At 39.2% G+C, this 261436-nt stretch overlaps 2 protein-coding genes across 3 annotated transcripts; one reads left to right on the top strand and one right to left on the bottom strand.

Moving 5' to 3' along the window:
- Nucleotides 1-19687: 19687 nt before the first annotated feature.
- On the bottom strand, nt 19688-128607 carry LOC136877377 (propionyl-CoA carboxylase alpha chain, mitochondrial). 2 transcript variants are annotated; one of them, XM_067151362.2, is made up of 15 exons: nt 128334-128605; nt 126792-126998; nt 108516-108683; nt 100997-101108; nt 96412-96547; nt 95862-95964; nt 86035-86129; nt 82295-82515; nt 75040-75188; nt 74780-74924; nt 73056-73372; nt 66184-66320; nt 63544-63625; nt 39864-39969; nt 19688-20376 (listed from the first exon to the last, which is right to left on the bottom strand). In XM_067151362.2, the coding sequence occupies exons 1-15, from the start codon at nt 128400-128402 to the stop codon at nt 20261-20263; spliced, it is 2163 nt and encodes a 720-aa protein (XP_067007463.2). In that variant the 5' UTR covers nt 128403-128605; the 3' UTR covers nt 19688-20260. The 2 variants fall into 2 exon arrangements, with proteins under 2 accessions (XP_067007463.2, XP_067007464.2); XM_067151363.2 differs by lacking the exons at nt 19688-20376; nt 39864-39969; nt 63544-63625; nt 66184-66320 and adding an exon at nt 66980-67194 and having other exon boundaries at nt 128334-128607.
- Nucleotides 128608-207857: 79250 nt separating this feature from the next.
- Nucleotides 207858-237894, top strand: LOC136876981 (farnesol dehydrogenase). The gene is made up of 6 exons (XM_067150757.2): nt 207858-208046; nt 221297-221504; nt 224260-224389; nt 231654-231780; nt 236323-236469; nt 237570-237894. Exons 1-6 carry the CDS (start codon nt 207915-207917, stop codon nt 237609-237611), a joined length of 786 nt encoding a protein of 261 aa, XP_067006858.2. The 5' UTR covers nt 207858-207914; the 3' UTR covers nt 237612-237894.
- Nucleotides 237895-261436: the final 23542 nt, after the last annotated feature.

The raw sequence follows: 261436 nt of genomic DNA, 5'->3' as shown, positions 1-261436 counted from the left end.
TAAATAATCTGGCTCACTCCAATACTTTATGTATGACAAATTCTGACATACATTCATACAATACAAGAGGTGTCAATAAAATTCACATTGAATTAATTAACTCAACTAAATATGGCAACAAATCTGTATGGTATTACTCAGCACATGTGTATAACTCACTTCCTGAACATATTCGACAGGCTGCTTCATTTACTGTATTTAAGCAGAAACTTGTAAAATATTTACATACGATGCTATGAATATCTGAGATATCTTGACTATGTAACATGTATACGTTAAATGTGTCATACCCCTTTAATGAGTTTAACTCACTTTCCTTTCATACTCATAAAACATTTAAGATTCTGTGTTATCTCCTAATTCTGCTACATGTATATCACATATGTATTGCACCTACATGAGCCATGGCTCAGGTGCCCTTTACGAAAATTAAAAAAATATATATATTACACTACAGAGAAACAAGACATAATGGATCAGAAGCACAGTGCTTACACGAAAAAGATTTCCTGGCTTCAGATATGTTTCAAAGGGTTCTAAGGTTGTTGCATGAAGTTATTTTCTTTGGAAGGGACCTGTTTGGGATGCACCTGTGCTATCCAATGATAATGAAGAAGCTGTGCTAAATATAATTGAGAACAACATACACCAGCTCATGAGCCGTAGCTCATGATATGAACATCAGCCAGGCGTGCTGATGTACATACTGTATTGCATTGCAATAAATTGTGCCCATTAAATATGATCTTAGTTTACAACTGCAATTTTTGGCCATCTGACGTCTACTGTCGGCCCTTGCGACAACCATGGAAATACTAGCGGGACAACAAAGATACTAACATGGAATGTGGAAGGACTATGAAGTCTACTGAACCTCCTATCAGAAGAATTCCTAATCAACTATGATATTTGCATTCTGACAGAAACTATGGTTAGAGAGGAATCGAGATTTGACGTTCCAAATTTCTACAATTTTCATGCATACGCAAGACAATACACAAATAGAGGAAGAGCGTCCGGTGGTGTTGCCTGTATAGTCAAACCACACCTGGCCCCAATAAAACTACTATGGAGGGAGGGGGATATATTAGTTGTAGAAACAAAACTATGTGTGATAGTAGCGGCTTATTTTAAGCCTGGACAAACCGCTATGGACATAATATACTGTCTTGGAGCAGCTTTGAATACTTTTCAAGGAACGAGAAAGGCTGTTCTAGCTGGTGATCTAAATTGTAGAATGGATATAGAAAATTCAAAGTGTAAAGAAGTAGTCAGTTACCTAAGAATGGAAGGTTTTCATGTCCATAATCGAAGCCAAGACTGGACATACATAAGTCACAATGGGGCTAGCACAGTAGACCTCATATGCACCAGAGGAATGCCTGAAAAAAGGAGTGCCAATACTATACTGTCAGAAGGAGCTGCTATCCGCAAACATATCCCAGTCAGCTTAGAAGTAGATGGTGAAGTTAAGGACGATATTCCGGCAACAGCAACTAACAATACAATCAAGAAAATAAACATAGATAAAGTGAGAGAAATTATGGAGGATCTACCAAAGGTAGTAGAACAGATCAAGGAAGGAGATATTGATGACGCTGCAACATGGATCCAATACTGCATCAATAGTGCAGCAGCCCCATATGTACAAGGGAGAAAAGCAAAACCATGGTTTGACGAATCATGCTATATTCAGAGGAAGGAGACCCTGAAAAAACTTCACAACATGAGACAAAAGAAAGACAACAAAACATTGGAAGAATACCGGCAGCAGAGGAAAAAGCTATAAAGACGTGCTCAAAAAAAGAAAAGGGAATACATAGAAGAGGCACAAAGAAAGCTCATTACGGAAGCAGAGTCAGACCCGTATAGGGCCCTACGACCAAAAATTCAAAGATTCCAACCCAGCGTATCAATGGAAATCTGGGAAGACCATATCAAGAAAGTAACCTGTGCAAAAGAATCAAGACCCAAAATCAGACCCCTAGAAGACCAGGATATTATGGAAACCATTACAGAAATGGAGATTTTAAAAGCTATGCAGAACATGAGGAATAATAGATCTCCCGGACCAGATGGAATCAAGACTGAACATCTTAAGCAAACTACAGATGAACTGTTACCCGTATGGATGGCGCTATTAAACAAATGTTTATAACTCGGGTGAATACCAAGTGAATGGAAGAAATCAACAATTAAGCTACTGTATAACGGAAAGGGGAGTACTGATGATCCAAACTCATACCAAGGAATTGCATTCAGTCGGTTGCCCTGAAGCTATTAACAGGGATACTGACATCCAGGATAAATGTAATTATAGACCCACTGCTGCCAGAAGAGCAATGTGGCTTCCGTAAGCAAAGGTCAACACTCATGGCAGTAGAGAGAAAAGCAAAACCATGGTTTGACGAATCATGCTATATTCAGAGGAAGGAGACCCTGAGACAGCAAAGGCACTTTTTCAAACGAAGGTGCTGCCCGTTCTGACATATGGACTCGAGCTAATATGGGAATTCCTTAACTACAGGCAATTGGAAGAGATAGAAAAGACAAAATCCAGATTTCTCAAAAGAGCCCTTAGTGTATCAAAGACAACCAGATCCAGACTGGTGTACAAGCTTGCAAGAGAAACGTCATATAACAATGACGCTGGAGAAACCTAATGCCAAACTTTATGTAGTCTTTGTTGATTACTCGAAGGCCTTTGATTTAGTCAACAGAACTATACTTATGAACAAGTTAGAAACACCAACAGGCAGAACAAGAACAACGACTATCATATCGAATATACTAGCAGAAAACTACATACAAGTCTACGACAGAGTTGGGAATTCAAACTGGATAATGCAAACAAATGGCGTACTTCAAGGTGATCCCCTGAGCCCCACCCTATTTAATGTGCTCACATACGATGTTGGTGACAGAATTCGAGAAACAACAAAGGCAAAATTATACATATATGCGGATGACATGGCAATAGCTTCAGAGCAGTTAAATGACTTGCAAAAGGCAGTAGACATATCAAGTGACTGGGCCCAGAAAAATGAAGTCACAATCAATGAGGACAAGACGGAAATGATAATTTTTCGAAACGGTGGAAGGCAAGTAGTTTCTGAATAAGTGACCTGCAATGACAAGGAACTGAAAATAGTCAACAATTTCAAATACCTAGGCATTACCCTACAGGTTACAGGAAGAAGCTTTAGGAATACACGTAAGATCAAAAACCAGCTGCCGCAATAAAAGCTATAAATGACATTGGACGTATAAATCTCATTTCACTGGAGACAGCAAAGGCACTTTTTCAAACGAAGGTGCTGCCCGTTCTGACATATGGACTCGAGCTAATATGGGAATTCCTTAACTACAGGCAATTGGAAGAGATAGAAAAGACAAAATCCAGATTTCTCAAAAGAGCCCTTAGTGTATCAAAGACAACCAGATCCAGACTGGTGTACAAGCTTGCAAGAGAAACGTTCCTAATAGAGGATCTATGGATAACTCTACTACTACCGACTACGGAAAGTTACAACAAGCTGCTCCAAGTTCTACAGAATAAAAAGCGAGATATACCAATGGAATTCTACACAACAAATGCAATGCTAGACAGAAGATGGACGCAACCTCTGTGTGAAATGAGGCAAGTCGTGACCAGGCTTGCAGTTCATGGTTTCCACCACAAGATTTGCTCCCGAAAAGTGTTTCATGATCCAGATGAAAATTGCGTGTGTGAACTATGTAACAATACATGCGGAACTTACCACATAACCACGTGCTCAAACCGAATCAGGTCAATAGTGGAATAGCAAGGAGTGACATGACTGCCCAGAACTAGGAAATATGCTGTATTACTATGTAGGTCAAATTCTAAAATGAATATGACATATACGTATCACTATGGCCATTAAGTATTTATTTATTTTCCACCTAGTCGATACAATGATTGCTTAAGGCAACTTTTAATGGTCAAAAGTGGTACATGTTTCGTATATTATCAACATCTTCAGCCACATAACACTGTTTAGATGAAAAATATATAAAATTGACAAAGTAATGCTTTAGATGAAGTGTCCTTAAAATTAACATAAGATTGACAATCAATATAATAATATGATAATATGATAATATACGAAACATGTACCACTTTTGACCATTAAAAGTTGCCTTAAGCAATCATTGTATCGACTAGGTGGAAAATAAATAAATACTTAATTGTGAATCTATTGAAGTGCGATACGGACCATGAAGCTGATTTTATGTAATCACTATGGCCATTCGGCCACAATAAACTATTTATTTATTAAATGTGATCTTCTGATGTTCAACAAACATTCATTGTAGGCTTGTCATATGCCACATGAAATAGAGTGTATGTATCTTGTTGGTACCAGTCTAATGTGTTAGGCAACCAAGACATTCTTCTGCCATGTTTGTATGTGCCATCAATTTTCCCTTGCAGCATACTTTTTGCCATGCATAATGTGTCCAAAGTTCTCCAACTTCTGCTTCTTAATTGTCAGCAGAAGTTCTGTGTGTGTACTCACACACTTCAAAATTTTAGTATTTCTAATCCTTTTCTTCCATGAGATATGAAGCATTCTCGATAGGTCCACGTATCAAACGTCTCTGATCGTTTACACAAGTTTGAAGTGAATGTCCATCCTTCCATAGCAGAGAAGAGTGATGAAAACATATAACATTGCAACATTCAAAACCTCAGCCTAATGCATAGGTGTTTAGGACTATAGGTCAATAACTTCTTCAGTTTATTGAAGGTATTCTAAGATTCTTTGATTCTAGCATGGACTTCTTGTGAGAACTCCCAATGAAAATTTAGAAGACATCCAAAGTTTCTGTAGGTTTTAACACATTCAATGTTTCCATCAGCCAGTTCTAGTTGTGCATGATCTTTACCAACTACCATTAATTTAGTCTTTTCAGTGTGTTTTATTTAGATCATATCTTGTACAAGCCACATGTATTTCATTTAGTAGTTCTTGTAGGTCTTCTATACTTTCAGCTAAAAGCACTGTGCCATTTGTGTATTGATACATATTTTCCATTCACACAGATTCCAATATCTGCATACTGATCAACTGCTTCTACCAAAATCACCTCAGAATAGATATTAAGTAATAGTAGGGATAGAACACATCCATGTCTGACATCTTTACAGATTTCTACTTCTTCTGATAGTGTTCCTTCCACTCTCAATGTAGCCTTCTGGTTCCAATACAAATTTGCAATGATTCAGAAGCCTCTTCCTAGACCTCCTTCTGTAGTATCTCCAGCAACTTCTCATGTTGTACTTTTTCGAAGGCCTTTTCATAATCTATGAAATGAAGATATACATTCTTATTGATATCGATGGCACATTGCACAAGGACTTGCATGCAGAATAATGCATCTAAGTCCACTAAGTCCTAAAACCAGATTGTGTTTCAGAGACCTTCTCTGAAAAACTTGCGATGTGATACATGACTATAATTCTTCTTCTACCACTTTTGCCAACTTTGGTGTGGTCATGTATCGTGCATGTGGATTTGGCCCTGTTTTATTGCTGAATGCCCTTCCTGACACCAACCATATATGGTGGGATGTATTCACTATCGTGTGTTTCTGTGGTGCTTGGTAGTGTAGTATGTTGTGTGAATATGAAGAGGAATGTGTTGGAACAAACACACTCAACTCCAAAGTCCGAGGAATTAACTAAACATGATTAAAATCCCCAACCTGACCAGGAATTGATCCTGGGATCCTTTGAACTGAAGGCCTCAATGTTGACCCTTCCACAAAGAAGTCAGATCATCATAATTACTATTGGCCTCAATTATTGAGGCACACACCCGGTTGAAATAAAGCATAAAAAAATATCCTACTAGTACCGGGTTTGAACCTCTGAATGCACAACACAAAATTGGCCCATATACACCCTTGACCACAGAGAAATCAGTTGTAGGTTTTTTTGTTATTTTATATTGTAACATTTCATTGTCAACACTGTTTCTGATCAACATGCAGCATTCCATTAATGGTTCTATGAATTCATTCATTACTACCTCCTTATTGCTGGTTTGCCAGCCTTGTACCTACATGAGAATGTATTATTACATGACAGGGGAGATATTTTCATGTTAGATTATAAACTGCAGGATGCATAAATCCAAAGAAATGGACAGGGGTTCATCTGGAAGGAAAAAGAGATTTTCTATAATTATATACATACACACACACACACACACACACACACACACACACACACACACACACACACACACACACACACACACACACACACACACACACGTTTTAGAGAACAAATATTTCCAGAAATATTTGGAAGTCTATGAAAAATATAACAAGCCAGAATATCTCCATTATTATGTTGTAGTTGCGTGCAAACACAAGTTGGCAGGACAAGTTGGTTCAAAATAACTAGTGGGCTGAGACAGGGAAGTGTTCTATCACCAATCCTGTTTACAATAGTAATGGATGACATCATGAGAACAGCAAAAGCAGCATATGGAGGAAGAGAAATGAACATGTTATTTGCATATGATATTGTGATTTGGGGAGAAGATGACAGGAAGGTTCAAGAACAGTTGAATGTGGTGAATGGGAAGATTGAAGAATGAGGATTGAAAATAAGTGTAGAAAAGAGTAAAACTCTTGTTATGACTAGAGGGGAGAAAGAAGAGAAAGGTCAGATTAGACTTATAGACAAGCCCCTGGAAGTAGTGGAAACGTTTAAATACCTGGGGAGTGAATTAATGGAGAATGCTCGACTGGATGCTGAGATTAGTAAAAGGATTCAAGCTGGAAGTTGTTTCTATCATAGTGTAAGAAATATGTTATGGGACAAAGATGTGCCAATGGAAGCAAAGGATACTATGTACAAGATGTATTACGTACCCATAACAACTTACGGAGCAGAAACTTGGACAATGACAAAGAAGGATGAGAGTCGAATACAGGCAGCCGAAATGAAATTCTTGAGGAGTATGATACAGAAGAGTAGAAGAGACAAAATAAGGAATGAGAAAATCTGGGAAGAAATTGGAGTGGAAAAAATGAATGATAGAATAGAGAAGAGCCGACTAAGATGGTTTGGGCACATAAAGCGAATGAGCGACGAAAGAATGCCAAAAAAGGTGATGGAAATGCAAATCCAAGGAAGGAGAGGCCGTGGACGACCATGATTGAGATGGAAGGATACCATCCAACGCAGCATTATAGAAAGAAACCTGGACTGGGACACAGTGTTGGAGGAGGAGTGGTGGAAAGACCAAAGAAAGTGGAGAGGAACCATATTTGCTCCTACCCGGCTACAGCTGGATAAAGGGAAATGATGATGATTATGATGATGATGATTATTATTTATAGAATGGTAAAAATGCACGAAGCATAAAAGATCGGAACTTAAATTCTACACACCTTTTATTATGTAGCCTACAATTTTTTAATGCAGTTAATGTTAAGTTTGAAATGAATGTCCATCCTTCCATACCATAGAAGAGTTGAAAACACATAACATCGTAACATGTAAAACCTGAGTCTAATGCGGAGGTGTTAATAGGTCAATAACTTCTTCAATTTGTTGAAGGTGTTCTAAGCTTCTTTGATTCTAGCATGGACTTCTTGTGAGAACTCCCATTGAGAACATTTCCTGTTTTGTCCCTCTTAATATTGCTATATCACTGTATAATAGCCAAATAATATATAGCCTAATACAGATCCCAGCTATCCCTGACCTTATATCCAGAGTTTTGAGAATTTCTGTTAAGGCTTGATTTCATAAAATCAAACAAACAGACAGACAAAAATATGTTTTAATACTTTTGCTTAACAAACAAACTTGGGGGGCCTTGACTGAATGCTACTGCTTACTTACTTATCGTATGGCTTCTTGTACCAAGAGTGTTCAAGGACATGTTCGGCTTGCCTGGGGCAAGTCCTTGTATTTGACACCCATGGGCGACCTGCAGATCTGGAAGTGGGATGATGATGATGAGATAGGGAGAGGTTGAATCCTGGTGTTGGCATGTAGCCTCCTCCTGTTGAATAACACCAAGGGTCTGCTAAAAGCTTTACATCCCCATCCAACAAATGAATCGCCATCAACAGTGTCATATGCCCTCATTCCATATGAACAAGGCAAGCAGGTATAAGTACCAACATAGTTAGGGATATGTGGGATTTGGTAAATGCAGCATGGGCAAAGTTTAAGGAAGTGGAGATTGTTATCAGTGGAATACTGTACTAAAAGGTGACTGGGGATTTAAATGAGACTATGGAGTGGGTATGTGAGAAACTGGGAGCAAGATTTCTAGATACTAATGGGTGGGTAGGAGATAGGGATCTGCGCTCAAATGGCCTTCACTTAAATCGCAGTGGTACGTATAAGTTAGGAAATTTATTTGGAAGGGTTATAGGGAGGTACATTCATGGAAACAGGGTGGTCTACAGAACTGTGATAAGGGTACAGGGACCTGGAAGTCAAGTAGGAATAACATAAAAATGTTAGTGTTGAACTGTTGAACTGTAGAAGTATTGTAAAGAAGGGAATAGAATTAAGTAATTTAATAGATATATACTTACCAGATATTGCAATAGGAGTTGAATCATGGCTGAGAAATTATATAATGGATGCAGAAATATCCTCACGGAACTGGAGTGTGTATCATAGAAATAGGATAGGAATGATAGGAGGGGGAGTATTCATTCTGGTGAAAGAAGAATTTGTAAGCTACGAAAAAGTTATAGATGACAAACATGAAATTCTAAGTGTAAGGCTCATCTCAAAAGTTAATAGGCAACTTGATGTCTTTGGAGTGTACAGACTGGGAAAGGGTAGCGCTGATGCTGATTCGGAATTGTTTGATAAGATAATCAACTATGTGGGAAACGATATGGAAAGGAATGTGATTATAGCAGGTCATTTCAGTTTACCAAATGTCAATTGGGAAGAAAATGCGAACGACAGGAAGCATGACCAACAAATGGCAAATAAGTTAATATGGGGAGCACAGCTGATTCAGAAAGTGATGGAACCAACTAGAGGGAAGAATATTCTGGACATGGTGCTGGTAAAACCAGATGAGCTCTATAGAGAAACCAAAGTAATAGATGGTATTAGTGATCACGAAGATGTTTTTGTCGTAGTTAATAATGTATATGATAGGAAGGGAGGTCTTAAAAGTAAGATTATTAGGCTGATAAAACAGGCATGAAGGAGTTTTTAAAAAGTAACTATGATCAGTGCAAAATGGTAAATAAAAATGAAAACACACTCTGGGATGGGTTTAAAGCAATTGCTGAGGAATGTGAAAACAGGTTTGTACCTTTAAAGGTGGTAAGGAATTGTAAAGACCCACTTTATTATAACAGAAGTAAAGAGACTAACCACGAACCTACTATGCTGGAGTAGCATGGGGTGAGGTGATACTCCACACGTGGTGCGTCCCAGGTGGTGGATATGGGGTCCTATCTGGCTTGCTGGCAGACTTGAGCAAAATAAAGTAGCTCTTTCAGACTAAACACACAACCTCCTGTGGGTGGGGGACGCAGACAAAGAATACACCCCCAGTAGCCTGTCGTAAGAAGCAACTAAAAAAGGCGACCAAGGGATGATCGAATTAGGACCATGAGACTACTTGTAAATAGTACCATCACGTGGAGAACATGATGGGTCGCCTTTACTTGTGAGTAGTATGTTAGGTACACAATAGGTTTGCGATTGGTAGCAACAGTGTGTAAATCAGGTTGAGTTTTCCAGTACCCGTGATTAGTACCACTACATGTGGAACACCACGGGCTTACATTGCCTGTAATTAGTACCATTATGTATCACCACGGGTCTGGGCGGCACCTGTGATTAGTACCACTATATGAGTGACACCGCGGGTCTGCAGTGCCTATGATCAGTACCTGCTATGTGAGGAAGACCACGGGAAAGTCCTTGTGATTAGTACACCTATGTGGGGAACACCATAGGTTTGTGTTGCCTGTAAGCAGTGCCACATGTGAAAAACACCATAGGTTGCGTTACAGGTGCATATTACATTACCTGTGAGTAGTACCGTAATGTGTGGAATACTGCGAGTCTATGCTACTTTTGATTAGTATCGCAACATGACAAATGCCATGGGTCACTCACTCACTCACTCACTCACTCACTCACTCACTCACGAGTTTCCTTCCTTATTAGACTCTGTGTAATGTCCATATCTAAACAAGCTCTTCAACTCCACTTACTGGACAAATACACAAACAACAAGGAAACACAATAAATTACACTAACAAAGAATTAGATTGAATTTAAATTAGCTAATATAAGCAATCAAACAACCAAAATAGAGAAAGTATGAATAATTTTCACCACAGCATAATGGCCCCTGGCCAACCCCTATTGGAGATCTTATTGTCATGGTAATACGTCACAATAAACCATAATCTGATTATCGGCAAAACAAAACAAAACAAAATCATATGCATGGCAACTGTATGAACATAAAAAACATAATGACATAAAAAACAAGAACATTTAAAATAAATTAAATTAAATTACATGGCACTATGGCAACATGGCCGAAGAAGGTGCAGGTTGGAAGGGAATAGAGTTAGAAGTGGCTCTGGAAGTAAGGAGAAATTGAAGGATCTTACTAGGAAATTGAATCTAGCAAAAAAGTCAGCTAAGGATAACATGATTGGCAAGCATAACTGACAGTCATACAAATTTTTGTGAAAGATGGAAGAGTATGTATAGGTATTTAAGGCAGAAACAGGTTCCAAGAAGGACATTCCAGGAATCATTAATGAACAAGGGGAGTGTGTATGTGAGGATATTCAAAAGGCAGAAGTATTCAGTCAGCGGTTGTTGATTACAAGGATAATGTCCAGATAGATGAGGTGACTAATACTAAAGAAGTATTAAAATTTACCTGTGATAACAACATTTACAATAAGATACAAAAGTTGAAAACTAGAAAAGCAGCTGGAATTGATAAGATTTCTGGGGATATACTAAAAGTTTGATGAGACCCTTGTGTAGGAAATGACACATAAATTCATCAGCTACTGCCTTGCAGTGAGGTAGGGGACTACCAAAGGCTAAGGGAGAATACCCCTGACAGAAAATCCCCAGCAGTGTTAGGCTTAGCAAGTCAACTGAAGGGTTATATCGATTGCTTTCAACTACAAAACGAGCCTCGGAATGCAAAAATACCGGATAGACACATCTTCTCAAACATCTGCAACGTATGATGACCGTAAGGCTGATGTTCAAGTACGATGTTCTGAGAAGAAGCCCAAAAGAAAGAGTCCTAAACACAGAATTGGAATATTAAACATTCTGACCATGACTGGCAAAAGCGAGGATCTGATAGATATGATGGAAAGGAGGAACCTCTGTATTCTTGGCCTGAGTGAGGAAAAGTGGAAGGGAAGAGGAACAAGAAAGCTAAGAAAAGGATACAAACTACATTGGAATGGAAACAAAACAGAAGCCAAAAATGGTGTAGGTTTTATATTAAGAGAGGACATTGATGTCATCAGTGAGGTAATATATGTTAATAAAAGAATTATTAAGTTGAACATCTCTCTTAACAAGAGTGTGCTGACAGTAGTCCAGGTTTATTCCCCACAGACTGGCTATAACGAAGAGGAAAAAGAACAATTCCAAACTGATTTAGAAGAAGCTATAGAAAGAGAGGAAAATATCATAGTAATGGGAGATCTAAATGCTCAAGTTGGATCAGACAGGCTTGGATATGAAAATGTACTAGGTCCACATGGTTATGGAGACAGGAACCCAGAAGGAGAAAGTCTTCTAGATCTATGTGTAAGGAATGGCTTGAGAATAACCAACAGTTGGTTTCAGAAGCAGCTAAGTCATAAACTAACAAGATACAGTTGGAATGTAGATACTAAAACTCTGATAGATTATTTTATATCAGACAATGAAGCAGGAAAGACCATATGTGATGTCAGAATTATACCAAGTGAAAGCCTGGACAGTGACCACAGACTTCTCCTCACAACAATAAAATACATTGAAATTTATAGACCTCAGAAATACAGAAAACCAAAAATCAAGACATGGGAGCTAAAGAAGGCAGAGAAACAAGTTGAATACACAAAAAAGTGACCTATAAATTACCATCAGATGCATTACAAGAAGGCAACATCGAGTGGACTAGATTCAAAGAAAGCATTGTCGAAGCTGCAGTAGAAGTTTGTGGTAAAACTAATAGCAAAATGAAGGCAAAAGAAACTCCTTGGTGGAACGATCGGGTGAAGATTGCTGTGAAAGCTAAAAATGAAACCAGGAAGGCCAGAGACAAAGAAATGCAAAAAGGAAGTCAAAGGAATGAATCTGGAGTAAACGAACTGCAGCAGAAATACAGAGATTAGAAGCTACGAGTAAAGAAAATTGTGGCTGAAGAAAAACAGAAAGCTTGGACTGATTTCACAGATAAACTAGTGCAAGACAGAAAAGCTAATTCTAAACTACTTCACCGAACAATACGAAATATAAGAAGAGAAAATGAATACATAACAGCAATAGAGGAACCAGATGGTAACATAGTTAGGGAAGAGACAGAAATAAGGAAGATCATGAAATCCTATTTTGATAATTTATACAACAGTACTGCGTGGTTAACGCAGGTCAGTTTAAGCTGCAATGATGAGCCTGACCAAGAGAGCCTGCCAACATAGAGACTGCCCTTAATAGTAGGCCCAAAGAAAGATCAACAGGATTTGATGAAGTCAGTGCAGATATGATCAAAGCAACTGGTGCAATAGGAATACAGTGGCTTCATAGAGTAATTAATGCAATATGGAAGGATAGAAAAGTCCCAGATGATTGGAAAAAGGGAATAATAATACCTCTCTTCAAAAAAGGAAGCCGGAAGAAATGTAGCAATTATACAGGGATCACTTTGTTTGATGGTTTGAAAATATTTGAGAAAATACTTGAAAAAAGGGTAAGGAAAATAATAGAACCACAACTACAGGAAGAAAAATATGTATTCAGAGAACGCCGATCAACTACCGATCTCATATTTGCACTTAGAATACTGTTAGAAAAGCATTGGGAGAAGGGCAAAGACTAGTGTTTTTGGATCTCGAAAAAGCATTTGATAGTGTTCCAAGGAAGACTATATGGGAATGCTTAAGAAAGAAAAATGTACCCAAAGGGCTTAACCAGAAAGTTAAAATGCTTTACGAAGACTGCTGCAGTTGTGTACAGATAGGAAACGGTAATTCTGATTGGTTCCAAACCACTAAAGGAGTGCAACAAGGCAGCACCCTTTCACCTTTACTTTTCATCATTGTCATGGATGAAGTCATGAAAGAAATTAAGCAGAAGAGCAATATGGACATCAATGCATTTGCATTTGCAGATGATGTAGTAATTTGGGGAAATACAGAGAAGGAAGTCCAAGAGAGGCTGAACACCTGGAATGAACAGGCAGTTCACGGATTAACAATAAATAAATCAAAAACTGTTACTATGTCTGTCAACAGGCAGAAGAAGAAAAGAAAAATAATGCTGGAAGGTACACAGCTGGAAACAGTAGACCAATATAAATATCTGGGGTGCATCATTTCAAGTGATAACAGAATACAGCGTGAGATTAACAACCGCATTCAAAAATCAGCTCAGTTTTACCATCAAGTTCGGAACCTCCTCTGGAACGAACAAGTTCCCTTAAGATCAAAGCAGATTCTATTCCAATCATACTTCACCCCCATAATAACATATGGCCTAGAAAACTGCACAACAATCCAACAAGTGGATAGCAAACTACAAGCCGCAGAAATGAAGTTCCTACGAACTATGATACAGAAGATAAAAAGGGACAGGGTAAGGAACGAAAGAATAAGAGAGGAAGTTAGTGTGTACCCATCCCTGAATGAGAAAGTGACAAGGGCTCGTTTGAAATGGTTTGGCCATGTCAAATTAATGGACGATGGAAGGACAGTAAAACAATGGCTACACACTGTCGTGGCCGGAAAGCGACCAGTAGGAAGACCTAGGAAGAGATGGCTGGACCAAGTGAAAGAGGACATAGGAACAAGAGGAGTCATCTGGGATGTCGTCTTGAGAGAAGAGTGGTACATGGACAGACAGAAGTGGAGAGAGCTCGTAAACCACACCCGGGCAACTGGAGTGGAAAACTGATGATGATGATGATGATGATGATGATGATGATGATGCTAAAGACAATGGGTTGGGATATAGTTCCATATTTGATTACTGTTTGTATGAATGAGCTATACCAAATGAATGGAGATTTGCTGTGTATAAAGGAAAGGCTGATAGACATAAAGCTGAAAATCATAGGCCAGTCAGTTTGACATGCATTGCATGTAAGATTTGGGAAAGCATTCGTTCTGATTATATTAGACATGTTTGTGAAATTAAGAACTGGTTCGACAGAAGGCAGTTCATGTTTAGGAAAAGTTATTCCACTGAAGCTCAACTTGTAGGATTCTAGCAAGATATAGCAGATATCTTGGATTCGGAAGGTCAAATGGACTATCATGATTAACCTAGCTAAGGCATTTGATAAGGTTGATCATGGGAGACTACTGACAAAAATGAGTGCAATTGGACTAGATAAACAAGCGACTGAATGGGTGGTTATATTTCTAGAAAGTAGAACTCAGAGAATTAGAGTAGGCGGAGCTTTATCTGACCCTGTAATAATTAAGAGGGGAATTCCTCAAGGCAGTATTATTGGACCTTTATGTTTTCTTATATATATAAATGATATGAGTAAAGGAGTGGAATCAGAGATAAGGCTTTTTGCAGATGATGCTATTCTGTATACAGTAATAAATAACTTACAAGATTGTGAGCAACTGCAAAATGACCTCGATAAATTTGCGAGATGGGCAGTAGGCAATGATATGGTGATAAACGGGGTTAAAAGTCAGGTTGTGAGTTTCACAATTAGGAAAAGTCTTCTCAGTTTTAATTACTGTGTTGTTGTGGTGAAAGTTCCTTATGGGGACCATTGGAAGTACCTGTGTGTTAATGTAAGGAAAGAACTTCATTGGGGTAATCACATAAATGGGATTGTAAATAAAGGGTACAGATCTCTGCATATGGTTATGAGGGTGTTTAGGGGTTGTAGTAAGAATATTAAAGAGAGGGCATATACATCTCTGGTAAGACAACTAGAGTATGATTCCAGTATGACGAATATAAGAACAAGTATGAGGACTCCTCGAGTTCACGCGTGTCCCTCCAGGCAGTGCTAGGGTGTGCAAGCTCCACAGTAATGATCAGCTGGTTTTAGGAATGATGTCAGAGGAAACGTATTACTCCATAACTGATAAGTATATACACTATCTGTTAAAAACAATGAAAGATTACAATTAAAAGACCACGGCAGGGTACAATGGACATGGAAATAAGAGCTACGGCCTTCATCACATGTTGTGGAGTGTACATATACAGATAAATAGCCCATAACTTCCAGCATATTAAAACAAACACCCGTGAACTATTTAAGGCTGACCTTTTAATTCCCCGTCAGTAGTTGTAGAGTGGTTCTCGGCCGATAAGTGGCCACGACTGGTCCATGGTCCAACAGCTCTGCACTCTTACCAGCCAACTGAGCAGAGGAGGGGTGGACATGGCTCTACCATGGCTCTACATCTCTGCGTTCGGGAGACAGGCAGGGCTAGACCTCACGGCTGGCCCCAACCGTCGGCTGTCCTGTGAATGGTTTTCCATGGTTTTCCATTCTCCTGCATTAACGCGAATGCCGGGACAGTTTCTAGTATAGGCCACGGCCGCCAACCCCCTCACCTTCTCCAAGTATCTCCTTCACAGTAACAAATTTCCCAGACTGAGAGACGTCACCATTGAAGAGGCCCACCTCCCCCTTCAGGGAAGGAATGAAAACATTTTAGTAGAAGTTAATTCCCCATTTTCTGCTGCACTCCTGTCTTCAGTATTCTTTCTTCTTCTTTTCCTGATGATGTCTAGCTTCTTTTTCCTGCTGGGAAAATCTCACTTGAAAGGTATTTCAGCAAATTAGGTCAAATGTGACACACTGCTCCTGGACGAAATTTCCATCTCACATGAGAGATATCCACTTTTTCACCATTCACTATAAAATTATCTGATTTTACTATCAACTGATCAGACAAATTCTGCTATTACGCGTTAACTCAGTATCCTTCCGTGGAATAGCTCAGGCCCAGTTTTCAAATTGATTTCTATCCTTCGGTGGTGAAAAAAATCACATATCATCAACTACTCTACCATAGCCTAACTTACAGCCGGGCACAAGACAGTACGTCATGCTGAACTATTAAATTGGGCCGATGACAGCTGTTAGGCCCCTTTAAACAACAAGTATCATCATCATCATCATCATCAAATGAATTATTAAATTAATCAAGCCACATAAGATATATGCTTGAAGTACACAACACACAGTGATTGAGTTTAGGAACTGAAAGCAAAGAAAATTAAGTTATTTACTGAAATAACTTTCACAGTAATGTCTCCCGCACTTTTCTATTCCCAGCTTGCCGGAACTACTGGAGCATGTGTTGGATATAATCACTAGCAGTGCTAGCAGGCGAGACTACAAACTACCATGCTATGGCTGAGACCTTTTACTTGGTCTTATATTTGTCATAGTTCCAGTATATGGGACCCTCACCAGGATTACTTGATTTGAGAATTGGAAAAAATCCAAAGAAAAGCAGCTCGATTTGTTCTGGCTGATTTCCGACAAAAGTTTAGTGTTATAAAAATGTTGCAAAATTGGGCTGGGAAGACTTAGGAGAAAGGAGACGAGCTTTTCGACAAAGAAGTATGTACCAATGTAGTTGGTCCGTTATTGGACATTATAAATTTTCCAGCTAACTCATTCCTGGTTGCCAGCGTTTTTCCCAGTATGCTAAATTGGGCTCATCAGTTGGTACATAGCACACCCACCAAGACGCATGGCTAGTGCATACCGTGGAGGCCACTGCGTAGGCTACTTGGAGCCACCGGCAGTGCCAATGCACTATGAGAGACTGTCTCATTTCCAATAATTGATGCCTGCCTGCTAATATTTCAGGTTCCTTATGGGAATCAACATCTATGTCATAAGAGGTATGTTCTGAGCTGTCAGTGGAGAGATGGCGTGGAACAACATTAGTAAACGAATAAGTTTGCTATTTGCTTTACGTCGCACCGACATAGACAGGTCTTATGGCGACGATGGGATAGGAAAGGCCTAGGAGTGGGAAGGAAGCGGCTGTGGCCTTAATTGATGTACAGCCCCAGCATTTGCCTGGTGTGAAAATGGGAAACCACGGAAAACCATCTTCAGGGCTGCCAACAGTGGGGCTCGAACCGAATATGAGCAGTGTCTTTAAAAGTAGGAAAGATCACAATATGAAGATAAATTTGGAATTCAAGAGGACAAATTGGGGCAAATATTCTTTTTTAGGAAGCGGAGTTGGGGATTGGAATAACTTACCCAGGGAGATGTTAAATTTCCAGTTTCTTTGAAATCATTTAAGAAAAGGCTAGGAAAATAACAGATAGGGTGTCTGCCACCTGGGCGACTGCCCTAAATGCAGATCAGTAGTGATTGATCATCATCATCATCATCATCATCATCATCATCATCATCATTATCATCATCATCATCATGTACCAGTTTGGCTAGACTTCCACTTCTTGTCTAGACATGTGAATTGCATTTCAAGGTTTTAATTTGAAGACTTCAAATATTTAATGCCTCTTCCTTAAGGTTCATACAGGTATTTTGATACAAATTGCTTCATGCAGCACAATGAACTTTGGCATTTATATCCGCCACCACAGTGATTTGGAACAGGCTTCACAGATACTTGTATTTGTATATAGCACTAGGGATCATATTGAGTAGCAGTGGACCAGTGAGGATATGAAAATCACACTGAGAAGTACTTCATTAATATAAATTATAACATTTCAACAATTATTGGAAGAGTTTTGGAAGGTTTTAACATAAATAGTTTTACATTTCTCAATAATATTAATCAATACATAAGTTATATTAAAAAATAATAAGTGTGATTTGATAGAATCAGTTGATATTATTTCAAGAGTGAAATATGTCATTCTATTTTAATTAAGTTGTTTCTTTTTCAGGTATAATCTGTTATTATATCTTTCCTTGTTCAGGTATTTTCATTTTTATTTACTGTACTCATAAATTACCAAGGGCGTTATATATTGTTTAACACTATCTTTCCACTAGTGTGGGGCCGGGCATTGTCCTGTTGCAGAAGGACACCTTTAGCCCATTTTCCTGGCCGCTTAGTTTGAACTGCATGACGTAAGCGCTTGAGAGTTGCCATATGCTGCACTGTTAATCGTGGCCCCGAATTCCAGCCAGTCAGTGAGGATGATGCCCTTTGTGTCCCAGAACACTGTCGCTATTCGCTTGCCAACTGATAGCACTGTTCGACATTTCTTTGGCATCTATTATTGTTTCATTTGTGGCTCATAGTAATGGAGCCATGTCTCATCACCAGTCACAAGCCTAGCCATGAAGTCAGCTGGATCTTGATCATGGTGTTGCAAAAGTTCTCTACATACCTCTACATGCCTCTGCTTTTTGCCTGCAGACAAGAATCTAGGCACCCACATGGATGACACCTCCCCCAACTGTAAGTGAGCGTGCACAATCCGCTGCAGGGTGTTTTGGCTAATTACCATGGCTGCCTCCATTTCCATAAATGTGATGCATTTGTTTCCTTGGATGGCCTGTTTGACCCGGGCAATTTTGGCTGGTGTTGACACTGTCACATTCCTTCCAGAACTGGTTCCCTTGTTCACCAATATGTGCTCTGTTTTCCAACCTTCCACCCAGTTGTAAACTGTTTTCCATGATGACACATGTTCTCCACAGACTGCCACCAAGCGCCGATGAATTTCTGCAGTCATATAGAGCTGTCCCTGATGGTTACTTTACATGTTGTCTGCTCCTACGCTGACAGTGTTGTTACGAAATGGCTATGATGAGTGCATTCGTTGGCCCCTGTGCATGTGCTGCTACCAAATGGTGGAACAAGACACTAGTTACACGTAACTACCTCCAAAAGTGAAATGTGAACCATAACCAGACGTACAAAACAAAGTGTAAAACAATATAGTACACCCTTCGTAGTTTTGACAGACTGAAGAACCTAACAGTTCTAAATTAACTGAGTTGAAGCTGAAAAGAAATGGCTTCTGCTGAAACAAACAAACAAACAAACAAACAAACAAACAAACAAACAAACAAAACAAAAAATTCAGCTCTAATTACAGTGTCCAGTCACTTGGCAGATCTCCTCCCCACTTCTCTTATTTTCCTTCACTCTGACATCCACCTCCAGAATGGTAGAATCAACACTTCTGTACACATCAAACCATCCGTAGTATTTCCAGTACAAAATGTTTTCATCCATATCATGCAGAACGATGTCTACCGTTCTGCCTTGCCATCGAGCGCAAGCATTTTTGTTCAACCTCTGAGGAAGACCTTTGCTGTTAAGGTTTGTAATATAGAGGGGAAAAAAGATGACTTTTCAACAAAATATCCTACCAAATGAATAGATTTGTAGATTGTCCAGGATCTGTTGGTTGGTTTGAGTAATTTCCACTCTTAAATCCACTGTAGGTTTTCTGAGATCACATGTAAAACAACTGTTTATTCATTACTCATTTTTGATATCAAAATACTTCAGTGGTGTACCCAAGAGAGTTACCATTTTTATCTAATGAACATCTGTTATTTTTGAAATAATGTAGCAGTCTTAATACAATAAATGTACTCTTATGCTTGAATTATTCAAATTTTAAGTAACCCTGAAGCACTTTCTATACTGTTAAACAGCTTCACATTACTGAAGTATAAATATGACTAACTTGGAAACAAAATCAAATGAAGCATGTTTATATAAATTTCTGTCACTTTTTTAATGTCTCCTATACGTTAAGAAAGAGCATATATATATATTCAAATTATTTTGGTGACCACATATTCTAGCTTTAATATGTATCGTATGACTTTATTACTGCATAGCAGTAAGAATATTTTTTAGGAGGAAACAATTTGGTTTTGGTTACAAATACTTCATCCTATATGTTTTGTTGATAATATTCAGAGATTAAAAAAAAAAAAAAGTAATTCACTTTTATGTCTTAAAGTGGCTTGGGATTGAGTAGCAGAGAAATAAAATACAACACTTTACTATCTTCATGCTATTCAAATTCTATTAAAATATCTTCATCTCCAACAGTATCTCCTGGCTTGATGTGCACTGATTTCACTGTTCCTGTCATGGCTGCACTCAAGGAATTCTGCATTTTCATTGCCTCTGAAAATAAAATAAGGTAAATGTATTAGTTTTGGTATTCTCTGGAATAGGTCCATTTGATGGAGAAAAACATATAAAGGAGTAAAATAATATTTCCCTCCCGATGGTATCATCATCTTGACGAAGGCAAAATATATTTTGCTGGGTGTTCAAAATGATTTAGAGCTATGCCGGCGGGAGCATATACTCCTGGTAGCGCCATCCAAGCCGGACAGGTCTAAGGTGATATCCTGATCCTCCAGGTTTAGGGTTGTTACATGGGGCTAACAACTCCACTACCACAAACCAACATACTGTTCAGAAACCAAAACAAGATAACCGGATGGTCCCAAACTTACGACGACTAAAGTGCACTAAATGGCAACGATACGGATATATTGGAACGTGGAATGTGAGAAGTATCTTTCAGGCTGGAGCTAGTAGAAAATTGGAGGAAGAATTACTTAAATATCAGACAGATGTGGCAGCATTACAGGAGATAAGATGGAAGACAATCGAGGTGACAGGGCAAGGATACTAATTAGTGATATGTTGGCAAATCTCCCTCTCAATCCTAACCGGCATAGTCTGGGGCTTATTGCTTCATATTCAATCACATTATGACTGACCATTTTCTTGACCATAAACCCTGTTCCTATCCTATTTTCTTCCTCCCCACTATTGAACAAAATATAGTCACCTCGTTTGTTAATCTAACACAACCCCTTCTTGGAGACTGGATTTTTTTTCTGCCAATGTGGGGTACTTTGTAAAATTAATGATATATTTATAAAAATGTATAATTTCAAAAAGCTGCATTTGTCTGATACATCCTTATCTTTTACCTTGCATAGCCAATCAACAGCTAATTGCATGTTTTATAAGAAGAACTGCTGTTCATTCCTTAATCACAGAAATAAAACCTGACACAGTCTATCCACAGCACAATATCAAAGAAAGTTCTGCTGTTTGATAGAGACATCATTTACAGTATATAATATACAGTGTGTATGAAAATACCACCCAATAGCCACAGGCCATGATAAAGGGAATCAGGACAACTAAAATGAGGATAGGAACCAAGCCTCTAACTTACAAATTGTATCCAGAATCAACTGGGGGAACTAACTTAATTTATTAGATGATGAGTGTCCACGGTCACATTCTACTTACTATCAGATTTATTCTTACATTTGAATAACGGTAGGTATGTGTGCAAAAATTTGACTTCTCATTTTTTATAAATATATATATATATATATATAAAATAACTTGTCCTGACTGACTGATTCATCATCGCTGTGTCAGAACTACTGGATATAAAGAAATGAAATTTTGGAGATATATTCATATTACAATGGAGGTACTCACTAAGGGAGGATTTTGGGATATTCCGTCGTTAAGGATGTGAAAAGGGGGGGGCGGGTGATTTTTTAAAATGAGTGTATCTATATCTTGAACACTGAACAGTTTAAAGACCTGAAAATTGGTATTTGTAATCTCCTTTAAAATTAAAGAAACACTTATATTTTTGTTTTCGGAAAAATCCTGTTAAGGGTATGAAGACATGAAAAAGAGGTTGAATACCCTTTATGTGGATATTTATATCTCAAAAACTGAAGTTTTTACAGTCATGAAAATCAGTATTTGGAATTTTCTTTAAAAATAAAGAAATACGTATTTTATTGTTTTTGGAAAATCTACTTAAGAGGTGGTGAACAGGAGTGACAAAAGGGGTGAATTCTTAAAATGAGTATAGGCCTATCTCAAAAACATAACATGTTACAGATGTGAAAATTGCTGTTTGGAATCTCATGTAAAAGTAAAGGAACACGCATAGTTTGTTTTCTGAAAATCCATTTAAGGGGAAGTGTTAAAGGGAGTAAATTTTTAAAATGTGCATATATACAGTATATATCAAAAAGAAAACATGTTACAGACGTGAAAATTGGTATTTTTAATCTTTTTTAAAAATAAAAGTAACAGGCATTTGTTTGTTTTCGGAAAAATTCTTTAGTGGAGGTGGGGGTGGGGGTAAGAAGGACAGAAAGGGTTTGAATTTTATTTATGTGGATATTTATATCTCAAAAACTGAAGATGTTTCAGTCATGAAAAGTTTTATTTGGAATCTTATTTTAAAATAAGGAAATATATATATTTTTGGGAAAAAAAAATCACTTTTTGGGAGGGGTGGAGGTGGGGGGCGGTAAAAAGTACTAAAAGCGGGGTTGAATTATTTTCATTAGGATACTGGTATCTCAAAATATGAAGATATTACAGACATGCTAATTGGTATTTGGAATCTCTTTTAAAAAGAAACATGTATTTCTTTTTGTTTTTGTAAAATCCACTTAAAAGGAGTGTAAAAAGGACTGAAAGGGGATTGAATTCCTTTTATGAGGACAATGATATCTCAAAAACTGAAGATGTTACAGAGATGAAAATTTGTATTTGGAATCTTTTAAAATAAAGAAACATGCATTCTTTTGTTTTTGGAAAATCCAATTAAGTGTTGGTGAATGAATTGAAAACTGAGTTTAATTCTTTGTATGAGGATACTTATATCACAAAAACGAAGGATGTTATGGATGTAAAAATTGGTATTTGGAATCTTCTTTAAAAATAAACATGCATTTTTATTGGGGGGGGGGATGGGAGAGGGGGTGGCGTAAAAGGATTTAAATTCTTTTTATGAGGATATAAATAATAAGTGGACTTAAAACAATACACCCCTAAGGGGTTTTGACTGGGGGATGAGGAATATTGACAAAAATGAAACCGTTTGAATTACTAAATTAAAATGTCAAATGATATCCTAGGTGTTAAATAACAGAAGGATTGAAACAAATTTAACCCCTCAGAGAGTTAAATGTGGGTTAAGATCCAAAAAAAAATTAATGCCTTCCTCCGAAACGGTTTAACATACGAAGACAAAATTCCAAATAGCGGTATATATTATAAATCCTAGGTGTGATATAGGAAATATTTTTAAACGTTCCACCGCTGAAGTGTCAAATGAGGTTAGCTCTGTAAACTAAATTATTCATCCCTCCAAAACCGCTTGGCGTACAAAGTTGTAATTTTACGAGAAGGGTCTTCTTTTACATATGTCCTAGGTGTAAAATGCCTTATACTTCAAAGATGGTAGTTGACACTCAAAAACACAATATGCATTCTTCCAAAACCATTTCAGGCACGAACATACCTTTTTTTTTTTTTATGAAGGCTTGTCTTCTATATCTTAAAGGTTAATAAATAATTCAAAACATTCACTCCTTAAAAAAGTATTCATTCCTCCATTACCGTTCGACATACAAAATAAAAATTTCACAGGTAGGTCGCTTTTACGTCCTAGATGTTAGATCAGATATAGCTTAAAACATTCAAATTCTTCCGTACGGAGTTCAAGAGAGCTCAATAACCATTCCCCCCAAACCGTGTGACGTACGAATTGAAGGACGTAATTTACAGGCTCAGCTGACAATGGACTCTCCAAAATGTAAAACTTTGAATAATAACTTTTATTTTAAAGCCGTAGTGAAGTACGGGTATCTTGCTAGTTTCTTATAAATCTTGACCCTTAGACTCCAAAAAGGTGATTTTGTAATGTAACTGTAGTTTAAGATGCCACTGGGACTCCTTTAGAAGCACTGCAAGGGATATTTTGGCCAAATAACCAATTTAAAATGACATATCAGTTGCTCCTGGTGATCATCATCATCATCATCCTCCTCCTCAATGTCCTACTCCAGTCGCCCGGGTGTGGTTAAACAAGCCTCCTCCACTCCTTTCTGTCCTTCCACTTTTCATGCTCCATTACTTCTGCCACATCCAATCCAGCTTCTCTAATGTCCTTCCAAATCTGATTCATCCAAATTCTTCTTGGTCTTCCAACTGGTCTCTTTCTCTTAACTTCTCTTTCCAATTCCCTTCTTGCTACCCGTTCCCTTCCCATTCTTTTTACATGTCCATACCATCTCAGTCTTGCTTTCTGTATGTTCTGTACTAACGGTTCTATACTTAACTCTTCTCTGATTTTAATATTTTGAATTCTATCTCTTCTTGTATTTTTAGCCATTGTTCTTAAAAATTTCATTTCTACTGCTTGGATCTTACTATCTTGTCTCTTATTAGTTATCAGCATTTCTAGTCCGTATGTTACAATTGGTATGAAATACTGTTTATATAATGTTAATTTCATTCTCTTGGGTACTTTGTCATCCCATAAAAGCTCTCTGTCTTGATGATAAAGTGTTGTACCTTTACTTAGTCTGTTATTAATTTCAGGGTTGATTTCATTACTTCCATTAATAATGCTACCCAGATATGTAAACTGTTCCACATTCTCTAACCATTCTCCGTCTATGTTCACTTGGCTTCTCTTTTTCTCTTTTCCACAGTGCATGACTACAGTTTTCTTTTTACTAATTACCATTACAAACTCCTTCAGATTTTCATCCCAAATGTCCAGTCTCCTTTGTACTTCCTTTTCTCCCTTTCCCCAAATCTGCAAATACCAAAGCATTCACTTCATCACTACTGATGCTCAGTTTTACACGTTTTATGATTTCATCCATCAATATAATAAACAAAAATGGCAACTGTGCACTTCCTAGCTCGAGACCTTTTTTTTTTATAAAATGCTTCAGAGTCACCACTCCCCACTTGTACACTGCTTTTACTCTCATGATACAACATTTTTATCTTGTTAATTAATGATTTTGGTACATTTCTTTTCAGTAGGCATTCCCATACATGTTTTCTCTTAACTGTGTCATAAGTTTTTCCCAAATCCAAAAATACAAAGATGATTCCCTTGTTCCTTTCCAGATGTTTTTCCATTATCGTTCGCACTGTAGATATCAAGTCTATTGTTGATGTATTCGGTCTAAAGCCATATTGTTCTTCCTCTAACTGTGTTTCTATTATATCCCTCAGCCTTTTGTCTATGACTTTCCCCATTACTTTTAGTCCATGTGATAATAGGGTTATACCTCCATAATTTTCACATCTCTTCCTATTTCCTTTCTTGAACAATGGTAAATGCTTCCTTGTTGCCAATCTTCAGGTATCCTCTCATCCTTCCATATGGCATTGAGGGCTCTGTATAGCCACTATAGTCCAATGCTTTCTGCTGCCTTAATCATATCAGCATTGAATTCATGTTTTCTACTTGATTTACCTTTGATCATTGCTTTCACTGCCCTTTCAAGTTCCAACCATGTTATTGGGTTCTCTTCTTTTTCTCCATCTATTATTTCCACTTTCTTATCTCCTTCTTCCGAGCAGTTATCCTCATTATAAAGTTTTTCAAAATACTTTGCCATCACATTCTGAAGACCCTTTTCGTCATGTACTATGAATCCATCTTCTCTCTGTAATGCCTTGATTTTTTCTTGATTTATTCTTTTCGATTTCATTACTCTGTACAATAGTTTCTGATTTCCTCGACTCTCTTGCTCAATTTTGTTGGTTAACTCTCCCCAACATTTCTCCTTTTCCTCCTTGATACTCCTCTTTACTTGTAGTTTCAATCTTTTGTATTCCACATGTAAACTTTCTATCTTATTTTCATCCCTCTGATATGTTTTCTTGTTCTTTATCCATTTCTTCCTTCACCTTGTTCCTTTCTTTCATTCTATTTATTTACTCGTTTTTTTGTTTTTTTTTCCCACCACCATGTCTCCTTTTCCTTAACCTTTGCTTTTGTTTTTCTGCATCTCAATTGCTGCTACCATAAACGTGTGTCTTAAATAGTCCCACTCTTATTCCCCACTTCGTTTTTCCATGTTAAGCAGTTTCCTTTTTATCCAATCTTGGAATGTCATTCTTTTATCCTTCTCCAATTCTCAAATCCTGATCTTTGGTTTCTTCTTCAATACAATTTTAGGGATTTTTACTTGTTTTAATTAATACTTTCACTGGGGATTATCTTCGTATTTATGACATATCTTCCCCATTCTCGGTCTGTTATTATAAAATTGATGAGTGTTCCATACTGTCCATCCCAACTATATCAACTGTTCTTATGGCTACTCCTCTTCATAAACCAAGTGTTCTTTATTATCAGGTTATTTCTGATAAGAAAAGTCCGATAGTTCCTCTCCTTCTTCATTTCTATCACCATACCCATGTGGCTCCTTGTGATACTGGATGAAAAGTTTGAGTTAGAGGATTGTTTCCTGTTCTAACTTTAATAGAGAGCATTTTTTATACAATCAATAAATCACCACTAATTTGCATTTAGGGATGTCGCCCAGGTGGCAGATACCCTATCAGTTTTTACTAGTTCTTCCTTAAATGATTTCGAAGAAGTTGGAAATCTATAGAAAATTTCCCTTGGTAAATTATTCCAATCCCTAATTAATCTATCTATAAGATATACGAGTATTTGCCTTAATTTGTCATCTTGAATTCCAACTTTATCTTCCTATTACGAGCCTTCCCACTTTTAAAAACTACATTTTCATTCCACACCGTCTCTCCACAGACAGCTTAAAATATACCGCTTAGTCAAGCACCACTCTCAAGTCTTCCCAGTTACAAGTTTTTAACATTTTTGAAACACTACGCTTTCAATCTATAACTGTAAAGTTTCTCAGTCTGTTGAAAGTAATGCAAGGATTAATCAAATTAGAAAATACCTAAAATCATCCAGAACAAATCATGCAGCTTTCTTTTTTATCTTTTTCAGTTCTTGAATCACGTGATCTTGGTAAGGTGACTTACCAGCAACTTATCCACCCTCTCCCTTACATCCTGCTACAACCCCTAAATACCATCATAACCACATAAAGGGATCTGTAACATTTATTGCACTGGGACAGCTACAAATCAAGCCTGAGCACCTGTATGTGTTTACCCAATGAAGATCTTTCCTTATATTAACACCTAGGTATTTACAGTGCTCCCTATAAAGTACTTCCAACTCATCAGCACAGTAATTTAAACTCAGAGGACTCTTCCTCTTGGTGAAACTTACAACCTGACTTTACAGCCCGTTTACCATTACACCATTGTCTGCTGTCCATCTTGCAACATTGTCAAGGTCTTTTTGTAGCTACTTTCTATCACATTCATTATATTTAATTACTTGCCAATTTATGAGTTGCCATTATGACAAAACACACCAAACAGGTCTTTGCATCTGTATTTTTATACATAAATTTAGCTATTACAACACTGACAGTAAATTGACATTCACATCAAAATTGATCCACAAACAATTTAAATTAATATAGAGCGTATTAGTAAATTTCATAGAATAAGAAGTGAGCCTTTCAGAGCTAATAAGACAACCTCCTGACCCTACCTCTTTCTTGAGAATAAAACTTGCACTAAACTCAGTGAACATTCTTTGAATATAGCTCTATACCTTATGGTAATTGTTGAGGTCGTAGAAGTTATTAAAATAGTTTGCTGTTAGCTTGTAGATATCTTTCTTCTCACAATTGACTGCCATTGGCTGATATTTGTCCGATTCACATTGTACAGTGGGATCAATAATATATCCCAATCTAGTTTTCCTGTTGATTGCTACAATGTCTTGTATTCCCCAGGTGTTCACTATGTTGGCAGGAGCCAAGAACGTGTGCTAAAGTTTGTCTTACTTTTTTGGTTTAATGTTGCACTAACACATTGAAGATTTTCAGTGACAGAAGGATAGGAAAGGACGAGGATTGGGATGGTACCAGCTGTGGCCTTAATTAAAGGTACAGCCCCAACATTTGCCTGATGTGAGAATGGGAAGCCACCGAATACCATCTTGAAGTCTGCCGATGGTGGTATTAGAAAATTTCAGTCGCGTTATAGTGTCTGCAGCGGGTGCTGTCCCGACTCCTCCCATGGAGAGTTCTCTCAGCTGCTGCAATTTAATGGTATCACACTATTCAGAGCTACTTAGTCCTTGATTAGATGCAAGCCATCTGTTAGCTGACTGACATATTCTTCATATAGTACTACTACACCTTTACTGTGAGTTCTTAACTGGCACCATCTTTTATATTCCTGTGTTTGCAACAAACTTCTTATAACTTTGGGATTGGTGATCAGCTGAGGTCTTGATTGTCTGCAGATACCCAGCTCTGAAAGAGATCTCGAGATCTCTGAGTGTATTAATTTAGTCATTATTGGAACTTTCTAGGATGCTACAGGCATTTAAACTGCTGGAAGACTGATTTCCACTGTACTTTGCATAGTCCTAAACCCTTACATTTTTTAGATATGTACAACATAAGAGTCCAGTGTATGAATAGAAAGCTGTAGGATTTCTTTGAAAGTTTGTTTTATCATTTTATCTACATTTGTGAGAAAAGCTTTATGAATTTTCAGTTTATTGGTGTTTTGGAAACTGTATACCAGTGATGGCAAGATGAACTGGTTAATCACTGTAAACATTTGTTCTGCTTTGCTCTATACAGTACATCATCACTCATAAAGGCCTTATCTGTGATTCCAGTTCCTTACTCATATCATCATTATTATCATTATTATCCCTCAACTGGTGACATATTCCGGAAGGAACATAACTGGTGACATGGTGTCTGAGAGACGTCTATAATTTGAGCATTTTTAATGGAATCACATTTCATTAAGGCGAGGTTTATTCATTTTATATTGAGAAGGCATATCTTGACGAATGGTTTAACATATTTTATTACCAACTCCATTGCACCAAAAATTTAAAAAAATTCTGAATCCAAGTGTATGTCACTTTATGAAGAAGAAATCTAGGTTTCAACTTAGATTGCATCATCGTCCCTCATATGCATCCGAATGGCTCAAAAACTACTTTCCTACACAGACTGAAACATAATCATTTCAGAAAACTTAAGTTTATCACACATTCACTGAAACTACAAAAACCTGCAATGCACTAATTTTTGCACTTTCAAAATACTCAAAAATATTACAAATATTTGTAATTTGTCTTATTTGATTTGTTTTTCGTCCAATACACACCCGAATCACATATTATATTTGTTTACATGTTTTCACTAATCTCAAGAAAATACATGTAGGGTCTATCTTTTTCTGAGCCCTTTGGAGCAAAAGTGGCCCAAGTGTTCAAATTAAGAAGTGATCAATAGACATGCCATACATATCTTGTGAAACTTCGTAAACGAACAGAAATATTACTTTTGATAACTGGTTTACATTGCAGAAATATCTTCATTGTTGGATTTGAAAGAAGCAGTGTAGAGAAGTATAACTAAAAGAGCTTCAAATTCCATGTCATCCGTGTCGTCAATTTCGGAACAATCCATGCGTTTGTATTTCTGTCTCATATTCCGCATTTTGACATTAGTCTATTGAACTATAAGTTGCACCATCTTCCTGGAATATATAAAATCCCAGGCAGTTTTAGGTTCTATTTGATTGCCAATTCTTGCTTGAGCACGTAACGCAGGTAACCGAATTATGGTGTGACTTGGGGTGCGTACATTTCTAGTAGGTTCTTTAGCGGACCATTTATAACGGTTTTTTTACCATAGTAATAATGCTGTTCTGTGCATTCTTGATCTTCACCTTCACTACCTGTGCCTTCTTCTACCGAGTCAGTACAATGATCACTTTCAATAGCAAAGTCACTGTCCACACCATTTTCAACATCACTAAATTCTGTATCTAACCACTGTGCTACCTGATCATCGAACCCAGGACCATCAGGCCTTATAGGTCGAGATGGACCAGCACGGTCTGCCATTGTTGAATTACGAACAAAAATTAAAAATCTATGAGTTCACTTCGTACAACTTAGGAATCCACACATTAAAATGTTACACAGCTGGTGACGTGGTGTCTACGAAGCCACTTGGAAACTTGTCTACACTCTAAGGAGAGAACGATAATACTGAGGGCGAATCTCTAATGATGAAACGTTTGTTGACAGAGAGATATGAAGGTACTGGAAACCAAAAGTCTCACTTTCGATTGTGTGCTTAGGGGTGTACATGTATCTCCTACAAGGAGTCTGTCAGACACCACGTCACCAGTTGAGGGTTATTATGCTTGAGTCAAAAACATACAAATTTACAATTAATGTACAAGTCAATTTGAAGTATACAAAACATAACATGTGAGATCATATGACACATGCCCACTATTTTGCAATGTCCAATGCACTCGGAGTGGCTTGTAGGAAATCATCCTCTGTGCAGGATGTTGGTTTGTTCTTGTCCACATTCACAACTTGTATCACTTGTGCTAAACCCCCATTTCTTTAAGTTTTCGCTGAATCTTCCCACTCCTGATCGTAGCCTGTTCAGGGTCTTTTACACTAGCCAGTTTTCATTATGTCCAGATGATAACTGCTTGGCTGCAGGCATCCATCCGCAGAGGTGAGGGGTCCCCTTCTTCCACAGTTCCAGCCTTGCCTTCTTTGGTGAGACTGTAAGCACTTCAGATGTCCTCAGGAAGCTCTTCTGGGATCTCAGTCAGTGCTCAGGAGGACTATGTCCATACAGTGGGTGGGTACTGTTCTGTTCTACTTTAACCCATTTGACTCATTTGACGTGACATTCACGCAAGCATTGGTCAGGCCTTAAACTCCGATGATGAGACATTCACACGCCACGCCGAGTCGTATGTACTAGCTTATATTTTGATCACCCTGCAAGGGTTTCCCCTTTGCAAACTTCTATGAATAGAAAAGGAATGCGGCTTGTTTACAGCTTTCCTTCTAAGAATTTGCACCATTATTTATTGCCTAATTGTAGCCTCTGAAAGCACAAACATTTTGTCAGCTGTCAGTCATTCTCCTAGCCATGGCTCTGGGCATACTATAAGCAAGTGACAGCAATGCTTTTGCTGAGTTGATTGAAAGTGTTTTAGATTCGAAGACAACAATGAAGAGGAGATTTGAAGTGAAAGTGGTATTTCATCTGATATGACTCACAATGAAATCGTACCTAAAGCCCCACATGCGAAACCTAAACAGTGACTGGATGTGGGTCAGTAATAGAGATAACCAATCAATTATTCATCACTTTAGAGGCTATCCAGAGGTGTAAGGAGAATTGAGAGACAAATATTTAGAAAATTTTCTATCGGAGTTGTCTGTATTTTTGTAGGTTATGGGCCCCATTTCCCCACATTGCACAGGAAACAAATATTTATGCTATGGAACAATTATCGGACCCACATGGAAAAAGATGGGGAAAAGTAGTTTGATACTATTGAGGATGAAATTAAGGCCTTCTTTACCCTTTGCATTTTGACGTCCCAGGTTCGTAAGCCTCGTATCCAATTATATTGGAGCAAAGATGAATGTAATGGAACACCAATTTTTCAAGAGACAGTGAGTAGTGTGAAGCGTCTCTACACATACCCGAATGTTTCGAGATTTACTACACAATATCTTCGTTCTAACATCATTGTTGTTGAGTAAAATTATTTTGAATGCTTCATTGAAAACTGTGCATGAAAATTCTGGTTGCTTTCCACTTATGGCATTTATTTCAGAGTGGTGCACAGTAGTTCTGACTGGGTAGCTTACTCATGCTGAGGACGATTTAAATCTAATTTCTATGCGAGCGCGCGGAACCATTAAACCTGAAGCTTTTAGGTTAAGCCTCTCTCTGTTGGCAGCTACTTCTCTCTCTATGTATATACATTGGCCCTGTCAAAATTGTGCTTTCCGTGTAACCATGTTTTTTTCTTATAGCCGGTGTCATTCCTATGTTATGTGTTATTTTGAAGATATTAATGGGAACAGATTCTGAATTTTATTCAGACAGGTGTTGTGGCGAGCTCAAGTTATCGTCATCATGTTTTATTCTTATTCCAGCCCTATGGCAGTAAAAGTGTGTGCGAGGTCACGTGATTAGCTTGTCACCACTCAAGGCTAAATTTGTGTCTACCGAGTGTGCGCGATGTTGGAGCATTTTCTGAAGCAAAGTGAACCAATTATGTGAAGCAAGTGTATAGTGAAAAACACCAATCGTAACGTGTCTAAGAGCCACGCCTCCAGATCACATGATATTTAACCCTAGTGAAACCGTCCAAACCTTCCCTATATTCCAGATATTCTTAAACTATTCATCGTAGAGAAAGCCAAGTTAAGTTTCGCTTGAGACGTGAAATATTTATTCTGGTCTGGCACAAACTTGTTGTAATTCTCGTTTGTCAGTTTCAGACGCTAAAATCATCTGGAAGAGGACAACAGACCAAGGATTGAATGACTGTACCAGCCTTAATAATGTCATCTTTAATTCCAAGAGGATCACTTCAATCAGCGTGGGATTCATTGCCAACTGCAAACATGTTACACTAAACATGTAAGCACCGCCCGCATCAAAGGGAAGAACATGAAGGTGCAAGGAATCGAGTTTCATCATTAACTATGAGTACACTTTTATGAATATTATCTGTCCATCTATTTAGAAAATTTAATGATCTTCTTCAGTAGAATTGTAGTTCTATTAGTTATAGTAGTTTTGAAACACTTGCTTACTTCATTCTTACCCTGGTACAGGTAGATTTGAAAGTGAACATATGTGTACTGGGTTCTATTAGACTATAAGTACAGTAGTTTGTCTTTGATATGTTACCACCCCAGTGTAATCTCTAAATCTTTGGATAAATGAGAATTTAAAGGATCATTTATGAATTTCATGAAACATTGTGGGATAAATTCTAGGATGAAGTAGTTGTGCTTCATTCACTGTATTGTCACGTGATATTGCAAATTATCACCTTCTGCAGTAGTAATGTGTATTTCAGACATCTGTGGTAGATTTAAAAAGCAAGAATAATAATAGAAGTAATTGGAGATTGGGGTTAAAATGAAACGTAAAGATCGTAAGTGATAAATGACTGTAGATTTGCTCATGTGGAATAAAATGAAGTTGTGCTCAGCTGTAGAAATATTTACCTAGAAAATGGTATGCCTGCGGGTAAATGTATAATTTTTGGAAGCATAGTAATGTGATACAATGCGTTCCGATGAAAGTGAAGCATGCGTTGAAAGTTTTACAGCATTTGAAGGATAATAATACATTTTCTAGACACTCAATGACCACATGGTAGAGTAGAGTCAGTTTTAACCCAGGTATTGTGCATATTTACTGTTTCTACCCACTCTTGTGAATGATAAAATGATTTTGGAATACCGGGCAATTTGGCCATGCGGTTAGAGGAACGCTGCTGTAAGTTTGCATCTGGGAGAAAGTGGGTTCAAGCCCCACTGTTAGCAACCCTGAAGATGGTTTTCCATGGTTTCCCATTTTCACAGCAGGCAAATGTTGGAGCTGTACCTTAATTAAGGCCACGGCCGCTTCCTTTCTACTCCTAGGCCTTTCCTATCCCATCATCGCCATAAGACCTATCTGTGTCCATGCGACGTAAAACAAATTGTTGACTCTGGAATATATTGTCGTCGTAATGTCAGAGGAAGATTCAATTAAGTGATGATTCATGTTTAATCACAAGTCATACATCAGTTGGTGGAAGTATAGAATTTAATAGAAGCACATCAGTCGATGCAATCCAACCTTCTTCTCCCCATAAAATTCAGGACTAAAAATAAAGACTAGAATTCAAATATAACCTTGTAAATAAATTTTGAGTATTCTGAGTGCATGGAATGAATGTAGTTGTAGTTAGAAATATTTTTCAGTGTTATTTATTTGAAATGTGGTTCCTAATCTGACCTCGTGTTCATCACAGAGTACCAGATTATTCCAGCGTTGTCAGTGCTTTTGTTCTTTTACTGAGGATTGTTTGCTTATTTCTTAAGGCAACGATTAGTGACAGGATCAATCCATTTATTAAGTGAATTAGTTTGGACTGAATAAGATCAAAAAATTGTTTAAAAATGAGCAAGTACCAGCAAAGGAAATTATTACAATGTAAATTTTCATGAAAGTCTTGTAAGGCTTATTTAATGATTCAAATATTAATTTGAGTTTGTTAATCAGAAACCTGAGTCGATTGAGAGACTATATTCATTTAAAGAACATTTATTATGATGCTTAGATGATGTCAAATATGCCTAGAAAATCATCAACAACATAGACATGTGTTTCTACGGTAATATAGTGAACAAAATAGGTTTATGGATAGCATGGTCATTGATCACGTGTACAAAGTTTGACAGTGAATTCTTTTGCGAAGTAAATCAGTCGATGCAATTTCAGGACTAAAAATAAAGTTGAAATGACTGTTTATGGGATAATTTATTAGGATAGAGCAATTATCCAAGGATAGGAAGGAGGTTCTTCCATTTATTTATTTTTGCGCAGCGACAATATATGGCTAATTTTATTATTTTACTTTTTTTTTTTTGCAGAATATTCCAGATACATCATCGTCATAAAAAATCCAGTAATTTAATTTTGTAAAAACATACATTTTTTTGAACTTGGAAATTCATGAGTTATTCTAGTAACATCTAGCAAGATAGGTTTTTTGTTAAATCATGGTTTTTGTTTTGTGCATATTTAAAAATAAATGTCAAGCCTGTTATAATTTTCTTTTGTGTTGTTGTCCTTTAAATGCCTCTAGAACTGGGACAACTAGCAAACGAACGGTCCACCTTGGGATCTCTCATATGCTTGCTGAGTTAGACTGGGTAAATGGGGCAATCTATATATAAGAATAAAATAATACTGCCTTAGAGAATCCCTCTCTTAATCACTACAAGTTCAGATACTGCTTCATTTACTCTAATTCTCTGAGTTCTATTTTCTGGAAAAGTAGTCACTCTTTTGTCAAGTCAGATAGCCCTCATTTTTGTCTCCCATGATCTGTTCTACCAAAAGCCTTGGATAGGTCAATAGTTATACAGTCCATTTGATCGTGGCCCATATGACTGAATTCTGCCATATCAAGGTACAAGTCTGCCTTCTTTACCCAATACCACAAACACAAGTGAATGACTGATCCATACAGTGGTTCCGGCAGATAGAACATTAGTGGCAATGCCATGTAGTGATCACGAAGGTGTGGTTACCCATGGTAAGGAAGTAAAATGGCCCACAAGGAGAATCTATACATCCCAGGAAACGGGACACAGAACAGACATCTTTCTACATCATTCCTTGTTGGTTCCCATTATCATTGATTTTCAGAACACTCTGTATATTGTGGAGCTAATTCTCTTACTTTTCAATTCAATGTCCCATATTTTTCTGAGCCTACATCATGAGTGTTCAACTGAGTCATAATTAATTTTCCCAAGTGTTATAATTTCCACACAATTTTGATTATAAGTTCAAATTATGTAAGCTACAAACTCATGTCTAACAATGACATGCCTGTACTATTGTTTCACTCTCAATAATATAACTTATACTTCATCATCTGGCAAGTGCCACTATTCACATTATCTCTCTCTCTTATTTACTGACCACTGATACTTTCTCCATTGATAGAATAGAAATAATGTTAAATAAGATATCAGCCAAGGCCCACCAGGTGGCCATGATTTTTAAGGCGTAAAGTTTTCATGGTGCAGCGTCTTTACAGATCATTTCTGCTCGCACAGTATACAGTACATTCAGTTTCTTAGATCAACAACTTCAAGGAACAGGTGCATCCAAGTAAGAAGTACATTTAAAACTGTATTATCACATCTTAAGTTACTTTGATATACTCGTAGATTCTTCTGTGTGAATACTGTTAATATGATCCCAAATGCTTGCCCTATTTTACGTGCTAATATACATGATGGAGGACATTCCCTGCATTCATGTACTGTTCACTTGGAGGAGGCTGTGCTAGATAGAATTGAAAAATGCTGTAATTAGTACGCAAGTCCCCGAGAGAGAACTGGGTGCTCCTAGCAATGCAACTGCTGAGGTGGTGGTGGTGTTGATGATTGTTGTTTTAAGAGGAAGTACAAGGTAAGCATACTCTTGTTCAGGAGGTTCTCCACAAAAATCAAAACCATCTGTTCTGTAGACAATGAGTGCAGACTATGGGCCACGGTGACTATCCTGCTCATGTATGCCTTGCTCAGTGGTTTTTTGCAATGCACATTAAATGAATATGATTTTGAATCTGTTGTTTTATTTACTGACGAAGCTATGTTTACTCAGGAAGGACTGTACAATTTTCATAATATTCATATCTGAACCTTTGAGAATCTGCATGCTGGTATTGAACATGGCCATCAATACAAAATCTCTGTTAATCTGAGTGTGGGTATTATTTGAAACTACTTGACCACATCATACCTACTATTTTGTTAATGAATATAGCATTAGTAGTTGTTGCAACAATGCTGAAAGACCATGGTTTCCAGATATTTGAAGAGGTTCTTGACTTAGCAGACAATGGAAGGCACAGAAGGATCGACATCATTGCCTTCAAAAATAAAAAGAGAGGTTACATCATCAACCCCACTGTCCACTTTGAAAGCCTTAAGTTGCAGCTCTCAGATGTCAACCTCGAGAAGAGTAATATTTACCTACCAACAATTCCTTACTACAGGGAAAAATACCAGCTAAAGGAAACTGACATAGTGGGTTTGATGATTGCAGCGAGGGGAACAATTCCTGTTTTTGCTACCAATTTTTGGACACAGATGTCTCTGCCAGTTACAACATTAGGGGAGATCGCTATCATAGCCTTTAGGGGTTCATTAATAACTCTAAGAAATCATTGTTACAATTAGGTTATCATCTAAATTTCTCAAGTATATCTATTTCTTCTAAAACTGAATGTACAAGTATACTTTGTCACAAGGCAGCCTCTGCAATTAAGGAAGTATTTCATAAAATAAAATTAATAATAAACTGCTCTGTAGGGACCAAAAGCAATAGTCTTTATTCAGAGTCTGTCTTCCGATTGACAGACCAGATATTGTAACAAAGATATTCTCTTAAATAAACTTGTTGGCCATTGAGACTTAAGTGCTTGAGGTGGGGTGAGATGGGATGGCATTCTGTTAACTATATTCAAATCATCCAGCTATGTTTTGATAGTAACAGTACCATCCCAAACCCTTTTAACATATTTCAAGACTCGTATTGAAATTTCTTTCATATTGCTGAATGCTTAGCAGTCAGCAGAAGAAAAAAACAAAAGAAAATACATTTCAAGCTCAAGGAAAACATTTTCCGAAATGTCGAACTATGGTAAACACACCATCATGTGTGTATCTGGCACCCTGCTGCTAGGCAATGTCTTGACGTCAGAGTCATTTGGTCCACTGCCTACTCTCCTTTCCCTTTGCTTTAAACATCATGGGAAAAGAATACATGTAAACCATCCACTGCAGCTAGCCTACTAAAGGGATTTCTTTTCAAGGAAATGGGAGCTGATGAATATTACATGAAGGAATGATTAAAAAGCTAATCATCATGCAAATTATTAATGATGTCCAGTGGCACAGCCATGACAAAGAAAGCATCTGGAAAATATTTTAAAGCATGCAGCATGTACAAATATTATGAGATTGATATATTGGCATTGAAATGAAATGTCGTATGGCTTTTAGTGCCGGGATATCCCAGGACGGGTTCGGCTCGCCAGGTGCAGGTCTTTCTATTTGACACCCTTAGGCGACCTGCGCGTCGTGATGGGGATGAAATGATGATGAAGACAACACATACACCCAGCCCCCATGCCATTGGAATTAACCAATTAAGGTTAAAATCCCCGACCCGGCCGGGAATCGAACCCGGGCCCTTTGAACCGAAGGGCAGTACGCTGACCGTTCAGCCAACGAGTCGGACATACTGGCATTAATATTGTGTTAATACTAGAATTCAGTAGGCTATAATAGATTATCAAGAAAGAGAGAGAGAGAGAGTGCATGAGTGTTTGCATGAATATTTTTTGTCAGCTGAGAAAGAAATCAAATCAATTAGCCACATTTTTAAAAATCCGACCGAGTGATTTATCATGCAGTTAAGGGCACGCAACTGTAAGCTTGCATTTGGAAGATAGTGGGTTTGAACCCCACTGTTGGTAGCCCTGAAGATGGTTTTCTGTGGTCTCCCATTTTCACACCACGCAAATGCTGGGACTCAATCAATCAATCAATCAATACTGATCTGCATTTAGGGCAGTCGCCCAGGTGGCAGATTCCCTATTTGTTGTTTTCCTAGCCTTTTCCTAAATGATTTCAAAGAAATTGGAAATTTATTGAACATCTCTCTTGGTAAGTTATTCCAATCCCTAACTCCCCTTCCTATAAATGAATATTTGCCCCAGTTTGTCCTCTTGAATTCCAACTTTATCTTCATATTGTGATCTTTCCTACTTTTATAAACACCATTCAAACTTATTCGTCTACTAATGTCATTCCACGCCATCTCTCCGCTGACAGCCCGGAACATACCACTTAGTCGAGCAGCTCTTCTTCTTTCTCTCAATTCTTCCCAACCCAAACATTGCAACATTTTTGTAACGCTACTCTTTTGTCGGAAATCGCCCAGAACAAATCGAGCTGCTTTCCTTTGGATTTTTTCCAGTTCTTGAATCAGGTAATCCTGGTGAGGGTCCCATACACTGGAACCATACTCTAGTTGGGGTCTTACCAGAGACTTATATGCCCTCTCCTTTACATCCTTACTACAACCCCTAAACACCCTCATAACCATGTGCAGAGATCTGTACCCTTTATTTACAATCCCATTTATGTGATTACCCCAATGAAGATCTTTCCTTGTATTAACACCTAGATACTTACAATGATCCCCAAAAGGAACTTTCACCCCATCAACGCAGTAATTAAAACTCAGAGGACTTTTCCCATTTGTGAAACTCACAACCTGACTTTTAACCCCGTTTATCAACATACCATTGCTTGCTGTCCATCTCACAACATTTTCGAGGTCACGTTGCAGTTGCTCACAATCTTGTAACTTATTTATCACTCTATAGAGAATAACATCACCCGCAAAAAGCCTTACCTCCGATTCCACTTCTATACTCATATCATTTATATATATAAGAAAACATAAAGGTCCGATAATACTGCCTTGAGGAATTCCCCTCTTAATTATTACAGGGTCAGATAAAGCTTCACCTACTCTAATTCTCTGAGATCTATTTTCTAGAAATATAGCAACCCATTCAGTCACTCTTTTGTCTAGTCCAATTGCACTCATTTTTGCCAGTAGTCTCCCATGATCCACCCTATCAAATGCTTTAGACAGGTCAATCGCGATACAGTCCATTTGACCTCCTGAATCCAAGATATCTGCTATATCTTGCTGTTCTTGATTAAGGCCACAACCACTTCCTTCCCACTTCCTTCCCACTTCCTTCCCACTCCTAGCCTTTTCCTGTCCCAGTGTGACATAAAGCCAATTGTAAAAAAGTAAATTAAAATTTTTATCCCACTTCAAATAATGCTTATAGCTATAAAAGAATTTTAGGGAACACAAAGCATCAGTAATTAAATTAATGTGAATTTATAAGATTCAACTGTGAATCATGGCTGTATATCCATATAACTAATTTAAAGTGATGAAAGAGGAGATTTAATGACTGCCCTATCTAAACATGAACCTGTATATATGGTGCACAATTTTTTTCTTTGTAGTATAACTTACCAATGACACAGACTTCCTGACCCTCAGCTACTGTGTCTCCTGGTCTGCAAGTAACAGATCTCACCAAACCTGGCATAGGTGACGTTACCACTTTGGCTATATCAACCTGAAATTTTAAGAGTAAGATTACAGCAGTCAAATAAGTTTCCTTCATTGCATATATATTTAGTAAAAATAATAGACTTTAAAGAGAATATTATCATGTACATGTACCTTGCTGGCTGATTACCATTAATCCATTTGTATACCTAATTTTTTTTTCAGAAGAACAAAAATGTCATTTTAACTTGTACTGACAATGCTAGTGTCATAAAATTAATAATAATGTTCTTGTTTTTATGTCTCACTAACTACTTTTATAGTTTTCGTAGATACCGAAGTGTCGGAATCTAATCTTGCAGTTCTTTTGTGTGCAGGTAAATCTACCCACATGAGGCTAACGTATTTGAGCACCTTCAAATACCACCAGACTGAGCAAGGTTTGAACCTGCCAAGTTGGGGTCAGAAGACCAGCACATCAACCATCTGAGCCACTTAGCCCGGCTGTTATAAAATTCATATGAATTGTATCCATACTGGGAGAAGAACAGTTTGGCTTCTGTAGAAATGTAGGGATGTATGCAAAGCAATACTGACTTAATGTCTTATCTTAGAGGATTTAATAAAGAAGAGAAGTCCATGTATATGGCATCCATTGATCTGGAAATGGCATTTAATAATGTCAGTAAGTCCAAGCTCTTTGAAATTCTGAAGGCAATCAGATCAAATGCAGCTAACAAAGTTTATCTACAATCTGTAAAAAAAATAAAAATAAAAAACCAAACAGCGGTGATCAATAATGAGGGTTATGAAAGTGAAATAGCTATCGAGAAGAAAGTGAGGCAGGGTTGCAGTTTATCCCCCATCATTTTTAATGTTTATATACAGCAGATAGTAAAGATAATCGAAGAGAAATTCGGAAAATAAATGAGAGTTCAAGAAGAGGAAATCAAAACTCTTAAATTTGATGATGATATTTTGATGTAGAATATGCCTTCCCATTTTATTACAGTACCTGGATCCCTCAGTAAAAATCCTTGTGTCTCAAGAAACATGTATACCAGACTCCCATCATTACATCCATAATGATGAAAAATAGTATAAAATAATTACTGTATTGAGTTGAAGAGAGGAAAGTCCAAAGAGTCTACTGAAATAGTGTTTAAGGGTAGATGATGCAATAATGAGGGTGCATGCAACTGCAATTTTGTGATAAAATCAGAGCTCGGTGTACATAGTAAAATTAGTATAACTCTGGATTGCAATATGACAGCATGTTCTGCTAAGTGTCATTGGTTTATTCTAAGAAAGGTCTATAAAACTTGACTAGGTGTACAAAAAAATTTGAAAAAATTGATCATTTTATTAAAATTTCCAAAATGCCTCAATATCTTTAATTTAAAGAAGGCTCAACCTTATAACAAAAGAAAACAAGTACAAAGAGTCAGAGACTGCAACTTAAATAAGTACTGGACACTTTCCATAATTTACTAAAATAACAGTAGAGGACTAAAACATTCATTATTTGTACAAATTTGTTCATAACATGACCAATTCATGATCATCAAACAGTTTTTTTTTTTTTTTTTTACATGTACCAGTAAGCCTGTACCTTAAACTACTTCTCAATGTAAGTTCCAAGCATATTAAGGCACTTGTCATATTGTAAAACCAGCTTCTGAATTCCATCCTCATAGAAATCTGCCGTTTGATGTGCCAGCCTCTGCAGCACAGTCCTTTTAGGTCATTACTGTCATGGTGCTGACCTCCTAAATGTTTTTTTTACGTGCAGGAACAAGTGGTAGTCAGTAGGTGCTAGGTCAGGATTATATGGAGGATGATCAAATTGTCCCCAACCAAATGAAGCGATGAGGTCTCGTATTCAATTAGCCGTGTGAGGTTGCCCATTGTCATGAAGCAAAAGAATCCACCTTGTGAGCATGCCACGCCGTTTGTTTTGGATTGCATGACAGAGTTAACATAAGGTCTCACAAGGCATTTATTGTATCACCCCAGTACAAAAAATCCACCCTGCCTATCCCAAAACAGTGCACATGAGTTTGCAAGCTGAAATTGTTCGCTTGCGCTCAACTTTCTTGGGTGATGTTGAGTATGTCCATTCCATGGATTGCTGTTTTGATTCTGGCTTAATATAAGCTATCTATGTTTCATTGCTGGTGACAATTCCGCTTATGAACACAACTTCATTACTGTGCCGCTCAAGGAAAGTCAAAGTACTGCCTACCCGCTTGGTTTTGTGTATCTCTGTCAGCATCCTCAGTACCCAGTGTGAGCACAACTTTCGATAATCTAAGCATCCTGTCACAATTTCATAAAGAACATTCCTTGAAATTTCAGGAAGCTCATAAGTTAATAACGAAATCGTAAAGAGTCTGTTTTCTTGAACCTTTGCATCAACTTTTTGCACCAATACTTCAGTAATGATAGATGGTCGCCCACTACGCTTCTTCACAATGAAGTATTTATTTATTTTCCACCTAGTCGATACAATGATTGCCTAAGGCAATTTTTATTGGTCAAAAGTGGTACATGTTTCGTATATTATCAACATCTTCAGCCACATAACACAGTTTAGATGAAAAATATAAAATTGACAAAGTAATGCTTTAGAGGTCCTCTAAAGCATTACTTTGTCAATTTTATATTTTTCATCTAAACTGTGTTATGTGGCTGAAGATGTTGATAATATACGAAACATGTACCACTTTTGACCAATAAAAATTGCCTTAGGCAATCATTGTATCGACTAGGTGGAAAATAAATAAATACTTCATTGTGAATCTATTGAAGTGCGATACGGACCATGAAGCTGATTTTATGTAACACTACGCTTCTTGTCGTGGGCATTAGTATGGCCTTATTTAAATGCTCTAACCTTTTTTTTTTTTTTTTTTTTTTTGCGTCGCACCGACACAGATAGGTCTTACGGCGACGATGGGATAGGAAAGGCCTAGGTATGGGAAGGAAGCAGCCATGGCCTTAATTAAGGTACAGCCCCAGCATTTGCCTGGTGTGAAAATGGGAAACCACGGAAAACCATCTTCAGGGCTGCCTACAGTGGGGTTCGAACCCACTATCTCCCGATTACTGGATACTGGCCGCACTTAAGCAACTGCAGCTATCGAGCTCGGTACCCATTTTCTTACCATTCCTTCGCTCATAGTGTGTTCTCCATACACTTCACTTATCTGCCTCATTTTCAGTATGTTCAAACAAAAGTAAGTATGGGTGAATGCATCTGTAATGGCATTTTTGGCTAGCCCACAGATGTAAGTACTGAGCACACATGCTCTGAACAACTGAAGCACAGCACAGTACTTAAAGAATATGCTTCATATTATATTCTGAACTTGTGAGAGAATGAAAAGATTTTAAGTTATTCTCATCATGAGAATGAAATTAATTTATGAAGCATCCAGGAAGAGGTGGACACACTTGCAGTCATTTTCAAGGGTGATGGTTACAACAATGTAAAGCTTTATAGAGTCCTACATCCCAGAAGGGGGAATAAGCAAACCACACAGAACAAGGAAGTGAAAGGAGCTGCCTACCTTCCTTATATCCATAACATCACAGAGTCGGTCCATTGGTACTCGCATCAGGGAGCACCAAAGAAATATCTGTATCAACCAGTCAGACAAGTCAGCAATAGCTGAGCATATCCTATAATCTGGTCATCATGTTGTGTTCCAAGAAGTTTGAGCTCTTACCTACATGAAAACTATAGGTCTACGATCATATGTAAAAATCCTAATAATTTCAACAGGGACACTAGCTATCAGTAAAGCAAAATGTAGTTGCCAACTATTAAAGACTTTAGTAGATATTCTTCACTGTCACTATTTCATTTCATTTTTTCCAAATCTGTACTCTCCTCATTACTATGTGGTTCACTCAATGTCTCTTATGTTTATAATCTATGTGCACCTGTTATGGAATTAATTCTTTCTTCTTTTTAGTCTTGTCTCTTCAACTCAATGCTTTTCTTTAAACTCACTTTTTTTTTTTCATCATCTCTATTCTACACTTTTTCTTTGTCTTTTGCTGCACTTGATTTTTTAAAATTATATTCCTTCCCCCCCTCCCCATTGTTTTGGATTAGTCTGATGAACTTGTTGTCTATTCTGCAACACAGATATAAGAGCATGAAACAGCTGACGACAACTTAAATGAAGAAGGAATAAATAATATTTCTTCTACTACATTCATCCCTGATTTGCCTGATGTCCTCTCTGATACTTCTCACGCATACAAGAGTTTGATAGAACATGTTAATTAGAGCTCACTGTTGTCATCAGCTCCTGCTTTGGGTGTTGTGCCAGCATATATTGAGCCATCTGGTGATGAACGAGCATACCATTACAGCTCCACCGATAAGCATTCTTAAATCGAAACCCTCATTATTGTAGAAGACATCCTTGTGAACAGTTGAGATTTTCTTCTAAAGATGCAGAGCAAAGCTCTCTACAAAACGTAAAGAGTTTCACCTTGTTTTCTTGATACAGCATAAGCCCAAAAGCCCATATCATGTCTACAAGTACGGGCCGTGAAAGCATCAATGTTAATATGGTTATTATACAGTAGAGTCCATTATGGATCTGGGGCCTTTACCCTCCCATGTGTAGCAGTCCAGTAAACATTTCCCATTCTTATTAGCTTCCAAATCTTCTCCCCATTTAACCATCACTTTTGTGTATCCTTCAGTTCTATTTCTAACTCTCAACTGAAATTGCCCATTGCTGTTGTACCTGATTATGATGTCACTCAGTGCTTCGTAAAACTTGTCAGCTTCATTCTCATCTGTAGGCTGGCGAGTAGACAGACGATCCTTGTCCTAATTTTCCCAGCAGATAAATCTGCCCACATCATTTGCTCATTTCTGTGCCATACAGAAATGACATTAGGTGGAATAGTATTCCTGAAGAACAGTTCAGCCCCATACTCTGCCCTCACCTTTTTAACACTTGTTAAGAGTACTTTACAACCTCTTTCTCATTATCTCTCCTTGCTTGAATATCATAAACCTGTAACACATCTAGATGCATACTTTTTACTGACTTAGCCAGTTCTACTTTTTTCTTCCTTAAGCACCATTAATATTGATAGCTCCCCATCAAATTCCATTTTGTTTGCCAAGTTATTTCCAAGGAGCCCCTCACTTGTCAAGTGCAGAATTGCTTAAAATGTTCTGAGCTTGGTAAATTCTGTGAAGCAGGATGCTACCCTACTTACATTTAGTCCCAGTGAGGATCCCTCCTCTAACAGGTTAGGGACCACAGATGGATTGCATTGTCCTAGCCACCTGAACATAAGGAGGGCAATGACTCAGAATATGTCCGAGATACCCACTCCTGTTCCATAGCAACAGGTATCCCGACTCTCAGGACCACTTACTAGGCCACTCAAGCAGTTGCCCATAGTTCATGAACTAAGTACATGACTACAGCAACCCACAAAAGTAAATAAAAAAATATCTAAATCTAAATTACTGAATAAACTTTTTTTTAATACCTATGCAACATATTCTATGCTCAAAAGACCTTTAGCTGTGGCTTTGACATAACCCCCAACCATTTTCTATCTCAGTCTACAGAGGATCAGGATAAACTGCTGAATGGTAGAGAGACAGTCATACAAGATGTAGATAAATCTAGACCAATAATAATAATGATGAAATACAGTTGAATGAAGTCAGGGGATATAAGAAATATCAGAGTAAGAAATTAAGTCTTGAAGTACATGAATACACTATCTGATCAAAAGTATCCAGACATCTACCTCAAACTAAAGGCAGAGTTTTCTAGTAACATACTCTCTAATGGTCAATAATATGATGTTGGTCTGCCTTTTGCCTTTATCACAGTTCTGACTCTTTATAGGAGACTTTCTGCTAGGTATTGGAACAATGCCATGGGAATGGCATAGTATTTTTCCTGAAGAGCCATAGCCAGAGAATGAGTTGATGTTGGATAATAGGGTCTGGAACAAAGTCGCTGTTCTAACTCATCCCATAGGTACCGCTATTCTATTGGGTTTAGGTCGGGACTCTGGGTGGACCAGTCCAGTTGTAGAATATTATTATCCTTAAACCACCGGCTTAAAGAGCCTGCTTTTAATTTTGAAGCGTTATCGTGTTAGTATGAAATATGGTCAAGACCAAACTGATTTTCCACAGTTGGCAGTACAAAGGCATTCAGAATGCGTTAGTATCCTTCTGCATTTACAGTGCCACACAGTCCTACAAGGGGGCCATGCCATGAGAAAAATCTCCACATCTTAATAATGCCACCTCCTCCAAACTTCACTGTTGGTACTAAACGTTCAGGTAGATAGCATTCCCTGGGCATTCTTCATAACCAAATCCTCCCATCACATTGCCACAATTTATAATGTGATTCATCACTCCAAATTACCTGTTTCCACTGTTCCAGTATTCAGTGACATTACTCTTTACACCAAGCTAGGTGGCCCTTTTTATGAGGAGAAATATTTGGTTTATGGGAAGCTGATCGACCATCAAACCCTCTTCTTTTTAATTCCCAATGCACAGTGCAGCACTTTGAAATCCCCTTGTGATACTTTCTACAAACAACCGATTATTTTCTCGAATCATCTTCTTTAATCTATGTTGGTCCCTTATGTGGCTGACCAGACCATGGTTGTGCTTTGGTTGTACCCTCACACTTCCACTTTACAATTACATTTCACTGATGAGAAAAATACAGGAAAATGTAACTGAGCTGAATTTCAGTTACCCGAGAAATATTTTACTTAATTGACTTGACTTGACTAGGTGCCATGAAGTCGACGTCAACACGTGGTGACTGCATGGATGGAGCGTCTCCAAATGTTTCTGTTTTCTACAATGCCTTTCAGATCTTGCAAGGACATATTCATTGCAAGTTTGATAATATCTATCAATCTCAATGCCAGCCGTCCTCACCTTAGAGTCTCTTCCTCCATTCCAAGCATGATTTCCTTTTCCAAGGGTTCAGACTGCCTCATAGTATGCCCAAAATAAGATAGCTATAACTTTGTAATGAATGCCTCAAGGGATACACCTAGATTGATGTTCTGAATGACCGACTTGTTGGTCTTCCTGACTGTCCAAGGTATACACAAAATCCTTCTCCAGCACCATAGCTCAAATGCAACAATGCACTTTCTGTCATGCTTTTTATGGTCCAGCTTTCACATCCATATGTTACTGTGGGAGAAGCTAATACCTTCACCATTCTGACCAGTATGTAAATACATATGATGACCTGAAGATCTTACGTAGGCCTTGGAATGCCACTCTGCCAAGTGCTAGTTTTCTGCAGATATCTGAACTGTCAGAGCCATTACTACTTATGATTGAATCTACCACTTTGATGACCTCATCATGTAACTTGATATCTGAAGGTGTACCTGTTGTAAGAATCTTTGCCTTACCAATATTTAGATGGAGTCCCATCTTCTCACTTTGCTCTTTTACTTTCAGTAGAAAAGCCTCCAGGTCATCCTTACCTTCAGCCATCAAAGTTGTGTCATTTGCATTATGTAGGTTGTTTATATTGAGACCACCAATCCTAAATCCACAGAAGGTCTCATATGTTCCAGCTTCTCTCATGATGTACTCAGCATAAAAGTGGAACAGATAAGGAGAGAATATGAATCCCTGCCTTACCCCCTTACCAACTGAAAACCAGTCTGTATCACCATTCTCAGTTCTAACTGTGGCCTCTTGTTGCAGATAGAGGTTACACATCAGGACAACAAGATGTTCAGGTATAACCATCCGTCTAAGAACATTCCACATCTTTCTGTTATTTACACTATCAAAGGCTTTCTTATAATCAGTAAAGCACATATAGAGCTCTTTCTGGTATGCCTTTGCTCTCTCTACCATCCAGCTTGAGTTCTGGACAGCTCACGCTCTATGTAAGGTTCTAATCTTCGTTGTAGACCTTACTAGCATGTGGTATTAGTGCGATTGTATGGTAGTTTGTGCAGTCCAACAGATCTTCTTTTTTGGTATAGGAATGTAGATGGATCATTTCAAATCAGTGGGCCATGTTGTAGTTTTCCAAATCTTCTGACATAATGCTGTTAAAACTTTGACCAAATCTTATTCTGTAGCTTGCCATATTACAGCTGGAATTCCATCAATCCCAGAGACCTTCCTGTTTGCAAATGATTTAAGAGCAGATCTTATTTCATCTTCCAACACTTGAGATTCCAGGTGAAATGTGTCCTTTCCACTGGACTATCATCATGCATATCTTGTTTATACAAGTCCTCAATATACTCTTTCCATCTATGCTTAATCCCTGATTCATCGGTTGTTAACTGACCATTCACCATTCCTATCCTTGGTGAAATTTTTCTCAAAATGGATGAAGGCCTATACTGGAATATCCTTTTCATATTGCCATATTGCCTTTTTTCTAAATCAGTACAGATTTTGTTATAGTACTCTTATTTTTCTCATTGAACACTTCTTTGAAACTCTCAGTTCAGTATTGACACGAGTTCTCTGTCCATCCGAATTTAAGCTTCCTTTCTCCTTTTAGCTATTTGTATTGTTCCAATTGACATCCATTTTGATTTATTCTTCACTGTAACCATCAGTAAATTATGGTCACACTCCTCCTTGATGAAATCCTTAATTTCAAACCACAATTCATCTGCTTCCTGGTGGAGAAGATTTACCCAAGGCTCCAAAAGGATTTGTAAGTGATATTTTAAAACTAGTTGGAATGTTTTCTAGGTCATATCTTGGGAGATCTTAGGTCTCTGTCTAAGTTTGACTTGTAATTTACACATCAGAAATTCATGACCGATCCACAGTCTGCACCTGGCCAAGTTTTTGCTGTTGTAATGGCACCCCTCCATCTTATAAAACCAATAATACAGTCAGTTCCATCAGATGATGTCCAGGTGTGTAAGTGATGATTTTGGCAATGAATAGATTGTTGTAATCAGAGAAGCTGTAAAGCTGTTCTCCTGATTCATTTCAGATGCCTAATCATAAGTATATTACTTATATTTTGTAAAAAAGTAACAGTTACGAGTAAAAGTTACTAAAACAAAAGTATTTGTTAGAAGTTCTTTGCCTTTTTTAATTTTTGCATTCCAGTCTCCAATCAGAAGTAACACACCTTTTCTGCAAATTGTATCTATTACTGCCTGTACTTGATCATAAAATCCATCAATATATTCTTCCTCAGAGTCGGTTGTTGTGGCATATACCAATATTGTAGTCAGGTTAAGAAGTTGTCCTTTAAAATTCTACTCAGTTACAATTACAAATTACCTTTTCAACAAGTAGTAAGTAAAATTATTACTTCCAGAACACCAGTCTTAAGAAAATCTGCAACCTTTTTCTCATGAGACTGGAATGATACCAAAGTGTGCAAAGTAGAAGATGCATGTTTTTCTCTTTCAGCATAGAAATATTATGTGACTATTCTCACTTTTTCTCTTCCTGGCCTTCATCTCAATTTATTGGAGCCAGTATCTGTGGTAGATTTGACCCAGTTTTACAGCCAGATACCCCTCCGGATATCAAGCATATGTGGAGGGAACACATATTCACAATTGTGTGTTTCTATGGTGATTAGGAGCAAATACAGTAGAGATAATACACGACAGTCTGCAAGATATCGAGGGACAGCGATTAGAGCTCTGTCTAGTGGAGTGGCCTAGAGTTACTGATTCTGTCATAAGAGCACGTGTATTTGTTTGTGGAGTTTTGGTGTTATTTATGCGTTTGCAGTAAGTTAACATAAATAAATTGTAGCATGTAGTCATTCCTTTATATCTCTCTCAGCATGAGTGGAAAGATATGTGCTGTGTTTGGTTGCAATAACTATGAAGTGCAAAAGGATTTGCGGTCTTTTTTCTGTTTTTCTCGTCCCAAGAAAACGTAAGTAAATATTGTGTTTGCATATATATTCTTCCAGAAACAAAGATATTTTTTATCGTACTTCCTAAACTTCTGACCTGTGCAACCCACATTTTTACTGGCTTAAAATATATTAAGCTTATTTTATTGTATAGTGCAGCAGTTAACCTGCAATACCGATGTGTTGTAAGTGTGAACTTTGGGTTTTAAAATGTCAGAGAAGTAACTTCGATAAGGTACATATGAAAGAAGGACATTATGCTTGAATAAGAATTATATGATCTGTTTAGATCATTTCAGGTCAGCGACTTTACAAATCCCTGACTATACAGCGAAGGGTATGTTAAATTCTTTAATTTAATTGTATGTAAATATTCCTCAAAACATAACTATTGATAGCATTTTCATGCTTTCCTTTATGTTATCCTTCTCCTTAGATTAAAGCCGTGATCTGTACCAACACAGAATCTCCCAAAAAATGAAACATCAAATGCTACCGACCCTTCCAAAAAGGGTAGTCCTTTCAAGAGAAAAAGACAGGAATGTACCAATCTGTTTATTGAAAAGTGACTTTTTCTTTTCTTTTAATGCTCTTTGTTCACTCATGTGGATCTTTTGCCACTACTGGCACCATATTGTACGAACCTGCATGTAATTGGAATGGTGGTAGTGTGGAATGTTGTGTGTGAGGAAAGGAAGATTAAGGACATCACAAATACCTAGTCCCCAGGCCAATTAAAAACCCCTGACCCAGCCGGGAATCGAACCAGGGGCTGCCGGGCACCAGGCGGACGTGTTCTCCCCTATACCATGGGGCCGGACTGAAAAGTGTCTTAATGTGATGATACAATGTCTTTTAATTGAGGGAATAGACAAATCTAACTGGAAACATTCAGGCAGGAATGCTAAAGCAAAAAAGTAATGTATAAATGAAAGGTCAAGTCATTTCACAGCAGTGCATTTCACATCTTGATTATATGTCTAATTTCAGTCTTTAAATAACAACCTGTTAAATAATAATTCTTTCATTCATCCAGAACTTCTTTAGCAACTTTGAAGTTAATATCTTAATAACACTTTCTTTCTAGACATAATTTATTTATTCCCATATATGAATTTGCATTGATATTTGAATTTAGTGCAAATTTCCAGGTCACGCCACTATCAATCACTACTGATCTGCGTTTAGGGCAGTCGCCCAGCTGGCAGATTCCCTATCTGTTATTTTCCTAGCCTTTTCTTAAATGATTGCAAAGAAATTGGAAATTTATTGAACATCTCCCTTGGTAAGTTATTCCAATCCCTAACTCCCCTTCCTATAAATGAATATTTGCCTCAATTCGTCCTCTTCAATTCCAACTAGGAGCACCAATTGCGAATCGTCTCTCATTTTAACAAGGCTAAATCCAGGAGCGTCATGTATTGTCTATACTGTATTTGTTAGGAGTGTGGTGTGTTACAGTATGTGTAGATGAGGAGAAGTGTATTAACACAAACACAAACACCCAGTCCCCAAGTCAGTAGAATTAAGCATACACAGTTAAAATACTCGACCCAGCAGGAATCGAACCTGGGGCCATCTGAACCGAAGGCCAGTACACTGACCATTCAAGTGATTTTTTTTTTGCTAGTTGCTTTACGTCGCACCGACACAGATAGGTCTTATGGCGACGATGGGACAGGAAAGGGCTAGGAGTGGGAAGGAAGCGGCCGTGGCCTTAATTAAGGTACAGCCCCAGCATTCGCCTGGTGTGAAAATGGGAAACCACGGAAAACCATTTTCAGGGCTGCCGATAGTGGAGTTCGAACCTACTATCTCCCGAATACTGGATACTGGCCGCACTTAAGCGACTGCAGCTATCGAGCTTGGTCAAGTGATTATCATCACTGAGATTAAACATGATACCTTGTCATCTTGAAAATAAATTTTTTCCATAATATTTATTTTTGTTAGTGACCTTTAGCATTTCAGATAATTTGCCAATTACTTTAAAAGTAATTGGTTCTGAAAACTCTTATTGCTAAGCCTCAACCTCCTGAGGGTACTTGAAGGAATACTTGTCTAATTTTAAGAGCAATTATGTAGATTAAGTTTAATGCCATTCGAAGTACCGGTACTGAAGAGGTAAGAAAGTACCTCATCCAGCAATGGTGCTGCAGTAGTAGAACTGAAAATGAAGATTTTTGTGTTTCTGCTTCCAATCGATGTATATCAATTACTGGAATGTACCGTAACAATTAAAATTTAATTTCAAGAAGTACCACATTACTTATATTTTGTAAAAATTTCTAAAAAAGTATTCATTACAAATAATTACAGTACTTTTACTCAATTACTTCCCAACCCTGGGTACCTACATTAGTAAGGTTAGATACATCTGTTACAGATTTCTTGCTTATGTGGCAACCAATTATTACCTCACATTGCTATTTTGTAGGCACACTAAGCAGTAAAATCTCCCTGCCTCCTTTTATACAGGTACAATGCACCATTTGTTATTGTTTACTAATGTACAGGTGTGTCCAGATACTTATGATCAGAGAGAAGAATAATGAATGATTATAGAAGTAAAGGGAATATAAAATGTAGACTAACCCAAGGAAGGAAGACCTTTCTTAAGAAAAGAAATTTGCTCACTACAATCACATATATACATATTAGAAAGATGTTTCTTAAAGACTTTTGTATGGAGGTGGCATTTTATGAAAATGAAATATGGACAATAACTGGTGCAGAAAGAAATAAAGAAAGAAAGAAAGAGAATAGAAGTCTTTAAAAAGTAGTGTTGTGGAAGTCTGTTGAAGGTGAGGTGAGAAGAGTGGACCACAAATACATACTGTATCAAGTTGTTGCGAGGAGAATGATTTGTCAAACTTTGACTAGAAGAAATTAATTGACAGAACATACTTTGAGACACACAGAGCAAAGAGAGGTTGCACTTGCACCTGTAGCTCATGAAAAAGTTGGGTTGAAATGGGAAAATCTACAAGAAAAATAGGTTGTGTAATATAGAATGTGCTGGCCTGGTGGCCGAGCCTGCCTTTTAGCCTGGGTTTGATTCCCAGCCAAATCAGGCATAATTACCTGGGTTTCAGGTCTACTCAGCCTATCTGAGAACAAGAGAGAAGCTATCTGATGGGAAGATGGTGACTCCAGTCTAAGAAAGCCATGAATAACAGCCAACACCTCGCTATCTGGAGGCCTTCGGGATGAGCAGCAGTCGCTTGGTAGGACTACCAAGAATCTTACCTCGAGATACTCTCACTTTTATTAATACAGGCACTGATAGCTCTTGCTTCTACTTGAATTTTCATTCCAGTTAAAAACCTACCCACCCTTGCCACCTTTTCTGATACAAGCTTAACTTCTTGTAATACTATGGCCCTCGATCAAATGCCTCAACCAAATCATTGTTCCCTCAATTGTATAATTTCTGCTGTTTTTTCTGAAACTCATTCTTGTATACTTCTCATAATACACTTTCAGTTTTCCCACTGTCTTTTTATTATCCTATACTTCTATTATGACAGCCTGGTGGCTGCTTTTTACGTCTCCCCACAATCCATAAGAAATTTCTTATGAAATTGATAAGGTTTGGTTTTATTTTGTCACTGACACATACAAATTGTTGGTGACAATGTGTACTGTACTATCAATATGTAGAAGATCGATGTGTGTGTTGTAAGATCAGGGAGAAGAGAATTGTTGTTTATGCTTTGGATGTAATGACGACTGTCAATAAAGAGATTGTTTCGTTTAAATCGCTATTTATTCAGAACATTGGCGCAGTCAGTAAAATCCATTGATTAAATCCATAAACTAAACCTTCAGAAGATATTAAAATGGAAAGAAACAGTACTAGGCCTCTACCAATTTTTGATGTAAATGGAGATGTCACGAGCCTTGCTTCTAGATGGAAAAAAATGGAAAAGTTTGGTCAAATTGTATATTGCTGCAAAAGGAATAACAGATTCAGCTAGAAAACAGGCAATTTACCTACATTCGGGTGGAGAAGGCTTGCAGGACATATTTTATTCTATCCCTGAACACAACACAGTGTGTGCGAATTGAGTCAGCGAATGTACCTGGAAAATTCTCGGTAAGTGTTTCTTTAGTTATGCATGATAATGGCTAAGACTAATGAGCCTGTGCTTGTAGCAGATGAGGAATTCCTGCATGCCATTGACCCGGACGTATTCCAAGACAGTGACAACCCTCTTTCACAATCACCAGTAGCTCCCCTACCCCAACCTGAGCCCACAGGAATCCTACTGAAACGTGTCTTGTCGCAGTTTCCTAGAACCCTGCAATGCTGCCACATTAACCGTTTATCACTTTTAAGTTACTTTGATGAAGTCTGTTCTATAATTACTGATACAAATATGCATTTAATCGGTCTGAGTGAAAGTTGGTTGACTAACAGTATCAGTTCCGCGCTTGTAAAAATTGATGGGTATACTTTATACAGGAATGACCGCGCAGGTAAATGAGGCGGTGGTGTTTCAGTGTACTGTAGAGATGACATTAAGAGCAAAACAATCTGTAAATCTTCCCCCAATGACACCCCGCATACTGAATATATGTTCCTTGAGGCGATCGTCAACCACCAGAAAGTGTTAATAGTAGTAGTATATAAGCCACCCAAGGTAAGTAATATAGACGCACTTGAAGCAGATCTGCTGAAACTTATACCAGGTTAAGAACACATCATAATCCTCGGTGATTTTAACATAAATCTCCTGACCCAGACTAGCGACTTGGACCGAATTCGCAGACTGTTCATTTCAGTGGACATGACCATCCTACCATTAGACACAACTAATCACGTACACACACACATAACGGCTCAACCCACACTCTAATTGACTACTTAGTGACAAATAATCCCCATAAGGCTGTCAAGCATGGATAAATCTCTGTCTCTGGTATCTCTACACACGATATTATCTATCTGTGCTACTCACTGTGGGTGCCGAAGTGTAAAGCTAAGTATATAAACTACAGAGACATGAAAAATATAGACTTAACTCTACTACAATATGACGCATATAATTTGCCTTGGGACGACATACGACAATTGCATGACGTGAACTTGAAAGTACATCGATTTAACTTCTTATTGTTAGGACTCTATGACAAGCATGCTCCTGTTCTGCAGGCAAGGGTTTCTCGCTCTCCTGCTCCGTGGTTAAACACTAACGAGGGAACGGTACGAAGTCGGACGGCGAATTTTGATTTGATTTTTACATATTCGTATAGGTCTTTTTAAGCTGAAACAGGTAGTGGAAGTCTAATTTTTCGCTGGTGGTTTTTAAGGGGCCATTTGGTAGCTCAAAGTTAGCGGTGCGCGCAATAAATTGTACAGTACATGCCAGCACACGTCAGCGCTCACAGCCAGCGGCTGTCTTGCCTCGCCTTCCCTCTCCACTCCTTCGGTTCTCCTCTCTCCCCCACCACATAGGGCTGCCTACAGTTATGTACAGGGGATGGCGGGTGAAGACTGACGTTAGTTGGGACATTTTATTTACAAAGATGAATTCATTATGGAAAAAACAAACAATAAAAATTGTTTACAAATCACTACTTAACATACAAATAATACATAATCAAATATCATCTGCATCATCATGACATTCAAAGTGTTCAAGAAATTACTTTATTCTAACACAGTCTGGCATTGGTCCATTGTTCATGGCATGATAGTGAAAATCTAACACAAAATGTGAATGACAAAACACAAGACAACAATGTGCGCACCTTATAAACGAAAAATTGGTACAATTATTTCCAGCACACTTTGTATCAGTCAAATCATGAAAATTCATTTGCGAGACAGTATGAAATTGTGGTATATTGTCATTAATGGAATAACCACCTGCTTTCCAAGCATATTTCAGCATTGGTACAAAACAATCAGCTTGTAATTGGTTATGCGCTAGTATTTGACAAGTTATAATGAAAGGTCTGTTTTTGGGTTTTAATTTTGACTGGCCGTGTAAATTCCTTACCCAGCAAATGTTGTCCATTCGACGGACTAAACATTTTATTTGGCGGAAGAGTTCCAGATCACACGGCTGGCAAAGATACGTACCGGTATGGTAGTTCCTTTCGGTATGTATTCAATTTGAACATGTTTGTTCGTCAGGGATTCATTGTGCATTTTTGCCCTGGCCACTGAATGAATCTATGAGAAGAAGATTTCTTCCGTCTTCCTGTAATTGCGGATGGAAAATGTTTTGAAACCAGTCACATACATGCCCTTCCCCATTTTCCCGGAAGATGAATAATCAATTACGACATATTTGAAGGCATCCATGTAGACTTTGATACTTTCTTGTACTCTAGGTCCAAACTTTCCATTAATTTCTTTGAAAATGATCAAGAACAAATGTCCCATTTCTCCGGCTTTAGAAATGTGATATTGCACTGTGTGGAAGTGCGTAAAACTATTTCGGCAAACAAGCGTAACAAGAACGTCTTTCACACCACGAAAATCATAACTTCTCTGTGTTGCCATTTCGTACTCAAATCGGGACTGGTTCGAATTCCAGATATTGGCATCCGGGATCTCTTTCTTTTCTTGCAATTCATTAATGAATGTTACAAACTTTTTAGCCACTTTGTGTCATACGAGGTACTTCTTCGTCTGTTTTAAACGTTGTTCTGACTAGTTTGGTTACTTTTCGGAACCGAATTTTCAAATGCCTTTTAAGGTTTGTCAAGTATGATTCGCTTTGGAGAGAGTGTTTGGGGCAATACAACTCTCTACCCTCACCAATCCAACGCTCAATGTCCGATTTTGTGACATATAAATAACGCATCCTTGCCTTGGTGAATTATTCTTTCACATAAGCTCGAACCATCGCACATTTCCTAATTTCTCCATTGTGTTCAACATGGTTGACGATTCCATAAATTTGTCTCCGAGTTTTCTTATACTTCCGTACGGCGTACATAGATCCTTGTTCCTTTATTTTTTGATACATGTCCAACAATGATTCGGAATCATAATCTTCCACTGACTTACAGGGTCTTCCTCGGCCATCACAAGACTTGTCATCTTTGTCAAACTTATCTCCGTGTTTGCGTTTTTTCGGTGTTGTTGTCCCATCCTCAACGCCATCTTCGTCTTCTGAATCAACAAAAACAGCTTCTTCCCCCTGAATAAAATCACATTTCCCTCCAAAATTGCATCAAACATTGTCTTTATTTGTATATACATGATTTTCTCTTCATCAGAAAGCTCTGTAGCTTCCTGAATATTAACACCGTAGGCATTAATAAGAGCTGCAATAATGTTGCAAGCGGCCATAACAAAGTACCAATGCGATCTCCTGTATGTAGAATAGCCATCAGTCATGGAGAACTTGACCGAATAGAATAGGACTCGCCGTCTCATATACACAACTATTGGCAGCCGTATGTGGTGGGGGACAGAGGAGAACCGAAGGAGTGGAGAGGGAAGGCGAGGCAGGGCAGTTGCTGGCCGTGAGCGCTGACGTGTGCCAGCATGTACTGTACAATTCAGGGTGCGCACCGCCAACATTGAGCCCCCAAATGCCCCCTTACAAAAGACCAGCGAAAAATTAGACTTCCACTACCTGTTTCAGCTTAGAAAGAACTTCGCGAATATGTAAAAATCGAATCGAAATTCGCCGTCCGACTTCGTACCGTTCCCTCGTAAGATAAAAGCAACAATGGCCCGCCATGATGCTTTGTTTTGCCGATACAGAGCAACAAAAGAGCAAACGGATTTCAAACAATACTGTCGTCTACGGAACAAAACGAAACAATTAACAATTAATTAATTACTGTATAAATTTAGGAAATTTTCCAGACATTTGGAAGGATGCTCTAGTGATTCCAGTATTAAAGAACACCACATAAAATTATCCATCAGACTACTGCCCTATATCAATACTCCCTCCGCTTGCGAAAGCCCCTGAATGACTAATTCACGAGCAACTAACTGAATATCTCGCAAATCATTCACTACTATACCCGTTGCAATCTGGCTTCAGGAAGGGCTACAGTATGATGACAGTACTCCTTTGGGTAACAGATGATATCAGGCTTGTTATGTATAAACGACAGGTGACGGTACTCACGCTCCTTGGTTTTAACAGTGCATTTGATACAGTCAACAAACAACTACTCCTTTCAAAATTGCGCTCCCTTGGCATCGACCAGAGTGCGCTTAATTTCTTTATATCCTACCTCACAAATCGTTGTCAGTGTGTCTCAGTAAACAATGTTACGTCCAAATGGATTATCAGATCATCTGGCGTGCCTCAAGGATCTGTGCTGGGACCTTTATTATTCAGCCTGCATATCAATGATATTTCATCCCCACTTGTCCACTGTAAATACCATCTGTATGCTGATGACCTACAGGTATATTATACCAGTGTAGATAGTATATGCGAAGTGATCCAGCAAATGAATACAGACCTACAACGACTCACAACGTATGCCAGAAACAATGCCTTACTCATCAACCCACGAAAGACCCAAAGCATAATAATTGGACACAAAAAATTACTGTGTGCTCTAAATAATAATCACAATCCTCCTCCAATTACCATTGATGATACCGAAGTGCCATACTCCAAAATTATTACAAACCTTGGGGTCATCTTAAATGAGACTCTGACCTGGAATGAGCATATAACTAATGTGTGCAGAAAAGTACATACATCCATTTATCCTTTGAAGCGTCATAAAAATGTTCTTCCACTGGGCCTTAAATTAAAACTCATACAAACACTTCTATGTCCAATCTTTGACTACTGTGACAGTTTATTGACTGACTTAACCTGTGAACAAGCAACAAAGCTACAACGTGTACAGAACTCTTGCATTCGATATGCCTTCCAGCTCCAATATGATGCTCATATAACTCAATACTACAAAAATTTGGGATGGCTACGGGTAAATGACCGTAGAAAAACGCACCAAATGACCCTTGTCTATCAGTTGCTTTTTTCAAACAGCCCCACCTATCTATTGTCCAATTTTAGGCTTATTTCTTCGTTCCACGAAATTAACACTTGTTCCGGATCACTACTTGAAATAGCACCGCATCGAACAAATACGTACAGCCATTCATTCCTGGTCTCTGCTTCGAGATTATGGAATACAATCCCGGAAGATATTAAAAAGTCTTGCTCGTCTAGGACATTTAAAACAGCCTACTGTAAATTCCTCCAGAGTACATACAGTTGATTCGAATGAATGTAAGAGTGAATGACGTGTGAATGAAACCAAAAATTACGTACTAGATTTAAGTTCTTAGGCTATCCCATTTACGTTCTTACTACTCTCATTTAAGGCTATAGACTGTTCGTAGAAATAGATTACATAGTAACATCGATTCTAGTATACTCAGATTATAACATACTAATATTCAGTTAATTTATATTAGCCTTATATTTAAATGTTTTCCTTTAAGTTAGTTGTAGATATATTCTTTAGGTTATATGTTGATTTTTTTGTTATTATCCACACTCTATTTATCCTATAATTTTTCATCGGTAATAACCTTAATTAACTGTATTATTATAATTCCTTATCTGACTTACACATCTCAATAACAGTAATTGATTACAATGATATTTTAGATGAATACTGTAAAAAAAAAAAAAAAGTGGTTAAGTGTAAGAGAGGGCCAAGAGCCCTAACTTCGCCACTTAATAAAGACACAAATAAATAAATAAATAAACACTATTCCTACAGGTAAAGCTGTGCATGAATATACTTTATAATTGTTAGATAAACATCTTTTACCGAATAGCAATCCACTATTTGAGCAGCATATTATGAAGTCTATGTAACAGGATGTTGATGAAACATCTGATGCCTTTACATCTAGGTTGCATCAACAACTTGTCAAATGTGATTTTTAAAGATACCACAATAAAAAAAGAATTGGAGGACATGTTTATTTGTGACCAGTGCATAGACGGTTGCAAATCAGCTGAAGTCAGAAAGAGAATATTGGAAAAACCCTCTGTCACACTAGCCGATTTGGTTGACATTGGTTGGGCTGAAGAAATGATAAACATTCAGACATCACATTTTAGTAAGGACGACGGTTCTGAGCAAGAGGTGTATAGTATGTCGAATAGGAAGAAGTATGGGATTTCACAAAGAACTATTTCCAATAGTGGCAAAAACACTGGTGCTCCACCAAAAAACTATTTATAATAGTTATCAAAATAGAGGAGAAAGGAAATATTATAACTGCGGGGAAACAAATCACTTAGCAAGTGACCCCCCAGTGCCCTGCAAGAAACAAAGTTTGCCAGGCTTGTAATTTAACGGGGCACTATCGTAAGTTTTGTAGAACAAAAAGGACATATACATTAGAATCAGGTGAGTCAGCTGTTGATGATGAAGTTTCTTACGTGGGCAACGTTAAATATGAAGTTGGCCCTGGATGTAGTAGTGATTTAGACTACACCCTTTTGACAAATGATGAAAAAAACAGGAGACAACGGGGAAGACCACTTGTCTTTTGTCAGGGGTACCTTTCGTTTTTATTATTGACTCGGGATCTACTTGCGATGTTATTGACCAAGAAACTTTAAAGGAATTTAAAAGGAAGCAGGTAACCGATAAAGTAAAATTACTATATAGTTCAAAAAGACTTTTCACTTATGGTAGAACTGATCTGTTGGATATTTTAGGAGAGTTTGAGGCGGACATAATGCATTCCAGTAGAAAAATTAGTACCACTGTTGTAGTTATTAAAGGTAGGGGACCACCTATTTTGGGACGTTCCTTGGCTACAAAACTAGGAATATTACAAATTACTGAGCAGGTTAACCAGACAGTGGTTTCTGACACATCAAAGGCAGGCAAAATAAAGAATTTTCAGCTTAAATTACCAATCGACCCGAAAGTCCCACCAGTTATTCAACCCCTGCGGAGGGTGCCATTGGCATTGAAACAAAAAGTAGCACAATGTATCCTTGAGCTCGAGCAAAATGACATAATTGAAAAGGTTGAAGGACCGTCAATATGGGTTTCCCTTCTTTTACGAATTCCAAAATGTGACAGCGTTAGATTGCGTGTCGATATACAAATGGCAAATAAAGCTGTACTAAAGGCTAGCCGTCCCTTACCAACCATAGAAGACCTACCCCCTGAAATAAGTGAAAGCAAATACTTTTCAAAGTTGGATGTTAGGTCAGTTTTTCACCATGTAGAGTTGCATCCAGACTCATGGGAGATTACCACATTTAGCACACATTTAGGCTTATATAGGTTCAAGCGGCTAATGTTTTGTTTGAATCAGGCAGCTCCTGAGTTCCAAAAGATAATGGAGCATCTGGTAAGGAACAAGATACCTACAGGAGTTTACATATTTATTGATGACATTCTGGTGTATGGGGAAACTAAAGAAATACATGATTCAAGATTAAAAAAGGTTTTTGAAGTTTTTCGCGAGCACGGTATTGAACTGAATGAGGTAAAGTGTGAATATGGTAAAACTTCAATTAAGTTCTTGGTTCACATAATATCAGTTAATGGCATTAGGCCTACCGAAGACAGAGTGGCGGCTCTGAAGAATTGCAGAAGACCACAAAATGTGTGAGCTGAGAGGTTTTCTAGGCCTACTGAACTATGTAAGTAGATTTATTCCGAACATATCAACTATGACAGAACCACTGTGACAGCTTACACATAAATCTGCACAGTTTGTATGGAAACAAGTACACCAAGAGGCTTTTAATAAAATAAAAAAGTACTTACATCTAGTTCAGTTTTAGGATATTTCAACCCCAAGGACGAAACGATAGTGATGGCAGATGCTGGCCAAAAAGGACTTGGTGTGGTGCTGATACAATGGAACAATGAAGGGATCCCACGCATAATTTGCTATGTTAGTCACAGCCTGTCAGATGCCGAACAAAGGTACTCTCAGGCGGAGAAAGAAGCACTTGGGATTGTCTGGGTGTATGAGCGTCTAAGGATTTTCCCGACAGGTAAGCAGTTTTGTCTGTATACGGACCATAAACCACTAGAGGTCATTTTTGGGCCTGCGCGAGAATTGAACATTGGCTTCTGCGACTCCAATCTTTTGACTTCCAAGTTAAGTATGTAAAGGGGCAAAATAACATAGCAGATCTTTATCACGGTTAAGTGAGAATTCAATCGGTGGAGCCAAGAAGGACAATTATCTGATGCACTTGGCTACATATTTGGCACCAGTTGCATTATCTTTGGAGGAAATAGATGAAGCTTCAAAAATTGATCCCACTCTAAAAAAAGGTCCGGTCACATTTACAAACAGGGTAACACTTCTGTATCGACTCGAATGTCAATCATCCACACATTCTTAAGAACATTGCAGTATTTTCAACAAATTGAGATGGTCCATAAAGGCCCTATTTAAACATCGTTATTCAACTTCGTATTTTTATTTTTATTAAACTGAACCATATCACCATATGCCATTGACTTTCGATTTATCTCTAGTCAACAAGTATTGACGGTCACATGACCATATTTCACTATTATTTTATGCTACATTTTTATTAAATACGACCATCATTGTCATTTTCGTTGTAACCGCTGGTCGGCCAACATAATTTTTAGCAATCCTATCACTCGTTTATGACAAACTGTTACTTTGTTCTTTCTTTTTAATTATAATAGAAACCTTCTAATGTCATATCACCATTACTTTCACCAATTGTAATTTTACTGACTCATTGTAATATCTTTATAACCAACTTAACTTTAATTCTTTTACTATATGTTAATTATAATTTTAGTCTCTCCAAGGTTTTTTAATTTTATTTCATGTATATATAAATCAGATGCCTGTTTCTATTTTTAAGTTAAGATAATGGCTGATGATGCCTGAATTCAAGGCAAAACATGTACCATTTTAGTTAATATGCCAAAGTAAACCAACTAAAGTATGACATTTTGTATTGATTAGGTGGTAAATTCAATAAATTAACTTATTGATATTATTCCATTCAAGTATCATCAATACGGATCAAGAATGATATTTATCACATGTAATATTTTTAATAGTTCTAAATTCTGTATGTAATGTTCCTTTTTTGATAAGACTAACAGTTTATCTTTTATTTTGTTTTTGTTAGATAAAGTGTGTACCAGACTAGGGAAAAGCATTCTTTCCTAGAAAACTGTTTGAGTTAGGAAGAAAATCTGTATGAAATTTTTTGTAGAGAAATTAATTCTATGTACACTGGGAGTTACATTTTTAATAGAACTAACAGTTCAAGCACTTTTACAGGTCCTGGGTACACAATTTTTCCAACCTCCTCAAGTTTAACATTGTGTGAGCCCTAGATAAGCAAGCACAATTACATAGAGCCTATAGTAATCTGGAAGAAATGAGCTTTCTAATGGCAGAAGAAATACTGCACTAAAATCGGTAGTGAGGCTCCCAAAATTACCCTCTATATTCAAACTCAGAAATTTTATCTTTATAACAATAGTGTAGATATCTTACAGTAGAATGGATTGTTACTTCTTAAGTTTTTGTAACATACAGTAGCAATGCAGTTCTAATATTATTTCAATTCATATTAAATCTCCTAGTGATGCAGTTACATAAAATAGAAAACATCAACAAGCAGGAGTTACTCTTTTTCAGTCACAGTACAGTATTTCAAAGTTTCTTGATGAAGCTATTTTTTAGTTTTATAATAGAAACAGTATATTTTAAATACAATAATTTTACTTACTCTTGGTTTCTCTGGCATCATTTTGATGAAACGGGCTGTGTGTTGATTTAATACTGATATGTTAAATGCAGTTCCCCGATATCTGTAACAATGAGATGTTCAATTATTATTTGTACTGGAAGGCTGAAAAAATGTTGAATCATGATCCTGGTGTGAGTGTGTCTCTCTCTCTCTCTCTCATCCAATTAATGACCTTAGCCTACTGTATATACCCATCATACAGTACTTTGCAAAGTAAATTGTACTTTCAGTCTTTGATCCATACTGGTTCTGAATATGGAATACAAACCACTTTCTATCAGGATATGCAATTTTAGGTTTTCAAGTTATAATAATTTTATGTATAATTAGTTTTTGTACCTGTCATTGATGGGTTAGATTTTGTACAATTGCAGCAGTAATGCCATCTAGCAGAGATGAGTGGCAGCAAAAGAAACAGAGCACACCTCAACTAACTTAGCCACAGTTTAACATCATAGGACATCACATTTTTTCTTCCAATATTGGAACATCTGAGACATAGGGAACCCCCAATTCCCCACCGGGTCCCTTTATGATTCCTTTTCCCTGCATTCGCCCCTTCACGCATTTCCTCTCATTTTGATAGTCATCTTCATTATCTTCCTGATTAACAGGGCCAGATGATCATGCAGTTATGCATCTTACAAAGGTATTTCACAACTACAACTGCTATTATCCCCATGATGACTTAAATATTTCCATGTCAGCAAAGCTCACAGGTGATATCTGCATTAGGGTTGGCTCCATCAAAAAGGCCGTCATGACATATAATTTTCAGAATTAAATTTAAAGCAAATTTTATTTGAAATATTTCTAAATAAAGCTGACTGTTTTCAGAATGTTAGTAGGGGACCATTTCAACTCCTGCCATAGTCCCCCTTCTCTTTTGAATATTAAAATGTCATTTAGCTCAGGATGTAACACAATTGTAAAATACATGAAAATTTTCATAAAAGTAATACTGTACCTTAGAACTTCTGAAAGGATGTTTTTCCCACATTTTTTATTTTATTTAGTGACTTTTAGCAATTCAAATAATTATAATAATAGTTGGTTCTCAATTTTCTCATTGTTAAGCTTCAACCACTTGGGGTTGAAGTACATCTTTGCATTTACTAGAAAGATGCCTTACAGGGATACTTAAAGGAATATCTGTGTTTAATGTTAAGAACATTCTCAGTAGTGATGGATGTTGAAGGATAAGTTTGATGCCTTTGGAATTACTGGTACTGGAGAGGCAATAAAGTACCTCATCCAGCCCTGGCTGGTGAAACTACAGGTTCTGCTGTAGTTGGACTGAAAAAGTTATCTTTATCATCACTTTATCTTTTTCCATTTTTGCTTCTATGCAATGTATATCACTTACTAAAATGTATCAATTACAATTTTATTTCAAGAAGTAAATTATGAGTAAAAAATTACATTTTGTAAAAAAGTAATGATTACTAGTAAAAGTTACTAAAACAGTATTTGTTTCATGTAATTCAATTACCTCAATTATTGCTCAACTCTGGTTTCAAGTGTGTATATGATCATTTTAGCCTCGCCATCAATACACAAAAAATCCAAGATTCTTGCACAACCTGCCACCAGGACTGGCCTTACAGAGATAATTCTATCTCAGATGAGACTCTGGAACAAGTAGATCACTTTTCATACCTTGGGTACATCTTGTATAAATGATGCATTTCAGAAGAGGATGTGGAAAACAAACTCTGTACTGCCACTTGACATTTGGTAAGCAATCCAACGGGGTGGGTCCTCAGGAATAAACACATAACAGGTCATACCAAACTCATGGCATATAAAGCAGTCATCATCTCAATATTACTCTATGGATGTGAAACCTGGACCCTTATACCGCTAAGACATCAAGAAACTTGAGCATTTTCGTCAACAGAAACTTTGTTCCTTCTTAAATATCAGATAGGAGAACCATGTCTCCAATCTTGCAGTTCTTGAGAATGCATGCATGAGCAGTGTAGAAACCTCCATCATTGGCCATCAAATTCAGTTGACTGGAAACGTCTGCCATATGAGTGACACCAGGCTTCCTCGCCAATTCTTGTATGGTAAACTTCCTTCAGGCTGGTGTCCCCTTGAAGTGTTATAAAGACCTAGGACAAACTTGCCAAGGATTGCTCGCTTTGGCATCGAACCAGCTCTACTGTTGTTGAACTGTTTGAGCAAGAGCATCACAGGCATGAAGAATCTAAACAGCAAATATGCATTCTCTGTCGGGTACAACCTCGTCCTCTCCTGTCCATCGAGTGCAATCTGTGTGGATGAATGTTTCATGCTAGAATTGGCTTGTTCAATCGTCGGAAATTCAAGTACAAATAGCAGTGAGTGGAAGTGGATTGTAAACAGGAAAGATTCTATCATATACTCGGAAACAAGTTAACAGCCGCTGCTGTCGATAAGATAAAAAATTTGATATGACTTGATGTGTTACTTTGTTATCAGTCTGCTCTACTATGTGCTGTAGGTTAATGAAGTACAGATTTGTCAGCAAACTGCTCAGTTATTAAAGAATTCCTGTTTTGCTCAGAGTGCAGTTTCTGAGAAGGAACTACATATGAAATTTCTTTCCTGAATATAGAACACTGTAATACTTACATAAGTTGCAAATTTCCAGTTGCACTCTTCGAGAGGAGATGCATTACTACAGGTTCATCATTAACATCTGTCTCAATTATTGGACTTGACAGATTAAAATTATCTTTAACAACCAGATGATCGTTATCAATATCAACCTGCAATATTGAAGAAAAAACAGTTAGCATAAGGTATAAGAAGTAGAATACAGAGGATGCCCTCTTAACTGGATATTGCTGGTATTAATCAGTCTTCGCAGTGAATAGCATCACTTACTGTTTCCCACGATCCAGCAACTATGCAACTTGTTTCCTATTGCTCATGACTTACAATAGCAGATGATGTTTTAGTCAGTTTGCTAATTTATTCAGTACAGAAAGCAGGTGTGCTACTTTACTGAGTGTAAAATGAGTGCTGGGTAAAGAAAACGGAACATTTTAACAAACTAGCAGGAACTTAGTGCACTGGAATGTTGAGATAAAGGTAAATCTGTGCAGTTAATTTGTTATGAATTAGGAGTCCTGAAAAGTACAACGATTGGCAGTATTATTGAAAATCTCAGCAGAGTTACTGTGCTCAGGTAGATCAGAAAATAATATTTTCTACTAGACTCACTTTAAACAAGCTTAAAAACGGAATTATCAATGATGTTTTATGGCTGTGGTTTGAACAAGATCATTGTAAAGGAAGTCTAATTACCAGATCAATAAGTACAGTACAGTATTTATAATTTGAACGTGTAACAATATTGTAAGAAAACCCCAATATTAATGTCTACATGTTACACATTAAAAAAAAAAAAAAAAGGTCTCCATCTCAGGATTACTAGAAAAATATTATTCATTAAATCCTTTATTTGCATAAAATAGTCATTTATTCAAATAATAGGATGCTTACATAGTTGCACTTAACTGTATTCACAGTAGATGGCTCTATGAAAGTTGTCTCTGCTGATCTTTCTATGCCAGCCTTATAGAGAGTTCTGTGAAAGTCACCTATGCAGATCTTCCCATGTTAGTCCTATAGATGGCTCTGTGAAATCATGTTATCACCCGAATGTAAGTTATTGCCCCATATTGGTCCTAATAAGTGAGAAACAGATAGGTCGTTGGAGAAACAGAAAGGAATCCATCTCAGAATATTTGATATTTCAAAATGTCCTTTATTTGACTCGAATAGTTACTTATTCGCAAAATACGATTCTGTGGGTGTTTTGTTAACTGCATAAGCCAGTAGATGGCTATGTGAGTCTGTGAATAAGTGACAGCGTGATCCACTGATCTTTCAATGCTATGTTTCATCGACTGCCACAGGAGTGTGCTGTCTATGCACTATGTTGGCCATTTCAATACACGCACACACAGTGTCATTATACCTGTAAATGGTTATTCTCTCAGATGGTGGTTTTGTTTGTGGATCCTTCAGTGCATACAACTAACTTCGCTTGCCTATCTCATAGTCCCCATGTAACAGAAACCTAATAATTGATTGTGTTAGTCATTTTTAGTGGTCAGGAGCATGCTTATATGGCTGCATATTTTCTTCTTTGTACAAAATGAACTGCTGTTACAGGGTATATTAGACTGAGGAGCATATCGAGTGTTACCTATTTCATTCCAGAGCGCCATTGTGGTACATTTTATCCACAGCACCATTATGGCACATTTGATTATTTCTTCGTAGCAAAACACCACTGTCAGAAGGCAGTGTAGCAAACGCGCCTTTGCGTTAAATTTGGAATGCAATGATGGTAGGACGTATCATCGTTAACTGGATATTCTGTGTTTCTTTACTATATGATCTATATTTTCTTTTCATAGTCACTTATTCCTTGACTGAATATCCAGTTACCTAGCTGAATGCCAATTATTATTCTATTCTGATGCTGAACAGCACACACACACACGCGCACGCACACATGCACCGAGTTTTTTATGTGTGTGAGTGTGCGTGCGTGCGTGCGTGCGTGCGTGTGTGTGTGTGAAATGAGTTCTGTTCTTAGGAGAGGATGCCCAAGAAGATGTGATGTTTTACGAAGTACTGTAGATGTCAGAGCTCAAACTAGGAATCGAGTTAATACTTTTCCCAATAGAGAAATAGTCCATTGGCTCAGAACACTATTCACGATAAAAATTATACACTGACTGACAGAGCAAATGCAACACCAAGAAGGAGTGGTCAGAACTTTATGCCAATTGCAGGGTAGACTGACGTCACTGAGGTATGCTCATGATGTGAAATGCGCCGCTGTGCTGCGCACGTAGCGAACGATAAATGGGACACGGCGTTGGCGAATGGCCCACTTCGTACCGTGATTTCTCAGCCGACAGTCATTGTAGAACGTGTTGTCGTGCGCCACAGGACACGTGTATAGCTAAGAATGCCAGGCCGCCGTCAACGGAGGCATTTCCAGCAGACAGACGACTTTACGAGGGGTATGGTGATCGGGCTGAGAAGGGCAGGTTGGTCGCTTCATCAAATCGCAGCCGATACCCATAGGGATGTGTCCACGGTGCAGCGCCTGTGGCGAAGATGGTTGGCGCAGGGACATGTGGCACGTGCGAGGGGTCCAGGCGCAGCCTGAGTGACGTCAGCACGCGAGGATCGGCGCATCCGCCGCCAAGCGGTGGCAGCCCCGCACGCCACGTCAACCGCCATTCTTCAGCATGTGCAAGACACCCTGGCTGTTCCAATATCGACCAGAACAATTTCCCGTCGATTGGTTGAAGGAGGACTGCACTCCCGGCGTCCGCTCAGAAGACTACCATTGACTCCACAGCATAGACGTGCACGCCTGGCATGGTGCTGGGCTGGAGCGACTTGGATGAGGGAATGGCGGAACGTCGTGTTCTCCGATGAGTCACGCTTCTGTTCTGTCAGTGATAGTCACCGCAGACGAGTGTGGCGTCGGCGTGGAGAAAAGTCAAATCCGGCAGTAACTGTGGAGCGCCCTACCGCTAGACAACGCGGCATCATGGTTTGGGGCGCTATTGCGTATGATTCCACGTCACCTCTAGTGCGTATTCAACGCACGTTAAATGCCCACCGCTACGTGCAGCATGTGCTGCGGCCGGTGGCACTCCCGTACCTTCAGGGGCTGCCCAATGCTCTGTTTCAGCAGGATAATGCCTGCCCACACACTGCTCGCATCTCCCAACAGGCTCTATGAGGTGTACAGATGCTTCTGTGGCCAGCGTACTCTCCGGATCTCTCACCAATCGAACACGTGTGGGATCTCATTGGACGCCGTTTGCAAACTCTGCCCCAGCCTCGTACGGACGACCAACTGTGGCAAATGGTTGACAGAGAATGGAGAACCATCCCTCAGGACACCATCCGCACTCTTATTGACTCTGTACCTCGACGTGTTTCTGCGTGCATCACTGCTCGCGGTGGTCCTACATCCTACTGAGTCGATGCCGTGCGCATTGTGTAACCTGCATATCGGTTTGAAATAAACATCAATTATTCATCCGTGCCGTCTCTGTTTTTTCCCCAACTTTCATCCCTTTCGAACCACTCCTCCTTGGTGTTGCATTGTTACTGTCAGTCAGTGTATATTTTAATTGTAATTTGTTAATATAGACCAAAGATGTTTTTTATCATAAATGTGATAGATTCAAGTCTTGCGAACAGAATTCATTGTGAACATTCTATAAATTTGTCTCTTAATCCAGAGAATTGAAAGACTCTCGAACAGTTTGTTAAATAACCCATATGCTATATCATATCATAATGAGACAAGAAATAAGTTTGCAGCTATTGCTGCAACAGGCCACAAGAAGTGCATTAGTATAAATTGCTGGATAAGACGTTTATCACATAAAATTCAATTCAATTTGTATTGACTAAGGTGGGCCCTTATTTTAATTGTTGCCTTTCAAGGGAATTTGATGTGATATACAGTCAACAATAAAAGTATGTGATTCATAAACTGCTTAGATCTTTATTTTGACATTGTCATTTTAACCAGTCATTTCATTATCCAACCAGGTGTCAAGTCCCGAACAGGCCGATTATGAGGGCAGCCACTGCACTTTGTTTCAGGATAAAAATTATGAACTAACAATAGGAGCATATGCCAGAAGGAAGACTGATTGACATAAGTGTAACTTAAGATTTCAATCAGTTTTTAAGTAGTACAGTGAAATCTCCATACAACAATTACCAATACAACAATAATCCCCTTTGTAATGATAAAATATTCTGGTCCTGGCATTAATTTCATTAACTCAATATAAAATGTATCTCAACGTACCTAATGATGCTCTCGTTAATGATAAATTTCTCCATTAAGATTGCCTTTACAGATCTCGGTGAAGTGCTTTCCTCCTGGTAATATGATAATTCAAGCACAAAAGTAATTAGGAACATCTGTTAATGTCATAAAAAGGCGGAACTTCCCTATTGTGTAAGCATAGCAAGCAAGAGTGTTAGTGTTATAGCTGTGTACTTACCTGAGGGGTGAGTTTGTTGTGCAACGCAGGGAACTTGGCAGCTACAGAATTCTAGGAAGATCTAAGTAGTGTGCATGCCAGAAGGATTTCAATGACAGTACTGTAGTTATTTGACAGCTGATTTAAACTAAAATAGCCCCTTACTTATCTCATTTTGACACATTGTCATACATTCCAAGGAGTGTATATTCCAGCAGTGAATCTTGAGGCAATTAGGTCTTTGCGTGTTTCTTTGTCTATGAAGAGGAATGTGAAACAGACTGTCATTTCATATTTCTTTAACTATGATACAATTAGTTCTCTCATCGGTTGGCCGGCAGGTGCACTCAACTTATCTGCCTCCTGTTGACTTATCACTCCCCGCTCTGCGGCATAGCAACATGGACAGCACGTCGCTCACTTTATCCATGTATGACATAACAATTAAAAATAAGAAAATAAGAATTAAGAAAATTAGGCATTAAGAATTAAGAAAATAAGCTCGTACCTTATGACAGGAGATGTTGGAAATGTTCTCCTCCTGCATTTACACATTTCTGGTGTCATCTTAAGAAACTTCGATTCACACGCATAAGTTCGTCTTCCGTAATTGAGGCTATTTTTTTCCGGATATTTTCTTTCAGTTCGTCCAACATGCAAGTTGCATAAACTTTATTTTTTTAAGCTCCCTCATAAATGAAAGTCACAAACAGTTAAATCTGGGGACCGTGATGGTCATAAGTCCGTACTAATAACACGGTCTTCAAAATTTTCTCAATTAAGTTTAATGTGTCATTAGCTGTATGCGCGGTGGCAGTCTTGATGAAAATATCCATTTCGACAGTCAGTCAAAAATTGGTTCGAGTATATTACCCCTGTATCTTCATGCATTAATTGTGCCCTGAAAACAGATAGGTCCTATAATTCTCTATCCACTGTGCACCATACTCACATCCGTACCGAGCTCGATAGCTGCAGTCGCTGAAGTGCAGCCAGTATCCAGTATTCGGGAGATAGTAGAATCGAACCCCACTGATTTTCCGTGGTTTTCTATTTTAACACCATATTTTTTAATACTTTGCTTCTTATCGAGTAAAGAACCAGTTTCTTTCAATTTATTTATGAGTTTCCGCATGGTCTCTTTATGTGGAGGGCGTACACTTGGAAATTATGTTACAAATCGTCTAACAACTTCCCTGCAAGACTCTGTTTTCACATACTTATCGTACATAAATACCCTTTCCTCTATCGTGTACACATGTGGAGGCATTATGAGAATTATACTCCAAAGTAACACTTCACAACTCGAGAACAGTTGGAGCGACAGATCAACACTTAATACATGTCCTAAGCATGGACCTGAACTGCGAAGTGTGGGAATTCCTGTGCTGTCGCTGTGCTGTGTAATGGGAAGTGATTAGTCAATGGGAAGCAGATAAGCTGGGTGTGCCTGCCGGCCAACTGATGAGAGAAACTCACTGTAGTTTACAGTAATGGAGTGTTGCATAGTGAGAACAATTGTGTGAGAAATTAAAATAAAGTGTCAATAAGAATGTACTCTGCTGGTCATAGGTAAGGTAATGTCATCTGGTATTTTTTTTTCATTTCTGTTGTTGCAGACTTCATACTAGTGAGAATTAAATGATATGATGAAGCCTCCGTGGCTCAGGCGGCAGCGCGCCGGCCTCTCATTGCTGGATACCGTAATTCAAATCCCGGTCACTCCATGTGAAATTTGTGCTGGACAAAGCGGAGGCGGGACAGGTTTTTCTCCGGGTACTCCGGTTTTCCCTGTCATCTTTCATTCCAGCAACACTCCCCATTAGCATTTCATTTCATCTATCAGTCATTTATCGTTGCCCCAGAGGAGTGCGACAGGCTTCAGCAGCCAGCATATTTCCTATCCTTGTCGCTAGATGGGGGCTTCATTCATTCCATCCCTGACCCGGTCACTGACTGGAAAACAGGCTGTGGATTTTCATTTTCATTCAAATGATATGATGTGGCAGGTAGTTAATGTAATTCATTTTACAGATGTTATTGTGTTCACCAATTAGCATGTGAGCCTATTATTCTAAATCCCTCTTTATAATGTTAACTTCCTCTACAACAACTTTTCTTCTGTCTGTGCAGTATCATATAGATATTTCACTGTATATTATGCAGCTGGTTAAATTTAAAGATGTTGAATTTTTTATTTTATGTAGCATCAGCAAATTCTTAAGTTGACAAAATGTATCTGGAACATGTGTCTATATTTTTCAGGCAGGACAGAGCAAGCCATAGGGAGAAATAAAACTGTCCACAACAATGCACGCAGAAGTTTTTTACAAGGCTGTACATGTACTTTCAACATATTGATCATGAAAATTGTTCACTACATTCACTAAAAGGGTGACAGTGATGACAAGGGTAAATATGCTTTACCAATATACAGTAGAAATCATACAAACTTACCTTAAAACCACCTGGTATCTTCTTAACAAAACACCTCAGTTCTTCATTTTTGATGTTTACCACAACATCCCACTGTTGTGGAATCTTTCCTCTAACTTTACTTTGAGAACCATTTATGAACATTCTAGACCTAATATCCATTTTAGCAAATACTGATGCAGCCATTGACACTAAGGTTTTCTTCTCTGAATTCTTTAGTGTCTTTCCTTTAAACCCATCAGGATAGGTTTCAGGAAGGTAATTTGTACTAAGATCTCCTTTCACAAACTTCTCTTCAGTAAGGATATCCCTAAGTAAAGGAATGTTGTGTGTTACTCCTGAAATATAAGTATCAAAGAAATTATTTTCAGATTTTGTTTAATTACCTGAAGAGATAAAAATTAATTCATATAGGACATAAAAATATGTTTCATTATCAGTATTTGCATATCTGGAAATAAAGACAACCTAGAGCAGTTCTTGAAATAATAGAGAAATAGAGGCAGGAGACATAGAAAAGGAATAATATATAAGTAATAATAATAATAACAACGTAAATGTTTCCACCTTTTCAATACAATATATTCACAAAATTACAAAATTATACGGTACTAGTTTCGACCCATCTAGGGGTCATCATCAGCCGTATGGAAGCAAAGATCATTTGTGGCGAAATCCTAAGACAATATTATTTTAAAGAATAACAAGTGAAATGAGATGTTATGGTAATAGTTAATAATACAAGGAATATACATACTAAGAGGTTTTTAACAAAGAATAAAGTATAAATGGGGTGTTGTAAAAATTATAATCATGGAAATCAGTAAGTTCTTGTATTGAAATGAGATATGGCTTAGGAAGAGGGCTTAAGGTGGGGCTGAAGGGTGCGGGAGAAAGTGTAATTGTCTTGGAAAAGGTGTGCTAATTGACTTTTTCTAGAGAAACCAGATGGTTCAGGGAGAAAAAATAGTGAGAAGAATACCAGTTGTGAAGGAATTAGATTTGCATAGTAAAACTAAAACCTTAATAGGTACTTTTCCAAGACAATTACACTTTCTCCCGCACCCTTCAGTACCTTTGGGCTAAATAGAGATTTTATCTATAACATCGCCATTACCACACTCAAGAAGTCCATCATGATCTTCAAGAACCATGCTTGCGGACCTCAAATAAATGTTTGACATGCCTCACTCGACTGCCTACATTTAACATCATACGAACACATTATCTATTGTATCCACATCCATTATTGTTGTGAAGGTACTCTTTGTCTTTGGGCAACCTGCAGCTGTTGCAGGAAGATTGTATAATAATAATAACTTATATATTATTCTCAGTTCAATACGGACCAAAAACATGAAATTCATAACCATCAATAGAAAAGGAAGAAAGAATCTTGGGACTCTATGAATACGACAGTAAGATCAAGGAGTAGGGTGTGCTAATTGACTTTTTCTAGAGAAACCAGATGGTTCAGGGAGAAAAAATAGTGAGAAGAATACCAGTTGTGAAGGAATTAGATTTGCATAGTAAAACTAAAACCTTAATAGACTATATATTGAGTGATAAACTATCTGCGTACACAACACCAACATTATATTATATTGCAATATTTAACATTTCATTACACTTCTGCTCATTGGCTAAGTATCTGGAGAAACACACATCTACTATTCTCACAAAATTGCTTGAAAACTTACATTATAGGAAAATTAATTCCAGAATTGAAAAGTAACAGAACATACCTCTAATAACATAGGAATCCAGGGCTTGAATACTCCTGTTAATGGCTTCTTGCCTATTTTTACCATAACACACTAATTTACAAATCATTGGATCATAATAAATACTAATTTCACTACCTTCTTCAATACCGCTATCACAACGAACCTGCAAACAAATTTGAATTAATATTACAACCGACAATGGCAAAGTACTGTAAAATATGAATACATCTGTTTGAAAACTAATGTTTATTCATTGAAATACTTAAATATTGACTTACATTGGGTAAATGCGTGGGTTCAATGTATTTATGTAACCTCCCTATAGATGGAAGGCCAAAATTCTTGTAAGGATCCTCAGCATACACTCTGCTCTCAATGGCCCAGCCATGTATTGGAATATCCTTTTGTTTATGCTTCAGTGGATGACCTGTTAAAAAGATATGGCAATAGCCATCATCATGTTGAGTCCATGGTTACTTGAGTGATTTTGATCAAAGAAATACTATAGTATGTCTATCTTCTTACAAAAATGAAAACGGGTAAGGTATACTTTCTCTCTCTCCCAAGAAACATGTTGCTACAAAATATGGTACCCACTTTTTAAATAATCTGAGTAGAAAATATTTAAAATCACTATTGCTATAAATATCAGGGAATCATTCCCTTTACTGACATCAAGAAACAATCCTTGTCTTCAATTTAATTTACATAAAGTAAATATCACAAGAAACAAATTCTGATATCACAGATTCTGAGAGAATCGATGGCATTACCAGGGAGAAAAGCTAGTTGCAATCTGTTTATAAATCAACTTCAGAAACAATCACTCACAAAAACTCCAATAGGGCAAACACATATGAGCCGTTCATTTCCCAAGTAGGAATAATGAAATCTGTTTGTTGTTTTATCAGCAAAAAGGTTTGGTGGTGGAATAAACATGTGTAAGATACTATTAAGGCACAGAAGTTATCCTATAAGGCCTGATTTAGATTGGGACTCAATGAGGATCATCAGCAGTATAGACTGTTGAGGTCAATGGCAATGAGAGAAGTGGCAAAGGCAAAAGATAACCACTATAAGAATATCTACAATTAGCTGGGCACACCAGAGGGTGCTAAAGAAAGATCTATCAGCTAGCAGAGAATAATCATTGCTCTGTGCAGGGTATAGGCACGTTGTGACAAAGTTGAAAACCAGAATCTACAGCAAAGCTAAGCCAAGATCCTTAGCCATTAGAAGACACATTTTGAGACTATCTTCACCAATACCAATGGTGGATCTCGTGCTTGGAGCAGCTCCAGTCATCTCTACTGAGAAAGTTGCCATGGCAATCAACAAAATGAAAAACAGAAAGGTGACCGGTCCAGATCTTTCAGCTGAAGTTTGGAAGCTGCTTTGGCCTCAGGCAGCTCAGTTTGCGGCAAATCTGTTCAATAAAATCATTGATGAATGTGACTTAATAGCATTAAAGTTCCAATATAGAAGGTAAAGGTGATGTCAGAGACTCCTCCAGTTCTGCCTGCTTTGCCACACTATGAAGATTTTCAAATGTGAACTGGACGCCCATCTTCACAATATTGATGTCATTCCCAGCCAATGTGGTTTTGTAAAAGGTAGAGGAATGGTTGACACCATACATGCTGCATACCTCCTAATGGAACATCACCAAGAGAAATAGAACTCACTCTAATTGTCATTCCTGGATCTTGTAAAGGCATCCACTGATCTTATTTGGCACAGTGTAGCAGAAGTTTCCAGCCTAAACTTTACAACATTTTTATAACATCACTCTTTCATCGGAAATCACTCACAACAATCCCTAAATACCCTCGTAACCATGTGCGGAGATCTGTGCCCTTTCTTTACATTCATTACAATCCCATATATGTCCTTACCCCAGTAAAGACCTTTCCTTACATTAATACTCAGGGACTTAGGAACTTTCACCCCACCAATGCAGTACTTAAAACTGAGAGGACTTTTCCTATTTGTGAAACTTACAACCTGACTTTTAACCCCATTTATCACCTTACCATTGCCTGCTGTTCATCTCACAACATTGTCAAGATCTTTTTGCAGTTGCACACAATCTTTTTACTTATTTATTTCTCTATCTATATATATAATTTGAATGTGTAATTCAATATTTTGAGAAAAATGCAATACTAATGAATATGTGTTATACATCAAAAGAAAGGTCTCCATCTTAGGATTACTAGAAAAATTAATTAATTAATTAATTAATTAATTAATTAATTAATTAATTAATTAATTAATTAATGTATTTATTTATTTATTTATTTATTTAAGTCCTTTATTTGCATAAAATAGTAATTTATTCAAATCGTACTATGCCTAAGTCATTGCAATTAACTATAAGCGCCAGCAGATTGCTCTATGAAAGTTGTCTTGTGCTGATATTTCTATGCCAGCCCAATAGAGGGTTCTGTGGAAGTTGTCTATGGATATTCTGAGTTTCTATCCTATATGATCTCCGTTTTCTTTTTATGGTTACTTATTCCTTAACTGAATAACCTGCTACCTAGCAGAAAGCCAATTATTATTCTATTCTGATGCTGACACACACACACACTCTCTCTCTCTCTCTCTCTCTCTCTCTCTCTCTCTCTCTTATGATTTTCTTTTGTGAAATGTGCTGTTTTATGAAGCACTGCAGATGTCAGAGCTCGAACTAAGGATCGAGTTAATAATTTCCGCAATAGAGATAGAAGTCCCTTGGCTCGGAACACTACTCACAATGAAACTTCCATTGAATTATGCAGGGAAGGATCTTTATGCACTGCCAAGCATGACATTTCACTGCGGAAATGGTAAATGAATATTTTAATTTGTGTTTCCACAATGATTTTCCACAACCTCAAGTAAACTGCATACTTAAAGGTATGATGCTACATGATAATGATTTCATGAATCATATAAGGCAGTATGATGGTACATTGTACTTTGCATCCTTTTCTGCTAACTGCAGTCACATTCCAGGATTAGATCCATACTATTTTAAGATTCAGGGGATGATTCATAGGTACATTTCAGATTTACTACTTACTGAAAATTACCAAGCATTATGCGGCCGGCTTTATATGATAGATTGAGTCTTGCAAACAGAATTCTATAAATTCCTCTCTTAATTCAGAGGCAATTGAAAGACTCTCCAATAGTTTGCTAAATAACCCATACGCTACATCATATTATAATGGTGGCAAATCAATGAGACAAGAAATAAGCTCCCAACTATTGCTGTGACAGGCCACTAGTATAGTATAATATCATCTGCAAAAAGCCTCATCCCTGATTCCACTTCTTTACTCAGATCATTTATATACATAAGAAAACACAAAGGTCTAATCATTCTGCCTTGAGGAATTCCCCTCTTAATGGTTACAGGATCAGATAATGCTTCACCTACTCTATTCTCCGAGTTCTAATTTCTAAAAATATAGCCACTTAGTCATTATTTTGTCTAATTCAATTACACTCATTTTTGCCAGTAGTTTCTCATGATCTATCCTATCAAATGCCTTAGATCGGTCAATCGTGATACAGTCTGTTTGACCTCGTGAATCTAAGATATCTGCTATGTGTTGCTGGAATCCTACAACTTGAACTTCAATGGAATAACGTTTCCTAAATCTGAACTGCCTTCTATTGAACCAGTTATTAATTTTGCAGACACATCTAATATAATCAGATATAATGCTTTCAAAAAGCTTACATGCACAACATGTCAAACTGGGAGATGCATTCAGGAAAACAGGGTGGACTAGGGAGTGGTGATGGCAATATAAGAAGAATGAAGTTAGGTAAGGATGATATAAAATTGTTAGTGTTAAACTGTAGAAGTATTATAAAGAAAAATATAGAAGTAAGTAATTTGATAGATATATATTTACCAGATATTGCAGGAGTAATGGGAGTTTGAAGGAACTTACTAGGAAATAGAATTTAGTGAAAAAGTCAGCTAAGGATAACATGATGGCAAACATAACTGGCAGCCATATTAATTTTAGGGAGCCATGGAAGGATATGTAGAGATACTTTAAAACAGAAGCAGTTTACAGGAAGATCATGGTCGCTTACTTTCCACTTCCTTCCCCTTCCTATCTTATCTCATCATCGCCATAAGACCTATCTGTGTCAGTGCAATGTAAAACAACTCGTAAAAAAAAGTTTATAGTTTTGCATGACTTTTCATATTGTAATAGTCAAAGAACTTCAACCTGGGCCAATCAGGTGGAAAGCAATGGTACTAATCCCTCGATCAGTGTTTCCCAACATTTTTGTAGTTTCAGTAAACCCCAGAAATATTTAATTGAACCTTGAAGAATCCTGGCTGCCTGGCATAAACTTTTACCTAGAGAAAAATATGAAATGGTGTTGTTCAGCAGGCAAGCCAAATTGTAATTTACACATTATCAATAAAATATCAGAACAATATTCAATACTTCATACTTACAACTGAGCAGAGTGGAGTCAAGCTCTGCATTCAGGAAATGGTGGGTCCGAACCCACCGTTGGCTGTCCTGAAAAAAGTTTTCTGGTGTTTCCCATTTTCACTTCCAGGCAAATGCCAGGACAGTTCCTACATAGGCCACAGCTGATTCCTTCCACCTCCTTACCTAATTTCATTCACCATCAATCATTTCATCTTATTACATCCTCAGCTGAGATCGACAACTGGAAGGACATCCAGCGATAAAAACATGCCGTATAATGTCATCTCACCTCATCCCCAACCCCGTATTAGGAAACTGGACTAAAGGGTAGACAGACGCAGACTACATACTTACAAAAACTGTAATTTACTGAAGCATTATTTTTATATTTATACAAAAGCATTTAGAACAAACAGAAGGATGAGGTGAAGAGATGTCAACAGTTTCATACCACATGATCCTGGGTCGAGATTTTCATCTCCAAATTCACATGGCATCAGGAAGGGTATGCAACCTTAAACCCCCAGCCAGAATCAAAATGAACCTAGATGGCACCAACAATCCCAGAAACTGCTGGTATAAGCTGAAGAAATTTTTTTATATTAATATGGTCTCTACAAAACATTTCTTTTAATTTTCACTCTGCATTAAAATGGCAAACATTTCATTAAATGTTTAATTTTGTAGATACAGAATTCAATGTGTTCTTTCATCTTGTCTCTTGGGGCACAATATTATGTAATTGGCCATAACTTTAATAGGCAAACTTGAAGTTACATTGCCGACAATGTAAATGAGAAGTCTAGTCAGCTGTGGTATATTGATCAACTTATTTCCATAGCACCAAGCGGGTATCCAGCAGCGCCCACAGCAGATAGACAACAGTTGAGTTATGAATGTCCTTAGAACATTTCATGCCTTTTTCACAAAACGTGTAACATGGCATCAAGGAACCCTGGTTGGGATTGCTGCCTTAGACCATGGTGGCAAATTGTGGCAAGACAGATTGTGAGTTTCACAAATTAATTACTGCGCTGTTGGGGTGAAAGTTCCTTTTTGGGGATCATTGTAACTACCTAGGTGTTAATATAAGGAAAGATCTTGATGATGATTATTGTTGTTTAAAGGGGCCTAACATTGAGGTCATCGGCCCCAGGAAAGATTTTCATTGGGGTAATCACATAAGTATGATTGTAAATAAAGGGTACAGATCTCTGCACGTGGTTATGAGGGTATTTAGCGGTTGTAGTAAGGATGTAAAGGAGAGGGCATGTAAGTCTCTGGTAAGACCCCAGCTAGAGTATGGTTCCAATGTATGGGACCCTCGCCAGAATTACTTGATTCAAGAACTGGAAAAAATCCAGAGAAAAGCAGCTCGATTTGTTCTGGGTGATCTCCGACAAAAGAGTAGCATTACAAAAATGTTGCAAAGTTTGGGCTGGGAAGACTTGGGAGAAAGGAGATGGGCTGATCGACTAAGTGGTATGTAATAACAATACAGTTGGTCCGTTATTGTTATTGGACATTATACATTTTCCAGCTAACTCATTCCTGGTTGCGAGCGTTTCACCCCAGTGTGCTATGGGAATCAACATCTGTATCATAAGTGGTATGTTCCGAGCTGTCAATGGAGAGATGGCGTGGAATGACATCAATATACAAATAAGTTTGACTGATGTCTTTAAAAGTAGGAAAGATCATAATATGATAATAAAGTTGAAATTCAAGAGGACAAATTGGAGCAAATATTCATTTATAGGAAGGGGTGTTAGAGATTGGAATAATTTACCAAGGGAGATGTTCAATAAATTTTTGATTTATTTTCAATCATTTAAGGAAAGGCTAGGAAAACAACAGATAGGGAATCTACCACCTGGACGACTGCCCTGAATGCAGATCAGTAGTGACTGTTTGATTGATTTCTCTGGCTTTTATCGAGAGCAGTTTAACACATTAATTATCAGCCACACAGCCAGCCATTTAAATGAGCCAGCACTTTCTGTATTATGGTCATGATGGACATTAATCCTAAGAATCATTTCAGTCAGTTCAGAAAAGTTTCATTAACAGCCTTGGCCTACCAAGACGACTGCTGCCCGTCAGATGGCCTTCAGATATTACAGTGCCACATTGTCATTGTGACTTATCTTCAGTTATATTGCTTGTCTTTCTCAAGTAGCTCCACTACAAATTAGCCATGAATAGTGAAACATCTGATAAATACTGTAAGAGGAATGACATGTACCATGCCATTTATTTTCCTTAGTTTCTGGAGGCAGTAAATCATCTTCACTGTCACTTTCTGAATCGTCTAATTCATCACCAAAATCATTATTATAAAGAAAGTCTAGTTTTTCATCATATTCTAGACATTGTGTATAGTAATGTCTTGTACTTGACTCCTTGGTATGTTTTCACTCGGATAGCACATGACAGTGACACGACAGAGACTCCAATTGTGTAAACATACAGATAAGGTAGGGCAATGTTCCGGGGAGGAACCATGGTATGTTTATTATGAAGTAGAACTGTCCATCCAATTGTTCTCTACCATTAGAAATATGAACTATGTTATTAGAATCAATAGATGCAAAATTTAAACAAATCTCCACAAGTGATCTTACCCGGTATAAGCTAGATAGAGTCTGCTACCTGAGGTAATTCCTATCTGTATTATGCTGGATTAGGTTCCAAATGTGTTAAATTGATTTGTATTGCTGAGTAAACATAAAAATAAAAGTGGCTACTTTCTTACAAGTCATTAACTTGGTAAATGGAAATTTCATACTCATGATCTGAGTGAAGTGGCATAACTGACAACCAAAGCCCTGAAGTGCAGGAGAAGCACCAAATGGTCCATGACTCCCATTTATTTTGCCTTCAAGTATTGTTTAATCATATACATTACATAAATACAACTAAGATTACCTCATAGGAATCATTCAAGAAATTAACTATGAATGCTACTGGCAGTAATGCCTCATAACTTAAGTAAATCAGTCTTAAATAGATTCTGCAAGCTTATAATGTTTATTTTAAAGGATACAAATGAATATCTTTTAGCAGCAGTTATACATACCTTTGGCAATTCGGATCATTTGATGAACTAGATCTATGCCTGTGATACACTCTGTGATAGGATGTTCGACTTGTAATCTTGTATTCATCTCCAAGAAGTAAAAGCTGCGTTTTGAATCAACCAGAAATTCAACTGTCCCTGCAGAATAGTAACCAAGTCTCTTGCATAAGGAAACAGCTTGCAAACCCATAGCTTCTCTCGTAAAGTTATCCAGGAAAACACTGTACAGAATAAATTTTAATTTTAAGTGCTGAAATTAAAGGAAAATTAACTCAGGGTGCAAAATCAGACAGAAATGGTGGGGGGAAGGGGAGAAGGAACATAGGGCTTAAATACTAGTGCTTATTTCAGTCAGTATCTGACAGGGGAGGGGGTATAGAATTCCCCTGTAAGTAAATTACCCCCTCCATCAGAAAAATGAAAAGTATAGATCTTTCTGTTTGAATTTTGTTGTTATAACAAGAATGATAAACATTAGAAAGTTATTCCAATCAGCTAAGAAGTTTATGAGACACTATCCCTTTCTTGAGAAAGGCCAGACGAGGCGCAATTTGTCCTGATTTATTGCTTTATTAGTGGAACCTTCCTCTACCACATCTGTGTGCTGACTGAACAAATTTGTCGGTTTGTACACACCTTAAGTGAGTATTATCCTATTGATAGCTATTGGAAACACCCTCTCCAAGAAGTACAGGAGTGGTGTATGCTGGATCTACTTAGAGTGATGACAAGGGAGGAGAGCTTCAAGTACAGTAAGTTACATTTTTGCCCGGTTTTCAGATGGACTTGCTAGAGTGAAACATGAACAACAGGCTGCAGGTGTAGAGTTGCCACTGCTGCGTTGTTTATTGCTCAATCCTGCCAGTCATTTGAATTATTAATGATGTTTTTATGGAGAGTATACACAGTAAAATATCATTAATTTCAGTAATAAATTATATGTGTTCTACATTTTCCTCATTATTTTATAATGAAAGAATTCCCCGCAGGCAATTTTAGTGGCAGAGAACCTTCGAGATAAAATCTTCTGTGGGGGGGGGGGGAGGAATATCCCTCCCCCCTCCTCCCCCTCCTGCAATTTCGCACCCTGAATGAACTGTTTCTACATATTCTGCAAATACCATGTTCCAAGTATCCAGGTTTGTTTTTGAACATGCCAACCTGGATAATTGAAAATAGATTAGAAAAACAATTTACTCAGGTAAAGGCATCAAAATAAAGAAGAATACATGCAGGCAAGCATTATCAGCAGTCATCTGAATTTTAACAATGAATGGAAGAATATGTCTAGGTACTTAGGCAGAAACAGTTTCCAGGAAGGACATTCCAGGAATCATTAGTGAATGGGGAAATTTATACATGAAGATTTGCAGAAGGCAAAAGTATATAGTCAGCAGTACATAAAGATAGCTGGATACACGGATAACATTAAGGTAGAGGAAGTGACTAATAGTAGCAAAGTACTGAAATTTACCTATGATAAAGATCTTTATAAAAACTACAAAATTAAAGACTAGAAAACGAGTTGGAATTGATAAGATTTCTGGGGATATACTAAAGGCAATGAGTGAGGATGCAGTACCATGTCTGAAATGCTTATTTGATTACTGTTTGCAAGAAGGAGCTATACCAAATGAAAATGAAAAATGAAATTGCTTTAGTGGCTCCTGTGGTCAAAGAAAAGGGTGATAAACATAAAGCAGGTAATTGCAGACCAGTCAGCATGATGTGGGCTGTATGTAAGTTCTGGTAAGGAATTCTTCCCGATTATATTAGACATTTGCAAAATTATTAATTGGTTTGATAGAAGGCAGTTCAGGTTTTGGGTAGTTAATTCTAGTGAGACTCCATTTTTAGGATTCCAGCAAGATATACGGTACCAGCAGATAGCTTTTTATTCAGAAGGTCAAATTTACTAAATCACTATTGACCTACGCAAGACTTTTGAGAGGGTAGATCATGGGAGATTACTGATGAAAATGAGATTTATTTGGAAGATAGTGGGTTGAAATTCCATTGTTAGCAGCTCTAAGGATGGTTTTCTGTAGTATTCATTTTCACACCAGGCAAGTGGTCTTAATCAAGACCACAATCAATTCCTTCCCACTCCTAGCCCCTTCCTGTTCCATCGCTGACATAAGACCTACTATCTGTGTTGGTGTGACATAAAGCAAATTGTAATTTAAAAAAAATAATGTTAAAAATGAAAACGAGAGCTGTTGGACTAGACAAAAGAGCGATTGAATGGATAGCTAAATTTCTAGGAAATAGAACTCCGAGAATTAGAGTAGGTGGAGCATTAACTGATCCTGTAGTGATTAAGAATAGGGTTCTGGAAACCTGTATTATTAATAATACTTTATTGCTTGTTGTTTGCTTGCTTGTTGTTTTAAGGGGCCTAACATCGAAGGTCATCGGCCAATACTTTATTAAAGATAATACCATTTTACACACTATGGAGAAAAATAAACAAAACAAAACATACTAAAAAGAAAGGTCAATGGGATATAAGAAGAAAAGGATGTACAAATATATATCAGGTTATAGTACAAGTAAGCACAGGAAAGTAATAGTCACTTCTGGAGATTGTGTAAGTGATTTCTAAATTTTGACAATGAACAGTTAAATATATAAATATCCACTTTGTTTAGAAATCTTGACATTTATTCAATAGGCTCATTGAATGCATAGTTAGTTCTATGCCAATTTGTAGACAATGTATTCTTAAACCTCGTGAGTCTGTCTGGTACATGTAAATTAATTTTTTCAAGGAGTTGTGGGCAATTCACCAAGGAGTGAAGCAATTTAAAAATGAAAAATGTATCCAGAAATTCATAGTGTTGTGACAGACCATGCAGATTTAAAGACGATGGCTTTTTCAAAGGCATTTCATATACATAGATATATTAATGTTTATCAGCAAGAACGAAGAATGGTAGATTCATTCAAACTTTAACTAAATTTTAATGAACTATGTGTTAAAATGGATATCATGTTAACTCCCCCACCACCATGTTTTACTGTACGTTTGTCCAATAAGTGTGTTTTAAGTTTTTACTTATGTTTATCTATTAAGCTGAAGATGGCCTGAAAACGGCCCAAAACTAGTACTGAATAAAGTTTGTTCATGTAAACAGAGTTGTGTTGATCAGGAGGAACAATCTTTCCAATTCTTCTTTATCACATATCACTTAGTCGAGTAGCTCATCTCCATTCTTCCAAGTCTTCCCAGCCCAAACTTTGCAACATTTTTGTAATGCTACTCTTTTGTTGGAAATCACCCAGAACAAATGGAGCTGCTTTCTATCTTTGTCATGAATATCACTGTGCAGCTTTTGGATAATAAGCATCACTGTTAAAATGACTGAAACTTTGGGGGTAAAGGCCACAATATCAATCAAAATTTGAGACAGTTGGAATTGACTGGAAAGATGTATTGATACAGTACCTGTTTCGTTCAAGCATAAACCTAATTATATGATTTTTGAGCAAAATATAGTTTCATTCAGAATGTATTAAATCATTCTGCATTACATTTGTGTATGTTTACATGCTATCAACACAGATTTTGGCCTAACTGTGAGATTATAAAAACAAAGTATACAGAAAATTGGGGAATAATATGGTAGTTATCTTTTAACAAGGGTTATAGGCAATTGAAATTGGCTCTGGCAATCAATTTCTTGGTCTAAAGCAGGTAATCAGATAAAATAATAAACCATAAGACTTCTAGACAATACCTTGGAGCTTCTTCTATAACTTTCTGATTTCTTCGTTGGATACTGCATTCTCTTTCATTCAGATATATGGCATTTCCATGTTTGTCACCAAGTACCTAGAGAAAAGAAATATTATCAAGTTCAATAAATACAGAAAGAGAAACATGTCTGTCTGTATAAGGTTTTGCAGTTTATTCTCAAAAGATAATTTTAGCAGCAATTAAGTAATACATTTACACGTTATACCAGGTTCCAATCAATATGTATGAATATCTTTCAAGTCTCTTGCTTATAGATTTCTATAAATATTCATTTCCTTTCATACATAAGCAGTAATCTTTTGAAAAAAAGAAAGTAATGCATAATCTAGATCAAAACCTTTAAGTTTCTCGGTCAACCTATTGCACATATGAGTTCCTTTCAACTATTGCCAGGGGCGTAGCCAGGGGGTGGTTACTGGGGGTTAGAACCCCCCCCCCCCCATTGAACTTTCACAAAAAGAAAATAAATAGAAACTGACAGTAAATAATAAACTTCTTTTATGTGATCAAGATAAACTCCCTGCAATCTACTGCTTGTTGAGAGTGTTTGCCACCCTACCTGTCACCACTGCAGCCAGTGAGAGATCATTTTCAACATTAAGACGCCTTAAAACCTACCTCAGAAATACCACAAGTGAAAGTCGACTCAACGGGTTGGCTCCCTTGAACATTCACAGAGACATAGTTGTAAAACCAACAGATGTGTTAAATTTATTTTCTAGGAAGCCTCGAAAATTAGATTTTAGATTGTAAACTGAACATACCGTTTGAGATAAAACTGCTGACCTCGATCATATTGTTCTTGTTCTGTATTTTAAAGTAAGAATTTTGTAGTGTATTGCAATCTGAATATCACATACAGTAATTCACTCTTGTATCAGTATCCTTATGACAGTCATGCATGCGCGTACCAGACACGCACAAGCACAAGCACTTTCATTATGTTATATCTTAATTTTGTAACTGTAACCCCCCCCATTGGCCGATCCTGGCTACGCTACTGACTATTGCACACATCAGTTCCTTCTCCCTTACCATTTTAAGACATATTTAATAAACAGTTCATATCCAATAACAAACTACCTTATTCCTCATTATGGCAGCACCATTGGTGTTTGGGGTTTACCTATAACTGCATAATTTTTGGTAGAGCTATTTGGAGGATACAACTAGCTTCTGGACTGAAGACTTCACAGACAGACAGACAGACAGACAGACAGACAGACAGACAGACAGACAGACAGACAGACAGACAGACAGACAGACAGACAGACAGACAGACAGACAGACAGACAGACAGACAGACAGACAGACAGACAGACAGACAGACAGACAGACAGACAGACAGACAGACAGACAGACAGACAGACAGACAGACAGACACCATCCACGAAATAGTCTTAGATGGAACAAATTCTTACTGAGTGATAGATCAACTTATCATTGAGAGGTAGCAAATACCTTCTTCAATTACTGAGCTGTTGAAAGATTAAAGAATTTAATGTTTTTGTTTTATATTAGTTTTACATCACATCGACACAAACATGTCTTATAGTAAAAATATGATTGGGAAGGAAGCAACCGTGATGTTAATGAAAGTACAGCCTCAGTATTTTACTGGTGTGAAAATGGGAAACAATGGAAAAAAGTCTTCAGCGCTGTAAATAATGGATTTGAACCCACCATTTCCAGAATGCAAGCTAACAGCTACGTGGCCCAAGCGACACAGCCAAACTTAAAATGTAATACCGATGGTTTCAGACAGATTAGCTCCCTTAGGAGGGTGATGGGCCTTAGTGAAGAAAATGTCACTAGAATCCATCAAATGAAGATGGGTCAGCAACATTTCCTGAGGTAGATACTAGGCTGAAGAACATATGTCAACGGTTAGTATGACCACTGAGGCAGACAGAAGATACTATAAGTGTGGGACTATAGCTAGCATAAAATATCCAGAGATGGGCTATTGTTGGTGAAGAAGGCAAGGGGAAACCACTTCATTTCATTTCCCAACAAAATGACATGAAATGTAAATGTCAAAGATAGTGGTAGCTGGCAACTCCAGAAACTGGCAACAACCGGTAATCGGGCCTAGCAGGGGAGGTGGCAAGTCTTTCCAGTTTGTCATCCAGTGAAAACCTTACATAGATATTGTCACATGGAATATTATTTTGTACAATGCTGAGTCTGGGTAAATTAGAAAAAATCAAAATGGAGGCAAAGGATCACAGTATCAGTGTGTTACGATTGTGCAAAACAAGGTGGCCTGATAAAGAGAATTTCAAAGTGATAATTGAAGTGTTGAGTTCAAGAAAAGGACTATTCCATCAGCAATCATATCGAGAAAAACAACAACAACTTTATGAATTGCATAATTTTGCAGTAGGCTTAATTTGTTTTGTACATTCAAGTTTCGTATGTCATTATCATTAGGTACATGTTTAAAAGAAATTATTGAATTTTAGGAAGTTTTTCATTCATTCAAATGAGTTTAAAAATTGCAAACAAGTCCCCTTTTTTGCACGTAACTGGGAGGCTTTATATTGAATAAGTACACAATATAAAAATTATCTATATATTTAATCTCTTAATGCACTGAGACACTGAAGTAAACATTACTGAACAAAATTAGTTTCATTACAGCAGTTTGAAAATGGACATAACAAGTAAATTTGAAATCAATCCATGTCCCATACTTCACTTTCTGAATCTTGCTCCACTGGTTGTTTTCCTTTGTCAGAAAATGACTCAGCAATGATCCTAAAACAATCCCATTGTTCTGAGGGAATTATTTCGAGCATTTTAGCAACATCATTGGCCTTGGCAGCTTTTACTGGTACTAGATCAAAGTAGGCTGAGGGCACACTTGACACAGTTGGATGCCTACCATGTTTTACAAGTGAGAAATCATATCTAACTAGGCCACTGCAATGAGGAGATAATGTTACACATTTTGATGTTGATGAGAATTCAAATACCTTATATGAAGTCACAGACTGTTTATTCCCTTTCACTGTAACAGATTTTTTGAAAAAGGAATCAAAATGTGTAGAAAAATCAAAAAACATACTTTGATGACACATTTGGAACACCAACTTTCTCATACTAGTACTTAATATGTCATACCATTATGAAGGGGTATACACTGTGTCTTGTTTTCTTTTTTTGAGTTCTATTACAGAGAAGTCTCAGTCACGTGCCATGTTGAATGGCCATGTGAAGGAAACATATGGCATACCACAGAAAACCTACAATTATGTACCAAAGTGTACCAAAAATGAACAACCGTATGATTCCTATTTTTGCCCGTACAAGCATCTGAGAAAACACACAGTTTTCTTACAGTAACATGTCCCCAACAGGTATATGTGGAACTGGAATGTTCTGCATAGAATCAAAAGTAATCATTTCTGCTGTTCTTTTCTCATCCCCCTTAACTAGTTCCTCACATCTTTTCATGCTATCGTAAAATAATTTTGCTCTTAACTTATGAAGTTTAAGTTCATTTTCTGTTTGTATCTTTAAAGTCATGTTTGTTTCATTGTTGATTTTACATTTAAGTTATTCACAAATCCCACATCCACCCTAAGACAACCCAATCCATAGTTAAAATGGTCTTTGAAATAGTCATAGAAATAACGGTATTTCACTTTGGGACTGAATACATTTTTATGACCTCCATTGGATTTTATATCTTGATAAATCAAGTACATTTCTGGATCATACTTTTCCATGAAAAGCTCCCATAACTTCTGAACTGATAAGTTACACGATAAATACTTCTTTTTCTACCAGTTTTTCTGTAATGCACAACCCTATATGGAAATGAACTAATGAACTCCTGTATTAACATATTGGTATCCTCCAGAATCCTGTACTGTTGGTTGTGCCTCTCTCGACCATCTGTTGGCGAACACACACCCTCCTGGACAAGTCAATATATCCTTTCTAATCATCGCTTTGTAATGCCGTGAAGTGCTACAAATGCCTTTTTGCATACGACAGCGTCTTGGAAACCCGACTTTAACCTAAGAGAGAATAAAATGTATTAATGTATACTACCATTCCACTTTTTTATTCCGGTATAGCTTGTAATATATCTATTCACGGATTTCCTACCCACCTTATAGTAGTAGTTCGCTGACCTTGGTCAGTGTTGGAAACCATTTTCCCATGGTTTTCTGGTCTTAGGTATGTAAGGCACAATGAGGGAACATAAATAAGTGTCCTGTGCATCCTTGCTTTTCATTCTATTAAACTCATTCAATAATAGGATCTTCGAATCGTGAGATATCTTATTGAAACATTTCCTTTTGCATCTGTAGGTAGAAAAAACAGGGCAAACACTATTTGATATTGTTTTAAGGGAAGATTTGAGGTGCCTACATTGGGCAGACCGGAAGAAACTTCAATATAAGATACCATGAGCACACTAACGCAATAAAATACAATAAGTTCTCAGCTATCAGCCAACACATGCAAGATTATAACCATAATTTCACCAGCATCGAACAAGACATGGGCATTCTTGAATTAGCAAATAAGGGTCCTTTACTCGACATAATGGAAAATTACTACGTACACCTAGACCAATATTTTAACACCAATTACAATCTTAATGAAATCTCAGAGAAACCCAACATCCTTTTTGATTTATTTATCACTTTTCTCAGAAACAATAATTCAGCCAACCAGAATTCAATCCTAACTTTATTTTCGCTATTTTGCTTTACGTCGCACCGACACAGATATGTCTTATGGCGACGATGGGATAGGAATGGCCTAGGAATTGGAAGAAAGCATCCGTGGCCTTAATTAAGGTCCAGCCCCGGCATTTGCCTGGTGTGAAAATGGGAAACCACGGGAAACCATCTTCAGGGCTGCCGACAGTGGGGCTCGAACCCACTATCTCCCGATTACTGGATACTGGCCGCACTTAAGCGACTGCAGCTATCGAGCTCGGTAATCCTAACTTTAATTAAAGGTACCTTTCCAAAACAATTACCCTTTCTCCCACACCCTTCAGATCCGCCTTAAATTCCCCCCCCATCTCCCCCTCCACCCCCCCCATCCCCTCCCAAGCCATCTCCACTCTGTCCAACCCACATGCGCCTGCCCCTCACCTTCCTCCCCTCCCATATATCTCCTTCTGCCACCAGTCGCACACCAGTATGCACAGTTCCAATAATCAACCATGCAGCCATATCAACATAGCTTGGTTACTTAATACACCAAGTATCAAATTTTATGCTTAAGCTGATACAGTGTATAATCAACTCCTCACAGATTCTTCTAGAGAGTATCATCTACACATTTATTACTCAAACATTTGTACATACTTGTGAACTTTTATTATATGTGTCACGTTATATTGTATTCATTCTTAGTACCATAGTACTCGGTCCACAACCGTAATGTATTACCAGGACCTACTGAATTCTATCTGAAACACCATGTGTCTAAAATCATACTGAAGTTGATCTACAACATAGAGCATCTCATTTGTACTTTTATACCCAGACTTTTTAGCGTGTTTAGTGTACTTGTGTCATATATTGCTCACCTATGTAACTCATAATATTTCACTTTCATTTACAACATTTTGAGCACCATAGCACTTCGCCTAATTCAACCACACATCATAGCATTAATTATATATTCATAATGTTCTTACTGCTTTGAAACATGTTTTAGGATTTTGTCAAATATTGTGTATTGTTTAAATATGGCTGATGATGACCCTGAGTAGGGTTGAAACTAGTCCTATGTAATGTAAATACACACATTGTAAATATAACTATGTATTGCAAAGCAAAAAAAGAAAAGAAGCAAAGTCATCCCCGTACAGGCCATGAAGGCCCTTGGAGGGGTGGAAGATAAAGGCTTCCACTATCCGTAACCTCGGTACTTGATGGGGTAGAGTGGTTAGCTCTATGACCGGCAGCCTTTGCCCCCAGGAATTAACTTGGTACTCATTTTTGGTGTAGGCTGAGTGAACCTCAGGGCCATGTGCACTTCCAGAAGTGGAAATCTTGTTTCTTAAATTATATGACTTCCTGATGGGGATACGAACCCACATCCTTCAGGGCAAACCGAGCATGCCTTTACCGCCTCAGCCAGGCAGCCCCTTAACTATGTATTGAACAGATGGAAAACATTTCTGTTTATAATTTATATGACAGTTTCAGCCAATAAGATTGCTACAAGAGACATCACACTGTCATGGCGACCATTTGTTTACATTCTCTGCGTGCTTGGAAATTTAGTGTTAATTTCTTTTCAGCATTTTACTTATAACACAAGTATTTGGGAAAATATTTTCATTTAATATGGAAGAATATTTTGGAGTGTCCATCTGAACTTGAGTATGTATAATGAAGATAGAGAAGTGGAACTGCATCTAAAGGAAGCTTACTTTTGGCACATTTTTAATACCAGGTTTAATTTAGGGTTTTCTTCTCCAGGCACAGATGAGTGTACTACATGCTTGGAACTAGAGCATTGTATTAAGTTTCAAAAGAATGAAGAGGAAAGATCAACCTTAATGTTGAAGAGAACTATTCACAAAAAAAACAAGCAGAGAATTTTTATCGTCATCTGAAGGAAGAAAGGGGAGGACTGCTTTTTAATGTCCTACAATTGCCAAAAGAACCTTGCTTCTCCAAAATTAAGATATCAGTCGGCTTATTACTCCAGACAACTCAACTGTTACAATCTGCCTGTTGTAACAGGCACATCTCAAAGCAAACTGCCCCCTGACAATGTGTCTGTTTATACGAGGCTGGAGAAAGAGGTAAAGAAATTAGAACTCATATTTCCAGTTATTGGACACTGATATCTGCCCTCAGATAGAATTTTTAGACTCATTGAGAAGGACCTGAAGAAAATGATGACCAAAATAAGTCCAGATGAATATCCTGAGGTGTTCAAAAGGTACAGCACAGTGAAGGTGATTGGACAAACCTGGAAACCACTGAATTGGAAAGAATAATCACAGGTTTATCTGAAATTTGCTAGTCAACTTAATTTCAAGATTTCACAGTGTAAAAAATTGTACTCATTTGCATGAAAAGAGGCAATTTTGTGGTTAAAATTGAGGTAGGCTACTATCTGAACACAGGTACCTATTGAGCGCAAGATCACAAAGGCAGGACAGGCAAGTCTAATGTTAACGAGTCCTTTACCTGTTGACATTGGCGTGAATGTAAATCCACAGAAACTTAAAGATGTTGACAAATTACTAGGTAAGCACTTCGAAAAAGAGTGAAAATTAAATGCCTCCCTTAAATGCCACGTCGAAGCCATTAATAATAACAGTTGTAGTGAAAATGTACAAACTGTTAATGCTTATGAATATGAGTGTTTTGAAGACCCATGTGATGAACTAGAAGTTATTTGCCCAGAAATACAGTGAAGCAATGAAATTAATCTTAAAATTTGTTAACAATTTGTTAACAAAATTATAAGTATAACCTCATTTCTTTCATATATTCATTATATTTTTTTTAAAACAGATGTTTACTTTTGTGTCATCCTGCAACTTTGCTTCAAAATATTGGGATAGTTTGTTTCAAAAGTGGCCAATTACATGGATGTTTGTATCAAAAATGGACAAAAGCCAATCTTAGTTTAAAAAATGGACATTGTCATATTTGAACGTGTTTTACATTGCCTTAGAATTAAATTCTTAAGTGTCGACCATGATTTTCTTGTTCATAGGGCTGGTAATATGGCACACAAAAATGTTCACAGTCATATTGGGAGGTTAATATAGAGAAACAAAAATGTGGGTCTACTGAAAAATTAACAAAATGGCTTTTGTCCATGTTTGATACTAGGCACCTCATTTGATAAACATTCTGGGACTGTAGCCCTCATTCAGCAGTGTATTCAGTATTGTGGTAATAAATGAATATCTAGCCTATTATTTAAAATATTTACCTGCAGTCTACACCAGTTTTTCTTGCTGGAACATATTCTCCTTTTGAATTTTCATGTTCTTCACCACTTACGTTCTTCATTTTCAAAATATTTCTTTTCCAAAGTGCAGGTCTCCATTTCTTCAAACAAATTCACAGCGTTGATTGTCACCATCACTACTAGTGTCCGCCATTTTCTCACCACTCCAAATAAATAAAAGAGCGTGCGAGGCACTGTTTCCGTCAAGCAGCAGACAAATTCGTGCAAGAAGAGGCCTTGTCATTTAACAAGTCCCCTTTTCCAGCTTAACGGATTAATTTTCCTAGGTACCAAGTGTGCAACAAGTCTTGTGTTTACATTAAATAATGCAGAGTGCACTGGTACACACCACACAAGTCTTAACTCGGATTCCGTGAAATAGTGGACTAGGCCCCTTCTTGAACTGAGCGCTTCAATTATAGAGTTGTGAACTCTGGAAATCTCAAAGGTCCAAGAGATTTAGCAATCCTAAAGAACTAAAGCCCCTCTGAAAGATGTAATACTAATGAATCACAGAATGATGGCAATATGACTCAACTTATTACCAGTAGGCACAGTCATTGTTCAACTCTATGCTCCAAAATTTAGTAGTCAAGATCAGGAAGCTGAGGATATGTATGATTAGCTTGAAGACTTCCTTCAACAACACACAAGAGTTAGTAACATTGTCACTATCATGAGAGTCTGGCCTTTGGTCGAAGGGCACTCAGGTTCGATTCCTGGCTGGGTCGATGATTGGTCAATTTGGATGCCTCAGGGGCTGGGTGTGTGTGCCATCTTCAGCATTAGAGGCCATCATAGGTAGCACCCCATCCTCACAGATGCATAGGTTGCCTGCCTATAAGGCATCAACTCAAAAGACCTGCACCAGGCCTCTGTAGAAGTCACATGCCATTATTATTACCATCATAGGAGACTGGAATGGCATAGTTTATGATGGTTCTGATACCCCATGTGTTGGATAATTTTGGTTAGGAAGAAGGAATGAGACAGGCCAGGGGCTGGTAGATTTTTGCAAACAAGAAGGTATGTGATAATGAACACCATCTTTAAAACCCCTTGAAGGTGCCAATTTACATAGAAGAGTACTGGAGATCATTCCTGATGCCAAACATATTTCATCCCAGTGAAAAATCACTACAGAAACTGAACAAACACAAAAAATAACAAACAAATCAAACAAACAACACAGATCACAATATGTTGAAAATTAAAATGTGTTTAAGGTGGAAAATGCTGAGAAAACCAATAACACATCAAAGTGGAATACCTGCTCTTTAAACGATAAACTCAAGTATATTGAATTCAGGGAAGCTATAAATAGAAAGGTAGAAGAAGGTGAAGCTTTGGAAACAGGCATAGCAACACAGGATTTCAATACCAAATGGTTTATGATAAAGAATTCTGACCCTGAGGCTGCTGAAGAAGTACTGGGAAATCCAAAAGTCACCTCCAGACAACCCTGGATCACACAATATATTCTCTCCAAGATCAAGGAAAGGAGGAGACTGAAACAGGTTAATACAAGAGAAGGGAGAATGACATACAGGAGACTTCAAAACGAAACAGCTTGAGAATGTAGAAATGCCAAAGAAAAATGGCTCCATCTAAAATGTAAGTCAAAGACAAAGAAAGAGCAGTTGTATGTGTACTAATGAGTAGTGTTGGAAGTTTTTTCTTAATATTTGACTTTACAACACTAATGCCTAATACAAAGCATACAATCCTAGTTTCAGAAATGCTGGTGCTGTAAGTTTCCAACTTTAAAATTTGCAGTCATTCATGTATGTCTAAAACAGATTTCAGTACGGTAACTGGTCTATCAAAGAGATTATGTCAGCAATCTACCTGTATTTCTATATGCCGAGGCTTGTCAATGAACTTCTCCACCAACATTCTGTCATCCCCAAAACTGGATGCAGCTTCTTCAGTGGACAGTCTAAATCCCTCCCTAAAAGAAAAATGAAAACACGTTTATTATTTATCTCCTTATTAAAATTAATAAAACTGTATTTGATTTTATCTGCATAGGGAGACTGATTACTTCAGATCGAGTAGGGGTACATCAGTCGCTTTGACAAGGACTACTGCATTGTAGGTATTTGAAACATCAGCAACCTATAAATAAGGGACATAAAATAACAACATGGTCTAACCCAGAAAACTAATTTGGTAGTAAATAGTAGGTTGATTTATGTTATGGTGTGGTATGTTCTTCATTAGATGTCTTCTAATATGGTTTTAAAAATTAATATTTTATAACAACTATACTGTATAATCCTCCAACATTGATCAGGTATTTTATAGCCCCCCCCCCCCAAATTATTCAAGTTGTTCCTTTCTTATTACATTGACAGATGAAAAATGTTTTTGTTCAACCAATAGGATACATGCTTACCTTGCTTCTTGGTCGTTCCATGCAATTCTCATTCCTTTTCCTCCACCCCCAGCAGAAGCCTTTATCATGACAGGATAGCCAATTTCTCTAGAAATCTGCACACAGTGCTCACTATCCTTGACAATGCCATCAAAACCTGTAATGAAACATTTCTAATAATTACAGGGAGAGTACTTAAAGAACATTAAATGTATTAGCAGGAAAAAGTGAAGTTACAGGTTTACGCTAAGTAATATATTAGGATAAAAACAAGGAAAGTGTGGTATATTTGCATAGATAGTAAGAAATGTTACATCTGGCTCCTTTCCTATCCCATCGTCGCCATAAGACGTACCTGTGTCGGTGTGACATGTGAAAAATATCACGTCATGAAGTCTGTCAACAGAACAGCATCACTGACACAATTCTCTTTATAGAATAATTTGTAATGCACTCTTATGCCCACTGGGTGCATCTCCCTTTATAATTTCATCATCATCATCATCATCATCATCATCATCATCATCATCATCATCAGCATTAAATAAGTCAATTCATCCTCCTGTTTCATATGTTCCTTAAACATTCATAAAATCTTATTATCACTTTTTGGGTATATTCGTGGAAAATAATGAGCTAGTATTAAAGAATTTAAATCATAGTTGTATAATAATATTGGATTAATAAAGTGTGATGGAGAAAGATCTTTCCTCCATTTGATTTCAGACTTAACTGGGAGGAGCAAAAGGATTTCTGAGGGCTGAATACTGGGTGAGGTGTAAATGAGAAAGGAAGAAGAATTTTTGTCTGTTTGGTATGCTATCAGCCAGCCAGTGTTGTAGGGCTCAGTCATCTCTCTCCCTTGCTTGCCTCCCATTTGTTCAGTGTTTGTGATAAGATGAAATATGTGTGCTTGTTATTAATACTGGATTGGTATTGAAACTCATCCAGACTATATTCAAGAATGCAAATACATTAAAATTTCAAATTAACTAAAGTTGAGGAAAACTCTGCATTTAAAATTTGGGATTTATGCCAAGTTTTGGTTTGCCTCTATTACTGTTTGAAGAGGCTTCATACAGAGAAAGTGGAGATTACAAGAGATAAAGTCAAGTACTGGTTGATAGAACCCATTTGTCCACTTACTCTATCTACAGAGATACTTCTCACTTCAATACCAACTTTCATGTGGAAGCCACTAAAATACGTTTCATTCTACTGGCTCACAAGGCAAAAAGCAGCAGTCCCATAACCTATTGGTAACCAGTTCTTTCCTGTCTAAACATGCACTTGCCACTAAAGGGCAGTGATTTTCTATCAGTCAGTCATTCAGTGTTGTTGTGGAAGGTTGTTACTTTATGTTCAATGCGAGTTCTAATGCAAATGAGAAAACTGAGGAAAAGATCCAGAAAAGAATAAAAGCTGTGAAATGTTTAATATGGATATTATTTAGGATTATTAGTAAGAATAACCTCAGCCTTTGTGGGTGAGGTTAACGTCCGAAAGTAACCAAGGGAACCTGACCCCTACAGAGCGCATCCCCAGGTGACGGATAGGGGGCCTCTACAGCATGTAGGGTTGGTTGAAATACCCAACACAACCCGCGGACCAACAGGTAGCCCAATTCTTGGGGGCTCTAAAATACTGGGACACCCTCCCTCCAGGGGTCATAAATATAGACGGCCCCTGCCCTGGGTTATGGGTGAAGTCCTCAGTGGCCTCTATGGTGGAGAAGATGAACTTCAGTACGGTGGAGATGGCAGAAGGGGCAAACCCGTAGTGTCTGTACTCCAGAGGAGCGGCTACTAATTTCAGCATCCAGTCGAGCATTCTCCATTAATTCACTCGTCCGTTATTTGAACGTCTCCATTACTTCCAGGGGCTTGTCTGCAAGTCTAATCTTACCTTTCCCTTCCTTCTCCCCTCTAGTCATAACAAGAGTTTTACTTTTTTCTACACTTATTTTCAATCCACATTCTTCGATCTTCCCATTCTCCACATCCAACTGTTCTTGAACCTTCATGTCGTCTTCTCCCCAAATCAAAATATCAACTGCAAATAACAACATGTTCATTTCTGTTCCTCCATATGCTGATTTTGCTGTGTTGATGATGTCATCCATTATGAAGAATAATTAGAACATGCATTAATAAATAGTATCAAATGAATGGACATTGGAGAATAGGATTAAATAAAACAGTTTATAAGGAAATTGAATCAGTATTGAGCACAATTAGGAAAAAAAGTATATCATTCTTCGGACATCTTATCAGAACACCTGACACCAGAATTAGCAGAAGAATAATTGAAAAGTTATGAATAGTAAGACCGAGATTAAATGGATCACAAAAATTAAGGAGGATATTAAAGAACCACAAATAACAATAGATGATCTCGAAAACAAAGCAGAAAAATGAAGATACTTTAAAACTCACACACACACTCTCTCTCTCTCTCTCTCTCTCTCTCTCTCTCTCCAGACCAAGATCAATGAAAGGTCTAATGGGAGGGTATTTTCAATAGCTTTTTTTTTTTTTTTGCTATGGGCTTTACGTCGCACCGACACAGATAGGTCTTATGGCGACGATGGGATAGGAAAGGCCTAGGAGTTGGAAGGAAGCGGCCGTGGCCTTAATTAAGGTACAGCCCCAGCATTTGCCTGGTGTGAAAATGGGAAACCACGGAAAACCATTTTCAGGGCTGCCGATAGTGGGATTCGAACCTACTATCTCCCGGATGCAAGCTCACAGCCGCGCGCCTCTACGCGCACAGCCAACTCTCCCGGTATATTTTCAATAGAACAAAGAAAGGCAGCATCTCTCAGAATGAAATATTGGGCTGATAGGAAATCAAGAAATCCTTTGTATAATTGACTAGAGTGGTCAAATGTAGGTTATACAATGTAAAATAATAATAATAATAATAATAATAATAATAATAATAATAATAATAATAATAATAATAATAATAATAATAATAATAATAATAATAATAATAATAATAATAATAATAATAATAATAATAATAATAATAATAATAATAATAATAATAATAATAATAATAATAATAATAATAATAATAATAATAATAATAATAATAATAATAATAATAATAATAATAATAATAATAATAATAATAATAATAATAATAATAATAATAATAATAATAATAATAATGGACCACAACTATAATCCACCCATTCCACACAAGAAAAGACAAGAGCATTCCAGATAACTATAGAGGTACGACATGTACAAGATTCTTTCGAGATGTACAATCGTATATGCTAGAAGTAAAGAACAACTAGAACGAGAATTAGGTGAATACCAGGGAATCTTCAGACTTTGGAGAATCTGCACAGACCAGATCACTTTAAAACTACTCACTGCATTTTACAGGTAACAAAACAAGTCTCTTGCAATATCTTTGTGGACTTTAATGGACCTTCGATATCAAAAATTTTAATAAATTTTGGACTCCACCCAAAATTGATAGAACTGATCTTAAGCAATACAACATGGAGATGCCTGTTGCCACTGCTGTTCAACTGTGCCTTGGAATATATAATGAATGAATGGCTTAAGGATAATCCAAAGAACATCAAAATTGGAAGATCCAAAAACAACATAAGTTTAAACTGCCTAAGATTTGCTGATGACCTTGCTCTCCTGTCCAACAACATTTGGGAAGCCCAACAACAAGTTAAATCACTACAGGAAACAGCATAGAAAATTGGTTTCAGAATATACTTCAAAGACAGAAATCGTGTTAACTGGCCAACCATTCAGAAAAAATAAAATACAATACATGAATAGGAAATCAAAATTGTTGACAAATTTAAATATTTAAGAGAATTAATAACATATAACTTCAATAAAAAGCAGACATAACAGAATAAATTCAATGTACAGAGCACACTATATCACCAAGGACGCATACAATAAAGAAAGGCCTCTCTATCACAGACAAACAAACTAGACTACAAACCAAGATGCTTGATGATGATGATGATGATGATTGTTGTTTAAAGGGGCCTAACATCTAGGTCATTGGAGATGACCAGCCAGACAATGGGAGGGATGATTTCAGATAAAGAAAGAAAGTTAAGATCCAAGAGAATGAAGAAGTATTGGGCTGAAAGGAGACAAAAACCCTTTTTATAAAACTCACTCACTCACTCACTCACTCACTCACTCTTAATGTCCAACAGCCTACTGGCTGTTGGTGCTTGCCCCGTATGTAAGGATTTTATCGGCAAGTGACCAGTTGGCCATTATTTGCCTTTATCACTGGCCCTCTCTACTTTCCTCATTCATGAGCATTTGAGAGAAAATCTTTGTACAGGAAGTAGCAATATTATGCCCTTTGGAGAGATATGTTTTTATTTAAATTCTAAGGGACATTTGTATGTAAAACTCTAACATCTGTGGTGTGAATAACTATTTACATATAGTATGTAACTTACAGTTCTGCAGTTGCCACTGTTAATAAAACCACAAATCAGAAGAACAAAATGTCCTTAGTAAGAACAACTCTCTTCCATTGAGTCTGGTTTATACTCTAATGACCTGCTTACTTCAGCCAACAGAGCAGTGTTAAAACTGACCTGGGATGGTATTTACTCCAGCTGCTTGTGCTAGTCGTTTAGACTCCAACTTGTCTCCCATTCCTGTAATTGCTTTAACAGAAGGACCAATAAATGTAACTCCAGCCTCTTCCTGCAAGGATCAAAGCAATAAGTTTCAAGAAGTGACATTTGAAGAAAGCAAAATCAAGGTTAACAAGAAGAGAAAGATAGGGAAGATTAGACAATAGACAGAACAAAGAAAATATGTAAAGCTTGTTCGTAAACCAAATTCTAGCACTGGTTGTGAATATTTTTGCTGCAGCAGTGTGGATATTAATGAGTTCAGACTATTCAGACAGTTCCCTCCAGTTTTTCCAAGGATAAATGGTGCACAACAGACTTTCAGTTTCTGTGACCTCAAAACCCACTCACATGTGTTTATACACTCAAAACGGTTCATGGATCACTTCAAGACCTATGATACCAACATTCATGGTTCGTGATCAACAGTTTTGATTGATCAACTGAAGCCTGCTTTTATCACAGGTTTGGATGATTTCATTGTACCAAGGTCTTCACCAACTCCGGTCGTTCTACAAGCAGAATATAGACCACAGGCAACTACCCCAAATCAAGCTATATCAAGCTGTTCTGGACAAAATGTTCATTTTAAAAAGAAATATTCCTGAACAATCATGGGGAAGTATTGAGATGCATGCCTCATGAATATATTTAGCGATGGCTCTCCAAGGTGCTCTTCTCTATCTTTGTATTTTTATATTTGGCATGTGTTGGCAATTAAATCAGTATTGTGTAATTAGTGTTACACATCTATTATAAGCTACAAGTGCTTCATACTATATAGTGCTGGCTTTCCGAATTCAAGCTGGATTTACCAGCACATGGAAGAAATACTGAGCGAACAAAATTATAACACCGTGGTATCTCCAAAAACTGTACAAGTAGTTAAGTGGGACATGAAACAATTACTGTACGTTATTATATTGCAAGACATAAGTACCTTTGTAAAATATATCTTAAGAAATGCATTCTCCAAATCAAAAGCTTTAAAAGGATCATGTATAGTGTGAAATTAGATCTGTCATATATTTAGTTTGCAAAGTAGTCAAACTAACAGGTCATATGTGTGAAGTATTGGATGAAATTGCTGTATGTGATAAAACAGTAAATGGAGTGGAGTTGACAGTTCAACAGTAACTAAGGGAATTATGCAGAATGAGGGACGAAAGAACTGTCCTTCTTTAGCAATGAAGGTTTGATAATTACAATCAACCTAAAATTCCATGATAATACAGGGTTCATTTAAATATTTTATTATTTTTGATGGACAGATTTCTAGAACCACCTTCAATAATGCTGAATAAGATCATTTCAACTATCAAAAGATTTATTATGCTGGGATCTAAAAGCAAAAATCTTGATAGATGACATGTTTTGTTATACAATACAATGAGCAGGAAATTAATTCTTGAACCACATCATTACTGGATAGTTGCATATAAAACATAGATTTGTGGGATGATGAACAGGAAATTCTTATTAATTATAACCGAGAGAACAAATAATCATTTAAGTCAACTCCAATATAATTCTTTAAACATGAAGAGCTCATCTCAATAAAGATGAAAGCTTTGTTCGAAGTAGGACTACCTCTTAAGTTGCCATCTTTTGTGGCATGGTAATGATGTACACTGTTTAATATTACATCTAATACAAGAATAAAATACTCTGTGCCACTTACAGCTCTTTAAGGATCCAGCAACTTGGTTGAATAGCTGGTGTATCGGCCTTTGATTCAGAGGGGTCTGGATACGATTCCCAGGCGGGCTGGGGATTTTAGTCGCACCTATTAATTTCTCTGGTTGGAAGATTGAGGTTTGTGTTGTCTTAATACACAGCACTTCATATACACTACTATCAAAAAGTTTAAACTTTCCTCTGAAATTCTCTCTATATTCTTGAAACTGATACTTAATCAAGATTTATTGAATTTCTAAATTATTTTCTGCTGTAGGTATTTGTTCATTCTGTTCTAATATATATTAAAACAGAATATTTAATGTTATTTAGTTATAATTTAGGTACTAGTGTTTACAAAACTTAAAAGATTGTTGTCCTTGTTGTTGAAATAATTTATTACTGGCTATAATACAAATTAGTTTCCCTCCTTTCTGAATGTCTCTATTGGTTTAGAAGTTTCCCAGCACTGACTTCTCTTCACCACTGCTGTTTTAGCAGGATAGAGACTCACTGCAAGCATTGGAAAAAAGCCAACATAAATGAAGAAAATCATGCTAGGCATATGCCTAAAAGATAGTTGTTTGTCAAACTGGCAGATTGCTGCAAAATGAGGGAATTCTGATTTTGATGTTCTCTGCTTTGGAGCAAAGACAAGAGACAGGCACTCACAAAGATCGAATATGTAGTGGACATCCTAAAAGAACCTTTGCTGTTGAAGATAAGCACATTGTGATCTTTAGCATGCATAACAGAAGGCTTGCAGCTGTGGATATCTGCACTGAAATCAACAGAACTAGAGAACAACCCATGTCAGTGTCAAGTGTGAAATATCATTTACGTGATGTTAAGTCATGTGGAAGTGTATCTGCCAAAAAGCCTCTTTTAACATGCAGACATAAATCTTGGAGACTTCATTGGGCCAGACAACACAAATACTGGACCACTGACCAGTGCAAACATGTGCTCTGGACTGATCAGTCAAAATCTGAGAAAGCATTGGGATCATAGCATTATGGTTTGGGGTTGTTTTGGTAACAATAGTGGAAGACTTGGTTAGAGTGGAAGGTATCTTGAAGGAGCAGTACTATAGCATTCTATTGATCAACACAGTTTTAGCTAGAACTCAACTTATTAGAAGAGGATTTGTTCTGTAGCAGAACAATGGCCTGAAATACACATCAAACCTGTGCAAGAAGTTAGTAAAAAAACAAAGAATCATCAGCAGTTTTACAAATAATGATCTAGTTCCCTCAGTCACCTAACCCATCAAATTGTTGTGGAATGAACTTGACCATACATAATTCAATACTGTCCCCTTCAAATTTGGCCTACAATAAGTATTTATTGAGTCTGCGAGTGCAAGATTATTATTCCATTAGCAAGGCGATATTCTTCAGCCCTATGTTACAGAGACGGTCTCACTTGTACAGAACCGGTCTTATTGGTGAGGGGAGCGATGCATTGATTTTTTTATTGAGCTGTCAGCTGTCCCCACGTGACCTACTGAGAGGAACCAAGGTCACCTCGATATGAATCGCGCATGTCAAGTTCCAGACTGAAGTACTTTAGAGAATTGAAACGCTAGACGTCGGCCAATTACGGACAATTATAGTGACACACCCCTTGTGCTGAATATGCTTCCCAGTTTCCAGAAGAAACGCTCTCTTTTGCGGTGTACTTCGATGTGTTCTTTTGCTGTGTACTTCAATGCTCTTTTGCTGTGTACTTTGATGTGTTATTTTGTTGTATACTCCGATGTTCTTACATTCACGACGCAGACGCTTCTTGGATTAATTATTCGGCAGTACAATCAGTCACCCTTCATTAATATCTGGATCAACAAGCCTGGCAGATTTTCTTAAAGAAAGTTACGTATTTTTCATCTTTAAATTCATCACGTGTGTGTAAGAAACACCTCCTAAAATTGTTTGTCAGTTTCAGCTTCTACTGTACGAGAAGAAGGAAGAGAATCGCCACGGATCGAGTATTTCAAGATGTTGCTACACTATGAAGAGGAAGCCTACCACAACTCTACTTTGAACATCACGGCTACAATGGTGTGCTAAAATGTAGGCGATCTCTGACATGGGGAGATAGCGACCGAGGGCAGATAATTTACCACATGTTCCAGATCATCGGCAGAGATCCAGTTTCATCATTCATTTAAGTACTCTTTTCTAAAGTTTATCTGTTCATCTTTGTAGAAATAATGCTTACTTATTCATTAGCGGTAATATTTCTTCTAGTCTTGCAGTAGTTTTGATATTTTCATCCTTCTTTCACATGGGATATGGTAGTATTGTCATTTGTGTGTGAGTGATTATTGGTCTATTAGAATAGCTAGAACATGTGTGTGTCTTCTACGATTATTCTAGCTGTCCCATTTAACAGTCTAGTGTAATTTAAAAATCATTGTCCTCACCGATAATTAATAATTCAATTTTTGAATTTATTTTTCGGAAGTAGTGTGGAACAGATTTACGGCATTTTGTTTTACGCCGGATTCTATATAAGATTTTCTTCCTGTATGATTTAAGGCGTGTTAGTGTCATCTGGCATATTGTCGAATCCTAGTTTGCAGGAATTTGAGATCTAGCACATCTAATAATAATAATAATAATAATAATAATAATAATAATAATAATAATAATAATAATAATAATAATAATAATAATAATAATAATAATAATAATAATAATAATAATAATAATAATAATAATAATAATAATAATAATAATAATAATAATAATAATAACAATAAATTTTCATCTCTGGTTAAATAAATGAATAAGGGTCATGAGTTTAAATATGCTTGATCTTGTGTGTAAGATGTTAATGTGTGCTCAATTAGGATGAATATGAGCCTGGAATATGGCAGAATCTTGATGGATCATTTATTGTATTTTATTGACTTGAGAATGGATCATTTGCTGTGCGTTATTAACTTGTGAATCCATTTACTGAGTCTTATTTGGAGAATACGTGTGGTTGGACATAATTTCTTCAAGTGGAGCACGTGTTAATTGATTGACGTGGAGTTGAGTAATAATAATGTCGTGACTCATGAACCATGAAAGCGAATGCTAATATTTGACCTATACTAGATGCGTTTCAGTAGATGACAATTTTTTCAGATATCAACCGCCGATGTTATCATGATCAATGTTGTAAATTTCATCTTTTTTGACTAAGTGAACCTCCAGACTTCATCACATTCCTGAGGGACGTAAAATAATTTTTCTTTATCCGATACCATCGTCGAGAAATTTAAAATATCTAGGATAAAAATCAAATATAATATTCAAAGTCTAGAATTCATTGCAAATAATGTAAATAATTCTAGTGTGCCTTAGTGTGAATGCTGTGTGTGTGATTGATAATTATTTTAGTGAATTGTGATATTTTCTTTGACTATGGTTTTGACCCGGCCACGTGTTCGTTACGTTGAGTCCTGGTTATTAGCATCGTTGTTTGAGTTGATCTAACTTTCTGAGAGTTAAACCTTTCGTGAATTTTATTTTGAATTTAAGTAGAGGAAGGTTCAGAGTATCATACAGTAATGAATAAGAAAGAATTATTTCAGTGGACAAGGTTCACCATTTCTTTTTGTAAAGCCTACGATGTTAAAAAATTCCTTAGAAATGTCAGATACCAAAGATTGACATCACGTTTGATAGAATATTAGAGAAAGTTTCAGAGTAATAATTATTCTACAAACACGGTTTTGTGAAATTAAGTCCAATGGAGACATTTTTGAGTAATATTTCAATAAGATTTTGGTTTCATTATTGTTTTCAATTTAATTGAGGTAACGTTTAATTCAGTACATTAAAGAAGGAAAGTTTTATTTTGAGACACTAAATGTAGACATAAATAGGTCTGATATTTCGACGTCCAAGATAAATATGAATCAGACAGTTTTCACTTTCTTTCAACTTGTAAATAATGACATTATCGAGAGGAGGTTCTCCCATGAAAATTTTTATTTTTGTTGTTGTTTCGTCGAGCCAGAAGTAGGCTAATATCCATCTGTATATTTACAGAATTAATGTCGTCGAGGATATTGGAGAGATTATGTGCAGTGTTAAATGAACTGGCGGAGAAGAGAAAATAATATTAACCATCAAGATTTGTTTAATTTAATTTGTTATTGTTGAGTGTTAGTTTGTAATAAATGTCAAAAACCTGTTGTTTGATATTTTGGTATTATTGTCGCTAGTCCTTGTCTCTTTCTCTGCCTTCAAAAATAAGCAAAGCCAGACAACGAAACGGTCCACCGTTGGGACTCTTGTTCTCCAGCTAAGCAAGCCCGGTAAGAAGGGGGCAATACATTTGTATTGAATTGAATGGATAATAAAAACAAGAATTGTAAATACTAGTAGCAAGTTCAATATAGGTAAAAACATGAAATTGGTTTTATGCCAAATATTTGTCAAGCAGTAATAAAAGCAAAAAGGGGACACATACACAAGCACAGAGTTTGAATAGTGCAACTCTGCAAGACATTGGTTTCCATTATTTGAAGCATAAATTGCTTTATAGTATGTCAGTTTGTGTATAATGGATGCCAATGTTATGATCAGAAGAAGTAAAATAGGTATGTCATTTGAAATAACACTAATCTGCTGCCTAATATCTAAATCACAAGAAGAGGAGTTTCCTTAAGGTGAATTAAAACTTTTTGAAACTAGTGTGCATACAACACACGTTACACCACCAACCACCATACACACAATAATGAATACTTCCCTCCATATAGGGTTGGCATCAGAAAGTGCTATAAAACTGAGCCAAATTCTCATAAAGTGTCGATCCCAATAAATTGTGTAAATGGCAGGATGAATAAGGAGATAATACCTCTGGTCTGCCAAGATGACAGCTGGCCAGCCAAATGGCCTGCAGAAATTGAAGTGCCATGAGGTTAGCGCAACAATATCCTCAGTCGCATTGCTTGACTGTCATGACCAGATCCATTTTCTCTTATATCAGACAGCTCCTCAATATGTTACACAAGGCTGAGTGAAGCCATTCCAGCTAATACTTCTGAATTTAAATCCTTGGACTGGTCAGGAACCAAACCAGAGACTCTGGGTAAGAGGTAGTTACACTACCTCTACACAATGGGGCTACCCATGCATGTCCTCTATGAAGAGTAATTTTCTGTAAGTTTTGTTATTTTATCATAATGATGATCTGAGCAGTCAGGTGACTAATGACAAGAAATGAAGTCTTTCTTTCTTTTTTCTTTCTTTCTTTCTTTCTTTCTTAATCTGCTTACCCTCCGGGGTTGGCTTTTCCCTCGGACTCAACGAGGGATCCCCCCTCTACCGCCTCAAGGGCAGTGTCCTGGAGCTTCAGACTCTAGGTCAGGGGATACTACTGGGGAGGATGACCAGTACCTCGCCCAGGCAGCCTCACCTGCTATGCTGAACAGGTGCCTTGGTGGGGGGATTGGAAGAGTGGAAGGGATAGATAAGAAAGAGGGAAGGAAGCACCCGTGCCTGTAAGTTAGGTACCATCCCAGCATTTTCCTGGAGGAGAAATGGGAAACCATGGAAAACCACTTCCAAGATGGCTGAGGGGGGAATCAAACCCACCTCTACTCAGTTGACCTCCCGAGGCTGAGTGGACCCCGTTCCAGCCCTCGTACCACTTTTCAAATTTCGTGGCAGAGCCGGGAATCGAACCCGGGCCTCCGGGGGTGGCAGCTAATCACACTAACCACTACACCACAGAGGCTGTCAATGAAGTCTTTATTTATTTTATTTATTTACTTATTGTTTAAAATGTCTCTTACCAGCACTCCAACAAAAGTGGCATTTTCTGAAAGGAAACCATAACCAGGGTGTACAGCTTGAGCTCCTGTCTCCTTCACAACTTCCATTATACGTCCCATGTTGAGATATGACTCTCGAACAGATGGTGGTCCTATGCAGACTGCTTCATCTGCCATGCGGACATGGGGCTGGAAAAACAAGTTGTCATTATACAATTAATTAAACCCACTCAATTTTGAAATTATTTAACTGCACTGCCTTTCTATTGTGAATGCATACTATAGAACACATTGACATTTCAGTCATTTCAAACAATAAAACCACAGTGACATGAAGATAATAATAATAATAATAATAATAATAATAATAATAATAATAATAATAATAATAATAATAATAATAATAATAATAATAATAATAATAATAATAATAATAATAATAATAATAATAATAATAAACATCATCATCATCCAAGTCCAGCTTCTTGGCTAAATGATCAGCATACTGATCTTCGTTTCAGAAGGTCCCGGGATTGATTCCTGGCTGAGGCAATGATTTTAACTACATATGGTAAATTACTCTAGCTCATGGACTCAATGTTTGTGCTTGTCTTACTTCATATTCATATCACACTACCAACCACCACAGAATCATGCAATAAAGAATACATCGCTCGACACAAGGTTGGCATCAAGAAGGGCATCCGGCCATAAAATTGGGCCAAATCCATATCAAGTACTGATCCCAATACTTTGGGAAGAAGAATACATGGCCTCAGCTACCTTGTGCAGGTATCAGTGCCATAACTTATAGGGTGGCTAGACTGGCAGAAGCCCAGGGGCCTTATTCAGTACAGTGATTATCTCTATCTCTCTTGTTAAAAGCCAATCTTAAGATTAAATAAATTTATAAACTAAGTGCATCACTGTATTAATTTCAATAAAGTATATGTCACTGTGATATTGAAAATGGATTATGCTTCTGATTTGTTTTAAGTACTGGTAATAAATAATCAAATAATAATGATTATTTAGCCATTGCACAGCAAATATGGCTGTGTCAAAGCTTCATACTCCAAACCCGGGTATGCATATACAGCTTGATAATGACAGCATCCTGCGTGAGCAGCACGATAAGATACAGTAAATGTAAGCTTTAAATTTCAATCGCCTCTGCTTGTTCATCTGTATAATTCTTGTTGATTTATGTGCCATGATTGTTTATAATACAACAGTGATGTCTCCTTGTTTTGATGTACGGTATATATACTACAGTTGTATCAGCTACTGTATAGTAGTTATTAAACTACTAGAGATATTAATTTCCTTTAAGTGTAGCTCTTTAATTACACAACCCAGCATTTTCAAACTTTTACTTTTTGCAGCAAGAGGTTTGATAGGTGATCTTAACTAATTTTGGGTTATTGAACACGAATCCATTGTCCGTTTCTATGTATCACGTCATGTTTTCTCACAATGGGTATATCAAAATAAGAGATAGATCTGAATATTGCATACAAAAAGTACTGAAAAATGTTGTTAATATTGGAAATATTTATAATTTTTTGTAATATTGTTATTATATATATTTTGAAATAGTTGAATATTGTCTTGAATTATTATATACAATGTATAATTATTGAGTATAAAATGACAAAATATTTAGCATTTATTGTAATATAATACGGATTTACACAAAAACACATAAACAACTCTGAGGCAATGAACGCAATTTATTTTGACAATTAAACGTGATTTACAAGCAAACAATGCAACTTTTATTCAGTATTTTTATGAATTCATAAATGTGAACAAAATAAACTTTAACAGTCCTAGATGTCCCCTTGGAATGAATGCTTGGCTGTCCAGCATCTGACTGCATCAAGTTTGTCTTCTCTTTCCATACTCCAACAGTAGTCAGCCATCATTTGTTCATCCCACCTCCCCTGGTATCTTTTTTCTGCCTCCTTGATGTCCTGGTGGAACCTCTCTCCCATCTCTTCACTAACAGCCCCAAGATTTTCCGGAAAGTGACCGAGATGAAAATTAAGGAAGTGCAGTTTCAGACTCAATCTACACGCTAACTCTTTCATATCATCCAACATCGTTTTCACTATTGTTTTGTATTGTTCATCCTTTACATTTCGTAGGAACTTCATTATGATGTCTTTTATTGAATTCCATGTAGCAAGTTCCACAGCATTCATCGTCTGTTCAAAGTTTCTGTCTTTCAGAAGCTTTCTAATTTGTGGTCCATTAAAAATGCCTTCCTTGACTTTTGCATCAGATAAATGTGGAAATTTGCTTTCAATGTACTTGAAACAGAGGCTACTTTTGTCCAAGGCCTTAACAAACTGCTTCAAGATTCCCAGTTTGATGTGTAGTGGTGGCAAAATAATTTTTTGTGGGTCAACTAAGGCAGCATTTGTAACATTTTTCACACCAGGTGTCAAAACTTGTCTTTTAGGCCAGGAAAGTTTAGACCACTGTTTGTCCCTAGCTCTGCTGTCCCATTCACATAAATAACAAGGGAATTTAATGTAGCCTGCTTGTTGTCCTAATAGAATACCACACACCTTCAAGTCACTACACACATCCCACTGGTGCTCATGATATTTGATTTTATCTAAAACAGTTTGCATTGTGATATAATTTTCTTTTAGTGAAACGGAATGTGCCACAAGAATTGAAGCTAGAATGTTTCTGTTATGAAGTAGTACAGCCTTTAAGCAAACCACGTCCACTCTATCAACAGCCGATTCACTGTTATCACAAAGCAGCACTGTGCCACAAGGACACATTTTCAGACAGTAAATGGCAAATAACACAAAAACTAGATGTGATACAGTTCTGAAATCAGGAGACCTTATTTAGTTAAAATCATGTATCAGATGCTTTGCCACGAAAATCATGCAGGGTAGTGTTATTGGCCTTCAATTTGACATAAAATATCTACCAAAATACATGCTAGTGGCAATGAGAAGAGAAGAAAGGAAAGAGAAAAAAAAGCCTGCTAAACTCCCAAAAATAGCCAAATTCATACCTCCAGTTACAACTCGACAGCAAATCAAAGAAGATGAAGCTAGCAGAGAAAGAAAAATTCTAGCATGAGAATTAATTTTGAACAAATAGGTATATAAAACCTGTAGTTCTAGTAATATTGTTCATAGAAAGCAATCCTAAGATGTTTGAAGAGCTCATGTACAGTGTCAGAAGTTCAAAGTGAGTTTAGTGTGTGCCATGGGTCCATATGAGACAGAGTGAATTTTGAAGAGGTGAATAATCAGGTTAGAAGATTTGTTTTAGAAAAGGGGTTCTGTACACCCTAAAAGTCCCGTTCACAATGACAATAGTTTTTCAGAATATTATTACTGTATGTAACTTCAAAATCAGAACCAAAAACTGAAATAAATTAGTTATAGTATTTGCAAATAAGGAAGTCCTATTGAGAATGTTGCTGACTTTCTGTAGATAGACCTAAAAATAGCCCTTTCAATGGATAGTTACTGTGATTGGAAACATATAAAAGAACAAATACTGGTAAACAAACAGTTAAAACATATTTGAATGCCTATGTTTTGTATGATCAGTGGTGCTTACATGGTATACTGGATGAAGAACTCGAAACAATGATGAAGAGCCAGAATTTATTTTGGCGCCAAGAATTACACAGACTTCTTAATGTTACCCTCACTGTTGCAATGTGCATTCTACCATTCTGAGGATACAGAAAACATACCGTATGTAGTGAGGAAGGTAGTAGTGCAAATTTCATTTGCATTATAGAACTGCTTGTCATATATCATCCAGTTATAGAAGAAATGCTCAAAACTCCTAAAGAGCAGATTAAGTATACAAGTCCCAGTACCGGTATGCAGAATTAATTCTTTTACTTACTGTTTTTAAAGTGGAAAGCAAAACAGTGGTTGAAATAGAGAGGTTTCTTCCTTATTTGTAATAATGGATACCACCCACATTATATCTAACAGCAAGAGAGATTACCTACCGGTATGAGGAATTTATTGCTACTGATGATAATGGGATACCAAAAGCATTATAAATTTAAGAATCATTTCTTGGTTTTCATTTAGTGAAGGACCAGTCTGCATTGTACTTAGCCAATGATCATGAAAAGAAAAGATAGGGATTTCTCTGAATAAATTTCATGGGATAGATGCAATGAGGCCAGTAAAATGAGTGGTCTTTACAGCAGTGTTCAAAACAGAAGAGGAAATACTGAGCCAGGCATAATTTATGTATGCTTGCCGACAGAAAAACTGAGCCCATTGAAAAATCCTAAGTCCAACTGTACAGTGACGAGCAGTGTCACATTCAACCATGGTGTTGTGTTTACTAGTTCTGAAGATAATTCTTGGGGGCAATGAAACATTACTTACATAGAAGTTGCCATCATAACTGGAATATCTGTGTATATGGAAAGCAAGTAGATAGCAGTGTTTCCTGTAAACTACTTTAAATACAAGCATGGTGGACTAAAAGGTGTGTTATGTGTGCCTATTTGTAAAGGTCTGTAATCCAGTTGGGTACGAACTCAGGTTCACAATGGGAAGTTGGCTGGTTTGAATCTGCTTGGGATTTTTTGTTTTTACTCCACTGGCAGCAACAGCGAGCAAACCAATCAGAATGTAGGATGCCCAAACCAAACCAAAACCAAACCCCATGGCACTACAGCCCTTGAAGGGCCTTGGCCTACCGAGCGACCGCTGCTCAACCCGAAGGCCTGCAGATTAGGAGGTGTCGTGTGGTCAGCACGACGGATCCTCTCGGCCGTTATTCTTGGCTTTCTAGACCGGATGTAGGATGCCCCCACCATGCTTATTACACACAGGTAGGTCATTCTACAGGCAACTGTGGCACACCAAAGACCTTACATCCATGAACAGGTAGCTGCTTTCGTTGAACAAGAAAAGGGAGATGATAAGGCACATCCCATAGAGTACAGCGATGTGTTGAACAAGGCAAAACCCAATTTGTTGGTACAGGTTTGAGGTGGGTCTCGAACCAGGAACAGGACATCACACTAACACATTGAAGGTTTTCGGTGATACAAGGATGGAAAAGAACTAGGATTGGGAAAAAAAAGCATTTGTGGCCTTAATTAAGGAACAGCCCCAGCATTTGTCTGGTGTGAAAATGGGAAAACATGGAAAACCATCTTCAGGGGTGCTGACGGTGGGATTCAAACCCACCATCTCCTGAATGCAAGCTCACAGCTATGCAACCCCAACCGCATGACCAATTCATTTGGCCCCTTCAATTTTCATGAGATTACACTAAAGTCTGTTTTGTTACAGCTTGGTTACATGACTTTTATATAATGATAAATGTTAAGTTGTACTTTCTACATCAGGTAATTAGTACGCCCTTTTTTGGACAGCATATCCACTTTTCAAAACCACCGCAGTCACTGGGACAAGGCCTTCCGAGTCATACCATCAGAATCTGTGCGTTTTTATAAGTAAATGGAATGGTAATTAGGAATTTGTATAATTCCATTTCAAGATTTTCCTGTGAAGAGCCCTGATGCCAGTCCAGTGGACTTCTGCGCATTTATGTCTGAGTTAGTTTCAATGGAAACTTCTGACACCAGCAATTGCCCACAATGCTGGGTGTCCAATAGAACAAGACCGGTTGTAGTGGTGAGGTATCTCATAATGCGAGTACCGTACTCTTGAAAATATAAACCAAACAACTTTCTATAGTCCCACATAACAGAAAAATTTATTATCATACCCAAAAGTCTGGAAGTTGAATGTAGCAAGATCTCTTAATTTTAATGGGATTTTCCTTGCCCATTAATCTTATGAAGGACTTGCATGTAATGCACCACATCTTTCTTTTAATATCTTCCGAAAGTGATGAAAATCCATCTGTGTTTCTTGCTCCCCTCTTTGGAAGACAAAACAGTACTGGTATCTATAGAATTGCATGCGAGGCAAAAATTTCAGTGAAACTTTCTGAAGTTATAAATTAAAGATTACTGCTCTCAGAAATATAAATATTAACATCTTGATGCTAAACAAAGTTTCCAATTTTTACAGGTGAGGTAGATGCCTTTCTAGATTTTACATAAACATTGTTGTTTTTCATGTGTGGTTTTTGAAAAGAGGAAACAACTTTTCCCCTTGCAAAAATCAAATGATCATAAATATGTCTATCAGTCATGGCCTTCCTTCAATGGCTGCTAATGTCAGATGGCCACCACCAATAAGACATCGCCCGCACTGTTCCAAGGTAACATTTTCTGTTCATCCATCCACACCTCACGTCACAGCCTGCACGGTTGGTAGGGTTACACTTCCGTCACACACTTTGTGATGCTAACTTCCATAATATAAATTTTTGGATGTCCGCCAGCCATAAGATATATTTATGCCAACATTCAGTACAACTAGGAGTGGCTTTTTAATATGATATGCAGAGCTGCAGAACCACCAGAATGAAAGATCTAATACACAGTGATAAGCGATTCCATCCTCCACATTGCGTGTTGTTATCGAGCCCAAGATCGATACCCATTCGTTCGCTGGTGATCTGGCAATGTAGCATGGATCTGTGATCCACAGCACATTAGAATGAAAGCATGGGAGAACACTTAGCCACCTATCGGAAGAAGCTGCTATAAGGTTCTGCAAGATCTGCACGCCTTGCAGGACAGTTGGCCTATTCATGTGTTTTGGAGGAGCTGTGTCATTGAGATGTCCCAATTCTGGAATCACTGACCCTTCCTTCCCAAGCATAGCTGTAAATCATACTCTCTTGGAATATCATCCTCATTGGGACGATATTGTCTTGCAGGATGTAAAAGGAAAGAAAGGCTTTTAAACCTGGCTTTAGGATTTGTATTGTAATGTCATTGCTCCGGGTTGGCAATTTGCTATTAGATCACGCTATGGCAAAGAATTATTTCAAGGTGTTAAACTGACCTTTCCACAAAGTTTTTAATAGATAGTCTTCCACTCGTCCTAATACAGCTGGCAAAATGAGACAAGGATATATCAATACCTGAATGAACATTCTACTAGCAACTGTGAATATGTTTCTCCATAATGGTACAGATGAAGGTGAATTCTTTGAACTTAGGTAGTAATAAAAATGAAAATAGGAATGTTAGTGTCATCAGATGATGATTTTTCCCTCTCCGTTAAGAAATTTGGCTCTGAAAATTGTTTACAGGTCGTGGAATGTCTCTAAATATGATTGTGTTGATATTAGCTCAAAATTATGTTCGATGGGGGGAAGAAATGTTTTATTTTTTGTAAATTTTCAACCGTTGTATTTTTGTACAAGTTAGTTGTTTACACTGACTGACAGAGCAAATGCAACACCAAGAAGGAGTGGTTCGAAAGGGATGAAAGTTGGGGAAAAAACAGAGACGGCACGGACGAATAATTGATGTTTATTTCAAACCGATATGCAGGTTACACAATGCGCACGGCATCGACTCAGTAGGATGTAGGACCACCGCGAGCGGCGATGCACGCAGAAACACGTCGAGGTACAGAGTCAATAAGAGTGCGGATGGTGTCCTGAGGGATGGTTCTCCATTCTCTGTCAACCATTTGCCACAGTTGGTCGTCCGTACGAGGCTGGGGCAGAGTTTGCAAACGGCGTCCAATGAGATCCCACACGTGTTCGATTGGTGAGAGATCCGGAGAGTACGCTGGCCACCGAAGCATCTGTACACCTCGTAGAGCCTGTTGGGAGATGCGAGCAGTGTGTGGGCGGCCATTATCCTGCTGAAACAGAGCATTGGGCAGCCCCTGAAGGTACGGGAGTGCCACCGGCCGCAGCACATGCTGCACGTAGCGGTGGGCATTTAACGTGCCTTGAATACGCACTAGAGGTGACGTGGAATCATACGCAATAACGCCCCAAACCATAATGCCGCGTTGTCTAGCGGTAGGGCGCTCCACAGTTACTGCCGGATTTGACCTTTCTCCACGCCGACGCCACACTCGTCTGCGGTGACTATCACTGACAGAACAGAAGCGTGACTCATCGGAGAACACGACGTTCCGCCATTCCCTCATCCAAGTCGCTCTAGCCTGGCACCATGCCAGGCGTGCACGTCTATGCTGTGGAGTCAATGGTAGTCTTCTGAGCGGACGCCGGGAGTGCAGGCCTCCTTCAACCAATCGACGGGAAATTGTTCTGGTCGATATTGGAACAGCCAGGGTGTCTTGCACATGCTGAAGAATGGCGGTTGACGTGGCGTGCGGGGCTGCCACCGCTTGGCGGCGGATGCGCCGATCCTCGCGTGCTGACGTCACTCGGGCTGCGCCTGGACCCCTCGCACGTGGCACATGTCCCTGCGCCAACCATCTTCGCCACAGGCGCTGCACCGTGGACACATCCCTATGGGTATCGGCTGCGATTTGACGAAGCGACCAACCTGCCCTTCTCAGCCCGATCACCATACCCCTCGTAAAGTCGTCTGTCTGCTGGAAATGCCTCCGTTGACGGCGGCCTGGCATTCTTAGCTATACACGTGTCCTGTGGCACACGACAACACGTTCTACAATGACTGTCGGCTGAGAAATCACGGCACGAAGTGGGCCATTCGCCAACGCCGTGTCCCGTTTATCGTTCGCTACGTGCGCAGCACAGCGGCGCATTTCACATCATGAGCATACCTCAGTGACGTCAGTCTACCCTGCAATTGGCATAAAGTTCTGACCACTCCTTCTTGGTGTTGCATTTGCTCTGTCAGTCAGTGTATATTGTCGATGTCACTCAAAATTAGAAAGTCTTACAAATTGAGATGTATGTTTACCTGTATTTTTTCTGTAAATTGTAATTTTTGGGAACTTCAAAGCTAATAGGATATGGAAAGAGAGGGGTACATAAAGCGTTACTGCGGGGTTGGAGGATGAACGTACATGAGCTCAGCTGGCACTTCATGAATGCAATACTAATTTAGATTTGTCTATTACACTTTTACAATGGACTGGGCGTCACAATGCAATACCTACATATATCATCACACCCATATTTAGGGATGTTCCAAGACCTGTATACAACTTTCAGAGCCAGATTTCTTAATGGAGGGGGAAAAATCATCATATGATGACACTAACATTCCTATTTTCATGACTACCTAAGTCCAAAGAATTTACCTTCATCTGTAATACTAGGGTATTTAGGGGTTGTAGTAAGGATGTAAAGGAGAGGACATGTAAGTCTCTGGTAAGACCCCAATTAGAGTATGGTTCCAGTGTATGGGACCCTTTCTAGGATTACTTGATTCAAAAACTGGAAAAAATCCAAAAAATGCAGTTTGATTTGTTCTGGGTGATTTCCGACAAAAGAGTAGCATTACAAAAATGTTGCAAAGTTAGGGCTGGGAAGACTTGGGAGGAAGGAGACAAACTGCTTGACTAAGTGGTATGCATTAAATAACACTTGTATGTTTTATGAATTTTATCACATGTAATAAGTGGTATGTTCCGAGCTGTCAGTGGAGAGATGGTGTGGAATGCCATCAGTAGACAAATAAGTTTGAGTGGTGTCTTTAAAATTAGGAAAGCTGAAGATAAAGTTGAAATTCAAGAGGAAAACATTTGGGAAAATATTTGTTTATAGGATGTGGAGTTAGGGATTGGAATTTACCAAGCGAGATGTTTAAGAATTTTTCCAATTTATTTGCAATCATTTAAGAAAAGGTTAGGAAAACAACATATAGTGAATCTGCCACCTGGGCGACTGCCCTAAATGCAGATTGCTAGTGATTAATTGGCATGATTCAGCACGAGCCGCCACTAGAAGGACTTCATAGTAACCCTCTAAGGCCCATATTCACCTACCGGTACGCAAGTAGGCCTAAAGCTAAGAAAACCGAGCTAACAGTTATATTTGTATTCACCAACAACATTATCGCGGATAATGGGTATTATTTCTGTTTAAAATTTTACTGGATCAAAGTTGGCCAGTAAATAGGAGATGGAGCTGGCAGCTCTTAAGACGTCTGGCATATTTAACTGACCGAGAAAATCACAGTTATGAGGGATATGATCAAGATCATGCTATTAAACGTCCTAGGTGGATAAACAGAACGCAGTACCTATGTACTTTGAGAACTACGACTGAAACAAATTTTAGATTACCGGTATCTAAAGCTTCGACACTGTCAGTGTTATCCATGATTGAACAGAACCTGGAATTCCCAACACATAGGTAGGCTTAAGACGAATTCTTGATTATAGCTTGTATCTTGTATAGTACCGGTACATGATTTTTTAATGAACTAAGAAGTGAAATACCGTAGGCTACGCTACGGTATACAATGTGTAAGCTGTAATTTTTCTTATTCTCTACAATGTTAATGCATTCTGCCACCAAATTCAAGAACAGTCCCTTATCTTGGAACGTCACATTACGCTTCTTTCTTCGTTTCTGGTCAATAGCGGACATATTTTATCAAATTATTTGCAGACATCGAAAGTAATAAAAGCGTGTAAATCGACGCAAAATAAACGATGCAGAATTACGATAGTATCGATACAACCTGTGTTCTTTGATCGATTGATCGATATAACCTATCGCGACGTGATTGACTGTAATGTGTCCATTTTAAATAGCCTAGTGAAGTGAAGTAGCCTTGTAAGGTAATTATGGAAGTATTAAAAGCACTTCTGTCATTGACAATTCGTCATTTTCTCGTGGTTCTGTTATCTGTAAATATTCAATCAAATGAAGTGCACAGATTCGATTACGGAAGTTATTTTCGAAAGAACAAACATAGAGCGTGGGCGCAGTCGTTATCAATACGATCCCAGTACGATCCGCGTTTACATGGAACTCAGTATGATAAGATCCCAGATTTTACCGTATTGACCTCGAGACTCATCAGTCCGGACTGAATCCTCTTTTACATAGCGTTTTCAATATGGAAAGTGTACGGCACTCAAATCGATTTGAATCCTACATGCAAACGCACTAGCTGGTTTTCTTTTGGACAGTCATTCATAACACTACCTACTACAAATATTAGAAATGGAGAATCTTAAGCATACGCCCTTCCCTGGTCCGAACAGCGTATCAGAATCTGTGAAAGGAAGCTCATAAAAACCACAGAACAGTTCATGAACTTCGAATTTTTCATCTACAATCCAGAAACCTAGAGACATCTGTTCCCTTAACTGATGTATCGCACGTTTCATCTAACAGTCCAAAGAAATCATTTCTTTTATTTGCTGTATCAAAATTCTTTGAATTAACACGCTCATCGACGTTAGGTACAATTTAATTAATTATCACAATTGCATCGACCTGTAACGAACATGCCGGGTGGATCATTCCTACTTCTTCACGCAGGAAACCTAACAAATTTCAGAACAAAATTATATACAGGGTGTTCCCAAAAACACCGAAAAGGGTTAGTATGTTGTGCGGGATGACGGATTGATCGGGTTTCAAGAAAGAACACCTGTCCGGAAATGCAAGGTTTAGGCGCTGGAGAGCGTCGAAGTCTGAGAACGGTTGTGACAATTTATTCCGATTTGGTGTCTTAATACGGAAGGTATGCAATCCTTTAGCTACCTGTGTACTGCGGATGGACGACCTCAGCCTAATAGCATTCCTGCGAATGCGCTACATTCCTCCACACAGTCCTTGATGCACATCCCATTGCGTTACTTGTGTACTGTAGTCTGCCAGTGCAGTAACACTGTTAACAGCAGTGCGACATGTACCAGTACACAGCTGCAGAAATGGCCGACATGGTGCTTGCATGCGGCGAAGCGGATTGCAATGGTAGAGCTGCTGCAAGATTGTATGCTGAACGTTTTCCAAACGAACGTGCCCCACATCATTCCACGCTCGCGGCCATCGGGAGACGACTAAGAGAAGCCGGACAGTACCACGTAGGTACTTTTTACCTGAGGTGGTCCATTGTACAGTAAAATAGTAGCATTTTGTGCTTGTTACTTGCGAAAACGGACTATGCCCAATATACTATTTTTCCTCTGTTAGGTGCCGAAACGTGATACGTGTCCTCCACGCTCGGTTCGAACACTACAGTTTGAGGAGGACGTGCTGACAATGTTCGAAGAAGACCCATCCACCAGCAAGTGGCACAGGCGCTGCACACAGGTAAAAGCGCCGTGTGGCGCGTGGTTCATGAACAGCAGCTCCATCCTCACCTTCTGCAGAAAGACCAGGCATTACGTGAGGTGGACTACCCACGACGAGTACAGTTTGCGCAGTGGTATTTACAACAACGCATACTCCAGCCACAATTCTCGATTTTGGTGTTATTCACAGATGAATGCCTTTTTACTAGAGACGGTGTGTTAAACTTGCACAACATGCATGTTTGGGCGAACGAAAATCTGCATGCGCAGGTGATTCGAAATCTCCAGCACAGGTTCGGTATTACATCTGGGCTGGGATAATTGATGATCGTATCATTGGGCCATACCTACTGACAAACAGACTGCCGGGACAGATCTACCTCACATTTGTTTGAGATGTTTTGCCTACCCTATTGAATTAAGTGCCACTAATTGTACGGCAGGTAATGTGGCTGCAACACGACGGAGCTCCAGCACACTTTGATGTACAGAATGGCCTCAACGTCGCATATCCAAATGGATGGATTGGTAGAGGTGGACCATTTCCATGGCCAGCACGGTCGCCAGATTTGACAACTTTCGAATTCTTTCTGTGGAGTAGTATGAAGAGTATGGTGCATGGCACTCCTATAACGTCAGCGGAGGACTTTTTTGTTCGAGTCCACGGAAAGATTGGAATTCTTCAAAGACAACCGCACGTATTGGGCCATGTCCGTGAGGCTCAGCACCGCCGGTGTAGGCTCTGCAATGACGTAGGAGGTACATAGTTTGAGCCCCGTTTGTAATGAGCCCAATGTGCTAATCATGTTGGATTTATTGACGAGATGTGGAACGCACACCCACCTCACACTTCGATGTGAAACAACGTCCAAGCCGTGCGTTTCTGGATATGGGTTCCTTCTTGAAACCCGATCAGTTTGCCTTCCTGCACAACATACTAAGCGTTGTCGGTGATTTTTGGGACACTCTGTATTTTACTGCGGTCATTCATGTCGACCCTTCACTCATCATTCTTCACTCCGCCCCTCCGTCTAGAATCAAATCAGTTTGATTTCTAAGCGGTGTGCTTCTTGAGTACTGCTTTGTGATTGGTTGGTTCAAAGTCATGGCACCTACTCACAATCACTCACTATGTTATTGGCCGCAAACTGATACCTACTCAGTTTAAATATATTCTGATGATGATGCTTATTGTTTAAATAATAATTAAAAGTTTAAAATGTATCCACTGACTGGAATTTAAAACAAATGATTATGAAAATGATTGTGAATTTAAAATAATCGATGGATCTAATTCGCAATGCCTTATTTTCTTATAAAATGATATAAAAGATAGATTAAAAAGGCATTGCCTTTGAATTGAAATCATATAACATTCAATTTAAAAGTAAACAAAATACACAAAGACTAACTGAATCAGATAATTTTTGTCTGCATTTGTTAGCTTCCTGCGCGAAGAAGTAGGAATGATCCACCCGGCATGTTCGTTACAGAGATCTGCTAACTGCTCTTCATCTCGAAGAATGAGGGAGATGGTACTCGTAAGTTTTGAGATCACAGCGCAGATAGACCGGATCTGCGCTCTCCGTAATTTTATGTACCATGGTAAAATGACCACGCAAGTGCACCCCGGAGGAGCTTCTCCCTTCAGTAAGTAGGAGTGCGTTAATATACCATGACCGATCCGAAGACGACATAATACCACTGCTTCTCTCCGTGAAACCCGAAGGGAAGTTTTCCTTCGTAGTTCATTTAATCGTTCTCAGCTTATTTGGAAGAGGGATGGTCTGCAACAATATCTCCCAATGAGACATAACCCAATGTCTCAGTTGAGAACGAATATCACTGGCTGGAACCTTGTAAGGCAACGGCGGCAAAGTGACCACCTCATTGGCGGCCCTTTCAGCTAAATCGTTTTCCGCTATACTCATGTGGCTTGGCAGACACAAAAACGTGATTCTGGTGTTAACACTCCAACACCCGGCCAGCAGGTCCTGGATCCACTCCACCAGAGGGCGCCGCGGGATAAATGGTTCAATAGATTGCAACGAGCTCGAGGAGTCAGAACACAGCAGAAAGTACCGACACTCATTGGACAGTGCGTACCACAGAGCTTCAATGATAGCATAGAATTCTGCTGTGCATACGCTACAGGTTTCCGGTAGAAGGAAAAAGGTACCTGTTATCAACAATGAACGCACAGCCTACTTTCGCTTCTGCCCTAGAACCATCCGTGTCATAACTACTGAACCTGGATATCGGCTAGCAACGGACGAGATGGGCCTCCGATATATGGAGGGGTCCGTGTTCACTTTCGGACCAGTGTGCATATCCAGGATGATTTCAGGTCGGCGTATTAACCAGGCAAGTATCTTACTTGGTCGTCTAACAACACAAGGAACTGGAGGTATATCAAAAAATCTGTAACTGCTATCCAAGCGCATATCAACCGGCTGCCTTGCTCGTGGATAAGCAGCGTACAGCCGAAGATTTACATTATGGAATACGCAGGGATAGCTTGGGTGAAGTGATATCTGTCGTAAATTCGTACCATAGGACAATAGCGTTTGTTGGCGCTTCAGATGTAGAGACGGCACACCAGATTCAGCGAGCAGCCTAACAATGGGGCTTGTATGGAATGCTCTCGTTTTTAACCTGACTCCTCTGTGGTGGATGCTATTCAGTTTCACAAGGTCACTTTGCCTTGCTGATCGATGTGCTGCACCGCTTTAGTCTAACCTGGATAAAATACGTACCCTACTCTATAAAATCGTAGGAGCACCGTGCGGTCTGCCCCCACGTAGTGCCACTAAGAACGAAATATTCAGTTTCTAAACGCATTTGATTTTTAACTGATACGTGTGGCTCCCACGATAATTTACTATAGAAAATGAGCCAAAGAAATCGGTATGTGTCAGCTACAGGAAGAGAGACACCTGCCCCTCCCTAAATAAAGCACAAGATGGGGTGAAGAGTATGCTTCCGGCAGAAGTGAACAACAGAGGTCTTTGCAGTTGAAAATCGAAAGCCATGTTCTAAGGTCCACTGTTCCTCTCTCCTAATAACTTCTTGTAATTGTCGCTCTGCGACTGCCATACATTGTGAGCTATAATGCAAAGCAAAGTCGTCCGCATTCCTAGCGATGGTGTTACTGCTGAACCAGCAACAGCGACAATACCGTTTATGACAATCGTGAACAGGGAGAGGCACTGAGAACTGATCCCTTTGGGACTCCATTTTTCTGAACATGATACTGAGAATATACCTCCCCGACTCGGACACGGAATAGAGGTAGCGACAAAAAATTCTCAATACTGGCAGATTTCCTCGGAATTTCCTTTGATGCAGGACTGAAAGGATGCCATATCGCCATGTGGTATCATAGGGCTTTTCTAAATCGAAGAAAATAGCCACCAAATGATTCTTTCGGGGAAAGTCGTTGTGAATAGAACTCTCCAGGCGTACCAAGTGGCCAGTGGTAGAGCGAGTAGCTCGTAAACCATATTGGTACTCGGACAAAAGTCCTCTTTCCTGCAAACTCCACACAAGTCGGCGATTAACCATACTCTCAAATAGTTTACACAGACAGTTAGTGAGACAAATATGTCTTTAACTTCCTGCATACTGGACCGGAATCTTCAGGCATCGATAGGTGTCTAATTTCAGTCAACTTTGAGTAATCCTAAAATTAAATCACGTAAATGACCACTCCAGTAATTGCTGGCGACGGACTGCCCTAGCCCGCAATGCATTCGATACTTAGCGGGTTTCACAGAGTTAAGGAGTATCTTTACGTAAAGATATCAGTGAAGCGTCTATAGATAACCTGCCATTTCAACCATTGGGAAGGAGTGACATGAAAAAAATAACCAAAAATGGCCAATATTAGTATCGAATCCATACTTTTCGGGATAGCGGAGATGAACACTGACACTCCAGATGCCGTTTAAGTCTCCATCCGCATTGGGAGTCAAAAGGGATGAAGAAGAAAATGTCCAAAATGACCGAGATTATGGATGTGTATGTATGTATGTATGTATGTATGTATGTATGTATGTATGTATGTATGTATGTACCAGCATAGCTACCAAACAAACTTAGTACACATATGACTTACTATCTAGAGATAACTACTGTGGCTGTCCAGCACCTCTACAGTTGGGGGTTGAGGATTGGGAAGAAGTGACATGTAAAAATCATCGAAAAATATTAGTGTCGATCCATACTTTTCGGAATTGCTGAGATGAATTGTGACACTCTGGATGCCGTTTAAGTCCAATTACAGCCTCGATCGGCATGGGAGTCAGAAGGGTTGAAAAGGAAAATGTCCAAAATGACCGAGTTAGTGTTGAATGCACGGTTCTCCTGTTCGCTAGGCTAATTGCTGATAGTCCCAAGGACAGTTGGAATCGTACACATCTTATCTATAGCGCGACGCGTAAATACAGACAATTATCACTTATTTTTATTCATTGTTTGAAAGGACCGGCTACTTCCCAGATAATATGGGCTTCGATAAGGACGAACTTCCACGCGAAACAAAATAATCTAAAACTAAACATTTTAATTAAACACATAACAAAAACTCGAAAACAACAAAATAGTTCGTAAATCATCAATTAAACGTCACAATAAAGAAATCTACAAAATATCACTTGATACAAAATTAACAGATAATATAAATTCTAAAAATAAACATTCAAGAAAATACCCGGGCAACGCATGGAACAATTTCACATCAAGACACGTCATTTCACCTATTCATTCACTGCTGTGGAGCAGCACATTACATATACTGTACTGCTAAACATGCCATTACGTCAGAATGACATGTCTGTGCTGTGTTCGTTCGTTTAGAGCAAACTTGAATTGAATTCGAGGAAGATGTCGTCATTCTGGTGATTGCAGCTTGCAGCTGTGTACTCTTTAGTCTCTACAGCACATGCCTAGCGTCTTTGAACGTGTACACGCGCGCACAGAAATGGTGTCCCCACATAAACAATCAACACTGCCCCACTCCAGAACTGAAAAGGAGGGGAGGGAGTGAAGGGGTAGTGCTGAAGGCACAGTGTGTTTATTGCTGTTCATCACCACTGTGCCTATTTCAATCATAACAAAGTCTTGTAGCGAGCTGTTTACCTGCAGCACTCCTTAAGGAGGGAGGTGGGGGGGATGCCATGCTTTGTTTATATCGGGACACCATTTGTGTGCACGCGTGTACGACAGACAATTGTACATTGTTACAGAGCGTATATTGAAGCAGGTGAACGAAATTTTGAACAGTTTTTGTAAAATTAAATTAACATGTAATAGTTTTATTCTCATTGACTTCTAACCTACGGTTATTAAATCTCTTCTATAATCGCTAGAAGTTTGGGTACTTTATTTTGTTACACAGTTTTACTGGGTGTAATTACCTCAGCGGGCTCTGCCTAGCCGACACAGTAGAGGCGTGTTTCATTCACTGGAAAGATCGTAGGTTCGATTGCCCATCAAAAACTTTAGAAAATGTATTACCCCTTCTAGAGAAGCACCTGGCCCTAAGTTTCATTTACTCTGCACCAGAAATGTGTAGGTCCTACCGTACAAAGTTAATTCCTGGGGGCAAAAGGGGTCGCGCATAGAGCTAACCACACTACAACTAAGTGCGGAGGTTACAAAAGCCTCCATGGCTTTACTTATCTCAGTGGCTTACTGTAGTTGTTGGCTTTCTACTCACAAGGCCGTTATTAGAATCCCAGTGGTTTCTAGGGTGGAATTTTCAATTGAAAAATCAAGTAGTGTTGGGAAGGGTAATTAGTCTTAAAAGCTCCCAACCAGAACTAAAAATGGCACAGACAGTATGCTACAAGCGATAGCCTTCTGAGTCCAAGCGGCTGGATTCGATCCCGGCTCAGTCCGGTTGATTTACCGAGATGTAATGTAACTCGTGCGGAATATAATTCTGGCACCTCGGCGTCTCCGAAAACCGAAAAAGTAGTTAGTGGGCCATAAAATAAAAACATACAAAACTAAAACAGCTATTATGGCTGCAGCGACCTCCGAAATACCTGCAATAAACTGGGAACATTTCTTTATTCATTTTTATTTCGATCACTGAGAAAGAATACGATAATTTTCATATTACTCTTGCAGTGAAAATAAGTTACTAATTTACTGATAACGGAAAGTTTTATCTTAATAAAATATCAGGAAATCTTACCGAATTAGAATCAGCTGTAGAGTACACCGCTACGGTCTTGATTCCCATCTTCTTAGCAGATTTGATCACCCTGCAGGCAATTTCCCCTCTATTTGCAATGAGTATTTTATCAAATATGCTTTCGTTAGGATCAACTGCGTCCAAGAAATACGTCGAATTCGCAGCGTGTGACAGTGAGATATTTCGAGGAATTCCATAATACAGAACCTGAAAGGAACAACATGCATTGCCATAATTACAACTGGTGATGTAGGAAACATTAAAAATTCCAAGGGTTATTTTTTTATGAATGAAGAAAAATAGTACTGTGTTTGTATTCTATTTTTATGTAGGATATCAAAGACTTAAAAAGAAATGAATATTAAAAACTGTTGCTGTTTTGAAAGATTAGAAAATAATTAATTTTTCGCTATTAACTGTGTTAAAATGCGACATAGAATAAAAATTAATGTAGTTAATATACTCTTGTATCTGATATTATGCAGTTGTAGTAGAAAAAGAAATGGATTGAAATTAAATGAAAATTACTTTGCAAATAATATAATAAAATCCCGTTTATCCGGCTCAAATGGGACCGGACCCGATCCAGATAATCCGGAAAATTCATTAACGGTATAAATAACAGAGTTTATCTACATTTTACTTTATTCTATATGCCAAGCAAGTGGCAGCGCGGTTTGGGTCATGTGGCTGTCAGCTCACACTCGGGAGACAGTGGGTTCAAACCCCATGTCGGTAACCCTGGATATGGTTTTCCGTGGTTTCCCATTTTCACACCAGACAAATGCTGGGGCTGTCCCTTAATCAAGGCCACGGTCAATTCCTTGGCACTCCTAAGCCCATTTCTCTCCTATCTGTGTCGGTGCGACATAAATCAAATAGTAAAATCCATTTTGTACGTATAATCTTTCACCATTACTAAGGACGGTAGTACACTGTAAATGGCGTATCTAAATATAGCAACAGATGCAAATACGTTGCTTAAGTATAAATTCGACTTCAATTAAAGTTCTGTGCATCGTTTCAATTAATATAGGTCTGTGAGTTAATTTTTGTTTCGCCTTTGAACGTCAGTTACATATTACCTGGTCTTGTAGATGCTCAAAAGAGTTTCTTTCTAAAATAACATTGTTTTGTTTCAAGGTAAATTCGAATTCACTCGTCCGCGCCTATTTTTCACACACATGAATAAATGACTGATTTTACATCAAGAGGATTTGATCGAAAAAACAAAAAGCTTTTAATTCCAAGATGATTAATTTTAATTAAAATTGAAAAATCATTTCTGAATATTTCAGAATAATTGTCTTAGAATGAAAGAATGTTCGTTTTATGAGTGAAATCCTTGTAAATTTTAACACTCATTTGGTCATCTTAAATTATAAAACGGCTATTTTTAAGAGTATCAGCCCGTATAAACTGGTTTAACGGGATCCGGGTAAACAGTATTCTACTGTACTTGTAAGTACCTTACTTATAGCTTTTCACTAAAATGGAAATTGAAATAAATTAATACAAAAATAAAATTATGCTTCTAAATACCTGTAATTTGCCGCCAACTTGATACTGATAAAATAAACGAGTTAAGCACGTCTTGAAAATGTCGGTCATCGTCCTGCCTCAACTTGAGGAAACACTGTAGCCTATACCTATTATATCCTCGTTGCTATGTACATTGACGAGTTTGAGGGAAGTTCACTTAGTCCGAGCACCGGTTATTAACTCCACCTAATACTTCCTTTCACTGCATTGCACGCCCGACTACAGAGGATCTGTCGGTGTTGTCAGCCCAACTGGACTGATGAGGATGAAGAAACGCTAGACCTCCCACTGACGTCAGAACACTTTGACCCTAAGAGCTTACGCAAGGGGGTAGATAGCTAGGCAGTTATCAGAGGCAGTAGCAGTGGACTTCGAAACACGAGTAATTAGATTTAAATCATGGGCTACACGGTTCGATTATGACAACACTCCTCTCATGTATTTTTTCTTCATGGGTCAGTATATCTCCCTTTTTCTAGAAGTTTTAACGTTACACTGACAAGATTTTCCGCGGCACTGGGATGAGAAAAGTCTATGCAAGATTGGGAAGATAGCGTCGGTGGTCTTAATTAAGACAAATAATAATAATAATAATAATAATAATGCCGGGCTGAGTGGCTCAGACGGTTAAGGCGCTGGCCTTCTAACTCCAACTTTGCAGGTTCGATCCTGACTCAGTCCGGTGGTATTTGAAGGTGCTCAAATACGACAGCCTCGTGTTGGGAGATTTACTGGCACGTAAAAGAACTCCTGTGGGACTAAATTCCGGCACCTCGGCGTCTCCGAAGACCATAGAAGTAGTTAGTAGGACGTAAAGCATTCGAATTCATCATTTCCCGAATGCAATTCATAGCTGCACAACTTCAGACAAGTAGATAATTCGTTGGGAGGAAGATGATAGCTTTCCTTATTAGCATAAAAGCGGTAAAATGAAGAAATGTCCGTCTCCTTGGCTGAATGGTCAGCTTAGAGGCCTTCGGCTCAGAAGGCGCCCGAGGTTTGACATCCGGCCGGGGATTTTACTTATGTTTGGTTAATTTCTCTAGCTCGGGAGCTATTTGTGATCGTTTTATCAGGCATCTTCATTTACACACAACGCACTACACTACTAACCACCATAGAAACACGCAATTGCGAATACATCTCCTCACAAAGGATACGTGGCATTGAAAGTAGGCTTAACCCACGTTAGTGCCACTCCATATAATTGAGGTAAAGGCCTGGAAAGAAAATATATTTACAAGTTGCTTTACGTCGCATCGACACAGATAGGTCTTATGGCAACGATGGGACAGGAAAGGGCTAGGAGTGGGAAGGAAGCGGCCGTGGCCTTAATTAAGGTACATCCCCAGCATTTGCCTAGTGTGAAAATGGGAAACCACGGAAAACCATCTTCAGAGCTACCGACAGTGGGGTTCGAACCTACTATCTCCCGAATACTGGATACTGGTCGTATTTAAGCGACTGCAGCTATCGAGCTCGGTAAAATATATTTTAACGTTGCTGAGACACAAACAAGGTTTCCCCACGGCGCTGGGATGAGAACGATCTAGGACTGGGAAGATGGTCTTAATAATATAATATAATATAATATAATGTAATATAATATAATATAATATAATATAATATAATATAATATAATATAATGAACCCACGCTTCGCTACGGAATTCTAACTAAATACTATGCACGTTGTGAGTAAGATTTAATTAGTTTTCATTGCTCTTAGCGTTACCAAAGAAACACCACGGGGAAGTCACCCCACGCCGTTTTTCATGTAAAGTCTGAGTTTGGGAGTTTAGATTATAAAGTCAGTCCCCCTTGCCTACTACTAGTCACAATCGATGTGGGGAGTTTTCATTACAAAGGCATACCCCCTTTCCTACTTCCAGTCACATTCGAGTTGGGGAGTTTTCATTATATTGGCAGTTCCCCTTGTATACTGGCAGTTACAATGAGGAGTTTTCATTACAAAGACAGGCACCGTTGCCTACAGCCAGTCACAACTGAGTTGCGTACTTGTCATTGTAATGTTAGGCCCCCTTGCCTATTACCGTTACAATTGTGTCGTCCAGGGTTGCTGTTGAAGTCACGATCTAGTTGGGGAGTTTTCATTAAATACTGATTAAGGAGACTGCGATAGAGTAAGGTGTAGTTATGTTGACCCTCTCCGTGATTTGGTAAGAGTAAAAATCTGAAAGAGAAACAGTTTTCTTACTAGGTGCTTTAGCATTTAGATCAAGCTGAGGGATGGTAATGGGAGTATCCATCTTCTCCACGGCAGAACATAAGAAAGTTCTGAAGAGCGACATAAGCACGGTGAGCTTCATTGATCCACACCAACTTCGTGTTTACTGTGAAGAACGAAATCCCGATTTTCAAACTCCTGCCCCATAATCACCAAAGCCACCTCACTCGTTGTAGGTGCGTTATATCGACTCCTAGGTTCAGCTGTCGGTTGTCTGTCCGCATAAATAACAACTTTAAACTCTTGACACTCTGAGATATTCTCCAATGCTGTTTTAAAATCTCACATATAAGGATTGTGATTATGTCTAAAGTTGTTGACGTAAAATTAACCAAGGCTTCACAACAGGGAAGATATTGGACTGAATTTTCGACTCCTTTTCATCATTACTAACAAAAGTTATTAGTAAAAATTCGTGTTTTTCTTGTGATGAAGGTAACAACATTACTATTCTGCGGTATACTTGGCCTTGAACTTTAAAATTTCCTTCGTGTACCTCTTTAGTTCCAAAGGACATCATTTGAAAACATCCGTTATACTTCCTCATGTTTCTCAAAACTTACTCAGTTTCAGGATGATCATTAGTAAGGAGGTTGTGTAGAGCATGAAGAGGCTCTCCAGTAGGAGGAAGATACCTTCTTTTTTTTTTTTTTTTGCGTGACACCACTTGCAATCGACTTTCTGGCTAATAGCATCAACTATCTCATTACTGTAGTCTGTATTGCAGTTGTACTTGAATCTCGATATTTTGTTTTCAACGGGATCAATCGTTTGTTTTCATTGTATTTCCTAACAACTTTTTGATTGATCTCTGGATTTTTCTTCGTATATTTCCTAACAATCTCCCTATTACATCCGATTTTCTTTCAGTATTGTTTTTACAGACTCCCTATGTTATTTTTATCTTAATGCTATCGGCAAATCTAGCGTGGTCCTTGTTTCCTCTTCGGTTTTCATTGGATGATGGAAATTTCGAACCATTTTTCGAGTCAGGGGAAGAATTTAGATCATCATCAGGCACAACAGAAAGACACTTGTTTTCAGAAAGAAAATGATAATCAATGAAAGGAAATTCATTTTCGATTTTTGTCATTGGCAGAGCACAGGACAAAAGAACTTGCAGAACATTAAGTGATGTAAGGACAAGACTAGCGATAGCGGGTGGTTGTTGTGGAGGGACATATTTAGGTATGAGTGCTTCAAAAAGCGATGACATCATGGGATCAAAACACTTAAAACGGCATATAGTCCTTCCCTCGACAAGTTTTTCAGAATGTATTATCACATTCCCTTCCAGATACACCACCAGCAGTCACAATCTCGCAGTGGGTGGCGTATGAAGTGGGAAGGGACATGCAGGCATAATCCTGGTGCTTTGCATGTTTCCACATGGCATCATAGTGAACTTGAAACCATTGCCATTTGTTACAAATGTACTGTACGGCACTAACCCGCACCTGAGACGCCAGCGAGCCAGTGGCGTAGCCTACTGCACATTAAGTAAGATGGGGAATATAATAGGAATACAGTGGGTCACTTTAATATTCGGACAACACAGATAATGGAATGTTTCCTGACATAATTTGTTCGCAAACAAATGTGTATACAACAAACATACGTCCAACAATTTGTTAGTATTTAGCGCACGTATCACAACAAGATTAAATGTCAGGCGAATTGGTGAAGTGTTCTGATAGTGATAGAAAAGGAAATAATGAGATACTACACATCATTTTAATATTCGGACACGTCATTGTTACTCCATTTGCACCTGACTACCTGGCCCAATTGCGGCAAGGGAGAAACGTAAGGAGTAGGATACGTATCCCTGAACTTCACTGCAGTGAGCAGCGCTGTACTGAACAACAGGGTTTAGTCTGTACGTACAATGGGGCGCAAAGGCAGAAACACAACGTTTGAACAGCGCCAACTGGTTATTTTCCACAATGCAAAGGGACAGAGTTGCAGATATATTGCGCGAATGTTGTGTATGAGTAAGAGTACTGTCAATGAGATTGTACGGCGATTTAAAGGAGAGGATAGGATTGAGTCTATACCGCAAACGGGTCAACCAAAAACGCTAACTGATCGTGAAGAAAGACTTCTCGTAAGAAAAATAGGAAACGATCCTAAACTGAGTGTGCCACAACTTGTACGGGAATTAGACGAGGAAGCTGGTAAATCAGTGCACCCCGAAACTGTGCGCAGGACTCTTCGAAAGGCCGGATTTAACGGGAGGGTGTCGAGGCAAAAGCCATTTATCAGTGATGTAACGGTTCAAATCCCGTTACAAGATGATATCTGTATTTTTATTATTCTATGATTTTATCAGTATTTAATTATTATTATTATTATTATTATTATTATTATTACTATTATTATTATTATTATGTCAGTATTATTATTATGTTATCTGTGATATTGTTACTATTATTGTAATTATCAGTCTTATTTAATTCAATTTTGCAATGCCTGTTGCTTGCAAGATTGTACTTAGATGTATGCATATATACGTATGTGTAGATTATCATTAAATACCTGTACAGTGAGAGTTTCGATGTATCAGATGTGGAAGTGACGTTGTTATATTGCTATACCACTGGCGATTTTGCCAAGTCATCGTCACTTCATGGCTACGTCATCGTATTGATTTAGATATGCGCTCAGAGAGTCAGCCGCCCCGGGGGATTTCACAACTGTATGTAATATTTGCCGCGTTGTGGGAGTATGTCATTGTTATTTCTGGAGATTACATAGCTGTGTCAACCTACGTCTATATAAGGTGGGTGCATATTGTAGCGTCAGTCATTAGTTATACGGATGCAGTACAGTGAAGAAGTCTACTAGATCAAGAGGCCTTAGTTGGTCAGTCAACGAGTGTGAACGAGAGATGGAGAAGACTCAGTGAGCCATTATTCTTTGGTCATTGAGAGAGTGAGGCCAAACTTGGTCCGTCACTCAGTGGAAGACACGGACGCAAGGGCTTACCATGAAGTCAGAGAGGGCAACCTTGGACCTGCCAAGAGGTAATACCATATTGACTTACAAAGAAGTCAGATGATATGGAGAAGAAGCAGTCACAAGGATGTATCACCAAGTTAGGCGTGACACATCTACAGTAAACACCAGATCAAAGGAATACGTCGTAATTACACTAAAAGTGTTGAAGGTACAGTCAAGTGAATCAGTGAGGGAAATATTTCGTATAAATTGTTAAATGTCCGGTCAAGAAGAATCCAAATTCATGCCTAGTTTCTTTCAGTTGCAATGTCATAATTTCATATTCTCATCTGTTTTATCGCAACAAGACTCACTATTTTTTGATATATTATTTAAAGAATATATATTGTTCTATCAAACGAATTCATAGTTTCATTTCATTGACAGTAAAATATCTTAACCTCAAAATTAATGGGGAAACCGAACGCCAATCTCCTTTTCCCAGAACTTATATGGTATGTTGTCAAAAGTAAGCTTATTACCCCACACCCTAGAGATAGTCAAGAGTCTCATTCTATTATTGCTGCACTGAGTGGCAGCTGGCGCCCTTCAAATAACGTATGTGTAAGTAAGCAGGTAACAAGTAAGTGTGAGTACAAGGTCCGACGAGTGTGTATTTTTTTAATGAATATTAATTTTCATAATTTCCATGTTAAATGCAGATATTCCGATTTTTCAAGTTAAATGCAGTTTTATAAATATGTTTGTAAAATTAGTCAGCGAGTTAGGAAGTTCACAATGTGTCGACGCAACGTGGTGCTCGAATAAATTCAGAATTTGGTCCGAATGACAGCATATCATAGGTTCATTTGGGAAGAGTATGCACATTTAAGCCAACGGAATTATTACCGGTAAATGTCAGGAGTGTAATTTTGTGATATATATTTGCATTTTGGGGATATGTCAAGGAATTTGAAGAGGGAAATTAATTTGAGATCGCGTACTATTAATAGTGAACCGAAAATGGACAAGGAAGACAATAACAAGTCATGTGACGACGAGGTCATTGCTTCTGCGGACATCCAAGGTGAGATTGAAAATAGGGAGCAGGTGAGCACGATGGAAGGTTCTGAGATAATTCAGGAAAGTGCAGAAATTGAAAAGCACACTGAAACTCAAAAGGAAATCGCGGGGGGAATGAACCAAGATTTTTTTAATTTGTTCATGGCCAGAATGACCGAGCTCAGTGATAATAGTCAGAAAAGAATGGAGGAAAAGATTGATACTAGTAATGAAAATAATAAACAGACGGAAGAAATGATTGGTAGTTGTAACGAACGTTTTAATGCGATTAATGATAAATTAGATAGGTTAAGTGAATCACTAAATTCTAAAATAGATACTAAGATAGTAGAGGTAACTGGTCAAATATACAAGTTAGAAAATAAGTTTAATAAAGTGTGTGTTGACCTTAGAGGAGAAAGGGAGTTGAGTCGGAGCGGTTTTCATACTCAAATTGAGCATGTCAAAGGAACATGTACAAACAAGATCGTACTGTTAAGTAATAAAATTTCGAGTAATCAGGAAGAAATTCATGAGGTAGTCGAGAAAAGATTGGACAAAATTTACAATGCAGTTAGGGAAGATACGAGGGAACAGATTAGTAGAATTGAACAAATTGAAAGCAAACTTGTGGAAGTCAGTGAACTACAGAACGAACAGGAAACGCTATCACAGCAGGTGTGAGAGAGAGAGGAAGAATTGCAGGAAGACGTAAGAATAGTGGAAGAGAATTCTGAGAGAGCAGCGGAAGAAGAAGAAGAAGAACAAGTTGTAAACTGCCAGGAAGTGATACGGCAGGAAGGTAGAGATGAGACGGCAGGAGAAATGATAGTAGCGAGTGGTTTATTCAGTAGGGATCGTGATTTAACCAGGTTTTCTGGAAGACAGTTCAGTTCTATAGAATTTGTAAAAGTAGTTGAGAAAAGATTTGCTAGTAAGTTGAGGAATAATAATGTTATTGAATGGGAATACGTGTTGGAGATTTTGTCTAATGTGTTTATCGGTAAAAGTAAAATATGGTTTCGAGTGTACTGGGATAATATGTCGAATTTGGGAGAATTTAGAGAAAATTTCATTGACAGGCTTTGGAAGGAATGTGTGGAAGGGCGCGCGCGTGAGAGAGAACGCATAATGTCTGGGGAAAGTAGTATAGTAGAGAGAAGGGGGAAAATGTTAGCCGTGTATCAGAGGAGAGGGGGTGATCATGATCCGCAGAGGATTAATAGTTGTGTTGATGGTGATAGTGGTCAGAAGAGTAACGAGAGAGAATCGGAAGATGGGAGGCGTATGGATTTGAGTTGTGAGAGAGAGGATCAGAAGAGTAATCAGAGAGAATCGGAAGATGGGAGGCTTATGTATTTGAATTATGAGAGAGAAGGTCAGAAGAGTAATCAGAGAGAATCGGAAGATGGGAGGCGTACGGATTTGAGTTATCAGAGGGATTATGATAAGCCTAATATGAAAGTTGTCAAGGTGTCGTTATCGAGCCAGAGTATTTCAGATTCACAGGGAATCGGGTAAATAAAGTGAACAGTCCGAAGGTAGAAGATGAACTGGTATTTAGTATTTATTTAGTATAAGTAGTTATGTAATGAAAGTGGATTTAAGAGTATAGTGTGATTGTGACCTAAGTAATGTTAAGTGAGATATTTAAGTAATGACGTAGTCGTAGATAATGAAGTAATTAATGGTAGTAGTAAGGTAGACGTAAGAAGTGTTCTGATAAGTGATGGAAATACTTATAATACCGAGTATGTGATGTAAGTAGTGAGGTAGTAACTCCGATTATGGAAATTGTGATGTGAAGAAGGTACTATTTTATAACAGCCGTTGGGTGAGTTACAGTGAGTAAATAAGATGATAGCGGTAGTAATCACGATAGAAGATGATTGTAAGTTTCATCTATGCGTTGTACCAAAACTTGTGTATTCAGTTGTTTTAGGAGCTGACTTGGTTCCAAATCATGGAAGTAGAATAGACTTTAATTTAGGTAGTGTGTGTTTGTTCTGGGAGTAATCTAGCAAAGAAGTACGTGTTAATTATGATGGTCTGAGGTAAGTGTGTTTGTGACGTGTGTTCTTTAAAGATATATGAGAGGTAAGTGAAGGTGTTCCTAGTGAGAGGAAATGTGTTGAAGTGTGTCAGGTGTCTATAACGACCAGGATCTGAGGGATCGTCGGTATGAGGCAGTGACGTGAGGTAATTTGAGTGAATTACAGGAGGAGTAATTATTGTGTTCGATGTTAGGTAAGCATCGAGATGTATTTAGTGGTAAGTGAGGAAGAACACGTATATGAACAAATTTGTTGTACATGACCATTCATCATTTGTGGGAGGTAAGTACCCCATTCAACTTAAAAATGCTAGTGAAGTCTAAGAACAAATAAACATTATGCTGGATTACGGAATAATTGAACCATCTTGTAGCCATAGTGTTGAGCCTTTAATTATTGTTGCCATGAAGGATGTGATTTATTGATATATGTAAGTTTATAAGGGCAAAATTGATTCAGTTTGAGTGACAGAGTGCTACTCAGAGTTCCATTTCATCATCTGCAGAGGCGGGAAATATGTTGAAGTTAGTTTTTGTATCAGGGGTATTTCACTATTGTGAACCGTATCGGGAAATGTGCATATTTTTAAAAGATCAGGAAGGGGATATTGTCGCTATTTATAATATTATATATGTAAGGAAGTACTTCACGTGAGATTTGTTGAGATAAGAATAATATGATTAATTTTGTGAGAAACTGGCAAAATAAAACTAACATCTGCGATTTGCGTGTGAACCAAGTGTCGTATTGGTGCATTGCAAGAATAAGTGCTACATTGTCATGTACTGTGTGACAAAAAAAACGGAGAACAGGACATTGGACAGTTATCTGCGTTAACAATATGCGAGAAAAGTTCTCATATAAGTGAATTTACACAAAATGTTTTGATATGTTAAAAAAGAAGAATGTTGTATATTGATTGAAAATTATTTGTGTGTGTTAAATGAAGGGCTATGCTCTTGTGTATTGTATGAGAATGGGACACTGGACAGTTAACTGCGATGACAATGTGCGAGAAAAATTCTCATACCTATGATATTTTATAAAATGTATGGATGTTGAAAAAGAAAATTATTGTTGTGTACTCATTTAAAGTGTTTATATGTGTCAGTGTTATATTTATATTATGTTGTTCATAAATCAATCGATTCTTTGTTCTTCGATTTATTTATGAGGGAGGCGAATTGTAACGGTTCAAATCCCGTTACAAGATGATATCTGTATTTTTATTATTCTATGATTTTATCAGTATTTTATTATTATTATTATTATTATTATTATTATTATTATTATTATTATTATTATTATTATTATTATTATGTCAGTATTATTATTATGTTATCTGTGATATTGTTACTATTATTGTAATTATCAGTCTTATTTAATTCAATTTTGCAATGCCTGTTGCTTGCAAGATTGTACTTAGATGTATGCATATATACGTATGTGTAGATTATCATTAAATACCTGTACAGTGAGAGTTTCGATGTATCAGATGTGGAAGTGACGTTGTTATATTGCTATACCACTGGCGATTTTGCCAAGTCATCGCCACTTCATGGCTACGTCATCGTATTTATTTAGATATGCGCTCAGAGAGTCAGCCGCCCCGGGGGATTTCACAACTGTATGTAATATTTGCCGCGTTGTGGGAGTATATCATTGTTATTTCTGGAGATTACATAGCTGTGTCAACCTACGTCTATATAAGGTGGGTGCATATTGTAGCGTCAGTCATTAGTTATACGGATGCAGTACAGTGAAGAAGTCTACTAGATCAAGAGGCCTTAGTTGGTCAGTCAACGAGTGTGAACGAGAGATGGAGAAGACTCAGTGAGCCATTATTCTTTGGTCATTGAGAGAGTGAGGCCAAACTTGGTCCGTCACTCAGTGGAAGACACGGACGCAAGGGCTTACCATGAAGTCAGAGAGGGCAACCTTGGACCTGCCAAGAGGTAATACCATATTGACTTACAAAGAAGTCAGATGATATGGAGAAGAAGCAGTCACAAGGATGTATCACCAAGTTAGGCGTGACACATCTACAGTAAACACCAGATCAAAGGAATACGTCGTAATTACACTAAGGCCCGGTTTCATCAACGTGGGTTAAATATTCTCTAACCCAGGGTTTGTTAACTTAGGGTTAATATTTTAACTCATTCTTACAAGTCACGCGTTTCACCAAGCTATTTCGGCAGAGGGTTAACTAACACCGCGTTAACCCTCGCAGGAAACAGCTGTCCTAATAATCAAGGAGGCAGTGACTAAAAATCAGAGATCATGAACACACTTCTTGCGTGGTTCTTTTGTTTATTTCTTGCGCTGTATTTCGTTTTCTTCCTCAGGTCCATGGTAGATATTATTCTTTCGTGATCTTGAACGAAAAATGGAAGAAGTGCAGAAGAAAAATAGTGGCACGAATTTTTATGCTTTAGAAAAATCATTACTTATTGAATTAGCCACCGAGTACCGAAGTATTATAGAATGCAAGAAGATTGACGGTATACAATTAAAAGAAAAGGAGGATACATGGAAAAAATAACAGGGGAATTTAATAATATTGCCCACGTTACAGTGCGATCTACGAAACAACTAAAACAGTTCTATAAAAATTTTAGCTTCTCTGTGCCAAGAGTTGTTTTGAAAGTTGGCACACCTTCACAGCAATAATACACACGGAAGTAAATATACAGTTTAATTTCAAAGTGAATTTCTGTATAACCACTACGTAATACACAGTATAATGTTCATAAGTGTTGTACTATTGAAGTGGTGGTGTGCAGTTGCATTCCTATATGCCACTGCAGTGCTGTCGTTATCAATGTGAAGAATGATGTCATTCTCAATTCCAACATTCCTGTTCCTTCTCCTTCCTGTGGGATACTGACGCAGAGTCAAGTCCTGTGGGGGAAGTTAATCTCGGGTCTCCACAGCAATATTGTGTAATACCGCTGTTGCTACTATTACGGTCAATGTAGTTTCTTTTAGTTCGCAAGCCCAAGTTTGTTTCGATCAGCTGTGTATTCTAACCTCTCGCGAACTTCATCGACGAATTTTCTGACGACGGTTTTTGAAGTCTATCTCTTCAGAAATTACTCCTCAGATAGATTTTCAAAGTCTTTCCTTCTTATTATAGGCCTATTTCTGTTAGGAACACCGTTTAACAAATCTAAATAAAGCAACTTTGCATCAAATGCATGATTTACTGTGGCCATATTGCTTTTAACCTCGAATAAACAGTTTAACCCAGGTGAAAGGAGGGGTTAACTTAACTCCGGTCTTAACCTAGAGTTAAAAATAACCCTCCTTGATGAAACGGAATGAACAGTCAAACTCAGAGTTAAAACTGTGTAACTCGGGGTTAAGGTTTAACCCACGTTGATGAAACCGGCCCTGAAAGTGTTGAAGGTACAGTCAAGTGAATCAGTGAGGGAAATATTTCGTATAAATTGTTAAATGTCCGGTCAAGAAGAATTCAAATTCATGCCTAGTTTCTTTCAGTTGCAATGTCATTATTTCATATTCTCATCTGTTTTATCGCAACAAGACTCACTATTTTTTTGATATATTATTTAAAGAATATATATTGTTCTATCAAACGAATTCATAGTTTCATTTCATTGACAGTAAAATATCTTAACCTCAAAATTAATGGGGAAACCGAACGCCAATCTCCTTTTCCCAGAACTTATATGGTATGTTGTCAAAAGTAAGCTTATTACCCCACACCCTAGAGATAGTCAAGAGTCTCATTCTATTATTGCTACACTGAGTGGCAGCTGGCGCCCTTCAAATAACGTATGTGTAAGTAAGCAGGTAACAAGTAAGTGTGAGTACAAGGTCCGACGAGTGTGTATTTTTTTTAATGAATATTAATTTTCATAATTTCCATGTTAAATGCAGATATTCCGATTTTTCAAGTTAAATGCAGTTTTATAAATATGTTTGTAAAATTAGTCAGCGAGTTAGGAAGTTTACAGTGAAGTGAACAGAAGGAAAAGATTGAAGTTTGCCTTGCAATATGTACACAAGGACACAGAATGGTGGAAACATGTGTTATTTTGTAATGAGAGCAAATTTAATATTTATGGATCGGATGAGAGGAGAATGGTTTGGCGCAAACCAAATGACGAATTGAAACCGAAACATGCAACCAACTGTCAAACATGGAGGCGGGAGTGCAATGGTATGGGCGTGCTTTTCGTCTGCTGGAGTGGGTGAAATGTCGTTTATTGAACATACAATGGACTATAAACAGTATCTAGCCATCCTGAAGCAGAATTTACACCAAAGTGTTACAAAGCTTGGGATCAGGGACTGTCCGAATGTGGCTGTTGTTCAACTGCCCAATGGTGCTTAAAACTCAACCCCAGAGCCCGGATCTTAATCCCATTGAGAATTTATGGAGTGAACTTGACAAGAGAGCGAGGAAGTCCAAAATAACCTCAAGGAAGGAACTGCAACGAAGACTGATACGAGAACGGGCTAATATTAGCCCTAAGGACACGGAAAAGTTAGTTTGTTCTATGCCACAACGACTAAAAGCCGTCATAAAACAACGTGGCAATGCCACCAAGTACTAGATTGGTTTGAGTTCCATGTTACGCTACAGTTTCGGTCATTATGATCCTCGTGTTCGAATATTAAAGTGGTTTTGTTATGTGGTAAGGTGACGACTGATTTTTTATCTACAAGTCATTTTTGTTCTGATACACTTGTATTATTATGTAATCATATTGGAAACATTGGTGTTTTGTATTGTCAAACTTTCTTTTCTGTATGCTCAAGAAAATACAAATATAATGTTCAGATTGTCACATGCCATCCGGTGTCCGAATATTAAGGTGATTCACTGTATAGTCCTTCCCTCGACAGGTTCTTCAGAATGTATTATCACATTCCCTTCCAGATACACCACCAGTTGGTGAAAGTATGTTTCACCAGCAGCCACCATTTCACCAGTACCATTACGCCATCAGTAGCAATGAGCTCCATGCCTAACACATCTTATGAAAATTAAAAATAAATAGAGTCAACTATGAGAAACAGGAACTACAGTATACAGGAACTGGAGGTAAACAGAAAGAAGATGTCTATGAAGAATTTTACTCCAATGAGCTGAAGGAAGCCGTATGAATCTGTATGATAGAAAGCAGAATCACGTTTGATCGTACTGCTGTAAATGGGACAGAAGCTCGCCTGTGCTTTTCTAGGTAGGGCCTATAGAAGATAGATAATGAAAAGGTAAATAGAGTCAGCTATGAGTAACAACAACTACAGTGTCCAGGAGCTCTGGAAATGTCTGGTAGAACAATACAGTTGTGACCAAAATGAGTCAGAAAAGGTGGAAAGTGTTAAGAATAAAAGAAGACATATATAAAACAAAAGAAGTGTACGACGAATAAAAGTTGGTTCAATAACGAGTATAAAGCTGTCTAATAGAACTCAGAAGCACGTCTGATCGTACTGGATTACAAAATGAGAACTAACAGTGAGAACTGTGCACATCTCTTACAGAATAATATCTTCTTCCTGCAATCTTTCTGCATGTCTTACGCATCTGCCCAAGCAGTAGTTGTAATGCTCGCGTCGTTCATGAGTCTGTCAATATGTCGTTGGCTTGGAAGAAGGCCGTCACAACTCAATAAACGTTAATTTACAACTTGATTAATTTGAAATGAGTATATATTTAAAATCTACTTATCTCAAAGGTTTTACGTCCAAGAACTAAGGAACTTGATGAGTGAAATTTAGGTAGTATCCTCAATATTTAGATATAATAGTGTTATACTTTTTTTTTTTGCTAGGGGCTTTACGTCGCACCGACGATGGCGACGATGGGATAGGAAAGGCCTAGGAGTTGGAAGGAAGCGGCCGTGGCCTTAATTAAGGTACAGCCCCAGCATTTGCCTGGTGTGAAAATGGGAAATCACAGAAAACCATCTTCAGGGTTGCCGATAGTGGGATTCGAACCTACTATCTCCCGGATGCAAGCTCACTGCCGCGCGCCTCTACGCGCACGGCCAACTCGCCCGGTAGTGTTATACCTAACCTCATGATTCCCTCTAAATCACCCCTAATTTCGATTTGTGACAGTCTTCACAAAAAGCGGTTATTATGTTTTCTTGGTAAATTATGGAGCAAATAGAACATAATCACTAAACAGCTGCAATATTCAGTTTATTTTATTAAAAATACATCAGAAATGAACCAGATGTAATAACCACAAGGCCACATTAACTACACATTTTTATGAAAGTCATAGTCAGTAGCGGCGATTGGGAGTTAGAAGTGGGGGACAAATAATGTATAGACAACAAAAAGTACCCAGGCCTGTGGCTATAACGGAGGGAGGGCATCAAAAGTTTTTAAAAATCCACAAAATGATAAGTTTTATGATGCTCTCTGCATGAATTTCGATAGAGACGCAAAGGTTGAGGCTTCCAACTTAAGTGCGGTAATAATAGTACTATACAATAAAATTAATTATGCATGTATTACAATTAAATAGAAGTTCGGATTGATTACATATTTAAAATGTGATTTAGTATTTGACTACAGAGTAACAAAATAACAGACACTAGATAGAACTGCACAGACACATTTTTTTTTTGCTAGGGGCTTTACGTCGCATCGACACAGATAGGTCTTATGGCGACGATGGGATAGGAAAGGCCTAGGAGTTGGAAGGAAGCGGCCGTGGCCTTAATTAAGATACAGCCCCAGCATTTGCCTGGTGTGAAAATGGGAAACCACGGAAAACCATTTTCAGGGCTGCCGATAGTGGGATTCGAACCTACTATCTCCCGGATGCAAGCTCACAGCCGCGCGCCTCTACGCGCACGGCCAACTCGCCCGGTGCACACACAGACACATTTACAGAGTGAGACTGCCAGATTGACTAATGCGTGTGGTAAGCGGGTAATCATACCCCAGTGTCCATGACCTTGCAAAAATATACCCCTGCTACCCTTCTTCACAGCACATGCTTCACACTGCTGCGCGAGTCTCCACTACTTGCTGTAACGAAATGGCGTATGGCTTTTAGTGCCGGGAGTGTTCGAGGGCAAGTTAGGCTCGCCAGATGCAGGTCTTTTGATTTGACTCCCCTAGGGGACCTGCGCGTCATGATGAGGATGCAAAGATGATGAAGACGACACATACACCCAGCCCCCGTGCCAGCGAAATTAACCAACTATGGTTAAAATTCCTGACCTGCCGGGAATCGAACCCGGGACTCCTGTGACCAAAAGCCAGGACGCTAACCATTTAGCCATGGAGCCGGTCACTACTTGCTGTGAAACTGTACGAATCGGTTAGCCGCAACGAACGACATTTTGTGCGTATTTACGCTTAGTATTTTAAAAAAAATAATTATAGACATTAAAGAAAGGAATTAGCTGAAAAAGCAATAGGGACTGTAAAATGTTTTTTTTTTTTTTTGATAATTCGTAGTTTCATGAGTAAGTTAGTTATAGGGATGGCGCTCACATGAGGCTTGGCTTGGCTTTTCCTCCCATGTGAGTGACCACACAGTACACTTAGTACATATATTTATTTTTATTTATAATATTCTTTTTGTATTTATTAATTTTTAAATTTTTATTCTTGTTTGTAAGAAGGGGAGGGGCATGGGGACGTCATAAGAGGCAGGGATAGGGCGGTTGATAAAGGAGAGAGAGAGAGAGAGAGAGAGAGAGAGGCAGAGGCAGGATACATGTGGAGCTGGGCGCCAGCACCCATGTGACCTGCCGCCAAACGATGTAGTGAGGATCTAACTTTGTCAACTGTGTGGGGGGCCGGACGTGTTATTCCAGCGAGGGTGGTTCCTTTTTTCCTCACCAGTGTGGAACAGCACGGCCGGTCGGTAGCTATAGGTGTGGCGCCTCTCATGTGGATTGGTTACCGCCTATGTGAGGGGTCACAAGATTAAGTTAAGATATTTAGACCCGGTTGTATAAAACATTTGATCTGAGTTTAACGAGGAAAAATGGCTGCCAGTCAAGTTGAACTTCGATTATCCGTTGTATAAACGCTAATCTAAGATCATCTCGTCTCGATCTAAGTGCAGATTTGACTGCCGAATATTCGTCGGTTAATCTCCTTGAACCTAGATCATTATCATTCATATTAAACATTGAACTAGACCTGAAGACTTGAGAAGTGTTTCCTTGTATCATATCTGCGTAAGAATACCGCACCTTAATAATATCGAGGTGAGTTACCAATATCTTGAATGCTAGTAGTTAAATAATATTGCTTAAGATCGCTCGATTTTTTCGGAAGTTAGGTTATGTGAATATCATACAATATCATGATACTGCTTCAATAATTAATTATTTTAAATTATGTTTCATGTTTACAAAACAAAGCAATTGTGTAATATATATATATTCTTTATCAGGGATGTCAGATTATTTCAACGTTTCGTCTGATGAAGAAGAGTTTATTTTACGACGAGCTACTCGCGTCTTTCGGCACAGACGGAATCCGATGATTGAAATGAGAGATCAATGTTCAAAATGAGATTTCGTTTTACGAAAGATGTTGTGGAACGATTGGAACTAAAGTTAAGGGACACACTACAAAAACCTAAAAGAAATTATCCCCTGTCACCTATGTGTATGTTATTAATAACCCTTAAGTTTTATGCTACAGGAATTTTTCAAATGGTTGTTGGAGATCTCTTCAAATTGGCAAGTCAACGGCTTTCTCTTTCAACTCTGATGTCACCATATCGGTTCTTTTATTTTCTATTACAGTATATGTTTGTACCTTGATAGTACAATATCCATCAGATCGTACTTTTATTTCGGTGTGAAATTCGCAGAACGCTCCTTTGAAGTTCCTTCCATGTTTACTTTTGCGAGATTACAATATTATCTTCTTCTCCTTCTTCAACAGTCACGACAATTTCGTATTTCATTTGTTGACAGTCACGGCCAGGTCAATCCTACCATTTAAGTATTATCCAACGGGCCGAGCTATTTAATTTGTTTTGCGGTGTTGTCACGTCCACTTTTTGAACTCCGATTACATTTGAATCACACATGTGTAAACCGAGTTCAGTTTTATACAACGCGATGAAGTCGTAATCTCAGGTCATTTTCAGAACTAAGTTCTTAATTGATCTCCAGTCAGATGTCTTTATACAACCGGGCCTTAGAGTTATAGGGGTGGAGCTCACATTAGGCACGGTTTTCCGTCCATGTGAGTGTCCACATAGTATAGGGGTGGCGCTTACATGTGGCTCGGTCTCCCGCCCATATGAGTGCCCACATAGTAGATTAAGAATTTTATTTCATTTTAATTTATTATTTGGTTTGAATGGGAACTTGTATTTGGGCGGAAGCCTGTTATGTTCAGCAAATAAGTAAATCTAGTGCATACCATGCGAGTTTAACATTAACACTTTCCTCGTACAATATACATCTTTTGGAGTTATTTCCCAATAAAAATTAAAAAAATGATTTTTTTTAGTTGTAGCGGTGTTCTTTCTAACAGAAGATGTGCTCTCCGGCTTTTAGACTGAAGAGCGGTGGCAGTGTGATGAAAATATTTCGAAAACGGTTGATTTTCGGTTCCGTAGGGATCTCTTCTTCCTCGCTTCGTAAGACTTAAAAGTGAGCTTTGTCTCGTTCTTGTACGACAAATTCGATTTTCGCCCACATTAGCCTATACTATTGGACTGAGAACTGGAATCTAGGACAGGAGCTGAATTTAGAATCCTTTCTCAGTGCATCTCCAGGGTAGAAATGAACTTATGTTCCTAATTACAGCTTTTTAGGTCTCTTGTATCTGGAGATCTCGTGTTCAGTGTCCGCCTGTGGATGGGGGCGGTAGAAAAACATCTACGGTATCCCCTGCCTGTCGGAAGAGGCGACTAAAAGGAGCCTCAAGGGCTCTTAACTTGGGAGCGTGGGTTCGCGACCACGGGTCCCTTAGCTGAGTCCTAGCATTGATTCCACTTACTTGTGCCAGGCTCCTCGCTTTCATCTATACTATCAATCTCCCTTGGTCAACTCTTGTTCTTTTCCAATACCAACGGTATCAGGTTTACGAAGCCCAGGGCGTTTTTCATTTTCACGCCCTTCATGGTCGGTAACTTTATTTTTCGACGTGTTGGACCCCGTAATTTTTCTCTCTGATTAGTGTTAATAGAGGATGGTTGCCTAGTTGCACTTCATCTTAAAACAATAATCACCACTACCTCTCGTGTTCAGTGTGTGGTATTTGAGTTTTATATAGATAGATTATATTATATACTATACAGAGTGGTCGGAAACAACGTGAAATAATAAAACTGGAAAAAATAATTGGACATCTCGTGGCGTTGGCATTTTATCAGCTGCAGCAGTCAGCCAATTAGATCGCTTCGCGAGCGACTTCAGAAGGGCTTTGCGAGGCGGTGTTGCTAAATCTGCACGTGGTTTATGATCGACTTGAGAGCGCCGATAGAAGAAATAAACTTCTCCAGGGGAGGGACTTGAACAAGGACCTCACTGCTGATAGGCTTGCCCCATAGCAAGCACGTTACGGTGGCACTGGCTGAAACCCACAGTCTTTTAGTGTTTGATGCTCATTTCTCGGCATGGCTCTCAAGTTCGACCAAGCCACATGGAGATTTAGCAACACCGCCTCGTACAGCCCATTTGAATTCGCCCGCGAAGAGGTCTGATTGGCTAACTTCAGCGGCTGATAAAATGAGAATGGCGCGAGATATCGACGTAATTTTTTCAAATTACCTGTCAGCAAGACCAACGCTGTAACGCTCATATACTCGGTTCACGTTGGTTCCGACCACCCTGTATATGTACACTGTATGTTAACAATCCAAACACCGGGCGAGCTGGCCGTGCGGTTAGAGGCGCGAGGCTGTGAGCTTGCATCCGGGAGATAGTGGGTTCGAATCCCACTGTCGGCAGCCCTGAAGATGGTTTTCCGTGGTTTACCATTTTCACACCAGGCAAATGTTGGGGCTGTACCTTAATTAAGGCCACGGTCGCTTCCTTCCAACTCCTAGGCCTTCCCTATCCCATCGTCGCCATAAGACCTATCTGTGTGGGTGCGACGTAAAACCACTAGCTAGCAAAAATCCAAATATCATCTTCAAGAGATTGAAGTAATATGACTAATTGTTGGATCACGTGGCATCATACCTCGAGACTTCGCCGACACATGGAAGCGTTTTCAACTACCCATGGAGGGCATTCACGAAATAGTTACGATAGTTCTCCGAGATTCTATTAGGCTCCTTAGGCATCACATATTCAGTGCATAATATCGTTACAGGCAAAAATTTTCGAAATTATGCAATTTCTGTGTTTATTCCTTTGTAACGTGATCTGTATTACCTTGTCATTCATTTCAGCCTGTTAATACAGAAGGTAATGCAGGGCTGCCGACGGTGGGGTTCGAACACAAGCTCTCAGCGACACGTTCCGAACCACGTGACCAACTCGCTCGGTCGAACACGACAGCTCTTATTAACTTACAGTCGGCTTGGGTCGTGGCCCGTATTGCACTCACTTAAAGTCAGATCAATGAACTGCAAATTGATTTCTGCCTTCTCCACTTGAGGCTTTCCACTGTTAATCACAGATTGTTAGCACAGGTTTGTGAACCGGATGAAACTGATTATTATTAATAATAAATCCATTGCAGTTGGGAGATATCCCACTGATACAGCAGCGACATTAAATTAAAACCTGAATCGCATCAAGACTGCCTTTAAAACGACCCCTACAGACTCACCAGACAGTCGAATTCTATGAAAACGGACGGACTGAGTAGCTCAGACTGTTAGAGCACTGGCTTTCAGAGCCAAAGCTCGCTGGTATTTCAAGGTGTTGAAATACGTAAAGCCCGATCATTAATGTAAAATAATAATAATCTAAAAAAAATAGGGTAAATCGCGAAGACATTGTTAACAGAACCAAGTACCGACACCAGACCAGAACTTCGAGGGCTTCCATGAAGCAGCAGAACAGCTCTCCAGTATCATTTCATCTGGCAGTCATTAATCATTGGGCAGAGGAGTGCAACAGGCCTCGGCAGCCGGCACGATTCCTATCCTCACCGCCAGATGGGGGCTTCATTCATTCATTCCATCCCTGACCCGGTCAATGACTGGAAATCAGGTTGTCGGTTGACGAAGAAAATATCCCAGCAGTTAAGCTCAGCTAAGGCCCCATGGGTAGAACCCTGTACGGATGCGGATATATCCGCGGATATCCGCTAAGTTACTGTCTTGGCGGATACAAACTGTATGGTAGTGCGGATAATTTTGCTGATTGTTTCTAAATAATGACGTTTATTGATTTTCACTCAAGTATTCTCTTGTTTTCGCTTGTGATTAGGTGACTCTTGACATTGGTATGGGAGAATAGTGATGTATAAAGAGCCTTGAGACCATAAAGCCGTAAATCTGACCGTAGCCTAACTGGCTTCTGTCCGCAATTAATGGAAGGAAAGAACAACGATCAATACGTCGGTATTGTCGGAAGAGAAAATCCCTCATAAACCTGTGAGGGGCGTCGTGCCAGGTATCAGGTCTATTGTATTATGTTAACAGATCTATCCATTTCAATATCTTGGGTGTAATATACTGTAGTTAAATACTTACGATATCCGCGGATAACAATTTTGCGGATGTGGATAACCATTCGTGGATGCGGATGCGGGTTCGGATGAAGGATGTGCAGATGCGGAGCGGATGCGGATATTATTTTGTGTATCCGTGCAGGGCTCTACCCATGGGACCCTCTCTCTAGCGCAAGCGTGTACTGTAGGCCTGCTCTCTGTCCGTGCGAGAACGTTTTTATTGGTACCACCAAACGCAACATTAAAAACATCATTATCGTCTCATAGAACCTGAAATCTCTCTCCCTTTCTCTCTCTCCTCGAACATTAGGTGACATTTTAGGAACCCACAGTTCTGGTTACCATCCGTCATTATCATTTTCGTCTCTACCGAGAAGTTGTGGAGACAATTAAACTTGGTAACTGTGTCAACAGAAAAGAAGGTCTACAGATTTTAGCGGAGTTTGGAGACCGTTACTTGCTACCAGACGACTGAACGACAGACGTTTGAAGTTGAAACGCATTGGGACACGCTACGCAGCCATTTGTAACAACAATACGGGAAACTACGAGAAAGAGAGACGAAAGTCGATGGTAGATATTATAAAAGAACGGGCGCACACCAGCCTGTGTTATTTCGTTTTGACAAAGGCTACCAAAGTGTAGCTAAAGTGTCGATAATTCTAAAATATCTATACAGCCTAATATTCCGAAAAGAAAAAAAAAAACAACAACAACAATCGAACTTGTCGAACAATACAATAAATTAGATATTAAAAGATGAAAATTGCATATCGACTCTCCCAAAATGTAGATCATAAAAGCGCATTTCCAAACACACCAAACTTAAACATCTAACACGGTCATCAGACCAAAATGTCTCTATGGATAGAAAACATTAATTTTTATCGGGAAAATGGACAATTTTTTCCAACATTTTGCATTCATTTTTTCTCAATCTTAAAGAACATTCTAGGCCCGAAACTCACAGGCGTACAGTAGAGGCTCAGAAACTAACAGGACTCACACAATCCCAGTGACATAAGAAATTAGTGGTGGTGATTATTATTTTAAGAGTAAGTGCGAGTGGGCAACCATTCTCTATTGACACTAATAAGAGGGAAAATATGCCATATTTCCGACACGTCGAAAAATGAAGGTATCGGCCCAAGAAAGACAATGATGGTGGTGGTGGTGGTGATGATGATGATGATGCTTGTTGTTTAAAGGGGCCTAGCATCTAGGTCATCGGCCCCTAATAGTACGAAATGTAATGGCAATTTAAAAGTTAAAAAATCATCCATTGACCAGAATAAAAAATATAATGAAAAATGAATGGATGAATATGAATTTAAAACAATCAGTGGATCCGACCCAGAAACTACAAAAAACATTAGTATTACTGACCAAGGGACTGCTTCTAAAGCACAATCCTGCTGAATCGAGGATGCTCGTTGTCTCTATTAACGTAAGGCAACCAGGCATAAGTACCAACATAGTCGGGGATGTGTGGGATCTGGTAAATGCAGCACGGTTAAAGTTTAAGGAAGCGGAGATTGTTATCAGTGGAATACTGTGTAGGAGGGATACTGACTGGAAGGCGATTGTATATTTAAATAAAACTATGGAGTGGGTGTGTGGGGAACTTGGAGTGAGATTTGTAGATCCTAATGGGTGGGTAGGAGACAGGGATCTGCGCTCAGATGGCCTTCACTTAAACAGCAGAGGTACATATAAGTTAGGAAACTTGTTTAGGATTATAGGCAGGTATATTCAGGGAAACGGGGTGGCCTAGGGAGCGGTGTTAAGCAAACAGGGAACTGGAAATCACGTAGGGATGACATAAAAATTTTAGTGCTCAATTGTAGAAGCATTGTAAACAAAGGAATCGAATTAAGTAATTTAACAGATATATACTTACCAGATATTGTAATAGGAGTTGAATCATGGCTGAGAAATTATATAATGGATGCAGAAATATTCTCACGGAACTGGAGTGTGTATCGTAGAGATAGGATAGGAATGGTAGGAGGGGGAGTATTCATTCTGGTGAAAGAAGAATTTGTAAGCTACGAAAACGTTAAGGATGAAAAACATGAAATTCTGGGTGTAAGGCTCATCTCAAAAGATAATAGGCAACTTGATATTTGGAGTGTACAGAGCGGGAAAGGGTAGCGCTGACGCTGATTCAGAATTATTTGATAAGATAATCAGCTATGTGGGAAACGATAAGGAAATGAACGTGATTGTAGCGAGTGATCTCAATTTACCTAATGTAAATTGGGAAGGTAATGCGAACGACAGGAAGCATGAACAACAAATGGCAAATAAGTTAATATGGGAAGGCCACCTGATTCAGAAAGTGATGGAACCAACTAGAGGGAAGAATATTTTGGATGTGGTGCTGATAAAACCAGATGAGCTCTGTAGAGAAACCGAAGTAATAGATGGTATTAGTGATCACGAAGCTATTTCTGTCGTAGTTAAAAATAAATGTGAAAGAAAGGAAGGTATTAAAATTAGTACTATTAGGCAGTACCATATGGCTAATAAAACAGGCATGAGGGAGTTTTTAAAAAATAACTATGATCGCTGGAAAATGGTAAATAAAAATGTATGGGATGGGTTTAAAGCAATTGTTGAGGAATGTGAAAATAGGTTTGTACCTTTAAAGGTGGTAAGGAATGGTAAAGATCCACTATATTATAACAGAGAAGTAAAGAGACTAATATGGAGGTGCAGGTTGGAATGAAATAGAGTTAGAAATGGTTATGGAAGTAAGGAGAAATTGAAGGAACTTACTAGGAAATTGAATACATACATACATACATACATACATACATACATACATACATACATACATACATACATACATACATACATACATACATACATACATACATACATACATACATACATACATACATACATACATACATACATACATACATACATACATACATACATACATACATACATACATTTTTATTCACAATCAGTATCTTACATATACATACAAAGGTAGTATAAGATAAAATGTGAATCCCACATAAGGTAAACTTGTGTGTGGGCTTCAAAAATACAATAGCTAGATTATGTACATCATGGCATCTAGTGAGTATCATTTACTCCATTAACATTTTGGTGATATTTAATTAGAGTAATTTTATGAACTGTTTTTCTGTATTTGGTGTAATAGGCCTAAACAAGAAGCTGGAAAGGAGGGGCATGGGTTGAGGAGAAGGTTGGTTTCTTAGTAGAGAGGAATAGTGTGCTAGTTGATTTAAATATAATAATGGAAATTTATAAGTTGATCTACTTTGTAATAATTGTTAATGAGCCATGTGAATAGCCTTTTCTTCAATGTATTCTGATTGCCACTGATCACGTCCACAGGTAATGCATTGTATATCCGTGGTCCTAGACAACTTAGATTTCTTTGTCCAAGTAAAGTGTTCCGACGTGGTATACTTACTCCAGTTCTGTCTTGCAGCCTAGTGCAAATTTTTGGCTTGTGTTCTTTGCAGAAGAGCTTTAAATTTTTATGCATGTATAGGGTCACTGACTGTACAAATAGCTGCCGTATGTTAAGTACCATGCTTTGCTGGAACAGTTCGTATGTTGGAAACATCAGTGGCTTTTTGTACATGACTTTCAGTATGTAGTTCTGGCATGTATTTACCTGAGCCAAGTGTGAATCAAGTATTCCACCCCAACTGTTAATTCCATATTGCAGTTGTGATTGAACTAAGGCAAAGTATACAGACTTCAAGGCTTTTGTTGAAATAACATTTCTAATTCTGTAAAATATATAAATAAGTTTCTGAAGTTTAATGATCAAATTTGATGCATGAAAATTCCATTTCAGATAACTATCTATAATTATCCCTAGGTATGAAACATGTATTGATTTCTGTAAAGTATAACAGTTGCAGCTTTCAGTATTTTTGCAAGTTGGTATCTAGCAAAGAAGTCAGCTAAAGATAACATGATGGCAAGCATAATTGGCAGTCATACAAATTTTAGTGAAAAATGGAAGGGTATGTATAGGTACTTTAAGGCAGAAACAGGCTCAAAGAAGGACATTCCAGGAATTGTTAATGAACAAGGGTAGTGTGTATGCGAGCATCTTCAAAAGGCAGAAGTATTCAGTCAGCAGTATGTAAAGATTGTTGGTTACAAGGATAATGTCCAGATAGGTGAGGTGAGTAATACTAAAGAAGTATTAAAATTTACCTATGATAACAATGACATTTACAGTAAGATACAAAAGTTGAAAACTAGAAAAGCAGCTGGTATTGATAAGATTTCTGCGGATATACTAAAGGCAATGGGTTATTTGATTATTGTTTGGTTGAAGGAGCTATACCAAATGAATGGAGAGTTGCTATAGTAGCCCCTGTGTATAAAAGAAAGGGTGATAGACATAAAGCTGAAAATTACAGGCCAGTCAGTTTGACATGCATTGCATGTAAGCTTTGGGAAAGCATTCTTTCTGATTATATTAGACATGTTTGTGAAATTAATAACTGGTTTGACAGAAGGCAGTTTGGGGTTAGGAAAGGTTATTCCACTGAAGCTCAGCTTGTAGGATTTCAGTAAGGTATAGCAGATATCCTGGATTCAGGAGGCCAAATGGACTGTATTGCAATTGACCTATCTAAGGCATTTGATAGGGTAGATCATGGAAGACTACTGGCAAAAATGAGTGCTATTGGACTAGAAAAAAGAGTGACAATGGGTGGATATATTTCTAGAAAATAGAACTCAGAGAATTAGAGTAGGCGAAGCTTTATCTGACCCTGTAATAATTAAGAGGGGAATTCCTCAAGGCAGTATTATTGGACCTTTATGTTTATATCAATGATATGTGTAAAGAAGTGGAATCAGAGATAAGGCTGTTTGCAGATGATGTTATTTTGTACAGGGTAATAAATAAGTAGCAAGATTGTGAGCGGCTGTAGGGTGACCTGGATAGTGTTGTGAGATGGACGGTGGGCAATGGTATGATGATAAACGGGGTTAAAAGTTAGGTTGTGAGTTTCACAAATAGGAAAAGTCCTCTCAGTTTTAATTACTGTGTTGATGGGGTGGAAGTCCTTTTTGGGGATCATTGTAAGTACCTAGGTGTTAATATAAGAAAAGACCTTCATTGGGGTAATCACATAAATATGATTGTTAATAAAGGGTACAGATCTCTCCACATGGTTATGAAGGTTTTTAGGGGTTGTAATAAGGATGTAAAGGAGAGGACATATAAGTCTCTGATAAGACCCCAACTAGAGTATGGTTCCAGTGTATGTGACCCTCACCAGGATTACTTGATTCAAGAACTGGAAAAAATCCAAAGAAAAGCTGCTCGATTCGTTCTGGGTGATTTCCGACAAAAGAGTAGCGTTACAAAACTGTTTCAAAGTTTGGGCTGGGAAGACTTGGTAGAAAGGAGACGAGCTGCTCGATTAAGTGATATGTTCCGAGCTGTCACTGGAGAGATGGCGTGGGAGGACATAAGTAGACGAATAAGTTTGAGTGGTGTCTTTAAAAGTAGGAAAGATCACAGTATGAAGATAAAGTTGGAATTCAGGAGGACAAATTGGGGCAAATATTCGTTTATAGGAAGGGGAGTTAGGGAAATGTTCAATAATTTTCCAATTTCTTTGCGATCATTTAAGAAAAGGCTAGGAAAACAACAGATAGGGAATCCGCCACCTGGGCGACTGCTCTAAATGCAGATCAGTAGTGATTGATTGAAATTACGAGTAATAACGAGGTACACCAAAATCTAGGTCAACGGTCCCTCATAATGGTACTTATCGCAAGTTAAGTAGAACCATGGTATTTCTCAAGTTGCGGTACTAATCAAAAGTAGCGTAGACTCACGGTGTTCCACACATTATGGTACTACTCACAAGTACGTCGCACAGGTAACGCAGACCCATGGTGTTCTTCACCTAGGTGTACTAATCACGGGCGCCGTTATTCCTGTGGTGTTCCTCATATAGTGGTACTAATCACAGGCAACGCCCAGACCTGTGGTGTTTGTCACAATGGTACTCATCACGGGTACTGGAAACCCACTGCTACTATTAATCACAAACCTAACATAGTGGTTCTACTTGCAAGTAATGGCGACCCATGGTGTTCCCCGCGTGATGATACTAATCACAAGTAGTTTCATGGTTCTAATTCGAACCATCCCTTGGTTTCCCCTTTTAGTCGCCTCTTACGACAGGAAGGGGATACCGTGGGTGTATTCTTAACCTGCGTCCCCCACCCACAGGGGGTAGACAGAGAAAAAAGAAGAAAAAGAAGGGATCCGTCACTTCGAAAAATGAAGTACCGTTCGAAGAAAGGCAAAGGCCACGAAGGGCGTGAAAATGAAAGACACCTTAGTCCTCGAATGCTCTAATGACGTCGGTGTCGGAAAATAACAAGAGTTGACCAAGAGAGGTCGGGACAGGATAGATTGAGGAGGCTGGCACAAGTAAGTGGAAGCAATGTCAGGACCCAGCTAAAGGGCCCCGTGGTCGCCAAACCACGTTCCCAAGTGAGAGTCTCTGGGGCCCCTTTTAGTCGCCTCTTACGACAGGCTGGGGATACCGTGCGTATTCTTTATCTGTGTCCCCCACCCACAATGGGTAAGGAAAGACAAGAGCGACGAAGGGCGTGAAAATGAAAGACTCTCTAGGCTTCCAAAGAATAAGAGTTAACCAAGTGTGGTCAGATAGGATAGATGAAAGTGAGGAGCCTGGCACAATTAAGTGGATGCAATGCCAGGACTCAGCTAAGGGCCTCGTGGTCACCCATTCTCCCAAGTTAAGAGCCCCTGGGGCTCCTTTTAGTCGCCTCTTACAACAGGCAAGGGATACTGTGGGTGTTATTCTACTGCCCCAACCGACAGGAGGATGACATTAGAAAACGCAGGTGATAATTTTACGTACCGGTACACATCAAAAGAATTAACCCCTACAGACTCACCAGACAGTCGAATAGGGAACATGCATGATCCGGGGTTTTAATTAAAAATATGCTAATCTGATTCAAAATTTCATGCAGAATTCAAAAATGTGATCAGAATGTACAAATAGTAACTCCAAACATGATAAAAATCTACGAAAATGTCACGTCACGCAAGTACGCGCTCTCATTGGTCTGACGTCATCGTACAGGTTGACTGAATTAGCAGACGAAATAACACATAGTGTGCTGTGAGAAGCAGGATACACTTCGCGTATTTCTACTTTATGTTAGTGTCTGGTATGGTTAAATTCGAGGTCTATACATTGGATAATAATCTGAGTGGTATATTTTAGACTTAAAATGAATCCTGCGCAGACAGTGAGGCAGAAAACTTATAAATGGTGTAGAGTTCCGAATTGCACATCGCATACCATACCAAACAAATTGTTTATAAATGTTCCAAAGACGCTAAAACTAGGCAGAAATGGATTTTGGCGAGCCGGAGAAATGCTGGTGATATATCGGAAAAGTCTACAGTTTATTTTTTTTGAAGATTTTAACGTAAGATGAATTTGTTTGAATTTTCAAATCACTTTTCCATGTCAGCTGTTCTAGTGGTAAAACTTTAAATTTTAATGTATTATGCTTTATTTAAATGCTTCAATTACATCTTGGAATATGAAAGGAATAAACAGTGCATTAAATAATGCTGATTATTAAAGTATCCTCCAAACCTAACCTATGTTTTGGGTGATCCATGTCAAGATAATAAATCAAAGGGGTTATGAACCATTTTTGACAGCTCTAATTCTACCAATATATCTTGGCATGGGACAGTTATGTATGTCTTTATTCAAGAGCTTAATTGGTAAAGAAATTTAGGCTATATCTAAATACTCTATAATGTAACAAAGAATAGGCGTGTACATCATGAAAGGAAACAACGTGAATTTAACAAACGTATAACTCTACACAAAACCAATGCTTGTCTGTTGGGGGTCTTATAAGTTAACAATGCTCAGTTATAATAATTATCATAATATTAATGAAATAAATAACATAATTGCACACAGGTGAAAATAGTGATGTAGGTGTTTAAAATATTATCGTACTTAGCCAAAGTTTTAGGTTATACAAGCCAAGTCAATAAACCAAAGGGTAAAAATACCGCGCGAGTTGGCCGTGCGGTTAGGAGCGCGCAGCTGTGAGCTCGCATCCGGGAGATAGTGGGTTTTGAACCCCACTGCCGGCAGCCCTGAAGATGGTTTTGCGTGGTTTCCCATTTTCACACCAGGCAAATGCTGAGGCTGTACCTAAGGCCACGGCCGCTTTGTTCCCATTCCTAGGCCTTTCCTGTCCCATCGTCGCCATAAGACCTATATGTGACGGTGTGACGTAAAGCAAACAGCAAAAATAAATAAATAAATAAATAAATAAATAAATAAATAAATAAATAAATAAATAAATAAATAAATAAATAAATAAATAAATAAATAAATAAAAGTCAGTCACAGCACCCAAAGACATTCCTGTATTGAGCGACTAAAATGTCACCAGGACACTTTTCTTTCCTGATATGCTCAGCTTGTTAAAAGCCAAATGTAATTAATGTTATTGTCTTCACGGCCCGCTAACTACTTCTACGATTTTTGGGAGACGCCGATGTGCAGGAATTTAGTCCTGCAGGAGTTCTTTTTACGTGCCAGTAAATCTACCGACACGAGGCTGACGTATTTGAGCACCTTCAACTACCACCGGACTGAACCAGGATCGAACCTGCCAAGTTGGGGTCAGAAGGCCAGCACCTCAACCGTCTGAACCACTCAGCCCGACTTGTGAAAACTAGATGAAGCCATATTTATCTTTATCATGTTTAATTTTTTCCCTCCACAAAGATATTTAATTCTCTTTCATGGGCCCCGGAAGTGGTTAGGCCAGTTGTCCCAACTATAAATATTTTTTTTGGGGGGGGGGGGAATGATAGATTATAGCCCTATAGTACTATGATCTTTCTTTCTTAATCAGTTTATCCTTCAGGGTTGGTTTTCTCTCGGACTCAGCGAGGGATTTCACCTCTACCACTTCAAGGACAGTGTCCTGGAACGTGAGACTTTGAGTATGGTGATGAAACTGATGAGGAGGGCCATTACCTCGCCCAGGCGGCCTCACCTGTTATGCTCAACAGGGGCCTTGTTGGAGGATGTGAGGATCGGAAGGGATAGACAAGGAAGAGGGAAGGAAACGGCCGTGGCCTTAGGTGCCTGGAGGAGAAGTAGGAAAATACGAAAAACCACTTCGAGGATGGCTGAGGTGGGATTCGAAACCGTTCTACTCAGTTGACCTCCCGAGGCTGAGTAGAGCCCGTTCCAGCCCTCGTACTATTTTTCAACTTTCGTGGCAGAGCCGGGAATCGAAACCGGGCCTCCGGGAGTGACACACATTAACCACTACACCACAGAAGCGGACTAGTACTATAATGCTACCTATATGTTTATGTTAGTGCTGAAATCCGATTTCTTACTTTACCAATGCTGAAAGCCCGAAAATGTAATGTTATTCTTTAATAGGGGAATCAGTCTAGAAGGAAATGTTGAAAGTGATGTGATATCTGTCCAGGTTCGTTGTTATCCTAATACTATGGGTTACAGTACATTGCACGTATATAAAAGACGCCACTTACAAACTTGCTTGTTATCCGCGAATTTCTGCGGCCACAAAAGTCATATTTTTCAAGAATGATGACATCTACACATGGTAGATTGTCTGACTGTGCTGTTTTGAACGTTTCTTCTGTCATTTCGAAATTATTCGCGATCATGAATAATAAACAATCGGCTTTTAGCAACGGCTGATGCACAACGGCTGGTAGAGCTCCATGCGGTACTGGATCGTGACGTCACAGCGCGCCGCTTACGTCAGAGGCCGTTTCACTCGCCTTGCGGAAAGGCACTATTAAATATTTTTTTAATGGTAGAAAACAAGGCAACATACCACAATGTAATACGTTTACGTACTATTTCATTGGTGTACTTTTCAAAAAAAAATTTTTTGAAAATGATGCATGTTCCCAATTCTATGAAAACAGACGGACTGAGTAGCTCAGACTGTTAGAGCACTGGCTTTCAGAGCCAAACCTCGCAGGTATTTCAAGGTCTTCAAATACGTAAAGCCCGATCATTAATGTACAATAATAATAATAATCTAAAAAAAATAGGGTAAATCGTGAAGACATTGTTAACAGAACCAAGACCAAAACTTCGAGGGCTTCCGTGAAGAAGAACAGCAGAACAGCGGGTGTACTGCAGAGAGGAAACAGGGTGTCTGGGAGAGAATGTAACGATACTGGGCAGCGCTGGGTTCCATGGCTCAAATCCCGGTCACTCCATGTGGGATTTGTGCTGAACAAAGCGGAGGCGGGAGAGGTGTTTTCCCTGTCAAGTTTCAGTCTATCAACACTCTCCAGTTTCATTTTATCTGGCAGTCATTAATCATTGCCCCAGAGGAGTGCGACAGGCCTCGGCAGCCGCCACAATTCTTATCCTTGATTTTCAAGATATGGAACGATGTCATGTAGGTATGTAAACGATCAAAGTTTCAGACCCATTGGATTGTTGCTACACGTCTCCCCACGTGATTAGTCGCGGAGGAATCAACTCCAGTATACGGACTCTGGTGTAGCGTAGTTGACTTGCAGTCTGTGCAGTGAAGTGTTCCCCGTCAAACATGCCTCGACGACAGAGAAGAGCGCGCTATCAACAACTGTCGTCGTTTGAGAGAGCTCGGATAATTGGGCTGTGTGAGGCTGGATTATCGCTAAGGACTGTCGCTGCACGTGTTGGCCGACAGGCATCTACGGTACAACGTGAATGGCAGCAGTGGTCAAATGAAGGTACCCACACTCGTAGACCTGGTACAGGCCCAGCGCGACAGACAACTGTGAGAGAGGATCGCCGCATCATTCGGATGGCCTGGATGGAAGCCCATGCAACAGCAGCGCAAATTCGAGCAGCTGTGGCACCCCACGTTACACAACAAACAATTGGCAATCGCCTGCGTGCAGCTGGCTTACGAGCCCGTGTCCCTGCAGAAGGTGTTCCATTGACCCCCACAACAGCGACGTGTAAGGCTGGCCTGGTGTCGAGAAAGATCGACGTGGGTCGACGAATGGCATAGGGTCGTCTTTAGTGATGAATTGCGCTTCTGTCTTGCCCGCAGTGATCGCCGGAGTCGTGTGCGCCGACGTACCGGGGAGAGGGGCCGTCCAGATCTTATTGTCGAGAGGCACACAGGGCCAACACCAAGCATTATGGTCTGGGGAGCTATTGGCTTTAATGTGAAATCACAATTAGTGCTTGTTGAGGGCACTATGACTGCTCGACAGAACGTCGATAAGGTACTCAATCCAGTGGTTGTCCCTATGATGGCGAACATTGCTAATGGGATCCTTCAGCAGACAATGCCCGTGTTCACACTGCATGCATCTCCAGAGAAGCTCTCCACGACATCACAACCATAGAATGGCCCGCCAGATCCCCGGACCTCAGTCCTATTGAGCATGTGTGGGACATGATGTGTCGACAACTGGCCAACCGTCCTCAGCCACCCACAACTCTGGAACAACTGACCCGTGCAGTGCAGCAAGCATGGGCCACAATTCCTCAGGAAGCGATCCAGGGGCTTATTGACTCCATGCCTCGACGAATTCAATGTATTGCAGCTCGTGGTGGGCACATCCTGTATTGATTGTTTTCCAAACTTGCGGTCAGAGGGACCTGAAAATGTAATCATCGAATCACAACCGAACACTCGTCCTACATGTTCAGTTGCAGCAATGTAGCACAACTCCTTCTGCGTGTTGCAATTTCCATTTTCTTCAGTGTATTATTATTATTATTATTATTATTATTATTATTATTATTATTATTATTATTATTATCGGTTTTACACTCCAATAATTGCTTTTACGGTTTTCGGAGACGCTGAGTTGCCGGAATTTGGTCTTGCAGGAGTTCTTCAACGTGCCAGTAATTCTACCGACATGAGGCTGATGTCTCCTTTGTGATAGCCGCGGCACAGTAATTGCTCTCATCCCACTGAATAGCTCGTCCGTCATACTATGCAACGAGTGCAGCTGGCCGAAGAATTCTCCTATTGATAACAAGAACATTGTATAATTTAATGAGATCAGCAATATGTGATTAATGAGTTGCCATTCTTAGATCAGTAGGTCAGACGGAATGACTTCTGTCACTGACCTAGGAAATATTATGGCCTACATAATATGTGATAGGCATTCTTCAGTTTGTCACAATAGCAGAGAGCTGTAGAGTATACTCGTGGTAAGTAGGCATCATACTGAAGCTACAGTAACTCGGTATGAGAAACATCTCAACAGAGCAAGTCTATGACAAAACGCAGGGAGGTGAATGAGGCGTTTATAAGGAGGATATTAAGCCAAGAAATATGGTCCTATAAATTACCGCCGTACTGTTTTTAATTATAGTTTATCGAACATGGAGGAGAACATGCATTGTATTTGCCTCTAAGGAAACAGGGCTACTCACCGTTGACTTCTAGGGCAGCTACCTCCACGCTGCTCTCGACCTTTGCTCATCGTAGCGCGCATGTACCGTCAAGCCACGGATCGCTGAAAACGTAAAAATAAACATAACTTCTCTGTGCTGTGAGGGGCAAGTCGGAGACGTAAAGACCGAATGAAGACGTACAACGTGGGTGCGCCACTCAAGAGAACGGTAATTTATGTGGCCGGACCATTTCCTACCAGTGACATGGGAAATCAGTATACAGGTATAGCGGTATACGTGCAGATGTTTCTTGTAACAATCGAGAATGATGTGTCGAACCAATATATATAGTGTATTCTTTTTAGTAATCGTCGGAAGTTACTTTCCTGAGCAAAGGGATATGATATTTTTAGTGTAGTTAATACGCCTCTTTGATGTGAATGGATAGCTTTGCTTTGTTTATGTAAATGGGCAGCCTCTCCACGATAACAGCTGAAGGCTGGTGGTAATGGTTCATGATAATATGTTACGTTACATTCTTTCCAAGCCAGTTTTTTTTTTATTTACGGGCAGCGTGTCCACGATAAATTGTTAGCATTTTAATGTTACCATTGATGCTTTCACGGCCCGTACTTATAGACATGATATAGGCTTTTGGGCTTATGCCGTGTCAAGAAAATAAGGTGGAATTTTTTACGATTCGCAGAGAACTTTGTTCTGCGTTCTCAGAAGAAAATCTCGGCTGTTCACAAGGAAGACCTCCAAGAATGAGGTTTGAATTTAGACGTTAATAATAGAAGTGGAAGTGGTACGTTCATTCGTCACCGGATGGCTCACCGTACGCGGTACAGCGCTAGCATTCGAAGCAGAAGCTGACGGAACCATCAGAATCAGTCTGAGAGGGAGTCATGACATTGACATTCGCACAAGCCTGGAATGAAACATCTGGTGATGAGCAACGTAAGAATTTGGAAAACACCGAAACGAAATAACAATAGTGAAGGGACAGGGAAAAGAACTCTCTTTCTTTCTTAATCTGCTTACCCTCCAGGGTTGGTTTTTCCCTCGGACTCAGCGAGGGATTCCACCTCTACCGCCTCATAGGCAGTGTCCAGGAGCTTCAGACTCTGGGTCGGGTGATACAACTGGGGAGGATGACCAGTACCTCGCCCAGGCGGCCTCACCTGCTATGCTGAACAGGGGCCTTGCGGGGGGATGGGAAGATTGGAAGGGAGAGGCAAGGAAGAGGGAAGGAAGCGGCCGTGGTCTTAAGTTGGGTACCATCGCGGCATTTGCCTGGATGAGAAGTGGGAAACCACGGAAAACCACTTCCAGGATAGCTGAGGTGGGAATCGAACCATCCTCTACTCAGTTGACCTCCCGAGGCTGAGTAGACACCGTTCCAGCCCTCGTACCACTTTTCAAATTTCGTGGCTGAGCCGGGAATCGAACCCGGGCCTCCGGGGGTGGCAGCTAATCACACTAACCACTACACCACAGAGGCAGACGGGAAGAGAGCTACCTACGTAAATTCTTAATGGCTGGCAACCACGTATTACTTAATTGGTACCTAGTGTCCCTGTTGAAATGGTTAAGATTTCTACGTATTTCCACAGCTTCTATATAATCCTGGACCTGTAGTGTCTAGTGTGGGTATGAGCTCGAGCATCTTGGAACACGACAACATGACCCGACGATAGGGCGTGCTCAGCTATTACAGATTTGTCTGGCTGGTTGAGACGAATATTTCGTTCATGTTCCTTGATGCGAGTACCAATGGACCGGCGTGTTTGGCCAATGTATACCTTGCCGCAAGTACAGATAATTTCGTATACCCCAGGATTTAAAAGTGGGGACAATTTGTCCTTGGTTTTGGGAAACTTTGACACGGCATAAGCCCAAAAGCCTATATCATATCTGTTCGCATTTTGTTTCCGTTTCAAGATCTTTAGACGCCCTTGGTAATCGATTTCGGTTTTTTGAGATGTATTGAATAGCCTGTGTAAATGTGGGTTCTGTTGATTTTAGTTCCTTTAGGGGATTGGGATATCTGTGGTCATCAACCCCATGCTCTAGTAAGTGTGGAAATGGCCTGACCATCTGTGTCAGTGCGGGGTCTATAAGTTTGTGTGGTATTGGAATTATTCGAGCGCAGGGTTCGGATAAGCATTCCAGGACATGAAGTATGCATTGCATAAAGGGAGAACGAACAAGGCAAAATCATGCTGATGTATACGTAAAAACGTTCTCTGCGTCAAGGAAATAATGCCTGGGATAGGACATCCAAACGAGTAGTATTGAATGTGAATTATTATAGCATATCGAACGTTTTGTTTCAAACGGATAATATGACATGTTATTAAACTACATAAATTAAACGTACGCACAGTCCGTCCTTCCAAATGAAAAGAAGATTTGTAATGGTATTATAAAGCATTATAACTTATTGCTGCGTTTGTAGTGCTTATTAGCCGTAGCTCAATAAAAGTTTACGGGCTGAGTGGCTCAGACGGTTAAAGCACTGGCTTTCTGGTCTTTACTTGACAGGCTTAATCCTGGCTCAGTCTAGCGGTAGTTGAAGCTGATCCAGTAGACTTACTGGCACGTCAAACAATAAATTCATGTGGGACAAAATTCCGGCACCTCTGAGTCTCTGAAAACCGTAAAAAGAAGTTAGTAACATTATTATTATTATTATTATTATTATTATTATTATTATTATTATTATTATTATTAATCTGTTTACCCTCCAGGGTCGGTTTTCCCTCGGACTCAGCGAGGGATCCCACCTCTACCTCCTCAAGGGCAGTGTCCTGGAGTTTCAGACTTTGGGTCGGGGATACAACTGGGGAGAATGACCAGTACCTCGCCCAGGCGGCCTTACCTGCTATGCTGAACGGGGACCTTGTGGAGGAATGGGAAGATTGGATGGGACAGGCAAGGAAGAGGGAAGGAAGCGGCCATGGCCTTAAGTTAGGTACCATCCCGGCATTTGCCTGGAGGAGAAGTGGGGAACCACGGAAAACCACTTCCAGGATGGCTGAGGTGGGAATCGAACCCACCTCCACTCAGTTGACCTCCCGAGGCTGAGTAGACACCGTTCCAGCCCTCGTACCACTTTTCAAATTTCGTGGCAGAGCCGGGAATCGAACCCGGACCTCCGGGGGTGGCAGCTAATCACGCTAACCACTACACCGCAAAGGCGGACATTATTATTATTATTATTATTATTATTATTATTATTATTATTATTATTATTATTATTATTATTATTATTATTATTACGAAAGCTAGACGGTTTACGAGTACAGCAAGACCTCGTATCATACCTGTGCTGCTACTTCTCTTCCCCAACGGCTAGGGGAAGAGCACAGCAACATGAGTTGGTCTACGACAGCAGACAGGTTCACCAACCCCTATACTCTTCTACTGTAGTTGAACACGTGATCAACGACACGAGAACAGTGTGACATAACTGGCGTGTCCTACTATGGCAATTCAGAACACATTAGGTCCTGAAATATTTGGCTCGATTATAGGGAAACTAATAAGATGTATTCTTTACCGACTAGCAGGATATCTGCACGTATACCCCTAACACTATGTATATTCGTCGCCACTGACTAATTCACGAAGTGGGCGAAGGTGTGTACGCTCCCGAGCCAGGAGACAAATACGGTAGCGGAAACCTTCATGAATGAGTTCGAACCCACCTCTACTCAGTTGACCTCCCGAGGCTGAGTGGACACCGTTCCAGCCCTCGTACCGCTTTTCAAATTTCTTGGCAGAGCCGGGAATCGAACTCGGGCCTCCGGGGGTGGCAAGTAATCACGCTAACCACTACATCACAGAGGCGGGCCCAGTCATTATTCAGCAATTATTTTTATTACTACTATTAATTTTACGACAAAACGATTATCTATATATATATAAATGTCATTGTATGTATGTATGTATGTATGTATGTATGTATGTATGTATGTATGTATGTATGTATGTATGTATGTATGTATGTATGTATGTATGTATGTATGTATTACATCTCCTCCTAAACCACTGCAGCGATTTCAACCAAACTTGGTATACTTACGACTTAGTATCAGGAGACAAACCGCGTGGGGTTAGGATACCCCAAGTACCCCTAGGGGTGGGGGGCCTGGGAGGCGACGTTAAAAAATATTCGAAAATGGTGTCGAATTCATACTTTTCAGGGTCGCTGAGGTGAATAGTGATACTCCTGATTTTTTAAAAGTCCAAATTCCGCCCCCTTCTAGGTGGGGGGCAAGGGGGAGTGATATATCAAAATAATAGAAAATAATATCGAATCCATCCTTTTCGGGGTCGCTGAGATGAATAGTGACACTCCGGATTTTTTTCGACACAAACCACGTGGGGTTAAGACACCCGAAGTACCCTTAGGGAAGGGGGGAGGGGGTGACATTTAAAAATATTCGAAAATGGTGTCGAATCCATACTTTTCGGGGTCGCTGAGATGAATAGTGATATTCCGCAATTTTTTAACGTCCAAAGTCAGCCCCCTTTTGGGTGGGGGCAAGGGGGGAGTGATATATCAAAATAATAGATAATAATGTCTAATCCATCCTTTTCGGGGTCGCTGAGAATAATAGTGACACTGCAGATTTTTCTTGACAAACCGCGTGGGGGTAAGACACCCGAAGTACCCTTAGGGGGCGGCGAGGGGGTGACATTAAAAAATATTCGTAAACGGTGTCGAATCCATACTTTTCGGGGTCGCTGAGATGAATAGTGATATTCCGCAATTTTTTAACGTCCAAATTCAGCCCCCTTTTGGGTGGGGGCAAGGGGGGAGTGATATATCAAAATAATAGAAAATAATGTCTAATCCATCCTTTTCGGGGTCGCTGAGAATAATAGTGACACTGCAGATTTTTCTTGACAAACCGCGTGGGGGTAAGACACCCGAAGTACCCTTAGGGGGGGGCGAGGGGGTGACATTTAAAAATATTCGTAAACGGTGTCGAATCCATACTTTTCGGGGTCGCTGAGATGAATAGTGATACTCCGGAATTTTTAACGTCCAAATTCAGCCCCCTTTTGGGTGGGGGCAAGGGGGAGTGATATATCAAAATAATAGATAATAATGTCTAATCCATCCTTTTCGGGGTCGCTGAGAATAATAGTGACACTGCAGATTTTTCTTGACAAACCGCGTTGGGGTAAGACACCCGAAGTACCCTTAGGGGGGGGCGAGGGGGTGACATTTAAAAATATTCGTAAACGGTGTCGAATCCATACTTTTTGGGGTCGCTGAGATGAATAGTGATACTCCGGAATTTTTAACGTCCAAATTCAGCTCCCTTTTGGGTGGGGGCAAGGGGGGAGTGATATATAAAAATAATAGAAAACAATGTCGAATCCATCCTTTTAGGGGTCGCTGAGATGAATAGTGACACTCCGGATTTTTCTTGACACACCGCGTGGGAGTAAAAGTCCAAGTTCAGCCCCCTTTGGGGTGGGGGGCGAGTGGGAAGTGATATAAGAAAATTATCGGAAATAGTATCGAATCCATACTATTCGGGGTTGCCATGATTAATAGTGACACTGCGGATTTTTTAAAGTCCAAGTTCAACCCCCTTTGGGGTGGTGGGCAAGGGGGGAGTTATATATCAAAATAATAGAAAATAATGTCGAATCCATCCTTTTCGGGGTCGCTGAGATGAATAGTGACACTCCGGATTTTTCTTGACAAACCGCGTGGGGGTAAGACACCCTAAGTACCCTTAGGGGCGGGGGGCGAGGGGGTGACATTTAAAAATATTTGAAAATAGTGTCGAATCCATACTTAATGGTCGCTGAGATGAATAGTGACAGTCTGAATATTTTTAAAGTCCAAGTTCAACCCGCTTTGGGTTGGGAGCGGGGGAGAGTTATGTAAAATTAATCGAAAATAGTGTCGAATACATAGTTTTCGGTGTCGCCAAGGTGAATATTGGCACTCCGGATTTTTAGTATCAGGAGAAAACCGCGTGGGTGTAAGGCACCCCAGGAACCGTTAGGAGCAGGGAGCGAGTGGGGTGAGATAAAAATATCATCGAAAATAGGCAGATGTTGAGGAAAGTAGAAGAGAGGGAGGAGGGGAAGGAGAAGGTGGTAGTGTTTCACATTGGTACCAACGACGTAAGGCAAGCTGATATAAGTACCATCATAGCTGGAGATGTGTGGGATCTGGTAAATGCAGCACTGGTAAAGTTTAAGAGCGGAGATTGTTATTAGTGGAATACTGTGTAGGAGGGATACTGACTGGAGGGTGATTGGGGATTTAAATGAGACTATGGAGTGGGTATGTGGGAAACTGGGAGTGAAATTTCTAGATCCTAATGGGTGGGTAGGAGATAGGGATCTGCGCTCAGATGGCCTTCATTTAAACCGCAGTGGTACGTATAAGTTAGGAAATTTGTTTGGAAGGGTAATAGGGAGGTACATTCAGGGAAATGGGATGGCCTAGGGAGCAGTGATAAGGGAACAGGGAACTGGAAATCAAGTAGGGATGACATAAAATTGTTAGTGTTGAACTGTAGAAGTATTGTAAAGAAAGGAATAGAATTAAGTAATTTATTAGATATATATTTACCAGATATTGTAATAGTAGTTGAATCATGGCTGAGAAATGATATAATGGATGCAGAAATTTTCTCACCGCACTGGAGTGTGTATCGTAGAGATAGGATAGGAATGGTGGGAGGGGGAGTGTTCATTCTGGTGAGAGAAGAATTCGTAAGCTACGAAAAAGTTAAAGATGAGACACATGAAATTCTAGGTGTGAGGCTTATTTCAAAAGATAATAGGCAAATTGATATATTTGGAGTGTACAGATCGGGAAAGGGTAGCACTGACGTGGATTCGGAATTATTTGATAGGATAGTCAGCTATGTGGGAAACGACATGGAAAGAAATGTGATTGTAGCGGGAGATCTGAATTTGCCAGATGTCAATTGGGAAGGAAATGCGAACGACAGGAAGCATGACCGAAAAATGGCAAATAAGTTAATATGGGAAGGACAACTGAATCAGAAAGTGATGGAACCAACCAGAGGGAAAATATCCTGGATGTGGTGCTGATAAAACCAGATGAGCTCTATAGGGAAACTGAAGTAATAGATGGTATTAGTGATCATGAAGCTGTTTTTGTGGTAGTTAAAAATAAATGTGATAGAAAGGAAGGTCTTAAAAGTAGGACTATTAGGCAGTACCATATGGCTGATAAAGCAGGCATGAGGCAGTTTCTAAAAAGTAACTATGATCGGTGGAAAACGTTAAATAAAAATGTAAACAGACTCTGGGATGGGATTAAAGAAATTGTTGAGGAATGCGAAAGCAGGTTTGTACCTTTAAGGGTGGTAAGGAATGGTAAAGACCCACCTTATTATAATACAGAAATAAAGAGACTAAAAAGGAGGTCCAGACTGGAAAGAAATAGAGTTAGAAATGGCTGTGGAAGTAAGGAGAAATTGAAGGAACTTACTAGAAAATTGAATCTAGCAAAGAAGGCAGCTAAGGATAACATGATGGCAAGCATAATTGGCAGTCATACAAATTTTAGTGAAAAATGGAAGGGTATGTATAGGTATTTTAAGGCAGAAACAGGTTCCAAGAAGGACATTCCTGGAATAATTAATGAACAGGGAGAGTGTGTATGTGAGGATCTTCAAAAGGCAGGAGTATTCAGTCAGCAGTATGTAAAGATTGTTGGTTACAAGGTTAATGTCCAGATAGAGGAGGAGACTAAGGCCAAAGAAGTAATAAAATTTACCTATGATAACAATGACATTTACAGTAAGATACAAAAGTTGAAAACTAGAAAAGCGGCTGGAATTGATCAGATTTCTGGGGATATACTAAAGACAATGGATTGGGCTATAGTACCATATCTGAAGTACTTATTTGATTATTGTTTGGTCGGAGGAGCTATACCAGATGAATGGAGAGTTGCTATTGTAGCCCCTGTGTATAAAGGAAAGGGTGATAGACATAAAGCTGAAAATTACAGGCCAGCTTTGGGAAGGCATTCTTTCTGATTATATTAGACATATTTGTGAAATTAATAACTGGTTCGCCTAGAAGGCAGTTCGGTTTTAGGAAAGGTTATTCCACTGAAGCTCAACTTGTAGGATTCCAGCAAGATATAGTAGATATCTTGGATTCTGGAGGTCGAATGGACTGTATCGCGACTGACCTGTCTAAAGCATTTGATAGGGTGGATCATGGGAGACTACTGGTAAAAATGAGTGCAATTGGACTAGACAAAAGAGTGACCGAATGGGTTGCTATATTTCTAGAAAATAGATCTCAGAGAGTTAGAGTAGGTGAAGCTTTGTCTGACCCTGTAATAGTTGAGAGGGGAGTTCCTCAGGGCAGTGTTATCGGACCTTTATGTTTTCTTATATATATAAATGATATGAGTAAAGGAGTGGAATCGGAGGTAAGGCTTTTTGCGGATGATGTTATTCTCTATAGAGTGATAAATAAGTTACAAGATTGTGAGCAACTGCAACGTGACCTCGAAAATGTTGTGAGATGGACAGCAGGCAATGGTATGTTGATAAACGGGGTTAAAAGTCAGGTTGTGAGTTTCACAAATAGGAAAAGTCCTCTCATTTTTAATTACTGCGTTGATGGGGTGAAAGTTCCTTTTGGGGATCATTGTAGGTATCTGGGTGTTAATATACGGAAAGATCTTCATTGGGGTAATCACATAAATGGGATTGTAAATAAAGGGTACAGATCTCTGCACATGGTTATGAGGGTGTTTAGGGGTTGTAGTAAGGATGTAAAGGAGAGTGCATATAAGTCTCTGGTAAGACCTCAACTAGAGTATGGTTCCATTGTATGGGACCCTCACCAGGATTACCTGATTCAAGAACTAGAAAAAATCCAAAGAAAAGCGGCTCGATTTGTTCTGGGTGATTTCCGACAAAAGAGTAGTGTTACAAAAATGTTGCAAAGTTTGGGTTGGGAAGAATTGAGAGAAAGAAGAAGAGCTGCTCGACTAAGTGGTATGTTCCGAGCTGTCAGTGGAGAGATGGCGCGGAATGACATTAGTAGACGGATAAGTTTGAGTGACGTTTATAAAGTCCGCCTCTGTGGAGTAGTGGTTAGCGTGATTAGCTGCCACCCCCGGAGGCCCGGGTTCGATTCCCGGCTCTGCCACGAAATTTGAAAAGTGGTATGAGGGCTGGAACGGGGTCCACTCAGCCTCGGGAGGTCAACTGAGTAGAGGTGGGTTCGATTCCCACCTCAGCCATCCTGGAAGTGGTTTTCCGTGGTTTCCCACTTCTCCTCCAGGCGAATGCCGGGATGGTACCTAACATAAGGCCACGGCCGCTTCCTTCCCTCTTCCTTGCCTATCCCTTCCAATCTTCCCCATCCCTCCACAAGGCCCCTGTTCAGCATAGCAGGTGAGGCCGCCTGGGCGAGGTACTGGTCATTCTCCCCAGTTGTATCCCCGACCAAGAGTCTGAAGCTCCAGGACACTGCCCTTGAGGCGGTAGAGGTGGGAACCCTCGCTGTGTCCGAGGGAAAAGCCGACCCTGGAGGGTAAACAGATGATGATGATGATGATGACGTTTATAAAAGTAGGAAAGATCACAATATGAAGATAAAGTTGGAATTCAAGAAGACATACTGGGGCAAATATTCATTTATAAGAAGGGGAGTTCAATAAATTTCCAATTTCTTTGAAATCATTTAGGAAAAGGCTAGGAAAGCAACAGATAGGGAATCTGCCACCTGGGCGACTGCCCTAAATGCAGATCAGTATTCATTCAATTCAATTCATTCAGAATCCATACTTTTCGGGTTTCTCTGAGATGAATAGTGACACTCCGAAATTTGTAAAGTCCAAGTTCACCCCCCTTCGGGGTGGGAGGCAATGGGGGAGTGATACAAGAAAATTATCGAAAACAGTGTCGAATCCATACTTTTCGGGGTCGCTAGATTAATAGTGACACTCTGGATTTTTTTAAAGTCCAAATTCAGTCCCCTTTGGGGTGGGGGGAGCAAGGGGGGAGTGATATATCCAAATGACCGAAAATAGTGTCGAATCCATACTTTCGGGGTCGCTGAGATGAGTAGTGACACTCCGCATTTCTTCCGACAAACCGCGTGGGGGTAAGACACCTCATGTACCCATTGGGACGGGGGTCGAGGGGGTGAGATACAAATATAATCGAAAATAATGTCAAATCCATACTTTTCGTGGTCGCTGAGATGAATAGTGACAATCTGAATATATATATATATATATATATATATATATATATATTTTTGCTAGGGGCTTTACGTCGCACCGACACAGATAGGTCTTATGGCGACGATGGGATAGGAAAGGCCTAGGAGTTGGAAGGAAGCGGCCGTGGCCTTAATTAAGGTACAGCCCCAGCATTTGCCTGGTGTGAAAATGGGAAACCACGGAAAACCATCTTCAGGGCTGCCGATAGTGGGATTCGAACCTACTATCTCCCGGATGCAAGCTCACAGCCGCGTGCCTCTACGCGCACGGCCAACTCGCCCGGTCAGAATATTTTTAAAGTCCAAGTTCAGCCCCCTTTCGGGTGGGGACGGGGGATTGATATTTAAAAAAATCGAAAATAATGTCAAATATATAGTTTTTGGGGTCGCCCAGGTGAATATCGGCACTCCGGATTTTTAGTATCAGGAAAAAAAACCGCGTGGGTTTAAGGCACCCCAGGAACCGTTAGAGGTGGGGGGGCGAGGGGGGCGAGATATAAATATAATCAAAAATAGTGTCAAATCCACACTTTTAGGGATCGCAGAGATGAATAGTGAATTGGACCTACTGTCTGGAAAAAATAATACTTCTGGGGTAAGAGCACCCTAGCCCCTATAGCAGAGCTGAAATGTTAACATCAAACGAAAACGACCGATATCTGTGTCTAATCCATAGTTTTGAGGATCGCTGAGATGAACTGTGACACAAATCGGCAGGCGAGTTAGAACCGGTAAAGAAAAGAAAATGTCCAAAGGGGCAGAGTTTAAACACGTATGTGTGTATGCTCTAGCATACCTCTCAACCAAACTTGGTATACACATGACTTACTATATAGGAAACATTACTGTGTGGGTCAGATACACCTAGCACCCCTACAGGCGAGGGTGAATGATAAAAAACGCAGAAAGACGGGTGAAATATAAAAAATAATAGATAACGACAAATATTCGTGTACAGTCAGTACTTTTCGAGGTCGCTGAGGTGATTAATGACACTCTAGTTGTCGTTGTTCAGCCCCTGTCGGCATGGATATTAGAAGGGGTGGAAAGGAAAATGTTCAAAATGACCAAAAATACGGATGTATTTTTCATCCAGCATAGCACTCATATAAAATTGGTACACGTATGACTTACTATCTGAAAAAAATAATGTTGGTGTAGAACATCTCTAGTACACCTAGGGGAGATGGTGAAATATAAAACTAAACGATTTTTTACTGATATTAATGTCGAATACGTTCTTTACGAGGTCACAGAGGTGATCTGTGACACTCTGGATGGTTAAGCCATACTTCAGCCGCAATTAGTATGGAGGTTGAGAGGGTGTGAAAATGAATGTAAATATAACGGATACTAGCAAGATACCCGTGCTTCGCTACGGTATTATACTGAAATTTATAATTCAATGCTTATTGTTTTAGATATATAATCCACCGAAATTCGCGATCTGACTCGTTTTCTGCGAGAATCCTCCAAAATTCCCGATCTGACTCGTTTTCTATTATTTTACAGCACGTTTCCTCCCATTTTTCAATATTCCTTTCCAACAATCGATTTCGTACTTCCCGGGCTAGGCTCAGGTATTCCTCCTGGTCAGTTGGGTCCGTAAATATTTGCCATCTTTTCCGTTAATCATTTTTAATATGGATAAAATCCTTCAGGAGATCCGGCGTGGTGTCATATTGGGTGATTTGGCGGCACTGAACCCGCGGCCGGACTGCATTCTTAGTCATTACCCGTCCAGGAGCCGTTGCCAGCGCGGTCCGCACATTTGACGACGGTCCGGAACATTATTATTATTATTATTATTATTATTATTATTATTATTATTATTATTATTATGTGTTGCTGGAATGGCTGATGACAGGGAAAACCGGAGTATCCGGAGAGAAACCTATCCCGCCTCCGTTTTGTCCAGCACGAATGTCACATGGAGTGACCGGGATTTGAACCACGGAACCCAGCTTTGAGAGGCCGGAGCGGTGCCGCCTGAGCAACGGAGGATCCTTATAAGTACATTAATAACAGTAAAATCAATTGGTCTCACCTCCTTCTACACCCCACCGCCGTTAAGTTTATTTACCGCCACCTCCCCCCCCCCACGAAAAATTAAAAGAAGGCTTGTTTCTTTATGTTTAAGGGAGATTCAAAACACCAATGTTCACGTCTATTACCTTCAGCTTTGAGATATAAGTATCCCCATAAAAATAATTTACTTTTTGCACTTCATTTCACACTACTCCCCCCCCCCCCTCCCCAAGTGAATTTTCCCGCAAAAAATACTTGTTTCTTTAATAGTAAAGGATCTTCTAAATACCAATTTTCACGACTCAAAATTCTTCAGTTTTTGATTTATGTGTCCTCATTAAAGGAATTCAACTCCTTTACACTCCCGCCCTCCAAGATGCTTCCCCCTCACCAAACGCGTTTTTCTTTGTTTTTAAAGGAGATCCAAATACGAATTATCACGTCTGTAACAACTTTAGTTTTTATTAGATGTATGTATTCTCATACAATTAAGTCAATTAATTTTTAAATTCTTTCACCCCCCTCCCCCCTTCATTGGATTTTCCGACAATACGTGTTTCTTTACTTTTAAAGCAGATTCCAAATATCAAATTTCACGTCTGTAACATCTTCATATTTGAGATATCAGTAGCCTAATTAAAAGAATTCAACACCATTTTCAGTCACTTTTACCCCCCCCCCCCGCTCCACCCAAGTGGTATTTCCGAAAACTAAAAATACACGTTTCTTTATGTTTAATAGAGATAAAAAATACCATTTTTCACTTCTGTAACATGTTAAGTTTTTTGAGATATACTGTAAAAATTCTCATTTTAAAATTTCACCCCTTTTGAGTTCCCCTTAAGTGGAGTTTCCAAAAACAAATCACCTATGTTTCTTTACATTTACAGGAGATTCCAAACACCCACTTTTTACGTCTGTAACATTTTACGATTCCAAGATATTCTGTAGATATAGTCTTTCAAAAAATTCACCCCAATTTGTCACTCCTGTTTAACCGCCATTAATTGGATTTTCCAAAAACTAAAAAATACGTGTTTCTTTATTTTTAAAGGAGATCCCATATACAAATTTTCAGTTCTGTAATATCTTTCGTTTCTGAGATATATGTATCCTCATTAAAGGCATTCAACCCATTTTTCCCCCTTTTACACCCCTCCTATTGGGATTTACAGGAAACAAAAAAATATGTGTTCCTTTATTTTTAGAGGAGATTCTAACTACCAATTTTTACATCTGTAAATTTTAAAGTTTTAAGATGTAGACACACTCATTTTAAAAAATTCACCCTCCCCCCTTTTCACCCCCAATATTTGGATTTTCCAAAAACGAAAAAATACGTGTTTCCTTACTTTTAAAGTATATCCCAAATACCAATTTTCAAGTCTGTAATATCTTCAGGTTCTGAAATATAAGTAGACTCATGAAAAGCATTCGACCCCTTCTTCAACCTTTTCTTCCCTTCTTATTAGGATTTTCCGAAAACAAAATATACGTGTTTCTTTATTTTTAAAGGAGATCAAAAGTACCAACTGAGTAGAGATGGGTTCGATTCCCACCTCAGTCATCTTGGAAGTGGTTTTCCGTGGTTTCCCACTTCTCCTGCAGGCAAATGCCGGGATGGTACCCAACTTAAGGCCACGGCCGCTTCTTTTGCCCTTGAGGTGGTAGAGGTGGGATCCCTCGCTGAGTCCGAAGGAAAAACCGACCGTGGAGGGTAAACAGGTAAAGAAGAAGAAAACAAAACAAAACGAAAAAGATTCAGGTCTGATTTTGTTGGTCAGGCTGCCACTCAGCTCCAACTCCCTGGCGCTATCCCACTACTGCTTGCCACGGAGACTTTTGGCTGCTGGGTTTCCCCCCTGGCCCGGTTCGCCTCTCCTTAGCCAACCTGGTCACTCCAGGCTCCCCCAAGGTAACCATGTTGATGGCAAGCTTAGTGCGGACACCAAGTCTACGTAGGTCACTGAGCACCAGAACTCCCGACCTCATATCATCCTCTAAACCCGGCCTCCAAGTAGCTGGATTACAGGAGCACGCCACGACTCCCAGCCAACAACCGCACTTGTAAACGGGGTTTATATAGTTACTTCCACCGCATTTATATTTTATTTTATATTTTATCAGCACTTCCTAAGTACCTAAGTAGATGCGTTTTTGAATCCCTTATTCTCATTATATCGTAATTATGATTTCAATTTATGATTATGAGATCAAAAGTACCAATTTTCAGGTCTGTAATATCTTCAGTTTCTGAGATATAAGTACCAGTATCCTGATTGAAGGCATTCAACCCATTTTCCCCCATTTTCACCCTTTTTCACCCCTCCTATTGGGGTTTTCAGAAAACAAAAAAATACGTGTATCCTTATTTTAAAAGAAGATTCTAAATACCAATTTTTACACCTGTAAACTTTTAAAGTTTTGAGATATAGATACACTCTTTTTAAAATTTCACCCCCTTTTTCACCCCCTTAGCGACGGAATATCAAAAAATCCTCTCTTAGCGAGCACCTACATCTTAATATGAATATATCCCCAAAATTTCATTTCTTTATGTCCAGTAGTTTTGGCTCGGCGATGATGAATCAGTCAGTCAGTCAGTCAGTCAGGACAAGTTATTTTATATATATAGATTATGGATGTGGGTATGTTCCAGAATTTCTCTCAACGAAACTTAGTACACATATGACTTACCATCTTAGAAAAAAATACTATGGAGATGAAAAATCACAGCCCCCGCTGGGGGTGAGGAATGAGAGGGGCTGACGTGCAAAAATGATGGAAAATAACCGATATTAATGTCGAAATCCATTGTTTATGTGTCTCTTATACGAACTGTGACACTCTTGATACCGTTTAAGTCCACGTTCAGTATCCGTTGAGACAGGAGCTGAGAAGGGCTTAAAAGTATATAGTATAAAATGACCGAGATTAGTGTTGAATACACTGCTTTTGGGGTCACTAGGCTGATTGTGACAGTCTCAATAACTGCCGAAATCGTGTACATAATTATGTACGCTGCGACTGGTAAATACATATAATTATTACTTTTATATTTTTGGATAGAATCAAATACTTCCCAGTCAATTCTAGCTTCCACAAGCACAAGGTTTTACTCGAAAATTAAATAATCTAAAACTTGAAATCAGATACATCTAAATAACTCTAAAACTACATAATAGGTCGTGAAATCAATATCTCAAAAATAAATCAATACGCATCTACTTCACACTTAACTAATTGGTAATACAAATACTAAAGGTGAACATTCAAAAGCTACCCGGACAACGCCGGGTACTACAGCTAGTTACTATTAAATGTAGGATTTGTTAATCTTGATCGTTCACCCAAGTTTCATTGAACTCTGTTACGGTTACTGAGTAATAAAGTAAATCGGGAAGATAGTTGTACCTGTACAATACTTGAAGGAACAGTAAATGAGGATCATTTTTATACTCTCGTGTCCGTCATGCCAATACTGTATTTTGGACTGGACCCATCCCTAGCACTATTTAGTTACACGAAACATGGTATTGTAGTATCATTACAGGCCGTGCGTAATCAATCGCTGCTCTTGTGGTTAGACGAGCGTCCGGCGCAGCACCTGTCATTCATACTTCCACATGTAGCTACTAGATAGCAGCATGCATCACGGCCAATGATGCCAATTGATAATGTCTATTTTCTGTATCTAGGAAAAGAAATCATAATTACGATATAATGAGAATAAGGGATTCAAAAACGCATCTACTTAGGTACTTAGGAAGTGCTGATAAAATATAAAATAAAATATAAATGCGGTGGAAGTAACTATATAAACCCCGTTTACAAGTGCGGTTGTTGGCTGGGAGTCGTGGCGTGCTCCTGTAATCCAGCTACTTGGAGGCCGGGTTTAGAGGATGATGTGAGGTCGGGAGTTCTGGTGCTCAGTGACCTACGTAGACTTGGTGTCCGCACTAAGCTTGCCATCAACATGGTTACCTTGGGGGAGCCTGGAGTGACCAGGTTGGCTAAGGAGAGGCGAACCGGGCCAGGGGGGAAACCCAGCAGCCAAAAGTCTCCGTGGCAAGCAGTAGTGGGATAGCGCCAGGGAGTTGGAGCTGAGTGGCAGCCTGACCAACAAAATCAGACCTGAATCTTTTTCGTTTTGTTTTGTTTTCTTCTTCTTTACCTGTTTACGCTCCACGGTCGGTTTTTCCTTCGGACTCAGCGAGGGATCCCCTCTACCGCCTCAAGGGCAAAAGAAGCGGCCGTGGCCTTAAGTTGGGTACCATCCCGGCATTTGCCTGCAGGAGAAGTGGGAAACCACGGAAAACCACTTCCAAGATGACTGAGGTGGGAATCGAACCCATCTCTACTCAGTTGACCTCCCGAGGCTGAGTGGACCACATTCCAGCCGTCGTACCACTTTTCAAATTTCGTGGCTCCTGGAGCTTCAGACTCTGGGTCGGGGGATACAACTGGGGAGAATGACCAGTACCTCGCCCAGGCGGCCTCACCTGCTATGTTGAACAGGGGCCTTGTGGAGTGATGGGGAGATTGGATGGGACAGGGAAGGAACCTTGCTCCAAGTTGGTTGGTGTTGCAAATACAGTAAATCTTAAACATGAACCTCTAGCGGTTGTGTACCCGTCAAACCCGTCATTGACGGGTTAGTTTTAGTAATTCTTCTTCTTCCTCTTCTTAATCTGTTTACCCTCCAGGCTCGGTTTTTCCCTCGGACTCAGCGAGGGATCTCATCTCTACCGCCTCAAGGGCAGTGTCCTGGAGCTTCAGACTCTGGGTCGGGGGATACAACTGGGGAGAATGACCAGTACCTCGCCCAGGTGACCTCACCTGCTATGCTGAACAGGGGCCTTGTGGAGGGATGGGGAGATTGGTAACATCTAATAAATAAATAAATAAATAAATAAATAAATAAATAAATAAATAAATAAATAAATAAATAAATAAATCGACTAAAATAATACAATTTAGAGATTGGGTGTAAATAGTTATTTTGCTTAATTGTAATGCTTAATGTAATAATAGATAAACTAATTGCATGTATCTACAAATCAACTTGGATTACAATAAATGAGTACTCTCTCCCCAGTTTCAGGTGATGCGGAACTAGATGATGGGAGTATTCTATTCTAATGAACATTTATGCTGAATCAGGCCATTAACAAAATGCCGTCCAACCTCTCCTAACGAAGATGACGTATTTGAGCACCTTCAAATACCACCGGACTGAGCCAGGATCGAACTTGTCAAGTTGGGGCCAGAAGGCAAGCGCCTCAACGAATTATTGGTACGGTAGGCCTATATGTGAAATATATACAATTTAAGACATTAATAATAATTTAATGTGGCTATTTGTAGCCAAGTGCAGCCCTTGTAAGGCAGACCCTCCGATGAGGATGGGCGGCATCTGCCATGTGTATGTAACTGCGTGTTATTGTGGTGGAGGATAGTGTTATGTGTGGTGTGTGAGTTGCAGGGATGTTGGAGACAGCAGAAACACCCAGTCCCCGAGCCAAAGAAATTAACCATTTAAGGTTTGTATGAGGAATAGATAGAGGGAAATATTAATAGCACAATGTGAATTGTACGACCAGTCAATCATTAATCTGAAACTTACAACTTAGGGAGGATCCAAGCGTCGCGTCTACCTGCACTCTTACCTCATCTTACGTAGCAGGTACGGGACTCGGCAACCCTCTCGAACAGTTCACTTGAGTGAGATTTGTCAGTAGAGAATTGTGTAATACAAAAATATCTTCTTTGAAAATATTACTTTTTATCTATTAAAAAATTGGCCTTCTATTATTATTATTATTATTATTATTATTATTATTATTATTATTATTATTATTATTATTATTACCACACTACCTTGGGGACGTCATATATTACTAGCAGTAACGAAGAAGTTACAGTCAGGTCTGTAGTACCGGTACCGTACCAGAACAATACCCAGTAATTAGACAACTCATAATGCGCAAGAAGCTGTTCTCTCCTCGTCTAGAAGTTGATCACCTAATTTACTGAAAACTTCGTTTCCCGCTTTGCGGAGACTATACGAAGTGATAAACAAATGGATCTCTTGGGTATCTCTCTGCTTGCTTAACCACTCGTCGGTCAGTCGTAAACTTGTAAAACAGGGAGTCAAGCAAGATAACGTGGCCCCAAAATGACTGTTGCTCGCTCTCAGAAGAATTGTGGGTATTTTTACTGTTGTCGCCACGACCGCTACGTATTATGAAGGAAATGACTCAAGGACGCGACTATGAATGAAAGACATAGAGCACGACTGGCAGAATGGTCAAGCGTTGAAGACTTCTTTTTTGTTTTCGTTTAACGTCGCAATAACAAATCGAAGGTTTTTCGGCGACGCAAGGATAGAAAAGGGCTAGGAATGGGAAAGAACCAGCCGTGACCTTAATTAAGGTACAGCACCAGCATTTGTCTGGTGTGAAAATGGGAAACCACGGAAAACCATCTTCAGAGCTGCCGACGGTGGGATTCGAACCCACCATCTCCCAAATGCGAACTCACAGCTTCGCGACCCTAATCGCACGGCCAATTTGTTTGGTTTAAAGAGCAAAGAAGCCATCACAGACCAAATGTTTTCAGTACAACTGGTATTAACATTGTGACTATGAAAGAGTATGAAACTTTTGACAAACAAAAGTCATTGATACCTCCGAGTTTTCATATAATAAAGGAAGTTACACACATTTGTTTCTACTCAGCCAGCTACGTGTACTCCTTACTAGCCAAACTGGATCTCTTACTTCAAACAAACAAACAAACAAACAAAGTTGGAAAGCAGGTGAGTAAAATTAATCGAATTATTTGTAACGAATACTTTTTGAGGAGCTTTTACGTGTAATCGTTACTTTTTACAATATGTAATTTTTTTTTACTTCTTGAAATAGAAATATAATCGTTACAATCAATCAATCAATCAATCAATCAATCAATCAATCAATCAATCAATCAATCAATCAATCAATCAATCAATCAATCAATCAATCAATCAATCAATCAATCAATACTGATCTGCATTTAGGGCAGTCCCCCAGGTGGCAGATACCCTATCTGTTGTTTTCCAAGCTTTTGTTTAAAGGATTTCAAAGAAATTGGAAATTTATTGAACATCGCCCTTGGTAAGTTATTCCAATCCATAACTCCCCTGCCTATAAACGAATATTTGCCCCGATTTGTCCTCTTAAATTTCAACTTTATCTTCATATTGTGATCTTTCCTACTTTTAAAGACACCACTCAAATTTATTCGTATACTAATGTCATTCCACGTCATCTCTCCGCTGACAGCTCGGAACATACCACGTAGTCTTTCTCCAAAGTCTTCCCAGCCCAAACTTTGCAACATTTTTTTAACGCTACTCTTTTGTCGGAAATCACCCAGGATAAATCGAGTTGCTTTTATTTGGATTTTTTCCCCCCAGTTCTTGAATCAAATAATCCTGGTGAGGGTCCCATACACTGGAACCATACTCTAAATGGGGTCTTACCAGGGACTTGTATGCCCTCTCCTTTACATCCTTACTACAATCCTTAAACACCCTCATAATCATGTGCAGAGATCTGTACCCTTTATTTACAATCCCATTTATGTGATTACTCCAATGAAGATCTTTCCTTATATTAACACCTAGGCACTTACAGGAAATTTCACTCTATCAACGCAATAATTCAAACTGAGAGGACTTTTCCTATTTGTGAAACTCACAACCTGACTCTTAACCCCGTTTATCACCATGCCAATGCCTGCTGTCCATCTCACAACATTATCGAGGTCATTTTGCAGTTGCTCACAATCTTGTAACTTATTTATTACTCTATACAAAATAACATCATCCTCAAAAAGCCTTATCTCTGATTCCACTTCTCTACTCATATCGTCTATATATAATATATAAAATAACTTGTCCTGACTGACTGACTGACTGACTGATTGACTGACTGATTCATCATCGCCGAGCCAAAACTACTGGACATAAAGAAACGAAATTTTGACGATACAGTCTTATTACAATGCATGTGCTCACTAAGGGAGGATTTTTGGATATATTCCGTCGCTAAGGGGGTTAAAAGGGGGTGAATTTTTAAAAAGAGTGTATCTCTATCCCGAAAACTGAACAGTATAGATGTGAAAATTGGTATTTGGAATCTGCTCTAAAATAAAGAAACACGTATCTTTTGTTTTCGGGAAATCCTGTTAAGGGGGGCGAAAAAAGGTGAAAAAGGGGTTGAATACCTTTTATGTGGATGCTTAAATATAAAAAAACTGTAGATGTTACAGTCATGAAATTTGGTATTTGAAATATCCTTAAAAAAATAATGAAACACGTATTTTTTTGTTTTTGAAAAATCTACTTAAGGGGTGGTGAGTAAGGTAAGGTAAGGGTTATTCTACCCGAAAGCAGGTCCGAACCTCCGCAGAGGTGTTCCTGAGCCGGAGTTTACGTGCGGTAGGGTGGCCAGTTCCTTTCCGCTCCTCCATTCCCTTACCCCCACCAACAGCGCGTGGCAACCCATCCAACTCCTGACCACGCCCAATGTTGCTTAACTTCGGAGATCTCACGGGATCCGGTGTTTCAACACGGCTACGGCCGTTGGCTAAGGGGTGGTGAAAAGGAATGTAAAATGGAACACGTTATAGACGTGAAAAAGGGTACGTTAAATCTCTTTCAAAAATAAAGATAACACGTATTTCTTTGTTTTCGAAAAAAAAAAAAAACACTTCAGTGTGGGGCTGGGGGCGGGGGGTGTAAAAAGGACTGAAAAAGGGGTTGAATTCTTTTTATGTGGATACTTACATCTCAAAAACTGAAGATGTTACAGACATGGCAATTGGTATTTGGGATCTGATTTAAAATAAAGAAACACGTATTTTTTGTTTTCGAAAAGTCTACTTAAGGGGTGGTGAACAGAAGTGACAAAGGGAGTGAATTTTTTAAATGTACATACACTATCTCATAAACGTAACATGTTACAGACGTGAAAATTGGTATTTGGAATCTCCTGTAAAAGTAAAGGAACACGCATAATTTGTTTTCTGATAATCCACTCAAGGGGAAGGGTTTATGGGTGTACATTTTTAAAATGAATACGTATTTTTTTGTTTTTGAAAAGTCTACTTAAAGGGTTTTGAACAGAAGTTACAAAGGGGGTGAATTTTTAAAATGAACATATCTCATAAACGTAACATGTTACAGACGTGAAAATTGGTATTTGGGATCTTCTGTAAAATTAAAAGGAACACGCATAATTTGTTTTCTGATAATCCACTTAAAGGGAAGTGTTTAAGGGGGGTACAGTTTTAAAATGACCATATATAGAGTATAGGCCTATATCACGTTACATGCCTGAAAATTGGTATTTTTAATCTCTTTGAAATAAATAACACGTATGTGTTTGTTTTTGGAAAAAATACTTCAGTGGCGGGGGGAGAGGCGGTATAAAAGGGTCTGGAAATGGGGTTGAATATTTTTTATGTGGATACTTAAATCTCAAAAACTGAAGATGTTACAAAGATGAATATTTTTGTTTGAAATCATCTTTGAAAATAAGGAAGCACGCATTCTTTTGTCGGAAAATCCAATTAAGGGTTGGTAAATGATCTGAAAAATGAGTTTAATTTTTTGTATGAGGATACTTACATCTCAAGAACGAAGGATGCAGCGGACGTGAAAATTGGTATTTGGAATGAAAATCCACAGCCTGTTTCCAGCCATTCGACCGGGTCAGGAATGGAATGAATGAAGCCTCCATCTAGCGGTGAGGATAGGAATTGTGCCGGCTGCCGAAGCCCGTCGCACTCCTCTGGGGCAATGATTAATGACTGACAGATGAAATGAAATGATATTGGAGAGTGTTGCTGGAATGAAAGATGACAGGGAAACCCGGAGTACCCGGAGAAAAACGTGTCGCGCCTCCGCTTTCTCCAGCACAAATCTCACATGAAGTGACTGGGATTTGAACCACGGAACCCAGCGGTGAGAGGCTGGCGCGCTGACTCCTGAGCCACGGAGGCTACGGCATTTGGAATATCTTTTAAAAATAAAGAAACACGCATTTGTGGGGTGGGGGGTGGGGGAAAATCAACCTAAGGGAGGTGTAAAAGGAGTTCAATTATTTTTTATGAGGATACAAATATGTAGCGGACTTAAAACAATACGCCTCTAAGGGGTTTTGACTGGGGGATGAGGAATGATGACAAAAGTATACGTTTGTATGAAACTGTTTGAATTACGAAGTTAAAATGTCAAATGGTATCCCAGGTGTTAAATAACAGAAGATTTTAAACAAATATAACCCCTCAGAGAGTTAAATGGGATTAATATCCGAAAACGAATACCCGTATATTAATTCCTTCCTCCGAAACGGTTTAACGTACGAAGACAAAATTCCAAATAGCGGTATATATTTTAAATCCTAGGTGTGAAATAAGAAATATTTTTAAATATTCCACCGCTAAAGTGTCAAATGAGTTTATCTCCGCAAACTAAATTATTCATCCTTCCAAAATCGTTTGGCGTACAAAGTTATAATTTTACGAGAAGGGTCTTCTTTTATGTCCTAGGTGTTTAATACCGTATACTTCAACACGTTTCTCCCCTAAGAGGTTTAGATGGTAGATGACTCTCAAAAACACAATATCCATTCTTCCGAAACCATTTCAGGCACGAACAAAATTTTTTTTGTGAAGGGTGGTCTTCTATATCCTAGATATTAATAAATATTTCAAACCATTCACCCCTTAATAATGTATCATTACTCCATTACTGTTCGACGTAACTACGTCACAGATGGTTTAAAACATTCAAATTCTTCAGTAAGAGGTTCAAGTGAGTGGCAGATTATAAAATATCTTAAATAACCATTCCCCCAAAACCGTTTGACGTAATAACTGAGGACGTATTTTACAGGCTCAGCTGACAGTGGACTCTCCAAAATGTAAAACTTAGAATAATAACTTTCATTTTAAAGCCGTAGCGAAGCAGAGGTATCTTGCTAGTTTATATATATATCAGAAAATATAAAGGTCCAATAATACTGCCTTGAAGAATTCCCCTCTTAATTATTACAGGGTCAGATAAAGCTTCGTCTACTCTTATTCTCTGAGATCGATTTTCTAGAAACATAGCAACCCATTCAGTCATCCTTTTGTCTAGTCCAATCACACTCATTTTTGCCAATAGTCTCCCATGATCGACCCTATCAAATGCTTTAGACAGGTCAAGTAACAGAAATACATCATATGGAAGTAAAAGTTCTCCTACAGTAGAGCCAAAAACTTCACCAGTGCTGGATGAAGTACTTTATTACCTCTCCAGGACTTTCAAAGACATCAAACTTATCCTACCATATCCATCACTGCTGGGGATGTTCTTAACACTAAACACAGGTGTTCTTTCAAGAGCCCCTGCAGAGCGTCTTTTCAGCAAATGCAATGATGTACTTTGGTTTAGCGATGAGAATTTAAGGGAAAATTATTTTGTAAAGTAACTGACAAATTATTCGAAATGCTAGAAGTCACTAACCAAATACTTTAGAAAGCACCAAGGTATCATGCTCGGTCTCACTTGGTGATGATAGCCACTTATTGTCTTTTTGCTAAAAAAAAAAAAAAGCAAGACCACACAAAATGAAGAAATATATTTTTTTTTCTTTGCTATGTTTGGTATCATTCTAGCCCCTTGAGAAAAGAGTATCATTGATTTTTTAAGGCAGCCATCTGTGAAGTAATTGTAATTGTAACTTTTAATAGTAATGTTATTTGCTTTACGTCCCACTAACTACTTGTTTTACGGTTTTCGGAGGTGCCGGAATTTAGTCCAGCAGGAGTTTTTTACGTGCCTGTAAATCTACCGACACGAGGCTGACGTATTTGAGTACCTTCAAATACCACCAGACTGAGACAGGATCGAACATGCCAAGTTGGGGTCATAAGGCCAGCGCCTTAACCGTTTGAGCTAGTCAGTAATTGTAATTTTACTGATTATGTGTTGAAAAAAGGAATTTGTAATATAATTTTACTGATTACTTGTTGAAAAAGTAATTTGTAATTGTAATTTTACTGATTACTTGTTAAAAAAAGGAATTTGCAAGTGTAATTTTACTGATTAGTTGTTGAAAAAGGAATTTGTAATTGTAATTTTACTAATTACTTGTTGAAAAAGACATTTGTAATTGTAATTCAGTAAAATATTTATAAGGTAACTGTAATTCAGCCTAATTTCGTTTTTTCTCGTTTTTTATGACCACTGCAAACAAACAAACAAACAAACGAACGAACGAACGAACAAACCAACAACCTATACAAAGTGTCGCAGAAGGAATGGTCAACGTTCAGGGATATGGCGGGAACGATCATTTGAACATGGGCATATGGACATATGCCGTATTCCGATAGGTTTCCGACATAGAACACATTTAATGTACATTTGTTTTTGGGCTAATTGCGCCCACGTATGCGTCTTACGAACCCAACCTCACTGACTTTTTTGAAATGGGTACAAGATTTCCGCATATAATGTTTGCCATACACGTGTTCGAGCAGAAAGTCACCGTGTGCTGGTAGTAGAACTACGCGTTCAGAAGAAAAATGGGAACTTGGAAGAATACCCTGTTTCACGCAATTCGACGTGTCGGAAAGCGCCGACGGTATTCCTCGACAGCAACAAGAGCACTATCGTCGCAGAAGTCGAAAACATACACAATATCTGCATTTTATTCATTAGTGTAGGTGTGTGGCATTTTAGATAGCGCGGGTACAAACACAGTTAACCGATGCTTCTATCGGATACACTCTCAATCCCTCGCACTACTTCACTCACAACACGCCATGGACAATTTTGCATATAACGGCCTAGCGTACCGGCAGAAAGACATCCTGAGCAAAGAGATTGAAAGCCATGAGGTAGGTTGGTCTAGAATAAAACGTCAAAGAAGTTTAGTGGGTAAGATACGTGCGCCCCACTAGCCCAAAAACGAAGACATTAAATGTGTTCTATTTCAGAAACAATTCGGAAGAGTGCATATGTCCATATGAAGTATTTTGCTTCAAATGAACATTCCTGTTACACCAAGCTCTATAGCTGCAGTCGCTTAAGTGCGGTCAGTATCCAGTATTCGAGAGATAGTGGGTTCGAACCTCACTGTCGGCAGACCTGAAAATGGTTTTCCGTGGTTTCCCATTTTCACACCAGGCAAATGCTGGGGCTGTTCCATAATTAAGGCCACGGCCGCTTCCTTTCCACTCCTATCACTTTCCTATTTCATCGTCGCCATAAGTTCTGTGCCGGTGCGACGTCAAGCAACTTCTAAAAAAAGCGTTCCTGTCCTATCCGTGAATATTGACTATTCCTCTTGGAACAGCTTGTATATTTATGCAGGTACCGATGAGAAGGTCGTATTGTCTACAAGAGCGTGCTGTAAGACACACATTTAATTGCAGGACACCTTAATTTAACCGTTTTAATCGCTGCTCATACATCCATACGAAGAACGGGTACTTGAGACAGCATTCCATTAATGACATGAAACATCGGGCTTCTTTCCTTCCAAAATGTCAATCCCATAATATACTTGACAATGCAGGTTTCACTTGTAATTAATCTTTCTCTTGAAAAAAAATCTTGTACATAACAATGCGTACCAGGAGAGTTGGCCGTGCGGTTAGGAGCGCGCAGCTGTGAGCTCGCATCCGGGAGATAGTGGGTTCGAACCCCACTGTGGGCAGCCCTGGAGATAGTTTTCCGTGGTTTCCCACTTTCACACCAGGCCACGGCCGCTTCCTTCCCATTCCTAGGCCTTTCCTGTCCCATCGTCGCCATAAGACCTATCTGTGTCGGTGCGACGTTAAGCAACTAGCAAAATAATAATAATAATAATAATAATAATAATAATAATAATAATAATAATAATAATAAATTATGCTGTTCGAAGTACGCCAACTAAAATAAATGGTACTGGAGACAATAAGACAATAAGATGCTGAGTCAATGAGATAACAACATCATAGAGCAGCCATTCGCACGCTGTGGTCCTGGGGGACCGCGACGATAATCCAAAGGGTTCGCAATAATAATGTAACGTGTAAGTACTTCTACACACACAATTCATAAATCATTATACCAAATTTAGTAATTATGTCTTCATTGTTGTATAACTTACATACAGTATTGTAACTCTTAACTTACCCGATAAATGGTAGGCATACAAGAAAATAGCGGTAAAACAAGAAATACTACAAGGCAGTGATATAATTGTGAGACGCTTGGAATTGCTAGTATCCACACTCAGACCATATTTTCCACCCCTCTTGAGAATATCTCGTTGATCCCTTCTTTGAAACAGAACGTGAATAATAATAATAATAAGAAGAATCAATTGAAGTGTGATATCGGTGGTGAATCAGATGGAGTGGCACGCTTAGCTCCAGGATATTTCATGAATGTATCACCACTCCACGTCGCTGCCGTTACTCTATCCGGCAGACTGCCAACGATAGTTGTGTTAAGAAGTACAAGTGTTCCTGTCTAAATTTCTAAGTGTCGATGAAAACTTTGGACTCTATTTTTGTGTGAGACAGGAGGTGATAGACTATATCGAGTCGTCAATAGTTAATAGACTTGTGTGTTGAACTGGAAAAGCTCGAGTAATTAACATTCTTTCTTCGAGCGGATAATCGTGATTTATTATTGACTTGCATAAACTGTAACATAATAGTAACAGTATTTATTCCGTAAAAGCCGTACTTTCATTCATTTACACAAGACTGTGCCTTAGTAACAGTATTTATTTCGTAAAAACTGTACTTTAATTTATTTCACGAGACTGTGCCTCGATGACAGAATTTGTTTCGCAAAATCTGTGCTTTAATTTATTTTCGTAAGACTGTACCTTAGTGTCAGAAAAAGTCCAAGATTTTGTGCACTGTGATGCTCTATTTGTGTTACGTCGACAAGTGTATCGAAAGACCATTGTTTCATTTTTTGAACTGTGTTAATTCTCTTTTTCATTACAAACTGTGATGCTCTATTAATTTGAGTTACGTCGACAAGTGCATCGAACGACTATCATTTTATTTTCGTTGAAGTTTCTTAATCTCTTTCTTTTATGGCGAACTGTGGAACTTGTAGATTCTACGAACTGTGTTGTGTACCGTAATAATATTTAGTGCAGTGCGGTAGAGAAGTGTCGTATCAGGTCTCGTTGACTTTCTGTGCGATGCCTATACACTTATTTACTCCCTTCACGGGATCTCAGTGGAATTAAATTCTAAACAAATAATTCCAAATTGCACACAATCGATCATCAGGCGTCATACTCTCGGGTTCGATCCCGATCCCCACCGGTACTTCAAGATCCGTCAATCGCCGTGGGATAACGTGGTGCCATGGTGCTGAGAGGAGATCCATAGTGAGGAGGAAGGAGTCCGATGACGCGGGACATCACCAACGCCGACACAGACGGGCAGCATCTCTTCCGACCATTGTGTGGACTTTCTCAAATCCATCCTTGACGTCTGTAAAAGGTGATATATTTCTTGCCTAACTCGAATAAACAAGAAATTTAATTCTAAAAAAGAACTTATTCAAATACTCTTCTTTCTCTAGTCCCTAGAATGGACCATACACGCCCTGGCGTCAATCCATGCTTTCCGCTGAAGTTAAAGTACGGGCGTTCCGGTTACAATGCTAAGAGTAAGAAGACCAAGTCATTTATAACATCACTCATACACCCTGTATACACACTCCTTCACAACCACTCCCACACGCGCACGCGTACGCATTCGTCCACATTCAACTGTACTTGCGCCCATATTTCTTGCAGTTGTAATTTATATAAGTTATATACATCACATATGGGTTTCTATTTACATATACATTTTCTTTACTGCGCGGATGAAGTGAGGAAGAGGAAGCAGTTATATCTCAGGGTGGTAGAAGATTCCAGAAACGAGCAGACCTTGCGTAAAATCCATTTAAATATGAGGTCGTCCTGGCGAGGGAAGGGACAAGAGTAACTCCTTGTCCTCTTTTCAACAGAGCGGTAATTAAGCTGCAGGCGGTGAAAAGTGGAGAGGTGTGTGTTGTCTGTCAGGGATTTCTTAAGGAAAGGCCACGTCCATTTGTTTACATACGGTAACGAGTTCACTGGTGGCAATGACCTGGCTGTGTTTAAAGGGGTGTGTTTGTTAATTGAACGTTCTGCTCGTCGCTGGACACTCTGTAATTTCCTCATATTTTCAGTTGCCGTTGGGTGCCAGAAAGGAAGACCATTAGTAGTATGGGCCGCACCAGGGAAATATACAGTATGTGTCTCTGTTATTCGTACAGGCTTCAGTTTCTTATGAAGACTCGTATATTCACATTAACGACTGAAAAATTGAAATAAAACGTACTTTACGGGTAAAAACATAGTTTGTCAATGATAATTCGTTAGTGAAAACCATACTTATTTCCATACAGGCAAGAATATTTTATATGAATATGCCGGCATCGACAAATGCGTGTACCAGTTGTATTCGTACACATGGACAGGATGATGCCCACTGTTTGTTTGCGATGCACGGAACAGTCTCAGTGACGGCATACGACTGGTCAAGTGCGTTACTCCCTTCCTAGTGTATCTGTGGTGGACATGGGTACGAGTGCAGAGTTAAGTGCGGAGCTTAAGAACACTGTACATAAACCGGCACTTAAAGGATTTTCATTACGAAAGATCGGGAAGCTAGTCAATAGAACACATTCTACGGTGCAATATGCGGTTGATAAACTTAAAACAAAGGCACTTTTAAGAACAAGCCAAGGAAACCCAGGAGAAAGTGTTAAACGGAAAGGGAAGAACGATTTGTTGTTCGGCTGATAAAGACAGATTCCAAATTAAGTGCACCATTATTGAGACAACTCACGGAAGAACGAACTAAAAAGAATATCAGCAACTCCACCATCCGTCGGATCCTGTATCGGCATGGGTACTATGGAAGAATCCCTCGGAAAAGGCCATACGTAAGTAGAAAAAACAGACGTCTTAGACTGGCATTCGCAAAGGAGCATATAAATAAGGAAAACGAATTCTGGAATGATGTTATCTGGTCTGATGAGACAAAAATAAACCTATTTGAGTCAGATGGCATCCACAGAATATGGAGAAAAATTGGTACGGACAATGATGTGGCGAATACACTCCCGACTGTAAAATACGGTGGTGGGTCTGTAATGCTTTGGGGCTGTATGTCGGCCAGAGGTGTGGGTAACATACATTTCATTGACGGAATAATGAACAAGGTGGGCTATAATGCAATCCTGAGGGAAAACGTGAAGCAGAGTGCGGAAAAAATGGGGATGCCACTTGCGTGTATGTTCCAGCATGATAATAGCCCAAAAAACACGGCTGATATTAATAAGACATGTTTGATCTGGAACATTCCTAAGCAGCTTAGAACACCTCCCCAGTCTCCGGATTTAAATCCCATCGAACATCTTTTGACTACGTTAAAGAGGAATCTCCGTAGACAACGTGTGCGTACGAAGGAGGAACTTAAAAGTGTGATTCTTCAGGAATGGCAGAAAATCAGTCCCGCCATGTGCAAGAAATTAGTGTATTCTATGCGGCGACGATATCAGGCAGTTATAAAGGCTAGGGGACATTCCACTAGATATTAACATGTTCCAGGAACCTTTCATTTTTTGTTTATTTCAAGTGTTCAATTTGCTTGTACGAATGGAAAAGATACAAGATTATGGGTGCGCTATTCTTAATTAGAAACTGTATGTTTTGTTAACATGATTGTAAACAAATACAGTAGATATATGTTTTATGAAGGCTTTGTTGAATATATATTTAGTGAATAAAATCCTTTTCAGTTTATCATTTTCTGGCAGTGCGTTGAAGTACTAAAGCAAACAGCCCGTACGAATAGAATTGGTACATACTGTAAGCCGTTCGTATGGAGTTACTTCTTCCTTCCGAGAGACATCTACGGACAAAACCTGCGCTCTGTATGCCTTACACCTCACGTCCTCCACGTGCTCATTCCATTTTAGATTGTCCGTAATGTGAATACCGAGCAGTTTGATGGAGTTAAAAGTCGGTAGTTGGATTCCACATAGAGTAGGCTTGTTCTTTGTTCGTGTTGCTTTTTCTTATCCTTCCATATTTTTGTCTGCTGGAATACAATGAGATGGAGGGTTGTTTTTCTTCTTATCCTTCAATTAACAAACTGTTCTTGTCAAGGAAAATGTAACGGTATCCGTATTATAACAAATGCTGTTAATACCAACGTTGCAGCAAACAATTAGTAAATAGCTAATCGTGATAGTTAACCTGGGGTTAATCTATGCATAGCCTAAATTTAACTACTTCCGTTGTTTTTAAATGATTTTAAAAGCATTAAACACTCGTTCTCTGCTGCCGAGGCAAGCGAGTTCATAGTTATTTAGTAGGAGCAAGGGGTGTACATGGTTCATAAGATAGAGACATGAAATGAATAAAGTAACTAATCATTTTATACCTGTGCGCAATAAAAAAAGCATGACGATTCTTTTGAAGTATCTCCTGAACCTGCGAACAGTGAATCAAGTTAATTTGAAGAAAACATGGTGTGCAGACATTTTATTTTGACGCCATTTGGCTGTCTGCGTGTCAATTTCGACGTTACATTTTACTCTAGGCCTACTATATGGTAGACCGAGTAAACCGAAACTCTCTTGGGCGTCTATGGCTGAGATTTAATGAATTTTGTCGGGTGAACACCAAATGTGTTACCAGAGATCTTTTACATGCCGACATCGCACGACATGGAGTATCGACTGGACTTTTTTCCGCCCTTCAAATATCCTACTACTCTGCCGGGTATGAATCCGGAGGCCGACACTCTACCACTGATCCACAGAGGCAGCTTAAAGGTAAATTCATGTCCCCATTCCGAGGTGGTGCAGCTCTTTTCAGGCACATCCCCAATTGAGATGAGGTGCATGTACCAATTTCAACCATATACCAGGCCTCCAGCCATTCTTAAATATGGAATCATCAAATTCGGTACGCATATTGACACGACCAGTGGTCATATGTTAGCCAAATTTTATGATTCCTGCTGTCACATAAGTATCCGAAGAAGTACTGTGTGAAAACTGTACAAAAATTTCACCCTTTTTAATGTTTTCAACTCAATCTAACACATACATGTAGGAGATACGAGGCAATGTCATACGACCGCCCATGTAGAATCCGTTTGTTGATATGGCGTACTGTTTATAAGCAGTAAATCTCGAAATGAAGGTCTGCACTTATTAACGTGCCCATACTTACAAAGTTGCAGGGGGTCCGCGGTCTGTAATTTCGTTTATATTGCCAATTTTTCACACATTTATCCGATTTAGGTCAACTTAAGACCGGATCAATGGTTTTTAGGTTTCGTGTCTGTTTGTCCATCTGTTCCACCATCACGGCGAAACGGCTGGATAGATCTTGACCAAACTTCATATATAGAGTATACTCATCCAGAGAAGGGTTTAGATATGCATATATTATAAAAAGCCCTCAATAGAATGGGGATTTGTAGGGAAACCACAACATGTTTTTTCCGCTTTCTCTTATACTATTAATTTTTCTGTAAAATCCGTGCACTATATGTGAAACGTCGCTTCAACTTAAACAACTTTTGTTATGTACATATTTCGCTTGGTCACTGGACATTCTTTCGTTTGAAGGAAAGTTCTAGGCTGTTCAAATATACAGTATTACTTTTAGGCCCCGGAAAATATCGATATATGGGGGCAATTTCAATGATTTGCCGTCCTTCGTTTCGAGGTAACTACTTTCTAAACGGTTAGTCATTTCACAAAGCCGATTACACAATCGCTGCTCAATTTGGAGAGACCTTCAACTTTGGTCCCATGCCTTATAGTCGTATCTCGATGCTTTATATTTTAGATAGCGCAGCATTTCTCGATTATAGTCAAATCTCTCCAACTCGATTGTGACTGGGATTAAGAAATGAGACCTGTCATTGTTATAAAACTATCCATCTCTATTGTGAACTGCACTTGGCAAGTGAACCTCCCTTTATTACAGAAACTCCCGAACATGATTTTGAATGGCTGTAGGAAATGTGACCTGCCATTACCATCAAAATTTCTCCAACGTGCACCTTACATCGGAAACAACGTATGGGGTCCTCCCCGTTTTGTTTCTCGGGTAGCGCTAAGAGACATACAATTTAACGTAATCTTATTACTCACTGCGTGTTCAGTAACTTGCATACAACTCCGTATACAAGATAGCATACCGTACCGAAGCACGGGTACATTTGCTAGTAACTTAATATAAATTTAATTACTGCAGGCAGAATTAATGCAATATATTGTCAAGTTATATGAACGAAGGGATTATTCGTTATTGCCAGATTATTAAAAAATGATGTTTAACAGGTTTAATTTCACTGCCTTTAATGGCTGAGATGCTGAGCTGCCAACCATGCACCACTTAGATGTTCGTGCGTAAATTTTAATTGATTTTATTTTTCAGTAACTACGGAACTATGCTCTGTAACTGATACCGAAGTCTCGGTTATACTCATTTAATCGTTTACAACAGAGAAGGGTAAACGAACAAAATTAAATGTAAATGTAAAAATCAGACAAGCAACTCAATGTTGAAAACATCCTAGGAATATGAGCTACAAATTTTAGGTAAGTAAAATATAATACAGTATGAGAATATATTCTTTTATTTATTCCTAAAAATTACAGTCCTTTTCTTAATCATCGTTATCCTGTCGATTAGATCAGCAGTTTGCGCTGCAATTGGACGAGTCAACCGATGTAGCTTCGTGTTCGCACTTACTGGTATTTACTCGGTACCTACATTAAGGATGACCGTATAAAAGAGGAATATTTGTTTTGCAATTATTTGCCCACCACTATTCGCGGCGAAGATTTATTCAAAACACTAAAACAGTTTATTGAGGAAAAAGAACTGGACTTGTCAAAGCTAGTTGGCGTTTGTACAGATGGATATTCGTTCTAGCTTTCAAGCATTCGTGAAACAAGTTCCCCCTCAAGTTTTATCTTATCACTGCATGATACATCTTTACGCTTCCTTGAGATTTACTAAGCGCGTTGAGTGACGTAGTAAAAATTGTCAATCATATTCGTGGCAGCGCTACGAATTCCAGATTATTCAAAGTTTTGTGGGATGAAGTTGGTGCCAAATTTAATGGTCTTTTTTTTTACCTCACGGAGGTACACTGTTTGTCGAGAGGGAAAGTTTTAAACAGGGTTTATGAGCTCCGTGAAGAAATAGGATTGTTTCTCGAAAACTAGACAACACACACACAAAATAGAGTTGTACTCAAACATGAAAGATAAAACATTTATCAAAATCCTGGCATATCTTGCTGAATTTTTCAGTGAAATTAACAGTCTGAATATCTCATTATAAGGAAATATGAGAATAATTTGACAGCACAGGATAAAGTTGAAAGTTTTCTGCGTAAATTGGAACTTTACCTACGCAGAGTTCAAGTTGGCGGTATGTCGATGTTTACACAACAGTGTGAGCAATTCGTAAATGACGAATCTGAAAATTAAAAAAAAAACACTTTTGAAATTTCCGTGATTCACCATTTATTTGCAGCAATAGACTCACTGAAGCAATATTTCCCGGTCAAGGGTCAGTCCAGTTATTGAATATTAAGACCATTTTCTACTGATGATGACATTTTGAAGATGAAGACATATCAGCCAAAGTAGAATTTCTCGGACTATGCGAGGATAGCACTTTCAAAGTGGAATTTCAAAATTATGATCTCCAGGGGCGTATTCTCCTTGAATGCAAGGTATTCATTGCATGCGTTATGATAACACAAAGAACTGTCTGATGTACGATTTTAGGTTGTTTCAAGTCAAATATTAACGATTTCATCTCTCAGAAGTTCAAAAGGTCCGCGCAACTGTACTAGTTCAGTAGCTTGACTACGTGTGGTGCTGGTGTAGTCTCGCCGTCTACTCCACTCTAGGAAGAAAGAGACAGCAAATGGAGGAGTTACGGATGTAAGGCATTCACTGATCTCTATACCTGGATGGCTGGTAGCTTGGGTAGCAGTAAGCCGAATAGAAGATGAATGGCGTAGTAAGATGGGAGCGAGCGCATGGTGCAATAGACCACGAGGAGCGCGCTTGCTTTGTTTATGCTTAGTTCAGTGACGCCAGGCCTCTTGATTGTAGTTCCACGAGTGTTCTGTGCTTTGTTATTGCAAAGTAAATAGTAGTGTATTTTACGAATTTAGGTTCGTTGCCTTGTAGTATACTTGTGGATTACAAGATTCAATTTAAATGTGTATGTGTTTATCTTAAATATGAATGAAGAAACATTATACGGGGTATTAACATACTACTACTACTACTACTACTACTACTACTACGAAACGTTTTCATTCCTCCCCTGAAGGGGGAGGCGGGCCTCTTAGACGGTTACGCCGTCTCTCAGGCCGGGAGATTTGCTACGGTGAAGGAGATGTGCGGAGAAGGTGAGGGGGGTAGGCGGCCGTGGTCTATACTGCGAACTGTCCCGGCATTCGCCTTAGTGCAGGATAATGGAAAACCCACGGAAAAACATTCTCAGGACAGCCGACGGGCGAGGCCAGGCGAGAAATACAGCACTGTGCCCTGGGCCCGTCTCCCGAATGCAGAGGCGTAGAGCCACGGTAGATGCGTGACCACCACTCCTCTGCTCGGTTGGCCGGTCAGAGTACAGAGCTTATGGGACAACAACCCACTCTGCATCTACCGACGTATTAACATACCGCAGTGTTCAGCTTATGGATGTACTAACAGAACCGATCAGCAGAAGGAGAAATCATTTCATCGGGGAGTTTTATACTGTACATAAGAATCTTCCTAGGGTAGTGTTTTGAGTTTTAGGTTTATTGTATCTTATTTCGCATATTCCGGGAGCAAAATGGCAATTAATTTTTGTAGGTTTCCTTTCTCGAGACCCGAACATCTAAGATCATCGATTAGGAGTATCAGGCGGGAGAATTGGGAGCCTTCTAAAACAGCTGTTCTCTGCTCGGATCACTTAGAGGAAGACTGTTTTGATAGAAATGGACAAACTGTACACCTTAGAAGTGATGTACAGCCAACTGTTTTCAATTTTACTGAACATTAACTGCAAGTAAAGATTTACTTATATATTTTTTTATTTCTCATAATTAAACTGACGGTTTCGATGAAATAATTGACGTGACCTTATAACAATCTTAGAAAATGAAGTCTGGGGGAATTCTAGACCTTATTTACATCAGTAATAATTATGGGTTTCAGACACTGGAGCGGTGGGAGAAGGGAAAGTGTGGTGAGTGTTTGGGGCTATCCCATTATACTATTCGTGGTATTTGGGACTCTTTTAACTGGTGTTACATATTTCTGATGATGACTATCAATATCGCTTTGCTAGCTGAATTTAATTAAAGAGGTCTGTAATAGTAAATTAAGCTGCAAGTAATGTGATATATTGACAAGTTTTGAATATTTGCTGGTTTTATAAATGTGTACATTTGCTTCAATGATATTTTAATTTGACAATATGCGCGTTATTTCATGGAAACAGGAAACAGAAATTCATTATCAAGCACCGGTTACGATATGTCGAATCTAGGCCTGTATAGTGAGCTACGTTTATAGGTACATCATTTTAAGAATGCATAATTTCGTGGCATACATGTATACAATTTACAGCAATGTTTCCAGAAACTGGTTTTCACTCGTATTGTGTTACCGATCGCTAATTGCATGTATTCAGCACCTAAGTTAATATTTGTCGGCCGTTATTATACACTCATGTTTATTGCTATCCCGGAGATTTAGTGACCTCGGAATGACGTGTCAGTGATCCCAATGTCCTTATGCTTTGAGTGAACATGTCTCTATATTTTTAATTATTCCAATGCGTCATTAATTGCGACTTAAAATTGACTATATTATCATTGCTTCCCCATAAGGAGAGCTCTAGGTTGAGTACGCCAACATGGCGAACCGCGCACTCAACTTGGCGTACTTTCTCCTGCAGCGGAGACCTGCCATCAGCGATCCATGTACAGAGATCAGTGAAGGCATTCAATCTTAAAACTGCATTCAGTGGCAGACGTAGTTCTGAAACCCTCCGAACGATGTCGCTGCAATTGAAACTTGGTCAGAATTTGTCATCCCATGCCCGTGCTACCCTCTGCCATCTGTTAGCAACTTGAAGAAAGTCGGCATGTTTACAGCGAACGGGACCCACAGATTACCCCCCAGCGAGAACCCAACGTGACGAAACTGACCAATGCCACTGGGATGACTTACCTCACGTGCCTGAGTTGTGGCTAACTAGTGAGTTAATTCATTGTGTGTTTTGCTGATTAGTGACTTCATTCTGTGTGTGCTGTTCCTGTGCTATTCGTCGTTTTCGGTGTTTTATTATATTTTGCGCACATGTGGTATTAACGATGGATGAGTCTAAAACGGATATAATTGTAAATCAGTTTGAAAAAGTCATTTACTGGCCGTTCGTTTGATGAAAAGATTCAAATAGTTAAAGCCGGGAGACCTCTACCTTCCCTTGAAATTTCTTCTTCTTCTTCTTAATCTGCTTATCCTCCAGGGTTGGCTTTTCCCTCGGACTCAGCGAGGGATCCCTCCTCTACCGCCTCAAGGGTAGTGTCCTGCAGCTTCAGACTCTGGGTCGGGGGATACAACTGGGGAGGATGACCAGTACCTCGCCCAGGCTGCTTCACCTGCTATGCTGAACAGGGGCCTTGCGGGGGATGGGAAGATGGGAAGGGATAGACAAGGAAGAGGGAAGGAACCGGCCGTGGCCTGAAGTTAGGTACTACCTCGGCATTTGCCTGGAGGAGAAGTGGGAAACCACGGAAAACAACTTCGAGGATGGCTGAGGTGGGAATCGAACCCACCTCTACTCAGTTGACCTCCCGAGGCTGAGTGGACCCCGTTCCAGCCCTCGTACCACTTTTCAAATTTCTTGGCAGAGCCGGGAATCGAACCCGGGCCTCCGGGGGTGGCAGCTAATCGCACTAACCACTACACCACAGAGGCGGACCCTCAAAAATTTAAAAACAGAAAACAACAATTGTGTACGCACGTTCAATCCAGAAACTTACATTAAAACTCTTTGGCTCGAGTTCACCTACATGTAATTAGGGTGAGTAGAATTGAAATTTACTTAATACATTGTGTTAACTGCATGGTTACTAGTTGCATGCCTCAGTGGAGATTCCAGGATACGCCATTGATGATCTCAGTATATTTTGGCGAAAAGTAGGTGGTAAAAATCCTGTTATATCTGACAGAGCTCTAAGAATGATAATACCTTTTGCTATCACACATAGATTTGAGAGTGGTTTCTCAACCTTACTAACAGTAAAAGCAAAGGCCAGAAACCATCTCAATGTGGAACATGACTTGAGATGTGTGTTAAGTGAAACTAAACCTAACGTAAAAAAACTTGTGAATGCAAAACAATTTCAACTTTCACATTAACTGTCATTAATTAATTAAGACACTACATTGAAATTGTAATTGCGTATATATTTGTGCAATTTTATGATTAATAAAGGCTATTTGTACGCTTGTGTTGTTTTCTTCGGTAACATTTTAAAGGGGGAGGGGGGATAAAATAAGCTTCCCTGATAGGTCATAGGGGTAACAAGACTGAAAAGGTTAGGGATCGCTGGGCTATGGTGTATATAACGTAGCGGGCCCTTAGCAAATTTGGACTTGCAGAAATTCAGGAATATTATGGACAAGGCTAGTAATTGGTATATATATTACTGAATACATTCTCCACGTACGGGCAAGTTACAATGGAACTGTTATAACGTAAGGTAGTCAATATTTGACATAAACATACACACTACAAAAACTAAATTACCAAAAGTGTGTTCGTAATTTCGTCACCCACCAAATTAATGAAAAGTACAATTAATTTTGATATACTTTTCCTTTCTAACTTACCAAGCACTCTCCCTATAATGAATTACCTGAAAGCCATCTTCGAAAAATTTTTTTTGGTACTCTTTTTAACACAGTATTTCAGCGTTGCTTGTGGCATGTTAAACGCTTTACTTGCATATATGTCACCCATTATCTTGTGCTTCGCTGCCTCAATAGCCTTTTCAAAGCCTCCTTATCCCACTGATTGAGTTTTCCCACCTGAAAATAACAATAAACTTCATGAATAACAAATAAACTGAAGAGGGACGAAATTACGAACATTTCCTGATTTATTATAACGGCCGCTACAGTAACTCATGCCAACCACCTCCGTGTAGCAATTACACGCCAGGAACTACACCACACGACTGAAGTGCAGTCCAGTATTTCATACACATAACAGTGCTCATTCTAGGAATGTTGCACTAACTCAGCTCACCATGAAAAATGTACACGGAAACTAAACGTGGTGCACATAGCCAACTCTCAAACAAGACAACGGGATAAGGCTACGCGTGTGCGCGCGGCTAAACATTACGTACTAACCGTGCAAACTGGAAATCGCTAGCGGGACGAAATTAGGCGCGGAGACGGAATTTGTCCCCCATCTCATAATTTTTAAACTTTTGCCCGGAGCCTGCGGGGCCCCTTAAAGGCATTGCGGGCCTGCACGTTACATCTCTGAGGATTGTAGTTGTTATATTTGGTGTTTACAGACTCTAGAACTGTAAGTTACGTAAGGATAAGATAACATGTTTGATAGATGCACACATTATGATGAACTTACAGCGTGACCAAGTGTTTCTTGATGATATGATAAGCCATGACATAGCATCAGATGCAGATAACGCAAATTATCTGACGATGCACTTTCCCCATGACGTTACAAGGCTGAAAAAGGAGACCACACTTCCTCTTGCGAAAATCAAATGACCATAAATCTGTGGCTTGGCTGTAAAAAGGCCAATGTCAAATAACCTGTTTTCGAGCTATAAGCATTTGAAGTTTTACTTATACATTTTCCAACTTTTTTTTTTTTCAATAACTAATTTTAATTTCTCCGTAGAAATCAACTGGTTAAACGTTCAATTTTTTCTACCGTGTTCTTTAAAATTTCCTAGGCAGGTCTATAATTTGTACCAGTAATCTAACATTATTGGCAAGATTTTATTTAATTAAACGTTAACAATTCGTTTAATATTTACCAAGCACATTGACCTGTTTAATCCGTTGCACCAGGCTGTATCTTAATTAAGGTCAAGGCCACCTCATTCCACTCCTAGGCCTTTCCTAACACATCGTCGCCGTAAGACCTATGTGTGTCGGTGCGACGTAAAACAAAATGTAAAATGTATATGTATGTTGCAGGCCAAGATAAAATGTTTTTGTACCTGTTATTATCTCAATTTAAAAAAAAACCAAAAAAAAAACCTTTTGAACTTTTAGAACCAAGCCACAGAAATAAGTCTCTCGATCACGGCAATCTATCAATGACTGCTCTTTTCAGATGATCACCAGCCATAAGACATAGTCTGCACGTTTGCTAGATAACATTCACCAATCATCCATACTTTACATCACAGCCTGCACGGTTGCTAGATAACATTCGCCAATCATCCATACTTTACATCACAGCCTGCACGTTTGCTAGATAACATTCGCCAATCATCCATACTTTACATCACAGCCTGCACGGTTGCTAGATAACATTGTTGCTAGATAACATTGGCCAATCATCCATACTTTAAATCACGGCCTGCACGTTTGCTAGGTAACATTGGCCAGTCATCCCATACTTTACATCACAGCCTGCATGTTTGCTAGATAACATTGGCCAATCATCCCATACTTTACATCACAGCCTGGGCGGTTGCTAGATAAAATTGGCCAATCATCCCATACTTTACATCACAGCTTGCACGGTTGCTAGATAACATTAGCCAATCATCCATACTTTACATCACAGCTTGCACGTTTGCTATATAATATTAGCTAATAATCCATACTTTACATCACAGCCTGCACGGTTGCTAGATAACATTGGCCAATCATCCATACTTTACATCACAGCCTGCACGGTTGCTAGATAACATTGGCGAATCATCCATACTTTAAATCACGGCCTGCACGGTTGCTAGATAACATTGGCGAATCATCCATACTTTACATCACAGCCTGCACGGTTGCTAGATAACATTGGCGAATCATCCATACTTTACATCACAGCTTGCACGGTTGCTAGATAACATTAGCCAATCATCCATACTTTACATCACAGCTTGCACGTTTGCTATATAATATTAGCTAATAATCCATACTTTACATCACAGCCTGCACGGTTGCTAGATAACATTGGCCAATCATCCATACTTTACATCACAGCCTGCACGGTTGCTAGATAACATTGGCGAATCATCCATAGTTTACATCACAGCCTGCACGGTTGCTAGATAACATTGGCCAATCATCCATACTTTACATTACAGCCTGCACGGTTATTAGATAACATTGGCCAATCATCTATACTTTACATCACAGCCTACACGGTTGCTAAGGTTACAGTTCCGTCACTCCAACTTCCGTGACATAAATCTTCATATTTATAACAAAAGAGGTTTCAAGTAGAGAAATGCATTTAAAAACATCTCGCGTGTAACGTACAATATTGATATAAATATATTTTAAGGCTGGGGCCCATCTGAAATTAGTTGTAGTTGTTCTGTTTGAAATTAGCGACACATAATGTGTGACGCGAAACCATGCAGACCGTGATGTAAGATTGTAAGGTGTGGATGGATGGCCAGACAATGTTACCTAGCAACCCTGCAGGCTGTGATGTGAGAGACAGGTCGCTGCGCTATGTGAAATATTTCAGCTTAGAACTTTGCCGGGTAAGGTTCTGTCGTCTAAGGTTCAGTACTGTGTGAGTAATTTCACATATTTTTTTAAAAAAAAGTTCCTTAACGTCGCACCGACACAAATAGGTCTTATGGCGACAATGGGAAGGAAACAGCCGTGCCCTTAATTAAGGTACAGCCCCAGCATTTGCCTGGTGTGAGAATGAGAAACCACGGAAAACCATCTTCAGGGCTGCCGACAGCGGGGTTCGAACCCGCTATCTCCCGAATACTTGATACTGTAACACAGAGTTTTGGCTCTTTTGATGCATGTGCTGTGGGTCAGTATTCTTCCCACATTATTATTACCTAGAAGTTTCCGCAGCCTCGCCGACGATGTAAGACATACGATAATTTTCATTTCCCCAAAGGAAAATTTAACATAGTGTTTAAAACTCAGGATTTCATTAAGAGCTACAAATCTTACCTAAGTAATCTTAGGATATATTTATATAGCCTCGCTTACCAAGCGAATTCGCTGTAAGGTTAGGGGCGCGCAGCTGTGAGCTTGCATTCGGGAACAGTGGGTTCGAACCCCACTGTCGGCAGCTCTGAAGATGGCCTTCTGTGGTTTCCCATTTTCACACACCATGCAAATACTGGGGCTGTACCTTAATTGAGGCCACGGCCGCTTCCTTCCCACTCCTAGCCCTTTCTTGTCCCATTGTCGCCATAAGACCTATTTGTGTCGGTGGACGGTAAACATACATACATACATACATACATACATACATACATACATACATACATACATACATACATACATACATACATACATACATACATTATCATTATAGACTGTTATGCCTTTCAGCGTTCAGTCTGCAAGCCTCTGTGAATTTACTAAACGTCGCCACAATCCTCGATTTGCAACTAGTGTTGTGGCCTCATTTAGTTCTATACCTCTTATCTTTAAATCGTTAGAAACAGAGTCTAACCATCGCCACCTTGGTCTACCTCTACTTCTCTTACCCTCCATAGCAGAGTCCATTATTCTCCTAGGTAACCTATCATCCTCCATTCGCCTCACAAAACCCCACCACCGAAGCCGGTTTATGCGTACAGCTTCATCCATCGAGTTCATTCCTAAATTAGCCTTTATCTCCTCATTCCGAGTACCCTCCTGCCATTGTTCCCACCTGTTTGTACCAGCAATCATTCTTGCTATTTTCATGTCTGTTACTTCTAACTTATGAATAAGATATCCTGAGTCCACCCAGCTTTCGCTCCCGTAAAGCAAAGTTGGTCTGAAAACAGACCTACGTAAAGATAGTTTCGTCTGGGAGCTGACTTCCTTCTTACAGAATACTGTTGATCGCAACTGCGAGCTCACTGCATTAGCTTTACGACACCTTGATTCAATCTCACTTACCATACTGCCATCCTGGGAGAATACACAACCTAAATACTTGAAATTATCGACCTGTTCTAGCTTTGTATCACCAATCGGACATTCACTTCTGTTGAATTTCTTACCTACTGACATCAGTTTAGTCTTCGAAAAGCTAATTTTCATACCATACTCATTGCACCTATTTTCAAGTTCCAAGATATTAGACTGCAGGCTTTCGGCACAATCTGCCATTAAGACCAAGTCGTCAGCATAGGCCAGGCTGCTTATTACATTTCCACCTAACTGAATCCCTCCCTGTCATTTTATACCTTTCAGCAGATGATCCATGTAAACTACGAACAGCAAAGGTGAAAGATTACAGCCTTGTCTAACCCCTGTACGTACCCTGAACCAAGAACTCATTCTACCATCAATTCTCACTGAAGCCCAATTGTCAACATAAATGCCTTTGATTGCTTTTAATAATCTACCTTTAATTCCATAGTGCCCCAGTATGGCGAACATCTTTTTCCTCGGTACTCTGTCATATGTTTTCTCTAGATCTACGAAACATAAATACAACTGCCTATTCCTCTCGTAGCATTTTTCAATTACCTGGCGCATACTGAAAATCTGATCCTGACAGCCTCTCTGTGGTCTGAAACCACACTGGTTTTCAACCAACTTCCTCTCAACGACTGACCGCACCCTCCCTTCCAAGATGCCAGTGAATACTTTGCCTGGTATACTAATCAATGAGATACCTCGATAGTTGTTGCAATCCTTCCTGTTCCCTTGCTTATAGATAGGTGCACTTATTGCTTTTGCCCAATCTGAAGCTACCTTACCAACACTCCATGCTAATTTTACTACTCTATGAAGTCATTTCATCCCTGCCTTCCCACTATACTTCACCATTTCAGGTCTTCCTGCTGCCTTATGACAATGGAGTTTATTTACCATCCTTTACACTGCCTCACGCATAATTTCACCAACATCATTTTCCTCCTCCCCATGAGCTTGGCTGTTCGCAACACCACCAGGGTGATTTCCTTTTACATTGAGAAGATGTTCAAAATATTCCCTCCACCTCTCCAGTGATTCCCTGTGATCTATTATGAGTTCACCTGAATTACTCAAAACACTGTTCATTTCCTTTTTCCTCCCTTCCTAAGATTCTTTATTACTGTCCAGAAAGGTTTCCCTGCTGCTTGACCTAGCCTTTCCAGGTTGTTACCAAAATCTTCCCATGACTTCTTTTTGGGTCAACAACTATTTGTTTCGCTCTGTTTCTTTCATCTAGATACAAATCCCTGTCTGTCTCGGCCCTTGTTTGGAGTCATATCTGATAAGCCTTCTTTTTACGTTTACAAGCTGCTCTCACTTAATAATTTCACCAAGATGTTGGCCTTTTCCCATCTTTACACACAGTTGTTCCTAGGCATTTCCTTGCTGTTTCTACTACAGCATCCCTGTATGCCACCCATTCACTTTCTATATCCTGAACCTGCTTACTGCCTACTGTTCGAAACTTCTCACTAATTATATCCATGTACTTCTGTCTAAGTTCCTCGTCCTGGAGATTTTCTACCCTTATTCGTTTGCAAACAGATTTCACTTTCTCTACTAGGCCTAGAGATACTTAGTTCACTACAGATCAGATAGTGGTCTGTATCATCGAAAAATCCGCGGAAAACTCGTTCATTCCTAACAGATTTCCTGAATTCGAAGTCTGTTAAGATATAGTCTATTATGGATCTGGTACCCCTAGCCTCCCACGTGTATGCTTGAAGAATGTATTCGTAACAGCTAAACCCATACTAGCACAGAAGTCCAGCAAACGCTTCCCATTCCCATTAGCTTCCATATCTTCCCCACATTTACCAATCACCCTTTCGTATCTTTCAGTTCTATTCCCAACTCTCGCATTGAAATCGCCCATTAGCACTATCCTATTCTTGCTGTTGACGATGACCACGATGTCACTCAGTGCTTCATAAAACTTGTCAACTTCATCCTCATCTGCACCCTCACATATTGAATACACGGACACATTTCTAGTCCTAATTCCTATAACTGACAAATCTACCCACATCATTCGCTCATTTACGTGCCTAACAGAAACTATGTTGCGTGCAATGATATTCCTGATAAAGAGCCCTACCCCAGACTCTGCCCTTCCCTTTCTAACACCCGTCAAGTACACTTTATAATCTCCTATCTCCTCGTTATCTCCCCTTACCCGAATATCACTTACTCCTAGCACATCCAGATGCATCCTCTTTGCTGACTCGGCCAGTTCTACTTTCTTTCTTCCATAAGCCCCATTAATATTGATAGCTCCCCATCGAATTCCATTTCGTTCGCTAAGTTGTTTCTAAGGAGTCCCTCGCCTGTCAAATGGGAGTGGGACTCCGTTACTCCCATAGGTCCGAGGCTTGCTTAAAATGTTCTGAGCTCGGTAAATTCATGAAGTAGGATGCTACCCTACTTGCACATAGTCCAAGTGAGGATCTCTCCTCTAACGGGTTATGGGCCACCGGTAGATTGCATAGTCCTAGCCACCTGAGCACAAGGAGGGCCAGGACTCAGAATATGTCCGAGATGCCCACTCCCATTCCATAGCAACTGGTATCCCGACGACTCTCAGGACCACTTACTAGGCCCCTCAGCCGCTGCCCATGGTTCACGAACTAGGACGTGACTACAGTAACCCACAAACGTTAAGCAACTAATAAAAAAAACTGTGAAATTACTCATACAATATTGAACAGAACCTTACCGAGCAAAGTTCTATGCTGAAATATTTCACATAGCGCAGCGACCTGTCTCTCATATCACAGCCTGCACGGTTGCTAGGTAACATTGTCTGGCCATCCATCCATACCTTACAATCTTACATCACGGTCTGCATGGTTTCGCGTCACACATTATGTGTCGCTAATTTCAAACAGAACAACTACAACTAATTTCAGATGACTCCCAGCCAACACCACCATCACCTCCCCACCATGCACTCGATTCACGTCCATGTCCCGAACACTGCTGTCCTATACCGCCAAGCTGGAAAATGTATTTCTAAGGCAGGGCCTCTCAGGGTGCATGCGCGTGGTGCATGCACTGTGCACGGTGCAAAAGACGACTTGGCTTGGTTGACCAGAGTGCAGACCCCCCACTCCTCGATTTGGAGCAATAGCGCTTACTCTCTCTTTCCTCACGCCTGTCTCGCTCGCTCCGCCTGCCTCCCTCTGCCCCACTTGCGCCGTAGCGCTCCAAATCCGGGCTGACTTGAGCCGAGTATAGGCGAGTTGAGCCGAGCTTAGCCGAGTAGCCCAGAGACGAAGCGTTGATCCGAGCCATGCCGAGCGGCAGCGATGCACAGTGCACGGAGCTCTTGCGCCTCTATCTGCACGCGTGAGATTTTGGGCGTTTGAGAGGCCCTGTTCTAAGGTGTTGTCCTATTTGGCAATGCTAATTAACCCTCTGTAACAGCCTTGAGTGAAATAAATTGCGATGTCATCTTTTCATACTCAAGTACTGATTACCCTCAAGTGTTGATGGCGTGTTCTAGCAGCCGATAAGATGATATCGGGTATCTTCCAAGAGAACATAAAAGACGCTCTATTGAACAGGCATACAGAGTTTATGTCCGGTATACAACATGGAGCGTTGGTCAGGTCGTGTAGCTTTAGTCACAGGAGCTAGTGCTGGTATAGGAGCAGCTGTAGCCTACCAGTTACAAGACCACGGAGTTCATGTCGTAGCTGTGGCACGGCGAGCGGAAAAGATAGAGGTGAGTGGGGAAAGTTGTATCACTTACTGAGGAAACGCCCTGTCCATCAAATCGGCAACAGTGAGTTCAGATTCTTATTCTCTCTAGGTATAAGCATCGTTTAGGGCAGAAATCCATTATGAGAGCCATCACTATACACCAGTTCCAATACTTTGAAGATCAAAGTCTCAAAAGAGTGACTAAATTTCTAGAAAATAGAATTCAGAGAATTAGAGTGGGTGAAATAGGTGGAACATGATCTGGTCCTGCAATGATTAGGAAAGGAGTACCTCAAGGCAATGCTATTGGACCTGTGTGTTTTTATATACATGAATAATGTGATTAAAGAACTGGAATCATAGATAAGGCTATTTGCGCATGATGCGATACTGTATAGAATAGTAAATAAGTTACAAGGATGTGAGCGACTGCAAAAATACCTCTACAATTCTGCGAGAATGGCAACATATGGTGGTAAGCGGGATGAAAAGTCAGGTTTTGTGCTTCACAAAGAGGAAAAGTTTTCTCAGCTTTAATTGCTGTGTTGATGGGGTGATAGTACATCATGGCGATCACTGTAAGTACCTAAGTGTTAATATGAGGAAGATGTTGATTGGGGGAAATGAAATAAACCGAATTGCTGTGTTGATAGGGTGATAGTACGTCATGGCGATCACTGTAAGTGCCTAAGTGTTAATATAAGGAAGATGTTCATTGGGGCAATGAAATAAACTGAATTGTAAATAAAGGGTGCGGATCTGAAGGTATCTAGGGGTTGTAGTACGGAAGTAAAACAGAGACCATGTAAGTCACTGGTAAGATCATAATTCGAGGCTGGTTCTAGTGTATGGGACCTACAGCAGGATTACTTGATTCGAGAACTGGAAAAGATTCAAGAGAATGCAGCACGATTAGTTCTGGAGTACATAGTGATCCGAAAATGTTGTACACTTCTTTCGGCTAAAGGGTATGTTCCGAGCTGTCAGTGAAGAGATTGCCGCCGTAGACGAATAAGTCTGAGTGGAGTTTTTAAAAGTAGATTATATCACAATCTTCTTCTTTTCCTACCGCTTTTCCCCACACCTGGGGGATCCCGGGTGCGAACTGCGTTGCACATGTTGATTTGGCCTTGTTTTATGGCCGGATGCCCTTTCTGACGCCAACCCTGTATGGAGGGATGTAATCACTATTGCGTGTTTCTGTGGTGGTTGGTAGTGTGGTATGTTGTCTGAATATGAGGAGGAGAGTAGAAGCAGAATATATCACAATATGAAGATAAAATTGGAATTCAACAGGTGAAATTATTCGTTTATAGTAAGAGGAATTAGGAATTGAAATTATTTACCAAGGGAGATATTCGATAAATTCCCAATTTATTTGAAATAATTTAAGACAAGGCCAGGTAAACATCTGATACGGAACCTGCCACCCGGGCGGCTGCCCTAAATGCAGATCAGTGGTGACTGATTGCCCATCTGCTCTCCACGTTTCACTAGAAACGAAATATTCATTTATTTTATGTAATAGTTTGACATATTGTGAATTCAGGTCTTCTGGACGAGTAATACTTCACCTGAGTGAACGGTATTGTATAAGCACGAAGCGAGTTTTCGGACGAATCTGTCATTACATCGGTCTGCCTTTAGGTCGACTTTATTGTACAGGAGCGAACGCTTGGGGGAGGCCGACTCAAGATATCGTATTCGTAAGTTAGAAGTAAGAGACGTGAACGTAGGGCAGATACTTGAAGTGTTGAAGTCAAGTTTTGTACATTTGAACCCTTTTTCGGAAATTGTCATTATCCTGCGTTTCTTGAAAATGATGATTGGTGATGTGTACTGACCAAGGCACTGATACAGCATACCATTCTTAAGAGCGCACCACCTCCTCCGCCAGAGACTTCACTATTTTTTTTTCCTATATACCAAACAACTTTCTATTTCTTTTTTTTTTTCTTTTTTTTTTTTCTGTAACATAGAGAACTCGCTTTCATCTACGTTGAATATAGGGATCTAACTTCTGTCCGTCACACAGAATTTCTGAAAGATGAATCTATTGAATCTTCTCTCTCGAGGCCTGGATCTTTCTTCAGGTGGTAGAGGTGATGCTAGTTTTAATAATGTTATTTACTTTACGTCCCAATAAATTCTTTTTTTTAAGGTTTACGGAGACGCCGAGGCGCCGAAATTTAGTCCCGCAGAAGTTCGTTTACGTGCCAGTAAATCTACCGACACAAGAATCATAGTTTTAAGAGAACTACAACTGGGAAAACATCCTCTATTAACTCTGATGAGAAGGGGAAAAAGTAGAAGAGGTCCGACACTTCGAAAATGAAGACGTCGGCCAAAGAAAGACAAGGGCCATGAAGGGTGTGAAAATGAAAGAACTCCTAGGCCTCGTAAACCAATAACACCATCGAGGTCGTAAAATAACACGAATTGACCAAGAGAGGTGGGATAGGTTGGATGAAAGTGAAGAGCCTGGCAGAAGTTATGTGGAAGCTATGCCAGGATTCAGTTAAGGGCCCTGTGGTCACCAACCTATGCTGCCAAGTTAAGATCCCCTGGGGCCCCTTTTAGTCACGACAGGCAGGGGTTACCGTCCCCATTCACAGGGGGAAAGTTACTTCAGGCTGCTTACTTGAAAATATCAGGATGTCTTTCTATGAATGTAGAGTACGATAGACTTTCATCATAACAGAAATCATGTGGCCGCTAGTGATGGGATATTTGATTCGGTTCACGTTACTGAATGGATGCGGTGATTCGATTCACGGCACATCAGAGTCATGGTTCCTGTTACATCTGCGTAGTAGCCTACTGATAGACAGCAGTAACAGCATTCGGTGGCCGCTGCTGCCATCTGGTCTTCATTCTAAGAATTGCTTTGATATGCGTCATTCAGTTTTCAACACCGCCGTCTCAATCCTATAGCTCATTCCACGTTAAGAAAACAGTATTGCTCTTATGAACCTACAAGGTTGCATTGTTGGATGCGCTTGAGAACGGTTGGCTGTTGAGAGAGCTCTTGCATTATTGTAGTGATAAAGTAGTGAATAAATATTGAAATAGCTTAATTTTGTGTATATCTTGATTCATTTAGTGCTGTTTATATAGTGGTGTTTAGTGCTTGTTGGTAGAAATTGGGAGTAGTAAATAATTATTTAAATTTTGTAACAAGTAATTCAGTTGGTCTTCAGTAAATTACGTTTTCTAGGTTAAGTAGGCTAACTAGGTGCACCTTGTTTCGAATTTAGGTTTAGGTAATACTTTAGGTAACAATATTAACTTTAAAAATATTTGTAAATATCTGTAGATTCGTTGGTTGTACTTACAAAGGCAGATTATCATAAGGAATAGTACCGTAACTTCTGCAGCAACTTCTCCGGTATTTCGTATAGATATACGTTCAAACTATCGCGAAGGTAATAACTTACTACATTAAAAAACACGATACGCCTGTAAACTTCCATTTAAAAAGAAGTTAAAGAGATTACACGGTAATAGTTAACAGTCGTATTGTTATTGATTATTGTCGATCCTCATATTCAAATATTGCATTGTTGGCTACAGTCGTGAACAAAGGGTGTAGTGTAGTCAAGTAAATAGAAATAAAAATCAGCTGACCTTGTATTCCATTCATTTGTACTTCTGAGTAGGTAGTTAGTATCCGTAATTTATATTTCGCTCCCTCGATCTTTCAGTATTTATGAGCGGTTAGCTAATAATAATAAAGTTCATATATCCCAGTAATTGCAGTTCAAGTCCCTGGAGTAGTAGTAGTAGTTTTGATAGAAATATTTGAGAAATTATTGTAGACAACCTCGTATTTTTCAGTAGGCCTAATTAAGGACACTTCTTTTTTCTCCGTCCCGTGGAGTAGGGAAAATAATAGTAATCCACCAGCTGTAATAATCACATAACCACATTTCAGTTGAATTGTAGTGAAGATAAGGTATAATATATTAGATAGTATCTTGCCAGTTATATTCGTGTTTTTCTTTGTGTACGGCAATCCTTTTGATACTTAAGCATTTAACCAAACGCAGTGTAGTGTAGTGTAGATACATTGTAGTATAGATACAGTACATTTAGATAGTGCCGTATCTTGCGTGCTATATTCGTGTGTTATCTTTCGTGTATATCTATTAGACCGTAATACTAATAATAATTTGTCTAAGCATTTAGCTTCGTTGGTAATCTTTGAGTACAGTAGTTCTTGCAAATTTCATTTCTGTTGTGCTTAGTAGTGACATACGGTACGGTACCGGTATCGTAATTAGGATACGTCTGAAAGTAGTTTAAAAATTACTGTAGTGTACTGTACAGTAGTATACGAGTAATATCCTATTAGAATTTAGTGTGCTTATTTTATTATTGGAAAATATTTGTGTAGTACTGGTGTGGTAGAGGTATCCGTAGAAACTCTTACTAAAATATTGTTGAAAATATTGCAGTTTGGAATTGTGTAGTTCTTGTGTATTACTTTCGATATTCAGTAATTAACAGCAGCTTTTATCCTGTTAGGGGTTGTAGGATAAAAAAATAAAAAAATAATAGAGCACGACTAAGTAGTATTGTAGTGTAGTCGTATATTAATTACCTTATTGTTGTGTACTATCCCAGACAATATATCCCTCCGTTCATTTATTTTTTTGCAAATAAGTTATTTAATTTTTTTAATTTAAAATTTTCCCCCCCGTAAAGAATGGCTAAGGAGCGCGAGTGTACTTATTGTGGGTGTGGTGAGGCATTGAGGGGTATGAGGGAGGAGTTGGAAAGTTTGAGGGAGATAATTAGGATTCTCACAGAAGACGGGAAGGAAGATAGGACTCCCTCAAACAATGTACAGGTTACAGTAGGTGTACAAGAGGGAGGGGAAGGAAAGGGAGGAGTTGTAGAAGACAGGTGGTCTAATGTTCTAAGGGGAAGGAGATTGCAGGCCAAGGGCTCTATTCAGGATCAGAATTCAGGACAGGTGTCTGTGCGAAATCGGTACGAGTCACTCCAGGTAGAACAACAGAGAGAAGATGAGGGACCGGGAACTGTTGCTGAGATGCGTGGAAGTAGGAGGAAGGGAAAAGGTAGGAAAGGGAAATGTAGAGTAGAGGATAGGAAAAGACAGGTGGAACAGGGTCATGGGAAGGAGAAAAGGGAGGAGGAAGTAGCTTCTGCAGCTATCAGGAAAGATAGGGCTGACCAGGAGGGGAGGGGATCAAATGAGGTGGGTAGGGTTGAGGCTCTGGTCATGGGGGATTCCATCGTTAGACACGTGGGGGAAGTGTGTGGAGGAAAGGGAACCAGGGTAGAATGTTATCCAGGAATTAGGTTGAGGCAGATGTTGAGGAAAGTAGAAGAGAGGGAGGAGGGGAAGGAGAAGGTGGTAGTGTTTCACGTTGGTACCAACAACGTAAGGCAAGCTGATATAAGTACCAACATAGTTGGAGATGTGTGGGATCTGGTAAATGCAGCACGGGTGAAGTTTAACAAAGCGGAGATTGTTATTAGTGGAATACTGACTGGAGGGTGATTGGGGATTTAAATGAGACTATGGAGTGGGTATGTGGGAAACTGGGAGTGAAATTTCTAGATCCTAATGGGTGGGTAGGAGAAAGGGATCTGCGCTCGGATGGCCTTCATTTAAACCGCAGTGGTACGTATAAGTTAGGAAATTTGTTTGGAAGGGTAATAGGGAGGTACATTCAGGGAAACGGGATGGCCTAGGGAGCGGTGATAAGAGAACAGGGAACTGGAAATCAAGTAGGGATGACATAAAATTGTTAGTGTTGAACTGTAGAAGTATTGTAAAGAAAGGAATAGAATTAAGTAATTTAATAGATATATATTTACCAGATATTGTAATAGGAGTTGAATCATGGCTGAGAAATGATATAATGGATGCAGAAATTTTCTCACGGCACTGGAGTGTGTATCGTAGAGATAGGATAGGAATGGTGAGAGGGGGAGTGTTCATTCTGGTGAAAGAAGAATTCGTAAGCTACGAAAAAGTTAAAGATGAGACACATGAAATTCTAGGTGTGAGGCTCATTTCTAAAGATAATAGGCAACTTGATATATTTGGAGTGTACAGATCAGGAAAGGGTAGCACTGATGCGGATTCGGAATTATTTGATAGGATAGTCAGCTATGTGGGAAACGACATGGAAAGAAATGTGATTGTAGCGGGAGATCTGAATTTGCCAGATGTCAATTGGGAAGGAAATGCGAACGACAGGAAGCATGACCAACAAATGGCAAATAAGTTATTATGGGAAGGACAGCTGATTCAGAAAGTGATGGAACCAACCAGAGGGAAAAATGTTTTGGATGTGGTGCTGATAAAACCAGATGAGCTCTATAGGGAAACTGAAGTAATAGATGGTATTAGTGATCATGAAGCTGTTTTGGTGGTAGTTAAAAATAAATGTGATAGAAAGGAAGGTCTTAAAAGTAGGACTGTTAGGCAGTACCATATGGCTGATAAAGCAGGTATGAGGCAGTTTCTAAAAAGTAACTATGATCGGTGGAAAACAGTAAATAAAAATGTAAACAGACTCTGGGATGGGTTTAAAGAAATTGTTGAGGAATGCGAAAACAGGTTTGTACCTTTAAGGGTGGTAAGGAATGGTAAAGACCCACCTTATTATAATAGAGAAATAAAGAGACTAAGAAGGAGGTGCAGACTGGAAAGAAATAGAGTTAGAAATGGCTGTGGAAGTAAGGAGAAATTGAAGGAACTTACTAGTAAATTGAATCTAGCAAAGAAGGCAGCTAAGGATAACATGATGGCAAGCATAATTGGCAGTCATACAAATTTTAGTGAAAAATGGAAGGGTATGTATAGGTATTTTAAGGCAGAAACAGGTTCCAAGAAGGACATTCCAGGAATAATTAATGAACAAGGGGAGTGTGTATGTGAGGATCTTAAAAAGGCAGAAGTATTCAGTCAGCAGTATGTAAAGATTGTTGGTTACAAGGATAATGTCGAGATAGAGGAAGAGACTAAGGCCAAAGAAGTAATAAAATTTACGTATGATAACAATGACATTTACAATAAGATACAAAAGTTGAAAACTAGAAAAGCGGCTGGAATTGATCAGATTTCTGGGGATATACTAAAGACAATGGGTTGGGATATAGTACCATATCTGAAGTACTTATTTGATTATTGTTTGGCCGAAGGAGCTATACCAGATGAATGGAGAGCTGCTATAGTAGCCCCTGTGTATAAAGGAAAGGGTGATAGACATAAAGCTGAAAATTACAGGCCAGTAAGTTTGACATGCATTGTATGTAAGCTTTGGGAAGGCATTCTTTCTGATTATATTAGACATGTTTGTGAAATAAATAACTGGTTCGATAGAAGGCAATTCAGTTTTAGGAAAGGTTATTCCACTGAAGCTCAACTTGTAGGATTCCAGCAAGATATAGCAGATATCTTGGATTCTGGAGTTCAAATGGACTGTATCGCGATTGATATGTCTAAAGCATTTGATAGGGTGGATCATGGGAGACTACTGGCAAAAATGAGTGCAATTGGACTAGACAAAAGAGTGACCGAATGGGTTGCTATATTTCTAGAAAATAGATCTCAGAGAGTTAGAGTAGGTGAAGCTTTGTCTGACCCTGTAATAGTTGAGAGGGGAGTTCCTCAGGGCAGTGTTATCGGACCTTTATGTTTTCTTATATATATATATAAAAATGATATGAGTAAAGGAGTGGAATCGGAGGTAAGGCTTTTTGCGGATGATGTTATTCTCTATAGAGCGATAAATAAGTTACAAGATTGTGAGCAACTGCAACGTGACCTCGAAAATATTGTGAGATGGACAGCAGGCAATGGTATGTTGATAAACGGGGCTAAAAGTCAGGTTGTGAGTTTCACAAATAGGAAAAGTCCTCTCAGTTTTAATTACTGCGTTGATGGGGTGAAAGTTCCTTTTGGGGATCATTGTAAGTATCTAGGTGTTAATATAAGGAAAGATCTTCACTGGGGTAATCACATAAATGGGATTGTAAATAAAGGGTACCGATCTCTGCACATGGTTATGAGGGTGTTTAGGGGTTGTAGTAAGGATCTAAAGGAGAGTGCATATCAGTCTCTGGTAAGACCCCAACTAGAGTATGGTTCCAGTGTATGGGACCCTCACCAGGATTACCTGATTCAAGAACTGGAAAAAATCCAAAGAAAAGCAGCTCGATTTGTTCTGGGTGATTTCCGACAAAAGAGTAGCGTTACAAAAATGTTGCAATGTTTGGGTTGGGAAGAATTGAGAGAAAGAAGAAGAGCTGCTCGACTAAGTGGTATGTTCCGAGCTGTCAGCGGAGAGATGGCGTGGAATGACATTAGTAGACGAATAGGTTTGAATGGCGTCTATAAAAGTAGGAAATATCACAATATGAAGATAAAGTTGGAATTCAAGAGGACAAACTGGGGCAAATATTCATTTATAGGAAGGGGAGTTAGGGACTGGAATAACTTACCAAGGGAGATGTTCAATAAATTTCCAATTTCTTTGAAATCATTTCGGAAAAGGCTAGGAAAGCAACAGATAGGGAATCTGCCACCTGGGCGACTGCCCTAAATGCAGATCAGTATTGATTGATACATGGACAGGAAGATATTGATTGATTGATAACAGACCCCCTCTGAGACACCCGTAATTCCTCGTGATTAACGGATCTTATACTGTAGTTTGTAATGTATTATGAAAGGTAGTTAAAAAGGAAGAGGCAAGTTTGCCCGTGGGTCATTACAATAACTACAATACACTTCCTTTTCCATAAATACATTTGTAGGGAGGAAGCACAATAGCGGTAACAGCCATCGCTTCGTTGCCTTCCTTCATTTTCCTTCTGTGATGCTCTGGTACAAGCCTCGTGTAGTCCCTCACTCTGTGAAACGCAGGCAGCTCACTTCTGTAGTGAAGTCATCTACAGTATTTATTTGTTGCGTGTGTGGTTATTATGCGTTAAATCAGTGCGTAATTGTCTTGTGTTGAGAGAAAGTTATGCGATAAGCCTACGTATGTGATTTCTTTCCTTAATATTAATACTCTATTTTTTTGTTAGGGGCTTTACGTCGCGCCGACACAGATAGGTCTTATGGCGACGATGGGATAGTAAAGGCCTAGGAGTTGGAAGGAAGCAGCCGTGGCCGTAATTAAGGTACAGCCCCAGCATTTGCCTGGTGTGAAAATGGGAAACCACGGAAAACCATTTTCAGGGCTGCCGATAGTGGGATTCGAACCTACTATCTCCCGGATGCAAGCTCACAGCCGCGCGCCTCTACCCGCACGGCCAACTCGCCCGGTAACATTAATACTGTGGTCTTCTGTGGAGTCATCTACAGTTTTTATTTGTTGCGTCGGTTTTCTAGCCTTTATTGCCTGGAGAAATTTATTAAATGCAAATAAATGCATCCCTCACCCCTCGAGCCCATAACAATTATTTGTCTATTTTCTCCCCCAATTTGCCTTACACTTCAATGTTGAGTTTGTTTATGTGTCGTAGTTTACTTCTGATTGTGTTCAAACCAAAACTAGCCCCTGTAAATCCCCTGTAGCCTTTAGTTCATCAAAATAACTTGCAGGTTAGTTTCTTTCGCTATTTATCTTGAACTTAAATACTGAATTTCACAAATTTATGTGTCACCGCTTTCCCATGACGGTGTTGAGCTGAGCCGTTCGATATGGCAACCCTGTTGCCTTAAGATCAATACTGTTTTCTTAACGTGGAATGCACTTATAATACTCGTAGGGTAGGCTAGAGAGCTCAGTTAAATTAACTGTCGAATGTTAACTAAGTTATAATACTATGATTAATTACACTAATGGCTAGAATACACTGATACCATTCCTACCTAGCTACTTTGGAATTATGTCTTGACTTCCTTTTTAACACTGCAAATAAATCCAACTATTATTTAAAACCTCCCTGTATCAAGAGGACGGTGGATGCAAGTGTTCTTTTTTTTTTTTTCAAATAACCTGAAAGCGGAAGTCCGTTATAGCGTAGGATTCTTTCAGTGAACCATGGCTCTGAATGTCTCGCCCGCACCGTAAGTTCAACTCCCCGCCGAAGTCCGGTGTTCCGATAATGAACCGCGCGCGTGTGTGTGTGTGTGTGTGTGTGTGTGTGTGTGTGTGTGTGTTGTGTCTCACTGATCCGTGAGTCCGCCACTCAGCACTGGCTGCTACGAGTCAGCTGAATCATGTGCCGTAAGCCCGCCGTTGCTGCGATTCGATTCACTCGGACAGTTGGAATGAATCGATACACTTAGGGTGACCAGATATTCAGAGACGAAAAGCAGGACCTGATCGTAAATATGATGTAGCACCGAACTTGATCGCCAATTTTTCTCGTTCCTTTAAAGCGATACCAAGCGCAAAAAGCATACAACGAATTGTACATTATTTCTCACTACAGCATGATAAAAAAAAACACTGATTTTTAGATGCTATAAAAAGGAAGTAATGTGTTCCAATAACAAAAATTACCGAATGTTTTAACCTACTAACCTATTATGCTATTACATTTGTTTACATTACAACACACAGAGTTTCATTAACACGTTGCAGTGTGAAGTCACTGTGACCGGCTTTCGTCCATGTAGTATGTCACAAAACTCTACGCAGTTACAGTATAATCCAAGTTGCACCTAGTGATTACCATGTGATTTAATTTTCAGGCTTTAGCCTGGTTTTTTCATTTGTCGAAAGATTTTTCATTAATGAAAATACCCGTTCTGTAGGAGCATTTGTAGCAGGCAAGCTTAATACAAATTCTACAGTATCACCTATATTCCTGAAGCCAATATTCCTATCTTCAAAATTAGTGAATACTTCCACCCACCTCAAATGAGTTGATGTAGAAGCCGAATTCCATTCCTTTACTTTAGTAACTGTTACATATTCCCTGACATTAACAATCTCATCAAAAATCATTGTATCATATATGTTTTTCCCAGTGTACTTAAGTAAAAAATCTAACGACCTGTGTACATCACTCCATTCGAACACAGAATTAAGATCTGCCCAAATTAACACCCTGAGTTCAAAAAAAATGAAAAGTCCACTGGTCTAAGTATTCCAAGCAAGTGGAGTAAAATGTTTCAACATTTTTCTTGAAATGTGAGACATTAACTAAGCCATCATTTTCAAGGTTATTTAGTTTAGATTGAACAACTGAGGATACAAACACACAGTCTATTTGAGAGCTTTCTCCTGAGATCCTTAAGTAATTTACAAATATCCAACATAACAATATGCTGCCCCTCTAATAACCGAAAACACTGTGAAAAATTGCTGCTTGAGTATCCACAAAATTCAACCACACCTCAGACAAGGGATCATCAAAGAACTGTTTGATTACAGTTGGACACCTGCTTTTGGATTCAAAATATGATTTCAGGGCTGGATACAACTTCAGTACTCGTTCAATGGAAGGTAACCAGGAAAGCCACCTTGTTCTAGTCTAACCAAGAACTTTGGAATACTCAATTTCGACGAAATCACAAAACTCAGTCAAGGAGGCCTCACGTACAGTGTAAATGTGAAAATATGAGTAGATTTTCTGCACTACACTTGGAACATAAACCGGAAGACAGTCCACAGCAGTTTGTATCGCATTGTTGGCAATGTGAGCACTGCAACCAACACCAACAAACTATTTCTCAAGAGACTTCTGCATGATGGAATAAACATTTTAGAACCTTTCCGAAATGAGACACCGAAGTTAGTATTAGTGTTGTCTGCACAAAGTCCAACCACTTTACTTTCAAGATGGAAATCATTTAGCGTTTTCAGGACAAATGACGAAAAAATGTCAGCAGTTTCCCCTATCTGTTCTTCAAAATCTAACAATTTTACCTGTACCCCCTTGTTGTAAATAAAATAGCGAACAAGAAGGGGGAAAAGTTTGGTGGATTTATGATTTGAAGAGTATGTGTAGACCGAGACATAGTTCACATTTTCCGAGTCCTTTTTCTCTTCAGATATCGCAATGGACAGATCACATTAGTGACAATAGCTTCACACTTTGTCTTAGCTCACGAATATTTTGGTTCGAAACACTTCTGAAGCAGTTTAGACGTGCAGTGTGCCAAGCGAAATGTTTGGTTATGTTTAACGGTATGGAATGCTAAACTGCCTTCAGAAGCTGCCAATTTCTGTTCAGCTGACCCCAGTTCAGCTCCTCGAAAGAAAGTAGTGAGAAATGAGCTGGATGCAGCAGCATTGTCAGCGAGTTTGTGCTTCTTAGTATCCAAATGTCGTACAATCTCGCTTTTCCCGCCGTTAGCTATTGAAAACAAAGCTGAACATTTGGTGCAGCGAACGTCCCTTTTCGATTTATCTGGTACTATAAACGGGTAGAGAAACTGCAGTTCGGCATTTAGAGCACATTTACTTTTAACTTTCGGCATGATTACCACGCCTAGCTTAAACCACACTACCTGATCACCAGTAGCGTTGCCGACGTAATACTCAAAGCTGTTGTCACACAACTACATTGCTCAAGGGCGCCCATACCCGGGGGCAAGGTGGGGCCGCGGCCCCCCTCTAGCTCTCAGGGAAAGGCAAAAATCTAATGTAGTCAGGTGTTTTCCTTTTAAGAAAATGATTTAAAAGTCAGTATTACGTAGAAGTGATAGTACCGTCCACCACCAACAGGCAGGGGATACAATGTGTTATTCTACCACAGAATACAAGTCGCCATTTATCTTCCAAAATATTAAAAATACTACATACCCCCAGGCCTGGGCCCCTCCCTACACACTGCCATATGGGCGCCCATAAACTGCTCCAAACTGCTCTTCTCGTCGTAAAAGTAACGACCGCAACGACAACCGGAAACGGGAGTGTTTATATTTGAATCTGTAGCCATCTTAAATTAAATATTCGTTTCTTTTCATTCGTTTAAAACATTAATAATTACATATACCAAAAGAAATGAAATAATTTATAGTGCAAAAATATTTTGCAGTATTTTCGCAGGATATTTTATAAAAAGCAGGACATTTATAAAATTTTCGACCCTCTCCGCGGACCACAGATAGGGTGTTAAGAAAAAGAGTATCCTGCGAAAAGCAAGACATCTGGTCACCATAGATACACTGCTTCAAATATAGACTCAGTAGCAAACACTGGTGGCGACCAGTTATCTTCGGGAATGTCAAACAAAAGTACCGATATGTTTCTAAGTTTCAAGATAAACGCTGATTGTATTCTCTTCTTTGCAAAATAATTAAGTGAGCGAATTTTTTCTCCTCAGGAAGCCGTGACCCAGGCGAAGAAAGATGCAAAAAACCGAGGTCGTTATCACGAAACCAAAGTGAAGCCTGGGAAACTCTATGCGAAGAAATGTGACCTCGCAAAGGAGGAAGACATCCTGGCTGTCTTCAGATGGATCAAGGAAACACTGGGTGGTGTTGATATTCTGATCAACAATGCCGCAAGCGGAACGGATCTCGGTCTAACAGGTAGTTAGAATAATTTTTTTTTTTGTTATTGCCTTGATCTGGTTAAAAGTTAGACTATTATAATTAACGCCTAAGTAGAATAATGATCGTAGTATTGTTATAAGTTCGGATCTTGCTTTATTGTTGTAAAATATTTGTGTAGTAGACAGAATTTCCTTCCTGTGGCATTTATACTTTTATTCACAGAATACGCTATTTTATTTCTGTTGATATTTATGTGAAGAAGAATGAAGGGCGGCTGAAAAATGCAAGTGTAGGGACCGTGGGTGTGAGCGGGCATTAAGGATGTTAGGGAAGAGATAGTGAATTCGAAAGAGATCATTACGATTCTAACGGGGAACAGGAATGATGGTACGCCCTCCTTAAATAATGTACAGGGAGGGGGAGGAAAGGGAGAAGTTACGGAAAACAGATGGGCTAATGTTTTAAGGGGAAGAAACTGAGGGCTAATGGTTTTCAGGGAATGAGTTCAGGAGAGTTATCGACGAGGAATCGGTATGAGTCACTGTAAGTAGAACAGCAGAGGGAAGATGGGAAACAGGGAAGTGTAACAGAGGAGGGGCGAAGCAAGAGGAAAGAGAAACATAGAGTAGAGGATGGGAAAAGAGAGGTGAAACAGGGTAGTGAGATGGAGAGAAGGGAGGAGGAAGTAGGTTCTGTATAAGTCAGGGAAGTTAAGGGAGACCAGCAGACGGGGGAATATAATGAGGTGGGTGGGGTTTTGGCTCAGGTCACGGGCGACACTACTGTTAGGCATATAAGGAAAATGTGTGTAGGAAAGGGAACCAGAGTAGAGTTTAATCCAGGAATTAAGTTAAGGTAGATGTTGAAGGAGGAGGATAAGAAGAAGGTGGTAATTTTCCACTTTGGCACCAACAACGTAAGGCAAACAGTAACAGGTACTAACATAGTTGGAGATGTATGGAATCTGCTTATGACAGCGCGAGAGAAGTTGAAAGGAGCGGTGGGATACTACGTAGAAGTGATACCAACTGGAGGGTGATTGTGGATTTAAATGAGACTATGTAGTGGGCATGTGGAAAATATGTAGTTAGATTTGCAGATACTAATGGCTGTATTGTAGATGGGGATCTACGTTCAGATGGCCTTCGCTTGAACCACAATGGTTTGTTTAGAATTGTTATATGGAGGTACATCAGGGAAATGGTCTGAATCACGGACCGGTGATGGGGATATAGAGAGGTGGAAGTCCAGTAAGGACAATAAATTTGTTAGAGTTAAACTGTAAAAGTATTCTAAAGAAAGGAATAAAAAATAAGTAATTTAAAAGAGATATATTAACCAGATTTGCCAGACAGGAGTTGAAACAAGCCTAAGAAATGATATGGATGCGGAAATTTTCTCACGGAACTGGAGTGTCTATCGTAGAGACAGGATGGGAACAGTAGACAGGGGGGGGGGGGAGTATTCGTATTGATGAAAAGAGGAATTCGTAAGCTACGAAAAAGTTAAGGATGAGAAACATGAAATTCGAGGCGTAAGTCTCATCTGTAAAGACCTTAAGCAACTTGATGTTTATAGGTTGAACATACCGGGAAAGGATGGCGCTGACGCTGATGCATAATTATTTGATACGATAATCAGCTATTTGAGGAACGATAGAGAAAGGAACGTTATTATAGCAGATGATCTCAACTTACCAAATGAAAACTGGGAAGGTAATGCACATGACAGTAAGCATGACCAACAAATGGTAAAAATGTTCGTGTGGGTAGCTAAACAAGAAAGTGATGGAACCAGCTAGAGTGGAAGTATTCTAAAAGTGGTGCTGATAAAACCAGTGGGGCTCTGTAGAGAAACTGAAGTGAAAGTTGGTATAAGTGATCAAGAAGCAGTTTTTGTAGTAGTTAAAAATAAATGCAATAGAAACAAAGTTGTAAAAGTAGGACTATTAGACAATGCAATGTACCTCGTAGTTGAAAAGTAGGGCAAGGAGAATTATAAAAAAAGTAAGGGAATGGTTTAAAGCGACTGCTGAGGAGTGTGAAAATAGGTACGGTATGTACCTTTAAAGGCGGTAAGGAAGAGATTAAGAGGTGCAGGTTAGAAAGAAATAGAGTTAGGGATTGTTGTGGAAGTAAGGAGAAATTTATGGAATTTACTAAGAAATTGACTTCAGCAAAAAAAGGAGCTAAAAATAACATGTCAAACATAATTGGCAGCCAAATGAATTTAAGGAAACAATGGAAAGGTATGTATAGGTACTTTAACGCAGAAGCAGGTTCCAGGAAGGACATTGCAGGGATCATTACTGAACAAAGTGAGTACGTATATGTGTGAATTCCTGTTGAAGAAATTGTCATCTAAATTTCCAACTTCAGTCCTGACCATCAAGTAAACTATTATAACACTTTTATTGTATGTTAGTTTAAAGCGACGAACAACTCAACAAGACTTCTTCTTCTTCTTCTTCTTAACCCTAAGTTTACTGAGTAACCTGCATGTCTTCCAAGCGTTTCCTTTCTATGGCCAGCAGCTTCAAGTGGCAATAAGTGTGCCTCCATTTATTGTTGTTTATAAATTGTATCCTAGGTCTTTCTTTACGCATTTTACCTCCAGCTTCCATTCATTGTTCTCCTTTGTAACTTTCAGTTAACAAGAAATAATATGTCCTCAATATGATTTGCGTTTAGTGTTGGTTTTATTTTGTTTTGCTCATTGAGCTGACTGGAGGAATGTTGATGGCTTTCCTCGTTGGTAAACTTTTTCTATATTTCTCTTTGTCCCAATGTAGAAGCCCCAACGGAAAACTGGAAGCTAATGCTGGATGTTAACATTCTTGGACTCTCCATCTGCACTCGTGAAGCTGTCCAGAACATGAGGTCCAGAGGGGTGGATGATGGACATATCGTTCATATCGGCAGGTAAAATAATAATGATATAATACGTTATAAATCTAATTATCTAAATTATAATCCTAGTGTAGAAGATTAAAGGTAAATAATTCTGATATGTCTATTGAATTAGACAGTCTACTTCTAAAACGGCAAATAAATTAATAATCTTCAATCATTTTCTGCTTGGTCTTATCAAATGACTCCTCGGAGATTTCATTTATTGATTTTTATGAACTGCTCCACGTAACACCGACACAGGTGGTCTTTTGACGGCGATAGGATAAAAAAAGGCTAGGAGTTGGAATGAAGCAACCGTGACCTTGGTTAAGGTACTGCGCCAGTATTTGCCTGGCGTAAACATGTGAATCCAAGGAAAACCATCTTCAGGGCTACCGAACCCACTACCTCCCGAATGCAAATACATAATAATGATGTAAGTTGTAAATACTCAACGAGCGAAATGTTATTGTACACCCACAATTCATAGATTATTATTTTAAATTTAGGAACTATGTCTTCACAGCTGTATACACTTAAGAAAATGGAAATTGCAACACCATGAAGGCATTGGTCGTTTGTGTTGATTTTCAAGATATGGAACGATGTCATGTAGGTATGTAAACGATCAAAGTTTCAGACCCATTGCATTGTTGCTACAGGTCTCCCCACGTGATTGGTCGCGGAGGAATCAACTCCAGTATACGGACTCTGATGTAGCGTAGTTGACTTGCAGTCTGTGCAGTGAAGTGTTCCCCGTCAAACATGCCTCGGCGACAGAGAACAGCACGCTATCAACAACTGTCGCTGTTTGAGAGGGCTCGGATAATTGGGCTCTGTGAGGCTGGATTATCGCTAAGGACTGTCGCTGCACGTGTTGGCCGACAGGCATCTACGGTACAACGTGTATGGCAGCAGTGGTCAAATGAAGGTACCCACACTCGTAGACCTGGTACAGACCCAGCGCGACAGACAACTGTGAGAGAGGATCGCCGCATCATTCGGATTGCCCGGATGGAACCCCACGCAACAGCAGCGCGAATTCGAGCAGCTGTGGCACCCCACATTACACAACAAACAGTTGGTAATCGCCTGCGTGCAGCTGGCTTACGAGCCCGTGTCCCTACAGAAGGTGTTCCATTGACCCCACAACAGCGACGTGTAAGGCTGGCCTGGTGTCGAGAAAGATCGACGTGGGTCGACGAATGGCATAGGGTCGTCTTTAGTGATGAATCGCGCTTCTGTCTTGCCCGCAGTGATCGCTGGAGTCGTGTGCGCCGACGTACCGGGGAGAGGGGTAACCCAGATCTTATTGGCGAGAGGCACACGGGGCCAACACCAAGCATTACGGTCTGGGGAGCTATTGGCTTTAATGTGAAATCACAATTAGTGCTTGTTGAGGGTACTATGACTGCTCAAGAGTACGTTGATAGGGTACTCAATCCAGTGGTTGTCCCTATGACGGCGAACATCGCTAATGGGATGTTTCAGCAGGACAATGCCCGGGTTCACACTGCACGCATCTCCAGAGAAGCTCTCCACGACATCACAACCATAGAATGGCCCGCCAGTTCCCCGGACCTCACTCCTATTGAGCATGTGTGGGACATGATGTGTCGACAACTGGCCAACCGTCCTCAGCCACCCACAACTCTGGAACAACTGACCCGTGCAGTGCAGCAAGCATGGACCACAATTCCTCAGGAAGCGATCCAGGGCCTTATTGACTCCATGCCTCGACGAATTCATCAATGTATTGCAGCTCGTGGTGGGCACATCCTGTATTGATTGTTGTCCAAACTTGCGATCAGAGGGACCTGAAAGTGTAATCATCGAAGCACAACCGAACACTCGTCCTGCATGTTCAATTGCAGCAATGTAGCACCACTCCTTCTGGGTGTTACAATTTCCATTTTCTTCAGTGTTATTTGTTTATTTATTTATTTATTTATTTATTTATTTATTTATTTATTTATTTATTTATTTATTTATTTATTTATTTATTTATTTATTTATTTAACTTTGCAGGCTTTCGCCCAAATACATGTTCACAATACCTGAAAAAAATGAACCATACCCCCTACCGCCTCCTAACATATATAATTGCTAATTTACATCAACCCAAGACATATAAAACTAATAAAACAGAAAATCTTTACCTTCTAATCGGAGGCCTCGGCAGTACGGCAACACTGATATACAGTATATGTAACTCTTAATTTAGCCAATATTTTCCGCCTCAGGTTGAGAAAATATCATCGTCACCATCATAATCATGGATTATTCAGTCCACAGTTTGGTCTGTTGTCACAAAATAACGGCAAGCTGTTCGGTTGTTTGCAGTCCTTTTCATTGCTACGTAGTTTCACATTCCGGTCTTCCTGGATTTGCTTGAGTATAAATAGCTCTATATCTTGGTCTTCCTCGAGGTCGCTTTCCGTTAATGAATCCCTCCAGAATAATTGTCATCAGCTAAGAATGGCGTAATGAGAAATCCCTTCACGAAAACGAACATGAAATGCCCTCTTTTGAGAAAGATTCAACTATCCGACGTATCTTTTGATTCTTCTTCTGTATCACAACTCCACGTCTCTGATCGATTTTTGGATTCACGCACGTTTCCTATACCCTGCCATTTCTAACAAGGCAATACTGCATTTAATGCCATTCACGAAAACATACCTGTGTGAATGTATTTTTTATGCTCTCAGACGACTGAAAACGATGTACAGAAACAGAGCTAATGTAGAGAATTATCTTCGGATTGAAGTGACTACACTAGAACGAGACCGAAAATGGCTGGCCTCTGGAAAACAGCATCCTCCATCTCATTCATCCAACAACTGTACCAAATGAATTTTCTCAAGTAAATTTCCAGATACAGGCTGTTGTAATAATTAGGCAAATGCATTATTGTTTTATAATTATTATGTGTTTAGGAAGTATGTTTATGCAAATGAAGTTACATTTAACTTTAAAGTTTAAAAGAAAGTAACTGTAGGTCTATATTATACGAAAACAATTAAAAATGGTAGCATTACGAAATACTGTCTTTTGTTTACTGAATTAAGTATTATGTTCTGTGGGTATTGGACATGCATGAGATGAGCTGACGGGGCCTCACAGTTAAAATATTTGGAACACCCTGATTTAATGTATTCTTAAGAGAAAATATAAAAAGCTGATCACGAACCACAGCACAAACCAATAGCACAGAATAATTTGTTCCGTGCGTAACCCGTGCGGTCGTCGCAGATGCCAGAAAGAAAGAAAGAAAGAAAGAAAGAAAGAAAGAAAGAAAGAAAGAATTGTCAAATAAACTCGACGAATAACTTTTAAATATCCGTAAATGATTGCCATGAGCTATTTTTATTATTATTATTATTATTATTATTATTATTATTATTATTATTATTATTATTATTATTATTATTATTATTATTATTATTACGCTTTTAAGGCCGCATTGGACCACTGCAGTCAATTTCTATGATGTTTTATGGTTTTTTTCGTTTCTGTTCTTCCAATATTTCTTCATTCTGACTGATATTCGTTTTCGTTCTTCTTCTGAAAATGTTCTTTTCTCTTTTACCGATTTTTTGGTAGGAATCTAATTTTACTATTCTTCAATTTATGTACTTTGTTTGATTTATTCTTTAAATCCTCCAGTGTTATGTCTAATTCTTTCATGTCTTCTTTTATTTATTTTATCCAGACATTGTTGTTTTCGTTTCCAAAGCTTCTCCAAAATTCTGTGTACTAACCTGTCTCGAGGTGTTCTCAACAGATGACGAAAGAATGATATTCTATTCCTTCCTATGAAATCCGTTATAGCTTTTATTTCCGGATATACAGCTGCATTTGGGATGATAAGCCATTCTCCTTCTTTTTGGTACTTCTTATTAATACATGTTAATACGTACTATTCTTCTTTCTATTTTTAAACTTTTGTCTATGTTATTCTTTTGCCTTATTTAAATAATGTTTCACTTCCATAAGTTATTTCAGGTTGGACTACAGTCTTATAATGTTTCAATTTTGTATTTATTGACAAACATTTCTTGTTGTATGTGTTTCTGGTTACTTTTTGGGCTCTGGATAATGTATTCGTTCTCTCTGTCCAAGCATTTTTTCATTTAATTTGTATGTTATACTTTCTCCAAGGTATTTAAATTGTTTTACGATTTCTATTTCATTCCGACATATCAGAACACTGCTTATTAAAAGGGGATCTATTGCCATTATTTTAGTTTTTCAAATGAATTGTTAATCCTATTTCTCCAGCAAAGTTTGGAGACTTGTGATTTGATTTTGAGCTTCATTAAGGTTATTAGCTAGTAGTGCCAGATCTGCAAATCCTAAGCAATTTAGGCTAATTTCATCTTTAGTGTATCCAATTTTTATATTTTTGTTGTTCTCTGTATACCATTCTCTCTTCAAGTATTCCAGAGTACAAGTGGTGATAATACATCACCTTGTTTTAGTCCTGTTCTGATTGTGAATGCTTCGGATAATTCTTCTCTAAACTTCACCTTTTAGTATTTGTTAACATTAAGCTTATCATTTTAAATAATTTAGGATGTAATACAAAATTTCGTAATATTTTTAATACTGAAGGACGGTGAATGCAATCAGAAGCTTTGCGAAAGTCTACGAAAGGGATGATCATTTGTTTCTGTCGTCCTTTGTAGATGTCCATTAATAATTTTAGTGTTATGATTTGATCTGTACAACTACGCCATGGTCGAAATCCTCACTGGTACTCCCCTAATTCTTTCTCCAGTTAACATTTGTACCGACTGTAAATTATTCTCGAGAATACTTTATAAGTATAATCCAGGAGTGATATTCCTCTATAGTTATCAGGATATGTTGTATCTCCTTTCTTGTGTAAAGTTGTCCGATAGTTCGGTAATTTTTCATCATTCCAAACTTTTATCAAGCATTGGTGAAGTGATTCACTAATTGATTCCGCTGCACTTTTCCACAACTCGACAAATATTTGGTCTTTCCCACAAGCTTTATAATTTTTCAGTTCTTTAATGACTTGATTAAATTCATCAAAGCTAGGGGGATCGGTATTTTCTGGTGGAGTTTTAATGGGCTTGTCCGTGTTTATATGAAGTAGTTCTTTTAGTTCTTCACAATTCATTAATTTATTGAATGTGTCTGCTGGAATTTGTGTATTATCTTTATTATTATGTGCCATATTTCCGTTCTTATCTTTTAGCAAAAGCGTTGGCGGTTCATATTTTTGAAGTTGTTTACTAAATATTTTATAGTAATCTCTAGAGTTGGTATTTTTGTGATCTATTTCTATTTGTTGAATAATGCTTTTCTTGATGTTGTCTTTTAATATTTCTGATTTTTTGGGTTAGTTTTCTTTGCTTGGTAAATTATTCATACGATGTCTCTGTTTTCTGACTTTGATGGTTTAACCATGCCTGGTGTCTACTTTCAAATGCTTTATCGCAGACTTCAATTCCACCATTGATGCTTTTTCCTTGGACTTGGTAAAGCTATCTTTTCAGCTATGTCTTTAAGTTTCGGGATAATCTCGTAATTGATCTGTTTTGTCAATGTCTCGAGTTAGTTCTTTATACTGTTCATTGTTTATTAGTTTATGGGGATCATAAACTTTTTCTCAATTTACATTTTGATTTTTGTTTCTATACTGGTGTGAATTTAATCTTGATTTCTACAAAAGTCTATCAATCTTATGCCATTTTTATTGGGCTGTTTATGAGCTGGTCATTTTTCTATTATGTCCCTCTATCTCTTTTCTTTTCCTAATTGTGCACTGAAGTCGCCGATTAAAATTTTGGTATGAATTTTATTTATATTTGTCACTGTTTGATCTAGGAGGTCCCAGAATTCATCCACATCTTCTCTGGTTTTCCTCCTACTTTTTTAATCATTTGTTATCATGCCTTTATTGTCAGGGTCGCGATTCTTGGGGATTGCACCTGAAAATCTATTATCGAATCAATTATTTTCAAGCTAACTATTTATACATACAAATACTAAACTTAAATTCATATCAAAGTAGGCCTATTAAAATATTACTTTTATGGTGCTAATATCACTGTCTCGCTTTCAGTAAAGAAAGTAAAAGTAAAATCACGAACTAGGGACTGGATTAATAATAATAATAATAATAATAATAATAATAATAATAATAATAATAATAATAATAATAATAATAATAATAATAATAATAATAATAATGTTATAGGTTTTACGTCCCTTTTAACTAATGCAGATTGGATAGCACGCTCACTTCTTCGGACTGCCAGCTGAAGGAATCGGTAAACGTTTGTTATCCTACTTCAGATGTCTCAAAACAATTCCTTCTTGGTTGGTGGACATCGATAAGGATCTCTTAAAGTATGGAATCTCAGAAAACAGACATTTAACTCCGAGTATCACTCAAACACAAACTTAGACAGGTTCACGAAGAAGAAGTCCCAGCTCGACTGAAGCATGTCCATTCTGGTGCATGGAAGAAAGCACACTCCGAAAGGATGAAAAATTGGTAGCCCCGCAAGAAGACAAACAAAAATTGGTGGCTCCCCAAGATGACAAACAATTGAGATCTAGAGGTCTTTAGTGGCCCTAATGAATAATAATAATAATAATAATAATAATAATAATAATAATAATAATAATAATAATAATAATAATAATAATAATACCGGGCTGAGTGGTTCAGACGGTTGAGGCGCTGGCCTTCTGACCGCAACTTGGCAGGTTCGATCCTGGCTCAGTCCGGTGGTGTTTGAAGGTGCTCAAATACGTCAGCCTCGTGTAGATTTACTGGCTAGTAAAATAACTCCTGCGGGACTAAATTCCGGCACCTCGGCGTTTTCGGAAACCGTATAAGTTGTTAGTGGGACGTAAAGTAATTAACATTAATAATAATAATAATAATAAAATCGGGCGAGTTGGCCGTGCGGTTAGGGGCGTGCAGCTGTGAGCGTGCATCCGGGAGATATTGGGTTCGAACCCCACTGTCGGCAGCCATGAAAATGTTTTTTTTAATTTTCACACCAGGAAAATGCTGGGACTGTACCGTAATTAAGGCCACGACCGCTTCCTTTCCACTCCTAGCCCTTTCCTATCCCATCGTCGCCGTAAGAGCCATCTGTGTCGGTGCGACGTAAAGCAGTTTGCAAAATAATAATAAATGTGGCCTTACATTGAAATATGACTTATCACAGTTGTCACTGTCCACGCTGTAATGTTTATTACAAATTCCCTTTTTGAGATATGTTCTTGTATGTTTGCATTACAGTGTTGTTGGACACAAAGTAATTGATGCTGATGGTGCCATGTATTCCGCCACCAAATATGCAGTAAGGGCTCTCACAGAAGGATTGAGGAAGGACTTCGTGGAACACAAGAGTAACATGAAAATCTCGGTGAGTGAATAACACGTTTCATTCTGAGCAACGTACATTTCCTGGCACACAAACATTTCTTGTCTTACTCTCTAACACTTTTCAAATAAACAAGCGAAACTGTGGTGTGTTCTAAAGAAAATCTCATCTGATTTCAGTTATAAAAGGTTTGTACAGAAACAACTTGGCCTAAGCAAGAATGGTTTTAGAATTATCATCAACTTAACGTGTGAGACGAGGATGCATCTTACCACCTCAGCTAAAGTCTACGATGAACATATCATATACAATATAAAGGGTGAAGCCGACAGACGTAGGGAGGTTGTTCAGGGATACCTTTTGAGTGTATTGGTATGAGGGACCCGTGGTCTAGCGTGGCCCATTACAAAGTAATTGCATTTCGTTTGGTTTGTTGCCCCAGATAGCTTTATACCTGTATTGCACTGAAAAACGCCGGGGTGTCGGAATTTTGTCTCGCAGGAGTTCCTTTACTTGACGGAAGCCAGCGATGCCGCGATCATGATGGTCGACATTTTGAACAATACCCGGCAATACCCGTAAGGAAACAGTTCTACATGTGTTACGTACTCACTGACAGAACAGGTTGAACACACTGTGACAAAAGTGTACGTGTTTCGTCTGAGGGTTGTTGCATTACTCTGTGTTTTGAGTTCTACGTTTTGGTTATTGAATATTACAGTGTTCACTAATATGAAAAATATTTTCACAGAAACAAGGATGATTTGGATAACAAACCGAATATATCGTAATTACGTTTGTTTGGTTTCGTGATGTGATATAAAGAATCGTATAATTATGATGATACGTCTTACAGCACATCCCTTTCTTTATTCTGAACGTCAACTGTTAACGGTATACATTAGAAAGAGAAAATAAAACATAGAAAATGCACAGATAAAGAAGTTATGGAGGGTCATCTCAGTTCTCCACATCCTCCCCACCTTGGTCGATCTCCAGAGGGAAGACCAGCTGTACAGGCCGACAAATCTTCGTCCCGTTGGCCATCTGAAGGACGAGGGTTCATACCTTATTTACCTGGTCTCCTTTCTTCGTTTCGCGTCTTTTGCCACAGATGTCTAGGTCGCGGGTCATCTTGAAGTAGCGCGATGTCTTCTACTCGGATACACGGCACTCCCTCTTTTGTCTGTTTGGAAGTCGAACTTCATGGTAGCCCTGAAGTCACGAAGATACTCATTCCTCCATCTCTTTAGGAAGTCCTCCTGCATTTTCTATGTGAGTCTAGCCTCCTTCTTGAGGTCTGTCTGGATCGTGCATTCGGAACCGATGGACAGGGTAGTTAGTCGTTTACCATTCATTCAGGGAATGACTTCGACTCAGTGTCTCAGATTCGTGAACGACCTCCGAAAGTCTGTCTGTCGGTCGACTTCGGCTTTACCTGTGTATAGACAACTTGGAAGGAGGATTCTCGATTGGTGGGAAGAGAATCAATAAGCTCTCGATTGGTGGGAAGAGAATCAATAAGCTACGTTTTGCGGACAACACCAAATTTGAAGCCAGCAGTATACTGGAGCTTGCCGAGATAATGGATCGTGTTCAACATGAAAGCTGCAATCTTGGTATAGAGATCGAGTGGAGCAAGACAAAACTAATGTGTCAAGAATGGTGCTGTGATTCAGCTAATACGGCACCTAAGCAACCTCAGTCAGTTTACACATCTGGGTTCAATAATCGAGGATACAGGTAGTTGTGAAAAGGAAATCAAGCGTAGCATCTTGCTGTGACTTACAACTATGGTAAAATTAAAGAAGCTCTGGCAAGATAGAGCAATTACATTGATTATGAAGAAATTACTAGTCCACTCAGTTGTGTTCTTGATTTTCATTATGGATGCGAGACTTGGACCATAGAAGCTAAAGATAGAAACCGAATCAACGCCTTCCAGATGTGGTGCTGGAGAAGGGTTTTGCGAATACCATGGACAGCCAGCCGAAGAAACGATTCTGTTATCCGGGAAGTTGGAATACAAGGCAGTCTAGTAGAGATGGGCGAAGTGACACTGTTGACTGTCTCGAAACATTCGATGCGGCACAGCGAATTTCTTCGAAGCAGTATGTTGACACACGGCGCACTTCCGTCTCGGACTACAACAGAAGCATTGTTATACCTTTACATTTTTTTGCGATGGCGTGGTGAAGCAGTGTGTCGACACATGGCACACTTCTGTCACGGACTACAAGAGAAACAGTGTTTTACTATGGCGTGGTGAAACATGAACGACGCTTCATACTAAGTTCAACTCATTGAATAAAATGTTCCACGTTCTGATATGATAACATGTGAGGTTCATGAAATATTCAATGAGCAAATGTACGAAACAGATGATGTACAGATGACGTAGATGATGTACAGTATAATAAGTACCAATATTTAGTAATAAAATGCGTTTGTTTCTTCACTGCGTACTTAAAATGATACTAAAAGGGATCAGTTTTACAGTTAAAAGTAAACTAAAACAGTGACTTATTTGAATAATTATAAAGTGATTAATGAAATTTAAGAAAAAATTGTTTTTTTGCTAGGGGCTTTACGTCGCACCGACACAGATAGGTCTTATGGCGACGATGGGACAGGAAAGGGCTAGGAATGTGAAGGAAGCGGGCGTGGCCTTAATTAAGGTACAGCCCCAGCATTTGCCTGGTGTGAAAATGGGAAACCACGGAAAACCATTTTCAGGGCTGCCGATAGTGGGATTCGAACCTACTATCTCCCGGATGCAAGCTCACAGCCGCGCGCCTCTACGCGCACGGCCAACTCGCCCGGTTAATTAAAATAGTAGGCAGGCTATTCTGTGTTACAAAAACCTAGTAAAATAGTAGTCTAAGTAAATGAATTAACTTGAATAATTATACAATGAGTAACGAAATTTAAGAAGAGTCCGAAATAGGAATTTTACGTACATTAACAAACAACTTAAATTACGAAAGCATAGTGAGATAGTTAAACTAAATCAACTAATTTGAATGATTATAAAATGAATGATTAAATCTAAGAAGAGTTCAAGATAGGTATTACATGTGCAGTAACAGACTTGACCTAATCCAATTTAAAAATCTACTTCAAATTAAAGTTTAAAAACATCGTTTTCGAAAGCTTTGCAATTGACAAACGAGAACGTCTTTCTGTTATAATATGACCATGCTTTGAGAATAATGTTTTTTTTCCTGTGTAAAACGAAGATCTTACATTGTGGAGTACATTGTTCTTTTATTATCTTGACTCGCGGTTCGGAATAAGAAGTGTCTATTAGGGAGTGCGGCTCATTTTCACGCGGAGTGTCTTTACTGAGGCGAGAGGATAAACATCGTCACTACTTCAAAGGTTTGCTGTTTCGAAGCCAACTCTACAGTCTAGTCAGTTAGTATACTAGGGAATCCTGCAATTATTTGGCCACATTATGAGGAGAAAGGGTAACAACCCGGAAAAGCTAACAGTACAAGGAGACGTTAATGGCAAGTCTAGAGGACGAATAAAAAATAAGATGTGTTGATCAAATCGCAGAGATCACTAAGTTACCATGGAGAACTACTGTCCGGCTCAGACTCGAGTAAATGAAATTAAGTTGTTTTATTTTTACCATATTAAACTGAAATGAATATTCACGTTATGCTCGACTGGACGGAAGTTGCAACAAGTACATACTTGGTATCGTGGGTGAAGTGCGTAATTGAAATCACCAGCCAGAAATAATAATAATGATAATAATAATAATAATAATAATAATAATAATAATAATAATAATAATACAGTACAGTTGAATTACATTTTATTTTATTTCCACTGATTAAATGTAATATGTAAATAATAGCAGAATATAACCATAACAGCAAAAAAAAGCATTAAACTTTCCATTAGGCAACAGAAGCTAAAATAGGCAATGAAGGCAAAATAATAACGGGTCCTACCGTTCCCTAATGTACGGGAACCTGTTTATCTCTCTTTGACACTTCGGTATATCCATCCATTAAAAACCTAACTTCTGGGCTCTTAATTCTTTCCTTTATCAATTACTCCAGGCTTCCTCCTTTGGAATGGATCGTCCCGCTGCACACTTCGGGAGTTCGGACAGAAAATTACTCTTGCGAAGCGCCTGTTAGGTCAGGCCACCCATCTTACTGAGCTGTATATATATCCCAAGCAGGCACATCGGAAGCATAAAAGTAAACTCGTGTCCTCATCCCGAGGTGATGCAGCTCTTTTCAGGCACACCCCCATTGGAGGTGAGCTGCATGTACCATTTTAACCACATACCAGCCCTCGTGCCATTCTTAAATTTCTGGCAGTACCGGGAATCGAACCCGGACCCCCGAGGACGGCAGCTAATAACACTAACCGTTATGCTACGGAGGCGGACACATCGTAAGCATGACGAATGTCGGAAGTGTGGACTGAAAATCTACTCCTCCGAAACGCCTGTTAGGTCAGGCCACCCAACTCACTGAACTGTATGTGTCCGAAACAGGCTGTACAAACTGTAATGTATCATTGTATGGTAGAGTAATTTTTCTGTCCTTGTTATTTCAGTGTGTGAGCCCTGGAGTTGTGAGAACGGAATTTATAAATAACCTTCCCAAGTACAGAACCGAGGATTGTCTTAAGTGGCCCGGTCTCCACTCAGAAGATGTTGGTGATGCTGTGCTTTACGTTCTTGGAACACCACCTCATGTACAGGTAATTATATTCCAAGTACACTTTCATGTATCATGTAAGCTAAGCTAATTTCAAATAGTATTTTGTTATAACACTTATCTTAAAACATAAATAAGAATGTTCTGCAAAGGAAACATTATTCAATTTTCAAAATTATACACGTATTATTCTGGGTGCATGGGAGATATTTACAAATATTATTTCTGCTGGTTACTGCAAGAACCCTGAATGAATGTATGTATATCTGTCTATTCACCCCCTTAGTCCCGAGTATGCGTGGTGGTGATTGTTGTTTTAAGAGGAAGTACAACTAGGCAACCACCCTAAATTAACACTAATTAGGGGGGGGGGAATTCAGGGAGTCAAACGCTTCGCAAAATGAAGGTATCGGCCAAAGAATGACAAGGGCCACGAAGGGCGTAGAAATGAAAGACTCCCTAGGCCTCGATACCTAACATCATCGAGGTCGGTAAAGAACAAGAGTTGACCAAGGGAGGTCGGATATGATAGATGAAAGTAAGGAGCCTGGCATAAGTAAGTGGAAGCAATGCCGGTACTCAGCTAAGGGCCCCGTGGTTGCCAACCTAAGCTTCCAAGTTGAGAATTCCTGGGGCTCTTTTTGGTCGCCACTTACGACAGGGAGGGGATACCGTGGCTGTTATGCTACCACCCCCACCCACAGAGAGTTATCGGGGATGAGATGAAATTAAATTCATGGCACGCTTTTACGGCCGGATGCGCTTCCTAATGCCAACCTCAGTTCGGAGCTTAATTAAGATAAAATGCAAAATATGGCTTCCTTCTTAATAAATCTATATATTTTTGTGTCCCGTCCTCTGTTATAAACTCTCAATCACCACCACCTTGTATATATGCAGTGTATGTATGTATGTATGTATGTATGTATGTATGTATGTATGTATGTATGTATGTATGTATGTATGTATGTATGTATGTATGTATGTATGTATGTATGTATGTATGTATGTATGTATGTATGTATGTATGTATGTATGTATGTATGTATGTATGTATGTATGTATGTATGTATGTATGTATGTATGTATGTATGTTTCATTCCATTCTTAAAAATTATTCAGTATTCTTTCATTTGATTTCAGATTCACGAGGTTATAATCAAACCTGTTGGAGAAGTTCTTTGAAGTACCTCGGATGAACAATTATGTACCGTCCCGTAACTTCAGATAACTTGAGGAGGCAGCATATTGCGCTACAATTTTAAATTACGTTGCTTACTGAAGCGTAGAACTTATGTATACATAAAGAGCTTCTATTTCGGGTAAATTGCTACTAAAATAACCGAAAAACGAATACATCTTTCCAGGTGAAAATACATCCTAAGATACTGCTTACCCGAAAATGTTTGGAATGGCTTCAATTTTTTTTTAAAATGAAGATTCATAATAAATTTATTTTAATACTGAATTACTTATTTCTTATTATTTTTCCTGTGACGACATGATTTCTTAAACTGTTATTGCAAGTCAATTCTGGAAGTGAAACCTTTAGGATGTTGTGTAGAACTTTGAGAATAGAAAAAGTTCATTCAACAGCATTTAGACAGCAGTCTATTGGGAGTATAGAACGTGTATATAGAACCATTATCGAATACTTTAGGCACTGCATATGCAAAGATCAAGATAACCGGGACGAATACCTACCAAGAGCTACTTTCGTGTACAATACGTCGCGACACAGTAATACAGGGTTTACTTCGTATGAGCTGACATTCGGGCGAAAGTAAATATACCCGGGATTTTAGAAAAAAAAAAGAAAAAGAAACAAAGTAGACCTACAACGAGTTTCAAAATTCAGTTGAGCACCTAACTCGTAGATTAAAAGAAAACCATGACATTGCACGAAAGACCCTAATTCACAGTAAAGAGAAAGAGAAGCAAAAGTATGACAAAACACAACATGAAGTGATCTTTCAGATGGGAGATCAAGTATTGCTGAGGGATGACAGTCTAAGGCAAGAAAATTTCGTTCTCGATACTTAGGAACATATGTCATATAAAAAACTGAAGGAGTAAACTGCCTATTAAATGTCAAGAGATAGGGAAAAGTGATCAAGGTACACACGAATAAATTAAAAACATACACTTAACTTGGGTCATGTAATTAGAGAGATTTGGCTCCCTTATTTTGGCCGCAGTTGATTCACACACCCATATACTTTGGCGTTTTTTATTTTGGAACTTTCGATGGTTGCTGGTGAGGTTAATTTGAAATACCTACTCAAACTACGTAACTAAATTTAGGGGAAACTGGAAATTCTAACCTGATTAAAAAAGGATCTTTCATTTTTCCGCAGCCGTGTAAAGTACAGCACATAATACACATTGCGAGTAATTGCCTTCGGAAAGACTATGGGATGCGAGGCCATAGTCTAGTTGTCTCCTCGCAACATTGGGAGACTGGAACCAAGGAACCCAGTCCCCACGCCTTCCTAAATTCAATAGGAAGAAGGAATGCCCTAAGTAAACTGCAAGAGTAGTACCTCACATTATAATGTTATTAAAACAACGTGCGTGTTCTGACAGCTCCCAGTGTGGTAGTAAGGGATAGCAGTTACTACGGCAACCAGTACACGCCTCCCGTTTAAGCCAATCCCAGCTACTGTCATGGAAAAAAGTATAGACACCCGAGCTAAAACGTTAGTAAAAAGTGTATCCTTTGTTCCACTTAGAAACAATCTACACCAAAATTTAGTTTATTTTATTCTACGTTTAATTATGTGGAGTCAATTTTTTATCATACCCAATAAAATTTTAACGCAGGTCGAAGAAAAAGGTGCCGATAATTTTTCCATTTCCAACGGAAAGCTCGCTTTGAAAATTCATAACTTTAAAAGTATTGATCTGATCGGTATCAAACTTTAATATGTCTTAACCCTTTGTTACCTACCAGTACAAATTTGTACCAGGTATTCACAATTTAATTATAAATCATACGTATGTATTACAGACCCCTGCAGCCTACCAGTACATATTTGTACCTTCTACTTCTAATACGAGCTTTATGGAAATAATTTTCTGGTGTAGCACTAGATGGCAAGGTATTTATCGCCAAGATGTCCTACAAGCTGTCATCAAGTCACGTACTACGATTGAATGTTCATTTTTCATTCATTTCAATTAAAATTATGCAATATTATTGCCTGAATTACATTATTAGTCCTTGCTCTGCTTCACCAAATGGTAATGTTACTGATTTATCACACATGAGAGAAGTTATTTGTTGTAATGTTGGTAGTACAAATTTGTACTGTCAGGCTTTAGTGTGGCTTGCCTGTAAAACACTTCTGCCAAACGTTTACATTGTGAAAATGTGAGTGACAGTGCTCCGTGTAAGCCAACTTTTTTTTTTTTTTTATAAAGATGAATGAATCTTTGAAAGAAACTGAAATTTCAGTTCTGATGGAGACATTACGAATACTGATAGCTGTTCTGATGTGAGTGATACAGATGATGATGGTGCGATATTGATAAAGTGTTTTTGCAAGCGTTGGGGAATGAAGAAATCGTGAGTGATGACGATTCTCCACAGAATCAGGAAGAACTTGTATCTGATCATCCAACCGGAATTTCGTGTTAAATAATAAAACATAGGGGAAAAAAGAAAAGGACTGTTGAACCTCAACCTGATCGCAGATGGAGGAAGAGAGATCTGAACACTACAATTCCTATATATTCTCTGTCACAAGGTAAGTCTCTGAGAATGGCATTCTTTGAATACAATTGGTAGAAACGTGATATTGTCTTTCCGGTCATCAACCCTTAGCTATAATATACTCCCCCTTACTATTCTCTGTAATGTGTACCTCAGCATTAGTATGTGTTTTTATTAGAAAAAAACAGTATATTTCTAAGCTCTAACGTAATGCCTGTTTCAGGAAAAGAATTGTCCTTTACTTTGTCCAGGTGCTGTTGAAAACTTCTTTGTTGGTTGTACAACACCCACGGATGTATTATTGGCGCTACTTGATCCAGTAATAGAACCTATAACGTTTCAAAGCAGTCTGTACGATACGCAGAAGGGAAAGAATCTGGACATGAAACAAGATGAACTTCTGTCATTTATTGGCATAAACTTCCTAATGGGGTATAACTGTTTGCCATCCTGGAGACAGTAACAGAAACAATGCCTAGGGATAGATTTGCTACAATAATGAGTTACTTCCATGTGAATGACAATAATGCTATGCCTGCAAATAACACTGACAAACTATATAAGTTGAGGCCGATGATTGTTGTGCTAAATTTCAGATTCAAAGAAGTGTACAAGGGTACTAGGGAACTGTCAGTTGACGAGTCTATTATAAGATTCAAAGGAAGAAGCTCCATCAAGCGATACAACCCAATGAAACCCATAAAGCGTGGGTATAAAATGTGGTGTATTGTGCAGGTTGAACCGTGTTGTTGTTTTTTGTACATTCTGTATAGTTTGCCGACGTTTTGAATACATTGCATAAAATGCAGTTTTAGCCTGACATTCTCATGAGCTTCATAACAAGCCGAATTGTTTATGGCCATGACCACCCAGTAATGAGAAGATTTAGGCACACGCTCTCCCTTTTCCTACCCCTCTCTGTCTTAAAACTCCGTGAGGTGGTCGGTCCGAGGCAGGGCCGGATTAAAGGGGGGCTAAAGGGGCTGCAGACCCGGGCCCCGCGTGCCAAGGGGCCCCGGCCCTTGACCGAACCTAAAATTGTATAAAAGGACTTGTATATGAATATTTACACTCGCAAATTATCGAACACGCCCTCTTCCTTCCTTCCTTCCTTCCTTCCTTCATTCCTTCCTTCCTTCCTATCAGCTGTCCGCGTTAGTATTACTTAACTGTTGGAATCAATTGCCGTTCGGAGACACGAATCCTCACTACTTACGCACTGTAAATATTCTAAAGGTTATTGTTGACGAAAATTTAAATCGGGCAGCTTGCGAGTACGGGCTAAGGGGGAAGGGGGAAGAGGTCTAGGAAGTGAATGGGAGGGAACAAGGGAAGCACGGTGGAATGCGCATGCTATACTATATCTTTGCATCAGAAAGAGAACTTCCAGTTCACCTCTGATTATTGAACCATTCGTAAGTTACAACTGTAATGTTCTTATAAAATGGATAGAAAATATCCTAGTGGTGCCAAAAAACGTAAGTTCTCTTTTGTATGTCGATTTGATAGTGGTGATGAGACAAATGTAAAATATGTTTTGACATTATGAAATAATATGAAAAACAGAAAAAAATTGTAGTCTATTTCAACACTTCCCTATTCATCAATGTAAGTGGAAGTAGTTCTATAACGACTTCAGTATGCTAGTGTTACGTGATGTTACGAAGAAGGGGCCCCACATTCTTAAATAGCCCAGGGCCCCCTAACACCTTAATCCGGCACTGGTCCGAGCTCCACGTTGCCAATTAGTATACCGTAGCACATGTGGCTGAGCTATACAGAGTGTCCCAGGAGGAATGTTCAATGTTCAAGGATATGACAGGAAAGATCATTTGAAGCACAAAACTTCGTATGGATATATGCCCTATTCCTAATGGTTACAGAGACAGAACACATTTTCTGTACATTTGGTTTTGGGCTAGTAGTGCCCACGTATGTGTCTTACCCACACAACCTCTTTGCTGCTAAACCTGTACGTGGCTTAAGACCGGCATAAGAGCACCAGCTGACGGGAGGGGTTTGAATAAAGATCACCGAGCTGTCAGGATCACGCCAAACGCTGCGGTGACACCGGCTGAAACCAACGGTGTATTCTAGTCTGATGCTGATTTCTCTGCATGGCTCTACTTAAGTCACGTACAGATTTAACAACAGTGACGCCCAAAGCCCATTTGAAATCGCCCGCTAAACGATCTCATTGCGTAAATTTAGCAGCTGGCAAAATGACTACGGTGCGAGATATCAAATCATTTCTTTAAAAATATTATTTATCAGTATGACCAACCCTCTAATGCTCATATACCCAGTGCACGTAGTTTCCGACCACCCTATATATGGTAGAATGGAAATAAATTACCTATGTACGTCAAAAGACGCATTTTTGTTATACGAAGGAACATACAAAAAAACCTCAAACATTCTGTTGTCAACTACCGCATGAATTAAATCACACCTGTCACACAACTACAATTAGAAGCCAGTCGGCTACAAAGAACTCAGAAATTGCAGAATGTAATTAAACAGTTCACTAAAAGCAAGGATAGGCGAGAAAAATGGGGATTATTCAGCTTCATAGGGACTATATCAGATCGTTGTTTGGTACACTAGGTCAGGAAGATGCCGATTTTTATCAAGCGAAAATATCAGATTTGGAAAAAGAGCAATTATCAATGTCGAAAATAGCGAAGGAGCACATGATTGCAGTCAAATCCACTGTACAATCAGTTAATAGTACGCTTTGTGACGTAACAGCCTTTGAAACGAAGTTAAGTAAGAATTTGGAACAAATAAAAGGGTTCTTAACAATATCGAGTGGTAGCTGCGATGATAGGTGACTTCCGTTGGGTTGTGTGATTGTGGTAGGTAGGCTAGTAACAATGGCATTTTACTGTACAGCTGAACAACACTGCTTTTTCTTCTAATTAGCATTAGGTTATTATCGTTACAGTGTAAATGTACATAATATTGAGCTTTTAACTCATCTTTATACATCATTGTTTATTGCCATACTTGTATTTCCATTTTTATTCGTTGCTTATGTTTTTCAGTTTGTACTGTATGTTACATTTTTCATTGTCTTTTTCTCTTCCTTTTTTATTTTTACGCTCGGGATTTCTTTTTATTTTATTTTATTTGTTGAGCTTTGCATTCTTTCTTCCTTGTATGTACTCCAAGTCTCTTATCAAGCCCACTTGTTTTCGATTTTATAACATAATAGTACATTTCTTTTAAATTATTTTGTAATGTAAGTGGTAAAGTGTAAGAGATTGCCACAAGCCCTAACTTTGTCAGTGTCAAATAAATAAATAAATAAATAAATAAATAAATAAATAAATAAATAAATAAATAAATGTATGTATGTATGTATGTATGTATGTATGTATGTATGTATGTATGTATGTATGCATGCATGTATGTATGCATGCATGTATGTATGTATGTATGTATGTATGTATGTATGTATGTATGTATGTATGTATGTATGTATGTATGTATGTATGTATGTATGTATGTATGTATGTATGTATGTATGTATGTATGTATGTATGTATGCTTAATTGGTAATTATTCACATGCAAATTTTGAACCCTGCCGAGATTGTAAAAGCTTATAAAAAGTCACAAGACCAATTTCCTCATAGAATGACCCTACCCTTTGAACTACAACGAAATCAAGATTATTTCATTTACAAGATAGTAAATGTTAAAGCATTCATTAATAAGACAAGTTAGTGTATGTTGAGTCGATGCCTTTAAGTGACAGAAAGTTATATAAGTTGTATGAATTGCTTTCTTTCCCTAAGCTAACTGAAAGTAGTGAAGGAGTGTATGTAAACATTCGAACAGAAAAGGAGTTTGTCTTGTTAGATATAGTAATAATAATAATAATAATAATAATAATAATAATAATAATAATAATAATAATAATAATAATCAACTATTAGGAAATCAGAGTCAAAAATTGTGACCGGGAAATCTGAGGCTATCAGTACTTTAGCCAGACCATTTAATCTCAGTGAATTAGAAACTGGTATTACAATGTGCAAAAATGGTAAAGCTGCAGGTTTGGACGATATCTGCACTGAGCAAATAAAGCACTTCGGTTCTGGAACAAAGTTGTGGCTTGTGGAATTATTCAACAAATGCCTAGCATCATACAACATCCCGAAGATTTGGCGGAAGGCAGGGTGATTGCAATCCTAAAACCAGGCAAAAACCCTGAAGATCCAAAAGTTATAGACCTATATATCTTCTATGCCACTTGTATAAAATCATGGAACGAATGATTTTGAATCGCCTCACTGAAGTTATTGACCCACTTCTTATCCCACAGCAGTCAGGATTTAGACCTGGAAGAAATTGCACCTCCCACATTTTGCATCTAACTCAGCACATTGAATATGGCTTTGAGTTAAACAAAATTTCACAGGCGTAGCATTTGTTGATCTCACAGCGGCGTATGACACGGTAAACCATAGACTCCTGTTAAAAAAGCTTCACAATCTTACTAAAGATCTTGAGTTAACACGACTGGTAGCTACACTTCTTCATAACCGCCGATTCTTTGTTGAATTTCAGGGTCGGCGAAGTCGTTGGCGAACTCAAAAGAACGGCTTGCCTCAAGGAAGTGTACTGGCACCTTTGTTATTTAATATATACACAAATGATCAGCCACAGCCTCAAGACACCAAGAGTTTTATCTATGCTGATGACCTTGCTCTCGCTGTCCAGTCAGATAGTTTTGAAGCGATAGAATGCACCCTGAAAACTGCTCTAGAAGAACTCGGCAACTACTATGATCAAAACCAACTTGTGCCAAACCCGAGCAAAACCCAAGTTTGTGCATTCCATTTACGACATCGACAAGCCAACAGAAAACTCATTGTGACATGGAATGGAGCTACGCTAGACCACTGCTTCCATCCCAAATACTTGGGCGTCACCCTCGATCGCAGTCTCACCTTCAAGGTGCACTGAATGCATGTAAAACAAAAGGACTCTTCCAGGAACACACTACTAAGGAAACTTGTTGGATCTACTTGGGGCACACATCCACAAACTGTTAGAACTACTGCACTAGCCTTATGTTACTCCGTCGGTGAATATGCCTGCCCAGCTTGGTACAAATCTGCCCACGCAAAACAGATTGATGTGCCACTCAATGAAACTTGTAGAATAATTACTGGTGTCCTGAAGCCAACTCCTCTCGAGAAAATCAATTACCTTGCCGGTATTGCTCCTTGCGATGTCAGGAGAGAGGTTGCTGCTAATAACGAAAGGGTTAAAACAAATCTAATGCCTTCATATCCACTCTTTGGATACCAACCTGCCCAACGAAGACTGAAGTCGAGGAAAGCTTTTTTAACATCTTCAGAACACCTGGAAGGATCATCGGACAAAGTCAGGATTACCAAATGGAAACAAAAGACCCCTGGCCTCTTGAAATGGATGGAACCACGGGAAGTGTTGCCTCCCGGTCACACCGAGGACTGGTTGACTTGGAGGTCCTTAAACAGACTTAGATCTGGAGTGGGTAGAACCAGAGCGAATCTACATAAATGGAACTTCCCCATCGATACAGCCTTTTGTGACTGTGGTGAACTTCAGACTACCAAACACCTGCTATGCTGCCCACTGTGCCCATCAAACTGCACAATGGAAGACTTGGTGCTGGCCAATCCAAATGCCCTTGAAGTGGCCAAATTTTGGGCCGAATCGGTGTGAGATCTGTATGACATATATTGTTGAAGACCTTTTACTTGTATATATCTGTGTATATGGTTTGTTTCTTTTAAACGTAGTATTATTCTGTTGTACTTCTGATTCGAATAAAGAAAGATAATAATAATAATAAAAATAATAATAATAATAAGATGTTGGTGGGTCATCAGTCCATACGCTGCTTTGATGCAGCTCTGCATGCCACCCTACCCTATGCTAACCTTTTCATTTCCTCGTAACTGTTACATCCCACATCTGCTCTAATATACTTGTCATATTCATACCGTGGTCTACCCCTACCGTTTTTACCATCTACACTTCCCTCTAAAACTAACTGAACAAAACCTAGATGCCTTAAGATGTGTCCTATCATTCTGTCTCTTCTTTTCGTCAGATTTAACCAGATCGTTCTCCTCTCACCAGTTCGATTCACTATCTCTCCATTCGTGATTCGATCTACCCATCTCACCTTCAGCATTCTTCCGCAACACCACGTTTCAAAAGCTTCTATTTTCTTTTTTTCTGAACTAGTTATCGTCCATGTTTCACTTCCATACAATGCCACGCTCCAGACGAAAGTCTTCAAAAACATCTTTCTAATTCCTTTTTTTTTCCTATTTGTTTTACGTCGCACCGACACAGATAGGTCTTATGGCGACGATGGGACAGGAAAGGCTTAGAAATGGGAAGGACGCGGCCGTAGCCTTAATTAAGGTACAGCCCCAGCATTTGCATGGTGTGAAAATGGGAAACCACGGAAAACCATCTTCGGGGCTGCCGACAGTGGGGTTCGAACCTCACTATCTACCGGATGCGAGCTCACAGCTGCGCGCTCCTAACCGCACGACAACTCGCCCGGTTTTCTAATTCCTATATAAATGTTCAAAGTGAGCAAATTCCTTTTCTTAAGGCCTTCCTTGCTTGTGCTAGTCTGGATGTTATGACTTCCTTACTTCTGCCATTGTTAGTTATTTTACTACCAGAGTAACAATACATATCTACTTCCTTTAAGACTTCATTTCCTAATCTAATATTACCTGTATCACCTGACTTCGTACGACTGCACTCCATTACTTTTGTTTTGGACATATTTATTGTCATCTTGTACTTGTTATCCAAGACTCCGTCCATACCATTCAGGAATTTCTCTAGAACTTCTGCAATATAAGATAAAATAACAATATCATCGGCAAATCTCACGGTGTTGATTTCCTCTCCTTGGATTGTGATTTCATTTCCAAATTCCTCTTTGATTTCTTTTAGGGCCTGTTTTATATCAAGATTGAAAAGAAGAGGGGCAAATTGCAGCCTTGCCTCACTCCTTTTTGGATTGCTGCTTCTTTATCAAAGCACTCGATTCTTATCACTGCAGACTGATTCTCATACAGATTCTTCGTTCTCGGTATCTGATCCCGATCACCTTCAGAATCTCAAATAGTTTGGTCCAATCAACATTATCGAATGCCTTTTCTAGATCTACGAATGCCATGTATGTGGGCTTGTCCTTCTTAATTCGATCCTCTAAGGATCAAACGTAAAGTCAGAATTGGATATAGCAGCAACTCTAAGGCTTTATCAGTATTATTCTCTTCTAAGGCCCCTTCCCACCCATATTTCAGGAATTGTAACTCCTCTTTTACTACTCTATTCCAATCTCGGCCCACTTTCTCTGACCATTTATACTTATTATATCCACTCCCCCGTTTATCACTCGTCCCATCCAACTTCCTTGTGCACTTCTCTTCCTCCCTTTTCAACATAACCCCCACCGGGAAATGGTGTGATTCAATCCAGTCTCCTATTTCCATTCTTACAATATCCTCAATCATCCCCTCCGAGTTCAAAACCATATCTATCACACTACCACCCTTCTCAGTAACATATGTCAATTTCCCCATCCTGTCCCCCTCTATCCACCCATTCAGAATATACAAATTTCCCACCGCACACATCTCCAGGAGCTTCTCTCCATAACTATTTATAATTTTGTCCTCACTCCTTCTACTTTTCAGCATACACATTCCATCCTCCCTACTATATACTGGGCTCTGTTCCCCTATTCTCGCGTTCCAATCCCCGAATAACAACAAGTCCTCTTCCCCTGGAAACATTCCTCTTATCCTACCAATATCTACCAGCAACTCTTCAAAAAAATATTTATTTGCATATGCTGAATTACTAGGATGGCAGTAAACAAAGGCTAGATTTATTTTTCTCCTCCTTCCCTCAACCCCTCCCATATTCAATCTCATCCATATGGTTTCTTTCATATCGGTCTCTATATCCTCCACCATTTCACTAATTTCTTCCCTAATTAGAACTATCATCCCTCCTGGTGTGCGGCCTCTAGTCCTCTCTTTTCTTCTATATTTATATTTTATCACAAACCCCTTCCATGTAATCTCCTTCCCTGTTTCCAGCCACGTCTCCAGTAGTGCCACCACATCGAAACTTTCAATTTATTCCCGCACTTTCTTATTTCCTAATTTGTTCATTAATCCCTCTATATTTACACATCCTATTTTCCAATATAGTTATAACTTTCCCTCACTCCCTTCTGCATCTCCCCCTCTGTTCTTGCTCCTAGTCATTATCGACCTATCAGTCGTTATCGCCCTCTCATCTCTTGTCTCCCTCCCATCTCTTTTAACCGATCTATTCCCTTCCCCCTCCTCCCTATCCTCCTTCCCATTCCGACCTTTTCCCCATAGGTCCTTCAGACTGATACTTCTTTTCTTACTCAAAATTGCTTTACCTTCCTGTTTATTCGTCTTCCCTTGTCCTTTCTCGCTCACTAAAACACTACACTCTGCTCTCACGGTTTCTTGCTGTTCTCTCTCGCTGACCACTTCACTATCTTGATCTTCTGTATCCCGACTGCACTGCCCGTTCTCTTCTGAGATGATCTCCTCCCTTTCCACGTCTCTCCTCCTCCCCTTTTCTTCCTTCTTCTTCTCATCTTGTCTTGTCATCTCGCCACCCTCAGCGCTCTCGTTTGCGTCCATCTCCTTTAGCTTCGCCACTGAGTGCACTCTAACCCATCGCCCGTTTGTCACCTCCAACCTCAGTCCTCTTATTCGGGCCTTTAGCCCCTGGTTCCTCGCTCTCCATAAGTGCCTATTCAAGATCCTCATATTTTCACTTCCTTCTCTTCCCATGTCTCCTTTCACCCCCATTTTCAGTCCCTGTAAATTCTTACTGTTACTTAACACAATTTCTGCCATTAAGGTTGAGAAAAATTTAACCCTAATTGGCCTCCGACCTTTGGTTTTACCAACTCTCTCTACATCGTCTATGTCTATCTGACTAAAGTTTATCTTCATTGTATCACGTATAACTTCCACCACCTTAGATATCAGTTCAATCTTGCTCTCCCTCACCCCTTCCTCAACTCCATATATAAATATGGCTTTCTTCAATCTCTCCTGCCTGTACCCCTCCGCTTCTTTCTTCATCTTCATCACCTCCTCTTTCAGATGTTTCACTTCCCCTCTCAATAACTCGATTTCTTTCTCATTATTGTCCACTCTCCTGCTCGATTCCTCCGTCTTCGTTTCAAGCCATTTCTTCGTGTTCCCTAACTCCTTTCTCTGCTCCTCCATCATGTCCTTTATTTCCTGCACCTTATCCCATTGACACTTTTCCTGCATAACTTCACTTACAACCACCCTGAGTGCGGCCAAATCCTCCGTACTATATTTTCCACTGGTATTTGGGCCTGGGTTTACTTCCACCCCCCCCCCCCAATAACCAGTAGCACCGCTATCACTGTCACTACCAGCACCGCTTCACTCATTTTTAATCCGTCCGTACTTATCACCAATCCATTCCTGGTCTCCTTCTCCTGCCTTGCCTGCCATTTCCCAATAGCGGCCCGGTACTGTTCAATGCCGACCATGTTCACAGCACGCACTTCACTACGCAACCTCTCTCCTCGACCGCTCGAGCTAGACTGTGGTAAAGTCAGAATTGCTTCACGTGTTCCTACATTTCTTCTGAAGCCGAATTGGTCTTCTTCCAACTCAGTTTCAAATTGTCTTTCCATTCTTCTGTAAAGAATACGTGTTAAAATTTTGCAGGCATGATATACTAAACAAATGGTGCGGTAATTTTCGCACTTCTCAGCAACGGCTTTCTTGGGAATAGGTATAACAACATTTTTTACGAAAATCTGATGGCACTTCTTCTCTCTGATACATCTTACACATTAAATGGAACAACCTCGCCGTGCTGGTTTCTCCTAAAGCAGTCAGTAATTTTGATGGAATGTCATCGATTCTAGGTGCCTTGTTCCTATTTAGGTCTCTCAAAACTCTGTCAAATTCTGACCTCAAAATTGGGTGTCCCATTTCATCAGCATCAACAGTTTCTTCTAGTTCCAGAACCATATAATCTACGTCTTTACCTCGATACAACTGTTGATATGTTCCTGCCATCTTTCTGTCTTCTATTCTTTCTCTAGAAGTAGTTTTACATCTTAGATCTTATTGATACACCTACTTTTCATTTCTCCACAGGTTTCCTTGATTTTCCTGTATGCACCATCTACTCGTACCTTTCCTTAGGACCATAAAACCTTCATCATCCTTGCACTTCTCCTTCAGCCATTCTTCCTTAGCTACCCTGCACTTTCTAACTACTTCATTCTTTAATCGCCTGTATTCTTTTGTGCCCTCACTATTTTTTGCATTCTTGTATTTTCGTCGTTCATCAATCAGCTCTAGTATCTCCTGGTCCTTAGCTGATCTTCTCTTTCTTCCAAATATTTCTTCAGTAACCCTACGGATTTCATTCTACACGACTGTCCATCTTCCTCTACTGTTTTTCCTTCAGGATTTTCATTTAGTCCTTGTGCAACATGTTCCTTGAAACAGTCCCTCACACTCTTTTCTTTCATCTTGTCTGTATCCCATCTCTTTGCATTCCTTTCCTTATTCAATTCCTTCATCTTCAGATGGCATTTCATGATCAACAAGTTGTGATCAGAGTCCACGTCTGCTCCTGGGAGAGTTTTGTAATCCAACACCTGGTTTCTTAATCTCTGTCTAATCATAATGAAGTCTATTTGATACCTTCCAGTGTCTCCAGGTCTCACCTACGAATACAGCCGTCGTTTGTGGTGTTTGAATCAGGTGTTAGCAAGAACTAATTTCTGATTGGTGAAGAATTCAACCAGTCGACTTCCTCTTTCATTCCTTTGTCCCAATCTATATTCTCCTACTGTATTACCTTCTCTTCCTTGGTCTACCACTGCATTCCAGTCTCCCATCACAATTAGATTCTCGTCGCCTTTTACACATTAGTATTAAATCTAAACCATATATATATATTCATATATTCTTTCAATTTCTTCATCATCTGCTGAACTAGTAGACATATAGACCTGCACTATTGTGGTGGACATTGGTTTGATGTCTGCCTTGACAATAATCCTTTAACTATGCTGCTCTTAGTAGCTTACCCGCTGCCCTATCTTTTTATTCATTACTAAACCTACTCCTGGATTTCCCCTGTTTGATTTCGTGTTGATAATTCTGTAGTCACCTGACCAAAAATCCTGTCTTCCTGCCAGCGTACTTCACTTATACCAACTACATCTAACTTCAGTCTATCCATCTCTCTTTTCAGATACTGTAACCTACCACAACATTCCACGCTCCGACTCACAGAATATCAGTATCCATCTTCCTGAGATCCGAATGGGGGACTATTTTACCTTCGGAATATTTTACCCGGGAGGAAGCCATCAACAGTACGTCATTCATACAGAAAGAGCTGATGTCCTCGGAATTAGTTACGGCTGTAGTTTCTCGCTGCTTTCAGCCGTGTTGCAGTATCGACACAGCTAATCCACGCTGAGTATTATTACAAGGCCATATCAGTCAATCATCTAGGCTGCCATCCTCGCAACTTTCGAAAGGCTGCTACCGATCTTTCGATGAACCATTCGGTTTTTTTTCTATTTTGCTTTACGTCGCACCGACACAGATAGGTCTTATGGCGACGATGGGACGGGAAAGGCCTAGGAATAGGAAGGAAGCGGCCGTGGCCTTAATTAAGGTACAGCCCCAGCATTTGCCTGGTGTGAAAATGGAAAACCACGGAAAGCCATCTTCAGGGCTGCCGACAGTGAGATTCGAACCCACTATCTCCCGGATGAGAGCTCACAGCTGCGCGCTCCTAACCGCACGGCCAACTCGACCGGTGAACCATTCGTTAGTCGTATCTCGACAGATACCCATCCGATATGGTTGCACCTTTGGCTGGATTATCTGATTCACTAGGACACGCAAGCCTCCCCACCGCGTCAAGGTCGCATGGTTCGCAGGAGAGGAATAATAATAATAATAATAATAATAATAATAATAATAATAATAATAATAATAATAATAATAATAATATTTTACGTCCCACTAACTACTTTTGACGGTTTTCGGAGATGCCGAGGTACCGGAATTTTGTCCCGCAGGAGTTCTTTTACGTTCTAGTAAACCTACCGTCACGAGGCTGACGTATTTGAGCACCTTCAAATACCGCCGTACTGAGCCAGGATCGAAGCTGCCAAGTTGGGGTCAGAAGGCCAGCGCCTCAACAGTCTGAGACACTTTTTTTTTTGTTTTTTCTCTTTCTTTCTTTTCTCTTTTTTATCTCTATCTGTTTTTGTGGTGTGCTTTGTGTCTTCTGCTGCCACTCATCTCCGTTAGAAGGGATTACTGCTGCGTACCGAGTATAACAACCTGCCTGAATATTGGCGGGAAGTAGCTGGCTAATTAGATAATTTTCTTTAGCATGCATTCCTCTGGTTCATAAATTTTCTAATAATAATAATAATAATAATAATAATAATAATAATAATGTTATTGGCTTTACGTCCCACTAATTACTTTTACGGTTTTCGAGGATGCCGAGGTGCCGGAATTTAGTCCCGCAGGAGTTCTTTCACTAGCCAGTAAGTCTACCGACAAGAGGCTGACGTATTTGTGCACCTTCAAATACCATCGGACTGAGCCAGGATTGAATCTGCCAAGTTGGGGTCAGAAGGCCAGCGCCTCAAACGTCTGAGCCACTTTTTTAACCAAAAACCGGTGTCTTCAAACGTATGATACCATCTGCGAATGTTATTATCACTTGGAGGATCATAACCGAACTTAATGCGGAACGCACGCTGCACAGTAACTACAGATTCTGTCTTTGCAAACTGCAAAACACAAAAAGCTTTCTGTTCACTAGTCGCCATCTTTGCTACTACCGCTGTCTAGCGGATTGCGGCGAAACCATTGCTCGTACATGCGCACTGGTGCCAACAAACAAAACTGTTTGAGTTGCTCTTTCATTTGACATATAATGTATAACTGTAAGTTTAACGTATTCAATATTATAAGGCGTTAAAACTCCGATATTCATTTGTAAACACCCTGTACTTCAATAAATACATTCACACATGAAATAAATCTGTACTTGTCAGGTGTTGGTGAAATATTTTTGAAACAGTTCCTTGGTTCATTCACTGTCAGGTAAAATAAATCTTATACCTTCAGGGTGTTAATTCAAACTAAACACAAAAATAAAATACAAATACACGTTATATATCAATACAGTTCAAATAGTGGCCATACCTATCCTGTAGTTGTCCACTTTTACTCAGTTTCCATCTCTCTTTCCTCATGTGGTACAAGAGAGCCGGTAGTATGACACCATCAACACTGTCCAACATGTAGCCTATGTAATGTATTGTCCTATTAGCCATACAATCGCTTGCTGTTTGAACTGGGGAAAGGACGTTGCAGACAGTCGAATCAGCTTCCTGTCATCGATGTTTCCAAGAGGAAGTTTCATGAGGCGACACACCTGTCGTTTACACCAGCTTCATGTGCGCACTGCATTTGTGCACATTGTTAAGCAGTGTATTACTGTATTCGTCTGACCACACACCGTGCACCAAGACGATTGTTCCAGATGTATTTTGTGACGACGTTGTGCTGTTGGTACCAAATTGTTTAAGAAAAGGTATATTTGTGAATGTGCGTGTAACGAGAGTTTCATATGGCTGAAGTTTACACACACCGTAGGCCAGTGAGTGTAGATTGCCGTGTACTCAGACCGCGGGGTGAAGTTCACAGCTCGTCGTATCATATTGTAGATGTTCTTGGTAGTGGTATTCGTTCTTGACGAAGCTCATTAACGAACTTTTGGAGGTTCAGTTGGTGATCTCTAAATATTTTCGGCAAGGAACTGTTGTCACTGTTATCTGTGCTCCAAATAACTTTATTCAATGCCTTCGAGAAATTATCCGACTGTAATAATACTGCATAGAAATGCCAGAGCTTGGCATTTTGTTCCGTGTGCGATGAGTCCTAATCCACCAAGTTTACATGCAAGGGAGATACAGTTGTTCCCTTTGTACTCTAAATATATGACCTTGCCATATGAACCAGCCAATATATTTTGAGAGCTTGCTTTCAGACTTTTTAGGTAGCGGAAACACTTGAGCTAAGTACCAAACCTTTGAGAGAACATAGATGTTTGTCACCACATTTATATTCAAATTTATTTGACGAAAGTTCATTATCACACCCCGAACATTAGCAATAACGTTAACCCAGTTTGTTTCTAAAGTATCGATCACAGTTTTTCCATTTAATACCAAGGATCTTCACTTCATCAACAATATGAAACCAGTCTTTCTGTACGATGTCTGTCCCATCGTTGAAGTTAAGTAAAGTAGTTTTCATCTTCTTATGTTGGTGTCCTGACGCTGAAAACTTGCTTCAAGGATTGACAACAATTCATCAAATGAATTCCCGCTCATACGAAGGTAATTAAAGACTTTGCTGGATCACTGATAAGTTCATCTAGAAGAAAACGATGAGCCCTCGTTTTAGGCGATATGAATTCAATGGATGGGCCCAATGAACCGTAGTACTCTTCTTTCTCCTTAATCTTATTTCCGTAGGAATATAAATAGCAAGGATAACGTTCGCGACCATGGTCCAAAGTCAAACTGAGACGCAGAAGATGTGGTGAGGGCTGAGGACTAGAAGTTGCCGACAACTTGCCGTTAGTGGGTAGCAAGGAAAAACTGAGTGTCTAAGAAGTGGAGTACTGGGCGAGTTGGCCGTGCGCTTAAGAGCGCGCAGCTGTGAACTTGCATCCGGGAGATAGCGGGTTCGAACCCCACTGTCGGCAGCCCTGAAGATAGTTTTCCGTGGTTTCCCATTTTTACACCAGGCAAATGCTGTGGCTGTACCTTAATTAAGGCCACGGCCGCTTCCTTCCCATTCCTAGGCCTTTCCTATCCCATCGTCGCCATAAGTCCTATATGTGTCGGTGCGACGTAAAACAAATAGCAAAAAAAGAAGTGGAGTGGAGTGGAGTGGAGTGGAGTGGAGTGGAGTGGAGTGGAGTGGAGTGGAGTGGAGTGGAGTGGAGTGGAGTGGAGTGGAGTGGACAGCAATAGATAGTGTGAAAGGGGCTTAATGGAACAGTTTGAGCGTGCATATCCTATGGTGAAATCCATGCACACGGAGTCTGATCACTACATGCCGCAGCTCATAATTTACTCCCGTCCAGTCAGTCTCTATGAAGTCGTCTGTTGAATAGAAGTATTTCTGTATTTCAGCCGCGTTTTCTTTTCTTCTTTGAATCACTTCGTTTCATGCTGTCGTTGCTGGTAGTTGATAATTTCTCAGGTCTTCCTGGAAGAAGGTCTCTCTTGCCATATCTGGAAGGGTGATCCTTGAGACATAGAAACCTTTCTTTTAAGAAAACAGATTTCACTTTTTTTTATAATTATCGTTTTAATGACGTATTATATCTGAGCTCGCGGCTGTCCTGTCAATCCTTCCTTTAAGATTGCTACAATATAAACCATTTTAGTTTTAGTAAACGCCTAGTCAAAATGTGACGTTATAAACATAACATTATTACACGCTACGAAGATGCGATTATTTATTAATGGCTATGGTATTTATTTTCAAGGATATCCTAACTATGCGATAACAGATGGATCAACATCGTTAGCAGCTCCTCGCCGTTAGGCTGGGCTGCAGCTATCTGCTGCAATAAATAAGTTGACCCTGAAGCTATCAGGAACGTATTTGTTTTAAAACTTTCCAGTCGGGAGCCGTTATTTACATGACCAATGCTCCTCAACCTAAAGCACTACCCTCTTAAATACTTTAAGGGGATACGGAACGGTTAAAATGGTCAAAAATATATTTTTTTAAAAATATATTTTATGAATCTCTGAAGTCTGCTCTTTAAAATGATGTATAATACATTATAGTTTAACAATTAAAAGTTGCCACAATTTTATTGTAAACTTGCGTTAACATTGAGAAAATCATGTGTGTGGAAAGTTTTAACTGCATTTTTCTCAGTTTCCAATTTTTTCAAATGTATGTTCCTTTACCTAGGTGTCTATTTATCATAAAGCTGTGTAATTTTCATCATTAGTTTGTCCCATATTGGTTAACATTTTAACGGATGGATTTCCTGTTTGGCTGTTTTTTAGGAAAAAAAATATTCTATTTATTGACTGTTTAAAAAAATATGTATCCGAGTCCCCTCTACCGCCTCAAGGGCAGGGTCCTGGAGCGTGATACAACAGGGAAAGAGGACCAGTACCTTGCCCAGGTGGCCTTACCTGCTATACTGAACAGGGGCCTTGTGAGGGGGTGGGAAGGTTGGAAGGGATAGACAAAGAAGAGGGAAGGAAGCGGCCGTGGTCTGAAGTTAGGTACCATCCCGGCATTTGCCTGGAGGAGAAGTGGGAAACCACGGAAAACCACTTCGAGGATGGCTGAGGTGGGAATCGAACCCCCTCAACTCAGTTGACCTCCCGAGGCGGAGCGAACCCCGCTCCAGTCTTCGTATCACGTTTCAAATTTCGTGGCAGAGCCAGAAATCGAATTCGGGCCTCCGGGGGTGGCAGCTAATTATTATTATTAGGTAATAGTTTCATTGAAGCTCTCAAGGTAGCTGTGTCTATTGAACTCAAGGTATGAATCATTGACGTTGGGCAAATTATGCTCAATGACGACGTTACCAAGAACAAAATTTGAATACCCCAGCTAATAACAATAAGCATATTCACGATAGCATAAAGATGCAGAGTTAAACAGAATACTTCAGGGAAACGGGGTGGACTAGGGAGTGGTTATAAGAGTACAGGAGCTGGAAGTCAAGTAATGTTGACATAAAAATGTTAGTGTTAAACTGTACAGGAATAGAATTAAGTACTTTACTAGATATTGTAATAGGAGTTGAGTCATAGCTGAAAAATATTATGGCTGAGAAAATTTTCTCACGAACTGGAGTATTTATCGCAGAGACAGGGTAGGATCGGTAACAGGGGTATGAGGTGGAGTATTAATACTAGTGACCTAAATCCAGATCAGCGGTGATTGGATAATTGATACCTGGCCGTAAAATCGTAAGAGAATGCCGCCACAATCAAGAATACACACTGTTGTGAGTGAAAGGCATAATACAAGACAGACACAAACAACAATCAATCCACATCGCATTGCCTGACATAGAATACAGCAGTCCACATGATAGCGAAAATTTCCTACACAACGCATGCGATGGTAGGAAAAGGGGGAAATGGGAGAACTGGCAGAGAAATGAGGTATTTTACGCAAAATGTCTGCTCATTACTGAACCCTTTAAGGCCCTTCGAAGGATACCTACCTTCCTTACCTATTAGCAACCGGCATGAGATCTTTTTCTTGGGTCGCTTATGGGCTCTTCGTCACTTGCTTAGGTAAGGGGCGGGTTTTAGTAAAGTAAAACTAATGTCTACTGTTACGGGGATACCCGTGGAGCAGAAAGAGGTGAAAGAAGGTGCTGGGGTGAATAGGTCTATCTACAATATCAAAATGAATTTAAAACTTGAACTGAAGGTTGTATTTCTTCAAAAACAACAAACTTAACAAATTTTCATTTGGTAAAAATAACAACGACATCTCAGGTACAACGCCAAACAAGGGTGGAACCCCCCAGAATAGGGAATTTAACAATTTTGAGCTTCAAGCCCTCGATTTACAAGTTCTGAGCTACAACCTCAAGGTTACAAAATTTACAATTCAAAATGAGGACTAATTTAGTCAAGGGCAGAAATCCCCCAATTCAAGAGCACTTGCTCCAAAAATTACAATCTCTAGCCTTCCATAGCCACCCCTCACAATTACAGAACTACGAAAAGAGCTTACATGCCCTCCAACATTAACAAAGTTCTTACAGCCTACTCAAGGCCACATAACAACAAAAATCGTACAATCTCAGGCTTCTCTGGGCGCAATATAAAGTTGACAAAAGTTAGTTTACAGGGGTATCTAGTACCCAACCTACTGGGCCTTCGTGGAAAAATAATAACAGGTTAAATTAATGGTCCGAACACAAAATGAAGGGAGGCGTATACTTGCACTCCTAAATGAAGAATAAAATCCTAACCGGGCTCTCATCGAACAGAACACAACAACACACAATTCGCAGCCCAGCGCTCGTACTGAGCAGACCTGTCAGCATCAAGCTCCGGCATCTTAAGTGTCTAGCACCCTGAACGCTAGTCTTACTGCTGCTTCCTGCGACTATTACGGCACTCCGTACCAGCCAAGCTCCAGAGCCCAGCCACCAGAGAGCACCTAGCTCACCTGCAACACAGCCTGTTCAAACCAACAATCGACAACTGCCAGCCAAGAATAGGCAGAACCAAGCAAGCCTGCTATTCACGATCTACGCAGACACGAAAGCAATTGTCAGAGCCCTCAGTGTGGTCACTGCTTCGGAACTCGTCCCGTTGCAACACGGTAAAACTACACTTGTTCCGACCGTGCCCACTGAGTGAGCACCTATCAGCGCGCGGTCCTTTGAGTTTGACCGTTCCAGTGTTTTACAACACCCAAGACTCCTCACCCCTCAAACCTCCCCTGTCAGGACCCCCCAGATGGATTGAGTAGCCTGGGCACCGACACTCATAACCATGTCCACACACCACACAAAACCCAATTCCCCCTTCCACCAACCTCTCGAAATTCACTCTAATGCAAGATATGCCAGCTACCATCCATTCTCCATTCCCCTGATCTGTGAACGATACCTCCATACCTACCATCGCCAGAGAGCACTACACGAACACCGCAAGCACTTACACACAGCCATCAGTACAGTCAGACACCACATACAGCTTCTGCAGGAACTGCCTAACGGATTCACCTTAATTTTCTCACTGGACTCAGAAATAAGCTATGAAGCAACTGAAGCTTCACAATGTCCGTTATGCGGTTTGTGTGGAGAATCACGAAGACGCTGACGCTGCTACTCAAAGAGAACCTGACATACAACACACAGCTCAGACCAACCCCTCACCACTCACTTTCACCAAGTTCTCTCAAACCGCCCAAACAACCCGCACCAAACAACACAAACAGACGACACACTAACAGATGCACCTCTCACTTCTCCCCTTTCCCCCCTACCTGAAACCGAACCCGGGACTGAGACCCCATCAGTCTCACAACCGGGCAAGGACACGCTAAGCAAGTACACACAGACTGGGAGCAGACGTAAAAAACCTGCTCCCAGGACTCGAAAAGCACCAATGCACCACACCGTCACAACAGAGACTCGAACCCATGGCCCTTCCCGCCCCACACTTGTCACTCAGTGCTTCAACTGCCTTCTGCTACATCATTCTGCAGCTACATGCTCAGAACCTACGCCCTGTAATAGGTGTGGCGGCTCACACCGCCACACTGATTGCACAGTACCGCGGGACCAGGCGAGGTGCGCAAACTGCCAAGGCAGTCATGCCGCCTCATTCCCTGGTTGTCCATTCATTAAAAAGGCAGTGAAGGACAATTACAGACGTGCACAGCACTTACATACTAGCCTTAAACCTCCCCCACTTCTAAGTCTCAACACTCAGCCTCCATTGAACCCCTGACCCCTCACCCACCACCAACCCAATAACCAACTCAGCCAAGACACCTCTACCCTCCTGAATTTACTCCTACTTAACTTACTGACTCAAACCCAGAACCCCCTACCCACCATACCAAGCAAACAATTAATCATTCCTTAAACAGACACCAAGCGACCCATTCCCGCCCAGAAAACAAGCAAGATAGTCCTCACTTCCTAACACTGCATTAAAAAGCACTGGAACACTCGGAAACCAAGGCGGGTGCACTACAAACGAACTGCCGCACTTTTATGCTGCTTTTCTAAATTTAACACCGCACACTCACACCACAAGGTAACGTCAGTTAGCTATGTGTGAGTCACTGCTTTACGATGTCGGTAAACACTCACTGCAGACTTCCTATAACGCAACAGGGCGTGGTTAGCTCCTCGATACCCCAGAACTACCACAGCCGACACACACGTAATCGCTGCGTCAGTCTAACACTAAAAGAAGCGAACTACCTGGCCACACACACACATGCACACAACTTTAACACACACACATACAGAAAAATAGAAACATAATATACACAACTGCTAAAAGCAACAACGGGCGTGGTCACCCACTGGATGGGTGACCACGTGCCCACACAACTGCTTACAATCAATCAACTAGAAAAACACACAAGCCACACTCAACTGATCACACTCATTACAGGCCGAGAGAGGAGCGCGGAATAGCGCATCGGTACCGGCACGTCACAAACCACCTATCTCTTCGGAGATAGGTGGAACATACAGATAACCGGACTCTCGGCCCAGAGATACAGGGGCTAATCCTAAGCTACTGAGGTGACTCGAATGAAAGTTACTTTAAGGCATTACAGAAAAGAAGAAAAACAGTTACAAAGTCGTAGTCACCTCGAACCAAGTTGAAGGGGAACTCGAGAGGGAAACGCACTCTCTATCCCCTATTTACAGATAAGGACTTTATGAAATTTTACATGAAAAGGAAGAAGTTTACATCGAACGGTTACATAGTTAGAAATTCGGAGCTTTCCCTCGGATACGTTTGCGGAGATAGCTAGAAAGATAGAATATGAGTGGCCATTACCTGGATGATGTCCTGCCTGCCGAAGAATTAGGCGCCCCGCCTCCTATCTTAACACACACACTCAGAAAGACGACGATCAATAGACAAGGAAACTTGAAAAGCCGCAACTTATATACCCTCAGGGAAGTTTTGAAAGGATTCTGGACTAATCTGGACACACCCTCTCAATTTTTATTGGTTAATTCAAAATGAACAAGAAATGCGGGATTAGTTGAAATATAATTACAAAAATTCGTGATTGGTCAGATTCAAAATTGGCGGAATGAAAAGGAAGTGTAGCCAACCCAAAAATAAATGAACATTGATTCAGTTATGAAAACCTAGAAACACAAAACTTCTTTAAATTACAAGTTCTTCCACCTTGCACCAGGGTGCATGACCTCCGTTTTTGTAATGACATCTATGGAAAAAAGTTCAAACTTCTTGAAGTAAACAAACACAAAGCAAATAAATTCAGTCAGTTTAGGCAACTTCACAATAACACAATTATTTAATACTTCGGTAGTGGCATCTTCTGATTAAAGTTCCAACTTTATGTAGTAGCAGTTTCATA

Source organism: Anabrus simplex, chromosome 7 (assembly GCF_040414725.1).
Source record: "Anabrus simplex isolate iqAnaSimp1 chromosome 7, ASM4041472v1, whole genome shotgun sequence".
Classification (NCBI taxonomy): Eukaryota; Metazoa; Arthropoda; class Insecta; order Orthoptera; family Tettigoniidae; genus Anabrus; species Anabrus simplex.
This window is presented reverse-complemented; position numbering and strand designations above follow the sequence as displayed.

What these genes read in the sequence shown, in the direction of transcription:
- LOC136876981 (XM_067150757.2), top strand. Translation starts at nt 207,915, where the DNA reads ATGGAGCGTTGGTCAGGTCGTGTAGCTTTAGTCACAGGAGCTAGTGCT. An exon ending in GGCGAGCGGAAAAGATAGAG is followed by an intron (nt 208,047 to 221,296) that starts GTGAGTGGGGAA and finishes TTTTCTCCTCAG; the next exon opens with GAAGCCGTGACCCAGGCGAA. An exon ending in AACGGATCTCGGTCTAACAG is followed by an intron (nt 221,505 to 224,259) that starts GTAGTTAGAATA and finishes GTCCCAATGTAG; the next exon opens with AAGCCCCAACGGAAAACTGG.
- LOC136877377 (XM_067151362.2), bottom strand. Translation starts at nt 128,402, where the DNA reads ATGACCGACATTTTCAAGACGTGCTTAACTCGTTTATTTTATCAGTAT. An exon ending in AATGATCCGAATTGCCAAAG is followed by an intron (nt 75,189 to 82,294) that starts GTATGTATAACT and finishes TCTTTTTAACAG; the next exon opens with GTCATCCACTGAAGCATAAA. An exon ending in AGATACCAGGTGGTTTTAAG is followed by an intron (nt 66,321 to 73,055) that starts GTAAGTTTGTAT and finishes TCAATATTGCAG; the next exon opens with GTTGATATTGATAACGATCA.